The sequence below is a fragment of the Falco cherrug genome, chromosome 1, assembly GCF_023634085.1.
Source record: "Falco cherrug isolate bFalChe1 chromosome 1, bFalChe1.pri, whole genome shotgun sequence".
In the NCBI taxonomy this organism is placed as follows: domain Eukaryota; kingdom Metazoa; phylum Chordata; class Aves; order Falconiformes; family Falconidae; genus Falco; species Falco cherrug.
The window spans coordinates 24,125,532-24,411,653 of NC_073697.1; the positions used below are offsets into that span (position 1 = coordinate 24,125,532).

Sequence of the window (286,122 nt, forward strand, 5' to 3'; positions counted from 1 at the left end):
CCCAACAGCCCCAGCCTTCCCCAAAAGCCAGAAGATCCTGTCACAGGGCAGTAAGTATTTTCCTCACTTGCTGCTCTATTTGAACAGCCACAGCCCTCTGAAGCCATCATTGCAAGCCCTTCCTGTGCTTTCAAATGACTTGGAAGCAGGAGCGCTGCTTTTCCCCTTCCCTTCCTGGCCCCGAGCTCCTCAGCTCCCAATATTGGGTTGGAAAAGCTACAAAGAGTTTTGGACTAATCTCTTTTCCCCACAGCTAGCACGAGGGTGAAGCCAGTTTCCCAGGCAGTGCAGAAGGGCTTGTTTGGGACCTGGTGGCGTTGAGGAGTTGTCTTTTCTGACCTAAATAATTGTCTTTTCTAATCTAAATGATTCTACACGGTGAACTCGGTAGTCCTGGGTTAATGGTTGGACTCAATGATCTTAAAAGTTCTTATCCACCCAAAATGATTCTATGACTTTATGTGTGGCAGTTACCTGAACCCTTGTGTCCTGCTAGACAGGGACCTAATTTGCAGGCAAGCTAACTTAAGAGCCTAGCAGAGGAGCCCATGCTCCCATCACTGGTTCAGTTGGGTTTTTAAGTTGTGGTTGGAAAAAAACCAGCATGGACTCGTTTCCATCATTCCATCCATTCATCCCTCGTTTCATCTGTTCCTCAGTCTTAAAAGCCTGACTCTACCCCTGTTGCCTACATCCCAGGTCCTACTACTTTCAGATGCTCCACCCCTCCACTGGTAGCACGTTACTTGCCAACTCTCGGTGAGTGGAGAGCAACTACCCAGCTCTAGGAGGTTTAGGACTTCTCAAAGGAGCAGGTCGAGTTCATGGGTTATTATTTTATTGCAATGAAGTTTCAAGCCCTTGAGATAGACATGTTTCCTCTAGGAAGCTTTAAAAACGTGCAGGTGAAGAGGTCCCTACAATTCACTGGGGCCTTGGAGCCAGAACTTCAGCAAGTCTTTTGGGATCAAATGTAGCAATATCCAAGGACCACACCGTCTACATGAGCTTCAGCGCTCCCTGCCCATTCCCTTCCTCAGGCATATACTGGCTCTGCTCTTCCCTTCATTCGTCCTCTTCTTACCCCTGTACTTGTAAGACAAGCCTGGTTTGGCAGCCAAAATAACACACCTCTCTCCAGAAAGAACAAACCAGAAGAAACAAGCCAGAAGCCACCCAAAAGGCTATTGCTGTGGGTTCAGGACAGGGCAACAGTTGCTCTTCCCAACACATGCCTTGCTTGTTTCAACTCAATTAGAGAAAACAGACTCTTTCCTTCTTCCCTCAAGGCCATCTTTTCAACCATTCAGAAAACTGCTGTGTTGGCATGGACCTCTCTAACAGAGAGCAAATTCCAGTGCCATTTCTTCCAAGACAAGATGCATTGGCACCACCGAGCCCATGTTCTCCAAGGGAGAGTACGCACCGCCTTACCCTCACAGCTGCTAACATCCAGCCCAGAAAAAGGCTCCCCACCCTGCAGGCAAAGAGAGACTTCACTTGCATCTGAAAGAAGATGAGGTCAAGGTGTTTTTCTATGAGTAACCAAGTTCCTACTCAAAAAGCAGCCACCAGCAGAAACTACTAGTAAAAGAACTGGGAAAACCGTGCATACTTGCGTACAGAAGTCTAACCGCTGCCAGGAAGCTGTAAGAGGAACAACGAAACAAGAGCCTCATCATCTCTGCGTCCAGATCGTGCTCCACAGCTCTGTTCCCAGGTGCCCCTTGACTAAGACAGACGGCCACCAGGCTTCCTACCACCAGCAGGCAGCTCGCTGTGGGGACAGCCTCCACCTGGGCTCAGCCAGGAACTGGTATGCTGCCCCATCCCTTGTAAAGCGCTCCCACCTGGGAGCCAGGCAAGGCGAGTCAGAGGGATGCTCGCTCCGGTGCATTCCCCAGCTATCTGGTGATTGGCAACAGGAGGAGAAGATGAGCTGAGCTAACTGGAGAAGACAGGAGCAAGTGAATGGCACTTGATCCCCTGATTACTTCCCTACAGGCGTCTGTCATCCCTTCTCTGCTGTAATTTCCAAACTTTAATTTTACAGGCTCCGAGGGGGGTGTTAGTTTGCAAAAGTGCATCACCCATTAGGGGAGCATGCGGGTTTTTTCTCTACCGGAGAATCCACAATGTTGTCCCAAACACTGGGACAGGGGACTTGGACTGCACCCTCCCTGCCAAGGGCAGGGGAACACCGGGCATGTCCTTTGAAGTGCGAGGAGAGGATGCTTGGGGAATTTTACAAGTGCACTGAGTTTTCTTCACAGTGTGGAAAGTCACCCCCGTAAAGCGGTACTGAAGTGGGAATGCATTTCCAAAAATCCTCAAATGCCTTAGTTGCTTTCAGGGGCACAGGCTTTCCCTTCCATTTATGTTCTGCTGCTCTCTCCCCGCGCTTTGTGGCAAAGCCTTCTAGCACATGTCAATCCCTCAAGTCAGAATGTGGTTTAACATTAAATTTGTGCTCAGGGAACCAAAAAATCCAGGATTGACAGGTTATCCTCTCTCCTTTCCTTCTGCTTAGACATTTCCAGTGACCCATTTTACACAGCCTTGAGGGCTGAAGGGACTCTGCAGCCAGACTTCTCCTAGTTGCTGGTATTTCCACGCGTATGTAGCTCTGAGCTCATTTTTTCCTAGCCATGATAAAGAGGATGCAGATTGCCAAAGAAGTCATTTCTGACTATTCCAGCCACTTTGCATCAGGCTACCCAGAACAGCCCTACAATGATGCAGTAAGAAACAGAGATGAGTTCAGGTAACTGATTGAGACTGACATTAAGTACTAAAAAAAAAAATAATTCAAACTGCTGTTATTGCTGCCCTTTTTTTTTTTTTTTTTTCTTGAAGCCTAATTACCCGAGAAAGCTAATGAAACCACAGCATAAAACATACGACTTTCAGGAGACTTTTCCTTCCTAGCCTCGAAGACTTTGTTTTTCTTAGTTCAGATAACACTCGCCTAAAGAAAACTTTAGGAAGTCCTTGGCAGGAAAGCCTTACTGCAGGATTAGTCACATTCCCATCACCTGCTCCATCAGTGATCTGCTGGGCTGGGATCACGTAACGTTCGTCCACAGTGCAATACCCCAGATAAACCCAATGCCTCGGCTGAAAAATTCCCCTTACAGGCTGCGTGTAGAGGCTTGTCAAGCCTCAAGTGCCCTGCAGGCTGCACTTTAAAAACCTCTGTCTTAGATGATTTATTTGTCAGGTAGGTTTCTTTTCCCCCCTGGCTCTCCTTATTTGCAGGTGGCTTTCATCTGTGGAAGTTTCATTTCTGCTGATGCTAATGAAGTTGAACCCTAGGAGAAGAGCCCGATTGCTGACAAGCCCTCCAGCTCTCTACAGAGCTGATGTAAGCTCAGCTAAGAAATCATTTCTCTCAACATCTACTGTCTTCCTACAATTTCTTCTATTAACAGGCTTCTCTACATGAAAGCATTTCTCTGCCATTTCCCATCAATGGCACATGGAAGAAGAGACTGCCATTTCCCTAATCTGTCTTGCCTCTCCCTTTCCACCCAGGCTTCCCTTAAATGATCCCCCACCACTTAAAAATGACAGCCACAGCCCTATTTTTCTAATCTGCAGCTCCCTCTTCTAAATCTAAACACATGGGACAGCTAAATGGCTCCTCTTTACCCCTTCCCCCCCACCCAGGCTGTTTTATAGACTAGCAACAGCCATCACTCGGCACTTCGTCCCTATATAACCGCTGGCTCTGCCCCTCTGCAGAAGTCACTCTATTGCTCTTATGGGTCTCACACGAAGCATAAGCAAACAGGGGACATCTGCGTCGCACATCACTCTTTACCAAGAGGATGTTGTGGGCATCCTTTGAGCAGCTCTTAGCTTGCAGGCGACTCGCTCGTCCATGCCATTTCACAGTCAGGAGGACCAACCTGGCTGAGCACCAGCGCGAGGTCACACCAGAATGCCTGTCCCCTGCAAGGGGCTGGCCCTGCGCTCTTGGCTCAGGTTTTGAGCTGAGGTGAGGTTGGTGGTGCCTATCTTGCCAAGAAACACACATGCAAGGTGAACGTGACATCCCCTGAGGAGCATTTTGTGGTCACAGCATCAGCTGCTCCTATGAAGCCAGGCCAGCCTGCGGTGCAGCTGGCAAGGGGGTAGGTACGGGTGGAGGAGCTGAGCCATCTATAAAAGCACAAGAGAGGTTTGGGTGGGTTATAGATGTAAACTTGGAAGCGTGGAGGAAAAGAAAGGTCTTTGATCTTTGTAATACACTCCCAGTGAGGGGTTGGCTTGGTTTTGCAAAACAGCTGCATCGGAGCTACTAAGCGTGCTTGAAAGAACAGGCTTGCGAGGCACCCGGCTACATGGGATCGGATCTTTCCCAGCTGCCAGCAGCAATTTCACTGGAAGACCATAAACAAACAGCCCTGGAGAAGGACAATTCCTCTCTGAGGCTGGTGCTGCAAGATACAGTGCATCTTGCTTGCATCCTCTATGTCTAAGGGGGTAACGGCATCCATGGGGTTATGTCTGCTGCTGCAGCAAATCCACTTGCCACAGGTGAGCGAGGGCACAATAATCAGCACCTCCCTACCATGCTGATTGACTTAAAGCTACAAATTCTACCTCTGAGCTTGGAGTACTGTCCAAACCTTTCCATGGAAACACAAGACAGTTTATCCATGACAAGTACCGCTATCTTGCCATTACCAGGCGACCACATAAATAGCAAAGGCGTCCTCTGTTACTTTTTTTGTCATATAGGAACCTGCTCTCCAAGAGCTTCCCAACTCCAGGAAGGTAAAAACCCCACCCAACTTCTTGTTCCAATCTCACTTGTTATTTCTCATTTGGTGAGGTGAAAGTGTTGCTGCCCTTGACTATTACAGCATTTTGAGAGTTTCAAGACACTGGAGGGGACATAAATCATCCTGATTTTTTACCTAGAAGGGCATGGCAACGTTATCAGGAGGTTCAAGTAAGTAGTCACATTTAAAAACATTTTCAAACATTTACCAAAAAGACTTGCATGCCTTACTTATGCCAGAAATGGGGGAGGAAGTGCTCCCCCAGCCCAGGTTTTTATATTCCATAGGGGCTGCTACAAACCGTAACAAGCCCATTGCTTAGGTATGGATGCCTGATGAAGGCTGGGGAAGGCAGTAGTGAGCTGAGGAAGAAATACTGTACTGGAGCCAAAGGAAAAAAAATAAAAATGTGGCTGAACTAAACGGAAAGTGAAAACAAACTATTTGCTAACTCTGCTATCGGGACAGAGCGGAGCGTGTTGCAGCACAGGACAGTTGACCTCCGGATCGGCCCAAAGTACGGAGTGGGAGACAAGGCTCAGTTAACCGGGCTCGTGCGGGTTTAGTGTTTTGCTGGGTCAGGATTTTGGGAACCAAATGCTGGTGTAATGGATACCTATGCAGAGCAAATGCCACAGCTTCATGGTATGGGGGAACCCATGTTTCAAGGATGGGCTTGGCTGCATGCCAAAGTGGAGATGGATCTCCAGTTGCCCTGCATCCTTTAAATTCTTTTGGGTTTTTTTATATCCTTCTCAAAATAGTTTATTTTCAGGCTTTTAACGAGAAAATCTTATGTCCAGGATCTCGTGTGCCTTCTTTAGCATTGTAGGGCATGGGAAACTGCTTCTTCTAAGCCCTGACCCTCTCGAAGTTGTGCTGCAGCCTAGGTCCTCCTCTCTGCACCTACACACAAACCAGCCAGCATCGCTAGCCAGCTTTGTGACTCCAGACAAAATAGTGAAACAGATATTCTCCACCTTACACCTTGTGATCTTTGCTTATATCTGTCTGCTCAAAGCTTCCTATTAAGACTCTAGGTCTGGACAATTACTCCTGGCTCTATTCACTGCAAGGTATTTCTGCTTCTGCCATGGAAATTAAAAGACTGGCCCAGTCTCAAAGCACAGATTTGAATTTCAGACTTCCTGAAGTTCAGGAGCATTCCGACTTAGGTTTAATTCAGCCCACAGTAACGGGGGACGGTTTTGCTTGTTTGTCTTCAGAAACCTGATACTGAAGATAAAAACTTACTCAAGCAAGCATTTGCAAAACTCGGGTGTTGATTAGGTATTTTGCATCCAAAGTTTTCCCTCTGGCATAACCCTAGGATGTACGAGATCAGAGTTTTGGAGCTCCTAGGTTTTTTCAGCTCCTTCAGAAATACTGGCAGATGGAGATGCTCAGCTATGGGGAAAATCACCCTCTCAGCACACAGATAGAGAAATGCCACTCCTGTTTCGCATCCCTGTAGCCTCCATAAACCTCCTCTGCTAGGAACCTGAACAGTCCTGCTCGAGCAGTGTTCATCAAGGAGCTACAGACAACACATAGGCATCGTGTTGAAGGAGCAATCCCAGCTCCAACAGCAAGCTCTACACCCACAGCCCAGCCCACACTCCTGTTGGAGGAGACCAGCTATCTGCCAGCCCACATTCGGCGCTTATGGCACCCAATGAAGGTGGACCAGCAGCAGAAGCCATGCCCCAGGCTTCAGATTTATTGTGTGTTAGAAGAACTGCTGCCAAAGCAAGTCCCTGTAGCTACCTCCCTCCCCTTCCTCAGAGACAGTCAGTCCTGGGTACCCCTGAGTGAGACACAACACAATGACTAACGCAGCGATTCCGTGGCCAGGATGACACCACAAGACTGCACCTGACACCAGCAGCACCACCAGCAGCATTGCCCAGGGACGTGCAGCTTCTGCCGTACAGAACTCGTTGCCTTGCAAACCGCCCAGCCAAATTTCATATGCAGATGGCACAGGGGTTTCCGACCAAATAAAAGCCAGAAAGTGGCTTTACTCTGCTGCTGAGTAAATTTCCATCGCATAAACGTGCTCCTTAAAGCAAACAGCCTCTTGAAGTCAGGTTTGAAGCATGAAGAAGAGGAAGTACAGAAACACGCGTGCTGCTGTTGGCTACTTGAAGAAGGACTTTGATATCAGGAGCTGGCTACCTAATACTGCCCAGAAGCAACATGCTTCACAAAGCACTTTATTTGCCTTTTATATCACAGTGAGGTACACAGGACATCACTTGAGGGCTAAGTACCAGATAGAGAGTGCTGTCATCTACTACCACAGATTAAAAAAAAAAAAGTTATTTCCCACTCACAGCTCAAGAAATGATACCAAGAGATACAAACCAGTCACAGAGCAACAACGTCCAGCGACAGGCAGTGCAGACCTAAAAGCTCCACATGGCACAGCATCTGAAAGATCGGCCTGGGAAGATGTAAGGAAAGCAATAACATAAAAGCTCAAACCCCGGTGAAGCAGAAAATGATTTATGACCAGCACTGGCACGGTTTTAACCCCCTGAGGATTGAACGCTGTATAGGAATAGAGTCCACCAGCCCTGTGACTTCAGGTGGACCTTTTGCAACAGATGAACAACAGGGGCATTCAGAGGGCAGGCTTCTATGGCAGCAGTGGGCAAAGCCATTAAAAGGAGCAAAAGAGTTAGCAAATTCTCCATTACACAAAGGCTCTTTCTGATAACTGTGGCAGTACAAAAAAAATCCCAAATAAACACTGATTAAAATGTACATCAGTACACCCAGCACGGTGTAAACAGGACTTCAGATTTCTACAGAAAGCAGCTAAAGGCTTGACTGTTAAATGAAGCCATCCTAATCTTTTTATGGAGATTTACATGCCAGTTACAGAATGGCCTCTAGATTTTGTATCTATGATCCTGTATTAAATGCAAACCCCTCAACAACCTTCTTGCAACTCTGCATTTGCATGCAATGGCTATGCATTCAAGGGGTGTGTTTCTTATGGAGACAGTTAGGTGTGTAGAGGTGGGACTTCAAGGAAAGCCCTCAGCAGCACTAGCAAGGACAGCAGGGATAAGTTAGTGCTGGGCACCTGGGGAAAGTCCAGCTCTGCAAAAATTTAAAGTCCCTCAGGCTCCTTTAAACACAGACACAGCTCACGACTTGTGTTTGAAAAGCAGTGCTCTAACAAGAGGGCTGGCTGAAGATCCTGCCCTGCACAGTCAGGCAAGTTCTAGAAAAAGGGAGGCTGAAGGGCTTTGTTCCCCTCGTGATCCAACATTAAAAGGAAAAAGAGTATAAAGACTGAGAGGTTTTACAAATTAATTCAGTGTTCTGTAGTTAGGAAAGAGAATGTTGTCCTCACCTGTATAACCACCTGCTGCTCTAAAAGCGACAGACAGTAAAAACCAGTGAAAAGCAGCAGTGAGTGACCCTGGTCCCCCTCCAGGTATAGCTGCCAAAGCCAGCTCAGATGCCTCTGTGGCTTGCAGCATAGATTTACCCTTGTTCCTGCCACAGTCCAACTCCTCTAATGCTAACACCCGTCTCTGTAAGCTCCTGGGAAGACTACCAGGCTTCCTTCTCATTCCAAGGGTGCTGGAAATACGGGCTAGTGAGATCTTTCTCCAGCTGCTGGTGTGCAGAGAAGCTTTCCACGTTGCTCACATCCTCAATACACTCACACCGGTGGCTCACACTTCTCCCCACCTCCCCTGTACTCTGACACGGTACCCTGGGAGTTGCAGCCATTGCCTGCACCTCCCTTTGGACGTAGAAGTGTTGATTGCTTTTAATAACAGGGCATATCTGCAAAATTGCACACATCCAGCAGCCTCTGCAGCTAAAGGTCACCCTAAGGGAACTAACAGGGCAAAGCTAAGCCACCTGCTGTCACTGTCTCAGACATTGCCTTTTCTTGCAGAAACTAAGGAGAGGGATGCTAAGCGGTTCATTCAGGAAGGGATGATGATATCCTTAAAAAGTGTTTCCTAAACCCTGACACTAAACAGCAGGATTCTGCACAGGAATGGCTGGTCCCACTTCCTGCTTAATTGCATCCAATTGCCCAAACCTATTTGTGAATATGTACTTACTGCACATGCAGCTGCCAGCAGCCCGTGTGACAAGTGAAGTGGCAATAAAAAGGTCCCCTCGTCCTACAGTACCATTCTCTGATCATCAGACAGGTTAATTGCCTGATTTTTCTCTGACTGCACACCTAGAATCCAATGTTTTTTCTGCTTTGTAACTATGGCCTGGCAAGATCAAAGCTGCTGGGCAAACACCCTGGGCCAGACCCCACTGGGCAAGAGCTACCTGCTGCACCCCAGGGACCGCAGCATCCCAGAGCTTCGGCTGAGCCGGGCAGCAGCCCTGGCCCTGTTCAGCCCCATCACCTGTCCTGATTTTGTGGTCTCTCTGGTCTTAACATCCCAGGAGTGCTGAAATAGTCCCCGACGAAAGGAAGCTGAGGACCAAACCAGCCCTAGCCCCAGCCCCCAAGTCCTTTGGTAGCTGAGTTTGGCTGGAGGCCCTGGGCCAACCAGCATGAACACCCACCCAGACAGATTGTGCCTCCAGGACCACCTTGGCTGGAGGAGCTGGAAGGCAGAAGCGGGAAACACTGGAGAATGCACAGTGGCATGTAACTACGAGCTGCAGACTGAAAGCTCTGATGCTACATCAATCCGGAGAAGAAAAGCTGAAGGATTATACTTGGCTGCAGGTGCTCAGAAGTCAGGCATTGCTGCCAGGTTACTTGAAGAAAGCACAGCAGCAGAGGCACTGATGCAGATATGAGACACCAGGGCAAGCTAAAGCTGCTGCTGTTCCCCTGGAAGGAATTAACCCAGATTCATCCTGGAGATCTAAGAAGAGCATGAGGTTACCACCACAGGTAAGTTCTTGTATATTAAAGCAGCTAGCAGATGAGAAGGTAAGAAACCAGATGTCATTACAGCCAACAAAATAGCCCTTAATTATCATGATCTTTTGCATTTAGTTGTATCTGAAGATACCAGGTGAGACTGCTACATGTGAGTGGAAATAAGGTACTGTACATAGCAAGGAAGTGCACGGCACTTGGGTCACTGTAGTGACATGCCAAGCACGCCTAAAGAGATAGGGAGAGATTAGCATTCTCATTTGGCAAATGGGACAAAGATTAGCTAAATTTCTATGGGGTAGGACAGCAGCTTTTCAAACGTTGTGTTGAAAACCCAAGACAAAGCAAGGAATCCATCCTGTATTACCTTTATGCCAGTCAAATGCCTTAACCAACCTTTCCGGTCTATGGGAAACCACATAACCTTAACAGTGTGGATGACAGCAAAGATGGGCCCTTTTCTAGAGAACTATGGCCACCGCCTTTAGGAAACCTACCTGCAAGCAGTGACTGTGCCAGTACACAACTAGTATGCAATCAAAGATGTTACAAGCAAGGTCCAATGCTTGGCACAGTATTCCTTCTTCCCTCTTCCTGTTTTTTTGGTTGTGGGTTGTTTTATTTTTTTAAGTACAAAGATTATAGCTGCAGGGTGGAAAGACAAATCCAAAGCCCCTGCACCTAAACCAAAATAATCCTACAGAGGCTGCCAAGGTGTGTGGAGGGGAAGGTCTGTTCCTGTTAGAAACTTGTGGAAGATCACCTGTATTCAACCGTTTTCTGCACTGTCTCACTACAAACCAGAAACTGGAGGAGCTCTCTTCTGCCCTGACCCTGCTCCTGAACCAAACCATGTGGAAGAAGAGTGGAAGTGCACTTCCCCCCACTTGGATATTTAAGGCGTGGCACACGCTTTAAGAAAAGCCCATAGGTTGCCCACAAAACCAGAAAGCTTCAGCGTGTGCCAGTTACCCCAACATCAGCCTCAATAGCAAGCAACAGGAATGCAAGAGTTACAAAGTCTTTAGTACGGTCCCAATATTAATGCTGCAGCTACCTTGCTTGGAAAAAGTTGTGGATAAAAGAAAATCACACTAATTACTAATGGTACTTTTGAGCAAATCCGTAAGACGTGCTGTGTTCATCCAGATAAGAAAATCTCAGGACCCAGACTCCGAGATGAAAGCCACCCCTCATGCCCAACATTCCCACCAGGGATTATTTTCAGAGCTCTCTCTCCCAAACAGGAGAACATACCTCCGGCGAAGGCATCTCCCATCGAAATGGGAAACACACATAAGAGTCATCTAGCGCTCAGCTAACTACGAACAAACATATCTCACGTTATATGACTGTGCATTCCTCTCTGCTTAGCAGGATAAGGAAATCCATGTTTTAATAAGCATTAAGAGCCACACAGCATATGGGCAGACAGACCAGAGGTCCATCACCTCCATTACTCACCTGATGGTGATGAAAACAACACCCCAAAATATGTGGAATTAGAGAGTTTTGGATGCAAGAGTGAATCTCTAACTCAGGCTTGTAAGAATACTACAATGGCTCTCCCAGTGGCAACGGTAGGCTGCCGAGGCAACCCACCAAAGTACACCCCTCAAGAAAAGAACAAACCCAAATTCCTTCAACAGAGCCACACTGGATTTCACAGCTGACACTCATGTTGAGTTTGCAGCATTGAGCTTTGTGTGGCTTTTCCAGATTGCCCAGAGACAGGATAAAGGTGGCAGGATAACATTTAATGGAACAATAAAAGCTTAGGAAAGCTAAAGGCAGGCAGGTGACCTCTAGATGCACTGGGCAGCACCTCTGCTCAGACAGCACTGCCAAACTTGGTAAGGGGCATTCCGAGAAGAGGTGGTCTTGGCCTCATGAGCAATACCCCAAAATTGCTTCCCAGAGCACAGTTTGAGGGAGGGACAGCAAGTGGCTGCTGCAGGAACACAGAGCATCCGCTGGGACCTGCGGCGTCCCTTTGCTCTCCTGACAACAGCAAGGGAGGAGCACGCTGCTTGGCTCTTGGCTGTGGAACAGCTTTCCCCTCCAGTTTGTCTGACACCGTTCCAATGCCTTGGGCAAGGAGTTGGCATGTAAACCCCACCGAGCTTCTGATCGTCTGTGGCACAAGCCGTTAGACTGCTGGCCTTTGCCTTTGTAACCCTGGCCAGACAGCAAGCCAAAACCAGGTTGTCACCTCACATGCTTCTGCTCCCCAACATAGTCAATAACTGAGCACTGGATTGAGAACAGTTCCTAGATGCCTGGCTCAGTCACTGTACATGAGAATACTGTTATTTAGACCACAATGTTTTCCAAAGTTCCTTGGAGCCTTAGGATTATAAATTCAACTCTAACCTTTGCAACATTTTACCCACAGCTACATGCCATCCTCAGAGAACAAGCACACAGGCCCTTGCAAAGTAAACACAGACATTCCATTCCAACCCTTGCATAACTTGCACAACTGCAACTCCCACGTGGATCAGCGAAACGTGGGGCAGTGGGCAAAGCCCTCTGTGCACACACAGGGCATAAAGAAACGATACCCTTGAAGGCACAGCACAGAGCTCTGAAAATGCCACGTACCTCCTCCCACAGCAAGCAGATGGGGATGTTACCAACGGGTCATAGCACCGGTCCTGCCATGCCAGCAAAGGCAACATCATGTTTGAGTGTGAATCCTTGCCAGGGCACATCTTTATACAGGAGCAATGAAATTCCCTCCTGGGAAAAACCAGGCGGCCTCGCTCAGCTCCCACCCCAGTCCGCAAGCCCTGCTTTCTCACGGGCCCTTACACACGCTGCCTGTCCCCAACAGCTACGTAGCTCCCTCTTCCCAGCTGATTTATCCTTGGTGACTGTGAACTACCGTAAGGAGCCATACCCATCTTTGCTTTACCGAGAGGGAACAAAGGAAGCAAGAGATTCAGAAATACACACAAGGTCAAGGAGGAAGAGTGGGACAGAGGAAGGAATTGCATTTGCCTTTCTAGGTCCAGGGCGAAATTCCTCACCGTAGGCTAGTTCTCCCATTCACTTCACTGGGTGGGAACAAAGCCAGCACCGAGTGCTCTGGGAATCCCATCATGAATGCTTCCCTCGTTTAGATGTTTTAATAGCATTCACATTTCTCTGATGAAGTTGTACTTGCTGCAGCCAAAAAAAACACACCCCACCAGCACTCTTTGAAGGAGAAATTAAATGCTTCATTAATTCAAAAATTGTTGAGATTGCAAATCAGAAACAGAACATACAGGTCTAGAGGCAAGACTACTAATAATTCATGAGCAAAACGCTATGTTTATGCAACACTAAGGATGAGATTTTAATTGCTTATTACTCTAATTGATTTCATTCAGTTGTTATGGCAACTTTCTCCTTTTAGTATATGCACTACACTAGATGCTTAGAGGCTTATGCCATGAAGTAAGGCTATGTGACACATCACAGTTGCCACACATATTTTAAGATAAATACTGATTATCTGCTCACATGATACATAGTGAATAGAGACCATAGTTAGAGCTAACACTTTCTGGTCTCACATTTTATTATTGTATGCAGCTTCTCACTGCTGTCCCAACTGATGACTTCCACGCTCATCTCCAGCACGAACTATTCTCCATTTACACCACTTGGCACTCTGCTTGAGCAAAGCCAGTGGCTATTTTGTGAAGAAACTAGTTAGCAATGGTTGCTTTGTCCGCACATGTGTTAGACATTATCTTATCTACACTCTTGTCCAGAAACAACAGGAATTCAGAGCAAGAACTCAAAGTGTGACAGCGGAGACCTGAAGTCAAACCCATGCCCTTCTGCTGTTCATGAGGAGGCATGCAGTTCACTAAAACAAGACCACCCAGCACAGGCTTTGCTCAGCTATACTTACACATCCACTCCTTTTAACCCCTCCTGCCCAGTCTCTCCCCAGCAATGGTGGAACTGCTGCTCCTGTGTAAATATACCCACCAACTCGTGCACAGCAAAACAGATCTTGCTCTCCAGGCATCTACACTAGCAAAGCACGTTCAGCTGGTCCCTGGAGTAAATCCTTAAAATCTCTTGCAAGTCAGTCTCATATGCATCTGGTTTTTAGGGAGCTGAAGACAGCAGCTGCGAGTTAGATGTTCTTTGGAAATGGAAACACAAGACACTTTTCCCTTGTTAAAGGCCCTATGCAATCTACATTGAACTGGAAACCACAGGAGCTGGTTTCTGGTCTTGCCCCAGTATCTACTGATTGGTATTTTGCTGAGCTGCAAAGCCCTGACAGCCAGCCAGTATCACAAGAACCAGGCGTTCACCCATCAGTCCAGCCCCATGCAAGCAAAGAAATGGTTGTTGGCTTTTTCTGTGAGACCGTGCTGTCTTTTAGATCCACTGTTCACTGTATGGTTCAGTCTTTCACACTCCAGTTGAGCACAAGAGCCTGCTCTAAAGCATTAGCTGACAAATATATTACTTATTCCACCAGAAAAAAATGGGGAGCTGTTAAGGATCAGGGTCTGAACACATCAACTGACTTACGCTGAAAGATTTTACTGCTTCATGTCACTTGTCATGTAATCAAGTGGTGGAGAAATCAAGTTTCCCGTTTAAAAGGCTGTTATTATTTAATTATGGAATGACAATTCACCAGGAACAGGAGCGGTTCCACTGCCGACCCCCAGCAGCTCAACCACAGGAGAGCAGCATGATAACATCTCAAGACCCTCTCCGCAACCAGGGCTCGTCTACGCCGATGTGAACCTTCAGCTCTACACTTTACGTGGGTTGAGCAACACACTCCCTGTGCCTTGGTGAGGGGGCAACATCCCCGAGCTTGTACAGAACTGTACAGCTAGGAGCTGTTCTGGGGGACGACATCTCCACAGAAATATTCCCTTTCAGCCCCCACCCAAGCATCTTACTGACAAGGTAGTTATGAAAATGAGCACGTATTTAAACTCTCAAGACCGCAAGCATACAAAGCTTCACCTCATGGTAAAAGAAAGTCCAAAACAGCATTTAAAAACACCATGCACACCTCTGCTGTTAAAAACAAGCCAACCACCAAAAGCCCCGTTCTTTGAACAAAGCCAAGCAAGCCTCCTTTGAGGGATACGGAACTATCTGACCTGGCAAATATGAAAGTCAAGCTTAAATTATCAAACCACAGAAGTAAACCTGACAATGTTCTTGCAAGCAAATTTCTTTTCATGCTGGGACCAACTTGAAAGGGGCTGCATGGTACACCTCAAGCTTTATTACACAGACTAATCTCGCAAGCTGTTAGCAAACCCAGGGACATCGCCCATGGCATCCTACCTTTGTAGGAGCCCACCTACGCGGCACATGCACAATCCCTCAGCTCCCGAGCCAGGTGGTTGCTGCACTGAAGCGACCCAAGTGGGCACCTTTGAAGTAGAACCTGAACGCCTTTGCTGCGGTAGCTTTCATGTTCAAAGCTGTCGCCACAGACGGCGAGGAAGCCCATTGCTCTTAAAACACTGCAGTGCACATTTCAAAGATGAACAGTTCCACTATATAATCAGCTTATGGTCGTATGCACCAGTTATTAGACAGAAGGGAATTTTGTACAGAACTCTTTGGAAGATCAGCTGTCCATCCCTCATCTGTTGTATGCAATACGAGAAGCCTTGTAACCTGTTCCTGTTGTTTAAAAAAGTCACTAAAAAGGCCACCAAGGAAAAAATTATTACTACTACACTCAGAGGATTATTTTATCAGTAGCAGTGGCCCTATCCTTCCCACACGTGCTCCCTGCCAGTGAGTGACAGCACCCTATTCATTGCCAGCCCCAGCCCACACACACTGCCCCAACACTGGAACATCCAAGGGAGATTTTCCTTTTGCAGCAGCTGGAGCTGGGAGACAGGCTGGCCTGGCAGAGGCAGCACCTTTGCGCTTTCTCTCACTTTCATCTCTTGCACAAGGACAAAGACGCAAGATCTGTACCAAGCTACAAGGGTCTACCATGATGCTCACAGCCACCTCAGCAGGTAGCCGAGTGCAAGTCCTGGCTCCCTCTTCCAGTCTCTCTAGGGCTGGGAACATCTTTCCAGCAAGAACCATTTACAGCCCCTTATTCCTTAATTTTTGCATCAAAGGCACCATTTGGAAACACTCTGGCAAGATAGGCAGGATAAGACAAAAAGGAAATGAGCTCAAGTTTGCCTTTGATGACCTATTGTAGGATTTCGGATTGCCAAGATACAGACACATCCTGAGACCAGGTTGCGCTCAGAAGACCAGCAACAGCAGCCACCACAAATCCAGCAAACCCCAGCGTGTTTGCCTGTAATAACTCCCAATTTAACCAGCAGCAGGAGCTCCCACTTGCCAGATGTGCACATACACCATTCGCAACACTCCTCCCAGCAGCACAGGGCACAGCTGCAGCTGGGTGGTAAAAGCAGGGGACACCCCACACCAGCTTCTACAACTGCCAGGAGCAAAGCTGAGAAGTGATGCACATCCACGAACAAACCATCCAGAAGTCTCTCCTTTTTCTTTGCAAACCACTTACCAGAACTTCTGGGAACCTGGAACACAGACCATAAAAGCAATACGGGGGGTGGGGGTGGGGGAAGCACCAGCCAAAAGCTTCAAGTGACCAACCGTAACTCACACCAGCAGTTAACAAATACAGCACTTGGTTTATTTTTGTTCTCAACTGAAACAAGACTCAGTAGGTTTGTTACCTGCAACCAAAGTACCCCCATTTCAGAAGTCAGCTTCCAGGTGCAGAGACTTGCAGTAAGAACTCTTCAGATGTACAGTATATCTACAGAGTACACAATAAATTACTATCTACATGCAACATACCTACAAAAAGTTACATACAATGTAAAAAAATACAGTACTTTCTGCTCATTTTTTAAATTTTTTTCTGTACATTTTTTAATTTACATTTTTATATACATTTTTGTAAACTTTTTGTATTTTTATAAAACTGAAATCACACAACAGTCATGAGCTTATGGCACTGCTCTTACCACTCTAAAACAACGCTTGCACCTACAAAACACCTTTTAGCTTGTTTGCTCCTTCATTTCTACTTTGGCACCAACACACTTCAAAACCATTATTCTGAGCTAATTAGTCCACTTGCTACCTAGCCGTGTTCTCAATATGGAGAAACACAATCATACTTCAATTTGTGCTTCAATGAAAAAGTTCAGAAAAAACCATTACATTAACTACTTCATCACATTTACCTGATATTACTGCATAATATCAACTTTTCCTGCACTAACTGCTTTACATAAGCATGCAAACAAGTCTGATTATGACTCAATAACATGAATATACTGAAAAACAACTACAAGGATTAAATATTAAAAGGAATGTAGACTTATCAAGATTTACCATGTTAAGTCTAAGCTACTAGTATGGATTGGCAAGTTAACAGTTAAAATTTTAAAACACACTGAAGCATACAATGTGAACTTCAGTGTAAAAACCATCTGTATTAAAGAAAATAGAAAATTACTCCCAGCCACACACTTTACACTGTCCTTTAGTGAAAGCTAGTATTGACTAGAAACCTCCTTCTTGCCACACATACTCCTGTTGTGAAATAGGGATCCCTGAAGTTTATAAAAACCAAGCTTTTAAAAAAAAATATCTGCTTGGAGTACACAACTCAAGATCCTGCTGAAAAGGAGCACAGCATGTAAAGTGTTAAAGCAGTTTCAGTATTTGGCCCATATGACAGTAAATCGCTCCAGCCTAGTACTACGTACACTTATTATTCCACAGAACCTACTCGGCCAATTCAATCTAATCCCAAAATACGTGAGTAGAGGTGCCCTCAAGAGGACTCTAGTTCAACCTCCTGCTCAAAGCAGGATGAACACTGAAACGAAACCAAGCTTGGCATTTTGACATGTTGAATCCCAAGAACCTCCTTGGACAGAGACTGCACAGCCCCTCTCGGCCCACACCCGTGCTTGACTTTTCCCATGGAGTGAACTTACATCAACCGAGAACTTGGCATTCCTATTTAATTAAAGCCTCTCGCTTTTGCTCCATGCTTCTCAGCCAAGACCCCAAAATCTCCCCTCCCCAGCAACCCCCTTTGATACCAAAAGGCTGCTGTTCAATCCCATTTCTGGGCCCCACCCCCACCAAAAGACCATTTTGCCAGGCTGAGTGAACTCGTTTTGCTTCGTCCTGTGCCCCAAAGTGCTTTGCTACCTTGGCGGCTTCCTGCTGGACTCTAGTCCGTCAACATCCTGAGCCCAGAGCTGGACACCGTTCCAAATGAGCATGAATGCCAAGTAAAGGGAGGAAAAAACCCTTCTTGCCTCAATCCCTTGGCTATGCTCCCATTAACACAGCCCAGCACACTGTCAGCCTTCCCTGCTGCCAGGGCACACTGCTCAGGTGTTCAGCTGCTCGGCACTTTGGACCACCAGGTACAGGGCTACATTTATACTTGCTGACAACACAACTATGCACAAACTTTTTTTGCTAAACTAGGGACCTGAACAGGGTTTTTCCTTCTTCCTTAAATTTACAACAACAAAAAAACCCAAGGCAGGCATACAAAGCACTGATACACCACAGCAACTCTTGACTTAATACAGTTTACGGGTAACCATCTCATTTATTATTGCCAAAAGACTCTATGGTGCAATCAAATCTCATCCTCATACAATCAAGACTCAATGCTAAGAACGACAGCTAAGAGTTTGCCACTTTGTCTTAGGTTTGAGTTCAAAGAAGAAGGTGCCTTCCAGATCACTCGGAGGAGAACTGCTAAGGCTTTCTTCTCCGCTGCTCATATCTTCACAGGAGTCTTCACTAGAAAGAACAGCAGGAAAGGTAATTTACACAAAGCACAAGCCCTTGAAAGTGCCAAAGTACTCAATCCTGTGTTTTCTTGCACCCTTTTCTGTTCCTAGTATAACATCCCAGCTCTAAACCCTTCTCAACATTAAGGCTTAAATCCTAACAAGGTACAATTTCCTTTCTCCTAATTCCACAATTCTCTGACCAACCAAAAAGCCAGTGTTCCAAGACAGCAAATATAAATTACTTCAGAAAACTTAAAGGATTTGCAAGCCTCCCTGCCTTAAAAAAAAAAAGAATGCCTCCTCCCCCACCCTGCAAAGCAATTTGAGCACAATGACAGTTACCAATTTTTTCCTTCTATTTAAGACTTAATTTAAGTCCATCAGTACTTTCAAATCTTGCATTTTTTTCCTCCAACTAGTAGTGAATAAGCCTAGTTATACAAAGTTGCTATTAACATATACAGAAAATGAGAACTCCCAACAAATTAACCACCTGTTCTAAGTTTTACCAACCTCTCACTTTCATTGAAGCATCCACACTCTGGTATCGTTGGCAACTCAGGAACACTGTAGTAACTGTTTTGGAGATTCTGGGCTGTACGTCTCGAAACAATCCAGACTAGCTTTTTATGATCAGGCTTGCAACATTCAGGAGAAGAATAATCTGCTAGGCATTTTGAGACCAGTTCCCTCCAGTAAAGTAAGTCACTATCACTTATCTGAAAAGCAAGAAATAACTTACTTAGTCTATGACAGACAGGCTCTGAAGATAACCCCTCCCTCCATTTTACCTTCTCAGAAAAGACTTAGGAGAAAGTGAATCATAACTGTGATCCCTTTATCAAAGTCAAGCTGTTTTTGAACCTGAACTCCTATACACCTCCTAGAAACGCCCACACTGAAGTCTGAATTGACAGTTTACCTGTTAGTTGCTGTTAACACTTTCATCATCACTTCCAAAGGAAAAATGAAACCAAGATTACTCCATTTTAAAATGGAGTTCTCATACCTTAAGGAACTACTTCCAGCCCTCAAGAAACTGGGTTAGTTCAGTTTGACTGGAAGAATGGAAAGCTTGTTCTAGACCATCAACTGATAGAGCATGCAGCTAGAAGCTGTAAATCCTGTATGCTAGTTATTCAGGCAAAAAGAATAACCAGCCCAGCAGTCAACTGCAGTCCTAGGGACCAATCGCAAGGTTCTCTAGAACATACAGCTAGAACTGTGCAAGTTAAATCAGCTGCTTGTTAAAGCATGTATTGTGCAGACATCAGGTCAGCATTTCTTCTGATTTTAAACATTTAAGCTGGTTTTTAAAGCCACAATCCTTTTGCTGCTTGCCAGGCAGCTGCCAAGATGTGCCAGTGCAAAATGACTACCTGAGATCATTCTCTAAGCAGCAGGGCTTTTTTTTTGCTTGGCATTCTACCAATGACTGCATGTTAGTTACAAGAGTTGCAGACAGATGCTTCAAGACCCATTTCCTTGCTTATTTCAGCTGATGCCAAACAGTACTTTTAAAAATTGTACACTGACAGCAGGGGTCCCTGAAATGTTACACTGGACATCACCAACCCCACCAGTCCCAACAACTGCAAAAACAACCCACAGAAAACACTTACCTTAGAATGCTTTTGAACACGCAGAAGGATCTCCAACAGCTCAACAGATTTCAAAGTCTGAACCTCTAGAGTGAGAAGGCACAAGGCCAAGACAGATGGCTAAAAGGACAAAAAAACACTGCTCAACATAACACGAATCAAAACCTGCTCTGAAGTCAGAGGAAGCCACTTCTACTTACTTTTGCTTTAGAAAAAACTAGACGACAGTTGCAAGCTTTCAGTTGCGCTTCCAATTTGTCGAGATTCAAGACTTCTTTCCTGTAAGACACCCAAGAGAAGAAGCACATGCATCAACAAGCATTCACTTGTCAGGAAGGAAAAACTAAGGAGCTGCCTCCTCTACAGCCAATGCCATCACCATTTAAGAGGCAATTAAAGAGAAAAAGGGCTTTGAAAACATACAGATGACAACCAACATGCAACTCAACCCACCTTTCTGAGGTATGACAGAGTACAATAGTATGGTACAAGTGCAAGAAGGTTAAGGCAGTAGTAGCTTTAAATTCAAAGTGCAACTTTTCAGAAATTATCTTTTCCATCCGTTTCAGGTCGGACACAGTGCATTTACATTGGCTGATCCGGATGATCTCATGTGCAGATGGAATATTGCATTCTTCTTCCACTACTCGGGCAGCCAGTTGGAAACAACAAACTCCAATGCAAGATAAATGCTTCGGTTTCACCTAAAAATAAAGAAGAAACACAATGAATACTTTCCCCTGCCCTGTAACACCATGTTTATCAAACAGCAACATCAACAGCTCACACCCAGCCTAGGTGAGCCGTTTTGAATATTCACAGTTCAACAGAAAGGGATTTTCTCATCACAACTAGACCTGATGTCCGTCAACTCACACACGTCACCTAGTCTTAACTAGTTTCATCACTCAAGTTGCAGCAAAACACAGCTGGCAGAGCCAATAAAGCAGTATCAGCCATGGCTAAGTCAGAGGAAGTGAAGTTCAGCAGCTGAGCACCCTCTATTGAAACCGTTCCACATCACTACACTACAAGTAATTTGCAGTGAGAACTGTAATACCCTGCTTCTCCAAGCAGCAACGCTCGCTTACACTCATTTAAAGCCTACACAAATCCTGCCTGAGCCTGTTCTAGGCAGTCCTATCCCTCCACAACTTGTTCCTACCTCTGCTATTCTCTCCCATGTACCAGCGTAACATTTCCTGCAACCTCAAGAACGGTCAAACCAGAGAACTGATACAAATTCAGTTTTCCTGCCAACTTAATAATGGGGAACCAGTTTAGGTTCAATCCGTCTGCCATAAAGCAGCAGAAACATGGAAAGAAAAACAACCAGGAAATGACCATTTGGTATTAGTTCCAGTGCTAAGCTAAGCTTTAACACAGGACATACAAATAGTGTGTAACAAAACAAGTTGTTTTATTCCTTCATTCCTCCTTTCTTAATCTACATCTATCTGGTGAAGGCTACAGGCTTAGAGGAAACAAACGATGCTGCTACACCCCTTTAGAGGTAAAAAGAAATACTCAACTTCACGTTTACAAAGGAGCACTTCAGAAACATTGCTAGTGCAGAATGAGTGAACAGCCACCGTTACATCCCAGATCACAACCTTCCCTTATTTGTCAGGCAAGAGAGTTCACAGGAAGCTCATGTATTCCCAGCTGACACTACAGCAGGTTCTCTCCCCCCAAAATACCTTCATAAGAGCCAAGAATCTGTCCAGAATGTTAACAGCCAAAACAAACGTTTCAGTTGCAAAACCGAAAAAGTTGGTCAGACTCCACAGATCTTCCACCTTCGCATTCCTTTGTCTCGGAGATAGAGTATTTTCATTCTATGGCAAGAGAAGCAAAGTCAGAATTATTCTGTGGCAGCAGCAACGACTGTGCCCACTCCCTCCCTAAGTCATCTTTTACCTAGGTCACAGGGAAACAATTCCTTTTTTCCTTAAATACTTGGTTTCTCATAACTTCAAAATAATTTTAGGTACTCGAGACCCAAAGCACACCCCAGGCACACGGATTACAGCCAGGTCCTGGGCCTCACTGGTGCGATACCCAGCACAGCCACATTTGAGTCTGCACTTGTTATTTTAAGACAATAGTCACCAAGTACATCATACCCAGTGACTGGTGACCTTACGGAACAGAGATGGCCAGACTTGGCTTATTCTTCCCTTCGCCTGTACTTCAACGTTTAAGCGACAAAGTTCTGCTTTCAAAACAAGCAAGGAGCCCGATCCCAGGGACTTGTTTTGTTAAACATTAAGGCTCCCTCCAGAAAAGCTCACACCCATCCCAAGGAATATAAGCCCGTCATAAACTCTGCAAGGAACTCTGCTCCTCACCGTGGAAGTGTTTATGCTTCGGTCTATTTTTTGCTGTTAAGCACCGTGTTGCTGGTTTCATTTCCCTAGACCTTGCTAAAGAAAAGCCGGTCATTTCCCCGTTAATTGCCGGCTTGGCACCCCAGCTTTCCTGCAGCGGTTCAGAGCCCCCGAAATGAAAATAATACACCTCTCTCGGGTTTGTGTTCCCTCGAAGTTTAAGCAATCGATATTAAACACCCGGGTATTTTACTCGCCCTGTAGGTCGGAGTTCTTTGATCACGTAGTGCACGTTAATGAACACAGATTAAGACAAAACAAAAGGCAAGCGTCGTTTACAGAGCAAAGAATTACCCTTGTCAACTTCAGGCACGTCTCTCAGCTCGGAGTTACTTCACACAACTGACATCCCCTGCCCCGAGGAGGCTGCCCCCCCCCTCAGCTCCCCCACCCGCCGGCCCAGCCCCCTCACCTCGGCGGCGGCCTCGATGAGGCTGAGCCCCTTCTCGCGGGGCTGGAACCGCCCCTCCTGCTCCAGGTGCACATTCAGCTGCTTGAAAAGCCACAGCACCTCGCTGCTCATCTTCTCCCCCCGCCTCCGGATCCCTTCCCTTTGCGGCAGAAAAACCCGGTCAGCAACTGGCACCCCCCCCCCCCCCCCCCGCCCCGCCTCCGCCCGCACCGGCCGGACAAAGGGAGCCTGGCCCCCCGGCCCCTCAGCCTCCCGCCCCCTCGGGGGAACCCCAAGGCTGTGGGGAGGCGAACAAAGGGGCCTGAGGGGCCGCCCCGGCCCTGCCAGCACACTCACCCGGGGCGGTGGTGAGGGGGCACCGGGCCCCCCCCGCGGCCCTCGCCGCTCGGCTCCCCCGCGGCGGGGAGGGGGAGGCGAGCCCGGCTCCCGTCACCGCACGGACGCGGGTCGGCTCCGCCGCTGGCTCCGCATCCAGGCAGGGCCGCCTGCGCCCCCGCCCGCGGCGGGCCCCGCTCGCCTCCCCCAGCGAGTCACGGCGCTGCCCGAGGCAGCGGCACCATCCCCAGCCGCGAGCCGCCGCCCCAGCCCCGCATCAAAATGGAGCCACCGCGGCCCCGCCCCCTTGTTTTTGTTCTGGCGGCCCGCAGATGGCCCCGCGCGGAGCGATCCCTCCTAGGTCCGGGCGGTGAGGCGGCGCGGGCAAGTCAAATAGTCCGCTTCCAGCCGTGCACCCTACGGGCGCCCCGGGAGGGCAGGACGGCCAGGACATGGCGCGGGCACCCGGCGGAACTCCCGCTCCGAGGGAAGCGGGGCGGAACCGCGCCACTCCGGAGGGAGGGCGCGGCGTCGGCGGAAGGAGACAGGGAATGGTCACATCACGCCTTTAAAGGGACCAGAGAGCAGAGTCTCTGTGGCGGTGGATTTATTTTAAAAAGACCGCCCAAACCCTCCGCTTCTCTGATTGGCCCGCGCTCCTCGGTCGCCGATTGGCTGGCAGCGCTGCTTCCCCTCCCATCCCCTTCCCCACCCCGCAGGCAGGGGAGGGTGTGTTGTTTACCGGCAGTGATTGGCCGCCTACCGAGGGCGGTTCTCTCCTGATTGGCCAGATGTGATGTACCGCTGCCCCGCCTACAGCTGCCGGCCGTAGCAACGGGGCCCGAGCCGTGCGCGTGCGCGGAGGAGCCCCCTCAGACGGCCGGGGCGGGCCGGGGGGGTGCCCACGGCCCGAGGCTGCCTGCCGCTCGGCTCCGGGTATGCCGGGCCGCCGAGCAACCCTGCTGGCCCCGCAGCTCACCTGTGCGGTAATAAACACAAATACTGATCTGCTGCCCCGAGGGGCGGCCGGAGGTAGCCGGGCTCCGGTGGGCCTGACGCCCAGGTGTCTGTCGGGCCCTTCTCTGCTGCTTCTCGAGGGTTCAAAAAGCCCGTCTGGGGTTTAACACCCCACCAACCCCCACCCCACCCCACCCCGTCTACAGCTTCAAGCCAAGCGTCAGATTTATTTATGGTCTGGTGTTTCAGAGTTGTTAGGATGTGCACATCCAAGCTTCTCTTTATAATCTCTTTATAATTCTCTTCATAATCCTGATCACATTTGCCTGGAGGCCCCATGCTTCAGGTAGAAGATGGCTAATACTCCTCTGGAGACATTCAAAACCCGCCTGGACATGGCTGTGCAGCCTGCTCTAGGTGAACCTGCATTAGCAGGGGGTCGGACTACATCTCCAGAGGTCCCTTCCAGCCCGGACCCTTCCGTGATTCTGTATTAGGTGAACAGCCAGCAGCAGTGCTGGTGCCTATCTAACCTCTTGCAGATCACTAGTCAAAGGTTGCATCAAAAGGCTTCTCAGCCTGCAGCTTAACGGAGCCCTCATGACAAGATCAAACAGGATCTTGCAAAATAAATCGTCGTCTGGAGGATTTGTGGGGCTGTTTCAACGCGTTCCATGTTCTGTCTGTTTTTTGTGGACAAACACAAAGGAACAAATGTCATAGGACAAAACCAACAAAACCACAGTGACTGGCGATGCGTACATACTGGAGATAGTCTGTGGTGGCGACTCGAGCAGATTAGCATTCAGTTTCATCTAGTGAGGTTCGGCAGTTTCAACAAACAGAAAATGTTTATTAAATGTCACGGTCTGGAAAAATAAGCCGCCTTCTCTACAAAACAGTCAGCAATGTTGCTAGGCCAATCTCTATTTCTAGGCACAGTTCCTGTCTGCTATGCCAGTGATGACGGCCAACAATTTCTTCAAGTTTATTTTGACGACAAGCGCTCTTAGATTCCCATAAACACGCACAACTTTTCCTAGGGATATTCCAGATACAGGCCAGCACTCTTTTAGGTACCATCAGATATACCTAAGCACCCTTAAGCACGGCATCCCTGCAAGGTGATTTTTTTGTGGGATAAAAGTAGCTTTAAGCTCTGAAGTAAGAGTTGTGGATCTGCTCCAGTTTGAACAATGATTACTGTTAATGGAGTTGACCAAACTGACTCCTCAGAGTGGCGTCATCTAGGTGATGTTTACAGGCTAAGGCTCCAAGCTGTAGTCTCTGTTATCCAAATGCCCTTGGCAGTCACCACTGTTTCTTTTCCCCCACATTCTGAAGGATATCTTGCCATCACAGAGATGGAGTATGGATGTTCTTCCTCTTCCAGCTGCTGTACTAAGCCACAGAATGGAATGTATGTTTCAGTTTACCTAAACAGCAAAACCCATTCATTTTGTAAACACACAGCATGACAATTCTAAAAATGCTAATTCAGACATCTACTTGAACACATAACATTCCTTTCCCTTTGCTAATTTAAACCTAACAGAACACTCTGTGAAATTATCAGTCATAGATCATGTAATTTGGGGGGGAAATTTGTTGCAAGAGCATGGCTCAACAGGGCTTTTTCTGCAGCCTTGCAGCAGAAGGGCTCTATCTACACTAGGAGAGGACTTCTCCCCCATCTTTGTTTCTCTGGAATTAATTGATCTGTTGCAAAGAACTAAGGAGGATCGAGAAAATAAAATAAAACAAAACAAACCCCAAGGATCTTCACTGTAAGTGATACACTTATCAGCTTTGGGATTATAAACAGGGAAGATGAGTCTGCTCCCTGTGCTGTTCGGACCTGACAGAACAATCAAGTGTTGCAGGAAAAGGAGGAGTAGTGGTAAGGTCTAGAGATAAAATCTTTTTGTCCCGTCATCGTCATCCCCCCCCCTCCCCCTTATGCAAGCAGTAATTTTCTTTTAATGTGGCATTTATTTGTGATTAAGGGATGTGTGCATGTGGGGGGAGAAATGAGAAGTGTTTCCACCATTATGAGAAAACACAATTTATCTATTCTGTCACATGCGGTGCTTTACAGAATAGCAATTCCTTCCTGACATTCTTTGGGAACTGAAAGATGCAGTAAGTAAAAATAAAGTTATAAATTCCTTAGCTACAGATGCTATAGCACTCATTACTTAGAAACAGTGATGACAGATTTGAGAAGGGAATTCTTGAGTTACACTGAACCGGAAGGCTGGTGTGAAATCAACAAAAAAAGGAATTGAAACTGGTGGAAAATCCATCTGAAATCTTTTGGGATCCTAATAAAAGCGAAGATTTATACTGAATCCTTAACTTCTGCAAGATAAATTTTAAACTAAATAAAAGTATTTGTTGTGATGTGGGACTTTCCAATACCATCAAATTGAACAGGTATTATTTTAACTAGCCTTGCTCAACTATCTTCCAATATGGCTTGGCAAAACTTGTCCTGGCACGTCTGCACAGCAATTCATTGGGAATAGTTATGGATGGCTAATAGCTGGGTATTGACTAGCAGGTGATGATATCAGAGGTGTTAACTGGGCCTTGTGGCATGTGGATTTCCAAACTGAAATGGGATTACAAACCTTTACGATTAAGGGACATGTGGTAATTACCACCCCAGACACAAGCCGTCTGCCGGCTCAGCAACTGGACACCCGGTTAAGAACAATGGGGGTCACTTTGAACAATAGTTTCCTTTGAACCACTTCACCAAAGAGCTCCACAGGCTTTACAGCCACTAATTAATCTAAGTGCCCGGCTTCTATCCCATTATACTGGCATGGAGAACAGCAGTGCTGAAACTGGAAGGCCAAAGTCAGAGTTGTTACTGCTCCTCTTCCCAGAAGACCAGACTGCTCCTCTGTGATGATTAGGGCCTTGGCACCTAATTCGGGGTGGGGGGGTGGGGGGTGGGGTGGGGAATGGGTCTAGTCTGGCCAACATCCTTGTTTTCTGCAGTGGTGGAAGAGACAACAGCTCATGCATGAATTAGCGTTTTCTTCGCACACAATTCAAGCTCATTTGAGAATATGGGTAAAGTATCAAACATCAAGAGAGCCTGTGTCAAATGAGATTAGTCCTAGAATCCTTTCCCCCCTTGAGAACAGCTTATTCTTTCACAGATCCTTAAGAGGCGCCATATAAAAAAAACAACCAACACAACCTGTTTTAATTAAATAGGATGATTTGACAGTTGGGTGTTTTCTGTTTAACTGAGGGGAGTAAAAGTAGGTTATTTTAGCAAATAAAATTAGCTCAGTGTGTACATTTTAGTTTTGTACAAAAATATACATATTAGGAAATTCATATAAAGGCTACATACGTATGTGTATGTACACACACACACACACACACATATACATCTGAGAGATATTTTGCAGATGCTTTTGCTTTTAGAAGCAGTGGGACCAGTGGCCAGTGATTAAAAGCTATCAAAACTGAAGCCTTTGCATTGGCTTCCCCTCACCAGGCCCTTTGTGAGGGAACAAGTCTAGGAGATTACACGATTCAGAAATCTGCCAGAATTTAAAACTTGTTCTCCTTACAGAAACCCCCAAGGGAGAGTGGCATTTGATCCTCTAGTAGCCATAGAAGCAGACATACCCACTGGTACTGCTCCTGTCTTTGGTACAGAGGAGTGTAATTTCACACTTTTCACCTCGTGCTCATGGAAGTTGGTCAAGTTCAGAATTCATAAATAAATGAATTTATTGCAATTTATTACGTGCAATAGGACAGGAGAACAAGGCTTGCCAATCAAGGATTAATGTAAATATGAGATTGGTGGTAGGGAAAAGGTTCACCAGTAACACAAACAAATCCAGGGATAAACAATGATAGTGCATGTATGTCTGTCTCAGAGACTGCACCCTGAGTTCAAAATAGCTGTTGAAATTAGGAAGGGAGGGTGCAGAAAAAAGAAACCCAGCTTGTTTGCTCAGGAAACTTTGCAGAAAATATTTTGAGCCAACAAGACCCCAACACAAATCAATGGAAACTTCAGGAGAGACTGTAAACTTTTAGAGATTGTGATTTTTGTCTTGCTGCTGCAACATACGGCAAACCAGTACAGAAACAGCATCTAACAGTGTTAATGGGTAGGCGAGAGGAACTTCCACAACAAGAGGAAGCTCACCACAAAGGAAAATGTGAGTTAGCCTACAGAAGAAAATTTATAAGAGCATAACTAGGCTGTTTAGGTGTATTTCTTTGTTTTGTAGAGGCAGTTTAAATGTTTTTTTGATGGGCACCCAGAAACGCTTTTCAGATGCCTGGAAATGCAGATGATTCACTGGGATCTTTGTTAACCACACGTGGCAGACTGCAGGGCACCTTCAGCCAAGCACCTTGCATTTTTGGGACAGACCACATGCAAGGAACCCTGGCTGTATACAGATCTGGGTAAATATACCCTACGACTCCAGTGTATATTTAGAGGAAGCACGTATCATTCTTGTACATGTTATAGATACTTACATGCACATAAAATTACATATGCATTCAACCTGGTATAAAGCCGCCAGGTACGGATACCACATACTTTGTTTACTGAAAAAAAAAGCAACCATCTTTATGCCATTGTATTGCTGTAAGTACCCCTACACTAGCGCAGCTGCACTGAAGTCCTGGGACAAGAGGAAGTGTGTCTGTATAATTTAAATCACAAAACTTGCTAGTATAAAGAAGGCAAAACTACAGCTAACCACTAAGGCAGCGGCATCGGACTTCTAGAAGAGATGAAATGTTGATGCGAAGCACTGGTGAGGACTACTTCACACCTCCATTTTCACTGCCTCGATTAACATTTGGTCTGTTTTCATCCAATTTATGCTGTTTTAATGCAGTGCTCTCCTCCTCACCCATTTCATCTGGTTTCATCAGAGATACTTTTGACATTAAACTGTCTTAGGAGGCATTTCTGAATCCCCTCTGACAAAAGAGGAACCTAACTTCTGACTCCCCAGATGAGGTTACCAGAAGAGAGAGATTAAAAAGTCTACTAGAAAACAGATCTTTCTTAGAAAATGTTCTTATTCCCTGTACAGTAGTTAGCACAAAGCTTGTAAAATGCAGCTAAAAATTGAATTGCTTGTAGTGCTAAAATCTTGATTCATGAAGGAAATTCCAAGTCTTCATTGAGAATTTTCATGGACGCAAAAGGATTTTGTTCCAGAAACAACATCGTGAATAGGCCCCTGTCTATTATTTCACAGCTCTGAGCAAGCCCATGTACAGTATGCTGGTAACCACAGAAATCCATGGTCCCTGACACTGACTGAGCGTGAGGAAATGGCTCAAGAGTGAACAGCATTCTTCGGTGAGCCTGATTCTCTGTCTGTGTTTTCGTGAAGACCCCTGTCTGCACAGAGCTGAAAAGGTCTTGAGCGGTGTCAAAAAGGTACCTGCCAAGCTTGCAAGCACAGCATCCAATGCAACCTACTTTTGTAACATCATCCAGTCTCCTTTTGGAGGCCTTGAAAATGGCTCTGGCATGAGAAGAGGAAAGGGGAACTGAAATGCACCCCCACACCAGTGCAAACCCTCACATAAAGACACTAAGAAGGGGAAGGCACTTGTGGATGACTTTACCACGGCCACGTCAGCTCATGGGTTGTTGTTGCCTCACCTTGTTCAAATTCCACTCTGCACTGAGAAAAAGGAAGAAACCAGGAAAGACTCCAAATCCGTGACACATTTCGTAACTTACCCAGTGAATACAATTATTATTCATGTTTTCTGTGCTGGGTGGGTTTAGGTGCCCTTTGGATTACAGCTCCTTTGTGAGCTAGCTCAGTCTCACTGATTTCCATTACAGCTGTTGTCAGAAATCTATATTGCATCTTCAAGCCTACTAAAATATTGCTTCCTGTCTTTTTTAGATAATAATATCAGATGCATATACCAGTGTTCTGCAGGAAGGTGTTGCAGGCAGTATATGTAATGGCAGCTGAAGACGCAGACCCAGTTCTGATCCCACTGACATTGCTGTGCAGCAAGGGTAATCTTTTAGAAGCCAATAGAATTACACCAAACGCCTGAGCAATGTGCTTCAGTGCTTTTATGGCAATAATTTGCCTTCAGTGTGAGTTAAATTGTCTGAAAGGAAGCTGTATGTTTCAATAACCTTGTGCTTGTCTAAGCATGACCACGTAACTAGCAGTTTGCTTAAAGGTTTCTTTTAATAACAATTTGTTACTGGAAGGTGCGTTTCATTCACTGTATATTTTTGTCACTTACTTCAAGTAGGTTCTTTTATTTAATTGACAAGATAATTCTAGGCAATGTTGTACTTAAGGCTTTTTAAAGTATTTTTTTTAGAAAGGTAGTTGTGCATAATTTCAGAAGGCATTTTCAAAATCATAGGGATTCTGCATAAATGGAATTTAAATTAGTCATTAAAAGTTAAACCAATCAAAAATAGAGCAGTCACCTTTCTGACTGCAGAACCAGGCAGCTGTTAAGTAAAATGACTTGCTAGGAGGCATTTGGTTATGAGGACTGGGAATGGATATTTTAAATTTATTTTCAGATTTAACATAGTGCAAATTGGTTTTATGTAATTTGGATTAAACACCAAAAGGCCCAAAAGAACCTTTGCACAAAGACCATCCACAAATCAACAGAAAAAGACTTCCATCTTGATTTTTGTTTTTTTTAATTGAAGCAAGCATCGTGACAGAAAATAGCTAAAATCACAAAGTACAGATGTTCTGTACCAGAGCTTATAGGCTTTTGACTTAGGCCTCATCGGCTTTTAGCAGAAAACCGGCCTCTGTGGCAGACAGAGACAAATTTCTGGCCACCAGTCAGATATCTCCCCTCGTTTCCCATCGTGCTGCTCTCTGCTGTCTTACCAAAGACATTCTCAATTCCTTACACATTTGCTTTTCAGATTATCCAGTCTTAGTTCTGGAATACAACAGGCCATTTCGTTTCAGTAAGCAGACCTTCTAATGACCCAGGCTTAATATGAAAGCCTCCAGAGATGAAAAATCCCTTAATTATCTAATGTGCTGTGAACAAAAGACATCTCATTGTCCTTTCCCAGGGTTTCTTAGCTTACCTTCTTGTATGTCTTTGCTAAAATCAAGTTCTTCAGGGCAATGTCTTTTATACTTTCTGTAGGGATAACCATTAACTGTAAATAAGAAATCATGTCAACTTGTATACTCTTCCCTTTATCAGACTATACAAACACAGACCACCACAAATTAGCACAGTTTTTTCCAACTGGAAGTGTAAAAATTTCCACCCCTCAAGTCCCATGGATTGGTTAGTCTTATTCAAATAACTAGCAGTTGGAGTTCTGGGAGTCTCACAGAGTCGGCCAATCTTACTCTATTTCCTGTGCCAGAAATGGAATATTCCATTTTCCCCCCTTTCTTTCAATTGATAACTACCTTCAGTCATTTCATGTCCATTGGCACATATTGTCCTTCTCATATTTCCCAATGATAATTTATATTTTGTTTGCTCTGTGCTAGTGTGAACAGAGATGTACAAATTTCCGTGCATAGTACCACAGATGTTTTCCAAGTAACAGCTGCAGGAACATTTCCAGCATAGTTCTATCTTAAGCTGCCATATCCAGGCACATTTCACTAACATACTCTTGATACTTGCCAGAAGAAAGAATTCAGATGTACTTTCTCAGATGTACAGTCAGTAGGTAGCTCTGCCTGTCTGGAAATATCTGGGTCTAACTCAAGAGTTCAAACTGACTAACCTTGTATTTAGGATCACGTATCACACAGATCCCTAAATATAGAGCGTGCAGAAAATCCTCTAGCACCTTGCCTGATCTGTATCTGCTCGCCTCCTGTTGTCACTGCAGTCCGTGGAAAAGCACCCATCTCCTTCATTGGAAAAAAAGTCAGGCCCAGTAGCAAAGATTCTGGAATGAGACAGGAAACAAAGACTGCTGTATCCAGTTGAGCTGCCAGATGATGTTTAGCAAATAGAACTTTATGTCACTTTTGTAAAATCTGCAACCTTTCTTCTACCCAAAAGAGCGTTAGTGAACATGATCCTGACCCACACAGAAAAGTGCAAGTCACTACGTTACTGGGCAGCAAATTACCCTTTTAAAAAGGCAGGTGTACAAGTGTCACAGAAATACTACACATTCTGCAAGATTACAAACTCCTGCAATGCTGATATGAACTCTCCAGGACATAAAATAACCAATTATAGATGGTGATGTCTACAGTGACATATAACCACAGTGAGATAATTAACGGGAATTGCCTTTAAGTAGTCACATAGAGAAAAGAATGGAATTTTTATGTTCTGTAGGGGAAAATTTAAGAAAACCTGTATTAAATGAGCCAGAGAGAATGAATTTTTAAGGTACTGTTACTCACATCTTCTCCCTTCTTGAAGACCACGATAAAGTTGCTTTAGCTGAAGACTTGTTTGGAGCGGGTTTGCTCAAGAGTACACAGCTGTTCTTGCCTCGATTTACCTTTATCTCCGTTCCCATGCACTTACCCATTGTCTTGTTTACATGCAATATGGAAAACCATTCAAACTCATTTAACTTTGAAATTAGCCTTGCCCTGAGCAGGAGTTTGGCCTAGGAAACCTCCAGACATCCCTTCCAACTTCAGTTACTCTTTGATTTTATGACTATTTATTGCAGTTTACACCTTTGTTTTACAGTGTCCCTTTACCTACTGGTCTTGGATTGTGAAAGCTGGTCATTTTCTACTTCTCCTGTACTGCCATATTACCACTCTGTTTTGCTTCTAGCACTGTTAAGAATGGCAATAAGAAATTACATTTAGTTTAGAAAGCAATTCAAGAAAACATGTATCTTCAGATCAAGTTAATCAAGAATTACACTTAATGGCAGATGATGACTATTTGAATAGAGTTTTTTTTGAAAACTGGGCGCCATTTTATGCTGTAGAAGGGCAGGTCAAAAGTTTGGATACAGACAGTTGAAGAAGGATTCTCCCCCCCGCCAGTAATTTGGATCCAGGCAGGCAGACCATATATATGAAACAAAATTAAGGAGGAACGTGCATGAAATATTACTATCAGCTAGCTGTTCCACTATATCATTCATGATGCCAATCCTAAAAGGGTAAAATTGGAAATGCTGTAGAGGAGGAGCCACATTCCTATCTGCTGTTGGCAGTCTCACATGTGGCGACATGCATTTCTGACTTGTCATCTGTTTTCTAGGAAGAACGATTGATTTACAGGTGCGATCCCTAGGGAGAGCGACACAGTCTGAAGGTTTTGCTGTAACCAAGTTAAATGGAATAGATTTTGAATAGATTAGAACGTTTTCCAAATAGTAAAGCAAACCACAGAAAATCCCTGTTCTGGTTAAGAAAATTTCATTATGGGGCCATTTATTCAGTAAAAATAAATCAGGTAAAAAGGTTAATTTAGTGCCTGCAGTTCTCCTCTCCAAATTAATCACTGAATGTGAAAGAGGTACTTAATTTGCTAAATGTAAGCATGTATTTCACTGTCCTGGATGAAAGCAGAAGTGTGTCTTGCTGTTTCAAGAAGCTCTGTGGTGGAAACAGACAGTAAGGGAATCTTCTTCAGCTCAGATAGAAGGGTTCGTTTTCCTAGTAAATAATTTATATTCCTGCTGTTAGGAAGAAGTTGCGAGAGGCCGTAGGAAAGCAATGTGGTAACAGCTGTGAACTCCTAAGAGGCCATGGAGATGTTACACTTGATCTGGCACTCCTGTGATTCAGCTTATGATGATTTCTGGTGTCAACAGACTTCTTTCAACATGTGATTCTGTAGACTTACCCTCAAAACCAAATGGCTACCTGAGGCTGCCTCTCCCTGCATGACAGGTGATAGTTTCTGATAAGGGAGAGCACACTGACAATTGATTTAAAAGAGACAGAACAGATTGCACAGCTGCAGTTTGTTGACTGTGCATACTACATGCAGCCATGACTCCTCTTTACTTTACATTATCTTTATTAAAACATGGATTTAGGTATCTGAGACACTTCATGTGCAAGCTCTTTTTTTTTTTTACTAAAGCTGACAAGTATTTGGGCAAGGAATTTATGTTGCTTTTTTTTTCATCTCTTTTGGGAAAAGTAAACCAACATAGAGTGCTTTGGAAAGGGGGCTTGCTTGCTGCTGGCCTTTCTTACCGGCCAGATGCTTCTTCCTGTTCCATGCCAGGACAACAATTTAGCTTCAGTTTCACGCATGGAACAGCTGAATTCTGCTTGTGAAACTGAAGCCAGGGTTTGTCTGTCCAGCTGCAGTGGAAATCTACATTTTAAGCTGGAAGAAATGAAGGACCCTGCATCTAGTTTCTTTTTTTCCTTTGCTACATACTTCAGGAATACTGTTGTTTTTTTTTTTTCAAAGGGCAATTCATTATTGCCTGTAAGAACAAGCATAGCAAACGTACCTACAAGGTAGAACAGTCTTATAATTTGTATGAACTAACTTCCACACTACTTGAACTTGGGAAATTAGCATTCCATTGATTGATTCATTGCACAGAAAGAGTAAGATTTGCAAAATAACTATCCATTCTGGATAGTTCAGTTTTCACAGAGGTCAAACAAAGACAGTTCAGTGCTCAAACCCGTTTTATTCCCCTTTGAGAGTTCCTATGTGCTGCTGATTTTTATTTGATGAGCACTTACTCCCAGGAAGCTGAGCAAAGTCTTGTCAGGTGATTTCACCGTAAACAATATTGTCTTGCAAACTGTGCCTCCAGACAAAGAAAACAGAGTGTAACTTTCTTTGCAGCTTTTGAAAAGTTGCTTCTGAGACTGTTCCAGTCTTTTAAAAAAAGGAGTTGCCTCCAAGAAGAGAAGTCTTTCTGAGCCTTGAGTAAGCCTCAGTATGAGATCTCTTCAGTGCCATCAGCGTACATATCTCTTCTGCTGGCTTCGATGAGCACTCAGATGCCTCTGTGAGGGTTTCCTCTACCAACAGCCCAAGCTCAGCCTAAGGCAGGCAGAGGAGATGCTCCAGGCCCTTCCTCTTTTGTGATCAACATGACTTCCAGGGAGAGCTCTGCTGCTCACCAAACTTTATCTCTGAGATCGGTTTGGAAAAGAACAACAGAACTTTTTCATTAATTTTTTTTAAGGTTTTGAGTGTTTTGTTCTTTAAACCAACATCAGTATTTCCTTCTCTGGGCTGATCAAAACTTGCTTGTTGTTTTAAAGATCTCAGGTTAGTGATAAATATAGATGAGTTATATAATGGTTGGAGTCAAAGCACCAACAGAATAACTACTCTGCCACACTACACTGAACTCAACCTGCTAAATCCAAACAGCAGTTATAAAAAAGTTTGCATGTGCCTAGCCCCTTGGGATATTCAAATGCTTTGCAAAATATTTTAATTTAGTCTCACAACCAACCTGACACAAGGGTAAATTTATCCTTGTTCTGAAGTTGCTGTCTGCATACATATTTGAACTCATCAAGCTTGCTTGCCCATGCTGGACTTTGTGTGCGCCCAAGTTCAGTGGATATGAAAATTAGTATTACCCTTTGCATCTGTTGGTTTAATTCACTGGGCAAAGGTCATGCAGTGAATAGCGCTTGGGTCTCCAAAGCAGAACACGGAGCCAAACCACAAGATCATCTGTTTTTCCCTCTGAAGGGTGTTTAAACAGCACAGACAGAAATGTCTACTGCAAAGTTATGTCCCCTCCCTTTTCCACATACTGGGATTTGGCTGTGAATCCTGTAGTCTGTCTTCTTTCCCTCCACTCAGCGGTAGAAAAATCAGGCACCACGTAAGGTAAAAGGCAGGACTACACATGCCTTATATGTGGGATTTTCTTGTTTCCACTAACATTGATCCCTCACTGGTCTGATATTTACTGGTTTGTCACCTTCCTAGAGCCCAGTCTGCGTTAAGGCAGTGGCTGCCTGTGTAGTTATACTTGCATGCCGTCACACTGTCTTGGAACCAGGCTGGGACACATTTAATTTTGCTATAACCAGGGCAACCCATATTGCTGTAAGTCCCCTGCACGCCTGGACAGCGAGTCCACTGTACCTGCTGCCTGTGACAGTGCAGCTGTCCTGTCAAATCCCTTTAAAATAGACAGGCTTCATTTCCTCCCACAGGAACGAACAGGTCTTCTCCCTGCTACTAAAGTGTACTTCTTCCTTGGCTGACGTGGCACTTGGGGTCTTTATGCTGTTCCAAGGTGTTGGATTTTTGTACAGTGTGTCAAGTCCCTGCATGCAGAACACCTGCTCGTAATGGTGTAATGGTCTTCATCCAGGTGCACTTCATTACATTCACCAAGTTAATTTTTTTTCTAGGTTTAATATTGCCTCTTTTCCTTTCTCCCCAAACACATACAGTTCTCACTGGTTGCCTCCATCTCTTTCTCAGCATTCTGCCTAAACCCCTTGGCCTTGGCAGTCACTTACTTATGGCAGCCTGCCCGCCATAACCCTCAGCTGCTCTGGGCACATGCTGTGTCTGTCTTCTCAGAGTGTGTTCAACTGTGATGCTGTTTTGACCCCTGGGCGGTTGTGCCCAGACCTAGGCCACCTCCTACAGAGGCTTGAAGCCGTCCTGGGAGACCTCACCTTCAACTGACTGCCCTGCTAGGAGGACCTGCTCTGAGGTCCCTCTTGCACCAGGCAACTCCTCAGTCTCCAGCATTTCCTTCGGAAGGAGTACTAATCCAGTACCCGACTAGTTTATTGCGCTACTTTCAACTCAGCTGGGTGCTGCCTCAATTGTCCCTTCCTACTGTTACTGAGGACAAAGGACTGTAATCATATGTATCCAGCTGAGGGCATATTCAGCACAAGACAAACAAAAGGAACTCTGTTGCAGTAAGTCAGCACTAGAGGTTCCTGCCAAACCATCAGTTCCACAATCTGCTGGTCTGGGGATGTACCGCACTGCCTTGGGCTCCCAGCATTGACATACAAAATGTTCTGGGAAGGGCCCTGATGGAAATCCCTTGAGCAAATAGTCAGACTATGCAAGAGCCGCTGTAAACTGCGGGAGTGGAACAATCTGAGGACAGTGTTGGTCAGACCTCCAGCAAGAATTTCCCAGCTAAGCTCAATTATCTTCACTTGATCACTGCCACAAACTACCAGTGGTACAACAGATTTTGGAAAACCACTGCAACAGCTGTAGACTTCTTCAACAATGATCCTTAAATGCTGAGACCCAGAAGAATTAGAATGAAAATGTAAAAGCCAGATAAAATTCCTGTGGGACTTGCCCTTCTCTGCACCTTCTTAGTTCTAAAAGGCATATCTGATTTCAAGATAAAAAGTAAGAAAAATGAAAGGGAGCAGCACACAGCAAGCTTGGATGTGAAGAGTTCACTCTATGCATAGAGGAGTTTGCTGCTGCAGCAAAAGTAGCCTTTTATTTCAGTCTTGCAAGCGTGGCCTGAGAGTTACTAGAGAAAGGGTTAAAAATGCTTATGACAGATGAATTTTTAGCAAACTGATTCAGAGTTAATTTATCAGGAAATAAATAGAAAAAAATTTCTGTGCTCTCTCTACACTTGATTTATGTCACCGTGCTTATCATCTCTAGAGGAAATCCTCCTTTCTGTGCTGCCTGAACAGCTCATAACTACAGATACTGGAAGGAGTTTAAAGAAAACAAGTTGCCTTTGCTCTGAAGTTATTGCTTTTATCTGTTAATTTCAACCTCTGGTGGTTTAGCAAGGTTCTGCCACTCACCTTCACAGTGCCAGGATTTTCATGCAAAGTATTTATTCTCTTCCTGGTCTTCACTGTACAGTGGTATAACAAACCCTCAACCTGCTCTGGGAAAACAAAAGAAAGAAAGAGGAAAGGACGGAGGAGAGGACGGAGGACTTACAACAAAACTGAACACTCACAAACTTAGGTGTCCAGTTCTAAAGTCAGGCAGACAAAAGGCTAGTTGGATCTGTGGGAAAACCTCGCGGCCTCCCTGGCACGTCAGGCATCTGTCTTCTGCTACGGGAGTGGGGCTGGCAGGCAGAGCCTGGCCCCCGGGCACCGGGAGAAACCGGGCAGCGGGTCCCTCCTGCCAGCCTTCGCGGCGGGCAGGGCCGGGGCCGGTGACGGCAGCGGGCAGGCCCCCGGACAGCCCGCGGGGCACTCGGCCAGGCGGCCCCGGGGGGACGCGGCGCCTCCGAACGCCTTCGCTCCTTGTTTCGCCAGTGTTTTAAACGAAACTTTCAAAGCTTTACCCTGCCTGCTGCCCAGGCGGCACCGAGGGGGGCGAGCTGACACCTCCTTCGGCGCCGGGGCTGGCGGAGGAGCAGACACACGCCCAAGGCGCCGCTCGCCGGGGGGAGCTGGCTACCCACGCGGCCCTGCCCGGCGGAACCTTCCCCGCTGCGGGCCGGGCTCCGCTCCCGCTAGCCGAGCTCCCTCATCCGCACCCCCTCAGCGCCCGCCCGTGCCCACAGCCGCGCAGGCGCCGCGGAAGGACGGCGAGGCAGCGGCCGCTCGCACCGCGCGATCCTTCCGCCGGGCGGCCCGCGGCAAGAGTCCCCCTCCCCCTCCCCCCTCCCCCTCCCCCTCCTCCTCCTCCTCCCCCTCCTCCTCCCCCTCCGCGCAGAGCCGCCCCCTCAGCGGGCCGTGGCGCGGCGCGGGCAGCCAGCGGCGCAGCCTGTGCCCGCGGGCGGGGCGGGGGTGTGCGGGCGGTGAGCAGGGGCGGCACCACGCCGCCAGCCCCGCCCCGCGCCGCCCCCCGCGGGAGGCGGGGCCGCCCCGCCGGCCCTTCTTTCCCTCCCCTGCTCCCCCCGGGAAGCGGCTGGCTCCGGGCTGCCTCTCGCTCCCCCCCCCCTCCCTTTTAATTTTTATTTTATTTTATTTTAACCCCCCCTTCCCCACCCCGCGCGGCGGCGGCGGCGGCCCGCCTTCCCCCCCCCCCTCCTCCCCTCCCCGGTCCCCGTCGCCGCGGCCCCGCCATGGCGACATGAGCCCGCCGGCCGCCGCCGCCGCCGCCGCCCCGGACATGGGGCCCGCACGGTGCTGAAGCGCCGCGGAGGAGCCCCGCCGCCGTCGCCCCGCCATGGGGTGCTGATGGCAGGGCCCCGCCGGGCACCCCGCCGCCGCGCAGGGGAGGTGAGCCGCGGGGCGGGAGCCGGGGGTGCGGGCGGGGGTCTCCGCGGCGGGCGGGCGTGCACGGCACCGGGGGTGCGCGATGCAGGGCGCCGGTATGAGGTGCCTGTGTGTGTGGCGCACCGTTGCGGGTGCGCTGCGCGCACGGCGCCCGTGTGCGGCGCGTTTGGAGAGCGTCCGTGCGTTGCACGACTGCGAGCACAGGGCGTGTGCAAAGCGCCCGTGCTTTGCCTGAGTGTGTCCAAAGCGCCCGTGCATTGCACGAGTGTGTGCACAGGGCGCGTGCAAAGCGTCCCTGCGTTGCACTAGTAGGTGTACGGGGCATATGCAAAGCGCCCGTGCGTTGCACGAGTGTGTGCGCGGGGCGCCTGCATTGCACGAGCGCAGCGCATTGTGCGCGCAGCACAACAACAGTTGTGTGCGGGCCGTGGCCGCCGTGCCCTGCTTCACCCCCCTGCCCTGCGGGTGTCGGCGGTCGCCAGGCCCCTGTCCCGGGTGGGTGGGGGGCGCTGAGCAGCACATCTGTGCCACAGGTGTGACTTCTTGGTAGCTCATCGTGGCACACGTAATTTGTGGTGCTTCTCCTCTTCGTGTACTTGGTTTGCAGAGACGGTCTGCGCTCTCCTCCGTGCCGCCTTTGGCCGCCTGTCTGCGATGGAAGAAGTGCCGTTCTGTTCTATAAATCCGCATCAAAGGGGCGAGCTTACGGAGCGAGGTTACCGGTGGTTATTTCATGCCGGTGGTAGAGAGCAGGCTCGCAAAAAATCCTCCTGAAAACTTGTCCATTGAACACAGGAAGACCTGTTCCTTTATCCTCCCCTTTTGAACCAGTGAAGGAGGGAAAAAGGAACAATCCAGCATTTTCACTGCCCTTACATATATATAAATAAGGGTGTTATAGAAGGCAGACTGTTTCAAGCCTGAGTTTAAAAGTGATTTTCGGCATCAGCCTTTGTGTGCTCCCAAAACATTCTTCCCATGGTGTACTGCAGCAGCCTGCCCAAGGCACAGCCCCTTTCAAAGACAGAAGGGTGAGATTTCTTTTAATAACTATGTATGTAAATTGAGCAAAATGCACATGGTTGTGAAGCTCCCTTTTCTGGAGCATCTCGTGTTTTCCGTGCAGAGATGGCAGATGTGGCAGTGGCCCTCGCTCCCCTGGGGCTACCCCCTGCCCCGACTTAAAGCTGGGGGATGTATGCAGAACCCAGGTTTCGCAAGGTGAGGCTGAGTAGGAGTTTGTCTCTAAAAAAGCAAATCACAGTGTCTTTTCCTTGTCTCCAAGGTTTTGTTTTGGATCCCTGCAAATGACTGTGTTTTTATTTTTTTTTATTTCCTTTAAAGTAGTTTGGCTGGCTCCTAAGGCTGGGGGATAGCTCACTCTCATCTGTGCCTGCACAGACCTTGGCATGGGATGTGGGAAGCTGATCTTTTGGCTTCGCCCCAACGGGAATTGAACTTTCACATGATACATATATACTTCTAGTTATCCATTACCCCTGTTTAGAGCTTGTGTATAGCTTGACATGGCAGAACTCATCTTGAAGCTCCTTTTACTGTGTCCGTTCTGTATTCTTACAGACTCCTGTGCTTGTTTGCTTTGGGTCCTTACTTAAAAGTACTCTGAGATTGCGTCTGTCCTCCTGGCAGTGCATGATAACAGCCTCGCTCTATCAGGGCCCTCTCCACAAAAGGTCCTGCTTGGTTGATGCCTGCTGGGGCTGGGCTTTCCCACTGTTTTGTGTTTGGGGTGTCACAAGCTGCATTGGGTGATGGTGAGAGCTGTGGTGAGCAGGGCAGCACTCCTGCGGCGTGTCTCTGCTCTGGTCTCGCTGGCAGCAGCCATTCCTGGATGCGGTTGAAGGCATTGACATGCCTCAGCGCAGCCTGCTGTTTGCTGCTCTGAGCGAGCAGCCGCAGCCCCGTGGGGTGAGGAGACCCCCTCGTTAGCCCTGCCCCACGCTCTGGCCTTTGCCAGCAGTGCAGCATTCTCTTCAGGACTCTCCTGCACAACCAGGTGGTAAAGGGCACTTCGAGCTGGTTCAGGTATGGTTTTAGGGGAGCAGTTGTAGCTCAGTATCCTTACATCCTAGAAGCCTTGGGATGACTTTGAGGGAATCGACAAGTCAGGCATGGGGACATCTGTTTTCCAGGGTAATGCAGTATCCACAGCTGTCTGTCTGCCATCTTACGTTAACACTGATGCAATCAACATTTACTTTCTAAAATGTGTTATTTTCCTATTTTCAGATTATTTGTTATATTTACAGACATGTATCAATTTACAGACTTCTGTCCAAGTGTGAGGCTGTTCAGTGCCACTACTTTCACTTGTGTCATTGCCCTGGGATAAGCTTTTCAAGTCAGTGGATGGACCCAAGTGTTTAGCTCTTCACAGCTTTGAGCATCTCCCTTATAATTACAGTCTCTTGGATTTTCCCTTCTCAACTTTTCTGTGCTCACCTGCTTCTTAGCATACCTTGAGCAGGCAACAAATGACAGCATGAGCATGTTTGTGTGATGGAACGTGCCTTCCCCCAGGCCAGTATGAAAGATGCTTTCCTTTGCACACGTGCAGCAATGCGCTGGTTAAAGTGGTAATTAATCTTGACCTCATGCTGAGCTGGCTTTTTGAGAGCACATATATTCACGGGTTTAATCTTTGTGTTTTTACATGACACCTCTTAGTAAATAAGATTTGGTGCTGCTGTCATGCTGATGTAAATTAGCCACCTGAAATGGGTGATAGAATGGGTAGATACACAATCTGCAGTTCATTTCACACTGCTCCGTAGCCTGCCAGAGACATATTTTAAAAAGCCTGGGCAGGACCAGTGGCTTCAGGAAAACTAGACATCACATTTTGACCACCAAGTGATAACTTAGGACTGTGTTGCCCAAGCAGGGAGCAAAATCACAGAATGATTTGGGTTGGAAGGGACCTTAAAGACCATTTAGTCCCAACCCCCTGCCACAGGCAGGGACACCTCCCCCCAGCCCAGGCTGCTCCCAGCCCCGTCCAGCCTGGCCCTGAGCACTGCCAGGGATGGGACACCCACAGCTGCTCTGGGCAGCCTGGGCCAGCGCCTCGCCACCCTCACGGTGAAGAACTTCTTCCCAATATCTAATCTAAACCTACTCTCTTTCAGTTTAAAGCTGTAACTCCATGTCCTATCACTATAGGCCCTAGCAAAAAGGAAAGGAGAAGACTCCACTCCAGACTTGAGTGGAACACAGTTGTGGGATCTGGAAGTCCTCCCCTGCAAGATAGAAGATGGGTGTCTAAGGCTAACCTGTCCAGGAACAAATTGTGGGTGTTTTTGTTTTCTCCCAGGATTTCATGGGGCTAGAGAAGGTACCAAAACTGCAGGTACTTTTCACCAGGACACTCCAATGAAGGAGCAGGAAATCCAGGCTTGCCATCAAGGAGATGGATTTCAAGGGGGGTTCTGGTTCGCTGGGAGTAGAGAGCAGTTTCTTTGAGAATTCAGCACAATAACAGCTATTTTCAAATGCCAAAAAAGCAAGGTGAAGTCATTCAGATGGAAGGAGAAATCTTAGGTGCCTCCCATCTAAGTGTGGAACAGAAATTTTCCCTTCCTGTGTGTTTGCTAACTGCAAGTGATTATACTGTAATGGGTATTTGCACTTGCTATGCAATAGTCATGTAAAAGCTCACTTGCGAATAACATGTTACTGCAGATACTCCATTTTGCTCATCAGCCCAGACATCAAACATTTTCTTTACCAGGATAATGGGAGGTGCTGGATGAACCCCTTTGCCAGAGGCATTTGTGCCTTTTTGGTGGTATTTCACTGTATACAGTGAGATACTGTTTCTTGGCTGGGGTAGCTCGTGACTGCAGTGGTCTGTTAGACAAGAGCTTGGCTCCCAAAAGCTTCAACCTTTACCTTCCTAACAATTTTTGAGTGTTAATCTTGGGGTTTAACTGCTCCTAAGTGCTGCCATGCAGCTGAAAAGCCTGCTTCCTTTACGGATGCAGCTGCTGTAACACAACCATCAAATGCAGCTTAATCTCCCATTTATAAAAGCACTGCAAATGTGACCATGCCTGCATCTATAGGACCAAAGGGGACTTTGCACAGCATGCTTTGTGGAAGCAGGACGACTCAGACTGCCATTACGTATGGCCTCAGACATACTGTTTTCTCTTTGTCAGTAACCCCACCTCCCGTTTCCTTCCCTGGGTTTATTTTATTTTAGGTTGTGGACTGTTGTCCTATTTTAGGTTGTCTGGAACTGGGGATATCAAGGCTGTTGTTAAATTCTTGCTCATAGGGCAAGGAGAGATGAGCACGTAGGGAAGAGCCAGGAGTGTGCCTGTGCCATCCTGCTTTGTGGACAATTGGAATTATGTCTTTTTCTGTATTGTCTCAACAAGAGGCTAATTAGTCAGCAAGCTCGAGCTCCTAGAGGACAATTAAAGTTTATAACTGTGGGTTGTCTTTGGTTGATGAGAAAGAGGAGACAGTACTCTCAGAGCCTAAGAATGCTGCTCTGCAGCTACTGTGCTGTACCTCATAATTGATCTATTGTTTCAACAGCAGATAATTCCTCATTTCCTCATAATTATCTCTTTTTAGTGCCTCACACTGTATCCTGATATTAGCTGTAATCACTGATAATTTACCCCAAAGCTAATCAGAATCTGCAAAGCGAAATACGGGCCTTGGTGAGCATTCATGTTTTCAGATAAAATTCTCTTTTGTTGTTGTCAAGAGGAATCAAGCCATTGTAGTTACATGTTTTCTGGATGTGGGTGTTGAACTGGGTATAAACTTGTTTGGTTTTATTGCTGTTCATTTATGTTAATGACCAACTACTGCCGAAAGACAAAAATAACTACTGCTGAATCCTGTTTCTGGGGTTTTGGGGTTTTTTTTTCCCCCATAAAGACGTTGTATTTGTTTGGTTTCCGGGGATTATATTACTCAAAAGGTGGTGTGTGGTGCTTTAGATTCTGAATGCCTGTTGGCCCTTGCCTGTAGAGAGTTAGCTTTTATGAGCTTGAAAGCCTCTGGCCCTATTTTATGAAATTACTGCTCGCTCTCATACTTTGTGAGCTTGATTTTCCTCAGTTACTTCCTTCAAGTTACTGTTGATTTATACCAAGTTATATTGGCGATGGGAGAAGTGAATCATGCTCTGCATGTGTTGCTGTTAGGAGACTAGCAGTGAGACATTACATAATGCCAGGTTAGGTTTGCCTTTTTTTTTTTTTTAAGCCTTTCTGCTCTGCTTTCAGCATTTGCTGCCTGAAGAACTGATGCGCTGCTCTGGGCATACAGCTGAACCCTCAAACTGTGCTGCTTTGAGCCTAAGGCCCTTAAAGTCACAGAGCAGCTGAGGCTGGAGGAGACCTCTGAAAGCCATGTTGTCCACCCCCCCTGCTCAAGCAGGTCCACCTAAACCAGTTGCCCTGTACCATGTCCAGATGCCTCTTCAGCACCTCTGGGGATGCAGACTCCACAACCTCTCTGGGCAACTTCTGCCAGTCCTCTGTCACCCTCGCAGTAAAGAAGTGTTCCTGATGTTTAGAGGGGACATCTTCTGTTTCATTTTATGCCCCTTGCTTCTGGTACTGACACTGGGCATCACTGAAGAGAGCCTGGCTTCATCCAGTTTGTACCCTCCCTTTATTTATTTTTTTATATATATATGTTTTAAATATATGTAAAAGTAACATTCTCCCTGCCCCAAACCTTCTCTTTCATCCCTTTATGTATTTATATATATTACATTCCCTCTGCCCCAAACCATCTCTATGTGTTTTATATATGTATGTAACATTTGTCCTGCTCCAGTCCTTCTCTTTCCAGCATGAAGAATCCCAGCTCTCAGCCTTTCCGTGTAAGAGAGCTGCTCCAGTCCCTTCATTGTATTAGTAGTTCTTTACTAGACTCTGTCCAGTACATCCATGTGTCTTGCTCTGGGGAGCCCCAAACGGACACAGCGCTCAGGTGTGGCCTCACCAGTGCTGAGCAGCGGGGAAGGCTCACCTCCCTCAGTCTGCTGGCAACCCTCCTCCTAATGCAGCCCAGGATACCACTAGCTTTCTATGCCACAAAGGCACACCGCTAGCTCATGATCAGCTTGGTGGCCACCAGGACCCCCAGGGCCTTTTCTGTAGAACTTCTTGCCATCCAGACACCCCCCAGCATGTATTGGTGTCTGGGGTGTTTCCTCCCCAGGTGCAGGACTCCACACTGACTCTTCTTAAGATTCCTGGCAGCCTGTTTCTCCAGCATGTGGATGTCCCTCTGGATGGCAGCATGACAGATCTCTAGCATACCAGCTGCTACTCCTCACGTGGTGTCACCTGCAGAGTGGCTCAGAGTACTCTCTAGCCCATCATCCAGATCATTAATGAACACGTTAAGCAGGACTGGACCCAGTATTGACCCCTGGGGTACACCACTAGTCACCACCTCCAGCTAGACTTTGTGCCACTGGTCACCACCCTCTGGACACATTCATTCTGCCACTTTTCAATCCAATTCACTGTCTGCTCATCCAGCCTCTGCTTTCAGTAGTGTTGTCCAGATATTCCCTGGCCTTCCTTTTGCTGCCTACATATTCTCCCAGGTAACCCATCCTTGCTTCCACCTTCTGTAGTGCTTGCTTTTTGTGTTTTAACTGTGCCAAGATCTCCTTATTTATCTACACAGGCCTCCTGGCATTTCTGCCTGATGTGGTATTTGTGGGGATGGAAGTCTTGAGCTTTGAGGTGATCCTTGAATAACTTTGAGCCCTGCTTCCCATCAGGGCCTTGCCCCATGGGATGCTTCCAGGCAGATCTTTGCGGAGTCCAAAGCCTGCTCACCTGCAGTCCAGGGTTGTGAGCTTGCTGCTTACCTTCCTCCTTGCCCTTGGGATCCTGAACTCCACTATCCCACGGTCACTGCAGGCAAGGCAGCCTTTGACCTTCACGCCCCCAACAAGCCCCTCCTTGTAGGAGAGTATGAGGTCCAGCAGGACACCTCTCCTTAGTTTCTCTGTCACATGGGTCAGGAAGTTGTAGTCTGTGCACTCCAGGAACCTCCTGGATTGCTTATGCCGTGCTGTGTTGTCCCTCCTGCTTATGTCAGGGTGGTTGGAGTCCCACATGAGGACCCAGGTCTGCAAACAAGGGGCTGTTTCCAGCTGTCTGTAGAAGGCCTCATCCACTTGTTTTTCCACCCACTACAGTGTCACTCTTACCTGTTTTCTCTTTAATCCTCACCCACAAGGTCTCAGTTGGCTCCTCATCCATCCCCATGCAAATCTCCATACACTCCAGCTGTTCTTTGTCATCAAGGGAGACTCCACCATCCTCCTTTTTCCAGCATGCCTTTCCTAGGGAGCCTGTATCCCTCCATTGCAACACTCCTGTGTGTTGAGTCACGGGAGCCATCCCACCACCTCTCCGTGATCCCAACAAGATCATAGCCATTTAGCTGCACACAGGTCTCACCGTGTTTATTCCCCACTATGTTCATAGACATACATGCACTTCAGAGAAGCAGCTCAATGAGCTTCTTTCCCAGAAAGAGTTTGGGGGAGTTCCTCCATAATGGTGGCTCACAGGTGCATCCTTGCTTGCATGCAAATCCTGGAAGTGACCCCACTTAAGCCTCATTTTTTGTTGATTTTGTGGTCCCTTCCTATCACTTCGGGCCCTTTGCCCATCAGCCCTGTCCACTGCTCTCAAAGGGCTCCTGGTAACTCCATCCCTGCTCTGTCAGGCCTAGTTCAAAGCCATCCTTATAGGGTCACCCATCTGTCATGCTTTAAGCCTGACCAGCAACCAAGCCCCACACAGCTGCTCGCTCACTCCCCCCACAGTGGGATAGGGGAGTGTTTTGGAAGAGTACAAGTGAGAAAACTCACAGTTTAGTAGGTAAAACAAAAGCCATGCATGCAAACCAAGCAAAACAAGGAATTTACTCCTTCCATCAGCAGGCAGGTTCAGCCATCCCCAGGAAAGCAGGGCTCCCATCACGCCTAACGGTTTCTCGGGAAGACAAATGCTGTAATGCCAAATGTCCTGCCCATTCCCCCTGCTTCCTTCTGCCCCCAGCTGACATACTCAGTATGACATCAAATGGTCTGGAATATCCCTTGGGCTAATTAGAGTCAGCTGTCCTAGCTGTGTCCCCTTCCAGTTTCCTGTGCCCCTCCAGCCCTCTTGCTGGGAAGGCCTGAGAAACTGAGATGTCCTTGACTTTGTTGATAGCACATTGATGGGTTTGGTTGTTGATGGGTAATGTTTCTACCTTCTCACACAGAAGCCAGAACACAGCACTAGCTACTGAGAAGAAAATCAGCTCTCCCAGCTGAAACCAGGACACCATCTTACTGGTAGAGATATCTTTGCCCAGCTTGGGTGAAGTGGATCCCATCCCTCCCAAGCAGATGCCCCTCCACTAGCAGGATCCCACAGTCATAGAACTCAAACTGCTGTTGCTAACACCAGTTCTGCAGGCAACTGTTGACCTACGCTCAGGAGAACATCACCAGGGCCCCCAAGCGTTTGACTGCCACCCCCAAATCCCCGTAGTCACTTGACACTCTAGAGGCTGCCTCGACAGTTTCCCTAATGCCCACATGGAGAGAAAGCAGAGGTAGCAGTCAGAATGTTGGACAACATTCCACATCCGGGCCCCCCGCAGGCGGCAAGCCTCTCTAGATGATAGGTCAGATTGGAGGTGGATGCTTCTGTCCCCTGCAGCCAGGAGTTCCCCATTACAATCTCTCACCCCTTCTTCCTAAAAGTGTTGTGTGGTTTAGGGTCAGGTAGCCCATATCTCTTGCCCAAAGGCACATCTGGCTCCTCTTCAATGAGCATGCTGAACCTAGTTCACAGTTACAAGCCGTTAGGTGGGACAGGAACTTGCCTTTTAGTGCCAGAAGTCACCCACTTCCATCCTTGCCCTTCCTCCAGAGGTTTCACTTACCTTGATGGTGGGAGTGGACACTGCTCACTTCTCTGTTATGGATGGGGGCTGAGGCTTTTCAGGCTGCTGGGTCCCAGAGAAGACCCTGTCTGTCTCCCATGAAACTTCTCTGATGCTGTACAGCCTGCTCACTATCTCCTGTAACTCCTTCACTTGGCTCCACAGCTCCTCCAAGTCAACATACCCCTGGAGGACTGAGGGCCATCTCTCCCAGCCTTGGAGAGAGGCCCTAGACACTCCCTGCAGCCTGGAACTTGGAGGCCTATGCCCATCATCCAAAGCTCTACCCTGGCAGGGGCAGCTGCTCCAGCATTTGCTGGAAGAACTTCCCCATGGTGGACCAGTTTATACTGGAGCAGCTCTAGCTGAGTCCGCTCTCATAGCAGGCTTCTACATAAACCTCTACAATTTATTCCTGATGCCTTGGGTCTGGCTCGTGTTTATGTAGACCTCACTCAGGCACTGGCTAAGAGGGGTGCTTCACTCTCCCTAATTAGAGGGCAGCTGCACCCTGGGTCAAGGGCAGCTGATCATGCTCGTTAAGCAGCTGCTAGAGCTCCCTCAGGCTGACAGCCTCGTGGCTTACCCGTACCTCATCCTCACCTAGCAACAGCCTGACTCTCCAGGTTTCTGAGAGGGTTCCCAGGTGTTCCACAGTGATCTTGGACCCTGTCCCCAAAGGATCCAGAAGGTCCCAGAGAACCCAGAGACTGCTGTGCAAACCTTGGTTAGTTGCTTCTGGGAGCTGGGCTCGTTCCTTTGCTGGCACCATACAGAGAGTTTGGTGCGGGGCTCAGCCGTTGCTCTCATGGGTTTACCCATCGTTTAGGTTAGAAACACCATAAGAATAACAGGCGTCATATCAGCAAACGTTTGTAGTGCCTTTATACCTGTCTCATGCTTCAGTTCTGAGCAAGGAGGTAGCACCACCTTTTGGCATGTGACCGCAGATTGTCCCATAGGAGGGCAGCCTGCCCTTGATGAGATACCCTAGTGCACACAATAAAGGCTCACGTTCCTAGCCTGGCGGCATGGCTCTTTCTGAGCGGTGAGATCTGCATGCCCAGCAATAGCAGGGTCCGTTCCTACCGAAATGTTAGCCCAAGGCCCTTGGCTGATTTTAATAAACGTTGTGAGGAGTTTACATCTTCAAGAAGCATCTTGCATGCAATCAGCAGCCAGGTGATGACCCCATAGCGTTGAAAGAGTATAAAAAGTAAGAGTTTCTTTTGCAAGTGTTCATAAAATGGCATGGAGGGGTTTTGGTTTGCAAGGGTTTTGTTTTTGCTTAATTTAGTCAATGCAGGCAAACAGCCTCCATCAGTTAATAACATTTCCTTTGATTTTTAGGTTCAAATAACCCAAAATCTCAAAGCAGAATTCATTAAAGTGTATTGAGTTTCATCTCCTCTATGTGTCAGACCCATACGTTATGCAGCTGGAGCTGGTCTCCTAGGGCTGGATTCCGAGTTTACCTTTTATCCACAGTTTACTTGGTATGTTGCCACACACGGCTTCAAAAGGGAAAGGAGCTATGATTGAAACAGCTTGTTTGCATCACTCGGAGCTGTGGCATGGAAAATTTAAGCCATTGCTGACCGAAGGCCTTTCTGGGCAAATGCTGCTTGGAGGGACTCTTGCTGGCAGTTGCCGAGACAAATAGGAAATGCAAACCTCCTCCGGCATTTCCAACCAGAGCCATTAGAAAAGGGGGTAGGGCAGGCATGGGTCTGGAAGCATGCCTGTCTTGCCAGGAGGGAAGAATGGTGACATTGTCTGAGAGTTCAATTGGGAGTTCATCTTCTACCTTGTTTTTTGAAAGTCCCTGCTTTGGAAAACACCATTTAAGCTTCCCTTTAATAGCAAAACCCTGGTGTCAGCCATGAGGCTTGGGGAATGAAGTACAGCAGAAATTTCTTAGAACTAGTCAGGTTTACGGTCTCCAGGTGTTAGGAGAGGAAAGGCTGGGCAGCGAGCATAGATTTTACAAAGCGGTGGCTGCTGTAAAACGAAAGAACGGCTCAGGCTTGTACCTGCAGAACCCCCCTGTGTGACAGCCATCAGACAGCAAGCAGCTTTACACCACTGCCATCACCAGCAGCTCTGTGGCACCCTCCCTCCTGTTTAAAAACGCCCCCATCCAAGCTTTCTTTTCCCCCCCGTTATTCTCCCCGTTTTCTTGCTGGATTTTTTTGCTACCCATAGGGAATACTGTGAAGAACTGAAGCTGTTCATGTTTTCTGCCATGTTGCTCTACAAATCTAGAAGTGTTTATGGTGCTGCAGCAAAGTCCATCTGAGCTTTCCTTTTTGAACAGAATTGAAACAAAAGATGGTGGTGAGAAGAAAGAGTACACTGCTGCTGGTCAGGATGCATCCCTCTCCAGAGGGCTCCTGCTCCTCCTCCATAGGTGCTGGATAGGTCCTGGGATTTTTCTGTTTCAAAACAGACTTAAAAACACCTCCCTTCCCTCACATCAAAACATTGCTCTGCATTCTCTTTTTCTGCAGTTGCAGACCCGTGTTTTTCACTGGCGGGTTTCTTTAAAATCTTTGGAAAAATTCTTCATTTTGGAAAACCGACACTAAAATGAGGTCAACTTTGTTTGCACTCCCAGGAAAAATCTGGTTGGAGGAAAAGAAGTGGCGAGTGTGTGATGTACATGAGCCTGCCTGAACGATGCTGCCAAAATATCTCACAGACTTGCCTTTGTAGCAGGTTGTGGGAGTTAGCTGTGGGTGAGTCATACAGACAAATGGCAAGGGCCCTCTTCATTTCCCAGCCTGCATAAAATTACCTCGTTCCCAATTTAGGTCTGTGGCTGGCTTATGCACAAGTCAAATACGTTGCTTGTTAAAGGTGCAATATTGTATACGTACCTGTGGCATAGCTATGTTTGATAGTAATGCATTTCTCATGGGGGAACGCATTCTTATTTTAATGCATATTGGTATTCATTCTGTACAAGTCAGTTCGTTGCTTCAAATACACTCGCTTATTTAGATGTGGAAATTTGAAACTATATTCCCAAACAGCTTTTTTCTGGTCGTTTAATTTGAAAAATACCATATATTGTCTCACACTCTTGTCAGGCTATTTCCACTGACCAGGCTACAGCATTATTTACTTTCTACAGCACAAACCAGATGATTTTAACCCATGCTGGTCCTCTGCTTATCACTATCGCATCAGGTTGTGCTTTGGCAAGCTGAAAAGGCAGAAAGCTAAGCAGTGATTTCCACTAGTGAGTCATTCATGGGAGATTTTGCTGCCTAAGCCACAAAAACGTTGTCCTCTTACAACTGTTCTGTGGCACAAAAATAATGTAAAATTGTAAAAGCAGCCTATGCCTGCTGCTTTTTTCTTCTGAGATGTAATTAACACTGTAGGCATTTACTTCTTCTGCCATAAATTTCTAGGCTGCTTTACTGACATGGGGGGAGGAAAGAGTTAAGCAAAGAGAAAGCCCCAGATACTAAAATTAACATCCATCCCACCCACCCCCCGCCCACAGCTTTGAAATTTCTCATCACAGCTTGCAGTTAGACGATTTCTTCTAGCAGTGCAAACTACATTTTGATCATTTGAAATCACAGATGGCTGGCTGGAGCTCAGAGGAATTCAGTCTCCTTCCTCTCTTCCTTCTGCTTCCCCTTCCTCCCCCACCCAGAAGAATCTGTTTTCAGGTCATCTGTAAAATTGTATTAATGCTTGTTAAAGCTGAAGCAGATTTGGCTGCAGGGTGCTGAAAATACTTAAAAGGTCTGCAGAAGTGCATGTGGTGGTTAAGCTCTGTTGGAATTACCTCTCTTGTTCAGAATATCCACCTGGATTTATGCACAAAATAAAGATGGTGGTTTTAAGGCTGTCTCTAGTCCTAGAAATCTTGTTAATTATTCTTGAAATGATCTATATTAAAATGAAAAAACAAACCAAAAAGAAACAAACCCCCAAAACAGCCCACAACCAAAACAAGAGACATTTTTATTACTGCCCTGAATGATTTCAGTGATGCTATTTACAGTGCAGTTGTATTGGCACAGCTTAATTGCAACTGGAGGCAGGGGAAAATCAGAAACTGTTATGAGGTTGTTCTGCCACTGGAGAATACGATCTTGCATCTTTTGTCTGCAGGAGGCACTTTTTTTTTTGTCAGGGAAACAGATTACTATTTTTTTTTACACCACCCCCACCCCAAGCTCAACTATTTTGCATCCTACACCGATGCACAAACACGCCCCAAACCAAAAAGTGTTTCTGGCTATGTAGTGACCTGCCCCAATTACTGCAAACACAAAACCGTAGCCTGCAGCACTTGGCAGCCCAAAACTTCTCTAGGGAAACTCAAAGTACCTCCTTAAGTCATTTATAAACTTGGATCAAAAAGAGAGATCTTTAGGAGATGGGTTACATTTCTTGGACCAAGTCAGGGCATTTTTAATGGATAAGCAGGTGATTTTTAATGCCTCATACAAGTGAAAACCTCACACCAAAGTTTTGCCTCTAATTTCAGAGCAAGATTGAGACTGCAGCTTGTGACCTTGCTCACAGGAGATGTCAAAACAAAGCCAATGCATTGCCTTGCCTTACTTTACTAGTTTTCCAGCTGTTCTTTAAGAAGTTTCAGTGTAGCTAGCTGACCTTCCAGTGAAGATGAAACTTTGTGAACTGTTTGAACAGTGTTTTAAAAACTCCCCAAGTGACCGTGGAAAAAAACAAACCTAACCACCACCCTGGAGCCGAAGTTTAATTTTAAATTGGGGAAACAGAAGGAAGAAGCCAGGGTGAGTTAGTTTATGGTGACTGTCACAGCTTTGGCAGTTCCTTCAGCTGTGGGTCTCTTGGGCTCAGTTGCAGAAAAAATGCATGTGAGTTTTTGGCTGGAGCAAATCTGTGCTGTCAGGGCAGGCTCAGCCCTCGTTGGCACTGCTGTGCTCTGCAGAGGTGCCTGCTGCATTGACAAGTATCTTTACTGCTGATGGGAGCCTCGACGTTGCTTTTCTGCTCAGGTTTTCTCATCTCGGTCTGAGCGGAGAGGAGTCCAGTCCCTCTGTGTTCTTCACCCGACTTCCATGCGCTGGATTTTGGGAAGTTGTGCTGGCAGTCCCGTTCCTTGTCTTCTCCAAGCACCGAGCAGTGCTCGCTCTGCAGTGGCTCCCTTGTGTTTTGTGAAGCCTTGCATACATGTAGAGCATGCTGGCATTTTTTCAAAATGGTGTACATTTATCTGAATAAGAGCTATGTAAATTATAGATGCAAACTCGTTTCAGCCCTTGGGGTGCACTTGGCAAGCTGCCCGGCATGCTCTCGGTGCTGGAAAAGCCTGCGCACCACTGTTGCTCCAACGGAAACTTCCAAGCGCGTCATTCCTTTTCTTTTTTTCCTTATAAAGGTTATTGGGCCTCAGCCCTCATTGAATTGCCTCCCTAGTTCAGGAGGGAAAGGTTATTTTCCCCTCTCTTTTTTCCCCCTTGGTGACTCAAGAAGAGTCACCATCACTGCTCACTAAAAACACCCCTTGCAGGGCCATTGGTATTTAGGGGTGCTCCAGGGTCACCCCTGAGCTCTCTGCTGGGGCCGCTGACCAGTCCAGGCAGCACAGGGACAGCCTAAAAAAGGGATCAGGGTAAGGAAAAGATCTTTTCTCGGTCCAGAGGCCTGTGAAACCCACTTGTGTTGTAAATACTGTGGGGATGTTTTGTCAGTCACAACAGACCAAAAAAATGGTGCATGAGGATGCTTGCTTGGGCCTGAAATTTTTCATGTTTTCTCCAGTGATTTGGGGGGTGGCTAATTACTCTCTCTTTCCTGCAAACCCAAGAAAGGACTGTCAATATTTCATATTAGGAGACGCGGTTGGGCTAAATATAGCTGCTGATTGTTTTTATTGACAAGCGTGCAATGAGGAGCTTGCTGTGTCCCGGCTCTTGGTGCTCAGCGCTGGTCCTGAGCTTTGGGTCTGGTCCTGACGTCACCGTTTTTCTCCATTTCACCTTGTGCAACTCCAAGTGCTCACGAGCACACATTTAATGGCTGTCTTCTCCAAATGTGGCCTGAGGGACTGTAGCCGATACCCTGTGGGATGTTACCCAGTTAGCGTTATCTGGTACATAGCAGCTGACAATCTGCGGGCTCAGTTAAATAATAAAACAAATAATTTTTTTAAAAAGTCACCCATCTTTTGCTCTGCACAGTCCTGGAGAAACCCCTTTTCTGGGGCTCTCGAGTTGCAAGATGGGAAGGCTGCGCTCCCCAGTCTCAATCCCTGTTTGCTGGATGCCCGCCGCCCCACCCCCACCCCCCACCCCCCATGCCAGAGGGGACAAAATCTCTCACCTGCGCCTGCGATTTAAACTGCTTTTTCCCATCAGCGCAGGGGTGCAGCCCCCATCACCGCTATCCTCATTTCCCAGGGCTTTACACTTCATTTGGAGGCCTGATGGCTCTGGAAACGGTGGGTGATGCAGCCTTTGGGAACCGGCCGAGCCCGAGTGTATTGTCTGATGAGAGGCTAATGAGATGCTAATGACGCCCCCGAGGGAGTGAGCTGCGAGGGAGGCTGTGGATGGGTATCCCGGTTTCCCCTTCAGCTTCACCAGCAGCCCCATTTACAGTGGTAGGAGTCTCGTCAGGATCACTCCGAGGCTTAAAAAAGAAACGCACGTAAATACCCTGCGGTTCAGGCCACGGTTCTGTTTAGAGGAAGGTAGTTTCACCTCTTCGCAGGCAGACTATCCCTCTGGTCAAGTGAGGAACTTTTAACAGGGATTCTTCAGTCCACAGTGATACTCAGTTAGCCGTTCGGGGGCTGATGGGGAGTCATTCTGAGCCCCGTTCAGGAATCCGGGATCCATGGTGTCCCCTCCAGCTGGAAAACCAGTATATGGCCCCACTCACCTTGGGTCTTTACAGTGACGGGCTGGAAACCTTGTGTAGGGGTATGCCAAGCCAGTACAGCCTCTCCTTTGTTCATGGAGAAGCATTTGTTCAGTAAAAACCTGATATAAAAGGGGTTTCTGTTCAGGACCGAGAAGCTTGACGTTTATTTGCCACTTAAAACCTGCTTGGCTGTAAGTGGGACTTGAGTGCGGTTTTATGCCTCACGCAGGTTCTGTGTGTATCGCGCCCCTTCTGTGGATTGGTAAAGAAAAACACTTGTTTGACAGTTTCTCTTACACCTCTGTGAAAACACTCTGAATCTTCATTTGTTCAGAGCTGCTGTTGTTAAATTTTATAATAAACTGATTGTTGTAACTCTGAACTTTTGTTTGTTTTTTCTGATTCAACGTGTTGCCTTATTTCCTGTAAATACAGCATAAACTCTTGTATTAACAAACTGGTCTGTATAAAATAGCCTGGTTAGCGTTTGGCCAGTATCCACCTGTTTGTTGCATATTTCACAAGAGCTCACAGAAGGAATTGAAAGTTCAAATAACTTTCCCATGGATTTACCCTTCAGGGCTGAATTGTTTTGCCTAAGTGATTTAATACTCTCAAGAAGTTTGCGGCCAGAGTAATGGTGGGCAGTATTGGAACAATGTGAGCAACCTTTTCAATCAGATAATTTTCTCCATTTGAAAGCAGGTTGTCTTTAAAAAAAAAAATAAATTAAAAAAATCCTGCCTCCACTTTGTAATTTCAAATTTACAAGTTTCTTGCCACATCGTAACTGCTGAGTGAGACTGCGCTAGGGCCAGGAGAACCCCCTTTTTTCTGTTTTGTGTATAGAAAAGTGCTTTACTTTAAATGGCTTGCTTTTTTATTGTCCCTTCTGCCAGTGGAAGCAGGTGTTTCTGAATACTGTGGGCCTTGCAGGCCACTTACCGGGCTTGTAGTCAGTTCTTGCTTTGCAAAGGCCGCCACTGGGTTTGCCGCTTTTTTCCGCCTTTAGAATGCATTTCCTATCTAAAATTAGAGATGTGCCCTAATGTTTTGTGGATCTAATGTATGTTCAGAGTGTTCAGACCTGAGAGGAACCTTCCTGAACTCCCTGGTACATTTGCATTGCACATGAAATGGGTCGCAGCTTGTGTGAGAAGCTACAGACCATACTGTGCAGAGAGGGAGAACATTGACCTTTTTGTCAGGCTTCAGCCTGTAAATCATTTAAGTTATCAAACAAATGTTCCTCTGTTTTGCACAGAACTTCCTGTTGCTGCTGAGAGTACTGGGCTAAGGCTGGCACCAACCAGGCTCCAAGGCTGGAATTTTTGAAAAATATTTGAATGTCAGTTTTAACTTCCCTTGAAGTCACAGGTAGACTGGTTTTAACTGCAGCAAGATTTGGGCCAGGGCAACTGACTCACTGAAATCCCCTTTATATTTGCTGTACTGCTCCTCCCTCTTCTCAAGTATTTTTCATAAAACACCCCTACTTTTTAGTGCTGCTGAAGTCTTGCCCTGATTGCCCACATAACGGAGGAGCAGAAAACCTCAAAGCGGCAGGACTCTCCAGCCCATGTAGGTGTTGGAGACCTGTGGATGATTTTGGCCCTGCTTCATCTGAATCTGAGCCGACTGGTTTGGGTTTCCTTGGTAGGTTTGCCCAGTACCCAGTCACTGTCTGTTACAGATGAGCCTGGTCCGTTTCTTGCAGCCTTAGTCACCTTTGTGTGCTTGCTTTTGCTCAGTTTACCGGACGGGCACAGCTCAGTGTTTCACCAGGCTGTCTTTGCTTTTACAGGTAGCTGTATCCAGCTGGGTGGCAGGTGGATCCAAGGGTTACCATGAAGTTTTCAGGACCCCTGGAGAGCCAGAGGTTGTCTCTCCTTCTGGAGACGGCAATCTCTAGGGAAGCTCAAATGTGGAAAGCACATGTGCCGAAAATTCAGCCCAATCAGGTAATGTCTCTTCTTCACATCATTCATCTTGGTAAAGGCATGAGGCTATCCTCTGGTGTATTTTTATGTGAACAACTGATGCTGTTGCATGAGAAGTTACCTTTTGCTTGAGACCTGGGAAATTAGCTTGTGAAGTAAGTGATTACTTTTTTATTTGAGGGACCTAGCCACAGTCAGGGGTACAGAACGTGCTGAACAGCATACAGCGTTAGAGCTCTGCCATTGCTTGTGAAAGCATGTACATACATTGTCTTAATTAAAATCATTTTACAAATTGTGTGGGTAATAAACGCACATTTCTTGGGGGTACCAACTCTGCAACAGTTCTTAAAAGCAGCTTCATCTTCATAGTGATCAAATTCACTAATAGCAGCGCTGAAATGCTGGCTCTCCACACGAAACGCCGCCTTCTGACTCGAACCATTAGCACTAGCTTAGCTCAGGCCTCCCCCCGGAACAGCATATTCACAGTGAAAGCCTGACCTTGCCACCTTCTCCCATTCTGAGCCAGATTCTTCCTTACGGTACATCATCCTACGTCAGCGGAGTAGGCTGTAGCTGTATCAGACGAAGCCAAGATGAGGATCCGACTCGGTCAGGCACTGCCTGCTTCAGGAAGGACCCCACAGACTCTAACAGAACTATTTATGGAGCAGGGTGCAAGCTCGTGTCAAGGGAAGCCAAGCCAGGCACTCGCCTCTGCCACTGAGGAATGTTCTCACAGGACTGGAGGGAAATTCAGGGTGGAAGGGACCACAGGGGGTCCATAGTCCAACCTACTGCTCAGGCTTTGCGACGGGACAGCTGGGAGGTTGGTCCAGGTCGCTCACGGCCTTACCCAGCCTGAACTGTGTGCTCCTGGCGGAGGAGCCATCTGTCTAGCATGTGCATTCAGAAATGCCTGTGAACTCCGCAAACCTTTGTTAAAACAAAACGTGAAATGTGAGGACAGTTGTCACAGAGTTTCTGTTACTTTGTCACTGGGTTGGGCAGAAATAACCACACTGATGCACTCGGACCCTTTCTTGCTGTTCTTGATTCACACAAAATGTTCATGCAAGTATGTCAGCTGTTGTCAAAGTTAATCAGCACAGTGTTTGTTTTTTCTGTCAGTGAACAAGAAACTGCTGGGTTTGTGTAGGAGCAAATAGTTTTTTAACAGGTTGCCTATTTTGTTAATCCACATTTCTGTTTGCAAATAAGTGACCTGGTTGACAGAGGTGCTGAGTATACTGTAGCTGTGACTGTCTTTGGGCATGTCCAGTTTAAGACCCTGGTTTATGGTAAACCAGCCTGTTGTTCCAAGCTGGCAGTATTCCGGGGGTTAGTGATTAAGTGATTATAATATAGGGAGATAAGATTACGATATAACAAGATAGGCTGGGGACTCAGAGAGTGTAACCAAACCAGATTCTTGTGTGAAGATTTCACAGGGACAAAGCACTTGCATTTTTGCCTTGGTGAAGTTGATTTTGGTGGCTCAGAAACTGCCACCTGCATTAGACAGGCTTTCTAGCGATCCCTCCCTTGCAGGATTGTGGTGGTGGTGCCCTTTGAAGATGAGGTTCCCCACCTGTGCCGCGTTTGAGTTGTCGCTACAGCAGCAGGACTGACCTCAGCCCTGTCTGTGGTGGAGAGCAGTTGTCCTGCTGCCAGGGACCTTGAGGGGGTCATAACGTTCACTGCGGTTGAGGTTTGCAGCACCCCGTGAAGCATTGTCCTCAGTGGCAAATACTCAGAGGAGTTAGCGGGACCTTTGGCAGTCTGCCCAATAGGAAAGCGGGGAGGCAGATCGGTTGCCTGCTGTGAAAAGTCAGAGTAGGATCAAGTGTGGAAACAGACTGATGGCTAAAGCCAGTGTAAGGTTTGTGCTTAATAGCAGAGTCTCGGGTCTGGCCTGGACAAATACCAAGTTTGTCCTTTCAGTGTGCAATTATGTCATGATGATGAAGGATCTCTCCCCACCCTCCTCCCTGCACTTGGACAATACTGCTGAGGTCCGTGCTTGGGAGTGTTTCCTGGCCCTCTGTGCTTGTCCCCTGGGGTTTCGGCTCCTGGAATTTCCACTCCCAAAACTCTGTTGTATTTTTAACCTTTTTCTTTCTATTTTCCTATGTGTCATTTCAGACTTTATCAGCTAGAATGCCATAATACTAAATGTTTTCTAGCAGTAAATAATCATTACATTGGATGGACTTCTCTGTGTGTATGTGTAACAGGCACAAAGGTCAGATTTAATAGAGAACATAAACACAGCTGTCTGCTCTGGGGAAATCCTGACTTGCAGTGCCATGGTGCAGCTGAAAACCCTGTCTGTAGTCACGTCTTTCTCACTGTTCCTACGGTTTGTGACACCCAACTTCAAACTGTCACATGTTCCTCCACTTCTGCAGCGTTCGTTTTGGCAGTGTTGCAGTCACGGACGTTCAGTGTGAATTACCCTGTTTTCTGTAATGTCTGGAAGAAGGACATATTCCCTGACACCTTCTGCCTTCTTCTGAAAACAGCTGCAGTAGCCTAAAACCTCACTTGTATGAAACTGTTGTTTATTTCCCATGACAGTCAGGAAATCTGCATCCTCCTGTGTATCAGATCTGGCAACCTGAAGCCTGTGTAACTTTCCATTCTGTGTTACAAAGGTAGATCGACTACAGAAAGGGTTTTAATGAAGTCATCTGGTTTGCAAATGAGGACATGTGAATATGTCCTCCAAAACGTAATGATGAGATTGGAGGTAATTTTTCAGGAGTAAACTTTCAGGTTTGACTTTTTAGGAGACATTTTCGGTTCTAATGTTTAAAACCGGAACAAATTCAGTTTCTAAATATGTATCAGAGCTGAGGTCTTTGAAAGGAAGAAAGAAACTGGTACAGAAAGACACTGCATTTTCACTACAGGATGCAGACACTGTGGGGGATTTCGGTCCTGGTAATTTAATGTATGTGTTTTTTCTGTTTTGTTTTTACTTTTTGCCTGAAGACTCCCATTTCCTACTGGCATGTATATTTCTTCTACTTTCCCTGCTTTAAATGTAGGCCACTGGCTCCAGGTATTTGCGGTGTATCAAAGCCAGACCTCACAAGGGCTTTTCAGCCTAGAAACCCAGGTGGGCCGAGTCTGGAGCACTCCTGGTGCTTCTGAATGTATTTGGTGGCTTTCTCCTCCTCCCCCCGCCCCCCCCCTCCGGAGTTACACAATATGCAGGTGACATTCAGAAGTTTTCATGTGATTAAGGCTTGAGAAATCAAGCAGTAAAGACTGGTCAAAGGTTGAGATTTGCATGTTGCCAGGTAACCTTGCAGCAGAGAGATGTGTAAGCAAAGATCTTTAATTTTTGACAGAAACAGGGTGTCACTTCTATCATTGCTCCTTTCTTGCTTGCTCTGGCTTTTTCTTTCTGTCTTCTCATTTGTTCTCTGTACCTCTTGAAGAATCAGGAGACCTCAGTTTACTTCCAGTTTTTCCACTGTCTCACCACATGTCCTTGGGTTGTTCTTTCAACCTTCTGTTTTATGCTGCAAGTAAATTGGAGGCTGACTTACCAATTTTGTACAACATTGTGAGGTTAATGCATCCAGCTCTTCTGCTTTGCTGAGCAGTAATCTCTCTCCCCGGTGTTTGTGCATGGTATTGTGCAGATGGCAGAGGTCGTGCTGCTTGAGCTCTTTGCTGTGCCACTAAACTGCAGGCAAACCCTGCAGAATGCCACTCGTGAGCGGTATCCAGAGAGCACCTCTAATCCCCAGCTGGTCCAAATGAGAAGCAACCCAGTGGGTGTCAGCTGGGGGTTGCTCTGGCCTAAAAGGAGCAATCCTGAGACCCAAGGAGGGACTGATTTGGCTGCAATGTTTACAGCTGCCCTTTTCAGACACCTCCCAGTCCTGATAAAGGTCACCTGCCTGCTCCCCAAGGAGCCTATGGCGGGACTAGGCAGAAACAAATAGGGGGAAGAGCAAAATACCTCTGTCTGGGACAGCAGATATTAAAGAGAAAAAATTACCAGGTAAGGTGCTTTTCCTAGATTAGGCAGCAATAAAATGGAGTCATGTTTGAGTTCACAGATAATAGGTTTTTTTAGACTGCATTTTCCAAAAGTCTCCAGGTATCCTTATAGGTGATTTGCACTGTGCTTGCACTCTGGAGCCTGAGTCACAGCCTCCGGCCCTCCCGTCCCATGCAGCAAGCATGTAGTGAGCCCGGTGGCAGGGTTCCTGGGTCGGGGATGGTAACAGGGCGATATGGCTGTCAGTAAATGGGAAGCAGAACAACAGCTCTGTGTGCCTCTCGCCATCGCCAAGGCCTCGTGGCCACCTTTCTGACAGGACTCTTCAGAAACGGTGTTTGGGGCACTGATTTGGGAATCGGGCAAATAAAGACATTAACCGTGGCAGATGCTGGAGGCCTCAGGGCTGTGTGTTTTGTACGGGGTGCTGTATTCCTTCCCTTGGGCACAATTACTGACCTCCGCGGTCGCTCACTTTGGAGCGGTAAAAAGACAGAAGCGGTGAGTGCAGCGTGGCTGTTACTCGGTACAGTCGAGCAACGCAGTCCCGGCACGTGAACTGGCCTCATGTTGTGTGATTTGAAGTACTTGACAGGAATCGTTCACAGTATGTTCATTGATAGAGTAAGTGACGGAGAGGATACTTCTTGATAACGAATCAAGCAAATAATGGCAGGAAGCAGGTCAACGTGATGTACACCTGTGTTACGCAAGAACGAGAGAGAAGCTGACCTCCCTCCACTTCCCATATGTGTCCCAAATGCATTCTGTTAGCTCTGTAGTTCGTGCAAGGTGGCTTCTTTGTGTCTGTGCTGAAACAAACCCAGTGTGTTGTGCTCTGAAAAGGTGGGACTTAGCATCATGCCTTCTGCTTGGAAAAGAAGATGCAGGTCTGTTGCTCACATGTGAGTATGGAATAGCTTTGATGACTTGCACATCTGATGGGGCTGTTGCGTTCCTTGGGTATTGCTTTTTGAGCTGATAGCAGCAGGGCTCGCTGTGTGCTCCACTCTGTCCATTGCTCCCACCGGCCTCTGGCTGGCTGGAGCTATTTGTGTGCTCTTCAGGTGGAAGACAGGGGAAAGAGCTGCGGAAACCTCTTATTTTATGGAGGTGCCAAGCAGGACTAAGTGGGATGGAGAGGGAGGAAAGGAGCAGTGGTTGGTCTCGCGCTCTGCAGGAGCATTCAGCCTGCCATGTTACGCGTGGCTGTCCGTCCCAAGCACAAGGTAGACGAAGAGCTGTGAGCAAACGGCTGTACGTGTGCAGGGCAGTTTGTACAAGTTACTCCTAAGGCATCGCAGCGCCGTGTCTCTTCAGTCTCAGTAGAACTCTTGTCAGGTGCTTTTGCAAGAGCCCTGCCTGTGCTGCATGGGGTATTCCTGCACAGCAAACCCGTTCTGAAATCCCTCGTGCTTCGTGTAGCTGCCCGCCAGCTTCCTGCTGCGGGTGAGCCAAGCGGCGCCTCTTGCAAATATCTGCACGGGCACCAGGCCAGAGAAAAGCTCTCGGGCACCTGCACGGGCTCGGTCTGTGTTGGCTGGTGCAGGAGGGGGGGCAGGTAACGCAGTCACACACCCCCCGCCTGCCCCCAGCAGCTGGGGGACCTGGGCACCTGCAGTGGCACATGGTGAGTGGGGCTGCAGCTCAGTCAGGCGCCTGATCCCAGTGGTGGTTGTGGTTGAAGAGCTGGGAGTGCTGTCAGGTCTTTTTTTTTCATGGCTGGAGTCATGTGCACGTCTGCTAACCTTTGGTGCTGGGCTGGGCAACCAGATCTGTAGGTCAGGGCTTGCTCTGATCTGGCCTCTCCTCCAAAAAGAAAAGGAGAGGACAGGGTGCCAGCCAGAGGAGATGGATTGTCCTTCGGTTGTTAGGTCTGTCTTGGAGCAACCTGCTGCTGCTGCGTGAAAACAGAGTCTGCCATTGCTGTGCTGGGGTTAATTTTCCCTAATTAAAGCTGTCATGCTAGGCTAGCGTGCTCTTCCACCCCGGGGGTTAAGTTCTGCAACGGTGGGTGGGTTTGTGGCGACAAAACAGAACAGCTGGCCACACACAGACCTGTACGTCTGTGGGAAACCACCTCCACACCAAAGAGCAGCTTGTGCTTTCCAGCCCAAAGGGACTTCCTTGCTTTCAGTCACCATAGCATCTCATTTTTTTTTTCCTTCTAATTTTATGTAACTAAGGAACAGTGACCTCACTGTTTAATTAATCTTACAGTGCTGCATTTCTTATTTGTGTTACTAGGCTGACACAAGTACGCCTTCGAGGGAGAGGGATAAAGACCGATACCTTTGTGTGGGATGCTCCTGGCCCTGCTTGGAAGTAGCAGCAGGATTTGTGGTGCGGTGGGAGCCGTTCTCATTCCTTCTGCCTGTCTCGTAAACGGGGCCTTAACGACCTTTCCTGGTGCTGCTGGGGGGAGGTTTAAATGTGCCTGGTCTTTCTGTGCAAGGGAGTTCTCCCCCCTGCCCTTGTGCTCCTTTATTTGCAGTTAGAGACTGGAGCAGACAGGCTTTTTGTAGGATTGATGTTACTGCAGAAGAGAGCTGGAGATGTCCCTCCTTTTCTTGCTTTCCCAGATGGTTCTTACGAAGCCAGATTTTATTCTGAAGCCTTACTTCTGTTGCGCATGTACCTGGGTGTGAGTTCACTTTGCAGTTGTTCTTCACATTAAAGGAACATGGTGCTCTGTGCAGGGACTGGTTTTGGTTTGTTTTAATTTTTTATCTTGCTTAGACAAACGGTTGGTTTTCAGTGGTTTAGATTAAACACCATTTCTTTTTCACATGGAAAGTTGTTGCTGGGGCTGAGTGTGTGATTGCTGTTCTTTACATTACGGCCTTGCCATTTAAAGTTAACTCCCGAGTCTTGAAATACGGCCTCGCACTGCCCATGAAGGGTGAGAAGATACAAGGACAGATCTCGCGAGGACTGGACACTGAGAGGCAGCGTGGAAAGACAATCTTTCCCTTCCCACTCATGCTGTTTTTAGGAGAAGGCCTAACCTTTTGCTTTGGCAGGCACAGGGAGAAAGGCATGGAGCCAGGACAGACGCGCCAGGAGCCTGTTGAAGCCAGTGCCTGCTTCTGCTGGGGTCCAGCACGAGTGGGATTTGCCAGGAATGGAAGGGGATGGGAGAGATTCCCCCGGTGCTGCTGAGGCAGGGCCCTGCCTCCCCAGCAAGGAGTGCCACAGGTGCTGGTTTTGCCCCCTCTAGAGCAGACCCTGTGTCTCAGGAGGGAGTGCAGGGGGGACAGAGGCTGCTGTCCTGTTGACACAGCACCCAGGGGATGCAGCTCCCCTCTTGTTGGCCAAGGGCCCAAGCCCATTCCTGCTGCCTTCGCCAGTGAAGCTGCTGTGGCGGGACCAGTTCGGTGATTTGAGAGTCAGAGGCAGGTTTTTTAAGTCAGGTTTATTTTGTTTGATGGCATGGTTTCAGGATGGCTTTTAGCAGGTACACACAGAGCTTACCCACTGGATTCACCCAGATACTGCATTTCCAAAATAATCCTTTAAGCTGCTTGAAATCTTTAAAGTCCACAATATTGTCCAGACCTGACTGTGGTTATAAGCTCTTTTGTAGTTTTGTCTCCCTCCCTTTAAAACCAGGTGCAATGAGTAAAGCAATAAGGAACTTCATCTTTTCACTATCGCTCCTCCCTTTTCTGCCTGTTTTAGGTGCAGCTGTGCAGGCCTCCCTTTGCTACAGAAGCACGCTCTATGAGGACAGCTAGTATTTAACATTGTGTTGCCCTTTTTTTTAACTCCCCAGATACATTTTAGGTCCCTATCCCGCTGTCCAAAAGACGTTTTTAGCAGAGTATTTAATGAACTCCATACTGCTGTGTGGTGCTTTCATTACAGTCCCAGGGTGCATCGAACTAGGCATTTCTGGACCGAGTGCAACGCGTTGCAGACAGCAGGTGTCCTGCCCCTGGTGGGGCTCGGATTTCACCCTTAAATTGCAGTAACCATTTTAGAAAGAAACATCGTTTCTTGGAATTAAGGAAATTAATTTTCTCTTCTCTCCTGAAAAACGGTAGGTGCTTTTTAAAAGGCCATGCTGTAGTCAGGTGGCATCCAGAGGCCCCAGCTGAGACCAGAGGCCCACCTGGATCAGACACAGTCCTGCTGACGCTGTTGCACCGTCAGGGCTAAAGGAGAAAAAACAAGGCAGGACTTTGTTCTCCTCAGGGGAGCACCTGATTCAGCACTGAAGGCACGTTTTGCAGGCAGGCAGAGGTAGTATCGCTTCGTTAGCCCAGCTAGTACAGCTGAAAGAAACAGCTTTGAGATTGCGCAACCCTGTGTCTTTAGACTAGATCCCTGCTGCCGTAGCGCTGTCACCGTCGTCGTTTTTCGAAGGGAATCAGGTGGCTGCATTTTGGCAAGACACGTGTCTGAGCAGCCGTAACCAGCTCTGTGCCCGCTGCCGCAGAGCCCAGAACTCAGCCCAGGGCACTGGAGCCCCACCACCTTCCCCATCCGTTCTGTTCCACTCGGTGCTGAACGTGGAGCTCAGCACCAGTAAGGAGGGTCAGCGTGGAGTAAAGATGGCATACTGCAAGTGACAGTGAAAGGTGCAAAGCTGGTGTCCTTGTGGAGGCCCTGGTGTAACGACAGTTCTGCCTTAAACACTCTGCTGTCACACGTGTTCTTGACTCCAAGGCAGGAGAGTCAGCAGAGCTGTTACCAAGCACGACCTGTTACCAAGCTCCTTACTGTCTACGCAAGATGCACAGTAGGTACTTTTGTGATAGATGCAGCCTGAAGGATTGATTTTGCATCAGTAGTGGGTGGGTTTATTTTCTAAAATCCTGCTCCTTTCCCCCCTACTGTGTTAACTGCTGGGAGGACAGCTCCAGCCCAGCCCAGCAGCAAGCCCTCGGCTTTCTCTTCCACAGAAGCTGGTCAGCCAGCATTTCATTTGGTTTCATTCTCTTAAACCATCTCAGCAGTAGCCAAATGAGCACAAGGACCCTGAGCACAGTGGAAGAAATTTGTTTGGTTTCACTTCTGGACAGATGCTTGCTAATCATCTTGAATAATCCCTGCTGAAGTGAGACCAGACGTTTACTTGGCTGAATTGAAAGGCTCCAGAAAAGCTGTAAATATTTCTGAAGAAGGGCAGCAAGAAAGATTTGATGTCAATGAGCGATCTGTACATGTGGTTGAAATTCAGCTGCTGTCCAAACAGATCAATGGCAGTGACTTGGGCCAAAAATATATTTACACACACCCACCCCACAACAAACCAAACCCAAACTGGTTTTTGGGTGAAAATTTACCTGCTTTACCACGGTGCAGTTAACTGTACTGCTAAAGGTCTTCTGTAAGCTGTTTGGAATTTTCTTTTTTTAGCATACACTGAGCTAAAAATAATCCCTGTAATTTGAAGGAAAAATAAACTTTTCCTCTCAAAACACCAGCTCGGTCCCTCCCCTCTTCTGTTCGTCAGGAGCTGTGCATGTGCCCAGCTCCCACAGCATGTCTGGCTTTGTTCAAGGTGGGCATGTCTTTCCATCTGCCATGGTTCTAAGGAGGTTAAAAAACCCAAATCACTCAGAGCTAAGTTAGAGAATGCCCTGTCAGTACTTGAGAAACGACAAGACATCCTTCCTCTCTTCCCCAACGCAGAGTGAAATCTCTGAGTGATGGTTGAGGTTGCTGTAAGGAAAGCTGTCTTTTCCAGGGAAAATTACTTGGGATAGGGTAAGTAACAGCAAGAACAAAGGGGTGATTCAGGCTGGCTCTGAGGCCATCACCTCCCCCCCTTCCAAAGGAGGCTTTGTTTCCATGCTGAATAACTCCTGTGGAGGTAAAATGTTTGGTCTTTTCTGACTCCCTCAGCCTGTGTATAAGAAAAGTTTGTTTTTCTCTCCAACAGGATGTAGCCATTTCTCCAAAGCAGAGGGATGAGGTCATTCAGTGGCTGGCCAAGCTCAAATACCAGTTCCACCTTTATCCAGAAACGCTCGCCCTGGCCATCAGCCTTTTGGACAGGTTTTTAGCTGCAGTAAAGGTAAATATTTGCAGAAACATACATTGAAATAGATTCATACCACCCATTCAGCTATTTCTGTGTACAGTCCTAGCAGCATGGCTGTACGGAAACGCTAACTTCCCCCCTCTGCCCTCACACCCGCTTCCTTTCTCAAACACGTACAGGATGGTACCTGCAGTGCTCCAGGAGCTCAGTTTCAGGTGGCAGTACTGGCAGCACGCTCTGCAGCCAGGAACGTCAGGAGGTAGATCCCTTCCGTAGTCTTTTTTCACCTGGTGAAAATAGCGATTGCTTGAATGAGAACACACAGTTCTCTGGGAACTGACCGAGTGCTTGGACCTGCTGAGACTTATTTTCCCTCTTTCCTCTGTTCTGCCCATTGCCATCATTAATGCAGCTCATTAGTTTAAACGTATATTAACCCCAGAGAAGCGCCCTTCCTCTTCAGCTACGTGCGTGCTCTTAAACTGGTTTGAATGTTGAATTTGCCTCAGCGCAGTCCCTGTTCCTTCCTTCAAGCAATGAGAAAAAGAAGCTGCGTAGAGGTAATGCTTTAGATGAAAAGAAAACACTCCGCCTTAACCTAAATGGACTCATAAGGCTAAAGGAACCGCCTGCTAGCTTGCCGTTAGAAACGGGCCCAGCGCCCTCCGACAGTAATGTCAGGGACGGTCCCTACTCACCTTGTGATTTCTCTGGTGTTCTAACTGCATTTAATCTCATTTGTACCACCTAGAATTGCGGTGGGCACCTGCTAGCAGTGAACTAACTAGAGGAAACAAACATGAGGACAGGTCTGGGCCTGGCAAGTGTGCTAGTGCAGGGAAATGAAAAAATTATTAAAAAAAAGGGGGGGGGCGTTGGGAAGAAGATACAGCTTGAGGAGATTGCTTTTTGGGGGAGTAGTTCACTACTAACCTGCTCTATATCCAGTCTGACAGACTTAAGAGCTTCCTGATAGCAGGATACCAGTCAGACAGATGTGAAGGAGAGAGGTAAGGAGCATGGGTGCAGGCCATCAAAGTGATAAGCTGTCCCCTCCTGCTCTACGGAACAGAGAATGTATATATGCGCCCATTTGTTTTTAGGGCTGTTATACCATAGAAACTGGTGCTTTTTTCAAAAAAGGAAAGTTAAAAATCAGCATCTGGGATCTGCTGCTCTTCTGTCCCTGTAAGTCTGCTGCGGGAGCAAGTCAGATGTGCTGTGCTCGGGCTGTTTGGCACCCTTGCAAGTGACTGAACAACCTGAAATCCCTGGCCTTGAGTTGTGAAGTCAGGCTGTAGGTGGCCTTATCTCTTGGCATATTTGCTCAGTTACATTCCGTGCTCGTCAAATCCGCAGTCTCATCTGCATGTGTGTCTAAGCTCGTCACCAGCACTGTTGGGTAAACAATATAGCTTAGGAAATCTGAGCAGAAGAATGTGTTCTCAGCCTGTGCACTTGCATTTCAATATGACTTCGTTTGGTAGAATGCAGGCGACATCATCCATTAAGCTTTCCTTTAAATATTAATAAATATTGATAATACTTTCATTACAAGCCATGGAAGTTTTGGGGTTTTATTTTTAAAGAGATCTTAAAAGAGCCAATTTACTGAAATACTGAGTTGGGAAGTAGATTTAAATCCCTCAACAGCTAATGCCCTCGAGTACAGTTTTTCTTTCAGTAATTTGCAGCAGCCAAGAAGTCTGCAAAGAGAGTATGAGAAGATGAGTAAGGAGTCCACTGCGTGCTTCAGGCAGCGAGCAGGAATGTGGAAAGGTGTTTAGTCTGGGTGAGCATTGTTCAAACAGCTCGGGGCTTTGTGCTCCCTCTCCCAGTTTTCCTCTCCCATAAAGCTGTCATTCTTCTAATGCAGCTTAACTCCTGGATTTTTTACCAGGCGCTGCCATGTGGGATTTTATTATTAGGACAACTAGTCCCTTCCCTTCAGCGGGAACAGGCTTTGAAATTGTTCCAACTGGCTGCCCCTGGGGCTGTTACCCACTCCAGCAGTGCTGGTGTAACTCATTGCACAGCACTCGTTAACCCTCAACGGAGCGGTGCTTGCAGCCCATCCCAGCAGCGCCTGCTGGGGTGTGAAGAGCCAGCAAGGCAGGGAGAAGCTCCTGGGGGGGACCAGGGTGGTGACTGGGTTTCAGCATGCTTCGGCAGAAGACACAGTGTGTTCCTTCCAGGTCAGTCCCTAGAGGGGATGCACTTGGATAGAAGGAGACAAAATTATTGTTAAAAATAGTGGGGAGAAAAAGCTTCCCTGATGGTAGGAACCTGCTCTGGACACCTGTGCTTTTCCCTGAATGTGACACAGAAGGTGTCCTTCTTTGCTGAACATAATTTTGCGCTAACTTGACAGTTTTCTTTGAACCTGCGTGAATGGTCAAGAACAAGTTCCAGTCTTGCCCTAAGGGAATTCATTCTCTTTGCTTTCAGTGACACCTGAGTGCACAAGCAGATGTGGATGTGTGCACGCACTGCCCCCGCTCCCAAGTGTGGATTTTCTACACATATTTAAGTAGAAGTTTAAAATGACGCTAGGAAACCAAACCTCTAGGCATAGCATGGTCCTTTTTAAGTAACTAAGGCTGAGCGTAGGTAAAGATTTTCAGTTTGGATACAATCCTGCATTGTTGTGGGGGGGTTTTTTTTGGCACTCACCCTTCAGCTACCCCATAAACTCTGTTGCATTTGCTAAAATTTACCTAGCAAGAATAAATCGTGGCAGCAGTTCAGGTTGTAAGTAGATTTTCACATTTGGTGCAGGATTTTCACTTACCTTTGCTTTCAGCATCTTCTAATGTGGAGAGAAGAGCACCAGCTGCCAGTAGGCTGTCGGAGGTGGGGGCACGGCTCTGCAGCTGGCTACCCGCTCGGCTGCAGCAAGGTTTAGGAGCAGCGGCTCTGCACTTCCCGGCCCCCAGCCACTAAGGAGTTGCTGGCCGCATCCTATGGCTTTTATGCCGGTGCTGGAAGCGAAGTCAGACGGTCACATTGACAAAGATGGCTGCAGAGCGAAAACTCCAGCCGATGTGCCATACTCAGTTATGCGCGCAGCCTGGTCCATCGCAGGGACTGCCCGCATGCTTACAGCCACGCAGCCTGCGGCCCCCCTCTGCCCCCAGCTGAGCTGCAGAAAAAGGAGGTTTTGATGCACGTGAAGAATCACCCTTTCCCCTCCAAATTTTACTTACCCTGCCTAAAACAACTCACTGGAAGGGACCACCTCTCCTCTGACAATCCCTGCGCCACAGTTTTGAGAACTGCAATGTGAAATGACATGAGTAGTGGTTTTCACGGGTGTTTTACACGTCCCTTGGCAAGGACAGTGTTTCATAAATTACCTTCTTTTTCCTGCCTATTCTGTGTCTGACCCCCAGCAGCACTAGCAGCAGAGCTCTGCTGAAGCAGATGGAGTGGCAATATTTATTTTTTTTTGCCAGGTGACAGTCTGGCCCTTCTGATTCTCTCCTTCCTGTTTCTACTGCAGTGCCTAAACCCGAGCTCTTTCCACTCCAGCGCTGCACATCAGTGGGAGCCAGTTACGATCGCAGGGCTGGCAGGTTGCTGTTCTGCCTTACATCATGGAGTGTGGAGTTTTGCTTGGCACAGCTTGCCACCGCTGTGGCGTAGGAGGTCAGCCTGTCGATCCGGAACGCACTGCCTGGGCAGCGAGACCCTGGGGCTCAGGATGTCCGACCAGAAAGGATTGAGCATAATTTTTGCATCACATTCACACAGAGACTTCTCTGCTTTTCTGTACTGTAGGCCCGTCCAAAGTACTTGAACTGTATTGCAATCAGCTGCTTCTTCCTTGCTGCAAAGACCATTGAGGAAGATGAGGTAATTTTTTTTGTTCTTACCACCTTAGCATTGTGTGAACACAGCTCTTCCAGTCCTGCCTTTGCTTGCACATGGTGGCTGACGCTTGCCAGGACAGGAACGAAGCGTTTTGTGTGATTTCTATAATGACTGGTTCTCTCATTTCTTTTTTGTGTTGGCTTTTGCAGAGGATTCCAGTACTGAAGGTGTTGGCTCGGGATAGCTTTTGTGGTTGTTCTCCAGCTGAAATTCGCCGAATGGAGAAGATTATCCTGGATAAACTGAACTGGGATCTTCACATGGCAACGCCACTGGATTTCCTTCATATTGTAAGTGAAGGGCTGCTTGTGTTCTTTCTGGTGTCTGTCGGTGTACATAATGTATCGAGGTACCTAGACAAAAACTGTACCTGTAGGGGAGCGAAGACCTCAGGATGTGTTTGTAATTCCTCTGTACAAGTAGTTTCTGAAAGAAAAAGCCTTGCCAGAGAATTTCAGGAGACTTGTGACACTTGGGGTGCAATTTCCAAAACGTGGGCGTGCCATCTGACCATCTGGCCTGTTTTGAGGCATGTTAAGCTACACACTAAGACTCGCCAATCCTGAGAAACATTGCCTCATAATCTTAATTGCTAGTGCGTTTGCTCAGAGCTAAATGCCAGGCAGCACAAAAGCAGTTAAGTACAGCCATGGAGAAAGCGCCGATGCTGGGCGATGGGTATGCTCTGTGCCTGCTGCAGAAGGGCATGGCCAGAGAACCAGATTCATGGGTAAGGCAAAGGGACGGAAAGCGTCCTGAGGTTCTCTTGAATTTCATCCTCTGCTTGCTTGAAAAGCGGTTTTTGTCTAGGACACCAACTGCCAGACCTGTGTTGCCGGGAGAGAAGGGTGGAAGGGGGTAGGCTTTTGCAGAGCCCCGGGAAGCCTGGTTCCCCAGGCAGACGATGTGTACGATGCCAGGTCCTGCCAGAAAGGTGGCACCAAGCTGCTGGCAGGTTCAGCGCCTTGGTTTTTTTCCCCCACGGTGCAGAAATAGACTGTTAAGCTGGAGAATCCTTGTGCATCAGAGACGTGTCGCATGCCATTCTTGAAGTCTGACCTGGCTTTGCCTGTGGGGTTGCCTGTCAGCGACGCCAGCTGCCTCACGTGCTTGTTTCCCCCCCCAGTTCCACGCAGTTGCGGTGTCCAACAGGCCTCAGCTACTGACCATCCTGCCCAAGCTGAGTCCCTCTCAGCACGTGGCAGCGCTCACCAAGCAGCTGCTGCACTGCATGGCCTGTTACCAGCTGCTGCAGTTCAAGGGCTCCATGCTGGCGCTGGCCATCGTCAGCCTGGAGCTGGAGAAGCTGCTCCCCGACTGGCTGGCTCTCATCATCGAGCTGCTCCAGAAGGCACAGGTGAGGGGGTGCTGGTACCGCACATCGCAGCGGGGAGGGCCTGGGCGCCGCAGGAGGCTGTCTTGCTCCATACTCCAGTGAGCCGAGCCAAGCCAAGCCAGCCGGGGCTTTCGGATCCCCAGCTGCTGCTCTCTGCCTGCAGTTACGCTTTTGCAAGGATGGCGGTGCTTCAGCCTGAAGCGACGGTTTGTTTGGGACAGTTCTGCAAAGTTTTGATGGTGACTGCATGCAGTAGGTGACAAAGGGAGGAGCTGAGTGTCCTGGTGTATGCAGGCACTCTGCACTGCGGAGAAAACACCATCGGGGGAGAAAGTCCTGGTTAGCCGCTCAGCCATTCACGCTAAGTGCACGGGGTGGTCCTGACCGGTACTGCAAAGACAAACACTCCAGCTGCTGAAAATACGCAGCGAAACCTTCTAATATCCGAAAGGTTTCCCCTCTCCGCTATTCCCATGAGGCCTAAGAAGGAGCAGGGGTCCGCATCTTACCAAGTCATCGTGCTGGGGGTCTTTTTGGTCCTTTATCGCTTACTTTCTCCTGCATCCAGCATGTCGTTGAGAAGTGAGGGGCCTGGGTGGCGGTGTGCTCAGAGCCTTTGCCCTGCGCTGGCTGATGGCCTCTCCTCTCCTTGGCAGCGATCCCGTAATGCCGGTATCTTTGCTTGTCTTCCCCCTCCAGATGGATAGCTCGCAGCTGATCCACTGCCGGGAGCTTGTGGCACATCACCTTTCCACTCTGCAGTCTTCTCTGCTGCCCAATTCTGTATATGTCTACAGTCCCCTCCAGCATACCCTGGTGACCTGTAACAGAGGAGCGTTCAAATGCCAGCCCTCCTCTGTCCCAGGGCCAGGTTTCTCCAAGGACAACGGCAGGCCAGAAGTGCCAGTCACAGGTACAGCCGCGCTCTACCAGCGTCTGCCAGCTCCCAGCGGTTGCAAGCAAGCCTCTGCCAAGCGTAAAGTGGAAGAGATGGAAGTGGATGACTTCTACGATGGTATCAAGCGTCTCTACAACGAAGACATTGCTCCAGAGGTAGTGGCTCTTGAAAACATGGGCTCTGTTTGTGGCGCTGATGTCTCGAGGCAGGAGGGCAACGTTTCCCCTTGTCCACCTTTACAGCCAGTGTCTGTTATGTAGCTGTGGGCACACACCACCTGCTCCACCACAGCTACTCTAGAAACCGTGCAGAACCTGGCACCCTGTGTTCTCAGTGGGGGAAGAAGGGGCCATACCTTCTCAGGCTGAACTGAAGGGAGCCAAAAAACAGAAAAAAAAAAATCCCAACCCTTTTTTGAATTTTTTTCTTGTGCGGCTAATTATAGTTCCACTATTTAAGCACTTAAAAACACAAAAAAGTATAAAAATCTAAAAAAAGACCCAAAAACCAAACAAAAAAAGTAGCAAAAAATTGTTTCTTTCTAGTGTTGTCAGTTCCACTGTTTTTCTGCTCCTGTGTATTGTAACCCATCCTCCATGTCCAAGAGCTCACATCAGTCGTGCAGAGTTGTTCCAGGTTTCCCAGCCAACTACCACCTCTCTGATCCGATCTCCATCTGCTCCTTGCTCTCTTTCTGCTTGCTCCTTTTTTAATTCTCAGCAAGTCTTGTGCATGATGTTCTGTACTACCTGACCTTCACGACAGCTTTCTTTTTCCTTTCTAAAGAAAAAGACCTTTTTTGTTTTGTTAGCACTTTGGTGTTTAAATGTGATAATGTTTAAAAACTGGATTTAAATAAAAGGTTAGTCAGGAAAAAAACCAAAAACCAATGCTTGCAAGCTGCTCCACACTTAAGTAATAGCCACAGGAGTGTGAAAGTACTCTAGAAGAACACTCGGGCAGCCGGCCGCTGCTCTCTGTACCTTGCACAGAGACTTCTCCAGGTTGAAACAGTTTGTGTTTTCTAACACAGCAAACAGCTAATGGATTTTGTATCACTTCAACAAAAATGGTATTTTTTTCTTGTTTGCACTCAGTGTGGATTTTCACCACTGCTTGACTCTACATCAAGTGTAAACCTTAAATTGTGCAGAGTCTGTTTTTTTCCCCATATGTTTCTACGCTTAGCATGTGACCCGCGCTGCTCGGTGAGGTGCTGGGGCAGCTACGTACGCCTGAGGTTTGAAAGGTGTGTCATTATCAGCCACAAAACCAAAAGACCCTAACCCAGAAGTTTTGTGTTCATGTAACCTCTAACCAAGCGTAAAACCTTTAAAAACTTGTCTCTTAAATGTACACCTCTGTTTTCTCAGAATGACCTGTTCCAATTGTAAGCTCTCTCCACAGCCCTGAGGAAGGTATCGTACTTGGAGCCATTGTACTGATGAAAGCCTTCTGGTAGCAATAAAGAAAGTTGTCCTGGATTCCGAGTCTGGTGTTGTGCTTTTCACCCCCGTCCAGGATCGGTTTTACTTGGAGGCTGCAAGGGAGCTGCTCCGTGCCAGAGCTGTGGCAAAGCGACTTGAGGGGCGCTGGGCAGCCGGGGTGCCAGGGGAGCTGCACAACACAAACTCATCACCGCCTCTGCAGCGGTTCCAGCTCTAGCCCCAACTCCAGTGCTTCTCACTCCTTCCTCGGTCCCAAGGCTGGTCCCAAGGCTGTTCCTCTTCCCAGCTGAGCACAGGCCGCTTGGTGCATCCAGCTCACCCATCTTGCAGCCATCTCCTTTCTGGTATTCGGAACGGAACGCCTCGTTGGAGTCGTGTTTCCTGAGCTCAGGCTGGCTGTGGGTGCCTGCTTGCCTGACACCCCTTCCACTGAAAGGCACGTCTGGTAACGAAAAGGTTAGCACAGAATTCCTTTCTGCTCTTCTCTGTAAACTCGTAGGTTATGGAATTGATTCTGCTCTGTAATCTCACCTTCTTCCCGGCTGGTTTTGAATTTCAGGAGGAGCCGGCCCCTCCTGCCTCACATCTCCTGAGGTGCCATTGTTTTTGTTGCGCGGAGTCCACTGTGACAAGACACTTCTCGGGGTTTCAGCTCTCTTCCTGCCTGTGTCCTGGGGATCTCATCCCACAGACACATTTCTCAGCGGGGTGTGCACCTTCCTTTTCCCCTTCCAGCCCTTTCTGTCCTCCTTATGGTATAACCAGTCCCTGACCTTCTCTCTTCTCCCGTTGCTCGCTTTTCTTCGGCCAGGGTGCTGCGCAGGTTTGGGGCTTCACCTACCGCACCCCCAGCAGAACACCCCTTTGCTGCAAGAGCTCCGTCATCCTGACGCTCACTACTCCAAACCCACTGCAAGGCGAACACCTTTTTCTGTTAAATCACACAGCACAACAGCTCGAAATAAAAATAACTGCCCTGATTTCCAACACTAGATAAAACAACATTAGCATGAGAAAGATCAGAGCCAGGCCATTTTCACACTGAGCCAGGCACCCGCGGTTTCTGCACAGAGGGGAGCCTGTGCGCGCTTGCTGCGTGTGAGCGGCGGTTCAAGTGATCCAGCTTGAAGGGAGCAGCTGCTCAGCGCTCCAGCTGCACCCGCAGTCAGAAGTGAGCCAGGCCTCTTCCAGCGGTGCCAGCCTGCACCGTACACCGCTGTGGAGAGAGTTTTTTCAGGGAAGAAGATGGGCCCGAAGTGCCACGGCGTTGTCATCCCACGGCAATAAATCTAAGCCTCACCTTCCGCTGGCTTCTCCCCCTCCCCACGCTCCTTCCCACCCAGTTTCTGGGATGCACTCCCCATTCGGCTGCAGCAGCAGCAGCACACAGGCACTCGGGAGGATCCCGGCCCAAAGCCATCTGCAGACGCGCAGAAGGAGAGGAGTTGGCGCCGGGCTGGAGAAAGGAACGTGTTTGCTTGTGCCAGCTGGCGGGACCCCGGCTGGAACAGAAGGGGGGGAAGCTGGGCGTCAGGAAAGAGATTTGGGTGCTGCCGGAGCAGTTCTGCTCTACCAGATGTGCTGCAGCCGTGGTTGTGAGGCGCTTTGTGAGAAGGCAACAGAGTTTTCCTTCTCACCATTTTCTCCTCCTGCAAAAACCAACAGGACAAGAGCAGGTCCTGGCTGTCCCCACACCAGGCGCGTCCCCAGCTCGCACAGCCCTGGTAGCGGAGCCCTGCAGTGACGGAGCTAGGCTGCTGAGCTGTGCTGGGCCCCAGGTGTGCCATGTTTGCAGGCAAGAAACCTTTTATTTTTGTTGTTGCTTTGAGGAAAAGCAACAACTTTTGTTGTTTGCAGCAAAGGGGCAGGGAGATGCCTCTAGCGAGAAGCAGCTTTTGAGAGTCACAAAATTACTTTTACGGTACCACCAGCTGCCCTCAAAACTGCACTCGCTAAAGGCAGCGTTACTTCTGGCTCTGCAGGTATTAAGCACCACGCTGGAAAGGGTCAGGGCCCAGGAACCTTCCCAGCCCCCCTGCGCTGCACCAACCCGGAGTGCACCTGAGGCACCCGCCTGAAGAGGCAGGGCTCAAAACCTCCCCTGCTGCCAAGGCAGCCCTCACACCCCCGAGCCCCCAGCACCCAAGCACTTCCCCCAGCCCCGGAGCAGATCGCAGAAGGAGGCACCTTTTTATTTTGTTGGCGCTATGCACAAGTCCGCGCTTCTTGTCTTTCGCCTGGCTACAGGCAGCTCCAATGCAAACAAGGCTGGGACAGGCAAAGCTTGTCCCCAGTTGGGCAGATGCCCCCCTGCAGGGCCTGGCTGAGGCCGCTGCCTGGCTGTCTTCGTGCAGGCACTAGGACACTTGTGGGCCGGTTCCTAGCTGCGCTGCCCAGCAGCATCCTGTTGCCTTTTGCTCTTCTGGATGCAAAAGGAAAACTCCCGTCTCTGCCACTGGGAATGCACGGCCTGAGGTCATCTCCTTCCTCTCTGCTTTTCCTGTGAGCACACTAGATTTCAACGCACCCTTTCAACCCACCAGCACGTATGGAACGCATCCACTGAGGGAATGCCCGGTTGTGCCTGTGGTACCTTGATACACCCGAGAGCCCGGCTGCACCATCGAGGCGTACAGATGCAGCGGGGTACAGAGGATTCACCTGCAAAACTACTCGTGCCCCAGGTGCAGGCCCTGAGCTCTGCTGTGAGCCAGGGGCAAAACATAACCGGACTCGGAGCGCCAGCTTAGCCCTCCTGTCCTGGTGCTGACCTGGGTGGCTGAGCTGTACTTTAGGGACCGGCCACCCTGGGTCTCGGAGGCCAGGGCTGGCACACAAGCCTCCACAGGGGACTGCAGCAATGTCACAAGGTGCTCTTCAGCTCTGCAGATCTCCTCCTGCTGCTCGTGCAGCAGGCACCCATGTCCCAGGCCAGCTAGGGCCAGCAAGGAGCCCATGGAATGCAGGTCTGCATTGCTGGCTGCACTGGTGGACAGATTTGCAGTGTTTTGCAGCTAAAAAGGCGATGTTCAAAGACAGGCTTGCCTTTCAAAATGAGCCACATCCCAGCCCGATCAGCTCCCCCACATAGCAAGGTCCAGCTGATTTGGAAACAACCTGCATTGCCAGAGAGAAAATACATTTCCCACTTCTCACATTTCCTCCCCACAAAAAAAAAAAAACAACCAACCACCAGGCAACGACACAGCCCGAATGCAGCCCTCACCCATCGCCTCGCCACTCCAGTAGCAGGCTGACTTGTATGTTGTTCCCACTGTCAAAACACAGGACCATCCTGGAGCGCTGCCAGGGCTGCCTGTTACACAGAGGAGAATATCCCCTGATGCCCGTGACTTCTCATATTCATGTGGCCTTCCCCCAAACTTCACAGCACCCCAATGCTTCATGCCGCGGACCTAGCGAAGATGGCGAGCACTGGGTCCGCCTGGTGTAGCAGAGGCCCAGAGCAGCAATGGCAGGAGTGCCGCTGAGCACAGGGGTCAGGTGAACGGCCAGCTGGAGGGAAACCAGTTGTAAACTGCAGGCTCAGTTCAGTGCTGCCTCACCTCCCTCTGGGGCAACGGGATAAACCCATTCCATGCACAAACCCATGCACGCCGCTGCTCAGCACAGTGCCCCAAACCCCAGGGAGCACCCGGGCGCGTGGCAGCCGTGTTTCGGCAGAGCACTGCTACTTGTTTCAAAGCCGCCTAGCAATACTCCCAGCTCACCTTTATGTGCCGCGCAGCTGTTACTCTCTGCAACACCCCATCTTCCCTCAACATCTCACAGGGGTTTGCTTTGAAGACCTGATAGCAGTAACCTCTCTGCAATTTTCTCCACAACACTGCCTCAGAGAGATACCGATTCACCTCCTTCGTCCCAGTTAGCCTGGGGGGATCATTCATAAAGTATTTCTCTCTTACACAAGACCTGCAGATAGTGAGCATGGGGGAGATGCTCGTTCCTCAAGCAGCTGGTAGGTGGATACCTCGGTCCCCTCTGGCAGGCACGCTGCCACCCAGCCCGCAGCCACATGGCACTGCGCCCCGCCGGCTGCTGCCATGGGGCACGTCCAACCTGGAAGCTGCTCCTAGCTCTGCACTTTGGGAGCTCCTTAAAGCTCTTTTACTCCCCAGCAGCAACAGGAGGGTTAAGCCCACAAACGATTTTAAACTAGCTTACTCCTGTGGATGAAGCGGCTTTCCCAGCTCTGCTGGGGGCATCTGATGACACCAAGCGACAAATAACCCCTCTGGGCTGTCCAACAACGGGTTTCACACTGCAATTGCCTCCCCACGCTGACACCTCTTCCCCCAGGAGCTGCGTGCCATGGAGGAGCGAGCCAAAGGCACAGCACCAGCCCCTCCGCCCAGCACAGAGGTGCGGGGAAGCCTTGGCAGCGCTCCTGCAGCTCAGCCCTGTCCAACACACATCTCGCTGCAAACACCGCCTGCAGCGCCCACACATGCTTTCCGTTCCCCTCCCTCTGCCCCAGCATCCACCACCACCAGACTGGTGGATGTCAGATGTTTCAACTCGTTCCCCCCTCTTAAAGTTCCTTGTGCCTCTGTTCCCTATGAATTTACCTTTAAAAATAGAAAACAAAACCAACGAACCAAAAAAGCCCAAACCCCAAAACCTTCTGCAGATACCATCCGCCACAACAACCTGGGGCAACAAGTTCCAGAAGGGTACTGCCTGCTCTGTAAGAACGTTACTCTGTGTTTTGAGCTGATTTCCTTTTAGCTACGTGCTCTCTGGTTCTAGTCGGACAGCGGGGTAACTAGCAGGTCAGCACCCACCACCATCATCATAACTTAGCGGACTTTGTAACACAGAATCAGGCTAAATAAATTTAGGCTGCAAGGGACCTCTAGAGGACACCTGCTGCAACCTCCAAGCTCACAGCAGGGCTGATCCTCCCTCTCATCTCAGCCTTTCTCTCTCCAAACTGAGGCCTCCAAGCCTTTGCAGTCTCACCTGGCAGGCTGCTGCTCCATCCCATTTTGTCATTAGTGCCCTTCTCTAACTCCACTACGTCCTTCTGGAGACATGAAGTCCAGAGGCGCATGCAGGACTCAAGGCACCAGCACAGCAAAACTCTACAGCTGCAAAATAAAGGCAGGTCATGTAAGTGTTGGCATTTGGTTTGCACTTACCTGCTTCTTTTTATATAAAGCTTTTAAAAAAAAAAATTCTATCTGGATTTAGAAGTCAACCAGCAAAAGGGTTTTGCCCTTCTTCGAACCTTCTTGACAGAGGAGCACTACTGGTGGGTCACCTAGCCCTGAGCCCCTCCAGCTGCTGAGAAACCACCTCCTCCAGTACAGCCCTGCACTTGCAAAGGGCACAAGTGCCCTAAAAGTCGAGGTCTGCAGAGCTCCTGGCAAAGCCCAGGGCTGACCCGGCAGACGGGAATCCATCGGGATACTCCTTCAGTGTTGCCAGCCTGCAAATTTGGTCATGACTTCCTACTGACACACAAGATTTCAGAGTCACAAGGCACAGCTACATGGCTAAGATTCCTCTCTTTAGGTACAGGAAAAAAAAACCCAAACAACACACCACCACCTAATTTTTTTCTTCTTACTTGCAGTAAATGATGCCCAGCCACCCATGACCAACCCTGGGTCCCAAACCATCCCAACATGGGTGAGCTGACACAAGGTAGAGCCCAGCAGAATAGCTCTGTGCCCATCCAAGACCATGAACTAAATACGTAAGTGACTATTTCATGAGAGGGCTATAGCACAGCGGTGGGATTTTATAGGCTAGACGCCTACCACCAGATAAACCCACACCACAATTTTTAAATGAAGGCAAAAAAAAAAAGTCCAAGGAACATGAGAAACATAAGAAGAGGATTCCCTCCCCAAAACAGGGGCACTGGGGAGGGTCTCACTGCCCAGGGTGCTGCAGGGGCCATCCCACAGGTGGGGTGGCCTCTGGGCAAGTAACCAACAGGTATTTTGGCAAGTTGGAGGCTACCACCATGGAGGGGGTTGCAAAGACAAGCCACGACAAGGCCCCTGGGTGGTCCCTGACACTGCAGACTGGCCTAGGTGCCAACACTGAAAAAAGAGAGACACAGCACTTGTAAATGGGGTGTTTTAATGGGCAAGACATTTTCTCAGTAAACAGCAACCGCCTTCATGCGCAGAGAACCCCAGGCCAGAGGTGAGTCGCCCTGGATGAGGCACAGGGGTGGCTCAAGGACCAGCAGCCCCAGTCCCGCAGCAGCCCTTGGCTGCAGGGTTACCGATTCACTTCAGATAACGTGTGGCTCGGCCCGTCACTTTTTGCTAGGTATGGCTGGCCCGGTGCATGCAGAGCTGCTGCCTAAGCCCTGTCAAAACAAGAAGGCTTCCCTCCTGCAACCTGCTCCCAGTTAGCAAAGCACCTGCGGTTTTGCAGAGTAAGAAAGGACTTGACACAGGCAAGGTTTAATCCAACAACACCCTCAAGGCCTCAGCCTGTGCGGCAGTAGGGACTCTGTTTCATCTTCCAAAGGCTGGATGTGAAATGTTTTCTAGATCTGGCTCTCCTGGTAAGCACCAGTGGCTGGAGTGCAGACCCTCACCTGAGAGTGCTGAAGGCTAAGGAGTGGGGCAGGCCCCGTTGTCAGTATCAATGCAAAATCTGTCCTAAGCTACATTTGTGCTAATATCCCTATCCCTTCAACTTGAGCAACGGTCAGCAATTCCATTTACATACCAGGTAAATCGTTACAGCATACGCGCAAGGCCAGTATTTAATAATCTTCCCGATTGTATCTATAAAGTCACTTAGTTGGCTGCAAAGGTTTTCCAGGATAAACAGTTCTTCTGCCACTTTAGAAAAATACCACCAGGCTGGCGGGAGTGTCTAACCCTTGTCACTGAAGAGTGCTGAAAAATATTGTGCTTCTTTAAAAAAACCCAGCAGGTTTCAGCAGAGACCCGTGGCAGCTTGCGCTTCGCACACAGATTGAGGAGGCAAACCCTGGATGATTTAATAGCATCTTTTCCACGGCAGGTTAAAGGAGGTGAATTCCTTGATTAAGGGTCACAGATGAGAAGAATAAATCACTAGTATTCGGTTAAAGGAAAAAAAAAAAAAAAAAAAGTGCATCACCCCACATGAAAAAATATCCAGAGAGGATCATCAGGCTGTCCCCTTCCATCCACCCCAACCCAGCTAGAGGTCACTACACACCAAGTTTACGAGCTTTGTTTTTACCTTCAAACAATCCTTTGGCACTTCTCAAGCTTTTTGACTGAATTCACTTCCAAAGTAAACAAGTTAGAAAGTTGAACAGCTATCCCATGTTCAGGATTGGTAAAAAAAAAAATTATCACTAATTAGGCTTCATGAAAACAAAATGAAGCCCTCAAGCGAAGTACAAGTCCGTGCAGCTCAGTTGTACAAGAAGAGATACCTACTTTGCTCAGACGCAGGCAGATCAGCCAGAAAACAGTAAGGCCTTGGCTGCCCAGAACAGGCTCCATCAGCACATGGTGTGCGACAGCCATCCCCGCCTCGTGTGGCTGCGGACTGAAAACAAGAAGTCACCCAGGTCTAAGGACTTATTTTCAGCACGTGTCGGAGGAGCACAGGACGTACTTGTGATGAAGCTGTGGTGTCCAAAGCAGCCAGACGTGTTCTTTAGAGGCAGAAATGAAATACTCCAGCTCTACACACTCACCCTCATTCACAGTCCGTCATTCTATTTGTCATCAGCAACACGTGTGTATTATGGCAAAAGGAAAGAAAATGGGAGGGGGGAGAAAAGAAAACCCACAAAACTAACCCGGTGCAGTATGTCACATCATGGCCAAGCTCTCTCCTTCAGCCGTTACCTCTGTCATTTTTGGAAGCCTCAATTCTGTCGGAGACACGCTGGGAGCAGACAGATCCCGCACAGAGACACACAGCACAGTGCACCCTCAGACGCACAGGTGAAAAACAAAAAGGGAAGGAGAGAAGGGCAGACGTGATGGAAGAATGAGATGGCTCTTCTCCTGGTGCCCGTAGCTGCAGGCTCTTCCAGTGCCCTACTGTCCACTGGGAGAGAGGGTGTGGGGGCTTTGGCAAGATGACGTTTACATAAAGAAGAAGCTACAGAAAAAGAGAAAAACAGAAAAGAAAAGAAACAGAGATTCAGAATTGAAATGAAAAAGTGGGAGAGAGAAGAGAGAGAGAGAGGAAAAAAAAAAAAAAGGAGGAACAACATTTTAAAGGAAGTAAGCCATGAAGGAAGGAATGCGCCAGGGAGGTGTCATACAACCCAACTATACCGGGGAGGCCTGGACCTCTCCAAGACACCAGCTGATCTGGAGAACAAGCTCACAACCGCCACAAAAAGCGACTGACAAACACTAGCACAAACCTACGGAGGCATCTCCAAAACACAACCCAGCTGCTGGGAAACTTCGCGCTGCCTCGGCCTCTCCTTTCACACAGTTACAAAATGGCAACAGCAAAACAAAGTCACAAAGGCCACGCAAAGACCAAGGCATTTGGGTAAAAATATATTTCCTCTCCCCACTTCAAGTGTTGGCACTATTTGCGTATATAACCTAAAGCATATACAAGAAACGACTGAGTTTAGCTACAAGGTTATTATTCAATTTGTAGTTCAAAAACTGAAATATTTTAACATCAAATAAAGTGACAATATCTAACAGATGCATACATATAATTTGCATTAACACTGTATGTAGGTTAAACAATTATTTAGTTACAAACACAGGTTATTTTCAAATAGCAAGGTAATAAAGTTCTACATCTATAGTTTAAGGCAATCGGGATATTAAAAATGTATACAAATACAATATTTCTACCGCTGTTCACAGCTTTATTTTCTGTTAATTAAAAAAAACCCTTCATATTTGTATAGTTCCATGCTGATACAGGCTGATGAGAGCATCATGGATATTATACACTGCAAATGCAACCAGGGTCCTTGGAGAAGAGACAAACACGCGGCTCTTCTAACACCTTAGAAGGGCAAACGGTAACTGGATTCAAATGGACATTATCTGATATGATCACAAACAAAAAGACATTTCCATTTTCACTTGGACGTTTTAGGAGAAGCTGAATGAGAGCTACCTGGAGAAACACTGGTCATGTTAAATAAAGACACGCTGGAAGAGAGACACAGAAATCCAAATCTCCTCGACAGGATGTCAAGCTGTCAAAAGCACACAGAGGGGGTGACACCAGCTGCAGTTTTCGGGCTGGCGGGGAGCCCAGGGTGGGTGTCCGTCACTGTTCCCCCCCTCCCTGGCAGCACCACACGCTGCAGGAGATGCAAGGTGATGGTGCATGGAACGCCTGTGAGCTCAAAGGGCACCTTCCTACTTACTGCCCTCCTGGACAGGAACAGTGCAACCCCAGTGAGGTTTTAGGGGAGCAAACCCTTGTTCACCTCTGCCTTTTTGGCCGACTGCCAGACACACGCGTGCCCACCTCTACAGAGCTATCGCGGCCCCTCTCAGCGACCTGGATTTTGCATGTTTTCCCATTCTGAGGGTTCACTCCATGCCCTGGGAACACCATCATCCCAGAAACACACATTTTAGTGTGCTTTCCTGGTCCTTTTTATTATCCTAAGGTTTGAAATCCACCTTGTCAGGAACATTCGGCATTATCAGCTAGTTACCATCACTGCCTAATGCACATTAAAGGCTGCAGTGCCTCTCAAGCCAGGCTCCTGCCCATGCAACTGCCTCCCACAGTTCCACCAGCTGGCCTGGTAGCTTCAAGCACGCAGAGAAGCTGCGCAGCGTTGCTTTAGGCATCCAACAGAAGCTGGAAGGCATGTTCCCTACGGCTTCTTTCCAACATCTTGGCAAAAGCAGATTATTGCAGAAAGTTTTAAAGTAGTTTTAACCATGCCACTTGTAAGGAAGCGGACTTAAAGACACACCCCCCAGAAAAAACACACCTGGTTTCATATCAGTAGTGAAGCAGAAAGGGTGAGTCTTTTACTCCTGTACTTACATGCAAAGGTAAAAGCACATCCAACTAGATGTGAGTGTATGATTTGCTCCATGCAGAATCAGGTGCTACTGTGAAAAAAGGCATAAGTAAAGAAAGAAGTGCAGCAGTAACAAGCTAAACATGGCCTGGGAGTTTAAGGGAAAAAAAAAAAAAAAAAAGTCATTAACATCTCCTTGGCAAAAAACCCAAACCAGTACCTTTAACTTCTGCAAGTTCACAGTTTATTCCCAGTTTCTCCAAAACAGCTTACTTTTGGCTGGAGAAAGAAACTCAACCAAAAATACATTAACACACTTGGCCACAGCTTTCTGTTAAAAAAATAATAATAAAAAATATGTATAGCTAGACATAGCTGATTTCCCCTGCCAAACATCCCTTGAAGGGCTGTTAAATGAAGCAGAACAAATAAACGTTAAAATTAGTTTTCTACTTGGCACAAAATGTCGGTAATTAAAAAGAGGACATGCACAGAGACAGCTGAAGCACAGCATACCAACACAAGTATTCAGTGATGTGCATATGATGCCACTGTAAAAAAAACTGACAAAATCCAAACTTATTCCTTGATAACTCAAGATTTTAAAGCTTGATTTGCCAGAAGACACAGAACCATAGTTTCATTTTTCCAAACAACTCCCTAGCAAACCTATTGAACTTGACAAAAAATGCATCATGATTAATAAGACCAGGTAAAAAAAACACACCCCAACACCACACCCAAAAAACAAACACATGGAAAAAAAAAAAAAAACAGAAGAGAAAAAGGAAAAGTCTCAACTGTTTCATTTCCAGCTTATTCATCTTCAATCAATTTTTGCTGTCTGTCTAAGACACTGTATTTAGATGTCCTCTTCCCAAAGCCATGTTTAAGCAGTGAAGGTTAAAAAGCAAAACAACACAAAGGCCAACCTCCAAACACATTTCACAGTCCAGCACTCCAAAAAAGGTGGTAATTCTGCCTTTTTTTTTTTTCCCCTCCCAGAGAGGCAAGAAACTCCATCCCAGAAACAAGCAAAGAACTGCAGTGTGCAAGACTTAAGTGGAAAGAGTTATTTAAGAGTGCTTTAAGGAAAGAAACAGGAGACTACCTAGCTAGGAGCAGTGGAAATGCTGGCTGTACATCAGCAGAAGAGAAAGAAATCCAGAAGTCATAGAGTAAGCATGGCTCGCCACTTCTTGGGAAGGAAGGGAAAGAGCCTGTCCGAAAAGCAATAGCATAGAAAATACACATTAAACAGACCAATATTCACCCGTGCTGGCCACGCAGCGAGGCCTAGCTGATGGTAAGTCCCCTTTGCACATTCAAGGGACATCTGAATGGGACGTTGTCCCTGGCGCAGGAGGGCTGGTGGGGAGCGTAGGGAATGTACGTCTAGGCACCTTCTCTCCCGTGACATGAAATTCTGGATCCCACAGCTTTGCAAGTCTGTATTTAAGTGCATGCAGGAATCCTTCTAGAATCATAGAATCATTTAGGTTGGAAAAGACCTTTAAGATCACCAAGTCCAACCGTTAACCCAGCACTGCCATCACTAAACCGTGTCCCTCCTGAAGGCTCTAAGAGGATGCTGAAGGCTATGCCTTCCCCCTTACCCAGGCATTTGATTCCACAAGGACTGCTAAGTCTTCCTAAGATCACACGCATTGGAAACCAGGTACTATTTGAAGTGAGGTTTCAAAGGTTACGGTCAGGCAAGTAACCCATGGAAAGCAGTAATAAGGTACGGTCCTCCCAGGCACCTGCAGCGCCGCTCGGTTCCCACCGCAGCATTCAGCAGGTAGCTACTACACTGAACTGGAAGGGTGGCTGTGAAAATATGCCAGCACATGACAATAAATCCAAGCCAACTACTACGATCAAGTCAAGACAACAAAAACAGGAACTAATAAAAAAAAATCATGCAAATGTAATGGCATGCAAGGTCAGTTAAACTTTGGTTATCTACACACACATACCCCCCCCTCCCTCTCCCCCAACAGCGGGACTCGTAATTGCTGTGACACATTAGCTATTGAAGGAATAGGGTCGGACTAAACTTCAGGGTTTAGCCACACCAGGGACAGGGCTATGAGCCAGTAATTCCCTGCGGCTGGTTTCTGCAGAGCCAGGGACCCCCTTCAGCCCAGGGCTGCTGCAGCCAGCCCTCCGAGAGCCGGGTATGCCAGCAACACTGAGGACCTGACCCAGTCAGTGATGATCACCTGAGCTGCTGATGTCCAGCCCTGACTCTCAGTTCCAATTTGGGGCCAAGAATGATTTGCTGCTGCTGGTTTTGACAAGAAGAATATATGGTATCGTTACTTTGCCCCTCCACCCACACCTGAACATCCAGTTGCATACAGTCCTGTACCCAATCCTTCTTCCTTCTTGTTCCCACTATGTTATTAGATGAGTTAATAGTTATTCATGTTAAAAAATGAAGAAAAAAAAAAGAAAAAAGATAAAAGAAAGAAAACAGATGGCAGAGACACATTACTGCAAAAGCAGGTGAATGCAGGAACATCCTTGGCTTGACAGGCTTTATGTGAAGCTTGCACTGCAAGTTAAAAAAAAGAACAAAAAAACAAAAAAGTTAGCAATAATTGAACTCAAAATGGAAAAAAAAAAATCAAAATCAAAGAAAGCCGGGAGAGCCAACACCAGCAACCCGCTCTAGTGGATGGGCATGCAGATGGATTATGGAACTATAAAGAAATTAAACCCTGAGGCTGGGCTCTACTCCAGCCTATGACAAGCAAAAGCAAAAAGAAAAACCAAGGGGCAGGACTACCTGAACCACCAAACACATCAGGTAGTCAAGGTTACAGGCGGTAACCACACAGCGGCTGGTGTCTTTAAGCTTCATTTTTTCAGAACGTGCATGGCCGGGGCGTACAGTTGCAGGTGTCCTGTTTGGGTCACGTTACGGGGTGCTCTCACGGAAGGCTCTGTGTGTAGCCTCACCCAAACGCAGGTGTCTCAGGACTGGGCACCATGATGTCTCCCAGCACTTTGGCACATCAGCATTCGGACACCAAGTCAGGTCCTTCAGACACCAACAAACCCCTCTTTTTACAGGGCGTTGGGCCAGGCCCTGACACATGTCGCAGCTCAGGTTATAGCTGAGTGTCACATCTTGGGGACTGCTTTGGGGCTAAGCATGACTCGTTGACGGCCAGACCAGCCACATCGGGCTGGAAATTATTGTGTAGAAAGGAAACTGGAAAAAAGTTTTTAATCTAATTTTCAGAAGTAGCTTGAAATAAACAGAAACAGAGCCCAAACAGATGGTCCCAGCTCCTGGGGGGGTTGAGGATGAGCACGTAACACAACAGCACATGTTGAGGCATGCATGTGGCCATCTACCAAACAACAGGCAAGCACCAGAAGGCTATTTGCTGCTCCTATTTGGTTTTGCCAAGTCCATTGCCAGGAACCATCTCCAGATTGTTCAGGTTTAAAGCACAGTCCCATCCCAAAATTTCAGCAGGGCCTTGGTAAGTACGCCCAGTCCCATGTTCGGGGAAGCACTTCAGTACGTGTCTATGCTACAGTCACACAACTGCCTGAGGTACATCGATGTGCTCTCCTGCAAACAGCACACTTCTGTCATCAGGCCTGAGCTGCAACAACTTTACCTCAGCTACAGGAATCTGAGAAATGGATTACTAATTTTTTAAAAAGGTATTAAACCCCCAAGCTGTTCCTACAGGAATAGTCTGGAAATCAAGCAGGCCACACTCTCCCTCATGGAGTTAGGCCAGCAGCAGATTTCACCCTGAACCTTCCCTCTGGCTTGTACAGCACAGGGGAAAGTCTGCTGTCCAAGCTGGAGAACTCTAATCCCACCTCGAGAAAAAAAGCATTCCCGTGAATGACTTTCTGGGGAGGCTACAATGATCGTGCATGGCAAGGATTTCCTCTGGCAACTGCACAAGAACCACCACAGTCCATGTCAGCACAAAGAAAGGTGGAAAGCCTTACCTATACAAACTGCAGCTGTTCAGTAGAGTGCAAGGAGAAACTTAAAGCCTTTAGAAAAAACAAGGTATGCTACAAGGCAGAAGCATCAGCATTTCCCTTTAAAGCCTCTGTTAGTAATTCAGACACTAAAGAACAATCAAAGGAGTTACGGCACCTGGTGTGGAACGACACTGAAAGGACACACTAAAACACGTGCATGTTCCTCATGACTGGATTTCTGTGAATGCATCAGCAAAGCAGAAACTGTGTTTGTCACAGTGGCTAGAAACATCCATGGATCACACCCACAACACTGTGCATGTGCCAGCCAACTTCACAGAAGCAAATAGTAGCTAACACTGATGACCAGAAGTTACAAAACGTCCCGGACTATTGCATACTGCACTGGTCTCGTATCGAAGAGGTGAAAAAACTGACTGCAGAGTTCTTACAAATATTAATATACTGCACTGGTCTCGTATCGAAGAGGTGAAAAAACTGACTGCAGAGTTCTTACAAATATTAATATACTGCACTGGTCTCGTATCGAAGAGGTGAAAAAACTGACTGCAGAGTTCTTACAAATATTAAGCTACCAACTCTGTTTAAGAAATAAGATAAAGAGTCCTCAAAATTTTCCATTCTTTTTAGGAAATAGGTCACCACATCTGCACTCTCACATGAGAGAACACCAGTGTTTCAGCCTATCCTGTTTACAGGCGTCGTTGCAGAACGGTATTTCAGCATGCTTGGACGTTAGCTGCCAACACGCTGTTTCTAAGTTCAGCATGACACTGATCCGCCTGTAATGATTTTCTACCCACGCAGAGCATGCAGCACGCAAGCACTCGATGTATTTCAGCGGGTGCCGAAGGCCAGGTTCTCAGCACAAAGCAGCAAGGCTCCATAGGAGCTACATCAATTGACATCAGCTGAGGAAGTAGCCCTAGGCCCTCCCCACCTTCCCCAGGGAAGCCAGGGGCAGAAGCAACAAACGACAGGCACCAAACCAGCAGTAGGGACAGGGGACATGCAGCGAGTGTCAGCCTAATTTCCCAAAGTATAAAAATATACTAGTATATATGCAATACAACAGAATCTCGTGGGCTCACGCTGCAAGACAGCTAAGACCTGACTTCAGTTCACAGGTTAGCAAGGGAGAGAAAGTGTCTGTACCACATTCCTACTGGCATTTTGGTTCTTTCAACAGTGACAGCTTAGTGTTAATCGAGTAGGTTACTCTGCCAGGGTCTGCCAAGGAATGCACCCCTTCACTACCAGCTATTAAGAGAAGTGTGGAACCGTCATTTTTGTGTGGGGGTTAAAGAAGCATTTTCCAGTGAGATCTGCTGCATCACCATCTATACAGCTTTCCTGATTGCAGTTATCAACTAGTGCCATTATCACAGGTGACCCAGAAGGGACTCGCACAAGTATCCCCTTGCTAGGTACGGAAAAACCAGAATTAGGACAGGAGGCCTCAGAGCAGCCTGTGTTACAGTAACCTGACTTGCTGCACTATCCAAACAAGCCAGGCACAGTCTGCTTCACCTCTGCAAGGTCTAGCTGGCTTCACTGTATATATCCCATCTACGTGGACCGCGTGTTCTGGTTTTTCAAGCCCAGTGAAGTAGCCAGTATCATGTCATATACAGGGGTCTCTTGCACTAACAGCAAGCTAAACCCAGCCATCTCTGAGCACAGGCTGCCAGAAGGAGATTATGTCAATTTGGATCAATTTAGAGCTCAAGGTTTTCAGCGGAGCTCTGCAGTGACCTAACTGAGCCCAAGTCAATGGCAACGTTCCTCCAGTTTCAATGGAAGCAGAGTTAGGTCCAAACTGAGCACATCGGAAAACCTCACCTCCAAATATCAACTGTGGGACAGGCTCTGCCCACAGATAGGCTTGGTGCCCACTAAGTTGCTCAGAGTACTGGAGGGTATAGGATTACACTCCTACCATACAAATATAAAATAGTAGAAAACAGTGCCATTATCTTCACTAAAAGGTATGGGTTTCTTAGCTTATTAAGTCAAGTCGATACAACCACAAAAGCCATTGACCTGCAATTACGGTACCATAGTAGTTTGTTATTTAAAAAAACAAAACCAAACCTTCATGTCTTCAAAGCAAGCTTCCAAGTATTCACTTTTGGCACTAGCATTTCCCATGTAAAAATAACATGGTGGGTTTGGTTTCTAATCTATGTCTACTTACAACTATAGCCTTAAGGAATGGGAACTGGAGACTACTGTTGCATGAAAGAAAGGACGGGTAGAGACCCCCTTAACAAATTTGGCTCAGACAGATAAACCTGACTCCAGAACATCCCAGAGCTGTTCCAGATGCTGCTGGACAGATCACAGGCCAAACCTCCACCATCCGATTGCTCTCCCATACCAGTCAGACTTCGACATAAAACTTGAAGGTACTCTTCTAGAGAAAAATTAAGATCATGTCCCTGGCCCACCCTTTAGAAAAAAATATTTTATTTGATCAGGCTGATAAAAGCCCAGTTTCCAGTCTGGTAATGGGAAAAAGCAAATACAGACATGCAGCGAGAAAGAAAAAACAACCTCCCAAACTGTAACAAACCCTACAAAGGATGTGGGTGACATCCGCTTACTTTTTCTTGTCCTTGTCTTTCTTGGTTTGTTGAGAACCCGCCTGCTGAGCCTGTGACTGTAATAGCTGAGCTGCTGCCTTCTTCTTTTGAAAGCTGTTCAGCTCTTCCTCAAGTTCCTTCTTTTTGTCTTCCACTTTTTTCTTCTCTTCTTGGTGAGTCCTCTTTAGATGGTCAAACTTTTCATGAAGCTGCCAGGACAGAGACAACGAGAATTGGATGGGAAGAGAAGAACGTTTCACCCCGATTACTGGTAACGACGCCTGAAGCAGTTCTGCTGGCACCGAGGCCTCACTACATTAGCAACAAGTCATTGGCCTGTCCCAAGCACGTCTGACTTCGTGAGAAAAGCCCTGCAATTAATACACACTTGCACACAGATGGTGGGAATTTAAGGCGCTGCAGGAATATGCCAAGTCTCTGGACATTTCCAGACCCCCATGTTTCCCATCCCTCATTGCTGTGTACCGAGCAGACTCTCTCGTGCCTGTGCTAAGCCAGACAACGCGGCCATTCAGGGCAATACTCTTCTCTGCACCTCTGCAGAAGTACACGCCCCTCCGTGAGGCCCAAGAAACAGCTCCCTCCCCTAGCAGGACACCTACACCCTCTCTGTCCCACAGGAACCGGTGCTGACCTACACACCCACGGAGCAAATGACAGCAGGGCAGCTCCCAAAGAGCTCTGTCACAGCCATGCCGAGCAGGACCTACTGCTCTCCCAAAAGTCCCTAGTGACTTACTGACAGCCTCCAGAAAGGTGTGCCTGCTCGAGGGCAGCGCTGGCTGCACCACGGCTGAAGATCCACTGCAAATCAACGTTACTCTGAGCAGCAAACATACTCCCTTCTTTGGGTGGGACTGAAAAGGTGAGAGAGCAGAGGACTGCCACAGCACAGCAAGGCTGGCATTTCTGTTAACTGTCACGCTGCGGCACCTCCCACTTCTTCCATATGTCCTCCTTCAGCTGCCCAAATCCGGGGAATACTCCTGCTCCATTTTACAGGCACAGAAAAGTGGCAAAGGACTTGTGTGATGGGGCCACACCACACGTCCACAGCAGGACCGGGAACTGAGCTCGTATCTGCTTCTCGAGACTGCTTATGCGCAGCAGGCACCTTTGCAGGCTTGGTGTTGGAGTCTGGATGCTCACCTTCTAAGGGCTCTTTTGGAAAAGCCCCAGCCTAAATCTTTACAGGAAGTCCTCCGTGTTACAATATACTCACATCTTTCTCCGCTTCCTTCAACTCTGCTTCCTTCTCCTTCACTCGCATGACAAACATCTGCCTCATTTCATCCTCCTTCTTCTGGAGCTCACCCAGGAATTCGTTCCTCTTTGCTTCGTAAGTCTCTTGGAGGCTGTTAAAAACAGCAAAAACAGTCAGAGCTGCGTTTCAAGCACAGTCATGAGTTTCCAGCCTTTGGTGATCTTACCGCCTCGTCTCCTCACAAAACTTTGTCAGAGGTCCCCGACTGCAACAAAGGCACGATCACCTCCACCGAACCTAGGTGGCAGCAATGGGAGACCAACTGGCAAGGCAAAACACGAGCACACCGCTCAGGATCCTGTAAAACACTTTGCAGGCAGGATGACCGTCCGCGAAAATAAAGAGCCACTACATAAGCAACCCCTTGATGCTCACATGGCTTGTGATCTGTTTGAGTCACACCTCCTCGGTTCTCCCACCTTTTGTCCTGAACCTCTTCATGCCAAGTGCAAGATTTGTGGAACAGACTCGGGCATATCAGAGTGCAAGATCTAGCTTTAAGTAGTTTGTAAGCATGACACTGACAGAGCAAACCTAATTTGCACTACTCATTGCTAATGGATTCAGATCAGGGGCTTCATTTAGATAAAGCTACCTTGGGAGACATTTCTCTCCTTTAGCTGTCAAGGGAGGCTAAGCCTTTGCAAATGAGCAGCAGCGTTCCTCCTCCAAATAACCACATTACTGGATTCCTTCATTCCTTTATTCCCCCTCTGCTTCTTGTCATTCCTTTATTTCCCCAGCACTGAGATACCACAGCAAAGATTTGGGACACAAAAATACGTTGTCCATGCACCTCTGAGATTTTCAGAGCCTCTTAGGAATTCTGGATGCCAAATTCCTCTTCATTTTATTCCTTAAATGGATCTGGATATTCCAGCCATAATGATAGTGTGGGAATGATAACTATTTCCCCCAAGATGCTTTTCTGAAAATGCATTTTTTTCAACAAAAACTCCACTGATATCATACAGTTGTGTTGCATCCATGCACCTAAGGAACACATTAACCACTGGGCTAGTGGAACATCTTAATCCCATTAAAGCCAAGCTTTTGCCTTTCCTGGCACGTGGTGGGGTTTTGGTGGCTTTTTTGTTGCTTGCTTTTGTTGTTTAGGTTGTTGGGTTTTTTGAGGGGCTGTGGGTGTTGAACTGGGAAACAAAACCTGACAGATTCAACCCAACACTTAGGTTTAACACAGCTAATTGCTGGGCACTTCAGCTGCCTCCTAAAATACTCCACAGACAGGATGCCCAGAGCTGCTCTTGCACAGCACTGGCCGCCCTGGAAGAATCACACGATTCCAGCTGACCACACCAGCTTCCCACATACTGAAGCAAAAATGCTGATTCTAAAAAATGACAAAAATCTTTTCATGGGAGAACAGGGCAAGAGGCATTGTTGGATTCTTAACTAAATCAAGAGCCAAACGAGGCACAGCAGATAAGAGATGAGGAGACTCCAATCAAAGCCACCCTAAAACGCAGTCTTGAATTTAATCCTCTGACTTTGGACACTGAAACTTAAATTCATAAACCCTTCTGAAGGGTCTGGCTAGAGCCTAGGAAAACCCTGAAGGCAGATTAGCCTTCACTGCTCAGCGAGCAAAAATTGAATCTGCAATTAGTGACACACTATACTAGGGAGCAGCAGAGCCTTACAGACTGAAATGGAAAACTCTGCATGCTGCTATTCATATCCAGTATTGCAAACAATTAATTGCAAAGCTTGTTTCCAAAAACACAACGCCAGGTGATAGGCTAGCAGAAGAAAGCTGGCAGAAGTGAGGGCAGCAGGGGCTTGCTGTTAAATTCTCCCAGATTCAATGCTAATCCCAGCTTCAAGCTTAAAAAACGTACCACTAACCTAAAGCCAGCCAATTTAATTCTCTACTGAAACGACTCCGACTTCTACAGAAGGAAATTTCTCTGAGAAACTGGCCTGGCAACTCCAGCCTGCATATGAAAAACCCACTTACAGCCCTAAGGAGTAACAGTCCAAACCAGCTGGGATCCCTGCAGCTTCTCACAGACAAAGATGACAAGGGAATTCACCTTTTAAGTATATAAACATATGAACCTAGATTACCAGAGTAACTTGATTCCCCAACACACACCCACACACTGAATGATGCCCTTGCAAATAATATTCTTTTTTCAAAAGTGGTTTCAGAAAATTAACTAGAGCAGCAGAGAAACCAGCCCACAACAGACGCAGGACAGCAGAAGGGTCCCCATTTCACCGAGCAGATGCCTACAGGGGCATGGGTGCTCCCTCCTCACCTCATGCAGCTTGGACAAGCAGCGGGGGTTCTGCCAGCACGATGGGGCTCATGAACACCACCAGCCTCCCTTTTTCACATTCCCACAAGCGCCTACACAGCACCAACGGTTTGCTGGGGTCTTCTGCCCTGTTGACCCCAAGGGTTACAAAAGGCTCCCTGCTCCTGGCTGATGTAAACTGGCTGAAGTGTCGGTCCCTGCAGCTCCCAGGGCCCAGACCCGGGGGAAAGGCATGCTTTTGATGCCTGGTCTCAGAAGGAAGAACCTGCCGTTTTCCTCATTTCAGATATAAATCAGCCTTGGCTAAACAGCTCGGGATCATGGGGTTTTTTTGTTTATCAGAGGGAGGAGGCACCCAGAGCGAACTGTTCTGAACTAGCATGTAACCGATGGAGAAATTCTGTACATTTTCATTTCCTTTCTTCTTATAGCTTGGTCAAAAGAGGCCTCATATACAGGAAGCAATGGAAATTCCTCAGATTCCTCAAAAGGAAGGGCTGAGCCCATCTTAAACCATTGCTCTCCAGATAGGAAATCCAACAAAGCTTCACGCTTGGGCTTAGTAACAGAACTGGGTTTGACTGATTCCAGCAGAGTTTCTGCGCTGCAGAAGAGATGCAGCTGCATAAGCTCAGCGAGTCACAAATCAAACCCTGAACTGATGCAAACTCCATGTTGTAGCACAGACCTTGCTCAGCTTACCACCGAGCGCTGTTTTCTAGAAACATGAACACAAGGCTCCCAACTCTGCATTCTGCTCTGGACCACGCCTGGCTTTCCCCTGTTGAGGAGCTGGGATGAACCATGTCCATGGTTATCCATGCAAGCCAGCTGCAGGGCTGCCCTCTCAGGGACTGGTATGCCAATTCCCAATGTGCACATATGTTATGGGGGTAAACCCACATCGATGCACGTTTACTTCTGACTGCCTTCGCCTGGGGCACAGAGGAGCGTGGGACGCTGCTAAGGCAGTGGGTGCAATTATTGGGGAAAAGTTGGGGAGGAATGGGAAACAGGAAATGCAAGGAGAAAACAAACACTCCCTCCCAAATTCCCACACAGCTGTTGTCCCTGGCTAATGACTTGGGCTTCAGACCAATAAAGCTGTCTGACAGCATAAACTGTGCATTTAGGAATAAACCAAACCTCAAGCATTAGCCCTTGGCAACTCTTCATAGTGCACCTTGGACCAGCTGTGACAAACCCTAGGAGGGTCAACAAGAACATTTATCCCAGGAATTCCCCTTTGGTAACCAGTTATACCTCAACACATGATTCACCTTTGTCTCAGCACTGTCACAGCTGCACTTTTCAAGCACAGCAATTGCCTGCAGTCCTGACCTGCAGCAGAGCAAGCTGCCTGCAAAACACAGTTGCGTCGGCAGTGGAGGAAAGAGGGCACTAATCTATCATCTGAACATTTCAAAACCTGCCCTCCTCCAAGGGCAAAAAGTGTCAGGAGGAGTTTCTGAAGTGATTAACAAACTCACTATCCAAAAGATTCACTCAAGACTCATGGTATTGCCAGTAGGAAGATGAGCACAAGCTTCACGTAAGACTGGACAGTTCATAGGTTTTAGGAAAGCAAGAGCAAGGGTGGAAGGGGTAAAATAATTTTGAAAAAAACCAACCACCAACAGCTTCCAAACTCCAAAATGAGATTGTCCCAGCCTGAAAAAATGACAAGCCTACAATACAAAGTTAACTGCTGTTAACTGTTCCCAGGCAGACATGCCTACAAGCCCTGACTGCATACTACCACCAACACTCTCACCACACCTTACAAAGGCATGCCCCCTTCCATGGTGCTGAGAACACGAAGATACCAGGAGACAGTAGTGATCCTCACTGCAGGCTCTGCATTACAGCAGCCTCTCAGCCACGCAGAGCAACGGGCAGTTTCAAATGTGGACAGCTAAATCACTTTGAAGAGTCCAGTGGAGAACTGCTCTCCGCACTGTGACAGGAGGAGCATTTCGAAAACAATTCTTTCAACGCTTTTTAGTACTGGCTGGCAAGTGACAGGTAGGAGACAGACTGAAAGGCACACACTTGTGGGTGATACGAGCCAGCAGCTTATATCTGACACGGCAGAGCAAGGGGTGCTTAGAGAAGGGCACGAAGAATACAGACAGAACTTCAGAAACAGGGTGCAGAGAGATCCACGGACATGCGCCTCTTCCTCCTAATCCTTCCAGGTTGATCTGAAATGGGTCATGTTCAGCCCTCAAAACACATCACCTTCAAGCACCCTGGTGACATTTACAGGCTCTAGAAAGCCTGCAGGGCCCTGCTGCAGGGTTGCAGACATTTTCAAAATGTTAAGGCAAGAATTGGCTTTCTCAGCCACCCAGGCTCTTCCTGTGCTTCTCCTGCACACATCCCATGCCCTGAGGGCAAGGCTGCACTGCAAAGGTTTTCCTCCTCAGCCACACTTTAGCCCTCAGCTGCTCTAAGTGACCACAGCTACTCCCTCCCTGGTTTCTGCAAACATCAGCAGCCCCCAAACCTCCAACCTCTGTTTGTACAAGGCCCAAGTTACGCTGTCCTACCTGAAAGGCTTGCTGTCTGGATCTGTGTCCTTGAATCCCATCTCTTCCAGTTTGCAGCGCCGATACAGCTCGTAGTGTCGGGTGTGCGTCTGCTCTCTCAAGTCCTCCATGTTCACTCGGATCAGCATCTCACGCAGCTTCACAAAGTCACAATGATTTTCATTTTCAACTGCAACAAAGACAGACCATCCACCGGGAGAATGTTAAACCCAGGCACCAGGTCCCCTCTTTCCCCAGACCTGGGCCGTGGTCTAGCAAGCCCAAGAGTTCTTCAGGCACACGAGCAGAACGCCACGTCAGCCTGCACCAAAACACCTTGCTGAACTGGGGGTGAAACCATCCCACACCAACACACAGGCACCAGTTCAAGGCCTTTCACTGGATTTGCAAGACCTCTGTGCTGCCCTGCTGTCACATACCTCCCGCCTCTCCATGCATTTCTGCACCAGCAAGGTGACGATCCATTTGCTCGCAGGATTTCACTTATCACTTTAAATCCAAGTCACCCACAGGAGCCCAGGTAGGCAACAAAGTCTCAGTTTGCAGCAGTGGTGAAAGGAAAGGTTATGAGAAGACCCCACCAGAGACGCTGCACCCTTCCCATGCCAGCTACCCTTACGACAGAGCCCTAAACACCCTGCTCCTGCCACTGAAGGGAGGCAGCACACACAGTATAACGTGCCTTCCCACAGCAACTTCTATTCCGAGCGGGGTCTGGTGTGGCACCGTCAGCCTCTGGGCGAGCAAGCTGTTCAGCCGGCGAAGGGCCCATGGCCAGAGGGCTGCACGCTTCCGCGCGGGCAAACACTTTGGCTGTGCTTAAAGACAACGGGTAGAAGTTCTCTCTTTAGGATGCAACAGCAAGCAGCAGGCACCTGTGCTGTTAACAGACAACTCTCCCTGCAGCGTGCCTCCAGGGACCCACATCCTTCAGAGCAGAGCAGCTGTCTCTGGAAAGGGGCAGTTCAGAGCCGGATTTTCAAAGTCTCTCTGGTATCCAACTAAATCTCCTTGACTAGCTGCTCATAGTTTCCTGGGAACAGCAAGAACCCAGCAGGATACGTGTCAAGTCCAAGACTTCCCAAACATACAAACTCCTTTCCCAATTGTGAGTTATTCCCAGCATTATCCTGCGGTATACACAGCTGAGGACAGTAATCTGAAGCTGCTTCAAGGGTCAGATGGTATTATTGAGAAAAACTTGTGAGTTTCTTAAAATTGTCCTGTGAATGTTCCCCTGCAGCTTGCTGGACCATTCTCCAACTGGATACACAGCTGAAGCCACAAGCAGACCACCACCATCTCAACTCTGTACTTCTCAGCGCTGGTTGGGAAAGCAAGTACCAGCCCTGCCTTTGGCAGCTTCAGTACAGCCTGGGCTGCAAGCACAGCCCTAGCCAGACTCCGCTCTGCAACAGAAAGGAGCTTCTCTCGTTGACTTTATGGGGGACTGCACACTTAAGCTGCATGTCCACTGTTTAGGATACCAGGACAAGAAGTACCAAGCAGTCAGTGCTGAATTAGTTCTGCTCCCACTTCAAGCTGAGAGGCCAGAGCACCTGCTGACCTCCCTGGATAATCCCCCAGCTACACATTTGCATTCAGGCTTGCATGCAAGGTCCAAATTGAACCACTCAGCTGCCTAAGCCTTCCCCATTGCTCATGCTTTTTTGCTGGCAGAAAAGCATTAAGGAACAGAAAACGGCAGGTTTTCATTTCTCAAGCTAGTTATTTAGCATCCCCTAGTAATGCTACCCTGCTCTCTCAAAAGCCAGCAGTCGTCACCCCACTGGCAAATCCCCTCCATGGATCTAGGCTGCAAAGCCCTGATTTTAAGGAGAAATCTTAAGAGCTGTGATCTTGCTTTTTCGAGACAGATTTTAATAAGGACGATCCAGAGATGAATGCATCTTTCATCAGAACAAGACAGGATGACAAGATCTTCTTTGTGCTTTTGGTAACATACCCTGCACAACACCCCAGGGGTACTGCCTGGCTTTTGCCATCTTATTCCCAATCTTCACTTCTTCAGTGCTGCCAACTACAGCAAAAGGAAGGTGGACCTAGAAAAGGAAAGGGACAATTAGGTTAGGGATTTCCTTTGTTGCCTTGCCAGGGATTGTTTCTGAAGAAAGACATTTACTGTGCCAGCTGTGCTACATTTCAATCGCTTAAATGCCTTTGCAATTCATCTGGTGTTTTAGAAAGAGCAACAGGACAATCTGGATGAGAAACCTGCTCAGACTTAAAGTCCAAAATTCTGAAGTCCTAAAAAGGCAAGAGATGTACATATACATATTTTTCATGTAATTACAAAGCACAACTACCTTAAGCACAGAAGTAGTCTTACAAACTGGAAATGAATTTGAACACTGAGAAAAAAAGAACTGTTAAACAATAAGAAAAGAAAAGAAAAGAAAAGAAAGTACATCCTCCCAAGGAAGGTAGGCGAAAAATTCAGGGGGTTTCTGCTGCTAGAAATAACCGCTAATGCTTCCTCTTAAAAAGGGCAAAGCTGTGAGCAAGGGGAAGAGCGGAGTTGACCCAGCCCTGGGCTGACACGTCTGAGTCACCAAGCTCTGCTCCGTCCCAGTCTCTCCAAGGGTGTGGTGGCAACAGTCTGGGATCTACTCCCAGAAGTGTGGCTGCTGCTGCCAGAAGTGAACTCGCTGCTGCTGCCAGCTCACCCCCGTGGTGCTATTCCTGCCTTAACGGCACCCAAAAGGACTGGCCACAAGCTCTGGGAGTGGGTGCCATGTTGGCCAAGCTGTGGTCACAGACTGGGTGGGAGAGGAAGAAGCCAGGTGGCAGAGGAGACATGATTAACTGGCAAAGGAGTTTCCCAGCAGCCAGGCTGCACCAGAGGAAGGCAAAACACAAGCCACATCCTTCTCTGTCCCAGCTTATGCCTGCTGAGAACAAAACATAGACAGGGAAAAGAGGCAATACAGATGTTTGGAGAGGGTCTGATATCCAGCTCGATGCGACAATTGCCCATCTACAAGCAGTTGTGCGGGGAATCTCACAAAAGCCTTCAAGTTGCAAGGAAATGGCTTAATCTCAATGCCTCCGTTCCCTGTAAAAACTGGTAACTCAGCCTCGTCCTTGCACTTGCTTTTGAGTACGCTTGCTTTGGGGTTGACACATCCTCTTGGGCGTTATGTGCCCCTGCTAAAGCCACCCAAGGGCTCTGTCGGCACTGCTGTGATGCACCTCACTGAGCATCAGGCTCTTCTCCTTGCACTCCAAGTCAGGCCCATGAGAAACAACTGTTTCCCTCTGTAAACCCCACTAAAAGGTTTGTTCTACCCCAGCCCTGTTTGCACTCAGATCCCACCCCTATCATTAGAGGAAGGGGAAGGAGATGAAAGCCAGAGCCCGGGCCGCTGATGGCCACCGGCCCTGCCGAGAGCTGGAACATCACTGACTGTGCCCCTGCTCTCACCGGAAAGCGAAACAAAGGCAGACGTGAATCACCCCCCACCAAGCACCAAGTGGTGGTTTGGGACAGGAAACCCAAACCCCAGCCCTTTGCCCTGACTGATTCGGGGCCCTGCCTCCCATCCTCTTCCTTTCCTGAGATGGGAATACCGCGATAGGGGAAGGATATGAAAAAAACGCTCAGAGGAGAATCGTTTGTCAGACAATGGAGCACACTGAAGGCCAAGCAGCCCATGTGTGACAGGTACCTCCAGCTCCAAAAGCCTTCTGGCCAGCCTGATATCTGTGCTTAGACTGGAGCTTTAAAGCCAGAAGAAACATGGTACAATAGGCCCTACCATCAAGGATGGGCCCACGCAAACCAAGGCAAGCAAACCCTCCCCCCAAAAAACATACACTCATCGTGGCATTTATCTCAGCCACCGTCTCTTCATCCGTTGGGAACTGGTAGATCTGGACACCGTTGCTGACCAGCTCACTCATGATTTTACTCTTGAACTTGTGCAACTCGTTTTTTGCAATGGTGTCAGCCTTGGCAATGATGGGGATGATGTTCACCTGCAAGACAAAGATAGCACCTCTACGTACAGGACCGCACATGTTGCATCACCAGGAGAGCAGCATGCATCCTGCAGCAATGGCCCTGTAAATGCCACAGGCCACAGCACCCACAGCAGGAGACCTTCCCCGGGGCTGCTCAGATAGCACCACTGCCTTACACAGGATTTTCAGGCAGCAGTGGTGATGGCCTTAAAAAGAAGTCAAATGCAATTTGGCAACATGTTATTTCCTGTCCTGTTGTATTCCTCTCCTCATCCGAATTGGCTGGACAGGAAATGCTGTCACAGATTATTACAAGCTGTTCCAAAAGAAAAAAAAAAAAGAAAAAAAAAAGGAAATCACCATCTAGACACTTCTACACACTGCAGCAGGCTGGACTCCTACAAGAGAGACACTCAAAACAACAGCCCCTCGTGGGCATTTGCTGCGGTGTTGTTAACTGGGGACACCTGGGTGGGCAGCAGCACTGCTGTTACCCCACTGGAGGTGGAAGCAGATGGTCCATACCCAGTGACACGACCTGCAGGGTGGGGGCTGGCAGTAACACCGAGGCACGCTTCCTCCACCTGCATGCCCTCACATGCTCCCACACACCGCTGAACTGCAGGACTCTGATTGATTTCTCCCTGCAGAGCTCTACAATCATCATCCTAGAGAACCGCATGATGGGGTTAACACAGAAATGGAAGGTAAGTTACTGACTCTCTTCCCTAGACAGGCTGTTTGCAACACAGGCAGCAGGATGGCAAACAGCAACACCATCAACGAGCCAAGGGGAGACAGCAAAGTCCCTCAGCGTGGCTGAAGGGATCAACACATAGCAAGCACCACACAGGCATCTGCTTTGCTGGGAGAAAGCAAGAATGCATTAGGACAAGGAATCCTGCTTTCTTTCCCTTTCCACTCCCTCCAGATGGGCAACTTCTGCTTTTGATCTTGCAGGATTTGCTTTTCCCTGCATCAGCAGACAGACACCGTAGTGAGGAAGACGTTGATATTGACCTATATGAAGGGATTTTAACTACAGCACTTGAAAATCCTCTTATATTACATCATTTAATTCTGTTCGGAAGATGGCCTGGAGTTATTAAATCCCCCTTTGCCAAAAGATAGAACGTGAATGCCAATTAGCTCACTTTGGGTTAATCTCCATAACCCTATTTTAAGTTGAATAGGGCAGGGACCCTTCTGCATCACTGCATAAAACCCAATCAAGAGGCCACTCTAGGAAATAAAGAATCGTTGCCATCATTTATCTTCTGCAGAATCAGGATTCACTCAGCCAAAGGTGCAAGGTGGACTGACTTAAATTGCTTAATCATGATGTAAAAAAAGCACAGAGAAAGCTCAGTTTAAATACTCAGGTTCTACATTTGTACCTCAGCTAACTTCCCTAGAAGAAAAAAGATTAAATCTTCTTCCAAGTATCTAGTAAAAAACACCATGGTTTAAACCAAGCTTGGTTCTCATTCTTGCTAGTTGTGAGGGTAACTGAAAAAGTATGTGCTGAGTAACATTTATTCAGATTCTTCTTGTTTATCAGATTACAGTTAGAACAACACTACATTTGCCATAGAAGATCAAATCACTGTTTGTATCTAGCTGGATGCAGTCAGAGCACACAGACACAGCATTTTGATTTGTTTACCATTGATTAGGAAGATGACCTAAAGTGTTTTAGATGTACTTCTCATCTCATACACACCAAACCAGGTTTTGTACAAGAGCCTAATTAATTTCTTGGACAAAGTGAAATAGAGATGGCAACTATGTCGCTGAGTACTAGAACAACCAGAGTTCAATTTCAACCTCTTTTTTTAAAAAAAACAACTCATTTAAGGAGGAAAACTCACTGTTCTCTTTCAACAGCCAGCTGATCTTTCAGTTGTGAACAAACCTGTCACTAAACTTGGCTGAATTAACGCAGGAAAGCAAAAAGAACAGCGGCCTCCTAATGCACCCTGATAAATACAGTTTCCTGCCCCCAGATCGCTAACCTTATAGCACAGCTGGGGAGCAAACGGCCAAGTTTCCCACCTCGAGATGGGAGTGGAAGAGGGTTGGAGCCCAAACTCTTAATAAATCCCTGCAACATATGAATCAATGAACAATGACCCACTCTCGCAGCCAGCCCAAGGTAAAGATTTCACACGGCACCTCTGCAACTCCCTGCCGCCAAAACCAGGGTTTTTCAGAGCAGGTTTAACTAAGCCTGTGGCAAGATCATAAAAACACTAGTAGGGCCATGCGAGGGTCTCAACACGAGCAGTAAGTACCTTACTGTCGAGCTTCTTCATGGTGACCAAGTCTAGGGACTTCAATGAGTGTCCAGTGGGCGCAATGAAATACAGGCAGGCGTGAATTCTGGTGTCGTGGTAATTGAACAGGGATCGTTTGATCTTCAGCTCTTCTTGCAAGTAAGCTTCAAACTGCGCATCGATATATTCTACGATAGGCTTGTAGCTAGAGAGAGAAAACAGGGCACAGAGAAAACAGCATTCACTGCTGGGACAACACGGGTCACTGATCAACGCTCAGGAAGCTTCACGGGTGCTGTGTACATTACAAGACAAGTGCTGCTGGTAGGACCCTCCCTGCCCAACCTACAGTCCCTCCTCAGCAAGCGTGTGTTTCCACTCGGTGCACAGGGCGAGTACCACGGACACATTAGCAAGACAAAGTAGCAGAGACCCCAGACTTTAGGGGCATGGAAACCACACAAGACTGCTACCCTGAAAATAAAGTATTTTGCAGTCTCTCCAATTAAAGTCTGAGCTGCTGCTCTGCCAGTGTCACCAAGAATCATCCAATACAGGATAATTTAAACATGAAGCTCCCACCTACCCTAGCTTGTCCAAAAGCTTGTTTGTGCTCTTAAACGAGGGAAGGGAGATTCACAAGGGGATAAAAGGAACTTTTCAGGATTGAAGCCTGTGAGCAAAGCTCAAGAGACAACTGCACTGTTTGTGTCCTTTGAGGGGACCATTTTGTTGGAGGAAAAACAAGCTGGTGCAGTGTAATGTGCCCTGATCCGACTAACCAATTGTGCTTCTGGAAAGGAAACTGCTCAGTTTGTTCCCCCCTCCACCAAGGGCAGCCGCAGGACCTGCAGCCCAAGGAAGATTTCGAAGGAGGGCACTGAGAGCAAGGCACCAAGACAACACTGCCTTAACACTGCTATGAATTGAGAGCTCAATACCCTCCCTCAAAAGCCTCTCCAATCTGAGAAATAAACAGACCATCAGGAGTTGTCAGGTCCTCCTGAAACACCCTTCCGACAGGCAGCCAGCAAGGCTCCGGTCTGGCCCCTCTGCTCCCGATGCCAGTGCAGCTCCTTGAGCAGCTGCTCCAAACGCTTGGTGAAGCGGAGCGGACTCCTGCTCAATTTACCCGCTGAGAACTATAGCAAGAGACAGCCAGTGCTGTGTGAGGGCTGCCAGCAGCAGCCACCCAGCAGACAGCACCGGGCGCTCTTTGTTATTTTGCAGGCACAGAGGGTCTCAGGAATCTCACCAAGTGGGTTTCTGCTGCTCTGGTTTCTTTGCTTTTAGAAATTCTGTCTCTGACCATGAGACCCCAAAAACCTCAGACAGAGGTGTGTTGCAAAGAAAACAGTAAGGCCTTACATTGGGAGATCACTTTTGAGAAAACGCCATAAAAAAGCAGAGCAAAATAAGGACTGGAAGGACTCAAACTGGGAGAAAATCCCGCCCACTGCAGCTGTATGTGTCGGGACACAGCAGGAGAACAAAAGCTCTCCCCAAGCCCTTCTGCCCTGCGAGTGCCCCCTCTCCAACTGCCCGATAGGGAATCTGGAGGAGCTTCACCACCAGTACTGCTGGCTCCTCTTGTCTGCCGAATGAAGCAAATACAAAGGGACCCGGCGGTAACAAGCTGCCGAGCATCCCTGCTCTCAGCACCTGCTCCTCCGCTGAGCAGCTTTTGTTCTCGCCCGAGAGCATATGGCAGCGTCTGACGCGCAGAGCTCTCCTCCCTCCAGCCAGCACGTGCCCCTCACAGCTCTGGCTCCGCACCCTTAGTTAGGAGCAGGAGCAGCAAAGCAGGGGCTTGATCTTTTGCTGTTAAAACAAAAAAAAACCAACAAAACAAAACAACCAAACAAAAAAACCCACCACCACCCCTCAAAAAAAAAAAAAAAAAAAAAGGAATTGTAGAATTGTACGGAACAACGGAAAAGAGACAGTGGGTTGTTTTGGCATTGATAACGTGCAGCTTTGGCCTTGCTTTGACGATGTGCAGCTGAGATCCTGCAGCAAAGAGTTAAATAACTTTAAGGGAGTATGAGAAGAAACTAGGATGAGACAGAAACAAAGGAGGAATGTGATCTCACCTCTAGAAGATAAGGAAACAGCATGAACAGTAGAGAGTAGCCTATAGTGAACAGCGCTATGGGAAGTGTTGTATGAACTTGATCACTCAAATTATTCATAAGCAGCTTGCTGAGTTAAGAAAAAATATACAGGCTATAAAGACTGAGAACGGGTTAATGGACTGGCTACAGAGTTTAGGAATTACTGGATGGTTAAAAGATTTGTTTCTGCACAGGACAACGGTATTAATTGCCACTGTAATCTTTTTAATGATATTGATCTGTGTGTGGAATTGCTTTATGAGAATTATGAACAGAATAATAAAAGGGGTCTGGATCGCTCAAAAACAAAAAGGGGGATTTGTGGAATGGCTGGAAGACAACGGATATATTACGAGCAATCCAGACCACTTTGTTGTAATAGCAGGCCAAAACTGTAACAAGCTGCAAGTGTTGTGAAGGACATATGCAAGGCCAAGGGAGACAGAGAAACTGTATTCGCAGCGAGACAGGAGAATTGGACAGAAAGATGAGAAAAAACAGGATGCCTGCACAAGGGGGGAGCAGCGTGTGGGCACCACACCGGGACCAATCATAGGGGAGATGGAAGTGTGTGAACGAGTAGTTTTAACCTATTACTTTTTAAATAACAAAGCCTGTGTAGCGTGTGTATTTTTAGCTGGGGGTATAAATTGGTGTGAGTCTATTAATAAAGTGGCACTAACTTTTTTTTTTAAAAAAAAAAAAAAAAGGGGGGGGAACAAAGGGAATGACCCCAGAGGCACGATTAGAGAACGCATGTTATGTTTTGAACTTTCTGAAAATCTCTGCCGACCATGCGGTGCCTCCCATTGTGCGACATTTTGTGTCAATTGGTGACAAGCAGCAAAAGCATGAAGGTGTCTTAGTATGCACGAAGACCCTCGTACCGGGCATCGGTCGGGACCGGATGAATTGTTGACTTGGGGGAGAGGTTACGCTTGTGTTTCTACAGATGAAGGTCCGCGATGGATACCTGCTCGCTGTGTGCGGCCTGAGCTTAGCGTGCCGGATCGTGGGAGCGCTGCTGCCGCCAGTCAACCCAACAACTAATGTGTGGCCTCCTTACTGAACCAGTCCTTGTTTGGTGTGCCCTTCCTTGAAACGGACTGGCAGACATTGTTGCAAAAAAGTGAATGTATGCGGGGAATGAAGAATCTCACTGAAAGTCATGATATTTTCGATAATTGATTACCTCTGTATAATGTTAACCCAAAAGAAGTCAATACTGTTTGCACTTTGAACGTCAATAGTTGTGTTTATGTAGATGCTAATGTAGTGAAAGGCTATGATGGGACCATGACACCTGCATAAATCAACACATGGTAATGATGTAGTTGATTTATGCAACTGATGGGAACGTGGTTCTTCTCTTATTCGAAGTAACAGCAGGGAAAGCATTAAAAAGTTAAATCACCTTGTTTGTTAGGCAGTTAAGAATGTGAGTCAAATTTGCCACCATTACATACAAAACAGAGCAACTATTAGCTTTTTGTTGTTGGCTCAAGAACATGGCTGTGAGGATTTTGATGGTATGTGCTGCATGGATTTTAGGCACCCCATTGCAGCAACATGTTACCAAAATCTGAGAAAATTTCAGCCTTTTTGGCATCCATTCACTCAATTGGCAGTATTGTGTTTGCTATTGCCTTGGTTGCCGTCATGTTTGCAAGGGCCCTGCAGAACATGACAAACCTGGTACTAGCTGTTCAAAAAACAAAAAGGGGGAATTGTTGGGGTCTGCAGCGGGTCTGCAGACAAGTTAGTTGACTTCAAAGACTTAACCGTGTACCTTTAAGACAGCCACAAATTATCAGGTATGTAAACAGGGTGTGAAGAATCAGAACTTAGAACCGCAGCATATGGGCACCTACACCAACAGCAAACAGCAAGCAAGAAGGACGCCACAAAAACCTCTCAGGGTCTGACACCTGCACTGTCTAAGATACATAAATAGTTTGTATAAACAATAAAGGCCATTTTGTCTGAACCCAGCCATGCAGACATAGTGTTTCTTTTCAGTCTGCCTCAACTTGCGTCACCACAGGATGGTGTGAACAGGAACTATGATCTGAGTTCCAGGTCCCTAAAAGATACAACATAATTGCAATTTGACCTCATGCTTTCCAGTATTTACATGTTGCAATGCAAGCAGAGAACTTGGACTGAGCTGCACAGAGCCAAGGAGGGCAGAAACACAGTTTCAGTTCTGCAGTCTAGTTGATCTGATTATTCTTCACCTCAGTTTCTCCTTACTTCTACCTGTCTCATGGGGTGAGCGGTGCCATGATCAGGAACCACCACCAGGCACAGTGAGTGACCTGCTCCCCACAGAGGCTCGGGCCCTCCAGATCTCAGAGCACGTCAGCACAAGCATTCCTTCTCCTGACAGAAATAAATTTACCTGTCATCTTTATTAATCTGATCACCAAATCCAACTGTGTCAACAATAGTCAGCTTCAGACGGACATTACTCTCCTGGAGCTCGTAACTCCTGGCTTTCAACCTCACACCAGGCTCGTTGTGCGTCGCAGGTTCACTTTCAAACTTGGTATTGAAGAGAGTGTCCATCAACGTTGACTTGCCGATGCCAGTTTCACCTGAGCAGACAAAGGCAATGTTAGTATGGTCTGATTGCTTTTTCCCCCTCTCATTTCCTCCTCCCAGGCATGTTCACCAGGCTAAGGAGTTACCCCACTTGGGCAGCAGTGGAATTAAGCTACGTGCACATGGCTAAGCAATATAATCCCTTCAGGAACAGATGTCTTTTGAGACAGTCCCCACCTTTACCAATCCCCCAGGACTGAAGCAAGGACGTTGTGGACATTGGGAAGTGACAGCAGCTCTGGCTTCTGCTGCTGGACTCTGACTAATTTTCCCTGCAGGTCACACCGCCTGGGTCTCTGCAGCACACCCCATCAAAGCACCACACGCTGGGGATGTGAATCTGGAAAGGGCCGCTGCTACACAAAAGCTGCTACACAGACAGACACCAAGATAAACCAAATGCCCTCAGAGTGAAGTCATCACCCACAGGTGAACAGCTAGGCTGCTGCGCTGGGAATGGCAAGGGAGATTTGAGGGCTGGGTATTCAAGGGAGGTGTACCACAATTGCAGGCAAGGACACCGAAAGGGGCATCACCAGACATGATGCATCAGCACCACTGACCTCAGGGATTTTTCATTATTTTTGGGACGAAAAGGGGCTTATTTCACACGCACACAGAGGCACACAGTCTTTTCCAGTAATACTACTGTTAACATTTCCCATGGGAAACAGAGGAATTGGAGAATACAGGCTGAGGCTTGTAAGACTCTCTGAAGAGAAGGTACTAAATTGGAAGGAAGAGGGAAAAACAAATTAAAAAAAATTAAAAAGGAAACCTAGATAGTTTTAATAAGTTACTTAGATATCTGCTAAGTGAGCGCCCCCCACTCCTTGGGGAAGGGAAAGGACTCCTTCCATAACAGATCCATAAATGCCTGCTGCTGCTAGAACCCCATTATTGGACTTGCTACACTGGCAATGCAAGAGACACAAATAATCATTCCTTTCTCATAAAAGCATTTGCTTCCAGCAGTCTTCAGCTGTTGCCTGTGGTTTTTACATTGCTATGATCTGACTGGTGATGCAGGCTCCCTCCTGCTTGATGGCATGAAGAGCCCCAGCCTCCCCACCTTGCAAGCAACATCAGTATTCAGGACAGCAAGAAGCCATCCTTATTTGAGAAATACTTAATTCTGTTTTTAACACTTTAGGCTAAGTCCTAGTTCTGATATAACTTTCTTTACAGAAGCAAGATGTAAATTCTCTCAACTACAAGTTTGATACCCAAGGAGAGATCTGATTCTGTACATGTTTTTATGCATTTTTCCCCCTCCAGCTCAGTTTCTGTTCCTTTTTCAAGAGGGCCACAAAAACCCCATAGTCCAATGGGGTCAATGAAAATCTGAGACTGAGAAATCCATAAAAAGTTTTTAAAAATCTAAATAGCACAGTGCTTAAATACCACCTTCTAAAACTATTACAGGTTCACTAATCCCCAGTGCAATTAACAGCATGGATGAAAGCATTAGCCTAAATCCCATTTCTAAGTCAAAAGTGTTTGCTTAGCAATTACACTCTCAAACTGCTACTCCTAGCCATGCTGTGAGCAGGGGGTGTGCTGAGGTAACGTCCTCAAGCTGCTCCAGCTGAGAGATGATGGGATTTGGGACAGACCTCCTGGGTCTGCAGTGCGCAGCTCTGGCATTTGCAGGTTGGGTTTGTGAGGGGGTCCTATTCCAACCTCTTAACCCCCCCCAAAATCTTAAGTGATTAACAAAAAAGCAATGCAAAAAATCAGGTGGGAAAGCCTGCATCTGGGATTACCTTCAACCATCTCTCTGTGCTGTACGCAGCCCTCCTAGCATCAAAATCTCTCAAAATATGCAACCCCCCAACTTAGAAGATCTCAGACGTCCATATAATACTTCTGTCCGCAGAAACAAGCACTGCTACTCAGCAACTGCCTGTTGTTCTGTGATACCTGACGGCTCATTTTTCTGGCTCTGACTCTGACCGTTTTCACGCTAGGCTCAGGAATGTAAGCAATTACTTGCAGCCCAGTAAAATAATCGAGCAGAGATGCTTGTAGCAGCATTCCTAGCCTAGGAAGCTGCAGGTCATAAAGCAAACTTTTAAAAAAGAATGAACAAACGAAAGAAGGGGGAAGACAGAAAGTATACATGGCATTATAGCTCAAAACCTAGGCTCACATAGAGCTCAACCCACATGAAAAGATCAGTCCTAAACTGATGGCACAGACTGTTAATCTCTGAAGCGACGTGTTTTAGTGAGCTCCTGATGTGAATGCAGTGATGCTGCATGCTGTGCTAGATGGGCTTTGCAGCCTTTTATCAACGCACACCGCAATTAAAAGTATCACATTACAAAGCCAAAGTTACTTGTGTTCTTTCTCAAAACATGATTTTTTTTATTTTTTTTTTAAAGGGGGGGATGTCTGTTCCTTGGACAACTGCAGCAATTTGTGTGAAATTCTCGTATGGGGCAAAAAATGGTTGCTCACCACATTTTACAAGGAAGAAAAAAAAATCAGTTGGACCAAATTGCTATGTTAATGGAGACATATCAAGTCATGCTAAGGAGGAATATTTACTGCAAGAGAAAAAGGCAATTCATTTATGCCATTTTGATCAAAGAGCTGCCTGCTAATCGGGCTGTTCCCTGCTGAATTTTAAAAGGATTCGTGCTGCTAGGAGAGTCACGTGAGAGTTGGTAGCTGGAGTGTGCAGAAGTAGAACTATTCTCTTATCTCCTTCTTCAACATACAAAGCTAGAGAGGAGTCTAGTTTGTTTGCCAGATTTCTTTTCAGACTGCTCACCCTGCACTGCAGACATAAATCCTGTTTGCTATAGAAAAATCACATTCAGAGGGTTGTGGATTCTTTTTCCAGCTAATTAGTGTAACTAATTAGAAGGGACAATACTTCCTCCTTCTTGCAGGCTTAAATGAACAATGAATGGAAAGATGATGTTTGCAGACTGCTCTGCCAAACTAGGAGTAAAACTCACCGTTTTTGTCAATTTACAGAACTGCATTGTGAGGGCACCTTGAAGAGGTCCACCAATAGGTCAAAGCTCTTTTGGCACACAGCTCCTCAGGGCCAAGCAATGGATTTCCAATTGCATAGTATCCACAGAGTGCCAAGACAGGAGGTATCTCTCTGTAGCCAAGGGAAGAAGTTACCTCCCCATATTTCATCCTCTGAACAATTTGGGAAATGTAACACAGTAACTCAGGCTATAAAACTAACTTGCAGCACCCAGAGTAAATACAGCAGAGAACAGGTGACAGGCTTTGTTCTCAAGTGCATCATTTGGAGACTAAAAGTGGCATAATTTCCAACTGGAGAAACTAAGAATATAATGAGACAGGCAGGCAAAGCCTGGAAGGGAAGGAATGCAAATTATTGAGAAACTCTGTACCCTATCCAGAAAAAGGCAGATTTAAGTTAACATTTTTTAAAAAATTAATTTACTTTCCAAGTTGGCTCAGTTTCCTTATGGGCAGCCCTTGGGGAAAGCGGAGCCACAGGAAGATCAAAGGGTAGATTTTAACAGCTAGAGATTTCCATGTTTTGGCTCAGGGGACAGGGGAGAGAAAAGGAAAAGAAGGATACTAAATTTTACCCTGGAGCAGCTCTGGGAAGAAACTTCCCTGCCACTCTGGTCCCCACTGGCTCAGATCTTGGCCTTCGCAGGAAGGAGAAAGTGCTAATTTGTGGCTACGTGTGCTCCCCCTTGGCACGAGCTGACGGCCCAGCGACACAGGATGACTTACCCACACAGAGGATATTGAAGCAGAAGCCCTGAGATGTTGACTTGTTGACCAGCTGATCAGGGAGGCTGTCGAAGCCCACGTGGCCGGAGAGGGACAAGTTCCTAAGGTCATCACTCTGTAAGACCAAGAAGAGAGGCATTTACCAGGGTTGCAACACCCCTGTGAGGGAAGAAGTCTGTGCCTAGTCCCATCAGAACTGTGTAATGACACAGAAGTTTCTGGGACACAGGATCTTTGTGTCTCAGGTTTGCCTCCCAAATATACTGTCCTTTTACTTCTATCCAGCTCTCCACTGTGGGGCTCAAACTGAAACGTCCCCAATCCCAAGGGATGCAAGCACAACCAGACTGTTTCTCCATGCCTGAGGCTAATAAACCATGATTCTGTACCGATCTGCAACACCCAAACATTGCTTCTGAAGCCTCAGCATCACATACTCCTACAGTTACCCACAGGTTATTTAGGCAGATACCTGGAAGACGCACGGTGAAACACTGTTGTAGCTGCAATGAGACCAATTCCTGTTTAAATTGGTGAAGCACCTGCATCTGCCTCCTTTGTGCCCACTGTACAGCTCTGCACCAGAAACCAGCCAACTCCAAGGGCTGGAACCTTTCGAGGTCCCCAAACCACCCAGTGAGGCCAGCTCTCCCAAAGAGCACGTGAAAGAGGGACACAGGTTGTGATGTGGTCCTGGCTGCAACTCCAAAACCTAGTCCTGATAGAAACCTGTGTAGACAAGCAGAGAGGAAGCTCATGCTCTCCTCAGCTCAGTCTGCCAAAGGGAAGGAGCAGCTCTCTCAGACTTGCTCCCTCTTCCCAGCAGTACGAGGGAAACACCAACACTTCTGCTGCAACCCTCCGGCATGGCCACAGCAGGACATAGCTTAGATAGCAATACTGCCTCTAAAGCCAGCTAAATCTCTTTCCAGCTTTTACAGGCCTTGACTGGAAGGGAAAAAAGCAAAAAAGCAGGCATGCTGCTCTGCGGATGCCTTGGTTTACAAATAACCTCCTCCAACACGAGGTGAGAAACCAGGGCACTGTTGCCAGTGTTTCCTGCATGACCTACAAAGCCCATGGTGCTGCCCCTCCATGCCTTCAGCAGGAGAAGCAGCCAGGCCAGGCACCCCAGAGATGCAAGGCACCCTGGGGACCTGCTCTGCTCCCCCAGCTGCCTGGGCGCCTGAGCTGGTGACGTCAAACACCGCAAGGCAGTTTTTAAAGTGGGTAATGGGGCAGCACAGACCTTGCACGAGGCAGGTTGGAAACAACTCCATGATTATATTTAGGACTTTTCCACAACAGCTGTACAGTAATTCACAGAGAGGCTTGGAATAAGAAGCCAGCCCAGTTATCTCTTCCCTGGCAAATCGCTGTTATGCCAACATCCTGAGCACAGACAAAACAAAACACAAACCAAAAAAACCACCAACTCAGCAGACTTAGAGCAGTTCTACTGTTATTTCACACGTTTTTCTCCTAAGTTCCTTGTCCTGAAGATACTAACTCAAGATCCTTAACTGAAGATACTAACCTTTCTCCAGACATTTCCAGCAGAGTCACTCCGCTGAGGCCATACTGTTGAGCTAAATTACAGTGTGGGCAGTCTCAGCCTGGTTTAGAGACGCTGGAAGCACCAGCTTCTTTTCCACAAAATCAGTGGGCTTTGCACCAGACATGGAGAAAGACACTCTTTGGTTGTTAAAAGAAGAATCAAAAGCGGAGGAGGACTTCCCACTCTCTGCACAATTTCTCAGCATCTCCACTTCCCTCCTCAAAACATACAGACCAGCCATCAAATGCAGGAAGAAATAAGCTACATCTGGGCTGAGTGCTGATGAAAATACCATTCAGACTTAAAAAAAAATAAACGCACATACAAAAATTCACCGAGAAAGGCAACATCTCAAAGTAAAAACATCTAGGTCTGTGCCATCAGCACAGAGCACAAAGGGGCAAAAGGCTCCTTTTTGCCATGCTGGCACGTGCAGCTTGACACCTGCACTAGATACATAAGCCTTCTCTTAACATCTGAACCAAGCTTGTCTGCAGGCTTAATGCCAATACACCAATTCACCTCCGTCCCTCCATATACTGGGCGGCTATTCACCTGCACCGTACCACAAAAGCCTAAGGTGATTAAGAGATGCCACCTCCTTCACTCAGACTGGGTTAAAAAACCCACCAAAACAAAACCAACACAGAAGAGACCATCACCTCATTTACCCACGACAGTGATTTCCCTGGAAAAGTCCCAAGCAATGGAACGAGATGCTGGGATTTAGGCATAATGATAATGGGTTAAATATTTCTAACGTTAGTATTTTTAAAATGCCAGTAGGCTTGGGTTTATGATTGAGTGAAGGGAGCTAGAAGCAGAGCCCAGAAAGCAATAGGTACCTGTGACTCACAGGCTTCACAGAAAGTGGTGGGTGTTGAACATCTCTCAGCACAGCACCAATATCTCTTTCCCTGATATATTTTGGGAAAGCAAGTACTGCCTCATCATCAGTTACTCAGCAGGAACAGAAGCAAGAGACTCATCTCTTGCATCTGTGTCAGTTATTTTTTGTGGCATACCTTCCTTGGTTTAGTACCCTCCCCTTTCTGTTTTTTTCCCTGCAAGTGGCAAACATTAACAGTGGAAAAAACCCAAAACCTATCTCTATGCTTTTCAATACCAAGCCTTTTTCAGAAGCTGTGCTGCATAACGGGAGACAGAAGTGTAGCCTGGTATCTGCCCAAAACACCAAAACACTCATAAAAAGCTCAGAGGCCCAAGGCACAAACAGAGATGCAATGCAAACCCAAGTCTCCACCTCCCCCAGCACTCCCCAGACTGCAGCACATCTTGCTGAGTAGGGCAGGCACAGAAAATATGTGCATTTCTGCAAGTGCAGCACACACAGACATTTTGGACAAGGCAGGAGAGCCAAAGGGACTAGAATTTCTAAGTATCTCCCTCCACGCACAAACAAAAGCATTGTGCAACAGAACTGCCACTCCAGTGCATGCAGGTGGACTTGGAGAGCTGGTACGTTCTGGGGGGAAACACAGGCTGCTCCTGAGAGAATGGATTTAAAAGGGAGATGTGCACACTGTGTAACCTCTTACCACTGCAGCCAGGCCTCTGCTCTCACTTTCACCCTTGTCAAGGGGATAGCTTAACTCCTGCTTAGTAACTACAGGGATGCTGACACAAGGAGAAGAACCCTGCCCCCCCTTCTCTGCTCTCCCCACAGCAGAGGTTTAGATGGCAGGCTGGAAGCTGCAGCACCTTCCACAAGGCTCTGTGGCCCCTTCAGCCAAGGCATAGGTCTGCCAACGATGCCAAGCTGCAAAACCACAGTGGACAATCTTACCAATTAGCCCAAATACATTGGACTGGGCAGTTCTGGATTTACTAGCTCAACACTGCTGCAGCCTTTAGCCCTTGGGCTGCCTGAGGAAGGGGTAAGGAGTGAAACCAGTGCAAACTCAAGAGCTGCTCAAGAGCTCAGGTTTTATCTACATGGAAAGGAAGCCTTTTCTGGAGAGCAACAAGCATGATTGCTCAGTGTATAATTAGCAAAACAGGCGAGTGATTCACGCTTTCAGTCTGGCAAAACAGAAGTATTTAAAAAACAACGGGATGCTAAGTCAGATGGCCGCGCTGCTCTGGCTGTGAATCACTGTGACAAGCTCCTGAGAAGAGTCAGTGGGCTGAGTTTTGATCTCAGCTGAGTCATCCCACTGCCAACTGGGCATCTCCAGCTGAAGTGTGGTCACAGACTGATATGGGCAAAGGCTCCTGCCCAACAGAGACAAGCCCAGAGCCTCCACGTGCACCCAACAAGCCAGGGCAGCAATGCTACAAGCATTCATTTATTCCTCCTGCCACGGGGCTCTTCTCCCAGAGCAAGGCAGAAGTGCTGCCCGGGCACTTCACCCCAAGTGGAAAAGCATACCATCACCCTGCTTCACCAGCTTCTTCCCAAGGGTATTCCTCATTTTTCCTCAGCAGATGAGCAGAGCTCAGAACAACTCCTCTCTTTCCCCAGTACACCTAAATACACTCCTGGACTCACACAACTCCTCAGCTGGCTCCCACAGTAACATAGGCCTACAGGACGCCTTCTTAACACACAGACAAGTCGCTGTATCTGGAACTGCTGACCTCTTACAAGCGTGCTAGAAGAATAACTGTTTGCCAAGCACCTCACCTTGCTTGCAGCTTCAGGAGTGATGGACAAGATAAGCATGGATAGAACTGCAGCTCCACAGACTGCAGTTCAGATGGCAAATTTGCACCAGATACACTGCCAGACTTGGGGGTCCGGATGTTCTCATATGTCAGAGAGCTTAAGACATTCCAAAAGCAGTCTTAATTTTCAAACTCTTCTTTAAGATAGTCATGCCTCCTTTACTGAATCCCTTATTATAGGGCAAATCTTCCCTCCCTCTTCGCGTCCCATCTGCATGAGCAGAAAGCAATTCTGAACCTCCAGAGCTGTACGCTAACCCCTACAAAAACTAGAGCAGCATGAAGAAATAAATGCTTGTTTACTGAGAAAGATGCTGATCACTTTTCTTTGCAGAGCGACCTACAAGGCATCCCACAGTTGGTATTTCTCGGGTCAACAACAATCTTTCAGATGCTGTTATCACAGCTGCTGGTTTTAACTCTAGATGGGTAAGGAAAGGGGTAAGTAAAGCACAGACAGGTCTCCAGAGGCACAGCGTCTACTACTGCCGTTGCTGTGAAGAGATTAATTGCCAGGACCCTACATCCTAGTGCTCTTAATTTTAAGGGGGGAAAAAAACGTCTTGCAAAACAACAAGAACAGGTTTGCAATCTCGGAGCCCTGTCAGGTCCAATTCAGATCTGGTTTTCTTCATACATAGCTCCTGGTGGCAAAGGTTTTATAGGTCAAGCAATGCTGTAACGGATGCTCTGTGGCAAACAGCGGGTTTGCCTGGATGTAATTCAGTGAAGCTTTATAAAACCATTTGGCTGATGGGGCATGTGCAAGGAGAGAATCAGCTCATTCTTCCTAAGCCACAGTGGCTTGGCAGAGCCAGCAGGAATAAGGGAAAACTTATTTTCCTGATTGGAGTCAGCAACAGTATGCCTCCACGCAGATGGGGAAGTGGATATCAAGGTGGGTACCATCTTCAGAAACACATCACTTCTCCAGAGGCAGCACAAAGCAGAGCCATATCCTTACACTTCAGAAGGTGTCTGGTAGCTGACCTGAGATAAGGCAAAGTTACTCTTTGCCTGGGTAGAAGAGTGTCACTCCCAAAAGGCCTAAGAAAGAGGAGGGTTCACAAGGACACCTGCATTTGTTGCCCCGGTCTGCTCTCCCCACTTAGGAATTAACCATGATGACAGCTGTTCCCTGAACCCAAGCAAGCTCCTGGCTGAGACCCTTCTGCTTTAAGGCTGCCAGCAAAATATTCCCCTTCAGCCCCTCCTGGCCCACTGCTCCTGGCAGCCGGGGGTCAGTTTCACATGGCCTCTGAAGAGTTAAAGAAAACAAAAATGAGCCTCAAATTCAAGAGGGAAAAACGCTGGTATGCAAAATATTGAGCTCAACCACAAATATGAAGCAAGTGTTTAGTTATTTGAGGCCACAGAATTTAGCAGGCACCTTTAAGAAATCCTAAAAGCTTTTATTGTCAGCAGCTCAGGCCAGCTACATTTTTGCCCCATTACCATGCGCGCGTTCCCGTGTTTCTGAAGTAACCTTAGATGCTGCATCCAAAGCCAGGGACCTCAGAGATACTTTAATCTGCCTAGACAAAAAGGTGGCTCCAGAAAGAGCAGAGAGCACAGAAGCAAAGAGGAGTCAGCAAGAGATGGGTCTATTGTCCCCTCTCCCTGTGTTAAACCTGACAGCTGGGGTTCCCTGTCGGCAGGGCACAAAGTATTCCCAATGCCTATGCCAGAGCCAAGCTCACTGTTAAGTTCCCTGAAACAGCACCCACAACCCCCATCCCTTTCCTTATACAGACTTCAGTGATGGCTAAACCCTTAATTCTTGGACAAAGGAACTCAAGCCGGGGGGGGGGGAAACATGACAAGAAAGAACAACTCCTTTCCCCTCCTTGCCATGGCTAGTGCAGTCATGCCACAAGAAAACAGCCCATAGCAATCACTCAATTAATCACGGAAGGAAGGACTTTGTTGTTGTTTGAGGCCAGGATAACCATCAGTGTCACTAGCAGAGGAGGGGGAGTTCCTGTCTCCGCTTCTGCTGCTGACCAGCCACAGGCCTGGGCAGATGCCTCCACAAGCTACTGGTGTCTGGGAAGTCTTTTTTCTTTCCCCCTTTCTTTTCTTCCCTTCTCTCTCAACAGGGAAAGCACACCCCTTTGGAAGACAAATTCTCATTCTGTAGATTGTGTCAACAAGCCATGAAGATGCATCAGAGGTGGGCAAGCCTGACGGCTAACGTCTCCTGCCTTGCCATCAACCCACCAAGTGACTCACTGCTGCAGGTATTGCCCCCAAGGGCTGGACATCCTTATACTATCTTGCTCTTCCAGAATAAAAGCTGGCACCAGCTGTAGCTGCTTAGAGTCACACAGCTTCTCAATAGTGTGTGTGCTTCATTCAGTTAAGTCCCTTGCAGCAGCCCTCTAGCAACATCGAAAACAACAAGGAGCCAGGTCTCCCTACCCCCAGTAACAAGAAATGCCATCCACAAAGTGTTATGCCGCAGTTGGCTCCCTTGGCTCAGTCACCACAGAGGTCACAGGGAACACAAAAAGGCTCTCCTTGAACGTGCTGGTTTTTCCCTTTAATCCCAGAGAACTGGGATAGCAGAAAAGGTTATTTTATGGGAGGAAGGCTGGAAGCAACTTGGCCAAAGCAGCCGGCAGCAGCAGACTGAGAAGTGTAGGCATGGGTCTTGTGCTGCCCCTCCTTGCACAGAATATTGCTCTACAAATACATGAGATTTTACCCAGGGAATCACCAGTCAAAGGAGGCTGCCAGCAAGACAAAGCAAGGGGTTCCCCTGAGGAGACACCCTCAGAGACTGGGTGATGCTGGACATGTGACATTAGCAGCTACACGCAGAAGCAATCCTCTCCCGAAGGCTGGCTCTCTAAACCAATCCAGGATGACACTGCAGGAGGACAGCAAGCAGGTATCACAAGCCGGCCCCTGCCCAGGTGCAGCCCACCCAGGCTGTGCCTGCCGGTGGAAAATCCGCTGCCCCAGTCCCAGATCCCCCAGCACGGATGCAGTGTGAGGTGGGAAGCCCAAGGCCCATCTCCCTGACATCCAGCACCAAATATCCTGGTTTCCAGCAGTTTGCAGTCCCTGCCACGCAGCAAGGACACGCTCCCTGCGGCCCATCAGCCCATCGAGCGCTGCTGTTCCGGCGCCTCCAAGGCACGCTGGCAGGGAGGCGAGGGGAACTGCTTACATTGGCAAGCTGCAGCAACTCAGCAGGAGGATGGAGAAAAAGGATACAGTCGCATTCTTCTGGGAAGAAGGAAGTCAGCAAAATCTGACAATTCAGAAGTGGCTGTAGAGAGTGGGAATGAACATTTGTCTTCCAGGCAAAACGTTTGGCTAAAGGTCAGCACAAGCTCAGAGCACTAACAGTTCCATTTATGCCAAGAACTGACATAAAAGACATTTTCCTCCATAGGTTTCCAAAAACCACGGACCTTTCTATTTGCAGTAAAAGTGACTAATGCTTCTAACAGCCCCTGATGTCACAAACTGCTAACCAGCAAAGAAAAAAAAAAACCCTGGACTTTGCGGATGATAAGGACCACATGTGCATTCCAGCAAGGCTTGTAAACTCACTGAAGGGAAGGAAAAAAAAGAAAAGAAAAAAAAGGAGAGAGGAAGGAGGAAGGGGGTGGGGGCAGAGATTTAATGTGACAAAACAAGAAAGAAGTCCATCCAAAGGCAGAGCCCAATGAGAACCAGATGCTCTGTGCTTCTCTGGCCCATCTCTCTCCTGACAGGAGGACAACATGCAACTAACTGCCTCTTTGACTGCTGGTATGAGGTTGATGAAATAAAACAGGAGTTATTCAGTACCAGGCTCCCCAGGTTGAAATGCTCCACTCCTCCCATTCCAAAAAATGGTGTGTGATTTATTGCAATCTCCCCACCTTTTGTCTTCTGAGGTGCCACATGCAGTGAAAGGCAAATATATCCCTTTTAACATCCCTAGCCATCCCCTCTCAGCCAGGCACCATGGAGGAAGTTGGAGGATCCTTTACACCAGCACCAAATGAGATGTTTTTGATGGGGACCATGGCCCAACAGACCACCGGCTGCTGCACGGCAATACAGCACACGAATCAGCCTGTACCACTACGCCAGTTTACACCAGCAAGTATAGAAGGCTGAATATTTGTTAGACTTGAGAACGTGTAATCTGAAGAGTTAAAAGCAACTCTGATCAGCCGGGCAGAAGCTAACTGGGAGATGGCAGGAAGGCACGCCTCTACATGGACGTTAGAAATGCTTTTTCTGCTCCCACCACCGCTGTCCCAGTTCTTTCACCCCTTTTCCAGCCTTTCTGGCTACACACTCCCACACCATCACACATACAGATATAGTCCAGCAAGACAGCAGGGAGGAAAAAACCAGCAACAGCCATTTCCTTCTGTATTCCACTGTCATGCACTTAAAATAGCCCTCAAACAGCTGCATCGCAGGCCATTAAGTGGATTTATACTTTGCTACAAGTCTTTAGTTGGAGGCACAGCGCAGTATGGGACTCGACACCGAAGAAAGTGTGATACATGAACTCAGCGAGGCTCCTGGGCACAAGAAGGTAGAATTAACACAAACCTGGGAACAGACCATCTGATCCCATTGCCAAGTTTTCTTCAAACCTTCCCCAGGTTTCCACCAAACTCCAGTCCAGTTAAGGGTGTGAACACAACCAGAGCAAAATACAGAGATCTTTGGAAAGCAAAGCAGCCCACAGGGCTTGCTTATAAAACTGTAACAAGGCAGCACTGTTCCAATACCTGAATCAAATTAAGGGCCACTCCAAACATAAAAAGCCACAGCTTTCCTTGCTAGATGGTGCAGGCACAGCCAAGTAGGACTGGCTTGTAGTTCCTTAACCCTGTGTTTTCTTTCCTGAAAAACTGTAGCCGCAAATCAAGGGCAGAATTTGTCAGCTCCTATTCAGCAAGCTCCAGGACTGAAAGGTGCCCCAAATCATGCTCTGGATAATTAATTAGTCCTGCAACAATCTGCAGATTAGGATCTGCACCGATACAGTGTCCTGCAGCTTGCTCAGAGGCTGGTGGGGGATAACATTGCACAGTGCTACCCTGCACACAGACATGCTATGGTTGTCTGCACAAACCCAATCTCCAAGTAACACACACAGCTGCATATATAAAGGCATATAGCTTCAGATAATTTATTTGCCAGTTCTTCTGAGTCTAGACTAAAGAGTACCGATTTATCACAGTAATTGTCTTCATATCAAAATCTTAAGACAATGCTGATATACAGACATGGTTTCTACAATGCCCTGGTACCACAGCAGCAAATACAAACAGGTTTTGACTTAAAAAAAAAAAAAAAAATCATCATTCAGCCATGTGATTTGACATGGTCAGTGCACTGGCAACTCGTCTGGGGCTTGGAGTTACTGGAGGACCTAAATGAAGCAGATAAATGTACTCTTTGGGAAAGCCCTACCAGGACTTTTAGGGTCCCGGCAAGTGCTAGACACACAATGGAATTCCTTAGGGAAACTTTACTGGTCCAGTACCACCAAGGAAGTGTCAATCCAGTATCAACTGGATTGAAAGAGCTGTCTCAGACCAGCTCTTCTGAAATTCATATGCAACATGCACATGCATATATGACACTAAGGATATCAAATAAAAGGCTAGAGAAAACATTTTGGATTTAGACAATTCCAGTGCTTTTACTCTCACTAGCAAATGTTCCCTTGAGTGTGGTTCTGACAAAGTAATGCAGATAACAAAGGAGAAAAAACAGATTTTAATGCATTTACAGCATGGTCTAATTTTCTGAGTGTTAAGCCATAGCCCTTGCATCTGCTTAGAAAAGGAAAACTGGATGTGCATAGCCTCTTACGGTACATGAAGCTCTTCTACGGTGCCAGTGAAGTCATTCACCATTAATAATAAAAGGATAGCAAAGAATACAGAGGATTACAAATAACATTGTTTGTCTTAGCGTGCAGTTTTCTCTCTTCAGCAGGAGCGGAAGTGGAATTAAGTTGAACTGAATCTGTGTGCAGAGGAAAAGGTCAAGGTTTATTGAATTATTTAGGTGACAGTTTCAAAACGTTAGTCTGTAGACTTCAAGCTCTCAGCTGACTCAACAGCAACTCCTCGCTTGCCTTCAGCCAGTCTTCGTTTTCCTGCCTTTAACAGGGAAAGGCTACATAAAAATTTTCATAAATAGTACATAGCTTCAAGGAGCAAGTCCCCATTTTAGCTGAAGTACTTCCTTCCCTCCACCTCATTAATTCCAAATTTTTGACGTTGCCTTGAAACACTGTGTTTCGTCTTTCCAAAAATATCGTCAGAGTTGTTCCAGAGGAAAGCACATCTGATCTAGGTCTGCAGCACAGTCATGACACTGGTATCATTAGGAGAAGATGGGACTAGAAGGCCATTCCACACGAGGCTTTTTACCCGCCTGGTGTTTTGCTGCACTGATAGACTGCTCCAAAGACTTAACGCTTCTGGACTCGATAGGCAATGCAAGACAAAACATTTTTCTCGCATGCAGCCCACAGACAGGAATGTTCCCACAGTCCTCTCCACATCCATCACTTGCAAAGGGGCAGGATGGCCAAGGCATTTGATGAACACTACAATCCTGGTGATGCTCCAAGTCATAAAGAATCCCTGGACAGGACACCAGCAACTGCCCAACATACACTCCAAAATGTTTGAACTCCATAAATGCAGAAGAGAGACAGCTAAATAAACATTTACAGCACAAGAAGAAAGGATTAACTCTCTAGTCACAAGGAACCCAAGGATGAGCTTTACAGCTCCAGTTTTTGATTGTGGCAGAGATAAGCCTTTTATCCCAATCCCTACAAATGTGGAAAGTCCCCCTCTGCCCCACACCTATTTTCTGCACTGGAGTTCATGTTGAGCTATTCCTCCCCACACGCTGAAAAGGGAAAAGGCTCTCCTTGCACTCCAGCTGTTCACAACTAACTACAAGTAACACCACGTGGAAGATGCTACAGAACTGCGAGCCCTCACCGCAGCACAGCCAAACTCCCTTCTGAGGACGGAACACTTCCGTCCTCTCCAAAACACGTCCTCAGCCACCGCTGCAAACAGACCAGCAAGGAAATCCAACTCGCATGATTTTTTTTTTTGCCTGGGCCAGAGGAACTATCCATGAAGTCACAGAGACATTCCACCAAGCAGATGTCTCCAAGAGGGAAGTGAGAGACTCGAAATTGCATCTCCTGCTGCAGCCAGCCTGGGCAGCCCCTGCCAGCACCAAAGTAGAAAAAAAAATATAATTTTTTCCTCCCTGTCCCCCCAAGCACCCATACATCAGACTTCCATGACTGCAGACAGCCAAGCATGGGTACCATCAACTTCATCTGCTAATTAACTCAGGAGGAGCCCGTGTCAGCAAGCAAGTGAAGACAGCCCAAATTAAGCCGGCTACCTACCATCTGGAACAAGTCAGCCAGAATGAGGTTTTGCAGACACTACAGCCAAGGCAGAGAAACCTCGCGCTGCCTCCCTGCCCTGTGCCGTGCCACAGCACAGTAATTCAAGGGGATCTTGATGGTGTTGCCAACCAGCATCAGCAGGAGACTCCTGCAGCCCTGACCATTCTCACCTCATGCTTCACTGGCTGCAGGTCACCCACAGGCAGGAATAAAAAGGAGCAGGTTGCTAGCGAGGCCAAACACCTCTGAAGACACTGGAAAAGTGGAGACTTTTTCATAGAAACACCTTACACCACTCACAAAGCAGGCAGACAGCAACACTGTTGCCTCCCTTCTCGGGACCCTCCAAGTGCTCTCACCTCCAAAGGTGGCTCAGGCAGACATCATCACCCTAAAACAAGAGTCAGAGTTTCCCCGCAGGAGACTATGCTGGGAGCTGGGCGCAGCAGGGAGAGATCCTTCCCCCAACTACAGGCAATGACACCTAATGTTAGGCTTGCCCAACAAGTTCCTTTTGCAGGGACCTATTTTTTTTTACCGAGGCAGGAGCTCCTGGGGAATAAAATAAATAGTTTCATTGGTACAATTGGGAATATATTATCAAGGCAATGAGGCCACATCACAGCTCATTGGATGCACCAGGCTCCTAAGCTGTTTGAACCCAGCTTCCACCCCAGGGCTGGATCCTGGCAAGAGGCAGCAGGTCTGTGCCAGCACTGAGGGTAGAGGGCTTACGTGCAACCCCCAGCTTGCCAAGAAACATAACAGGAAGGGAGGGTCAGCACCAGACCCCCAATTCCTGCCCTGCGCCCAGCCCCAGCACACGGCATGTTCCTGGCAGAGCCTCTGAGCTCCGCCAGGTGCCCCCTTCCCCAATGCACGCAGCACTTGCACAGCTCCTAGCTGTATTTTAGCTTGCAGCTCTCAGCCTCCAAAAGGCTGGGCAAGTTTTCCCACCAGATCACACCAGGAACTTCAATTCCAGCAGTCACCCCAGCCTTCCTTACTCTTTTTAGACAAGTTGTGATGATTTCCTTAATGCAGCTTACTTCAGTGAGGTGCTCCTTAGCAGGAAAGGACATGTTTTAGCCTAGCCACAGACTGTGATTTCTGAAGGCTACAGTTTTATCACCTTGAGTAAAAGCTGCAACATTGCCTGTGTGAGAGATGTCTAGAAGGAAAATGCTGCAAAGGAGAAAGGACCTGGAAAAGCAGATAAATCCATGGCATTCAGAATAAGAAACAGCCACACAGTCTGCCTTTATTTTCTTGCACCTTTACCCGTAGTCAGGCAGAACAGCTACTGAGGCAACTGAAATAAAGTCTGCCTGAGGTGGGGGAAATCCAGGCCTTAACTCCTCAGCAAAACGCATGAGCACAGACGAATCTGTCATATTAAAACTGCTGTGGCTACACACCCAACTGACTTGAGTGCTATAAGCAGGCCTGGCCATGACTAAGAGGTCTGGTATCATGAACTAATACTACTGTGGCCTCAGCTAAAGCTCCTTCTCACTGCCTCTGTCTTCTCTCCTCCTTTGCCAGGGCTTGTACTCGCTACCAGGTTTTCCACCAAGACACCAACAATTTCTAAGCTGCCAGGCTCAGAACAGAACCTACTGCATGTCCTCCACTTCAGTGGTCTCCAAGCGAACACATGCACAGTTTTGGACATCCGAGAAGTGCCTGTCAGCTGTCACTTAAAAGAAAAAAGCCACGTAACAGCACGTGTCTGAAAGACAGACAGATGAGCAGTGCTCTTCAGTGATGGTACTTTAACCAGAAACCCACTGCTCTCTCCTGCACACTGCCTCGGTCTGTGGGGAAGACAACTCAAGAGGGTGCATGTGGAGGAGTGTTCACTTGGCCAGGTTCCCAAGCACCGGCAAGAGCCAAGCAATCACGTAGTCACGCATGGTTCAAGGGCAGCTTTGAGATCAGCACTTCCCCAGTGCCCCTGAAACCAAGAGAACAAGAATCTGCCTTCCCCGTGAGGTTAAGCTCAACACCATAAATACAATTGTGCATACACAAATGCAAGCCAACAGAGCAACTTCTTACTGAAACCTATGCAACCTCCCCAACAACCACCCATTTTATACCAAGCACTGTACTACAGAAATCTTTAAAGCCTGTAATAAAGGCTAATGTCAGGCTTAATAAAAAAAGGCTAAGTCACCAGTGATAACCCACTAGGAAAAGAACGACTGGGCATGAGTACAGTACGGTACAAACTTAACAACCTGGCGTCCAAACCAGACACACAGCTTGGAGAAAGACTTTCCTCAGCAATACAGCACTGGCAAACAGCAATTTCCCATCATCAAGGATTTCAAGCAGATTAGTTTAATCCTAATAATGCAAATAAAGCCAGATGCAAAACTGGCCTAGGTCACTACATGTGGAAAAACTTGCCCGTGATCCCCCCCTTCATGAATCTCTCATAATAAAGGACAAGCCTGTACAGTTACCTTTTTCCTCCTTCCCCATCCTCCAGCAACTGAGCCAGCTTGGTGCTACCAGGCTGGGTGTGCATGGGGGGACACGGCTGGCACAGGGGCCATTTCAGTAATCAGTTTCTCTCCCAGTAACAGTGCTTCTGCACTTGTATCTAGTTGGATGCCCTAACACTGGAGACCAAACTCAACATTTGCATGTAGGGATATACCTTCAGGTGTTAGAGCTTCTTCCCTCCTCAAATTCAACTCCCAACAGAGAGGCTGCAAGTCCTCCTGTGAACAGCAAGGGCTATGGAGGCTCAAGTGATACACCCAAGTCACACTCCATTTCTCTTTTTCTCACCCCACTCGCTGAGGTCAGACTACCACTGTTTAGGATCCTGCTCACAAAGTCAAAAGCAGGGATGCTGATTACTGTCAGCTAAAGGATTTAGAGGGGGGCTGGCATACGCAAGGAGGGAGAAAAGCCTCTCACAGCCCAAGCAGCTGCTTGCTCAAGGCCAAATATCACTCCTTGCCGCAGTTGAACACCCAGGAGGCTCAGGTCCTCCAGGTGTGAAGTGCAGCACCACAGCATTGCTACAGGCCTGATAGACACCAGCTACCATCAGAGGCTGCGCTTGCTCCGGGCAGGTTCGTATTTTACAGCCTGCACATCTCAGGCTCAGTAGTGCTAGTGAATACCCTCAGCAAGTTTCTAAGAAGCATGTATCTAGATGTCCTAGGTAGGACTAGAAGTCCCCCTTCCTAGGGGAGGAAGCTCATTCTTTAAGAGATGAGACTAATTCCACATTCAACTTCCCACAAACACCAGTTATGCATCAGCAGTCACAAAAAGAAAAATCACATTAAAGTCCTGGGGCTGGGAAGGGGGAAATTTCTTCAAGACTGTCCAACACAAAATGAAAAACAAATAAATACTCAAGGTCCCACACTTCCCCTCATGCAAGTAGGTTCAGATGCTACCAGCCCCTGAACTGTCAGCCAACTGGTATGTTTTTGTAAGCTTAGCTCTTCTTGGTGAACAACTTCAATTTTTGCTCTAGAAAAAGCGACATACATACCCACAAACTAAAAAGCCCAACAGAAACAGCGTATAAACGCACAGGATAAGGAAATAAGAGAAAAATATTTTTTTAAATCTGTTGCTAGATTTATTAACATTAAGTACTGTTTTGAACAACTGCATGTAGACAACAATTTTCTAAATGAAAATACTAACAGTATGTCTATAAACAAACTTACATTAGTGGCTAAATTCTAGACACTAATTAAACACATCTGGTAACAGTAAAATCCTATTCTTTCTTAGAAGTAATTCAGAGACCTTGATCCAAAACCTACTATCAACTTTGGAGGGCCCAAAGCTCCAGACATACAAAGTTTACTGCACCAGGAAAACAAAAACAAACAAACAAAATCCCCTAAAACCTCAGGAAGCATATTGCACACTAACCTGACAACACATGCAAAGGTTTTCCAGTACTAAGAGTGCCGTGGTCAGCAAGCCTGCTCTCAGAAAGCAGTCCCAGGGCACGCTGGCAGGAAAGGAAACAGCTCTGTCTTTTGTGGGCTTAATTCTCGAATTTCCTCTCATGTCAGCAAGGAGAACCAGCCCCTGCTGTGCACTCCAAGAATGTGCCCAGTATCACCTGTGCAGTAAGCTGATCAAAGACACTGCAGTCACATATTTAACAGCATAGAAGAGCAAACTGATTTATAAACTCAGGGCACGAAGCAGTCATGCATTAACACCATCATATACACTTAATCAAATTAATTCACTTAATTATGAATAACTGTCTAATAGATACAGCTATGCTCTGCATGGTTTCCCATGACTATTATAAGATCCCTCTGATAAAACAATGCACATCCATAACTTGGCAGCAGGTCCATCATCAAGGCCTGTAATCCTATCAGCTATACTGGTCATTTGTCATTTTCCAGGTGCTTAAGAGGAAGGGGGTCTGACGGCCTCTGGCCAGCACTCAGCAGCAACGTAAATTAGCAGACACAGTTCTCATTTTGTACCTCTCTGAGCTCTGGACATCAGACATAAGTCCCCTTAGAATCTGTTACAATATAACAACATACAGCTTTGCATAACAACATTATGCCTTTTGACCTGATCAAGTATGAAGAGTTGCGTCTCTAGAGCAAAGAAAACTTACTTTCCAGTCATCGGATTTTTTTTCCCCACATCTATTATCAGTAAGGGCATTTTGTGTTTGATCCCACCATCCTGTACGTGTTGTCATTGTTCTCCACTGTCATGTGTCCCCGTCCCCCCACAAGGGTTCCACTAACAGCCTTCCTACAGCTATTTTTAAAAAAGCTCTCTGTCCCACCACGGTCCTTGGCAGAGCTGTGCGTTCAGTGATCTTACGGTATATGTCAAAGCTACAGAACATTTGAGAATTACATTTCAACCTGTCTGCTAGAAAGCTCGACATTTGTAACAAGAGAGGCAGTCATTGACACACATAGTAGGAGCAAGACTTGGCCTGGAAATGACAGGGGAGATGCTGTCAGGGCAGGCAAAGGGATAAGCAAACAAGTTATCCAAGGCTTCTGAAAGCAGCAGCTGCCAGCACAGCCAGGTCCGTACAGCCCTCGGTACCCACAGCTGGGAGAAGCAGTGCTCCTCGCTGAGCACACCGACCGTGGAGCCAGCTTACTTAGCCAAAACTATGGGGGTAGCTGCAAACATCATTTTTCTTCCTATGAAATGTGACATTTACTGGCAGTGCTCTGCTAGCCATAAACACTTCATCGTGCTTCCCAGCACCATGGCTCTGCCAGGAAAAGGCCTGCAGTAAAAACGTGGTTTGGTTATCAGTCTCTTTCAAAAGAAAGAGAAGATCCTGTACGTTACAGCCAACATTTATTTCAAGGATTACATGCTTTATGGGAACATGGGGTCTTTAACGAGAGAACAGTGAACTTGTATTTGAGCTGGTCACTGACCTCCCATACAGGCAATGCAGAGGTTCCCACTGCTTCAGCAGCAAGCTCACACCACCGGCACAGCCTCCGCAGAGCTCCAGCAGCCCCAGGGTAAGGCGGGCAGCACTCTGCCCTCACCACTTCCCTACAGGTGACAACTACACGCTGGGCTACAAAATTGCCCCCTCTCAGGGATTAACAACCTGCCAGCCCCTGTGGGTCTTTGAGGAGTTTCTGCTTGGCTTGTTTCCCTATCTGACCCAACCGCCCAACCTCCACAAACAAACCTGACACAGGAGTTCCACCCTCCCGTCTAAAGGCCATGCCTTCTCCATCCAGTAGCTCAGGTGATGAAACACAAAATGTTTCTGGGCTCTAACCCCACTGCCAATACCCCTGCAGAAAGCAACCACTCCAGCTGCTCAGATGCAAGCACTGCTCTATCGTGTGACCACATCTGAAGGCGTAAGGTGCAAAGATACACCAGGCAACACAAATTAACTGCAGCAAGTCTCCTTGTAGCCTTCTGAAATTATTCTCAAAGCAGAGATTCTAACAACCAAACAGTGCACATGAACTTCTGCAAAGAAAGACAGTGAGATGCTCTGAGGGCACTTGCAATGGGTTAACCATTATTGAAAGTGCTCCTCAGGTGTGAGGATACACTTTGTTGTTAAAACCAACATGAAGGGAAAACGCCAGCCTCCAACAGTGTTTTCAGCCCCGCCACAGAGCAGCCAGATGAGCAGAGAGCAAACAAACCACAGTCAGTGGGAGGCAGCCACTGACCCTGCCCTACATGCTGTCAAAGGGTTCCCATTCACATACCAAGGCTCCCAAATGCCTTTGTGAGCTGGACCTTTGGCTTCTGGTACCTTGGTCTTGCTTCGCCTGCAGTGGCGCGACAGTTTAATTAAACGCAGGAGGCTGAATAGCTGGAAACAGGCAAGGGAGCGCTGATGGGTTCACATCTGGCTCTTGAGTTTGGTGCCAAGGTAAGACTTCCATTTCTTCAGCTGCAGAAAAGGCACCCAACACCAAACTGCCGAGCCAGATAACAGGCCTGTCATGGCACCAAGCTGCCTCGGAGCTGTAAGATCAAGCAACCTGGCATTTGCTCAGACAGCTCAAGTACCTGAAACAAGGGAATTGCCTTCCCAAATGACAGAGATACTGCAAAGGCTGCCTGGGAAAAGCTGGTAGCTAAGAACAACTCCCTGTTGCTTCCCACTTTTTGTTTGATGCATGAAGAATACTCATATCTGATATATTTCTGCTTACTTCAGAATATCCTGCCTAGAGTCCAGTGCCGCTCTGCAGAAGGGCCAGTCTTTAGGAACTAAGTGTGACACTTCCCAACATTGTCCTGAGCTAATCCAATGTTATTTTTCCTGCAGCAGGCTGCTGCTCACAAGACCATAGGCAGAGGTTTGTGAACCACTGGCATCCACCCATGTGCTTGCTGGAATCACGTTCTTCCAAATTCATAAATTATTCCATACACAGGCTCCTGCAACATCCATTAGCTGTCAACGGACCCCAGCTACAAGGTTAAACTGGAGCAAGTATCCACCCCCACAGATGAATTAATGTTGGCCACCACATTCTGCTTTGGTTGTCTACTCCAGTCATGTTTGTGCTTTAAAGGAAAGCAAAAGCAGCCTGATCCCGACTTACTTTTAATTTCTGACCTCCTGTCAAGACTTGTGCTGGAGCAATCCATGCCACTGCTTGTAACAGACCAGCAAAAAATTAAACCCACGCTTTCAAACTTATTCCTTGATACACCCCAAAAATGAACAGAACAAATTAGCTAACATACTACTCACCTGAACAGTCCAGCTGCTCAGACTTTTCCCAGTTAAACTAAACATATACCTGGTAGAATTCAAAGTCTTGCAATCTTATGAGTACAGACAATACATATTGCACTCTGCTTTGTTGAAATACATAGCTCAAGGACAATTTTTGGAAGGGAAGAATGGAAGATTTTGCAAGGCAGTTTCTCCAAATGACAATAATAAGCAGGAGGACTTGCCATTAGCTTGCATCTCCTGCAGTTACTTTTGTGCTGTAGCTTTGCATAGCCACGCTATACTCTGCTTCCTCATCCTCTTTTCCCCCTAAGAGGTGTCGCTCCAAAGAAGTGTGATCTGGTGCCAAGGTGTGCCAGCCACCTCCCGTCCTGCTGCCTTGGCAGGAGAGCACAGAGGCAGCTCACGACAGGCTGCTCTCCTGCAGCAACATTTGCAAAGGCAGGCTGCCGGGCCAGCACACAGCCCCGTTGGCTAGGGTCCCACACAGGTTACAGGCTGCCCATACTAGACCCCATTTTTCTAGGCTCGACCTCAATTCCTTTTTTTTTCCTGGAAGCACCAGGATAGGCAGCAGGGCACATCAGGTATCCATCTGTAAGCAAAGAACCGAACTGTTTAGCTTGGCCGACTAACTATGCCAGCACATACCACATAACAGCTGAGCACAAGTTGACCACAGAGCAAGAACGACTGACAGATGAGCAGGGGTGCTGCTGAGAGAACAGGCTCCGCTGCACTGTGCTTCATCTCTCCACAGCAGCAAGGCTTTAAAGACCTAACAGAGCAGGTAAATCCTGTCACAAATGTACACAGCCAAACCGAAGGATTGGGGAAGACAAACATACCCAAAGGCAAATTCAGCTGCTCCAAGCGAGTGTTTCCTGCAGAGGACTAGGCAAGATTAGTTCACATGAAGGAGCTCTGACATGCTTTGCAACTCCAAGCGCTGCAGACCTCCCTCTCCTAAAAGTGGGGCACAATTCCCATGCGTGGTGCACGTTTTTGCCCTTGGCTTGAGTTATTTAATGAGATACCAAAGCAAGTGATCGCTGCATATTCCTTATTAACACTGCAAAGGCTGGAAATGCAGCAGTCTCCACCTCCACATCGCTCAGAGAAGTAGGTAATGCACGAAGCCACAAGCAGCACTGCATGGGCTGCTTATAGCCCAGAGCAGCTGGGGTCCGACAGGTAAATAACCAGTCCAGGAACTTGGTAAGCCTTCAAGGACAAAGGCTAACACCCAGCTCTTCCTCCCACAACCGTCCAGGAGAAAGAGCTGGGTTTGTACATGCAGTGTTAAGCTCCCACTCTGCATGCCACAGTACCAACACAGCACCAAGCGCCTGGTCCTGCGGCAGGCCAACACATGCTGACCCCAGGAGAGCAGCCCACCCTTGGGTGCATGACGTTTTTACTCACATCTCCTTGGGACACTCAGGAGCTCCCAAAGGTGCCAGCTGGAGCATAAACCTCAAGAGCAGACCTGTACAGCTCTCCTACTTGCATAGAAGCCAGGAGGACAGCACCCATCCAGCCATCTCCACCCTCCTTCCTAGCGTTCAGCACCACCAAACCAGAGATGCTGGGCCACGACCCTCCTCTGCAAGGCACTGCATCCGACCCGACACACCAAGTCCCCTGCCCTGAACAGCTTTCAATTGCCAAGGTATTTCAGGGCACATAGTCCAGAAAAAGACCTGTTTACCACAGTTAGTGTGGATGGGGACAGCACGTGCACACTCTTCTCTTGGGACTCCTCAGTCTCCATGAGTGTTTTACATGCGGACCAACCACCTCCTTCACACCAGAAACATCGACCATTTTTTAGCCTGTGTGAACTTTATACTTCCCTTCATTGCACGTAAACCGTATCACAGCTAGCCTGCCTGGATTTATACTTCTAGCTTTCTGGCTCATCCCACTTGAAGGAATCATCAGGTTGTTCGGTTAGGCTATAAAAAAATACTGCTTTCCTTAGGTTATATCAAAACCAAGTAGCACACATGCCATGGAAAAAATGCTTCTCTGAGCTCCACTCCTGGTGAGGCCAAACCTGGGGGAAATGTAGCTGTGTTCAGGAACAGACTGTAGTCACACATCAGACTACAATTTCAAATAATGCTTTTGTTTAAACAACAAACCCAAACCACCTCTGACTTTGATGTTTAAGTGGTTCTGGCCTACCACAGAGAAACTCGCCATCTCTTAGGAATGCTCTATGTGAAAATTGCCCTCAATTGCATTTACGTAAACCCAGAGAAACAAGGTCAGCGGAGTTGCTCATGCTGCTCACTTTTAAGGCCTACTTACTGAAATTACTTGTTAAATCTCCTTGAAAACATAACTTGCGCATTACTGTATTTGAATAGTTATTTTCTTTAAAGTGTTTTTAATTAAAAGCATTGGTCTGCTAACACTTCTGTGCCACAAGATCTCACTAGATTTGCGCAATAGGGCTAGGTTTGTAAAGGTAACTATGCCCGTGCTACTAACTCATTGTTCACAGCTTTGCCCCTTACAAAACAAAGAAGGGAATTCTCATCTGCTTTACACATGGAGAAAACAAAGACATACCAAAATGAAGGTATCTGCCCAAGACCACCCAGCAAATCAGGAGCTGAAACACTTGCAGCGTGCCAGCCATTCAAGCCTTAATCCCAAGTGGGTCTTGTAATTAATGCTCTAATAATTAATAATTGCATAACTCCAAATGCTAAACAGCAAAGGCAATTTCCAGCAGGATGAATATTCAGCTACCTGGAAACACAAACCCGAAGGTCCCCTGACACTACCGCTTTTTGGCAATTATATATCAGAAGCCAAACTAAATTGTTCTAAATGTTCAGTGACCATCAACTGCGCATCCCAGAAGGGGCTTCTTTGAGAAGTTCTTTCTTTATAACTCAAGAGCATCAGGAAGGGTTTACCGCTGCCTCGATGAAGAGCTGACCCAGGGCCAAAGCACAGATTTCCACGCAGGTTCTCCCCAGCACAAAGCAGCTCCTAGTATCTGGTGCCACTGTCCACCTCCACTACTTCCACCGGACACCAGGGACTTGGACCTGTGCTGCAATCACCAAACCCTCCCTTCCTTCCCCACACAGCTGAGCCAAGCCTGTGAGAAAGACAGGAGCACTCTGCAAGAGCTCACTCAAAGCCAGGAAGGAGGGCTGCCTCCTGACTCTGGCCAGGGGCTCGTTTCATGACTTCCAAAATCGGTCTGGCACAGTGGAAACAGATCTTCCAGGTGCAGAGGCAGCATCCTCCGACCCTTCTCATGGCACATCCCTGTGGGGACCCCTCACCCATCAGCCTTGACAGTGACCAAGGGAGCACCCTCAGGCCCCTGACAACCCGCTCCCCAAAGATGCTTAGCATCTCTCACCTCCCCAGGACGTTCAGAGAACTGACGGGCACCCAGCACCTTCTCAAAAGCAGGCTGAAGGCTCAGAAATCCTGATGACTAACCAACCTCTGAAGACAGATTTGAGGGGGCAGGGGGATAAAAAAAAACACCATAAAAATCACATAAATTGGGTCAAATGCTCCTGGAAAATACCAATTACTTTATATATAGCAGATTGCACTAGGATGTCATTTAATCTCAGCTTGCCATTGTCAGATATTAGCTCCAATTCTCTGCTTTGCTTTGGCTGCCATATTAAAGTGCCATGTATTCAATATTAATGAGACAGATGAAAAAGAATGAGGTTAGGTTGGCATTTTCTGTGATAAAAAATACTTTGGGGCAGAAAAGCATTCATTTATAAGCATTAAGGATGTTTCTTGGCTTGAAAATTACACATACTATACAGGAAATGAATGAAACCATTTTCAAATGTAATTAAAACAACTTAATCTTCTAATTCTCTAAGCTAGCGAAGGCATAATCATTGATTCATTGTTTCTTCTGTTAAAAACAACAACAGCAGCAAGTTGAGTTACCTGTCCACAACTAGGGAAAGCTTTACAGATAAAATTCCTGACACAGAATTTGAAAAATTACACTTCCCCCACCCCAGTGTCTACACCCTTGCGCTTACACACGGGCAAAATATTTCAGTGTAGAACTGACCGACCAAGAAGAAAAAAAGGCACAATGAGACCTGCCATAGCTCAATCCGGACACAAAACAGGTTTTGGGGAGGAAAAAGCAGCAGCCAAGTGATGTGGTGGTTAAGTGGTATGATTTACCACTACAGCAAGTCACCAGACGACCTAGCAAAATCCCTGCTCCTCTTGGGGTCTTGACATGAAGATTTGAGGACTGTGCATATGTTCAGTCCCAGATGGCTGTGTTAAGCCTTATAATCACCGTTAGCATTTACAGCTAGCAATATACCTGCTCACAGTATGACAACCTAATCTTTTAGCTGTAAGAGCGGAGAATAAGTGAGAACTGTTTCCAGCTATTTAATTCAGCAATTTCTGAAAATATCAGTCTTGACATCTCAAACTAGGAACAAAACAAAACCAATGACTATTGGGATATCATCAGCCATGCTGTTTCCAAGTTCATTCTGCTGATATCCAAAAAATTTAATTCTACCAATTAAAACAAAAGGAAAAAAAAAATCAAAAAAGGCAACAGAGAAAAGAAAAATCTTTAATCATATGAAGAAGAAAAGGAAAATCCAACTACATTTATGCACATTCTCTTTATTGGCAACTCTGTACATTTCCTACACACATCTGGAGGATGTGGGGTAATCCATGTTACTGCAGAGATGCCAAGAACGAGTGTCAATGATAACCAGATACCTTCACCTTTCCAGGTTGCAAATTTCTTATTTCCAAGCTAGGCTACTGCCTGCCAAATTTTATCCCAGAAAAATTAAACCAGGACCATCACCCTGCTATTCTTCATTCATCTGAAAGCTGCCAAAAGTTCCTAGGCTGACTCAGATTGGAGGAGATGGGTTTTCACAGGGGCTGAAAGGAGATGATTTCTGTGCTTCAAAACGCAAAGATCTGGCTGTGGCTACAAGTGGGAACCTCTATATGAAAGAATAAAAGCAGACTTGCAATTCAATCTGCTGCAGTTTGAGCTCTCGTACTTCACTGCAAATCAGTCACTGTGCTACCCTGCGGAAGAGGGCAATACAAGCTCGCGCTGTCACCAAGCAAGCCATCTACCCAGCTCGCTCCTCTGCCACCATAATTTTCTTTACAGACAAAAACAGAGGCAGCCACTACCAGACTGTCAGAAACTTAATTCAAGCCACGTTAATGTGCTTAAGCAAAGCATTTTGCACACTTGGTGCATTCAACATATCTGGCAAATAGATTCTGTTGAGTCTCTTGCTTACACAGGACGTTGTACTTCACTTTACACCCAGTTAACCCACCACGAAACACTCAGACTTTGCAGAACACTTTCAGATCCACAGACAGCCCCAAACAGTCCTGCAAATCATTTACAAAGATCCCCCTCAGGATTCAAAACACTATTTTTCCCCTTCCGTTCCCATCATGTGAGAGAGTTTAATATAATTTCTGAATTAAATACATGAGATGCATGCAGATTTCCAGAAGCAATTCATATTCGAACTACTGCTGTGCACTGCGATCAGTTCCCAGGAGCTGCTGGCAAAGCAGGCAACATCTGTGGCAAAACCAAAATGTTTCTAAAACAAAGCTTTTTCCATTAGCTTGCACCAAATATTCGTGACCAGATCTGGTAAAGAAATAACCTGCAATTACAGTACTTCAATAACATATTGCCAGCAGCTAGATCCCATCTGAAAATAAATCTGGGATGCAGAAATGTTAACAGAAAATCCAATTCGATAATAGAAGATCTAAAAAAGCTATAAGCTGAGATGGAAGAAAAAAAACCCCAAAACCAGTAGTAGTCTGCTCTTTGCCATCACCTTATGGGAGATGCTACCGAAGAAAACAAAAAGCCCAAGCCTGCAAGAAAAATATTCAGCTCCTCCATATTTTCAGCAACTTTAAAAGCTCTAATTGCAAATTCAGATCCTAAGACTACTCAGCCATCTTCCTGAACACAGGCGCAGCCTGTATTTTTAAGTAAGGAGTCCCAAAGCTAGCTCAAGACTTACAAATTGCAGAGCTCGGAAAAATAATTGTACTACTAATGAAAAGGCAGTAATAGCCTTCGGACCACATTTCATGCCAACAGCAGGTATCGCTTATACTGGATGAGCAGAGAACACAGCCACAGGAGAAAGCTTGCAGAAGGGCTGGGTATTGCTAATGGAAAACCACAGAGAGCTTTTCCTCCTTCTCGTGGCTCTTCCTCCACTGCCACACGCCAGGCCAAGCGGGCCTTGCCTATGCCTGCATTAAGCACACCTGCCTGAACTGTGGATGAAAACAGCTCTGGTGACTCCTGCAAGTCCTGGCCTACGTAAGTCTAAACCAGGCACCATGGCGTAGAGAAGGGGGAAAAGCATCCGGAGGTAATGAAGCAGCCAAGAAAAAGCATCTCTCATTCTCATCTCACCAAAGGCATCATGTAGCAGTATGCAAACTAGCACTTATAGGGAGAAAGAAGAGCATTTGGGGTAAATTTCTGTTACTGCCGCTCTTAGCTAAGACAGCAAGACCCTGAATGTGGTTTTCAGTCTGATCTGGAGCATTCTCCACCAGCATTAACGCTGAATGCTAGCAGCACCGTGGTGTTTGTCTGAACCATTATTACGCATCACTTATTACAGTAGGCTGAAGAGCTGTTCACAGAGCTAGAAGTGAAGGCAGCTAGACAACGTACCTAAAAAAAAAAAGCTTACAGTACTACTGTGGGGCTTTTTTTTGCTTTCTTTTTATATCACCTGGTTGCACCCAACTGTTCTAAGCTGAAGCTGCTTTGCTATCTTTTCCTGCAAGAGTCACTATAGCTTACAGGACTGGAACCTAGAGCCAAACCAAGCCAACAAAGAGATTGGACAAGGCAGAAGCATTTGCCAAGCCAGTAGAAGACCCTGTCCCTTTGGCATTTCTCCTGCAAAGCCACTCAGTAGCTTGTGGCTTGTCTCATGCCCGCACTCTTGGCATTACGTTGAGAGGAAGAGGCATACCAAAGGCAAAAAAAAGAAGCGACAAACTTCACATTGCTCCAGAGTGGGCAGCCAGCCAGTAAAGCCATCTCTCTTGGGGGCTGCAGGGGTGGGAAGGGGACATATAAAACATGCCTCAGCTCTGAGTAAATATTTTACTTCTCAGATTCATGCTGCTTACTTAATCAATCCCCATCATTTTTTCAGAGGCCCTACTCAGACACAAAAATTGATTCCTCATGATCTCATTTACACAAAATAAGGAATTTTCCAAGTATCTCCATCAGATCCTGACTCCAGGTCAGCTCACTTCATGCTGGAAAACCTAGAGGCTGAGCTTGGGGCGGGCTGGACACATAACCTGCTCCACAACTGAGGCTGTGCCGAAAACAAGGCAAGAAGGAGGCAGGTTCCCACCATTGTTAACATCAACAGGAGCAACAAGAATTGTCTGAAAGAATTTCCTACTGCAAACAAGGCGCCGAGGTGAATAAAGGAAATGAAGAGTTCACAAACTAAAATACAGTCCTATGCACACCGCCCAGGTCTGCTTTCCCAGTACAGGCAGCTGAGCCAGGCCAGGTGCCCAAAAGCCACACTTCACAGCCAAAAGCAGGCACAGAAACCAAAACTCATGCCCCTAGCCATCTCAGCAGCACCACCCAAGCCCACAACACTGCCACGTTCAATGCGAGGAGAGTCCACAGCCCTGTGATGCTCTGTGGAGGATACTTGACCACAAGGACAGTTCAGCCTTGCCATTAAGTTGGAAAGCGCCAAGCTTCCAACCAGCTGGAACACTGGTGACCTGTGCCTGGAGCATGACAGCCCACTCCCTGCCCTGGGGTCCAGCCCCAACCCACCTCATCCCCCGACCTCTCTCAGTCTCAGCTCTCTACCTGCAATAGCTCTTCTCTCACCCAGTCGTACCTTTGTCAATGAAAAGGACCAAACACTCAGCTAGCAAAAGCACAAGAGACAGGTGTCTATCCTCCTTCTCAGTGCTTATCTCATTGCCTAAAATCAGTGGTCACGGTGGCCCTGCTCCACCTACCAACACACATGGATGGGGCTTTCCAAAGGCACTGCCCCACAGCTCTCGCAGACCCCAGCGGGTTTTTGGTAGACCTGCTGCTCAGAGAAAGACAAAGCACAAAGAGTTTTCAGCTCCGTTAACCCTGCTCTACCTTCTTGTTTCTCTCTTTTATTAGCTCCCCCTCCATGGAAACTGGCAGTCTCTCATTACCAAATATTTTTAAAACAGATGGAAGAATACACTGCGCTGCTTTAATCTCTCAGATAACGTTTTACATGGGAACCATGTAAAATTCATATTTTCCATCAGGTTTTGTTTGACTTGGAAAGGAGTCTACATTAGTATATGCATATAAGTAAACCTTAGTTTTGCACCTTTAACTAGACCACTATAACTCTGTAAACGTGTAACTGTATAAACAAATAAAACGCAGGGTAGGGAGGCCAGAACCCTCTTCCATGCTCTGAACTACTGAGAAACCATCCAGCAGTGGTCAAGATACTGTGAATTAACCCAGGAAGAGGAACGGGGTCCCCTGTCTAGCACATCTCAATAGTTTCCAGACTACAAGTGGCTTATCTCACACTGAGCCCAGATGACCATATGCATCCTTCCACCCTGATGTATGTTTAAGGAAACGCATGGCTTTCATCAGCTGAGAGGTCCCGTGGCAGCTCCCAGCACCAATCCTGCCAAAATTTTACTTATGCATGCTTTTACATTTACATACTGAGATCAGTCTATTAAGTCAAATGAAATTACTGGCAGTGCATTACACATGTGCCTTCACATCTGCGGATCAGGACCTTAAAATGAAAGCCGCCCATCCTAGAAAACACGCCCTGCTCTGCTACAATTAAACACAGACACTTCAGAGCAGTTCACTGAAGTTATATTTTATGCATGCTTTTACAATTAACATGGTGTCATATCCTGCCAGGACGTAAAAGGTTGTGACTCAGGAACGTTATCATAGTTTTAAGTCAAACTGACTCGCTTTTCATTTCATTCCTTTTCTTTCCCCCTTCCTTAATTCTACCCCCGTGCTCCCTCCAACAAGACGTATACCATTGGGGTCCTTATAAAACACGGTTATTACATTGAAAGCTTGAGAGGCAAACGTTCATCAGTCTCGCCTTGCACTAACGTATAATTAACCATTTCTTCAAACTCCCTACCACCCTGCCAGCAACACAACAGCAGCATGCAAAGCAGTAGCAGAGAGGATTAGATAAGGTGGAATACAAGACAAAACAGAAACACCCCTGACATCTACTGAATACCAGCCCACTGTCCTTTCTTCTCTTATCACCCCAAGATAAAACAACTCTCTTCTCCAAAAAGGACTAATTCGGGGGGATGAAGGGTCAGCCCACCAACCACTTACGAGGAAGCCGAGTGCCCTCATCCTTCCCTCGCCCACAAGCACATGCTTCTTGAGCTGCAGGATGCTTTATTCTGCAGTCAGTCCCACTGGACTGGACTCAGCAGCACACAGATAGGAATTGAGTTGAACTGGTGCAAAAACCCCCATGCATGCTGTTTTGGGATTGCTCATGGACTTCGGTTACCAAAAATGTGAGAAGCTGAGTGGTCGCATCAGTTTAATATAATGACAGAGAAATATAGCAAAACACATATGCAAGAACAAACAGCAATCTTGTTTCACAATAAACCACATTCCCGAGCCTACTCACATTGCGAGGCTGTACCCTCCCCAAAGCAAAACGGCTCTGCTTAGCAATACCCTTCAGCCTGCTCTAAAAACGAGCTGAAGTAGTGATTTCAATGTGTTGTCTTACAATGAAAGACAAACTTCAATTTCCAAGCACGCTTGAGATTTTAAGATCAAGGAATAATTTCGGAAGAAGCTTTACAAACAGCTTGTATAATTTACAGGTATTCTGTTAACAAACGTCAGCTTTTATTTTGCTCAGTAGCATAACTTCCCCACCTCCAGTAACACCATTAACCCCATCTTCATACATTTGCTTTGCCACATCAGAGGAACTGTACAGCCCCACAGACCCATAAGCGTGGAATAAATGCTAACAGAAACCTTCTCGTCCTGGTCACATCTTGAACACAGACCATTTTCTTATTTCGAGATGGAGCCACATTCAAGTCCTCCGCTCATGGGCAGCATCTGTTTTACTCGCAAGCACTGGCAAAGTTACGGGGAAGTCAGGCAAGCTCCCTCCCTCCCTCGGCCGACGATGCACAAAAGTGCATTCAGTCCGGTCACGGTGGAGTTTCATTCACGTTTCTGCAAGCTGGATGCAAGAGAGACCTTTTTCCCCCCTCCCCCTTCCCGGGAAAGAGCATCTGTTAGTTTTTGTGGGGCTGGGTTGGGTTGTTTGGGTTTGGGTTTCTTCCTTCTTTTACAGAAAGAAAGGGGAAATCTTTTGTCTTTCTCCACATGGATGTAAAGAACTCCCGGCCCCCACATCCCCAGCATAACGCTCACGCTGGAAGATGCAAAACACGCGTGCCCCTCTGGAGACTTCCACGCCGGGGTTCCCACCTCTCCTGCCCGCCGCAGCCGAGCGCCCAAAGCCCCCAGCCCTCCCCACTCCCTGGCGCTTCCACCCGTGGGAACCGGCGGGGCAGAAACACGCGCGGCCACCGCGCTGCTCCCCCTGCCCGGCGCAGAGCGAAGGGCTCCCGGCGGAGCTGCCGCCCGGCCCGGCCCGCTGCAACAAAGAGTCGCGGCCCCAAACCGGGGCGAAAAAGTTTTGCGCGGACCCCGACACCCACCCCACCCCCCGGTCCCGGGCACGGCCGGCGGCGCCCCGGCACGCCCGCCGTCCTCTCCGGCATGGCACCCCCGCAGCCCTCCGCGCTACACGCTGGGCGCTGCACCCCTACGACCCCCGGCGCCGCATCCCCGCACCCGCCGGCCCCACACGCCGCTGCACTCGGGCAGTTCACCCCCGGCACCGCGCCCCCCGCCCCGCCGCCGCACCCACCGCCGGTCTCCCCACGGCCACGGCCATCGCGGTGCAGTGCGCTGCGCTCCCCGACCCGCCGCCTCCGCGCCGCCTGCTAGGACTGCAACATGGCCACCCGGCGGGGAGGGCCCATGCGCAATGCAAAGGGGCCGGGCGGCGAGGCGGGACCCCCCCGGCCCTCCCCCGGGGCCGCCGCGGAGCGCGGGCGAACGGGCGGCACCGCCCCGGGCGGCTGCGGCATCGCGACCGCCCGGGGGACCCCGAAAGCGGGCTGGAGGCTCGGTGGGCTGTAGCAGGACCGCCGTCATACCCCAGCCGTAATGGCAATTAGCCCCTCTCTCGGCGAGCCCTCCGGGCAGGGGCCGCGCTACTCTGCACCACAGTCCGGCTGGCCCGGGGAGGGGGGGGCTCGGCCTACGCCCTGCCCGCTGGTACCCGACCCCTTCACCTGAAAGGGTCCCTTCGCCCCGGCTCCGGCAGCCCCACAGCGATGGGGGGGATGGGGGACAGCTGAAAGCCGAGAGACCCTCTGCTCCACGGGTCCGCGCAAAAAAGAGACGGCTGAGCAAGCGAATGGCGAGGTCCTCCCACCAGCGGTTTGGTTAAGAAGGAACAGGGATGCCATGAAGAGGCATTTGTGATGGGGAGTCAGGCAGGAGCTCCCGCGGCTGGGCTGCCTGCCGACAGGAGCGTGCAATGCCCTCGTGTAATGACACAGAGGGCAAAACCGGGCAGCTCGTTCCTCTTCTTTCTCTGAGCTCTCCCCTCCTGCCAAACACACCCATACTTTGCTTTTAAGGAAACCGGGTACGTCAGCCGTGGTGGCCAGTTACTCTCCCACTCTGGTAAATGATTTCCAGGAATGAAGTGAAGCACAGCTGGCTCCTGCTGCTCCAACTGGCAAAATGCTTAACACCCTGATGTGAAGCATGACACTCCTTTACCTGCAAAGGTAGGAGTTTTACAGCTAAATTCAACATGTTTGCTTGCAAGTCTTCAACTGAGGCAGCAACGAAGGAAGGGCCCTGCTGGGTCAGGTCCCGCAGTGTCTTGCAAGGCATAAAACCCCAAAAAGCTACAAAAGACAAAGACCCAGTTCACCACACATGTGAAGAACACATCGAGTTACAGACAGATCAGAGCTACTCCCTTAGGTGAGCATCCACAGAATCAAAACAAAAAAAGCTAAGAGCAGCTCCTACAAATAAATGACCCGGGGTAGTAAGTAAATAGACCTCAGCAGTACACTTACTGTTTGTACACCCTTCAACCTAAAGCGTTTACATTTCACTCCAGAAGCCATTTTTGTACCACTATGCAGAAACATGCAGCTGGTTGTAGAGGGCTACAAAATCCAGGCACTTTATTCCTGCTGTTCTTTTTATTGTGTTTTGAAGGACACAGGAGCTGGTACTTGAAAGCTGTCACCCATTCCTGCTCCCACAGCTGCCAGACAGAACAGGAACCCAAGGAAGTGCACGAGCACTACCTGGCACTGCTCCTCACCTGGGGCAGCAGCCCTTAACTGGGTACAGCTCCAGCCATCATTAGCAAAGCTGCTACACCAAAAAATGCTAATGGGGTTTCTACCAGTACATTTTTGCAAGTTGTTGCTGTGCATTTATTATACTAACTTGTTAGGCGTTACTGCTAATATCCTAGGGAGGCTGCTATGTTAGACTCATGTTATTGCTCTTGTAGCAAATTCCTCCTGCATGCACGGCTCCCGGTGCAGAGGTGCTGAGCATGCCTGTACTGGGAAATGTGCTCAAACCAGTGCAGCCTCTAGTGGAAAGAAACCTGATGATCATATCTAAAGAGTTCCCTCGTTGCACCTGAGGGTGAGGCAGACACAGCTTCCCCTTGTCTGAATTAGAGGCATGCACAATTCTCCTGCATCAGCGTAACTTAACTAACTGTCCTGATTTCGGCTGGGATGAAAAGATCTTTGGTGTTTGCAAATCCCTAATGTGACTCACCGTGTCATTCCTTGGCCCAAAGCTGGGAGAGCTGTGGCTGAGTTTTCTCCTTGATACTCATGCATACAGACCTTCCTGGATATGGCTGTTCATGCTGAAAGAGTAGAGGGAAAAACAACACATCAAGGCAAAAAAATGTTCTGCAATCTTTCCAGATCTCAGCTAGCATAGTTCCTTGCATTCCTAGTGTTCAGTGGGAAGAAGCAGACCCCTCGCTCCTGAAAGTTTCATAACTGCTGCTAACAAATCAGTACCCGTGAGGAGGGAATTGCCAGTCCCTCATTCTAGGGACCCTGTGGCAACCGTTTCCATTTTTCCAAAGCTGTTTTGCATCATTTTGCAGATATGGCACATCAATGCTTTAACAACTTTTTGCGTCAGCTGTGGGGCAATTTGTCAGTTTACATGAGATGAGAAAATACACAAGTAGACACAGAACTCTGGTTAATTTACCTCCTGTTTAAAAACAAATGCAGGTATATAGCTCCCTAAAGGCAACATCTTCTTGCACAACAATAGGAAGCTACAGGACTAAGCGGTGGGCTTGTTTGTTTTTTAATGTTGAAGTAATGCTTGATCCTTCCTCCATTTTGTGGTTAGCACTACTCACAACTTACTCCACTTTCACTCAAATAATCAAGAGACTTGCTAAGTCCAAAACTCCCAAAGAGAGCGAGGCTGGGGTAAATTCAGCCATTCTGAAAACTCCTACCCTCAACCGTAAGTGACCAATTTGCAGACAGGGTAAATCATTAGAACATAAGGGGAAACAAGGGTCTCTTTAAACCTCTTAGTGCGAAGCAGGCAATGAAGGAACTCCGGGTAGCAGGGCTGCATTTCTCACTGCCTTCGTGCAGCATTATACCCCCTTAATCCCAAAATGTGATTTGCAGCTCAGGCTGTAAGGGGGAAGATGTGTGCCAGCCTTTGGTCTGTCTCTGAATCAACATGAGCTGCTCTTTCAGCAGACTTGTGTATGTGCCTACAAAGGGTATCCCACAGACAGTTGTAACCAAAGAGTTACAACCAACTGCCGTATTATTCTCCATCATCTGAGCTGTCAGGTAAGCAACAGGCTCCCAGCCAGTAGTGACTGTCAAGTGAGACGTGTTAGTTTAACCCATTTCACTTGAACAAGCTTGGTAAAGCTTTTCTAACCCCAGTGATGCAAAAGCATCAGCATTCAGTGTTGGTCTCAGTCCTGCAGGTACTTCAGCAGTCCCTTAATGCCACCTGACTGTGTATTACTAACTTCAAGAAAAAAGTTTACAAAATGAGTGCTGATATTTCTCACTAGAAAAACCTCTGTCTTTTTAGTCAAAGCTAAACTTATAGTAAGCAAGGCAATACCTCCACGTTTAAATGGTGTTTTGTTTATTTATTATAATAATAATTTTTATTATAATAATAAATAATTTTTTATTTTTTTAAATATTTAAAATTATTTTTTTAAATTAATTTAAATGAATAATTTAGATTCATTTTTTTAATTAAAATGGGTGTTGAAATGAAATTGTGGTATCATGGAAAGCCTCTTGCTTATGTCTTAATCCATTAAGCCAAAACAACAGTTTCATAGTAGTGTTGTCATTTGCCACTGTTATTTACTTGGGGTTTTTTTCTTCACAATCTACCCTTCTCTCTTATTTGTGATCACAATTATATCATTATGCTCCATTAATTCCACTTCAACCACTTCTGCTGAGAGCATGCTGCTATCACAGCTGTGACTGCAATTGAGGTCTCATCAGAAGAAGGCGAAAGGTATTTATTGTGCCTTGAAGAACTGTACCAAAGGCATGTGCAAAATGATAAAATATTAACATGCTCCTTACCCTCTTCCCAGCACCTGCACCCTACTCAGATGAACACCGCTGATGGGATGTGGCCGCATTCTCCTACAATATATGCCATGGGGAAAAGCAAAAGCAAGATGCGGCAGAGCACGTAAGTGCAGTTCCTCTTGCTGTGCCACCCAAGCAACACAAATCTTGGCACACGGGAAGACTCTTTCAGATACATTGCCTAAACTGTAACCTCTAACTTAGAATCTTCAAAGTTCCTTTTAGGGCTGCTCCCACCACTCCAGAAGTTACAGTTCAGCAGTCCTGCAGCTCCACAGGGCAATTTACCCTGCAAACCAGCCTGATAGCGTCCTACGGCAGAAACCCACTGGTCAGCAATCTACAAGCACAGACCCTGGCAGCTTGCTTACTTGACAGCAACTCCGCCGCATGTGTTTGCAGGGTCTGAACCTGACAAGTTATCCTAAGGGTTTGTGTTACTGAAGCAGAAATCGCAAGCCTGTACACACCATCTATTGCAATCTCTGCCCGGAGTTTGTGAAGGTTGCATACACTTCTGGGTTTGCAGTGGGCTGAAGGATATTCCAGCTGCCTAGATGACAAGCAGCTAAAAATATTTATGGATACCTGGGTGCCTGCAGTAGGGATGATTTATAGAGCGTGACTTAGGGCCTGATCCAAACCTCTTTAAAGTCAGCAAAGCTATACTGAGCTTGGTCCCTCCATGCTTCTGTTGGCTGAGTGTAAGACAGAAAAACCAGCACACCCTCTTTCCCACACTTTCCACCCACTATTCCCACCCCAAACTCCTTGGGGCAAGAGGTGTCATTTCTTTGGTGTATACAGGGCATATTGCCCACTGGGGCACTGATCTTATCCATTCCTCTCAGCTGTAATGCACCACACTCATGATAACAGTATTAGCAATCTAGAACCACGTTAGATCCCTGCTCCAGTACAGTGGTGTGTCCAACCTGACACCTATCCTACCTGAGGTAGCCACGCAATGAGTACAAAGATGATATGAGATATAGTTTGACTTCGGGCACTCTTGGTATCTGTGTGTGGTTCTTCTACATGGGTATGATCCCACACGCTTGTAACAGCTATCCTGAACCACATCACATCCGTGTATCTTTATGGCCAGTTCTTGTAAGTCACAGAATCACAGGGCGGTTCAGGTTGGAGGGCACCTCTGGAGATGCCCTGCTCAAGCAGGGTCACACGGAGCAAGATTGTGTCCCGTGGAGCTTTGAATGTCCCTGAGGATGAAGACCACAACCTCTCCAGGCAACTTGCTCCAGCACTTGACCACCCTCACTGTAAAAGCCTTTCATCTCACACACAAACAGAATTCCTTGCATTTCAGTTGGTGCCCATCTCTCCTGTCCCCTCAGCGACACGAGGACTGATGAAGCACGCTTTCTCCTCGCTGCACGCCAGCAGTTAGCCTCGCACTTCTCAGAGCGCGAGCAAGGCTCCTTCAGCCCCTCTGCCCTGTTGCCCCCCTTCGTCGCCGCTGTTCCTCACCGCTGTCACCCCAGCCGCGCACCCCCAGGGGCCGCCACCCCGGGCAAAGGCAACCGGGGGGTGGCGGCCGGGCTGGGAGGAAGGAGGAGGAGGAGGAGGAGGAGGCGCGACAGGAGGCGGGCCTCCCCGCCGCAGCAGCCCCGCGCACCTGGCGGCAGCCCCGCGCACCGGGAGCGGCAGCCCCGCGCACCGGGAGCGGCAGCCCCGCAGCATGGCGCGGGAGCTGAGCCAGGAGGCCGTGCTGGACTTCCTCTGGGCGGCGGGGGGCCGGGCCCCCAACACCGCGCTGCTCCGCCACTTCCAGCGCTTCCTCCGCGACCCGGCGCTGACGGAGCAGCAGCGGCGGGAGCGCCGCGAGTACTTCAAGAGCCTCGTCAATTCCCTGGCCACCGTCCACCCGGCCGCCGTCCCCGGCGCCTCCAAGGACATCGTCCTCCGCCGCAGGTACCGCGACCTCCTCGATGAGGAGCTGCCGCCGCCGCCGCCGGAGGAGCAACGGGAGGAGGAGAAGGAGCCGCCGCCGCCCCGACGCGACCCCGACGGGCGGCGCGGCGCCCCAGGGGAGGCAGCGGCGGAGGGGCGGCCTGGCGGGGGGCAGCCCCCGGGGGTCGCTGGCGCGGGGGGCTGTGCCGCCCGGAGCCGCGGCCGCCCCTGCTGCGAGTGCCGCCGGGCACGCCGCGCCGCCGCCGCCCCCCCGCCGGACCCCGGGCCGCCGCCCCCCGCCCAGCCGCCCCCGTACCGCACCCGGCCGCTGTCCTCGGCCCTCTGGGCGCTTCACCCCAACGGGCCACCCTGCTCCCGGCCCTCGGCGCTGCCGCCGGACCCTGGGGCGCTGACCCCCGCTGTGCCGCCCCGGGCCCGGTCGCCTCTCGGCGAGCCGCCCCTGTGCCGGTCCCGGTCTCCGCCGCTGCCGCCGGGGCCCGGGGTGCTGCCTCCCACCGGCTCAGCCCCGCGCGGGTCCCTGCCGCCACCGCGCCCTCGAGGAGCGCCCCCAACGCAGTCCCTGCCACTGCCATCGGGCCCCGGGGCGCTGCCCCCCGGCAGGCTGCCTCAGCCCGCCCCCGGGATGCCCTTACTGAAGGCCCCACCGCCCTCAGCAGGCCCAGGGGGGCGCGCCCCCACCGGCCCATCCCGGTCCCCACCGCTGTCATCGTGCCCCAGGCTGCTGTCCCCAAGACGGTCCCCACAGCCACCGCTGGCTGAGCCTCTCCTGTCCCGGTCCCTGCCGTTGCGGTCCATCCCCGGGGTGTCACCCCTGTCCCGGTCCCTGCAGGCGCTCCCCGCCAGCCCCCCCGCATCCCCCCCGCGCCTCTCGGGCCCGGGTGCGCTCCCCTCCACCAGGCTGCCCCCATCGCAGTCCAGGTCCCTGCAGCAGCTCCCCACCAGGCCACCCCTGTCCCCGCCAAGGGGACCCAAGGTGCTGACCTCCAAGGGACCAACCCAATCTCAAGCCCTGCTGCTGTACCCGTGCCGAACCCTGCCGCTGCCGCCAGCTCCTGGGGTGCTGCCCTGCGCCAGGCCACCCCCCTCCTTATCCCCACCACTGTCCCCCACCCTTCCAACCCCATCCCCACCTGTGCAGCCACCCCCTGCCAGGCCCCATCCACCCCAGTCCTTGCTGCCAGCACAGGGCCCTGCAGGGTCCCAAACCCCAGAGAGCAGCTCCCCGGAACCGCTGCCTGTCTTCAGGAGCATCAGGTGCCAACTTGCTTTGCTGGAGGTGCAGGGCATCCCTCCATCGCTGCCAGACAACTGTGGGCGGCAGCCCCGCACCGTGGTCTCCAAGAGCTCCCTGAGGAATGTCCCAACCCGGGGGCTGTTGGTGCCACTGGGGCAGCGGGAGCATGCCTGGCTGGTGGCGGTGTCAGCGGGGCGCTGGGCTCAGGTGCGGGGGCTCTTCCTGGAAGAGCCGGAGCTGGCCCTGCAGCGGGACTTCATGTCAGGTTTCACAGTCCTTCACTGGCTGGCCAAGCACGGCGATGGGCCAGGCCTGCAGGAGCTGGCAGCGGCAGCGCAGCGCGTTGGGCTGGCCCTGGACGTGGATGTCCGCTCAGGCTGCGGGTACACTCCGCTGCACCTGGCTGCCATACATGGCCACCAGCCCATCATCAAGGTGCTGGTGCTGCAGCTGGGGTGCCAGGTGCAGGTGCGGGACAGCAGCGGACGCCAGCCCTGGGAGTACCTGGGCAGCTCTACCTCGGGGGAGATCTGGCAGCTCCTGGGGGCACCCCGCGGCACAGTTATGTTCCCCACACAGCCCCTGGCTCGCAGTGTGTCCTCTGTCAGCAAGGTCTCACTGTCTGCTGGCAAGGCAGCACTGCCTGCCTGCCTCAGGCCGCAGCATGGCCGGGGGGCAGCATCCCACCAAACCGGCAGTGAGAGTGACTGAAAGACAGCTCCCCAGCATCACCTGCCAGTGGAGATGGGACCTCTGTGGCCATCCTGCAAGAGGAAGCCACGCGGGCAGAAAAAAGCTGTGAAACAGACTGAACCTATCAAAGAATGTACTTAAATTAATCCAATGAACTGTTGTCTGAGCCTTTCTGCCCTCCCTCCCATTTCTTGCCTACCAGTGAGAGGAAGCAATGACTTTGCTGGAAACCGGCAGAACCCTTGGTGGGCAAGTCCTATGCACGCCACAGGGCTGGCACCAGCTGCTGGTGCAGCCACAATCACCAGCATTAGCAGGACCATGGGTTTGGGGTCTCAAACTCTGGTGTGAAGCTCACAGCCTGGTGCCAACCAGGGTGGAGTGCTTGCTGTTGCTTACAGTGACAGAGTGTCATTGGTCCTGGTGTTTGCAAAACACTTGTTTGCACCACCTAAATTCTGGGGAGTAGCTAAAACTGCGTCCCTTTCTAATCCCAGCAGATTAAGGATGAGTCCCACTTTTAAAAACTCAGCTGATCAAGGTGCAGCCTTCCAGCAAGAGTCCTCAAAGAGTGACTGGCTGTGGCAGAGCACAGCAGCTGGAGAGTCCTGAGTAGAGGAGGGTGTAACACACCCACCCCATTTCTCAGCAAGCCTTGCCCACCAGCCCATGCAGAAAGGAATGTGGGGCAGCCCGGCAGCACCGATACCGCCCCCTCCTTCCTGCACCTCCAGTCCCTTTCCTCACACCGCAGGACTAGGAAGTGGTACCCGCACTGCGGCTAGAGCCCTGTTCCCACACCTGCAGCTGGAGAGCATTGCTGCATGAACCTGCATTGGGCAGAAAAGGAGCTGTGCTGTGGGTACAGGTCCAAGCTTGTAAGGGGAAGGCAGTTTCATAGCCAGAGCTGCATTTGCGCGGAGGCTTTAGCTCTGAATTACTTATTAGGTGTTTACATGATGGGAGCGGGTGGGATTGGGGGTCCAGGTGCAGGGAAGAGGTGTCCAGTGCAATCATTCCTGAGAGCTTACAAATAAAAAGCTGGCTTTAGGAATCTCACTGGATTACGTGGGTCCTATAATGTACTCTGCTCTCTGACTTAGCATGGGTGAGCTTCTAAACAGTCAAAAAATGCAACAGGTTAATTTTGCACCTAATCTGGGTTTCCTATAGATCCTTTATGAAGGCAGGAAGAGAGCTAAGATACATGTGACAGGGGTACATCACTGCCTGGTTGATTCACCCGTGGCTGGGTCACCCCAGATATAGGACCAGTGGGCATCAGTGTTTGTGAAACTAGGGCTGCTGGCTCTGCTTCAGCGAGATGCTTTGGGGCAGACGAGTGCAGTGGGTGGGATGGCTCATGTATTTGAGGCATGTGGCTAAATGCCTGCAGTTTCAGGGAGGAATGGGAATCAGGGCAGCAGAACCAGACCCTTGCATAACAGGCATGCTGGGGAATGCCTCGAGCCCTTGCTCAAGCACTAATTGAGCTCTCCACTTTGCTTGGGGTTTATTTGAGGGAGAAACTGTCCTGCAGAAGCGAAGCTACTCTGCCTGACTCTGTGGCCACAAAATATTGCAGCCTTTTCCCAACCTGGTTTTCTCCTTTCACAGGGGAAAGAACTCAGTAAACCAAGGCAGTGTCCTGTAAATGCTCATTCCACTCTGAGAGGACAACACAAGTTACTCCAATGCAGCCTCAGAGCCATTGGCATGGACACCTGGAGGGCCTTCCAGGACTCCCTCACAGCAGGAGGAATCCTAATTATCTTCCTTCCTCTTAGGTCCAGCTAGGGGTTGTAGCCTAGATCAGCACCAGCATGCAAAGTGGCTGTTGCCTGGTAAAACGCTGAAGTCTTCCACCACATTCAGAGCCATTGGCACAATCCACATCATGCACCAGGCTCCCTTGGGAAATGGCTCGCTAAAGCCTTCCACGACCCTCAGCTAGAAGCTCTTAAAAGCAACCTGTTGACAGGGTTATCAGGGATGCCACCAGAGCCTTTGCATACAGCAAGCTTCAGGGAAGAAACCCGAAATGAAAGAAGTCTGTGAGCTGACTAGAGCTGTCTGGCAGGGAGCATACTTCAGCTCCACAGCCCTCTGCAGCTTCCAAAGAAAAAGGTTTTCCCCTTACTATCTCCAGTGTTGCCAAGACAAAGACTGAGAAGGACAGTGCTACCTTGGGATTCTCATTTTACAGCCTTTCCATGACCTTTCTCCATGACGCAAATCCAAGTAGTGCTTGCTTTTTTTTTTTTTTTTTCTGCACGCTGTAGCAGACCTTGTCTGTCATCTTCAGAGCAGTTTTCTCTCCCTGGTAGTATGTGTTTCAGCAGTCCAACAAGTTGTGAAAGATTTTGTGACCACTGTTTGCTCGCCTGTTGAGATGACACAGACAAGCTGCATTCTCCAATTTTTAAATTATAAAGCAACTCTTAGGAAGTTTGAAGTGGCAAAACCCCTTTCCCTACTGGATCCAGTGTACATTCACTCTGGTTTATCATCCTGGGATTACTGAGGAGTTCTTGGACTGCTAATATTGATAATACTGCACAGCTCCTACACCACACTTTTTAAAAGCAGTCAGTCACTGCTTGTGGGAATAACCACTCTCTTAACCTACAGAAAGCCTCATCCTCCAAGTTTTCTGCTGGTGAAATAAGTGACAGACAGGGTAAAAGCCATCTCCAGTCCACTGTGGAAGGCAGGGCCAGATCTTTCATCAGTCATGCCTGTGGGAATCACACTGCCACCCTGGAGCATCACACAGGCAGAGTGATGCAGGCATCATAGGTCCAGCCCCCCAGGAATAATCCACCCCCAGAAACACACACCTGTAGCCTGAGCATCTCTGTTTCAAAGCATTCCTGACCTCCTTACTACTTACTTGTCAGCCTGCCTGGCCCCTTCCACACCCCTGCATGCCGCTGTTTCCTCATTACAGGTGGACGTGGCGCCTTGCCTCACACCCTATCCAGGCATCTGATTTTGCACCGCCCTGAAACACAGGACATGTCATGGATTAATGCATAGCAGGACTCTGCCCTATCTTCTCCTTGCTTTTGAAAACACACTTCCCACTTGACGGCTGCTGATGACAAAGTCCACCCCTCTGCTTTCCAATGCTTGTCTCTAACAAACTGCTTTGTACTCTGAAAGCCACATCCTTGAAGTAGGGGAGTATTTTTTCACACAGTACCCTCTGTCTGTCACATATTCTCAAGCCTGTGAACTCCGAGCCTTACAAAGCTATAGTAAAGGTAACCCTGAAAAGACAGTACCCCCTTCTTACCACCTCCCTGCTCCTGGGACACATGCTTCCACACCCACTCACTAGATTGCTAAAAAGCAGACAGCCCAGCAGATCTGGACATTGAGCTTGAGTCATGTGGCTTCTGTAAAGGTCTCGATTATGTTCCCAGATTGTGGCTTTGGTCAGACCCATGCTGCAGCCTTTACCAACAGTAGTTGCACAGGTGAGCTGGCAGTCTACTGCAATTAACAAAGTTTCCTTGTTAGTCACCAACTGTCCTTTGCCTGTAATGTCTTTGTCACTTAAGCCCAATAAAATGGATTTTTAAACCATACGAGTTTGCAAGACCAGTGCTTAAGCCAGCAATCATTTATGCTGACTGGAGTAAACGCAGCACAGAACGGGGAGTGTCAGTGTGAGGTGTGTTTTGTGGCAGAGCTATTTTTTGCAGATACAAAGCTCCTCCCACTCAGCAAATCAAAGTTTGCCATCCCAGAGGACCCTCCTATCTACAAACACACCAAACATACACTGTTTCCCAATCTGAGCGCAGCAAGCTAGTAACAGGTTGCCATGCCTCAGTTTTGTTTTTTACAAGCCTCTAGACAAAGACCAAATGCTAGAGCAATGGTGGGACCCCAGCTCAAACAACCCAAGAGACTTCCATGCAATTAAAAAAGTGTTCTTGGGCAAAGCAGATGAGCAATACAGCAGAACATTGCTAACTTAAGCTAATGGCCAGCACATCCTTTCGATCACAGCACTTTCTGAGGCAGTGAGAAAGAGAACTTGTAGGATTGAAAAAAAAAAAAACCCACACTGAGAAGTCCATCACACAAAATGCACTTTTTTTCTGCTGTGACAAATGCCATTTGACTTTGATTATATACAACTCCACAGTGAGAAGAATGTCTTGCACACTTAACAAGTAATGAGACAACCCTAATTACCACTAAATCATGTTAAAGCTAGAATTTCTCATGACTGCATTTACTGCAAGTAGTACCAGATGGCAGGTTAGAGGAGTGGGTTTTACAAGAATAAAAACCCAAATTAACTGTACAATTTTCTCCAGCTTAACTTTCCCCCATTAAAGTGAGATTTGTTAGCCCTTCAGAGGAAAAAAAAATATTATCTTTAGAACCTGGGTCACACTAAAAAGCACTGAAAGCTGAATTCTCAGTTTAACTAAATCAATATCCCTCATCCCCAACATGATGCTATTTAAGCAAACAAAACTCGTTTTACTATTAATAAAGAGAAACAAAAGTATTTTATGATATGAACTTACACTATTCTAGCAAAAATATTTAATGACAACTTATCAAAGCAAGCTACCAAAACATTATTTTTTTAACATACATGAAAAAATATTTATTGTCTGCTTTCAAAAAGAAAAACCATTGAAACAAACAATATTCGCACTTCAAACACTTCTAAGAGTACCTAAAAAACACTCTTGCCTCGCCTATGCATCCCCAATCAGAAGTATAACCCCCCCCACCCGAAGAAAACAATAGGACCTATACCCTTATATAGCCTTAGTACTGGGCAAGACCTGCTTAAAACGAGGCTGGGAAAGGCTTTGTTCTGTAGTTGTTTTCTTCAGAGATTATTCTTGTTGGACCTTGCCTAAAGAGCAGTAAGATAGCAAAGTAAGAAGTGGGGGGAAAGAAAAGTTAAGTAACTTTCAGGGTATTGTTTTGTGACTGAGGTAATGTTTTAGTTAACAGATTTTTACCTTACTTTAAGGGAAAGCTTTTAAAGGATAAATATAGGGGCAGGAAACTTTTCGTGTAAAGCATTTAATTGTTGGCTGTTAAAAAATGGTGAAAACCAGAGGAAGGGTTCAAAAACTAGAAAGGGAGCAAGTAAAAGAAGGTATTACAAATGACAGAAAATCAGAAGCAAAAAATAACTTTTTTTTAGGAGGTGGTGAATAAGGAAAAAGCGGTGCAGTTCCTTGTACAACCTGAGGGTTGGTTTTGGCTGACTCTGGGGGAAGTGCTGCAGCCTTATGCAGGTTAGTGGTCTGGTACACCAGAGTGCTCTGGGTAGGAGGCTTGGTGCCGAGGCACCCTTGTATTAAACACCTAACTAAGCGCAGCAAATTCCAGTGCAATAGCTGGTCTGTAAAGTCACAGATGATCTTGTATAGGTTAGGCTTTTTTCATTAGTCAACTTGACCTGGCAGAGCAAACTTCTTTCTGGATGGTTTACTCTAGGCCTCATGGTCTAGGCTCAAGTCTAAGGCAAAGACATACTTAGTCTAAGGCTCATAGTACTTGAAATCTGTATTGGATTTTGGCAAAGTCAGGATACTTAAATTCCTAATGTCTGCCAGGACTTCCCTACTGTACAGCCTGTTCATAAATATAAGCAAAACAAAACCTGTATTTGTGGAACATCCCTTTACCTTGCAATTAGTTTTATTAGCTCTGATGGCACTGAAGGAAAGCACAAGACTGCTCAGGCTTGATTGGTGTGATAAAGATTTCTGACGCTTTTGTCTCTATGTGTTTCCTAGGGAAATGTACTCTATGTGTTTAAAGGCCACAAGCTATTTGCAATGATTTTTTTAGAGAAGTCATTGTTTCTGTTGTGAATGAAATGCCCATCAGAACTATTCACAAGTTCCTCCACGCAAGCGTATCAGTCTGCGGGGACTGGCCTCAGTCTGCATTTCTAATGCTACCTCGGGAAGCAACGACCAAACCCCTTCAGGATGTGTCACCAAATCTCCCCCTTGCTGCTGGGCCTTTGTCAAAAAAAGGTGTTGGCTTCAGTCTTTCAGTTTTCCTGAGACACAGCTCTAGATCTGAGGAATGTTCCGATGAATCTGACACCAGAAGAGGTGTTTTATGGACCTGAATGTAGCCCGGAACAGTCTAGTGAAAGTGGGAATTAGAAGAACTTGCATTAGTGTGTGTCTCAGGCCTGGAGTCCTGTGATAACTCAGCAGGGAACAAATAGCTTTGCCCAGCCAGGCACGGAGCAGGCGTCGTCACAGGTTGTCCAAAGTCCACATGGCTGCTGTGTGCCACCGGTAAATAGAAGATATTGCTTAGGGGAAACGGGAATCTGTTGAGTGTTGCTTACAGAGAGGACAAGAAATACTTCTCACGCCTTAACGTGAGTGTTATTGCTACAGGGACACAGAGCTCTGCTCCCTCTGATAATAAGCACTTTGCCCTCCTTATCTCCCTAGCACTTCTCCACTGCCTGGTGATGGTATCTGAAGTGCAAGGATTTGGGCTGCTCTCTTATCGGAGGTTAATGAGTGCATGGGGCTGCAGCCTTTGTTTAAGGGGCTGACAGCAGCCTTGCTGGTTTGGCACCCTGTCCTTGGGCACCAGGAGCCAGCCCTTAGAGCTGTGGCTTGTTTCTTCTCCTGGCCCTGGAACAAAATAGGGAGCTGATAAGGATGAGGGCAGGGTTTGTCCTCAGAGTCAGGTGGTTTGCAAGCCTGCTAGCAGCTAGGGGAGGCAGTGGGGCTCCAGAGCAGAAGAGGGAGAAGCAAACGCTGCTGCTCACTTGCAGCTTGAAGGGCTTTGGTGGAGGCTTTGCAAACCTTGGGGGCAGTGACAGTCCCCCTCCCCTGTGCCATCGCTTCCTCTCCTGCAGCTTCAGTCTCGCCGCAACTTTACCCAAGGGAAAGCCTGCCTGTCACTGCGGATTGCTTCATATCCCTGCCTGGCTATGCCATCGCCTCTAGTACAGCCCACACATGCATCCATGTACACAAACTGGGCAACGAAGGTGGGACCCTGTGCTGTGACCTGGACTTGACCTCTAAAATTGCACTACATTCTGTGTCTGAGTGAGGCCGTGTCCCTTACCTGGCGCTGTTGCTTGTGCCAAGCAGCATCAAATCACCCCAAAGGCAGGAAGACCTTTGCTAGGCACGTGCTGGATATTATTGAAGAGTGTAAAATGCAAATCCATGCAAACACTGGAAGGGATTAACTCTTGTATAAGAAAACATGTCTGAAACAGTCCAACTCTGTTAGGAAATAATCTTGCTCTTTTCTTTCCTGGATAGCTTCTTGTACTGAAATAGCTCATCAGCTGAGTTTCTAGCTCTGTGAGTCATAACATCAGTGACAAAGAAGGTAAAGCCTAAATCTTGTTCTAGTGTTTTGGGTTTTTTTTGTTTTTGTTTTTGTTTGTTTTTTGTTTTTTTCTGGAGGTTTATAAGCCACAAGCCTATTAACTTGTATTTGTTCTCCCCATCTGAGTCCTGGTCACTGCAGTCCACAGGCAAAGGCAAGAAGGTACCACAGCAGTAGGAGACACTAGCTCACAGCAAGCACAGAAGCTGACAAAACCTATCAGAAATCCCTATATATAAAGCCTCTTTTCTGGAAAGTGGGGGGATGAGCAATGTTTTTTTATAACACATAGTATGTATATGTCAAAACACATCTGTTTCCAGAAAAAGATAGGCCACTGCATGGCACCATACAAAGTTGTACATCTCTTAACTAGATGTGGCTTAAGAGTTTTAGGGGGGTGGGGGGTGGGGGGGAAAGCAATAAAATGCTCTTGCCAAAGCAGGACAGCTTCCAGGCAAGTGGCTTTAATAAATACCATCTACAGGAGGTCAGTAAGCCTGGCAGTCTTGCCTCCAGGTTAAGATGCACAGATGGGCATAGTCAAGGGAAGTCGCACATTTTCCTTTGCATAAACAATAGAACTGGTTTAGTCATCTGCTGAATGGAATGCTCAAGGAAATGCACATCTTTCAGTTCAGGACTTATTTGCATCTGATTTGGAGTTTTTGTCTCTTTGCTTTATAAATACTGAATAGATGATTTAAGCAAACATCTTGCAACTCTTCCCTCTCCTTGGTTTCTCGTTGCTGTCTCACGACAGCCCAGGGTTGCTGTTCCTCGTAGTGCTTGCCTATTGATTTAGCGTTGGATGGCTTTTTAGCTGCTGGGTGGTCTGTGCTGGAGATGAGCGGCAGTCAGTCATGGATCTGTGCACCCATGCGTACAGACATAGCTTCTGGAAAGTCCTATTCCTCCTGCCTGGGATCAAAGGGGAGGGCAGATGGAGTGGTGCTTCCCTTCAGCTTGTATCTTGTGGACTTTGGCAGGTGTGCCACTTGTCTGTCCTTGGGCTGAGGCTTCCAAAGGTGCTGTGGGACTGTGTGCTGTCAAGCTCTGTCAGACAGCTGCTTCCTTTCTGGTGCTGAGCACACCTTGCTGCAGCCTCTCATTTACCATGGGAGGGCAGTGCCTTAGAGTATGCCTCGGTGGAGTCTGCCACCTTTTGCTGACTGCTGTAGTGGCAGCTGCATTAAGGTAACCAGTTGTGTTTGTGCTCTCCATGGGACTCGGGGGCATGCAACCCATGTCATGAGTCATGGCTGAGGCTTTTGGTATGATGCTTCTTGTCCGTGTGAGAAATCCTGTCTGCCTTCCTTTTCCCTTGTGTCCTGCAGTGCCCAGCGCTCCCCACCACTGCCTCATTTCACCATGCTGTGGCCAGAATCTTTTTATGGACCCACTCAAGAGCTGCAAGTTAGATCACCACAGCCTTCAGGGGATTTGGGAGCAGGGTTTCTGATCTGCCCACAGCGCTTGGTAATGATGATCGTGCTTCCGAGCAGAACTTACTGAACTGCCAGTTGTAAGTGTATTTCTCAATATGTGTGTATGCACGTATTTCTAACTGGCTTTCTTTAGCCGTCAGCTGAGATGTCACCTTCCAGCCACCTGAGAAACGGCCTGTCATCAATAATGGGGGAGACAATCAAATGATGTGCCTGCATTTGATACTGCTATGCAGCTGCTATGTGGAAGGGATCTAGCAACATCAGTCTTAAACCTGAGTGTGTCTTCATTGCACTTCACAGCCAGAGAAGATCAGAGCTTGTTTCTGAAGCATGGGAGCCCTCATGACCTAGGACTCATTTCAGGTAAACCCTAAATCTGGCTGATAAAATACTGAGGGAGAAGGTGGCAGGAAGGGGAAGGAAATGAACCCCAAGCAGCATCATTTTGAAGGCCCTTCAGTATCCAGAGGCTCAGAATGGACAGTGTTAATGTTTCTTCAACGTTTGTTGTTACATTTTTAATCAGCTTGTTCTTTCCAAGTCATTTTCCGAATACTTACTGACAATTTTCTTTTGCTTCAAATTGAATTTGAGGAACTTAAGCCAGATTTAATACAATCCCTTCTCACTGTGGGTGGCTCAAAGGAGATGAATTCTGGCACACACATGTTTTTGTGGGAAAGCACTCCAGATGGCTTGAGTTTCTAAACCATCCTGGCACGTTGTATGTGCTATATGTCAGGCTAGAAGAGAGCTCTTCTAAATCAATCCAGCTTAAGGTTGCTGGAATGCTTTTGTGGACACTGGGTTGAGGCAAAAGGCTTGGTCCCACCCTGTTCAAAGTCATTATGAGGTATTTTCCCCCACTGATTCTGCCAAAGGTCCAAAACAAGAAGCTACAGTCCTTTGGTACAAGGGAGACCTCTGCCTTGCAGGTTCTGCATAATTAGTGACATAAGAAAAATCAAGCTTTGAAGTCATAAGAAGAAAATATAAAAGGACCAACAGATACTATTTCTGTCAGCTGCTGGGAATGGGGATAGGAACCCATAGCCAGTGCCCTCTGCACGTCTGATATATGAAGAAGGTGGAAAGGATGACTTGACTACTGCTGATTTCTTATCAGCAACCCAGGTTATGCTTGCCAAACTATGCCTTGCAGATCTCATGACATGAGGATGTGCAGTCCTGGCAGCGTCACTGTACCACGAATGGGCCTGTGGCTAGCCACACTGGCAGAGCAGACAGCTCTTCAGCTTTGAGCACAGCACATCTTGCTGTTGCAGAGCAGGTGAGTGATGCTGGCCTCTGCAGATGATGATGCACCAGGGAAGAAGTTGGGGAATGCACTTCTTCTAAAGATGGCTTTGGCATTTGCAGATGCCTTGGAAGGTGCCAGATCTGCTCCAGGGACCTCCAGCTCCTACATTCCCTTCTCCTGACTTCAGCAGGGCTAAGTAAGGCATTTCAACCTGAGCATTGCACTGCTGCCTCTGCCTCCCAGCCCTGCTGAAGCCACTCCTGTGTCAGACAATAATGGAGGAAGTAATGCTTCCTGATGTGTCTACTGTGACAATGCAGATCCAGTCCTTTGGCCTGGAACGGGACAATCTTTCAGAAGAGCATCCCAGGTTTCTTGGCAAAACCCAGGAGCTTTAACTTTATGGATGGCACTAGATGAGTAAAACTGATTTGTGAGCAGGAAATAAAACAAAGGCTAGACCCCCAACCCATGTGCCACCACCATAGCTCAAGATGAAAGCAATATAGAAGGCATGCTCTGGTGATTATCCTTCTCCATAGGCACCCCTCCTTTTATTTTTAACCACAACAGGCTATGCTGCTTGTGGTCTTTCTCCTCTTGCTCCGGTCATGTAGGGTCCATACCCAGCTAACCAGCTTCCCTGCCTGCGTACCTTGGGGAGGGCAATGCTGTTGAACTCCCTTTGATCTTTTCTCATCTCTTGCACACCACGTAAACAAATTCAAGGCCTGTACAGATTTTGTTCAGCTGGTTAAGGATAGCAAAAGGCACAGTTCCTCATCTTCTCTTGACCCCGCCAAGTCCCCTTGCAGCTGATCATGACTAACAAATCAAACCCAGCTTGTCTGGAGCTAGACCACACAAATATATAAGGCTTGGGAAGTGCTGCTATCCTACTGTGATATCCCAGTGAAAAGCATTCTGGGGTCTGTTCCCTGTTGCAGAAGTCTGCAATGTGGTCATAGATATAAAGTAAACAACAATGTTGTTAAGACAAATAAGTACTTAAAACTGACAGAGTTGACAAACCTCCAGAAAACATGCACTCGAAGGGTCAGCAGCCTGTGGGCTCCGCTACACATTCACACTGCAATAGCTGCTATAGCCTCCGGCTGCAGGGCAAGGTCTCTTTCTTTGGGGCATGGTGTCACAGGGGAACAAGGGCAGGTCTGTCCCAAGTGACATGGGTCCTGAGCTCTAGTTTGATAAGAAATGGGTGAAGAGTGCCTGGCAGGTGGAAGTGCAGCCTGGCAGTGTGCAGCGGTGGGGCAGCACGCTGCTTTTTACTGCTTTCTTGCAAGCATGGCAAGTCTGGAGGAGAGATGAATCTTCCTGCTGCCTGGTGAGCTGCAAAGAGGAAGGAAAGATGTACCTGAATTCCTAAGTTTAGAGCAGTGGGGACCTCCAATGAGGAACAAATGCAAACAGCTCCTTTTGAGATGAGGCAATAAACTCCGAGGAGATGTGTTTGCCACCTGCCAACTTAAAAGGTATGAGGGGAGGTTATGAAGTGGAATGAGTCCAAAATAACAAAGCCCCAGTTCTCCTGGCTAGTTAACAATTTGCTCTAGTTAAATCTAATCCGCTGAGAGATGAGAGAAGCACAGGGCTTGTCAGCTTGGGTCAGTGTTAATGAGGGAAATAGAATGATGAGACATACTTTAAACCCAACTGATGGGATCAGCAAACTCCTTTCATCACTTTGAGATAGTTTAAGAAGTTCTTCATAATTAACTTAATTTATAATTAACTTGGAATAGAGGTGCTTCCCTTTTAATGTAGGGAAAGCTGAAATCAGGAAACCCTCTGGGATAAAAATGCTTTAGTGACATGTGGCCATGCAACCCCAGCTGGCATCCAGGCTGGGCTGGACCTCCAGCCCTTCCTCCTGACACAAACTTCCCTCCAAAGCAGTGCTTTGGGAGGCTCAGCGCCTGCAGGCTTTGGGAGGGCCTCTCAACCTCCTGCCAAATTGGACTGTGGCTTCAGAGTCATCCTTTGTCTTTCAAGAGCAGGCTAAAGATTTTTCCTGTGAGTCCAGCTCTATTCTCCTGCAGTCTCCAGACTAACCCTGAAGTTTCCCCCATGGAAAGCATAGGACTGGAAGATACCATAGTGGTGAGAGCACTGTTTTGGTTATCCATGTGAGGGACCTTTGGTGCAGAAGGGTCCAGAGAAACTGTGTGCAACAAAACTAACCCTTCAGGGGGTTATAACTACTCAAGCAAAAAGGCAGAAACCTTTCAGATGAGACAAACTATGCTATGGGAGAAACAGGAAGAACAAGATAATTCAACAGCAGTAGCAAAGGATTGTTTAAGTTAAAGTGCCCAGATACTTTAAGAGGTAGAAAACAGCTCTGTGTGTGTGTGTATATATATATATATAAAATTTGTATATCTATTATGCCATAACAGCATAATTTTTAGGTTGCAAGACTAACCAGAGGCTATTGCTGAGACCAGGATCCCACTCAGACAGTATTGACACAAATATTCCCTAAAGACAGTGCAAGAGAAAGATGCTGTCTTTGCTGAATGAACTTAGAGACAAGAACAAATCTTCTGTAAAGAAAGTGCAATAAACACCCTGAACTCCAAGCAAACTGTAAGCTTTAGCTCACACGAGAAAAGGGTGAGTTTTTTCTTGTCGTTATTTTACCAGCATGATCCTTGCACTGGTGAAAATGAATTGGAGCAGTTTCTCTCCCTCCCCTGGCCAGCCTAAGTGATTCAGGGGTGTGTTCCCACTGGTGCAATGGTTGAAGCTGTGGCGCCCTTTGTCCTGATTTTGGCTGCGATAGAGTTAAATTTCTTCCTAGTAGCTGGTATAGTGCTGTGTTTGGATAGCACAGATGTTTTAGTTTCTGCTGAGCAGTGCTTACACAGAGCCAAGGCCTTTCCTGCTCCCCACCCCACCAGTGAGTAGGCTGGGGGTGCACAAGGAGCTGGGAGGGGTCACAGCTGGGACAGCTGATCCCCGCTGATCGAAGGGATAGTCCATACCATATGAAGTCATGCTCCTCATATAAAGCTGGGGGAAGAAGGAAGGGGAGCACATTTAGAGTGGTGGCATTGTCTTCCCAAGTCCCCATCATGTGTGATGGAGCCCTGCTTTCCTGGGGATGGCTGAGCACCTGCCAGCTGATGGGAAGCGGTGAATGAATCCCTTGTTTTGCTTTGCTTGCATGTGTGGCTTTATCTATTAAACTGTCTTTATGTCACCTCCTGAGTTTTCTCACATTTACCCTTCCGATCCCTTCCCCCATCCCCCTGGGAGGGTGTGAGCGAGCGGCTGTGCAGGGCTGAGCTGCCTGCTGGGGTTAAACCATGACACCTCCCAGGGAGGCATGTGTACAGTACTGCTGTGCTGGAGCTGGGGCCAGATGCCATCTCCAAAGGAGAAAGCTACTGTTCGCTCTTTCAGCAAGAAATGGCGCCTCTTTCTCAGCTACAGCAATGAGTAACTTAGGATATGTAGCATCAACAACTACAGTGTGAGTGGGTTCAGTGCAAGACAAACCAGGCACAGACACTGAAGAGCCAGCAACACTGGCTGCTGCACCCTGTGTCATGTAGCTAGAGAAGATACCATAGTCCCGGAGTCAGCCAGCAGCACTGATGTGGTCTTAGACCTTTTAAAAACAGGGGTAAGCCATTTCTGAGGATAGGAGCGATTAGTCAGGGATATGACTTGCCAAGGGCAAGGGTGTATTTTCTCTTGCAGAAGATTAAAAAGAGTAACAAGCGGTGTGCTACATCCTTTTGGTATTTACATTTTTCTCAAGCAAAACTGGGGTATTTCTAGAGAGAGACAAGCAAATAAGACTGGCCAGTTGTCTGGCTTCAGCCTGGGTAAATCAAGATATTAATTAACAGTTTGGGCTGGGAACCTGGTGCCAGGCAGGGCCCTGTGCCCTCAAGCGAGCTTGCAAGGCCAGGTGCTGGGAGGGCACCCTTAATTTTCCCTACAGGGCAAAATTCCTCTGGGCATCACCTTCTAGATGAGCAGGAGATGACTCTTCTCTTCCTGCTTCCGCCAGAGCTGCCTGGTGGGTGCAACACTCTTACATGTGAAAGTAAGTCCTGGAAACGGGAACGCATACACTGTATGTACCCCAACTACTGTCTCCCTCAGGGCCTGTAGATATTGCAATCCCTTGCTACGATCCAGATAAAGCTAACTTGGGCTCTTGTCTGCGTTCTGCCTGCTGGAAGCACACCTTACCCTTCTGCCAGCCTGCTGTGAGCTTTAAATTTTTTTTCTCTAGCCACAAACCTCCCATCCTGGGAAGGAGAATGCGTTGGGGCTGAGCCCTTTCTCTGTGGGCAGCGCAAGGTGTCCTCTCCCTCATGTTGTGCAGAGAGGCTCGTGCCCTTGCTTTGCAGCCTGTCTCCCTTTATAAACCCTCTGAAAGGGAAGGAGACCCACTGGGGAATTTTCTCCCACTGTTTCCCACAGCAGGCTGCAAAAGGGAAGATGTTCTTTCTTCTGCCTCCCCACCATTGGCTTTAATCCCTGGCAAAAACGGAGGGCAGTTGGGCATGTCAGCACTGTAGTCTGAGAATAGGTACCTCACTGATTTCACAGGGCTTAAGACCAGGAGACTTTAAATCAGGGGCAAGACCAAAGGGTTTGTTGCTAAACCAACTAGGCTGCAAGTGTAGAGCACTTGAGGAAAACAAACAGTGCAGTCTCCACAGAAGGGTCAGAGGAGGAGGCTTCAGGCCAGAAAAGCAGCTCACAAGAAACACACATTTCAGAAGGGGAGTCGGAGTAGCCAACAGTATGGCACTGCACCGCCCCAGCACCATGATTCCCCTCGCCAGCAGCTCTTTCTCCAGGAACCCTGCAGCACTGAAAGGAGGAGAGAAATCTCCAGGGATTTCACAGAGCTGAATGGAAAACAAATACAAAAACCCAACCGACCAAACAGAATTTGATCAACCTCTCACACGAGGCAGCGACCAGGGGAACAACTGAACAGTAACTCAGGCCACAGAAAGCAGGCACGTAAAGCCTATCTATAACACGTGATCTCAGCTAACATCATGCTAGACACTGGGGCAGGCTTAAGGTGGAATTACTTGGGATTTCTCCAAACTGTCCCTGGAGGGGGCCTACCCTCAGTGGCATTTGCTACCTGCAGCTCCGCTCCTGCAGTTAACTCCCGACCTCAGCATGGCTCTTCCATATGTGTAGGACAGCCGGGGACTTAGTCGGAGGCGAAAGCGTGTGCAGGATTTTCCCTACAGTACTTTCAGTCAGCATTTTGCCCTCTTTTATACAGTCACAGGGCTCCAATTCAGGCTTGTGACTTTCTAGTTCAAACGCAGCTTAGCTTTGATTGACCCAGTGTCATACAGACTGCTGAAATGCTATGTGAAGGTTCAGAAGCGGGTGTGGGGGATATCTGGGATGAGTCGGGATGCTGTTCATATAACAGCCAGCACACTCTCATGAACTTCCAGCAGCCACCTGTGTGGCAGCATGTCTCCTCCTGCTACCTAGCCATAAATACCTGCACTGTTTCGTAAGCTGTCCTGTGCAGCCCTTCCTAAAGTTATCTCCGGAGAGGTATCTCACAGACTAGTCACGGCTTAACCAACAAGTAGCATGCTGCATTTACATAGCAGCTCTGACTGAAGCTTTACAAGTGGGATTGTGAAGCTGCATGTCCTTAACATCACTTCATGTATGAGGGAAACTGAGGCACGGAGGTCTGAGGCCCCTGCTAAAGCCAATCCAAAGCGGCACCCAGCTGATCCAGTCACACAGACCCACGAAGCAGCTCCCACCTTGGCCTCGCTGCCTTGCGGAGACCCTTGGGGAAGTCATGCTGTGTGTTTTTAAAGGATGTAGTAAAGGGGAAAAGCAGGCGTTAGGGACTAGCTGGGAAAGCAACCTCTTTCTTGCCGGCTGGGCGCAGCCCTGCCCAGCCCCTTCCTCCGCTAACAAAGCATTTCTCTTTTCCCTCTGGAGTCTTTTGCAACGGGAATAGAACCAGCCAGATCACGCTACTTTTCAAAAGCTGCAGCCTGAATTCACACGTCTAGTAGTGCCCCACACAACCAACCTTAACTTTCAGGCACTTTCTAAATGCTGGTGTAGAATATAACAAATCCGTGGGTTTCATTTAACGGCAAGTAGCGACGATTTGTACCCAGGGGCTCCCATCAGTCCAGGCTCCTTGCAGACGTGAGGCTGGGCTGGGAGGATGTGTACACACATTTTTTCAGAGGCAGCAGTAACATGAGGACTCCAACCCTGATTTTAGGCAGGGATCACTTAACAAAAAGCAGCCACCTCGCTGCAGGCACAGAGCCACACTTGAGCTCCCGGGATAAGAGCCAACATACACTGCGTAGCGGCTAGAAGAGCTTACAGTAAGGATTTCTAGGATTACGCAGAAGCAAACAATCACTAGCTTTTAAAATCATACACATACTGCCTGCAAAGAACAATATCAGTAGAGATCTCCCGCTTCCCACTTTAAATGGCTGGGAAAGCTCCAGCCCCGAACAGCTGCAATTGATCCCCTTCTTCACCCCCCTCCGTCATGTGATGGTCCTGCCCAAGTGATTTAAGCTGCGGGAGCTCAGCGCTGAGTCACTCCGGTTTGTGGAACAGGGGCTCAGGGGTGTCCTGCCCGGTGGGGCTGGTGGCAGCAGCATGGAGCAAGTGAGTGCCTTCTTCAAACTGGACTGGTGTGCCAAGCAGGACTAGGGTTTGGCTGGGTGTGGGGTTTGGGCTTGGTGCCAGAGGTAGGAGGAGAAAAGGATTAGCTGGGAGGAAGCGCTAGATTTATACGTGGTTGGGGGAGGAATAGTGAGGGCTGACCACCCGTTTTTTGTCTCCTCCTCTTCTCTAGCCTGTTACCCGAGTGGGGAAGTTGTTCTAATGCATGTGTATATCCTCGAGTATCCCAAACGTCTGGGACTATTTGCAACAGTTTGAACAACCTTTATACCTTTTTTTCCTGAAACTTTGTATTTCCCTTCTGGAAAAGTGCCTTTTGGGTACAGGGCTGGGCTAACTCTTAATGGGACAGCATTAATGGGAAGCAGGCTGGTGTTCTATTGTAACCTGTCCCAGACCCCTGACTTCTTCTTGAAAGACCACCTGGGCACTGAGATTGTTCCAGGCTGTGCCCCAGCAGAAGCAGAGCCAGAAGGCAAGGCTGGTGTCGCAACAATAAGTGGTTTAGTGACCGGGGGAAATCTGACCTCAGCAGTCTGTGCCTTGGCAGAGCAGGGAGCAGGCATGAGGACAGGTACCACTGGGGCAGGCCGGCAGACCTAGGGGGTACTGGGCTCTGCAGCAGCCTGCAGGTGCTGGGCACAGGCCTGCACAAGCCAGGTAAGAACCACCCCAATTAAACAACATAAGTAATTTGAAATTAGTCTCCCTGCTTCATCTGGCACATGGTTCCGAGTGGAGCTCAGCGTTGCTGCGCTTGGGCCTGGAGGACAGGCAGCAAAGCATGATTTGAGGTACACCTGACCTCACTAAACAACGTCTCCCTCTTAGCTGTGGGAGGCTAGTGACGTTAGTGCTGCTTTGGGGCTGTGTGGCAGTGGGAGTAAGTTGGTTCTGAGGAAAGGGTCAAGCCCCCCTCTCTCAGTGGAGTTTCCCTGGGAGGCGCTGTGTGTTCTGCTTTAACGGGCTGCAGCCAGAAGCAGGCTTCTCTGAGCCTTGTCTGTCTGCGTAGCCTGCTTTGAGACAAGAAACCTTTTTGGTGGCTCCTGTTACTTGGAGACCTACCTAGGGAAGGGGGGAGACCTAGTGTTAAAAAAGAAAAAAGCTTTGTGACTAACAAGCCTATGGTAATGGCTGATTGGCAGATGCAAGCTGGCCTGCAAGGGTGCCTTCTGTGGCAGCTGATTAATCAGTACCTGTACCCTGCTCTTGTTACACTGGCTCAAATCGCCTCATTGTCAGCTTACGTTCCATAGTGGGTGGGAGATGCCAGTGAGGTGGCAGCTGTGGCCTAGGATTCTCTGGCAGAGGGTTGGGACAGGCAGCTGGCCTGACTCAGCCCTTCCTCTAGCATGAAGCCGCCAACATGTTTGAGTCTTCCAGAGCTGGTCTGTGCCGTAGCCCGAGCAGAGTGCTAGGCTTGCCTTGGGAGGGACTAACTCCTGCGGTTTGGCCCTGCAGGGACTGGTCGTTACTCAGCTGGACATCCAGCCCGGGGAGTGCATCAAGGTCAAAGGGAAGATCCTGTCTGATGCTAAAGGGTGAGTAAGGGGATGGTGGATGGATTGATACTTGAAGCCAAATACGTGGCTTTTTGGCCTTTGCGAACTTGATGCTATGCAAAAGAAAATGAGAAAAAAAAGAAACCTGGACACTGGTTGCAGTGGGAACGGCTGTTTCCTGCCCTGGGTGAGCCTATGTGTGGTTTCTTGCTTGTGAGACGAACTAATTCTCCTTTACCCAGTGGAAGACTTGCTACGTATGGCAACCTGAACCTTTGGTAGCGCTTGGCTGTTACTAAGCAGTTGGAACTGGCTTGGCACTGGATAGCCTGAGCTCCTGCTGTATTCAGCTTGTCAGCACTGGGTAGCTGAGGCTCCTGCACCAGCACTGCCTCTCTGTTTCCCCAGGTTTGCTGTGAACGTGGGAAAGGACAGCAGCACCCTCATGCTGCATTTCAACCCTCGCTTCAACTGCCACGGGGATGTCAACACCGTTGTATGCAATTCTAAGGAGGATGGCACCTGGGGTGAAGAGGACAGGAAGGCTGACTTTCCCTTCCAGCAAGGTGACAAAATCGAGGTGAGGTCCTGGTACAGAGCACCAAGGGGCCCAGGGTATGGCTTTATAATGCTGCCTTGTACATCTGTGGTGAAGGAGCAGGTGTGGAAACAGGAATAATCAATAGGGGAAGAGTCTCACAACTAAAACCAGCTGTCTAGACCTGCTCTGCTCAAGTCAATGACCAACAGCTCAGATGTGTTAAGTGCTCTGCTCTGGCCTTCCTTTGCAAGCCAACAAGTATGAGCAATTAAAATGCTGACCCGAGATTCAGACCAGGTCTGCCTCATCCCTTTGTTGCAGAAGCTTGGAGCTGGCCTTGGGACATCACAAAGGAGCTTCCTCCCCTCTGTGGCTTTGCTGGGCAGGGAGGAGACTGAGCTAGTGAGCATGGCCTTGACACCAGCAGCCATTTTGCCTGTACCACACCCAGACTGGAGGTAGTGGGGAGGGAGGCTTGTGAGCTGTGATGTGTTAGCCTTCCTTCTTCTGGCTCTCCACAGATTTGCATTTCCTACAATGAAATGGAAGCAACGGTGAAGGTGCCCGAGGCAGAGTTCCAGTTTCCTAATCGGCTGGGCATGGAGAAAATTGAATACCTGGCTGTGGAGGGTGACTTTAAAGTTAAAGCCATTAAGTTCAGCAATGAGCTATAGCTTGGTTTGTTTTGTGTTCTCCCCTGTGCTTAGTGAAATAAACCCAAACTTGCAATGGCTGCTTCCTCTGCTGTTTTCTGCTCTAATCTGCTTGCTCCTGTGTGCGCTACAGGGGTGGGCATGGGAAGGGTTGTGTGTCAATCTGTGTGCCTACTTACACTGCAGCCTTGCAGCTGGTACAGAGTTAGACCATGTGCCAGGCAAAGCATGATTTACTGTGAGTAAAGCTACTGTAGCAGTAGTTGCTCCCTTGACCCTGTTTGCTGCAGTGAGTGGTCACTGGCTATTTGGTTTCTAAACTCTGGGACTAGTCCCAGCTGGGGAATAAAACTCAAATAAGTGAATGCTGGGCACCTGTTGTGCCATCTCTGACCAAAAAGTGCTGATCGCATCCCCTTGCTGAGGGTGAGGGACTGACAGGGAACAGGGCATAGCTTGTGCTCTTGCAAACAGCTTTGCTTTTCAAGAACATGCTCGGCAGTTGAGTGTGGTGTAGGCTGGCACAAAAAGGAGTAGAGCAGGCAAGTCAGACTAACTGTACTTGCCAGGGGAAAAGACTGGAAGGTGAAGCCTGTCAGTGCTTAGGTGTGAGGTCTTTGATGATCCAGTCAGTCTGTGCTGCTTCACGAACTGATGTTTTGATGCTGTCAGAGACCCGGTATCATTTTGTACCATGGAGCTGGTGGCTTAGCAACATCTCAGGTATAGGTGATGAGCCAGGTAGTAGCCCAACACCTGGCTGCTAAGCTCCAGCTGAGGGCTGTATTCAACAAGGCTACTAGAGGTATTAACTCCTGAGTGCACCAAGCACAACTAGTTGCACTTAGGCAGACAAAAAAGAAAAAAGCTTAGCAGTCTCCTCTGCTTACAACCTCTTTGCTCTGCTTGTGCAATGCCTTGGAGTGTGTCTGCTACTGCTATTCCCCAGCTGCCTGCTAGCCATGCCTATCCATGACAGGGCTGGAGGTGGGGCTGCTGCAGCATTTCAGGATCTGATAAAAGGTAAAGAAGTCCTGCCTGCTGTGGAGAGTTGGGAGCCTGGGCAGGTTGCCCAGGTTAGGGTGCTGGCTCTGTGACTGCTGAAGCTACAGCAGTGCTGCCCCAGAGCAGTTCAGCTGGTAACTGACTGCTAGTGAGGTCTTCCCTTAGCCGGTGCTGCTGAAGTGGTGGAATTTGACTCCTGTTGGCTAATCTCTCTCAGAAGGGCTGTTCTAGACTAGGGCTGCATTTGCTGCACCTTTGAACAGCTGAGCAGCTGGGCCAGCTGCTTGGGTAGTGGCAATACCACTCTGCACAGTACCTCGGCCATTTGAAGATTTTTATGGAGAAGCTGACAGGCTGCAAGCCTGTTGCCTTCTGGCCAGCACGATTGGTGCACAGCTGTAATACTGTTCAGATCTGTACTGCAGCAGGTGCCGGAGGGCTGGGTATGCCCGTGAGTGATGGGGGGTGGATTTTCTTTGGAGGGCAGACCCTCTTGTTCTACTGATGTCCTTTTCTCTCTGCTGTTTGATAACCCTCATTATGGAGGCCTTGCAGCTCTGCCAGAAGGGCATGAGTTGCAGCTGTGTCTTGCCAGGCAGCCTTTGGGCACAGACATGGTGACTGTGGATAGTCAGGGCTCTTCCTCTTTGCTCTCCCAAGCTGATGCAGCTAATGACAGTAAGGGACCTGGTGTGCAAATAAGCAGGAGGCTTTCTGGGCACCTGCCCTGCTGGGGAGGGGTGTGTGTGTGTCTGGGGAACACACCAAAGGGCTCTGCTGCAGTACCAGTGTTCAGCAAAAGTTTCTGCTCTGCACCTACTAGAAGGGTGGGCAAGGGGTTGCTGCAACCTACCTCCTGTGTGGGAGAAGGACAGATGCGCCCTGCATGGCAGGGGGCTGGCTGCAGGACTATCTCATTTGACACCAACAAGGGCACAGATAATAGTGCTTATAATTCCTGTTCTGCATATACTGTGTTATTTACAGTATAGGATGTTTTTACTAGGCAAAGGATAAGACCAGTCTTGCTGATGCTTTGCCTCATCAAGTAAGTCTTGATTTTTTTTTTGAAGGCTGTTGGTACTTGGGGTGGGGGGTTGGGGAAAAGGGGATGGCCTTTGTCTTGTTTTCCCCTCTATCCCTGTGTTACATTAGCTGCCTGAAGGTAAGCTAAGTGATGAAGCATACAAGTGCTTTAAAGTTAAACGAGACTTTATGTTGCAGAGGCACAGGAGAGCTTACAGCTGGTCCCTTTGCTGTCCCTGTTCCTGGCTGCCCTGATTAAATGAGCTTTATGTCTCTCGGCACTGACAAAAACAATGCTGATGTCGTTTTTGCCTGTTAAGCTGGCAGTCCTGATTTCTAGGTAGGTTAGCTACAAGTGTCCCTGACTGCTATGCTCAGGCTACAAACAGTGCCTTCCTGGGGGCTACCCCTTTCTCGTACTTTCCAAAGAGTTAATTTTGGCTTATTCTGCTTTCTAATGCTGGCAGCTCCCACTAAGGAGACCACAAAACAGGAGAAAGGGTAGGAAGGAAGCATGCCTTTGCCAGCTCTTCCTGCCTCTTCAGTTTTGTTCTCCCGTGTCCCAGAGCCATAAATAATCCTGTTCCTATAAGTAAGACCGGTAAACAGGCAGAGTAAATGCGAAGTACCCTGGCTGGCTCCTAGACTGATGACAAGACTTTGGCTAGAGCAATCGGGAAAGCAAGAATGCTATGCCCTGCTGCAGGCAGAGGGTCACAGTGAATGTAAAAGCAGGGCTTGTCCCTGCCGTGTATGCTTTCCTGGAAGTGCAAAGTGAACTCAGCTTGTCAGTACCTCTGTGAAGACCCTGAGCCCTGCTTGCTTTGGGGAGGAGCAGAAAGCACCACAGCATGACCTAACAGTGTGGGGTTTATTTTTTATTTATTTAAATCCTGCATCATGTGTAGTCAGTCTTGCAGTGCAGCAACACATCCTGACAGGAGCCGACAGCCTACAGGAAGAATCTGCCCCTTGGTTGCCCGAACACTGAGACTGAAGTGGTGGTGGAGGAAACAATACTGATCCCTGTTGAGAGGGATGCATTTGCTAAATCCTGCAAGTCTGCTGATCTGTACTCTGCCTCCATCCCTGGCTATTCACGAGGAATCAAAGCTCTACCACTTGATTTCCTTACAGGGTCATGGCAGGGAAAATTGGACCTTGAAAACCCTGCAAAATAGCTGCAAGCCTTTGTGTTACAACATGGAGATTTAGATGGGGTACTAAGAAAAATTTCTTCAGGGTGGTCAAGCACTAGAACAGGCTGCCCAGGGATGTGGTTGAGTCACCATCCCTGGAGGTATTTAGAAGATGTGTACATGTGGAACCTGGGGACATGGGGTCGAGTTAGTAATATTAGGATAATGATTGGACTCAATGATCTTAAGGGTCTTTTCCAACCTAAATGATTCTATGAACACAAATTAAGTGATGTATGTTAACACCTCATGTCTAGGAAGAGTAGAACAAATACCCAGTTGAAGAAGAGATTAATTTGGAAACAGTAGATGTGACAGGAATTAAAATCTCATGCAAGACCTAGAAGAACAGTGATGGCTAAGACAGACCAGCAGCTTTGTCTCCTCAAAAAATAACTTCTCCCTAAGCAATTCACATTGACTTCACTTGACAGAAATAGGCCATCCAAATGACTCTGTAGCAACACAAGCATGCCACACTGTTCAGCACAGTCTCAAAAGACAGTTGCAGGACACTGTGCACCTAGAAACTGTGCATGGTGTATGTGCAGCATGTAGGAGAGTGCTAGGGAAGCTGACGGGCAATCCAGATAGTGGTGGAGCATGGGAAGCCGGCTGGGTCACTTACCACTGGAATTTACAAGCAAAATGGTGCAAGACAACTTATTCTCAACAGTGGATATAAGAGACTAACTGACATCTGTTGTACAAAATGAAAAGGTGATCACCAGCCAGCTTTGCAAGAGCTCTCTGTGCTGGTAGTTGTCTTCGTTTGTCTCCTCACCTCCCACTCCTTGGTCTCAGCTTCAACATTTACAAACCAAAGGGAACTTCTGTCGCTTACTTTCAGAAAGCCAGCTTCAAACCATAAGCTGCATTATCTGATAACTGCTGCCCACCCCACCCCACCTCACCTTCTGGTGCAGAGCATGGAAAACCTTAACCACGCAATTCCCCTTTGCTGTAGCATGAGGGAGGCTGGGTGCTGCTGGCTCAGGCTCCTAGTACAGACTGTGGTGAGCTGTCTGTGAGCAGAAGCCAGGGGATGAGGGCAAGTCCTGTCACGCAGCTGGGGACACCACTGGGCCTGCAAGCCATACTGAGATCCCCCAGATGTGTGCACCACCATGCTCACACACGCTGGGGCCCTCCCTCTGAGGACATCCCTGTGGAAACCAACCCCCCAATGCACCTGCTTTCCAAGAAAAACTGGGATGTTCTTCCCCCTCAACCCCAACCCGGCTGCTCCACAGGAGACCCAGGCTGAAAAGCCTTCCTACGTGAGGGAAAAAAAAAAGTATAAAAATATCTGATCTACTCACATTTTCTCAGCAGGCTTCAGGCTGAGGTGTGGGTCCTCCTGGCCGGCTGTCCCTCCTTAGCCCTGATGACTACACAGGTGCTAGCTGTATAAAACACACCTGGAGGGGGGGCAGCAAGCCCTGCTATAATTTTTAGCGGTTTTGGTGAGGGTTGGGTGCTGGGATGTGTCCCCCCTGGTGTTCCCTCTGCTGCGCAGAGCTCCCTTCAGCAGTGTGATGTAAAATGGCTCCTTCGTGAGGTAAAATGGCGCCCGCCACAAAACCAGCTGGGGGAGCCAGAAGAAACCTCTGCATAAAGCTACTTTCTCCTCCAAAACCTCCTGCAGTAGCTTCTAATTTTCAAAAGCCATCCTTTCTAGTCTTGCCTGGATCCTTTTTTTAGACACAGCCTTATTTTAGCTCAGCAAAACACCTGTGGCACGACAAGCTCTGCAAAAGCGGGTCCCTGGTGAGCGGTTTCCTCAGAATTTGGTCATGCCTTGACCAGCTTTTATTCTCCCCAGCTGAACTATGTGGGGGTTTTTATTATTATTTATTTTTTCATTTTCGTCCTAAAAATTCACTCAGTGCTAAAACAAACATGAACAGAAGTACTGCTGGCTTTCCTTGTTTAATTTGAAGGCTATCTGCTCACAGAGCAGAAAGACATGGTCTCAAGCTGCAAATCACAGAGGAAAAAGCTGCCCGGCTCACAGGTACCATATTTTCTTTACAGTGTAGCAGAAAATGAGCCCTTTTTCCTAATCCCAAATCCCAATCCACTGATACCCCTACAAACCCAGCTGAGGGTGATGAGCCTGGCTGGCTCCAGCTCCCCACCATCTCGCAATGGGCAACAAGAAAGCAGATTTTTGCAAGGATTTTTAGCACTAACGTGCAGCAAGCAGCACAAAGGCCACAGCTGCAGTTGGAGAGGCTGTGTTACTGTATGCACATAAGCAACAGCATAACATGCATGTGCATAAGCATCTGGCAAGCACCCTTCCGACTACCTGACACCCCGAATGCAACCTATTTCTGCAGCTTGTATTGCAGAGGGACAGCAGAGTCTGGCCAAGCCAGGCAGGAAAGGACTGTCTCCTAGACTGAGACCACTCTGGCCACATAAATAAATTCAGTTGCACAACACGAACGATGTTTGTTCAGTAATGTATTGCTAGAAAACCCCTGTAATACATGAGAGGTGTACGATGCTTAGCTTACATGCAAAGGCACAAGCAATAGTCCTGTAGGAACACAGCCAAACCATAACGCTACACCACAGTCAGCATGCATCCCCTCTGGAAGGGATATAAAGGAAGAAACAGCTCTTAGGTGAATCAAGGCCAGACGTAAACACTGGCCTGGTGGATGGCTGAATAAGGCATGGAGAAACCTGGGGATCAGGTCTCTAGATAACACCCCTAGTTTGCTCATACTGCTGTAAAGCATAGGCTCTCCAATGAAAAGCTTGCTCTGTTTCACATTTTGCAAATGACAAGTCACTGTTCATGTTAATATTCAGGATTTGCGTGGAGTGAGTATGAAATGCTGTCCAGTTTGGTTTACTTGCTTCTCTTGTTTACTGGTCTAAACAACCACGACAGCAGCAGAGTTGTAGAGATGATGAATCAGGCCTGACAAACAAACTGTTTTGGGGCTGTGTGTTTTGACCTTTTTGTTAGGTAACCTTCACAAAAGATTTTGATGTATAAACTTACAAGCAACAGACCTTAGCATGTAAACACTCTTCACTAGATTGAGTCTTAAGGAAAGCATCTGACATGAATACTTTGTGACCCTCAATTGCTCAAGGGCTCAGATAGAAAAAAAGCAAATTGTAAGCCAGATGACTAGATTTTCACGGTGCTTATATCACGTGGCACAGCATGTGGCAGAGCAGACTGTAGGCACAGTGTATTGCTGTGATCATGTGAGGACTTAAGGAGAGCAAGGCTTAAAAGACCTGCTTCAATATCCAGCGCAACAGACAGCATCACCATGCAAGTGCATACCTCATCTTTTCCTGTTCCCCTGTGCTGGGTCTGGGTGCTATGACAGCAACGCAGTCTGATTGTGCCCAAAGCCCAGGAAAAGTGCACTCCAGCTCTCTAGTGCCAAGGCGACAGCCTGAGCAGGAGGCTGTGGAATGATGATTTGTATCTGCCTTTTTCCTGAAAGGTCCCTCAGAAACCGGCTGGAAGTTGAAGGTAATAATTTAAGGAATTCTGACTCAGGAAAAATGCTATGTTCCTAACCATGATGTGCAAATGCAACGTAACATAACGGGCAATGGGGTACCGCCTTGCTTTTGCATAACTAGCTTTTACTTTGAACTGGCAACGTATGTCAAAAGTGTAACTGCTTTGTCCTTACTAGGATTTTTCCTCAAACTAGTGCAGTGAGACTGTGTGCTTCACCCTGTGCTGAAGGCATCGACTGTAGCCAGCTGAAGGAGCCGGGTAGCTGTTGCAGGATCCTTCAACAGTCGTCGGAATGCTCCAGAGACAGCTTTGGAGAAGGCGCTTGACTCAGGTAATCTGAACTGACTTGGGAGTCTCATCCACTGGTCACCTATGGAGGGAAGCCACACAGGCTGGCCAGCAAACTCAGCCAGTGCAGCTGTCCCTGTGGCAGGGTGGGAGCTAGGGTATTCCATTGCGATATCCCAAACAGATGTTTCCATTCTAAAAATAAGACTAATTTTTAGCAAAAATTCTCACCTGTTGAGAACCACTGTTTGTTGCGAGATGTGTTTTGAATAATTTGTTTTTAACATGCTTTAATGCCTAGCCTCTGCTGCAGTTGCAAGGGGAAATACCCCAGCTCTGGGATGCACAAGACTGCATTTTGGGGAATGGGTAGCAATGCAAATCATGCTCGCTGTACTTAGCTTACTGGCTTTCTCCACAGCGGCCACATCACTACAGGTACAGATGTAAAAATCTCATGTAGCCGGACCCAAAATTCAGATTTGTTTCAGTAAGTTTACAAGGACTAGACAGTAAGTGTAAAATGCTGCCCATGGTATTCCTGGCCCATGAAATCATGTCACCACTTCGGGAAATGAGTTTCCATTATACTCTGGTTTTTAAAACACAAGGGAAAAGCAAGGTGGGATAAGGAGCAATGAATAGGATGCCCTTTTTGCCAAAGGTGCTGAGAAGTAAATCTGTTGGTTTGGCTAATATTTAATTACCTTTAAATACATGTTAAGATGTGCTTCTACCAAACTCAGCAAACCCTGCAGTCAGGAGAGCAATTTTTGAACAAAGTTAGTTGTGTGAAGACAGTTTCCCTAATGATAAACTTCCCAGCACTTTGAACAGAAATACGGGCTTTAAAACTCATTTTTCACCTGGACACCTAAGCTGTTATAAAAATGTAAGTAACTATCACTTGCCCCATTAGTTGATGCTTGTGTGTACAGTGGGATCATGTGTAGGACGTTCATCATCAGCCCCCAAATGTGCTGGACCACAGAGTCATGCCAAACGTCTGAATTTCCTGTAAACCACCGTGAACTCTTAACCTCCAAATTTTTGGCCGGAAACCCAACAAAAGAAACCATTTTACACACTATTTAGTAAAGCCTTATATACCACCACCACAAAGCTGGCCAACTGCCTGCCACTTGGAAACACTTGCCTCGTAGCGTAATGCCAGCATGCAGAGTGACGATTGCCATCAATCATGCATCCCGTGTGGGAAAAGGTGGCTGGACCTCGCAGCGTGCACAGCCCAAGGTGCTCCCCCTGAAGTCTGTGCTGGTTCCCGGAGCACACAGGCAGGCCCTGTTTGGACGGGAGGCTCTTCCTGACCTGAGGGTAGGCTGCATGACTTTCTTTTTCAGGAAAGAACTTACTAAATGGAAAATGCCCTCCTGGCTGGTCTCAGGCTGTTCACAAAGGCCTGCCAGATTTGCCACGTCTTTTTGATTTGTTTTAAGCATGGGATGGAGAGGTGGCTGCAAAAAAAAAAAATCAGTATTAAAACAACTTATAAATATAATAAACTGAAGTACTGTGTAGGATGGATGTTTTTTAGGAAAAACTGAATGTTTTGATTGGCTTGAAACAGCTCCCCTCACTGTCTTTCTGAAACTCCATTCAAATAAATAATTATTCTTGAGTCACCCCAAAAATACTTTTCCCTCCAATTTTGTTTTTGATTCAGCTATTAAGCATAAAAATCAGGTCCCCTGCTTAGGATTCTCATGAAACGCTGTAGGACCCTGAACAGCATTCAAGTTCAGAAGTAATGAAAAGGATGTTTGTTGTCAACACAGGTAATTGCCTCGCTGCTTCTTGAGCCATTCCATAACCAGGTAGATTTTCTTTTGGCTGTTGGAGAACCGATGCTTGGTATGACAGAAGGGCATTGGCACTTTCTTTAGTCTGCCAAGCTGCTCGTGGAAGAGCTGTGATGTGAGCTATTAAAAAACCAAGGGGATTTAAAACCAGTGCTGAAAGCAATGAATGTTGCAATTTTCAGTCACATACTAGAGTTGAAATTCGAAAAGCCACTTAAGTGAAATCCCTGCTCTGGTCCTGGTGGCAAGATAGGATGGGATGCACAATGCAACACCCTGGAGAAAGGATAAACCTGAACTGTGGCTGCAGCAGGAAATCCCTGCAAGGTTAGAAGAGAGGCAACCTGAATGTGGCTCATCAGCCACAGTGGTCATCTGTTCGTGCAGCTTCTAGCCATTTCATTCAGACAGTGATGCAGCTTGTTAGAGAGGAAAGCACGTTCCATACAGAAAAGGGGGTTTGCCCCAATGTGCTTTGCTGACTGCAAATGGGCAGCAATTCTCCAGCACTTGGTTAAGTCGATACAGTAAAGTTCAGTCAGGCAAATTTAGTTACCCCAGGCTGCCCTGACTAGGAAATAATCCAATAGTCTTTATGGTAGGGTCTTGTCTAACCAGGGTGCACATTATCATCACATGTGCATGATTTCTGTGGGTAGGAAGAGAATATTGGATTTCGAGTTAATGCCTCTTCTAGCTTGTAAAATAATTTCTGATGAAGTGGGGTCAGACAAATGAGGTATTGCTGTATGAAAAAAGTCCTATTCCACATCATCCCTTCACAAAAACAGGCCTAGAAATAATGTCATCAGCTATCCCTCTCACAGTTCACGGAAATGCATTCAGGCTGCAACAATAACACAGACCACGAGTTAGATTATTCAAAACAATGACAGACTCTGTGCCACGCTCCCACAGTCAGTCCAGACCCGAGTTTGTTGCTTCACGCTAACGTGGACTCCTGAGATGCAGGTTCTCATAAACGCATATTTAAACTCCAGAATCAGAGAATCACAAGATCCAGAAGAGGACAGATTGTATTTTCCTGGTCAAAATCTCCTTCACAAGGCCACTGAAGGTATATTTAACATGTGTTGAAACAGGTTGAAGCTTCTTCTGGTAGCCCTTTATTATATTAAAAAACAACAACAACAGCAACAAAACCACGAAGAGATGTTCCAAGCTAATGCATGACTATCTTTGGGGTTCCCTCTTTTTGTTAAGGTTTTCATAAAATACAAAATTAAATGTCTTTTCTACATACAGAACAAAGTAGAATCAAGTAACTGATTAGAGTATGTACAAAACCTTACACATTCTGTCTTGTTTTTAAAAAATATAAATATCAATAGTGTTCAGTAGAATGGGTTGGTTTTATTTTTAAGGCTTCATTCTTTTAGATCCTTCATTATTTAATGAGGCGCCAGGTAGGCAGGAAAGGGAGGGAAGAGAGGAGGTCATGTTTTTTATTAAAGGTAATGCATTTAATTCTCGTGAGCCTCTTCCTCATCTCTGGCAGGAGGAGATTTTCCCCCACATTGATTTAAGTTTCCAGGAAGCAGAGGTGGAAGGAAAGGAAAATAAAACCTTTAGTATTGCTATTTTTTTCCTTCATTAAAATCTTGTTTTAAACCTGTCTCTGTTCATTGTCTTTGTAGAGAACCATCTGCCCAGTACTTGGATTAAATAGACTTGAGCAGGAGGACTGTATCCCAGGTCCACCTGGGAAAGGTTAGAGTGAGGAAGAGACTGCTGGAGGTGTTTTACCACCGACCCCGGCGGAGGTAGCAAATGCTGCAGCTAGGGCAGCTGCTGCTGTTGCATCCCTGGGCGTGAAGTCTGTGGGGAGGCTTTCCATCAGGCACTTGAGCTGTTCCTGACCCAGTTTGATTTTATCGTCTAGCTCTCGCTGCTCTATGAGGAGCGCGGACTTCATCTTTACAAAGTGCTGGTAATCCTGGAGCTGTTCCTCAGAGAGGTAGTTGCCCAGGATCTCCAAGACCACCCGTTCTCGGCGGTCAAGGTTTTCCTTCAGTTCCCGGGCATCTTCATGCTGGCCAGCCAGCAGTTTCCTCTTCTCATTCAGCGAACTCTGCACACACCAGAGAGAGCGCTTCAGTATCAGCAGCACCAAACTCACTGATTCCCCCCTCTCCTTCCTCCCGACACCGTTTGCTGCCTCTGGGGGAGGTGGGATGGCTGCTAAGCTCCCAGAAACGCAGTCAAAAGCGTGGGGGAGGAGGATGACTGAGCCCCACTGTATCAGACTCTGAATGTTCTAGTCAATGGGGGGCAGAAAGCCCTTCAAGAAAATCTGTAAAACTTGCTTGAAAGCAACAACTACCAGGAAAATCTGGCTTTGCTTCTCACAGCCACCCAAATAATGTTAAATTGCAGCTTCAACTGAGGCAAAAGGCAAAAGAGTTGTTCCACAATGCACAACAACATACAGCCTTGCCTCCAGCTGCGGGTCATAGACCTGCTGTCCCAAACACAGCCATTCTGTTTTGAGACAAAAGCCACAGGATCCAAGACATTTATACAAACCAGGACCAAGATTCCCTGGGATGGAACTGCATTTGCCACTGCTTATAAATAAGCACTAAGACACCTGCCTTCCTGTGAACCTTTGGAGATCCTAGCTTATAAAAGCACCTTCTTGTGACTGCTGTTGTCCCGCACCCTGAAAAAGGCCCAGAGGCTGTGGCTGTGCAGATACGTACCCGCTCTTCACTGTTGGCGTTTTCCCCCAGACTACTCAGAACGTTCTCTACGCGAGCCAGGCGTCCCGAGAGGGAGAGCAAGAGGTTCACCACCTTATCCAAATCGCCAATGAACATCTTGTACTTGTCAAACTCATTAGGTTTGCATAGCTTGCTGATCAACAGCTCCACCTCCTCTCCAAGAGCATTATTCATCTTAATGTCTGCAAGCAGACCCTCCTTGGCTTCCTTCAGGATTTCCAGCTTGTGGGTCAAGCTCCCGATGAGCTCAGCCTGTCAGAAGGGAAACATATTGCCACATCAGTCATTACCATGATCACCTTGGTCACATGCATGATGACAACAAGAGGATATGGCTACAGTTCCTGAGGAACAGGGTCAAGCCAGCAACAGTGCACAAAGACGACATTAAGGAGGAAACAGAGAAAACTCTGGACTTCCACATCTAGGTGATAATCTGAATACGCGGTCAGATTGTAAGAAGCTGTATTTGTTCTGCTATCAATGAACGTTTAGAAAAGAGACATCTGATTTGATGTACCATATTCTAATACCCAGCTACCTACACCTGAAAGATGTATGTTCTTTAAAGTCTCTAAGGGAAAAGAGCTACAGCCACATCTCCTACATATTCCCCACTCCCTGCTCCAGCCTTGTTTGGATGTTGTATTTCTTATGACCCAGAACTGTACAAAACCACCGGCAGAAAAATGAATTTAAGCTGTATGAATGGTATGGCAGGAGGCTGAGCTGACACTCACTAGTTACACATGGCTTAGCAAGAAAAAAGGAATTACTACATATTTTCCCCTCCTATAGTACCCTGAAACTACCGACTGCTTCAAACTTGTCTGCCTCAGTGTTGAGGTGCAAGCCTCAAATTCAGCTGTGACCAAAACTCCCTGCCTGTGCAGGCACTGCCTCACACACAGAGGCATCAAGAAGCATTTACACCAAAGATGCTCTAAATTTACTCAGTGACTGAACAAAGACGCGGAGAGCGCACACCCATTTTGTGAAAATGCTGGCAACTGTTTCACTGCTGAAGAAAAGGAGGCCCCCAGGGTTCAGTTACTCGAGAAACAGCAGTGCTGCACATGTGCTGGAGATCCTGATTTCTGTTAGGATTTAGGGAAAAGACATGCAAAAGTCTATGGCCTGGGGCCTGGAATTCTTGCTTCCGTTTACTCAGAAGTGAGAGCACAGAGAGCAGGAAAAGCTTTTCATACAAGGGTTAGGTATTTTCCAGTTTATGCACCGCTGAGGCGCCATTACGTGTACGTAAATGTACTCTGCATACAAACACCGCAGGATGAAATAGAAGTAAATCACAAGGCTGCCTGAAAATACTATCTCAAAGTCTTCTTTCCGTCAAAGCCGACGGTCATTTCAAGTAGGAAGGCAGTCTACTTCAAAGAAGAAAGGATCTGCAAACCCAGGTCAGGCTGGGGGTTGCTCTGAACCAGCCCTTATCCCCAGCAGTAGCCTGGCAGAGTGGGGTTTAAAAGGCTGGGTTTGCAGCCGGGAAGTTAACAGCACTGTTTAGCCAGACACCACTAGATGGTATGCTCTGCATGCGTCCTCTGGAGTGCATGGTTTCCTGGCTGCACTACAGTCTACTGTCAGCTTCCACATGTACGCAAGGACTGAATAAAATGCAATTTTCTGTTAAAACAAACGTCAGCTATCAGGCTTATACTGGAATGACTGCTAAATCATGGTGTTTGTTACCTGGGAGGAGAGGAGAGCAAAGGTGGTACTAAATCCCACCTGCTAGGATAAGGGACAGCCAAAACTCCTTTAGTTGGACTCTTCCCTCAGTAGAACAGGTAGCACCCAGAGACAAGAACCAAAACTCGCCCTTCCCTGTGCCTATGATGCTAATGCCACCTTCAAAAGAAAGATCCAGAGTCCTCACCAGTTGATTGCTGGACCAAACCCTGAGGGCAAAAGAAGGGATCTCTTTTCAAGGATTATGATGCTAGGGGAAAACTCTATAGCAGGACCCTATAGGCTGGACACAAAGTCTGGCATTAACTTCAACAGGTTTTCAGAAGGACCGAGCTGCTCGGAACTGGCACTTGTTCCTCCCTGCTCCAGGAGTTTTGCTCAAGGTGCACACCGGCCCTCCAACCATAGCCGGATGCTGCGGGACTGTAGGGAGTGACATACCTTTGTTCTGAAGGCATGGGAGCTGGAGGGAGACTGCAAAATACTTGCTTTGTGTTCATTAATCAGGGACTCTCCTGCAATCCCAAGTGCCAACCAATATAGCTCCTTTGCATCCTTACAATGGAAATGAGCTTGGTTTATCCAAATGACCTCTCAGAGTAGCTGCCTTTTCAGATAATGACTATGCAAACGTTGTTTCACACAGACCGTGAACAAACATGCCAGGCAGATCTTGCTGTCTGGGCCTAGTCACTCCCATCTATTTCTGTTTTTCCATGCAAATGTAACCTTTCAGGCCTGGGACTTGTCCTCCATGGCAGGCTCACATCTACTTGCAAGCCCGTCAGATGCTTGAAGCGTGTCCACTGACTCCTTGGACCAGCACCTTCATCTTAATCGCTCCCTACCTTTCACATTGGTATAAGCAGGCGGCTCGCTTTCAAGTGAACAGCACCCCAAGAATCGATCAAATGCTACAGGCAGCAGCTGCGACTACCTTTGAAGCTGGGTGCTCTACAACCGAAGTCTTGGGCTAGATAATTAAAGCAGCAGACAAAGGCCTTAGGCAAGTGCTTTTGATTAGCAACACATGTATGATCTATCTGTGTAGACTTGCCACCCTGAATCTGTGTAGGACCACAGAAATAAGAGATGGCAGGCACAGCAAGGATCTCTAACCCATTCCAATAGCATGGCACGACAGCTCCTAAAGACTTGACAGGGTCCTACCTGCACCTCAAATGCTCCACAAAATAGGGCTAATTACTCACTTGGTACTCATAATTTGTGTTACAGAGCATCTTGATGAAGGTCGCATTCTAGCTGTCCTTGTATTACAGCCTGGTAGGGAGCAGATTTTGCTTTTCAGATAAAAGCTGAGAACAGAAACAGTAAGGCAATACGAGAGAGAGCTGAGCTCTCCAAATCAGGGCTGCAGGACAAACTGCATACTCGCAAACATCACCCAGCCTCAGATCTCTCTGCTTTTTTATACTTTGCATGGGGATGAAGACCCAGAGGGAAAAGGTGTAGTTGTGCCAGAGACACATACATTCTCTGCACTTTGACTTAGAGCAGGGGTCCTCAAACTACGGCCCGCGGGTTGGATACGGCCCCCCAGGGTCCTCAATCCGGCCCCCGGTATTTACAGACCCCCCCTGACCCCCCCTCCCCGCCAGGGGTTGGGGGGGGAAACCAAGCAGCCGCAGATGGCTGCCTGCCACTTCATCTGCGTGCCGGCCCCCTGGTTAAAAAGTTTGAGGACCCCTGCCTTAGAGGCTGAGTTTGAGAGCCTTTCTTTAAATCCATGTCTGATTTCAGTGCAGGAAGAATTAAGTACTATTTTACAGCATATGGGACTTGCACGAATATTTGTGTCTTTCAGTATGTTTAAACTCTGCTGTTGTACAAACAGCATGAAATATGGGCTGTGCTGGCTGTGCTGCTCTGTCCAGCGCAGCGTAGGATGTTTTTAATTTACAGGCAGGCAGGCAGGCAGGCAGAGCTGCTTTTGACACAAAGGTAGGAGGCGTGTGAAGGGAGGCACAGACAGGCAACTACCTGCCTGTGGCTCCTTGGGATCTGTGAGCTTCGCAACATTGTCTGTAATTACCAGGTAACCAATGTGAGGCAACCACAGGGACAAATTAGAAGGCCCTGCAAAGGCCCTGGGAGACAGGGCACCTAAGCCTACAGCAAGAACTGCAGGGGCCATTGCTCGGTGAAATGTAGCCGCAATAAAAGAGGAAAATGTTTCCTCCTCTCCTGCTCTGCTCTCCTCCCACCCAAGTCGTTGCATGGAAGTTGTGCTGACTGAGCTGCTGAGGTGCACATGGCTTTCAGCAGGTCAGTGAAACGGTAAGGCGTAGGGGGAAAAAAGTAACCAATGTTTCTTTGGAGGCAGTGAGTGCTGACAGCAGGTAAACTGGGTGAATTTGCTTCACTGAAGAGGAAAATCCTAGGGTAAAACCTCGTCACTAGCTAGACTCTGTTCCTAACCTGCGCTGTCCTTGCTTATCACTTCACCTCTCCCTTTTCCTTCCTCGCTATGGGACAGGGACTGCCTATTGCAACCTGTACGCTCAGCATTTGGCATAATATAGACCCGCCTCGGGGCTGTGGAAGATTTGTACTCGGATTTGCAGTGAGTACTCAGGTTAGCTCTCTGGTCAGTCTGGGTCATCCTAACAAAGCTTCACAGGTGGCCTAAATGCACCAAGCCCCCACGCAACTTGGGACCTCCAAAAGCTGATATCAAATTAAAGTCCACTTTACTTTAGGGCTTATTCTTATGTCAGAAATGTAACCAGCAAATAAATGGTGGTGTGTGCTGAATTTACCTTCTTCTCATTGATGTCCAGCAGCTCCTCCTCCTCATCTATTTCTTCTGGCAAGTCCTTGATTTTATTCAGCAATTCTGCTTTGGGTGCTGAAACGTTGTAATAAGCAGGACAGGTGACCAGGGTTACAGGAGCTTCCTTTTCTTCTCTCCTACATCACAGCGAAGAAAAAGGAGGAGTTGAGTCCGAGCCTGACTTTTACCCATGCCTAGATTCATGGTTTTCCAGCGCTCCCTCTTTGGTACCTTCCCAGCGCTATTAACCACCAAGGAAAGGGCCGATTTCTGCCATCAGAGGGTGCATGTCAGCTGCTTTCCTCTCCCCTGCGCCAACGCTGTGGACATGTCCGCTAGTTAACAACTCCATAGAGGACTGGATCCTAGCTGAAGGTAAATCAGCACAGCTCTGCTGGTGATGGCTAGCCTGACCATCTTATCTGGCTTGGTGCATTACAACTTATTTCTGTATGGTTGCCCAGCTGTCATGTGGGAGTCTCTACCTCAAAAAAAGAATCACACTAGAGAACTTGGGCTGATATTTGCACCCCCCTGTAATAAGTAGGTGCCCTCATCCCTCCTTCCAAAATTTGGCCTCTCATTATCTTTCTGCCTGTCACTGTTTTGGTCCTGATTTTACTCTCATCTCTCTGTCACTGTCTGACTTGCTTCAGATTACAAAGGTTAAGAAAGCAAAATCAAATAACATCTCCACAGATGATTCATTTCTGCCTGTTACCAAGCTCTGCATCACTATCTACGCAGCCCAGCAAGGTGAGCTCAAAGGCCTCATATACAGCTGAGCTCATGAGAAAGGGCATTCAGAAGTGCCCTGCCAGTCCTCGCGCCTGGGAATTGAGAAACTCACTCTCCGCCAACATCCACCTATACAGATGCAAAAAATCCAGCACAGGCTTGTCCTTATAAGCAAGCAAGCAGCGAATCCTGCTGCAACATTAGCCCACAACTCAAACAAGCAGCGCTTACGTGTCATCTTCAATGGCTGTCCTGCTAGCTTTCTTCAGCGTCATCTTCCTTTTCATGTTGTTCTCCTTCAGCAAGCTGGTTCCACTGGGGAAAAGCCCTTCCATTAAGTCCATGGTTGTCTTCATTTTGGAATCCGGATCCAGGATATCAGCCAGAGACTTGTCTTTATGGACAATTTCTTTTGCTAGAGCCTCTGACTTAATATCCTCTGGGGTCTTTTTCTTTGTCTTCACTGGAGGTGCTGCGCTGAGTATCTCGGAGTCCAGGCTGCCATTTTCTGACTCTCTGGTGATGACTGCTGTCTCTCTGTGGTTGCCTTCAGGTTGAGTTACAGCCTGTCTATCAGCACTTTGAGGCCCTTCAGAAGAAGCAGGTAACGGGTGCTGCTTATCCACAGCAGATGGAGAGCTAGTCCTCTTTGATGCAGGTGGCAAGAGGGGCCAATTATTCTCACCAGTATTGGTGCCCAACCCTGGTATCTCCCTCTCAGCCAGGACTTTGGGAAAGCTTTTGAAGCTGCTATGGACAGAAAAATTCTGTGAGATGACGATAAATTTACCACACAGGACCATTGTGAACACATGGTGAAGGCCTACAACAAGTAGGTTTTCCTTCTCTCTCACTTATTTTTGCATCTTACTGTTCATTTCAACACAGAAAGGCCCACAGTATGTAGCTACTGGCACCAGAAGCATATTGACCCTTCAACCTGGACACTGCCATTTTGTTATTCCAACACAGAAAGAACCAGTGAGTGACAAGTCACTTTGTTTTCTGCTCAAAGGCTGGGGACGTTGCATCTCACCATCCTGAGCAGCCTATACTTATTTGTCCCCTGAATGTTGGAAAAGCCAACCACTACCACAGCCCTGTCCAGATTCTTCCCAGATGGAAATAAGAGCAGCTCCTCGGAGTGAGGGAAGCTGTGCTGTGTTAGACCAGCTGGGCACCTAGCCCAAAGTCCTATCCTTCAGGAAAAATTCAATATACAGTATGACTGTGACATATTTGTGTTGTTGCTTCTTGGCAGATGGTCACTGTTTCATAACAGCGTTATTTTGTGCCAGGTCTAAAATATATTCTAACTGTTTAGAAAAACCATAATGGATTTTCATAGCTCTCTCTCAAAAGCCAGTAACTGGAAGGAGTCAGCAGCCATTTTAATCCTTCATGCTGGCACGAGTAAGAAGCAACTCCACTGAAATCTGTACGGTAACTGCAGGGAGGAGACCAGCATAGTTTCTCACCCATAGCCCCCTTTGCCTTGCTGGCTAAGCACCTGCCACAGTGCATCTGTTGATGGGCTGTAAAGCTTTTTGCCTTCTTGCTTAGTGCCCTGACCTGGCCACATCGTTTGACAATGCTCGTGGCAGCCAGCGAAGTCTAGTGGCAGTGAGTCTGTCTGTCCCTCTCCCCTTACAACGCATGCACTCCTCTGCAAGCTTCCTGCACAGCTAGCAGCTGTGGGTAGGTCGTCATGGCACGCAGAGCTGCCATCAGTCACATTTGTCTGGAGCCCCGCATATCTTACTGTATATGGCCCTACAGCGCCCGAGATGCTGTGTTACAGCCCTCCCTTACCTCACTCTGGCCTCCTCTGTGAGCCTGGTGGATTTGTCTCCAGCTGTCCCATTCCCCTCAAGCGCCGCCGGTGGAGGGGGAGGTGGGAATTCCTCCGTGCTGTTTGCAGAAGTGCAAGAGCTCAGCTCAGGAAAAGGACGGGATGGCAGTGGGGGAGAGAAAGGTGGAGCAACTACACCCGGCTGGGAAGGCATGACAAACACCTCGTCATCTTCATCGTCCTGCAGCAATGGCGGGGGTGTGAGCTGCAGGGCCGACTCTGAGATGCGGAGATGGGTTGTTCCCTGGGGAGAAGGAGTCTCTGGGTCAGAAGAAGTGCTGCTCTGTGTTGGCAGGGACTGCCACCTGTGGGAGAACTTTGGCCCAGCTGCTGGAGGAGACACCGTAGCCCTTGGGTAGCTGTCCTTGACTGAATGAGCCCACACCACTTTAGGTGGGAGGGATCTGTGAAGTAGCCCAGCTTTCCTTCTCCACATCATTTCTTCTGCGGGAATCTCAGGGGATCTATCCTGGACAGCATCCAAAGACTGTGCCTGAATATTACCATTGCCCTCAGGGGGAGCGGCATCTCGTTTGGCATGGTGCTGTCTCAGAGCCTGGCCATCACCCACACTCTGGAAGTCTGAGGGAATCTGGGTGGGCGTATTAGGGGAGGACTGGCCAGATCCAGCAGTAAGGTTAAGGAATAAGGGTTTAAAGCCTTGCTTTTGCTCAGGATAGTGACTCCTTGCCTCTGTTGGGGATGGGACAAACGCAGAAGTCCTGCTATCTGGCCTGGAAAGTTCTGAGAGCTTGTGGTTCTCTGTCAGTGTGGCGGACCCGGTGACAACCTCGCTGCTGTGGTGAGGGTGGGGATAATAACTTGTGAACGCCCATTTTTCCGAGTGGCTTCTTTCTTTCTTGCTGAAAGACCTAAATACCAAGAGACAGACCACGATAAGATTAATAGTTAATCAATGAGCAAGAAAAGCTATTGTGCACCTCCTTAATTAGCAAATTATGCAACCGTATCAGAGGCCTGGGTCAGTGCCTGCTGATCCAGGTGAGGTGCAATTGTGCTTTGAAACTGGTAGTAAAATCCCATCTACTAATGCTAGGGACACAGAGCCAGATCCATTCCCCCTCACCATCTCTCATAATTTTCAGTGCGTGCTAGACCACACACACATGTGCACACACATAGCAAGCATCCCAGTAATAACTGAATAGAAAAAAAATTAGGAAAACCTAAGTGCCTGGCTTCCTTTCCAGCCTTGCTTTGATTTTTCTTTTTTTGTACAGATGGGGCTAGTAGCAACTGCTGTTAAGATAGACGACTTAACATTATCCACCATCAGTCCATTCTCAACTGCAGGAAATTTTAAGAATTTTAGCTTCACTTTGCTTAATGAATGTATCTGTACACCACTAAATCCCAATACACCTCCATCCACTGATCACACAACGATGCCAAATAAAGGAGAATTGATTTCAGTAAAGGAAATTTAACAAACTTATTCAGACCTCTGAAAGCTTAGAGCCAAATTTAGAATTAATAAAAAAGTTTAATGGGCTGGAATTTCCCATAATATTACCTTCTCCTTTCAGAAAGGTGCCATTAAAATGATTCAACTGTCCCTGAGAACAAAGCAAGGCCAAAAAAATGCACTATTTTGACCGTGAAGAAAAATAATTTAAAAAAGCTCTTAGAGCCTTGGTATCCTGTTAGAAAAAAAGAGCTCTTCTCGGATTGGCAGATGTTACAAAACCCAAAGCCCATACTCTTCAACTGCAAATGGATGTTAAGGCTGCAAAGCCAGCAGATTAAATTATTCCTTCCAGGTCTTCTAAGATCATCTCAATTGAGTCTGAGAAACAGTGTCTGGCCTTTGAAGTGAGGATCCTGCTCAGAATACAGTCAAACCCACTTGCCTGTATGGCTATTCAGCTGGAAAACAAAATGAGCAGTAATAATACCACTAGCAGATGTGAGAGAAGATGGCCAAAAACATGAACCCATACCACAAAACAATAAAATACAATAAAGCTCTCCTGCCAATATATTTTCTGTTCTTGAGATGCACTGTTCAAATAATCCAACACTGCCAATCTGTGATGTTTGCGACTTGGGCTGCAAATTTGCTCTCAGATGTACTGGTACAAAGTAAGTATAACTCTGTCAAAGACATGGGTCGTTCCAGCTTTATTCTGGTGTAACCGAGAATAGAATTTGGCAGCCTTTGCCTGGGGGTGGGGAAACTTTCCAGACAGACTGCTCTTGGTATGGTCTGTGGTTCCTGGACAGTAGCAATGTGTGTTCTTTTCAGATGCTCAGTGTTTGTCAGAAACGCCAGATGGTAATTCTCTAATTGAAAGATCTCTCCTACTGTGGAAGGAATTGTGGATTCTAAAACTGGTGGAGCAAGAACCGTTCCCAACAGTGCTTACGAGACAGCTGTTGTATGACACCTGGGGAGCAGCGCACGAGCACAGAGCGTAAGTCATGGAGCACATGCAACCAGACCAAGTGATTGCTGACCAGGGTTTCTGTAACTTCACCGTTTGACGTTTTTCCTCCTTGAGCAAGAGAAGTGGCAGGGGTGGTCCCATCTCCTCTCCAGCACATTAAGCAGCTGGGTCCCAAGGAAGCCTAGAAGCACAATTCCTACTGCCTGCTACTGCCTTCCCTGAAGGGCCTGTGCACGGAGCACGCTGCAGACAGCGAGAGGATGGTGATGGTCAGATGCGAGAGGACTGGCTAGAAATCAGCTGTGTTGGGCTGACAATCACAGGAGGCAGCAAAGACTTGCATTTCTTAAGGGATGGATTAAAGACCTGACAATAATCCCTTATGAACCAGACTGTGAAATACTCGCACTGAGGCCCAGGAACATTCAACAGTGCCTGAATAGGGGAACTCCTTCTGTGACTCATTGACACATGGGTAAGCTCCAGGTCTACCTGTCCCTTTCGGTCTGTGAAAGATTCAGATCCCGTTCTCAGTGAGAGTTAAATGTAAAACTTCTACCAGCTTCAGCAGCGCACGACCATAGCCCTCTAGCTTCCAAAACCCATACTTGTTCTCTTTCAGGTCATTTCAGGTGCACTAACATAAGAAAAATGACTTGGCAGCTAAGGCTCGTAGGGAAGGATTTGCAGTCTGTATAGTGGGACCCTGTGTCCTCAGAGCCCAGGGCTTTTTCCTGTCTTCTCCCATCCTTTTGTTTTATCTTCTGGGGCAATCCAATTCTGATCAAGAAAGCAACCTCACGTTCCCAGAAGAAATGTGTTTACAGAGCATGCAGGATGTGTATGCAGCAGAAACATCATAAAACTGTTAACACCAATAATCTTTGAAGCATGAAAATGAGAAACCTACATTTCGTGCCCCAGTAAACTTCAGTTTGGGTGTTCAATCCTGTTACTTGGAAAATAGGTTGGGGCCAGGGTGTGTGTGGGGTGTGTGTGGCGGGAAGAAAGCCTCAAGTAGTTATTGAGAAGAATGGTGAAATGCCATCTCTAGAAGAAATGGGGAGGCAGAATGAACTAAACCAGCTGTATTGTTCTCTTAGGGAAAAAAATGGAAAAAGTTATTCCAAATCAAAGTAAACGGGTGTGTTTTAAATAATCATTAAGGGATGTGCGTGAAGGCAGACTGAGTCTCTCTAAAACAACATTTATGTCTTCTTAGGGGCAAAAATGGCCAGCCACCCAGAACCAAGATCCAGCTAGACTAGGAGCCTTCCTCTACTCCTAGCTGAGTACTACTGACCCAGAGCTGAGGGGTGAGACCTTTGGAGACAGCGTTGTTAACTCCCACTATGACAACAGAGTGGGCTGACATCTACTGCAAGTTTGTGAGAAACGGAGCTCCTTTGTGAATAATTCTTTCGGTCCTTCTTGATGGTTTTTACTGTAATATGAGTTAGCTGTTTGGGCACTCAGAGCTCAGGGCAAACATCTATTTATTATTTCGATGTAAATACAGCAAGATCAACTTCAGTTCTAGTTAACTTCAAAACAATCCACTGCTAAGTGGATAGTTACATAAGTTCTAATAATATAGTTTTATGATTACACTTTTCTATTTTTAAGAAACATTTCTCTCTCCCCTGCTGCTGAACAAAATATCCTGTCTACCTAAAGGAAAACAGCCTCAAAGCAAGCTCCTAGTTCAGCAAGGTAAATGAAATCTCCTGGTTTTAATCCACACAAATGTTCGCTTGCTTTTGGGGATGCAGCATCCTGGACTGGAGAATACCAGAGCGGGACATCAAGGTATTTTTCCTTTAGAATCCTTCAGTTATGACAGCATCTGGATGTAAGTTCTAACAGCAGATCAAACACATTTTGGAAGTTAAGTAACTGGAAATCTGCTGCAGAAACATGGTCCAAGTGACACGAGGAGGACTTGATAGTGAATTAACGTCTATCGTGAAAAAAAGGGTTCACAGCAACTTACTCCTCCTGACTCTGCCAGTCACAGCACACCCACAACTGTGTCCATGCAGATGTTTTCTTTAGTTTGTCATGATCCATCTGTTTATATAGACAACACAGGACAACTGCTGCTGGCAGCAGGATGGCAAGAGCCGATCCTGCAGTGACAAAGGGGACATTAACATATACCCACCTGGCTCCTGCGCTGATCACATAGAAAGGATCTCTCACCATGGGGCCAAATTCACTGCTTTCCCTTCTCAGCAGGTCCTGGAGGGCAAAGACAGTATTAGCAGTGAGCAGAAAGCGAAACAAAATAACAAAGCACTGATGCTTCCTAGAAAGAAGAGAGCACAGCTTGTGCCATATACACATGGGTGGAATACTCCAGCATGGCTTACTGCTCTCCAGCACCCTCCTCTTGCTTAGAGGACCTGTCTGCCTTTTTCTGATGGACTGCGGACCAACAGGCAGACTTATTCAGAAAAATGTTTTTTTAAAACCTCTCAGCAAGTCCTTGACTCTTCTAAAAACATGCTGAACAGTATCAGTGGGATCTGGGTGTTCACCTCTGTTCTACATGCAAGAAGAAGCTGAGACATCACTGAAGCAGCCTTAACCGGGGAAGCTAAACAGTGAACAATCTGTGCCAAAACAGGACTGAAGCGCTGCAGAGATACTGAATGCCACAAAAGCTGGACACTCCAGCCACAGGCAGAGGTGCTGAAAACCATCACAAAGTCTGGCACTTGGTTCTTTTGAAAACCAAAGGGCAGGAACTACCTCTTCTTTAGGCATTTCTGTCATCTAATACCAGATAAATTTTGCAGCTGAAATGCCTCTGTGAATCTGACTCTCTTTGCCCTAGAGCTCCCACCATCGGACACCAGGCTATTATGAGACATGAAAGCAAATGCTCAGCCTGCTTTTGAAGAGGCTGGTATTTTCTCCCGTACGATCTCTCCAGCAGAAAGCATTTCACTGCCCCCTTCCCCACACCCTTAGTAATTTGCTTTTTTGGTCAGTGCTGCTGCAGAGGGAGAGAAGCACAGATCTTGATTTAGGAGCCTGGGAGCTGGGAGATATGCAGGCTAAGACAGACTAAAAAGCAGAGAGGAAGGAAGGCTGAGAATGTGTTCTGAAGACTGAGCGCTAATAATTCCATATGGCTATCAAATTCTTTATATCTTTGAACAAATCCCTACAGTGACAGTGCAACGTGATTTATATGCAGCCTGAAAGAAACATTAGACACGGTACACCAGGCCCTGAAAAACATACAGTGAGGCAGAGAAGTTTGCTGCTAAACTGGAAATAAACATTACCTACAAAAAATGGGAAAAAGGCCAAAAATAAAAACTTTTACAAAATTAAAAATCACCTTTTTGCTTTGGCTTTGTCCCACACTTTCATAGCTGTGGTTTTGTATTGGAGACAGATCAGAAACAAACGTAATTAAAAGAGCTCTTAAACATATACTTCCCTTTCAAATAGACACTTATGGATTGATGTACATGTTGGAAGTCAAACATGCTTTCTTGAATTAGGATGTAAGAACAGGATTTTCACAAGTCCCTTGATGCCTATGGGCCTAAATCCTCATTCCAGAAGTGGATACAGCCAAATTGCTCTGGGAAACAGCAGTAAGGGCTCTCTCCCCTCTTCTACACTTGAGCTAAGACCCTGTGAGCGGGTCTGCAGTGCTGTTCATCATCTTCCTCGAGTTAGCTTCCAACACACAGAAACCCTGGTTTGGCTGCTGAACATATGCAAGATTAAAAATGAGCCAGCAAGAGGGAAATTAGGATCTCAAGAGCTGTCCCCTATCTGTCCCCTGCCCGAGAGAGTAGGCTGGGTAAAAATGAATTAGGGCTGCTCATCGTCCAACCTGTCACTAAGAAGCACATTTTGGTGATTTTTCTCTTTCTGGATGCCTGGTTTTGTTGCCACTCTCACTGTTTCAGGAGGCAGAGAGAGTCGCAGCTTGGCCCTCACCCTAACTCTTTCTAAGGACTGTCCTCTTGCTGAATGCAAGGCTTCATGATCAGCAAGTGTGAAAAATTGCACAGATGAGTCTGATGCCTGCCTGGTGTGGAAAAATACTGATGATGGGATGAGATGGGAGTGGTTATGGAAATGCATTCTGGTCACTTGATATTCACAAGCTGCTTTTTTAATTCTCTCTATTTAAAAATGTAGCGTGGGATCCGAGGTCTGTTGAGGGAGGACATTTAGAATGAAGCACACAATAAGTCTGGGAGGATGGCTCCTTCCCCCACATCTCAGTTGGGCTTGTTTCTGAGATGTTGCCCAGACCCTCCTTTATAGTACTTAGTACCACTTTGTTGCACCTAGATAATCTGTTCTGGGCTGGTAGCAAGTGCAAGAGTAGCAGATGTCCTGGATCTCAGCTGCCCTGTAAATATGTGAGACTGTCCAAACACTCAGACTATTTGCAGTGAGGAGCCTGTCCACACATTTTGGTTGTTTCCTCTCTCTCCCTGTGACGAATAGAGCCTGGCATGGAAACAGCGATGCAGCAGCAGACCCATCGCCGCTGTAAATCTGTGCAGCTCGATTAGCTGCAGTTACCTAAATAGGTCTGAACAGATTTCAGCCAGCTGAAAAGCTGATCTGGGCAGTTGTTCTTTAAGAAGTTAGCCTGTTTCTGCTATTTACCATCATCAGAGTCAGTTGAATTCCCCACTTGTGACATCAGTGCAATGTTCCCAACCACCAAGCAGGGGACATGGAAAAAGCGGCCAGGGTCTCCACAAAGTTTTCCCTGCAATGTTTCCTTCCAGGGCCGGAGGCAAAACGTAACAGTTACTTAGCCGCGCCTCTGCTGAGCATCTCCCAGCTCTGTCAGTCACAGTGGGAGCCAAGGCAATTTCAAGCACCCTTTAATCTTCTCTACTTTGCACCAGGGAAGTGGGCCAAGGCAGAACAGCAGCTACAGCTTATCACTACCTTAACGGTACACCCCACCAGAAAGGTGCTCAGCGCTTCTCAGGTGATGCTGACAGGTAAGAACAGGACACCTCAGATGGGATGTCCACAGCAGCAAGAACACACACACATCTACCAGCATATGCACTGAAATCGCTGAAATAGCCCCAGCAGTAAAAAAGCTGAACAGAAGCGGTACCCTGCCAGCAAGCATTTAAAACAGCATGTTGGTAATTTAAATGCAATAAACTGTCTCTATCTCAACATGCATTTAACCTCATTCTAACCAATGGAGTAATTGCCGTGACTGAACATCAGCCTGTCCTCCGACATCCCCCCTCATTCCCTGGTTCAGAGAGCCCTGCTGGCCTGCACACACAATCCGGCTTCCACATACCTGGTGTTTCTTATCTGCCGTGGGAGATGATCTGGAACGTACATGCACAGGGACTGTCTGATTGTCGTACCTATCAAGCAAGTCTTCTACAGACACTGATTTCCCAGATTTCCTGGCAGTGGAGGGTGTTTCGAAGACCTGCTCCTGCTTCCTGTAGCGAGGCTGGCCCTGCATGCTCAGCGGGTCTGTCTGTGTGCCTCTGGTGAGCTCCACTTTGGCTCTGTAATCCCGGCACCTCTCTGGTTTTGGTCGGCTTATGACCGAGCTGTCCTGGTGCCCTGTCTTCTCATCTCCACTCATATCGAAGCAGCCCATCAGCCCAGGAGGAAGGGTAGAAGATATCCGCCCCGTCCTGGATATCCGCTCTATGGACTCCCTCCGGCGGTAAAGGTTCTGGTCCTGGAGGGAATTCATGCTGGAGGCAGATGAAAGGCTCTGGCTGTCTGGGCCACCTGCCTGTAGGTAGGAGCTGTGGGAGCGCTCCCTCAGCAGTCCAATATCTTGTGAGGATGGCCGTCTCCCTGTCTTGCGCTCGATGTAGTCGGCGAGGGCATTCTGCTGGAGTTGCTTGAGCTCCGGCTTGGAGAGGCTGGCGGTAGAAGAAGCTTTGCTGTCCCTTTCAAAGATCTTACGCCGGTCAGCCACTGTATTCTCCGGGAAGACAAAATGGATGCTTTTCTTCTGGAAGGAGAAGGGCGATGGCTCCCCATCAGAGATGCCCACTTCATTCATCTTCTCTGGCTCTGAGTAAGACCGCTTCTTCTGCTCTGCTGTCAGCCGCTTTCGGCCCCCGATGCGCAAGATGTGCTGTGTCTTGGCGTAGTCCAGAGCAGAGAGGCTGCTTTCTGTTGGTGTGATACTGTGCCTCTCCTTCGGGGTGTGGGGAGATGCTGCCATGCTCCTCGTGCCCACGTGGGCCGAGGCAGGCCTCTGGGTCATCCTCTTGTGTGCACTCCCGAACGGGGGGCTGATGCGACGGAAGGAAGTGGCCCTCAGCACCCTGGACTGAGCATCTTTAATGCTGTTCCTGTAGGCCCTGTTAAATGGTGTGTCCAGCTGCGACCCGTGGGCATCCTGGACGTTATCCTTCCAGAGGATCTCTTTCTCAGGCTCACCTCCCAGCTGGAATGTGCTTTTACTTCTCGGTAGCTGAGCCGCCTTTATTTGCACCTCATTTTCAGGACACAGGCTGTAGTATTCGCTAGGTCTTGCCTGCTTCACTGAAGCTGCCATCCGCAGCTCTACAGGGCGCCAGTCAGCCTCTTCCAGCTTCCCATTCCTGATGGAGGGGCTGGAGACCCTGCCTGGCTCACTGGGCAGCTGGCCAGGCTCGTGGAGCTTGCTCCGCATGTCCTCCAGGCTGTGCAGAGAGCACCTTGTGCTGGAGGGCTGGCTCGTCCTGCTCGGCCCGTAGTGCTGACCGAAGCTGGGAATCCCAGCACTCTGGGGCCGGTGACTGCTTTGTTCTCGCTGCTCAAACTTGCTGACCTTCTCCAGCACCGAGCAGCGGGGCTTGCTGGCATCTGGTTTGCCGTAGGGAAAGCTTTGGGCGCTGCTAGAGCTAAGGCGACTCCTCCCAAAATCAGAGGTCTTTGGCTGCTGCGGAGAAGGGGGCTCTTCACACTTTGGCTCGGCAGCATGGAATGGAGTGATGCTTGTGTCCTCCTCCTCCTGCCTCGCAAAGGCCTGTGGGTCCACATCACTCCACTGTTTGTGCTCCTGTCCCCTGTGGTCCTTCTCTTTACTGCTGCTGCTCAAGAAGGACAGTTTGGTGCTGGAATAACCCTCACCTGGTTGCATCTCTTTTAGCTCGGAGCTGCTTTGCCTCCTCGAGCTCTCTGGGATGTTCTGCAAGGAAGAGAAGCCATACTGCTTGGGCTTGCTGTGACCCCACTGGTGGTGAGCAGCAGTGTCTCTCTCATTTATCTGTGCATTGCCATTTTTGTCCTCCTGGGATTCAGCCGCCCAGTCCTCTTTGGGCTGGTAATGGGTTTTTCTCTCACTAGCATCCCTCAGCTGGGGCTGCGGAGCTTGAAAAATGTGTTTGGAGGCCTGTACAGTACTTGCGGTCTCTCGGTTGCTGTGTGCTACCTTGTAAGGGGGTAACAACTCCTCCTTTCTCGAGGTGGTCAGGCAGACTTCTGGGCCTGCCAGGCTAGGAGGTTTTTGTGGGAGAAGCTTTGCTGCAGCATCGTGCTTTCTCTCAGCTGCTGGGGGCTGGTAGAAGATGGTTGCTCTGTTTGTAGTGCTTTGGTTTCCATTCTCATCAAAGCCCAGGGGGGTGCTGCTGGTTATGGCCTTGTCGTAAGAGACTGGAAGAGGCGGAGGGTACCCACTTTCTTTGGCCAGAGCTGGATAAAGCGTCCCATTATTGCTTGCAGAAGGCTGGGGCACCTGGGCGTAGTGCGGCTCTGGGGAAGGTACTGGGTAGACACCAGTAGGCAGCAGGGGCTGCCCTGGTTGAGCTGGCTGGGAGTAGCTCTGTTTGGGCTTCATGGTGGGGCTGCTCTCCGGACTCTTCTCCACCACAGTGTGCAGATGTCCTTCTCCAAAGGGGGTTTTCAGCAGCGGCCCCTGGGGTAGGGTGCTGACAAGCTGTGGCCAGGTCCCTTTTGGCTGGGTGCGACCAGGCTTGTTCAGATCAAGGCCAGTGCATGAGCTGGGCCTCTCGTGATGTCTGATGGCTGCGTAGCTGTCGCTGCGAGTGGGAGGCAAGGGAGGTCCCTTGGGCAGCTGGCTCTTGCTGTCCAAGGAGCCCTGGCCAGGCTGTGCCCAGGACGGAGCTGCGTTGTGCCGGCTGAAGCCGTGGAGTCTGCCATGGCTGCGACCGTCCAGCGAGGCCCGGCCCTCGCAGCTTGGAAGCAAGGCGGAGGACTTCACCTCATACTCCTCGGAGATCCCTTGCTGGGCATCATAGACTGTCTTGACATACCTGATGTCAGCTTGCCTCATCCCATCTTGCAGGCCACCTCGGGACTGCATGCTGTCTGTGGAGCAGGAGTGCTCCTTGCTGAACAACGGAGCGGGATACTCAGGGATGCTGGAGTTGGTGGAGAAGGAGCTGTAGGCAGAGTCTCTCTTGCTGTGGAGGTGCGAGAGCTGGTCAATGCTGTTGCTGGATTTGGCAGGGGACAAGTGACAAGGCTGGTAGCCAGCAGAGGAGTGGTCCAAGCTCTCCATGCTGCCCCGGGAACTGTACTGATCAGGACTTCTCCTCAGGTAGCCATGCTCAAAGCCAGAGAGATCACTGGTCGAGGAGCTGGGGAAGAGCGAGAGAAGAGTAAAAACCCACTGTCAGCAGAGGAGAGGCACAACAACTTATAAAGTGAGCTCAGAAGGAAGTTGTTTAGTTTTGAGATGAAAACCCATATTTGGGCCTTGCTCCATCCCCTGTTTGCAGTCATCCCAGTTCACAAAGAGGAACTGCTTGACATTGCAACACATGGCTCTTATTTACCACAGAAGGGTGGGAGGGAAAGACAGTGCATCCCTGGAGCCAGAGAGGATCAATCCCACCCATCAAACCTATCCAAAGCACTTGGAAAGCTGAATGAGTGCTGACGCCACTGAGGAGGAGGAGAGGAGCACAAGAGGCATTCTGGGGAGGGGGGGGAATCTAATCTCTTTCTTTTTTCCCCATTTCATTTCTTTTTATGGAGATGAAGGCTATGCCCTGGCAGGCTTCCTGGACATTCAGCTGCCCCAAGGATAGTTTGTTTGCTGCGAGAAAACTAAACTGACAAGACAGAGAAGAGATGCATGTGTTTGTGTGTGGAGGCAAGTGGGGGTGCAACAACAGAAACAGATTGAGAATGCCCCAAAAAGTCTTCACAGCCACCTCCTCATGCAGCACAGCAGCTGCAGGTACACCTTGGCACCTGCTCTGAGATACATGTGTGTCAAGAGGACTCGTGGCCACCAGAGATGTGCTCAAAATGAAGGATATTCAGACATTTATCAGCGTAAAGGGAGCTCCTTGTGCTGCCCACAGTTCTTTTTACACCTCACAAGGGGATATCACAAATGTATGTGGAGTTTCCCCTGGCTAATCTCTCCTCCCAGATTCAAGCAGGTACACTGAGGATGGGGGAGCATAGCCTGAGGATTTCACTTTCCTTCCCTTTGTTCCCAGCTCCCCTCCCTTAGATACCGCTTTCTCTAGTTGCTTGTGCAACTACATGGACCGTCCTGGCAGAGCCACAGGAAAGCACCAGGAAAGGAAAGCCTGCTGTCCCACGCGAAGGGCAGCAGTGCAAGGCTCAGAGCTGGAAGCAGGACTAGAGAGGAGCCTGGGTTTGCCAGAGTGCAAGCTGCAGCCTCAGCTGGCACAAGGAGAGGCAAACTCTGTTTCTGCATGCTGTGCTCCACCCGGGTAACAAAACCAAACCTGCTCCATGCAGTGAGGGAGCTGGGGATGCACGGCAGCCCTGGGAATCAAGGAGGCAGCAGGTGTTGTGGGTAACTCCCTCCCTAACAAGTGCCTGCTGAAGAGCTTAAAGCTTGCTGGGATCGTATCCCAGCCGTGGTCACTTCCACCCTGCTGGATTCACACCCACAAGCCCAAGGGACAGACAGGGTGGAAGGAGGGTGCTACGAATGAGGAAGGGCAGAAGGAAGCCTGCCTGCAAGGGGAAAAAGCAGCAGCTCTGCAGAGAGATGCAGAGGAACACAGACACAGGCAGAAAGAGATATGGCAAATCTCAGGATAGAGCTGGTTTACTCATTTAAATGAACCACTCTATTTTAGTTTCAAATAAATATCTCCCTGGCAATGCCCAGCACAGCCCTGGCCAGCTGGCCACTAGATGTTCCCCGTGCTCCCCTTCAAGCACCCAGGAGACAGAGCCGAGCTGCCAAAGGCTCTGCCAGGAGCTGCAGCGGGGAAGCAAAGCCTCTCGGTGGAAAATGAATATGCTACAGCATCATCTGTGCTACAGGCCAGAGACAAACATGGGTTTTTTCTGCAACCATCTCCTCACTTTTCTTAATGTTCTGTTTTCTCCCCTCTGTCGAGGCTCAGTCTCGCCTGTAGAAGAAATGTTTAAATCCCAGTGGCTATAAGGAGAGTTTACAAAACTCACATGGTGCTTATAGTTTACTATAAGGAGAGTTTACAAAACGCAGCCAAAACCAGCTGTGCCTCATATGACCTTCTTATAACAGCAGTAAGGTTACTAATTTAGCCTTTTGGGGACTGATAAACGACTGCACTAACTTCTAAGAGAAACAGCCATGCACATACAGTTATGATAAAGCTGACCCCTGCAGAAAGTGATTGCCAAACCCAGGAAATCCCTCACTGAACTTCTCACCCTGGGAGTATCAGTGGTGATGCACTTCTGTCGGCTGCTCCTGAGAGCGGCTCAGTTATGCTGATGGGCACCGTTGCCCTGCTACCTACACCCTTTTCTTCCCCTCCCCCTTTTTTTTGAATAGGCTGATTTTGACTTTGGATTTCTTTTTCTTTGCTGGGGAAACAATCATACTGCATTTCTACATGGGGCCAGTGCGCAGGATGTAGAGCAGGGCTCCAGCTCCTGCATCCAGATCCACAGAAAGCTGCATTAACATCCTGACAGTGTGAGCTCCCATCTTGGTGGGAAGGGGGATTTTTAAAGCAATTAATTTCCTAGCTGTTAGCCACTTCAGAGAGCACTTAATGGAGGAAAGCACATCTACTTTATCTGGCTAACCAAACAGGAACCGAAGCCTTCCTAACTCTAATCCTAACCCTGGCTGTCTATAAACCCGTCCAGCTGTATGGAGGCAACTGGTAACATTTTTCCACCACATGTTTTGTCCCCTTCTTTCACTCCTGTGCTCTAGATTTAGGCCCTGATCTTGTAGTCAGTACCATCAGGGTACATCCTTGGACATGCGGCAGAGCCTCCCTGAAGCCAGCATGACACTGGAAACAAGGAAGTACATAGGACTGGGGGACTAGTTTAGAGGCACGCTAGCTTGGGAGCCAGATTTCTACACCTGTGGGAGATATGTGAAAACAGGGCAAATGATGCTAAATTAAAAACGCACACTGCTTTACATCTCTGCCTTTGCGGCACAGGAACACCGCTGTATAGTGCTTACCTGGAGTGGTAGGACTGATACCAAGGGGTTCCAAGCATACCCTGAGATATTTGCATCATGCTGGGATCGGGTTGGTTCTCTGCAAGTTTGGTTGAATGCCAGGAGTGAGGACGGCCTGGAGTTTCACTCCGCCTAGGTAAAAGCAGAAGGATTTTGCACATTAGCAACAGGCCAGCTCTTCCAAGGATGATGAACGGGAAGTAACACCGACGGCCACATTTAAAATTGCTGGTGTTCACTTCTGTTTCACTGCTACATTCTTGTCTCTTCCAAGCGAATCAAGCACTAATCACACACTGTTCCTGACGTATTCACACAACACGCTCCCCCTCATTTTTGCAAGGCAACAGGCACAGGCAGACAAGCGGGTTATCATTGAATGCGGGGGTCTTCCCCTCTACCTCCTAGCAGAAGCCTTACCCCTCTGGGACGAGCCTGGGGGCCCATTCCCAGGGATCAATTTACAGGCTGGGCTGCATGCAGACTCCCACAGGATGCACCAAGCAGGGCGGCTGCATGTAATTCTTACGGATGGACTTTTCTCAAAAGCTTCCCTTCATTTTAAAGTGACGGCTGGCAAAGTCATTTAAAGAACCAAATACCATGAGGGGGTGGAAGCCCGCACAATGCTGTTTAGATCTCTCCTCAGCGCTGACAAAAATGCAGGAGAGATATGACAACCAAGTGCCAGCAATGTGCACCCTGCACATCTCCCAGGGCCTTGCAGGCTGCCAGCTGTCCCCCCTGTGAGCTTGGGTGCGGTAGCCCCAGCACAGCACGGCTGCCCTTCGGCTGCTTCAGTCACCTACGCTAAGACCTGCCTCCATCAGCTTTTGGGAGAAAAAAAACAAACGACAACCTTATTTAAAGCACATAACGGTGCAATGGAAAGTCAAAGCAGGAGATTAGCAATCAAGTACCCTCAACATGCCACATCCTCCCCCTGCTTTCCATGGGGGATCTCTCCCCCTGCTGTAGTACTCATCTCCACAGTTTCTAATTCTTCCTGTGAGAATGAGGAGCAGCACCGGACCTGTGTACCACTGAAGTCCCAAATAAGACAGCCTGCGGGACAACCTTGACTACCTATAAAGCATAAATGCAAGAGAAGGATATGACACGTCTTTAAAAGTGTTTGTCTCACTGAAAATCTCACAGTACAGCGTGTCCTGAATGAGTAAGTAAATAGATAAAAATGCCCTATGCAGATGTAAACCAGACACCGAAAGAGGACTCTCCTAGGATGGCCTAAGATTGTGAAAAGAAATGATACAGAGAAATGTACAAGGCAAAAAAAGATTGCTAGGGTCAGATCCTCTACTAGCACAAGTTAACATTGGCAACAGCCAACGTTCCACGACATGGAAAAGCATATGCAGAAAATGAGAGGTAGAGCCATTTCACCAGTAGTTTTTCCATTTAGATTGCAGAAGCACAGGTCATTCTCTCATCATCAGCTAAAAGAAGAAAGAAAAGGGGTATTCTTTCCTTTTAGCATTTGTTGTGACAGAATTGTCTTAAGGAAAGCTGAACTGGAGGTTTACAGAGGGTGAGCTGAATTGAGCACTGCTTTACCATTACATGTGTAGGTGCGTTTAAAACAGCGCGCTTTTGTTAAGCTCCTTGCCTAGAGAAACAAGGAGGCTAAACACTGCCGGATGGGAAGTTGACAGAACTGTTTCTTAAGAATAACCCGCTTTCTTGCCTTCTCTGTTGCAGAGATTTAAAAATTCTCTTTGTACTACCAAGTAGTATGAGCCTCCAGTATTATCTTTTTTTGCTTGGGAAAGCACGCTGAATGACACAAGCAAAGCACGTTACCCCTTGATTTGACCAGTAAAAAGCTGCAAGGGAGCTGCATAGCCCATCTTCTGAGCCACAGGTATTTAAAACCCTTTTGGTGGATATCCTTGTAATAATACAACACATGGACAGCAAAGCTGTGAATTTAAGTCAGAAGACATGCCATACCAGCTCAGTGAGGGATAACCTTGCATTGTTTCCACACCTACCTGATCCTGGAAATGTGGATTAAGGGTAACTGAATCTTAGCCAAGCTTAAGCCAAGAGAGGAAGCGCTGCAGTACACATGATCTCCAGCTCATGTTGCAGACTCACACAGGTGATCTCCAAGGAGGTGGCAAGATGGAAGTACAGAGGGTCTCTGTGCACACGTGCACCAAAAGGCAGAGAACAGGGGGCCCAATCCAGTCTCCACTGAATCAGTTGAAAGATTCCTTGAAACAGCGCTCTGAGGCTGTAAAGAAAGGCACAGCCAGTGCTGCCGGTGCCTGTGTGTGGGCATTCAGGGAACACCAAGAAGTTCCTACCTTCAGCCTTCTGTAACACCTGAAAATAGCACCTTGCTTCACCCTACTTCCTTAAGCTTATTTTATAATTATTATTGCCTAATTAGGGAAAAGGACTGGAACTGCAGTGCAATACGACAGCGAGCACCAGAGCATTTAAAGGAGAACAGCTATCTCCCGTTACAGATGGAGAGGGAGCTGAACACAGTTATTCTGCCCATCTTGCAACAGCTTTTGGTTACACTTGCTTTACAGCAGAGCATAACTTTCAGGAAGCAATAAGAACCAGCGCAAGATTAAACTGTTTTTGGGAAGTGGGACAGAACTGCTTTTGTAAAGTCCACAATGTCAGGACCTGAATTATCTCAGACAGATTGGCTAAGTGATAAAACTTGCAAATGCAGCAGCTAATTCTGACTTGAGTGAAGACAAATAAATTACTAGATCTATAACTGGTATAAATTTGGTGTAGCTCAGTTGTGTTTAGCAAAACTAGGACCAAGAGCTGACACTTTGCTCTAGGAGGTTGTAGGATTTAAAAATGTAATAACAACAACAACAAAACAACCTCATCACCTTATCCCTATACTAGTTCCTCAAGGACTGCACCTGTACCGTACTTGTGAAAGCATCTGCACAATCTTATTATTAAAAAACTCTCCACTTCAGATAACAGAGAAAGTGATCCCTCTGTTGTAAATGCCAAGGCTGGAAAAGAGACTCCTGGTTCCTCGTGGACACCTCCAGTGATCAGATAACCTGGGCATCCAGGTCAGGTTGGCATCATGACAAGTGCCTTGGGGCGAAGATACCTGGAGAAGTCAGTGGACCTTGATGCAATACTGGCATTTAAATAGGCTCCATGGCAGCTGTAACACTGATTACGTACCAGATACTGCCAAATTCACACTGTAAACTGGAAAACCAAAAGGAAAAGAATAGTCTTTAATCTTGTCCAGCTGCTGTTATCTGGGTGCGCCTTGTTGGCATACTAGTCACAGCATTTTCAGACAAAAATGTGACTGGCCATTAGCAGCCTCCTCTAATACAGTCTGGCAAAGGCTTGATGCAGTCTGGGCTGCAAGTACCATACTAACATTTCTGAGGCTCTCTACCATTTAGATCTGTAGTTCTCTGTTATTAGGAAGAGGTGAGTGCGTTCTCTGTAATCTCTGTAGATTATTTTTGTGGATTGTATGCAAAACAGTAATGGAACTTTATAAAGATATCTTTATAACTATCTCTATAACTCTATACTCTACAAATGAATCAGCATCTATAGAAGAGCCATCTGAAGCTATATTCACAGTGTAACTGAAAGGTTGATTTATCTTTTTTCCAAGGTTACAATCTCAAACTATCCAGAACAATGTATTCATTCTTATTTCCAATCTTTACATACTGTTCCTCACCGATGCCAGAGTATATGTAGAACCTGAGCGCTCTGCAATTCAAATGTACTCCAGCCCAGTGTCCTCCAAGAGCTCACAGGACCATCTCTAACCAAAGCAAACAACCTACGTTCTTCAAATTGCCATTTTCATTTTTTCTGTTTGCCTAGAAAAGTTTTCCTTTCCCTAAAGCTCCAAGTAGAGCACTTCCCCCCCCCCCACCCCTCAGGGGGAGAGAAAAGAGGGAAAGAAAAAGATGTTCAAAAAATCCCTGCAGATTACTCTGTGCCAGCTTTCTGACAGCAGCTTCCAGGTTGCCAGCAGCCAGCAGCACACTTTGGCTGACGCCGAGGAGCACAGCAATACAGCAATACCAAGTGCTGCTGCCGTAACAAGAACTGCAAGTGGGACTGTCATTATACCCAGTTTATGGGACCGGTTTCTGTGTTGGGATGAGGAGTGGGAAGGAAGCAGTTCCCTCCCCTCACATGCCATATCCTGGTCTTTCACAGAGCAGGATCCTGGGGCACATCATGGGACATACTTGCTGTGCAGATTAGACCTAGTGGGAGAGTATCAAAGCAAGCTGATGAAGCTAGAAGAGAAGGATTTCACAAGGAAAGCACCTTCTCTTAGGAAACAGGCTGGATTTTATCCTTGCAGACAGTAACAGGATGTAACTCAGCCTTTTAGAAAGCTCATGAGTGAAAGCCAGGGAGGGGATGTTGTGGTTGATCAATTAGCAACTAGAGTCATCAGTGCCCCGCTAAACTGATCTATCCCTACTGCAACACGCCCACAGAGCTTGCAGGGAGTTAAGTTTTCATGTCTCACATCTGTCAAACACATCACCCAAGATGGCTGAATAGAGACCATTTGTGAACAATTCTTCTTCTACCACTGACCTCGCGCTCATTTTTTCTCTGTCCCAGCAAGCTTCAAAATCCTCCTTAGCTGAGATGGGGAACTCTGAAGGTAAAGGCAGCAAAACCTTTCAAGAAGAGCATCTCTCCCCAAGGTGCAGAATCCACCTGCAGATGCAGGCAGGAGCAGTGGTCACTGGGACACATTCCCTGTGACCTGCAGGGATGGTTTTGACTAGCTGCTGGTGTTAATGAGCCAAAGAAAAATGGGAAGAGATAGAGAAGAGAACTAAGGCCAAGAGGGTCGCTCTGTGCTATTGCAGGCAAACACAGTCCCTGTGGATGTGCTCTTCCCAAGCAGCCATGTGGCCCAGGTGTGGGAGGTTGCTGGAGCTGGAAGGGATAGCCATAGCTTGGCCTGTTCATCTGGGAGGTGGGAAGGGACGAGGGCTGTGCAGCAGAGATCCTCCTCCTGTAGGAGAGAAGAAAGTTTCGAACACAAAATGCAAAGCTTGTGCCTCTCAGATCCCATCCCAGGCACTGAGACACAAAAGAGAAAGCCAGGAAGGCAGCTGCCCATCCTTACCACGTCACCCTCGCAGGGGTTAAGATTCAGGCTAGTGATATTTCTAAACTAACAAAAAGTATCTGGCAGAGGTAGCATGTCCTGAGCCATACGCCACTGCAGGGTGCAGTATGCTCTTTCTATATGGAGAGATCATGATCACAGCAATTCATGTGCACCCTCTCAGGGCAACTGTGTACCGGCATCGACAGAAAGCATAACCTGCAATCTGAATTTTCACTGGTATGGTCCTGTCTGTAAGATGGTCACATCTAAAAGGAGTGCTAGCAGAACGAGGACACATTCTGCAGACATCCTAAGGCACTGCTGCAGTCCCTATGCCTAGCTATTAAGCAGGAGATGAAGGAAAAACTAAAGCACTCAGAAGCCTATTAGGATTTTGACAGAGCGAGGCCACAATCTACTCAAAGCAACGTCGCTCTTAATTAAGGTTCAGTCATGGTTCTAAAAATAAGCATAACAGATGAGGCCAAGTCGGACCATAATGGCATCAGCTTGATGTGTCTTTCACTGAATCTGTCTTTTTAGGCTCACAGAGCCCTTCTGGTAAATTCTAGGGCAGGAGAGGTCCAGAGTGAGCTCTGTCCCTTCGCAATTTTGAGTAAAAAGAAGGAGGACTCCTGAGAAAGACGTGAAGCATATGAACTGATATTTTATGTCATGGATCTTGGGCAAGAGTGTCTGCTCACCTACAAAGGAAACAGAGTCACACCCCGCACCCCTCTTGACACTCAGGTTAAAACCTTCCCTAAGTAAAAATCACACTGAAAAAACCCTCACTTCAAAACACTTAGGTGAAATGTGTGAATATTCTCACAACCCTCTTTTCTACAATATGTTCATCTTCACAACTTCTAAAGAGCAACTCCCCACCCAGAGAATCTCTTCAGAGTATCTCACAGTTTTTTAACAGTCTCAGTCTTAAATCAAAACAATAAAAGGAAACACCGTAAGACAAACACCCCAGCTGAGTTCAGGGCTCTCCCCCAGGCCAGTCTGGCCTCAGTTCTCCCTCCAGCCCCTCTCCCAGTGGCACAGGGAGATGTTGTGTCTGTATGTTGTTTCCAGTTGACATGTTGGATGCTATTCGGTTTTTCCCTTTGATGAGCATCACTTGGGATGTCTGGGTTGCATCAGACCAGGCCCCAAGTACCATGTCAGAACTGGGAGGCAGGTATTGAGCTCCCTAAAGTCTCTCTGGGCTGAGGAAGCAGAGAATAAGAGGTTTCTGTTCAGATTTCCTACCACTACCATCACCGACTCTTTGGGGAAAACTCCCTACCACACCACTGGAAAGAAAAGCCCTGTGTGAAAGCAGAGATGACAGCCACGTATGTGGATGTACATACAGATTTTTTTCTACCATTCTTCTCAACTCCACCTGCAGGAAATAGCCTGTCCCTCTTCTCCCTCTGGCAGCAAAAGTAGGCAGAGGAAAACAGCGCAGAAAGATTATTCTGTGGATAGGAATGACCAAGGGCACAACAATGGCCATCATGCTGCCTCTAGTAAGGGACAAGGTGCGGACGACTGAGGATACATGAAAGCGTCCAGTGCTGCAGAAAAATTTGCCAGTTTGTAGAGGACCAGAGATGGCTTTTCTTGAAAGAAACTTTCCACCCCAGGCTGCAGAAGGAAGCGCTGGGATTGCTTGGAGGTGATGGCAGCTGTGAGCAACGGTCACTCCTTAGTTGAACTTAGGAACAGTCAAACACTGTAATTAATGATTATTGGTCTTGCACGTCACACCTCTGTGTTATCACAATTCTTTGGTAACCCCCAGGCTGTCTTATCTAAGAAAGGGGAATTTATCCATTTTCTAGAAAAGGAAACAAAGGCCCTGAGAGGTGAAGTGACTTACAGGGAATCACCCACCGGGCCTACCGCTACTGCTACGCACCGGGCCCTGCGCTGCTGCCTCGCCTTCCCTCTGCCCCAGCATATGTCTGACAGGCAATATTTAGATTGAGGACTTCGCCCTACACAAAGAAAGGGTCCCACTGCCATTCCCTGACACCAACCAAACAACAGGCTTGAACAGGAATGGTGCAGCTTTGGTTGTTGTGTGAGAGGGGATGTATACAAGCTTCATTCTTGTTGATTACTGGATTCAAGGACTTTGTCTTACTGGGATCTTCTGACAGCTTTCTTTTTTAAAGAAAGCATTACCAATTGACATCATAAGTATGATTTAAATTACAAAATAAAGAGCATTTCAGATCTCTATTTTGAGAAGGTACTTGCCACCAGGATAGCCCATCTGCACCGTTCACACAGGACTCCAGTTTAGACACGTGGAAGCCAAGACAGCCTCCTACCTGGTACTTAGAGCAAGTGTAAGCTAGAATGAGGAGCTGGTGAGCACTGGATTAAAGATCCTCTGCCACTTTCCTCTTCCTGCTACAATTTTACTCCGTTTTCTTTGCTGGAAGAAGAGGAAGAAAGAACAGATGTGGAAAAGAGAGCTGAATGACTTAGAGTCTTTGAGAGGAACCCTATTATTTCCTGTCTTCTCCAGGCATTCCCATCATCTCTCAGAGCACAAGCAGAAAATCTCAGCCGCCAGACCCTGCAGCAACTTTCCCTGCCTGCAGCTTTGCAGAAGTCAGAAAGCTGCATTGATTTATCCATATTGATGAATTGGCCCAACAGGCTTAATTCAAATAATTTTTCCTCATTCTTCCCCAGTCAGTAAATTAGTTAAAAAGACAGAAAACCAAGCATAGCTTAGATTCTTTCGCACCCTGATATCAAACACACAGCAACTTGCAACAGGAGAGACTTAGAAACAATGGAAGGAATGTGTTTTCCTAGTCTCGTTCAGTGCTTAGGAGGAACTCTGTGGCTGGCAGCAGAAATGCTGCCCTGTGAGCCTGATTATCCAAATGTAACGTGGACAATGAGTCACGGCAGGTAACCAAGGGGATTTTCAGGGTAAGCGTCTCAGACAGTAGCTGGGTTCTCCTCTGAGTTACAGGGCTACAAATCACAGGCAATGCCAATAAATTCAACACCAAAGTGCTAACATAGAAATGATAAATGGCAAAGAAGAAGAAGGTCCTTTAGGTGTGTGCACTGAATAAATGTACGTATCTGCATACATTTGTGTGTGTGTATGTGTATGTGTCTGTTCACAACAGACTGCTTGCAAGAAAAAAAAAAGACAAAGAGTACCAAGGGGAGTTTAAACTTTTAGCTAGTCAGGTGAACTGGTGATTTAGTCCTAGCTGGGAATTCACCTTCCCACTGTTCCCGCAGGGAGTGGGTGGGATAGCTGGCCACTGGGACTTACACCAGTGGGGTGAGCGAAATAGCAGATCTGTAGTGATCTAACACAGTTCAAGCCACAGAACAGCTAACAGACTTGTCCCTGAGGGAGACCCCAGGGAAAATTTTAATCACTTTGATACTACACATTTTTTTGGTGAAAGACACCCCTGCATTTGGATTTCTAGATGTAATTCTTCCCTCCTTCTCATCTCAGATTGCACTTTACCGATCGATCGGTAGAGCTGCAGTAATGTGGCTGCGCTGGCTGCAACACCACACTGGCCTTGTTTACTTTGCACATCGGAGGAAATGAGGCAAGCCTCAGTGAGCAATTGTTGAGTGTGCAGTCTGGAGGGTGAACTGCAGACAGGTGCTGTGCTGCTCCTTTCCATAGATGCTCAACTGCAACATCCGAGAAACCAGTCCTGAGCTCTGGATTTCCCCTTTGACTAAGGACATTAATTAATCACCCAAAATTTCCAAAACCGCTCAGGACTGCTGACAGCCTGTCATCTTCATCGCCCAGGGTAGAGTCTGCAGAAAGCAAATATGCAGGGGAATTGCATCCGGTGTTAGGACCAAAGCAAAGGTCGCTGAATCTGAAATACCCTCCCACACTCAAATTCTTATACATTAAAGCAACTTCCTGTTTGTAACCAAAGCTTCAGCCTGAGTTACACCAAGGTATGCAGACACAGCCTCCAACACTGCCGGAAAAGTAAAGCAAGACATTGGCTCTGTATCCAAAGACAAATCAATCGAAGTGAAATGATAAACTTTGGCTCTTCTGCGAAGATCTGCTACCAGATCGACAGGCAAGCAAGATTTACAGAGGGCATTTGCTGAATAACTCATTGCTATAGGGAGGTGGTAGGTCTATGGGGGCTCCTTTCCCAAGTTTGTTGTGGGTCACATATCTCAGGAACTGCAGAATCCCACACCCCAGTCAGAGATAAATCTCTCCCTGGTAAAACTAGCTTGAGGAGAGCTTTTTCAGCCTCTAAAGTCTGCTCTATCTGAGAGAGATAGAACTTACGGTGCAAATCCTCATCTTGAGGAAAGCAAAACAAATGTGGTGAGGTTATACACACAAACACCGCTGGATGAGCTGAGACTTTCCTCCTTCTTTTGCAGCCACCCAAGCTGTGCAGGGCCAGCATCCATAACTGTTTGCAGTGGCTAAAAGCTGGAGCAACTTCACTAAGGTCAATGAGTTTGCTCCAAAGTGCATCCTTGCTGATAAGATCAGAACGTGACTTCACATGTGGCATTCCCTTCTCAGCTTCTCACTAACAGGCACTGGGCCACATTTCCTCCAGCTATAGGAAATCGGCGTAGCTTCTTGACTTTGAGTAAGTCAAGGTCTGGCCTGAACGCAATGTTGCCAATAAAAGTCACTGCTTTGACTTCACAGTGCAAATCTCAGGAGACTGAGACACAAAAATCTATGAGGTCATCCAGACTACCATCTGACTGACATAAGAGGCTCTTTGATGCCAGCAAAAGCTTTGCCTGAGTAAATGCTGTAGCGTTTGGTCCTAAACTGCATGGATAAAGGAAGGAAACCAGGCTCTGCCACAACACTGGCTGATCCAGAGCAACTCAGGAAACTCACTTCTGAAGACATTTAATCATTTTAAAATGCAGCTAGGCACTCAGGAGTCTTGTCATGAATGCTAAACTGCCACTGAAACTCACAGACTCGGAAGAAGCCAGGTGGTTTTGGAAAGCCAGGCCCTTAAAGCTGGGGAGCCACGGCAGGCTTACACCACTTTTGTGGAGATAAGTATCTCCAGCATAAATATGGTTCAGCATCTCTGATGACCTTTACCACCATTAACAGAACTGTTTGAGGAGAAAGGAAACATCTTCCAGCACTCCTCAGTGAATCACTCTCAGGCATACTGGCAGCCAAAGCAGTAATGATTTTACACCCAGCCCTGTGTAGATGTTACTGACATCCAGCAATGGTGATGCTTGACTCAAGGCCCAAAAGGTGAATTCATTTCCCTGCTGCTGTGCTGAGGGCAAGGAAGCCTTGGGAGAAGGTGGGCTTGAGTTTAAGAAACCGTTCTGAACCTCTTCCACTGCCTAATGCTGCAGATGTTGGGAATTTGCTCTGCTTCACTCCAGCATTACTGCTGCCCTCACTCCCGCAGAGGGAAGTGGAGTTTGCCAGCTGCTCTCCAAGAACAGCATCCACAAAACACACACACCAGATAGGGACACAGACACATGCATCCTCACCTGGTCTTCAGCCGTAACTTAACTCCTCCCGACCACGTGGTTTTGCTGGGCTGAAAGTCAGTGGTCACACAGTCCGGACTGAGTGGGTTGGGAGACAGGTCAGTGCATCCCTTTGCTGCATGTGTGTCCCTGTCAAAAGAAACCAAGGCCATGTACACATCGACACACAAAAAGCTGAGCCCTTGTATCCTACATGCTATAAGGATTTTAGGGAAGAAGGCAATACACAGACCCAGGGGGCAAGGCAGGTGTATCAGTCTAGTTTTTAAAAAATGCAAAGAAAATATCACAGAAAGCCACGTGTATCCCTTTTGTTCTCTATGTCATTGCCCAGGCAGGCTACAAGAGTGAAATTTTGCTCTCCTTTATACCTAGGCAGTACTCAGCCCCTGTGAGTGCCCCTCACAACCATTTTGGAGAAGCTGCACAATACCACGGCACTGCTTCTCGGTACGTGGTACAAAACTCATTACCCTACATCTGCATTTTGGGACTCTAAATCCCCAAGTGTGGAGTTCAGGGGTTCCACTGTGGGATATGCCCTTTCCACACTTAACCACCTTATGAAAGCTCAGGGAACACTGAACACCCAAGACAAAAGCCAAGAGAAAGGTCCACACAGTGACAGCAAGAAAAAAAAGCCTCTCCCTGCCTCTACTGATATTTCCACAAAGTTAGCAAACAAATATTTACCCTGCTTCATCACACGCGTGCAGAAGTCACACAAACATCGCATAACCACCACTTCAGCTCCTTCCTTCCCCCAGGCACGGGAGAGCCTGAAACGATCCAGTATTCCCACTCGCTCCCATTTTTAGCACTGAAACGCAGGAGAGATTGGAAATTTCTGCTTGCTCAAGGAACCCCCACGCTGAATAAAAGTGCGCCTGAAAGGACCCCCTCCATGCGTTCCTTGGCTGCCGCAGGCCCTGGTGGCCCGAGGTCCGCTGTAATTGCCTCTTGTTGTGTGCTTAGCGGGCTGCAGGCTGAGCGCACATGCCGGCATCTGGGGCTTTGGATAGCTGAGATGGCTTGGATGCCATTCCGGTGAGAGGCCAGCCGTCTTTGTGTCCGGCTTGGTCCTCCCCCACGCTCCCTCCCCAAGCCCCCACGTGCCAGGCAGGAATGTTAAGCCTCACATTGCAGATGAGATATACCAGGGAAGCGCAGCAGCACTTTCACCCAGATTAGGGGAAGTGACTGATCTGGAACGGCCTTTTTGCTCGCTCTGCTTATCATCACCCAAATTTTACCCCAACTCCTGCCTTAGCTGCCTTTTCTTTCCGCGTGCCAAATCCCATTCCGCTTTGTCTCCGCCACCCCTCTCCTCTGAGATGATGTCAAGCCTCTCATCAAACAGAAAGATTCCCCTCCCTGCCCTCGGACCAGCCTTGCTATACACCAGGAGCACAACCCCCTTTACTGCAGCCCTCTGAAGCACCAGTACCGTTAACTGCTTCAGTGCTCTTTGCTTACCAAGTTTACCATGAAAAATTACTAATTTTTAGAGATTTCACTGCAAGATAGCAAAAGGACAGAAGGCCTGCTACAGATGAGGGCTTAAAGGCCTGTACCTAAACAATATTTATATATATACAAATAGGTATACAATTTTGTAAGCAAAACATACTCAGCCGTAGTGTTTAGAGGACAAAGTCCTCTGTTTAAGGCTTTGTATGGACACACTGGAGAGATGGTCCCAGCCACAAAGAACTGCGCTTCTGCCCTGCAGCACTGCCCCTGAGACTCTGTGGCAAGGGGCCCCACGAAGCCCCTGGGAGCATTTACGCACAGCTGACATTGGTGGCAAGGCTGCCGTGTGTCATGCTGAAGCCTGATGAGGTGTCTCACTGACAGCACTGTGGCAGGATCCCATTAGAGGAGAAAGGATCTCAGCAGAGGCACTTCTCTTAACTCTGGGGCAAGTCCTGACCTCCCTATCAGGCCTCATTTCCCACACAGGGAACTACCATCCCTCACCTCCCTGGTTTGCTAATGGGGCTGTGAAGGGATGATACAGTTTACCCGAGGATCCTTCACAGGCAGTACCATGTTGGGGTGATGCTACCTTAGTTTAAGGGGGACAGCAGGCACTTGGCTGTGACCATACCTCATGGATTCGGGGTAACCCTTGCACGCGTCAGAACTGGTCGGTCACTACCAGGGGCTGGCCATATCTGCAGAAGCGCCGAAGCCTGTGGCTCCTGCTGATCTTGAGAGGCAATGTAGGTGCTGAGCCTTTCAGAAACAGCATGTGGATGTCCCCCAAAGGGCTGCCAACTGCCACGGTGTATAACCCTCATCACAACTCCAAAACAGCAAGTCAAGGTGATTTCTTTGAGACAATTCTCAGAGTGCTGTTTCAACCTGTTTGAAAGCAAATACTGACACAGGAGAAGATCTTTGCCACGTTCACAGGAGACACCTCACACAAGCAATGAAATTTTCCTACCACAACTCTGGCAGGGCTCAGTCTTCTTTCCTGTTTCCTAAAGAGTGGACTTTGGCTCTCCCAGGCTACACAACAGCTGTACTCCTGCAGTAAGTAAAGCTGCTCCTGTCTCCTCTCTGGTCAGCTACCTCCGAAGTAGCCAGTAACAATCTTTAGGACTAGGAAACTGCCTCTGTGCCAAATACATTAAAAAGAGTTTTCAGCAGCCTGAGAAACTGATATAAATAAGTGCCTACAGCTTCTCAGTCACCACAGCCTAGTGATCTTTCAGCGCTTAGGGTCCTTTTTCTTTCTTTTTTTTTAAAAAAAAAGCTTTCAAAACATGTGAAGAAAGCAAGAGACAACACAGACCCCAAACTCTGCTGTGAGCAAAGCTTTCCAAGTAAGTCACTTCCAGGCATTCCCATATGGATCCACACAGATCTGACCCTCACAATCAGCAGCTACCAGCAGCAGGAGGGTAAGCAGCTTGGGTGTTCCCCCTCGCCCAGTGAGAAACCTGTGCTTGCCAGCATGCATTACTTTGGGGTTTACCTCACAGAGACAAAAAAACGTTAATTAGTGTCTGCATGGGCTCTGGGGTTGTTGTTTGAGGGTAAGAAGGAAATGCAATGGAGTTTTTCCCAAGCCTCTTAAAAAACTATAATTACTGAGCTCTGTGTGGAGCATCGGGCTCAATAAGACATTGAAAACTAATCAGCCAGTCTATAAATAACAGCACTAATCAAGCCCTGTGGGGAACACAAGAGATGAGGATCCTTCCACCAGTGAAGTACACACACGTCAGGGATGGAGCACAGCAGCTCTGCAGCAACGGCCACCACCGGGTGCTTTGCCAGAGAAAATGATACCCATGCGGGGCTGCTGCCAGCCAAAGCCCAGCTGGCTGAGCATGGAAAACACATGAGGCCAGCATCAGGGCTGCACCTGCAGAGGTGGGGACCTTCCCCAAACAGGACTCACAAACCCAGGACCATTCCTCCCCTTGCAGCCTTCTGCCTCACACTCAGCCAAGTGACCTGACTACTTATTCCGTAAGATTTTTCTAAGACATTTCTAAAGCATTTTCTAAGGCACCTCAGTCTAATGATCAAGAGTGTGCTGATGTCTATAAAGATACTTCTCCAACCGTAACACGGGAACAGCCACCCTAGGGCAAAGACATTGAGGGCCTACCTTGCATCTTGACTGTCACCACTCACATCTTCTCCTTAGAGCGACCGTTCTCCTAAAGCTCCAGCTGCCCCCAGCACCGCACGGCGTGATGGCTCTGCAACAGCACCCAGCCTGCTGGGATGCTCTGTAAGGTCGGGGCTGCGTTTTACTTCAGGATGTTGCAAAGTGCCTTACAATTGCACAGCTAACAAGGAGTGGCCTGCAGTTGGTCTTTTTGTTACCATGTTGTTTCTGAAGCTCCAAGTGGGAGACAGGAAACCTAGCACAGTCTATTTAAAACTCCTTTACCTCCCACCTGAGGCAGGCAGCTGCCTCTGAAATCTTTTCTGCAAAGTTCATGTTAAATTATGAATTGTTATTTATACTTGCTGCTTCCATCGCGCCTTTGGTATTTAATACCACACATGTTAATGAGTAGCCATACAAAGACACTCTGCTCAGCTTTTCCATCGTCTAAAAATATGGCCTGTTAGGATTTTTTTCCTGATGCTTGCTTGACAAACAGCGAAATAATACAGTACGACAGATTTAAGCCTTTTTTGAAGAAAAGCCTGCTCCTCGGAAGTTTCATTGCCCCACAGCTTGGTTGCCCCTGCCTCGTGCAGGGAGCACCAGCCGCCAGAAGCAAAAGGCAGTGGCCTCTTGGCCCTGCAGCACTCCCTCCTCCGCGCGTTCAGCTCTGCCTTTTCTGAAGCAGGCATCTGCAAAAGAGTTCCCTATTTTTTTACCACCCTTTTCACAGCTCTTCAAGAAAACATGGGTGGCCTTATATGAATCAACTCCCTACAAGACTGGTTTGCCTGTTGCTACTATCCAATGTCTCATGTCCATCCCAAGCCGCCACAATCCCTGAAGAACTCACTCGCTGCTTTAGGGAGATCCTCTGCTTCTGACCATAGATGACTCTGACCTCCTCTGGCTGCTTTATCCTGCCTCCTCCACTGACCTCCTGTTACCTGCATACTTGAACCATTTCATATTGTTTATCTTAACCTTTTGGGCTCTTGGCTCTTCTTTTTCACTTTCTTCAGTCTTTCTTATCCTTATTTATAATCTTCACATTCCAGTACAGATTGGTTTCCTAAATCAAGCCTAGACAGTAAGTGGGGGTGCTTGCCTCTGCTCAGCAAATCCCCCAACAATTACATCCGAACCACCTGATGAATTTCAGCCAGGGTCTGCACAGATATTATTCTCAATGAATTAACCTCCATGTTTCATAAAAATAGTTCCCCGAATACTGGAAGTAGCATAAATCATTGCTCTCATTGAGGCAATGCTGCGGTGTGAACTCAGCTGCCTGGCTACAATTCCGAAAAAGGACACAGAGTATACACAGAGAAGCCACACAAAATCAGACTTCTTAAGCTTTGTCTGCTCGTAGCATTTGTTTTCCAGCACATCAGCATTACACTTCTGCCTGCACTACTATCCTGTACTCTGCTTTTCTGCTTGGCTGTCTGTAGTTCTAGGTATGAGTCCAGGACATGGCTAAGATCATCCATAAACAGCACTTGGAACTATGTTTAAAAATTATTAAAGTAATTTTTTTAATTTTTCAAAATGCATATTTTCCTAATGGTTCCACCTCTTGGAGTCACGATTACTTATTTTAAACTAACGCCAGGTGTGCTGCCACAGAAACAGAAGACCTAAGTCCCAGAGGATCAAACTGCCAAATATTAATAGGTTTAGTAATTTTTAATGTCTCATTACTTATAAGCCCACTGTTATTCCTAGAAGAGAGGATGGAGCTTAAGTTCTGATTTTTAAATCATTTAGGATCGACAGGAGTGTTTAGAACCACTATCAGAATAAAAGCATTCCTAGAAAAATAACTGCTTACAAACTGACACTTCTGAAATCGAGATTAAAGCAAGGAATCCGTCTTCAAAGTTCTGCAGAGGTCTGTAGGCATTTTCTGGGTTTTTTTCCCTTTGTCATAAATCAGAACATAAAAGGCAACCCTCCACTACAGAAACACCAAAAGCATAGCACAGACCCAAAAATAAGGAGAAACTGCAACAGAGAAGAACTTGGTTCCGCAACCTGGCAAGGTGGGAGATGATGGAGTTAAAGCTGCTGTTTTATCCTCATAGCACCCCGGTTACACAATATCACAGGGCATCCCGAGATCCACCCCCCTCAGCCAAGTGACAGAAGGAGAGTTTAGAAGCTTCACCTCTGGCTATCCTCACCCTGCAGGCTACAGGCAAGCCCTCAGCAGCTGATGAGCTGGAATTATGTCTCCTTGTGAATGAAAACTCTGCCTCCGCAACAGTCCCCCCTCCCCCGGCAAACAGCAAGCCTCCCTGCCTTCTCCATGCTGTTAGGAGAGGGCTCCCCTGGGCAGGGTTGCAGAAGGGGAGCGAGATCACGCTCATCCTGGGCACCGACCTTGCACTTGCCAGTGGGCATGCTGCTTTGGAGATCCTCCCGCTCCGCTTGAAGTGAAAAGACAGGATAGCTTACGTATTTCTTATTTTGTTACCTCCTGTGACTGGTCCAGAAATAGCCTGTAATCCACATATCTGTCATGCTCACAGAATCTCCTTTAGCTGAAGTGGAAGTGCCCTGTGTGTCAGAGCACAAAGACCCAGATCCTCTCCTGACGAGAGCACTCATGGGTCATAGCTGGTAGCGGCAAGGTCTGCACAGGTTTGTTAAGTCTGTGCTCACGGGACCCCAAACGCAGACAAAGAGCCAGGACCACCTGGAAATACATGGACAAACCAATCTTTTCATCAGAAAAGTTATCATAAATTGAACTGAAACTTCTCATTGGAGATCATGCAGTTTGGACTAAAGCTTTTCCTGGGAAAAAGTCTCTCAGTTCCTGGGTAAAATCACTAGCCTGCCACTTAGGACACTCACTCACCTGAGATGGGGAAGAGCCAGGTTCAAGTCCACAGTCTAATAAGGCGGAAAAGGAATTCAAGACTGTTTTGTGGACACCTCAAAATGCAACAGGCTCCAACTGTAAAACCCCCTGGAAGGACTTTTTCATCCAACGCAGAGCAAGACAGGTTTTGAAATCTCAGTAAGGTTCCCTGAGCACACAAATTTTGGGACTGAATTAGGCATTCCTCCCAGAGTTCTGCAGCAACATCCCAGTCTCAAGTATAAACAATAGTATCTACATCTTGGATTCAGATAGGTCAGTAAAGCTTAGGGGAAAAATCCCACAATCACAACCCAAACCCACTCAGAGTGCTGCTGACTGCCACTTCTAAGAAACAGGACTATTTAATACTCATTGTTTGGTAGGGCTCAGGCACATCCAGGCTGATATCTGTTAAGGCAGGATTACTGGAGCTGATCTTTGTGTCATAAGCCAATCACCAAATGAGAAAAGAAGAAATTTTCCAGGAACAGTGCAGAGGTGGCTTGTGCTTTTCTAAACGCACAGGCCATTGTTTGCAGGCAAATTAAAAGGCTAAGAAATCATGGAGCTGTCTTGGGATGGCAAATTTTAGATACATGTCACATTCGAGCACCCACAACTTTGAATCTCATGGCTCCTATGTGAAGCACATGGTATTTCAGGGCAAAGAAACACAGAGGCTGAGAAGTCACTTGGAACTAATTCAGCTCACAGCTTTCCTTCTAGGAGGGCTCTTCACTTAGGTAACTCCAATTTAAACAACTTCAATGAGCACTGACCTCCAGGTCCACCGAGAAAAAATCTGGAGGAAGGAGACCACATTTTGACTGTGCAATACTGTCTAGTCCTACTTGTCCCGTGTTTTTTTGGCTTTCCTTTTCCTCTGAGATTGGATGGATTTTATTTGCCCTGACCTCAATCCCACAATCTGGCCATGCTGTGTTTGTACAGACCCACACAAATGCACAAACAAGCTGCTCCGGCGCTATACCTGTTTGCAAGCAAAGATCTGAAAGGAGTATTCGCATTCATTTTGGTTCTTCACTTCATTTGGTATTGGCTAAGGGATCTTTGAGAAAATGAACTCCCTCTTTGTCTGTGAGAGAGACCTAATCCTCGTTTTGCCCTGGAGGATTACTGGGTACTTAGAAAGGCACTCACATGCACATTTTTGGTTTGTGCCAGCTGCATTTGGGTCCACAATATGTAGCGTTCACTTTGGTCTTTAGGTTTGACAATAGGCATTCCACTGCACCCAGACCCCAACCCCAGAGACTGCCACCCTTTTAAAGACACCCTAAATCAATGCTTTCTGAATTGCGGACCTTCCCGTGCTTTGCATGAGTAGTTCGCCCTCAGACAGTGCACGTGAATTCAGTGTGCAGGCAGGCAGCTGGGCCCGCAGCCCTCAAGACTAGGATCTTTTCTTGTGCTGCCGAGCCGGCGGTCAGAGTGCAGTTCCCTGCATGGCCCTGCCAAAAAGACCTGGACCCTAGCTGGAAGGAGGAACCCATAGGGCTGAGAAATTAGCTTTTATCCCTAGTCAATTCCTGGCTTTTTGTAATAGAAGTTTATGGTTATACTCAATTATAGCTTACTATTTGTGCCACAGTACCACCCAGAGAGCCCGCCTGTTCAGCCACCGGAGCCCAACATTCCTGGGTTGTACACACTGATATATAATAAAAGGTCATTCCTTTCATTATAGGAATAATGATTCCTATAATAATTCCAAATGCCCAGTGCCACAGCACCAACTCTGTGTGGTGCTGGGCTTTTACCACAAGTGGTTGTCTGTGTACAAGATAGGTTTGTCGTTGGCCATGATTTTGCTCTACCCATCAAGCTCAGGAGCCTTCAGAGCCTACTGGTGTTCCCACATGGGTGAAGTGTGCTCTGTGCAGCTCTGGCCCAAATCTTCCTAGGATCATGACTTAATTCTGTAAAGCAGTAATTCAGGATGTAGTTCAATGGAAGTAAAGGACTCTCTTCTTCAGCTGGTGTAAATTAGTACCAACTTGAGCAGCTCTCTGCCTGCTCAGCGGACAGCTCACCTTCTCAGGAGATCTGAACTGAGAGGTTACAACTGTATTTCTCTGTCCAATGGTACCACCACAAAAAAGTGGAGGGCAATCTGCCCTGCACCCAGCTCTACTTCTAAGTGAAATGCTTTCCTGCACCTTGCACTCAGACACTTTTAACCCCCTTAGAAAACAGGTCTACCTATTTATTGTGTCCAAAAAAAAGTAAAAATACAGAGAAATGACATTTTCATCCTATTCTACCCCACAACTAACAGGAATATCTATAGACTTGCTCTTGACCATTATTGAAAATCTCTTGAGTATTCCCAGAGACGTCAAGCGCCACTGGCCTTCGGGCACACTGTGGGACTTGCATTGGGGAATCAGATTGTCACCCCCCTTCATAGGCTGTATAGGACCAGGAGGCCACTAGGAACAACATTCCAGACCTGGCCATAAAAGGTTGGGATCAACTCTCTCTGAGGTGTAGAAGTGCTCAGACCAGTTTGTCAGAGGTGCCTGAAATGAAGACTTCCTGCAGAGCTCACGCAAGAAGAAGGATCATTAACACATCTGCCCCTTTAAGGACCATGACTACTGCACAGAGGCAAAACAATAACATTATCTTTACAGATTCTGTGGTACCCCAGTGCTGAATCATACTGATCAGAAGTCGTTCTGTATAACTTAGAACATTTAACTTTTCTTACATAACACAAAGGAAAGCACAAGCCAGCTCTAAAGGACAAGAGTAAATGAAAACAAATAATTGCAGCTCCTACAAAGAAAGGCAGACATAAAAAGGAAGCAAAAGTCATACTTGCATAAAATAAAGACTGGTTTTCATTTTAGGATTAGAGAATTAAAACGATTCCATGGGAAAAGGCTGCAGGCTCCCCCCAAAAAAACCACTTTTTTTGCTGAAAAAAGTTATGTTCTCAGAGACAGATTAAATAAGCAGAAGTTATTTTCCCAGAATTGCTCTTTTTACACTCACCCTTCAGAACAGTAATATTTTCCAGATACAAAAGGGCTGTCCTAGGGCTGGGTCTGAATGTCAGGTGTGCCCCACCTGGGACCTGGCCACAGGGTGCAGACCCAAGACCTGAAAGCCCTCACCAGGAACCTCTTCCAGCAGCACACAGGAGACGGGGCCAGACTCAGTCTGCTGGTGCAGTGGTTTATGTGAGCACTTCCTAATATGTAAACGCAAACCAAACTAGGTCAGTTCAGAACAACAATTTAAATGGTTTAAAGCTAAAGATTAAGGGAGTGCTTACAGGAACCGTTCCAGTGGCAGATGGATGAGATCTCTGGCACTGATGAGCAAGTGAGGGCATTAATCTCTTCCACCAGCACAGCTGGATCTCTCTTCCTGGCTTCTATATGCACTGTACTTTAAGGAACACATCCTGAAATTTCACCCTAGCAGTAATCTCTTGAAAATATCGATGTTATTGAAGCGCTGGAACAGCAGCTCAGACGTTTTTTGAAAAGCTGGCCACAGCAGTTGGTACTGAGTAAGTGACCACCTGAGCATCTGTTCAGAGGGGGCAGAAGAAAGCCTCACACTCGTACTTGTCACAGGCATGATGGACATTCAACATCAAGAACCCACTGAAGTCTGCAGCTGAGTTATCCCTTTGCTCTCTAACCTGACTGCTTCTGCGGTGTTTCCTGGTATGCCAGATTTTAATTGCAGTAACTTGAAGGGTGGAGTGTACAGGCCTAAATCACCTTCATGGGTGTAGTAATGCCTAATCCCCAGAATATGAGCTACTTCTTATGAGCCGTTTCTCCCTCCCACTCACCCACTCCTTCCTGGACAAATTCCTGCATCCCTTACTCAACACAGCATGCATTTACTTCCTCAGGACTTCAGCAAGAGATTTGCTCAAGTGAAAAATGAGTATAGATTGAGTAAGGAGATAAGGATTTGGCCAGCTGCTTTACAAAACATCTCTGCAGCACCTGCAGTATCATTTTGCACTGAGTTCGGAGACCTGTAGTTCTCAGGGACTGCACTATAGAAAAGCCGAAAAATATGGTTACTATAGAAGGCAGCTATGCCTGTTAGTTGTCCATCCATCCCTGAGTCAAGAAATGCTGTCCTTTGTTCGTCACACCTCCACTTGGTTCATCACACCTGTTAACTAGACAGATCCAGTGGAAAACCAATGTACCGGCCCAGGGAGGGCACAAAAATAGCCTTGGCAACAGCAGAAAGACGTGAGCTTTTCAGGTACATACTGAATCCAAAGAGCGTGGTATAAGCACAGAGCAAACAAAAGCCTGCTGAATTTGCAGATTTGCAAGCTGGCTGATCACCTGCTTGCATTTTTATTTTTAATGAGTACAGTGAGTTTGCTGGAGTTATTGCTCCCCTGCAGCAGTGATATCACAGCTTTTTGTAACTTCATCCATAAATGCAGCTACAAATCAATACAGGCAGCAAAGCCCATGGAAGTGAAGCCATTCGAATTACAAATGTTCCCAAGCCAAAGCTCTGCCCTCTGAGAATTTTGTGATTCTTTAACTTTCGATCAAGATAGAGTACCCAAAGCAAGATACAGAAAAGGTGGCTGCTAAGCTACAAAATTAAATAAACATCTGTTTGTTACTCAAATTATTTTTAGCATCTGCCAGTCCAGCAGAGATGACGCCTATCTAACAAGAGTTTAGAAGAGGATGAGGACTGCAGCCATGACAGGACACAGCAGATGAGAGAGGAACCCTCGGCCCCTCTTGCCTGGTGCTATACCTCAGTGCATCCCCACTGTGCTCAGACAAACCACCTCGAAGGAGGATCCGGCTTTCCTGACTCCGCTGCCTCCCAGCAGCAACGGAGGGCCCTGGCACCCACAGCTCCTCCAACAATGGCAAGGGCCAAGCGCCCACCCCTGCCCTGCGAAGCCAGCTGGAGCGCAAGGTGGGGGCAGCCACACCAAGCCTGGTGCCAGTGGTGCGGGAAAGGCAGCCCCACCACCACCCCACCGCACATTCCTGCCGCCAGCGGTGAGGGGTACGCTCAGGAACATGCACAGAGCAGCTAATTTTAAAAAAGGAAGCAAGAGGGAGGTGAAGAATAGGGAGGGCTGTAAGCGACAATAAAGCAATTATTCCAGTTTCAGCAGGCTGGGGAAGCATTGTAAGGGTGGAAAAGACAAGTGGGCTCAAGTCTCATGATTAACGCTGAATGGAGATGGATGAGAAACTAACACTGGAGCCACAAAAACCTTCGCAGTTGCCAGCAGCCGGGTCTTAGCCCCTGGTGGGATGCTGTCTGTCCTTGTGTGGCACGGCTAAGTAAAGATTTAACTCATAGCTCTCTACATGATGAAATCTTATACAGCCTACATTAGAAACAGGATTAAGTAACGTCATCACTGATATGTGAACAACTGCTAAGGAGTAAAGAAGTCATGAACATTTTTCTTTTAATCACAGGACTGGGGAATGTAGACATTTCAGGCCATTTAGGAGCATAAATAGACCTCTGCCTTCCTCCTGCTGAAAGATATCATAAGCATCCTTCCCATACATAGCCCTGTGTGCTGCACCCAGGGTGCTCTTCTTTCTATGCACCCTGCCAACAGGAAAACTTTTCCCCCTCTTCCCCATCACCTTGTCTATTGTGTTTTGGTCTGACAATCCTGAGTCCAGACCCAAATAATTCCTTGGGGTCAAAGCAAGATCTGAAGCTGGGACTGTGGATGTTCTACTGCATGCTGCAGGGCTGGATTAGCGCTCGTGGAGGTGGGGAAAAGCACATACACACACACCTGGATGAGGTCAGGGTCTTCCCCGGTGATGCTGCCCTTGAGTACCAATGGAGCAAAGCACCTAAGGAACAGTTAAGAAAAGTGACACTACAGATTAGCATATGGCTTTGATCTCCAGGGAAATGTCTCAAATCCTGCTGGGTTCCCAGGAACGTGAAGGTGCTACTCTGTAGATAAGGAGTCTTTCACAGCTCTGGGGAAACCCAGAAAACCCCACTTAAGCAAAATGCCTATCAGCTTTCAATGGGACCTTCCTCATAAGTCACTTAAGACACATCTTAAAAATCCAGCCACTCTGAAACAGTTTGAAATGCTTTTCCTTAGAGCAGCTCCCAGCACAAGAAAGCGCAGAGGAGATGACGACCCGCTGCAGGGCTAACTGGCAGTCTGACTTGAGGTCTTCCACAGCTAAGCAGAAGAAAGCCATTTACAAGTTAACAGAAGACAGCTCAACACGAAAAAATATTATTCCCCAGTGTGAACATCAGCACCCTCTCAAAGGAAGCCACATCTTTGCTAGGGACATGTGATGATCTGTAGTCAAAGTCTGGAAAGCTCCGCTCTGCATGCCAATAGGAAAAAGCAATACATATCCCCAGTCTCAGCCTCTGCTCATACACAGGATACACTGTGACCATCCTCATTAAAAGAAAAACCCTCCAAAATTAGTCTTGGTGGAGCCAGCCCCAAACACAAATTGTCATTTGAGTCAGAAGTGCCAAACTCTTTCACAGAGTGAACAGCAAACCCAAATCCTATTAAACAGCCATCAGTGTCAATATTTATTCCTCACAAATCAGGGACAAGTAGCCTAACAAATGGTGTCAGACTGAGCCTGGTGAGATGGAAGAGGAAGGGGATAGCCTTGGGGAAAGGACATGACATTAATCAGCATCACCCCTGCAAAACCCTTGACAGAAACAAGGTAGTAAACTCATTAGCCACTTAGAAACTAAGCTCCTTTTTTTGCTTCACACAGTGATAGCCCACAGTTTCCAGCCCGAAGGTTTGGCATCCTTCACAATAAAGTCACTGGGGCCCATAAAATCTTTTCCTTTCAATCTACCTCTCAACACACACCTCACTCTGGTCCAGAGAGGCTTACTGGCTTAACTGCTCTCTTCCCTGACGCAGAGCAGCCCCGTCCTGATGTCTGGACTGCAATGCATTAAGCCCTCAAATTAGCATGAAGTAAGAGAGCTCCCAGGCAAAAGATGTCTGCACAGGAAGACAAACAAATACAACGATTTCACAAGGCAAACTCCTTGGCTGCAAGAGCAAATATTGCAGCTTCTCCTTCTCCCCATGGATCGTTCCTGCCCCTGGGTGGTAGTATATGCCGTCTTGCACCATGCATGCAGCCACACTGCAAACCAGGGAAGGGAACCAGCCCAGCTTAATTTCTGCCAGATGACTCTGCTGAAGGTGCCTGTGCCAGAGCCTGGAAACAGACCCAGCTTTCCTGTTTGTCTCATCACCAAAAGGAGTTCACACTGGGTGAAACACAATGATGGTGCCAGGTCTTTCGACTGATGTAGCTCAATGAAGATACTCAGATTTGTATTTGCCCCTCACTTGAGACAAGCTAAATTTTGGGTTTGTTTATATGCTGTTGCTAGGCCTTCTTTTACCCCTGCATTTTTTTGTTTCTCTTTAATGCTTGCTACCTTATTCCTCGTCCTCTGCACCTGGAACAGCCAGAACTAACACATACCCTTAACTGACAAACTGTTGGGAAATCTGCTTAAAAAGAACTTGTGAGCTGTGTAAAAATACAGTTTCCTTCTCCTTGCCTAGATGGGAAAACACAATATTAAGGCAAATATACTGCAGGTTTGATCTCTTCATCAGGGCTGGAGCTTAGTTTTTAGAGCTATGCCTTACAGCATGTAATTTGCTCCCATCTATCCCGGGAAACTTAAGCTGCCATAGCATGATTAGGATGCAGCCATCTTGCACGGGGGGCCCTGTCCCCACTATAACTGTACTGTGTGCTGAGCATCAGTTATCATCACGTACTTTACTTAAATTAGTCTGAAATGGAGTCTGTCTCCAGTCTGGAGCCTGTTTGTAACTGCAAAGGAATCTGTGCCTTCTGTAACACATGAGACAGGATCAGGTCACTGCTGGAGAGCACTTGGCCTGGCTATTTTTATTGTCTGCCTGAATACTTTTCTTCAACACTATTTTAAGTTGCTGAAAGAATAGTGAGGATGAGATTTTTTAAAAAACAGATACACTGATAATCCATAGGAACTATGTTTTTTTAACTTTTGGACATTTCTCAAATCTTTGCCCTTGTTGCCAGGATGCTGAAGGCATTCTGAAGTCACAACATGATGAAATCTAATCAGGGTGAAGTGGGCTGGTTTCATTTTCATCAGATTCCTCTTTCAAAAGTACAAATTTACCCTTCTTATCCCTCTCCCTACCACTAGAACTGAGCCAACACAGCAGTTACCGCTTTCTCAAAAAAACCCCACCCAACCCTCTCTTCCATCAAGAACAACTGATGATTGAAATTCTTCATGTTTCTTTAAATTCAAAGGACAGTGCCACTAAGCACTGGTGTAATTAGAATGTAAAGTATTAGAGAAGTGGCTCTGTCTGAATACAGGCAAGCATGCATCACATCACAGTTAGACAAGCTTTTCACTCAGACTTGGTAACAACTCCCCCAAATCATCGCTTTCAAACATCCACAGGCTTTTCTTATGCATTGCTTCTTTCCACTTGGCTATCACAAAGTTTGAGATGTTTATATCCTGTTGCAACTTTGGGTTCTTTGGAGTGAATCATCTAGTTTCAACACAGCACTTGCCAAGAAGAGGGAAATGCTTGTGAAGATGAGCATGCACACCGACAGTTTACATCCTTCTCAGTCTCCTCTGCAGGACAGATGACCCTGGGGGAGCACCCGTGTTGCATCCACGAGTGAGAGGCAGCCGCAGTGACAGGAGATGGGTGACCCACTCTGCTTGATTGCCACTGTCAAAATGAGGGATGGTGCCATCTCAGAGGCTGTCAGACAGGGTGGGTGAGAAAGCGGGAGGCTGTGAAATCCTGCTTTTGGACTGGAGTCAGGCCTTGTCTAAAACTGGTACAAGAATTAGGGAAACACTGTCATTGTCTTTCCCCTGGTTTACAGGAGTTTAGCTGAGCTCTAGGTATTGTTCATTCAGGGCAATGCGCTTTATCCCTACTGTGCAGCTTGCTTGTATGCCCGGTGTTATAAAGGTAGTCTTTGTGTGGCAAGACTCAAGACTCCCAACTGCACTCTTACAGGAATCCAGAGCACAAATAAGCTTCCACTTGGGGACATTCATGAATAAGCATTTGTAACGGGCAATTACTACTTAATTTCAGATGTCTGACCTGTCATAGATTTGGGGCTAGGCCTGCAGCTAGCAAAAATCAGCTTCATTCCACTTCCACATCAATAATAGGTTCTCCTTCCCAGTGCTCTGATAGCTCAAGCATCTGATACAGTGTGAAGACTGTGGCTATGGTGGGCCTGATCCTGCTGATCATAATGATCACGACATGCTCACGTTAATGGCCATGCTGACAAGAGTGAAACTGGTGCTCCGTTCTGGCATGTGCTGAACACCTACATCTCACACTAGAGTCAGAACTGTACATCCTTCAGCCTCACTCACATTCTCACCAGTTAAAAGGAGGAGCGGAGGAACACAGAAAAGAAAAAGAAAGAGCCAGAGGCCCTGTTGGGTCTCACTGATTGTACCCTGTGGTCCAGAAAAGCATATTCAGATGAGTTTCCAAAACACAGATACTTTCCCAGCATGCTGCTCAGTCTGGGAAGGCTGAGTACCTCCCTGCCAGGGGCAGAGAGGAAGATGGGAGAGATGGTGCTGTGCCAGCAGGATCAAGCCACTTTTGTCAGGGCTCTGTGAGCAGAAGGAGCACAAGGGATTAAAATCCTTCCTGAAATTCTGATCATAATAATTACCATAAGCCATTCTCTACTCCCACATCCAATAAACTCAGTCAGCTCGCCACTGCGAGTACTAAGAACTCATCACATTAGCTCTGCTGAAACCCATGCTAAGGGTCAAGTCAGCCTATCACAGGTTTAAAATTGACTGCGCGTTGTTGAATCACAGCCCTCAAAACCCTGATTCCAGGTTTCACCCCTTCTCCTACACCTGTAACGCCATTCCAGAAGCAGAGGTACTGCAGTCTTCACCTGGATGTCCAAAGGCCAGACACTGAGCCACAGTTACCAAACACCCAGTGCTGGCCATAACTCTTTGTCTAAACAAACATTAACCAAGCTAGAAATTCTGATGGGAATCATGCAGGACTAGGGAATGGTGGCATTATAAAATACCCCATTTGATGTCATATCCTGCTTATTTTACATACTTACACTGCCACTGAGGTGAGGAAGCCCAGGTATGGACCAGGCCCCACCGTGCCAGATGCTCTGCGAACAGCACGGTGAAGGACGATTGCTCACCTGGAGGGTTTACCATTCAAGTAGGGTCCATCCTAACTAAACAAATGCAGGAAGGATGTTTTCCCCATCGCTGCTGTCCCCTCAGCACACTTCCCAAGTCCAGCTGCTCACCAATGCCAACCGCATCCTACTGCGAGGAGCACAGCTTTTCTCCTGTTCCTGCCAAGAGCTAGGCCACTACGCAGAGGGAGAAGGGCTCTACATCACATCACTTTTCTCCTCATAAAGAATCCGGGGTCTGCTTGTTTGCCACCTACTGAACACAGGGAGGTTTGATGAGGCTCTTGGCTGCTGTGGAATCACAGCTTGCCTGTCTCCCAGAGGCAGGACTCCCACCTGCCACAGTAGCAGCCCTCTCTGCAGAGCAATGCCAAGGAGGCTGGAGCTGACTGTATGTAGTCGCTGGCTTCTCAGCAATGTTTTGTACCTAAACTTCTGGCGTCCTGATCCCTGGAAGAAAAGCCTCTGTGATTATTAAATGACAGCCTGGACTTCCCATTACAAATTACAGTAATCCTTATTCTGGTCAAACTGAACTTCCCTCTGATTTAAGAACCACAGGTGCCAAGCATCACTCAGTATGGGCCAACAAGTCCTCAGGCCTCTAAATCCCTAGGTTACGAATCTGCAGGAGCACCCTTCTCCCTCCCAAGCACAGGCTGGCCTAGACTTCACCTTTCTTAATCAGAGTTTTAGGGCAGTGATTTTTTCCTAACACTGTTCCTACTGGAGTTGAGGAAAATCTTGACGAACACCTAGTAGGGCCTGAGTCAGACCTCCGCTGCTGAGAAAACAGACCAGGCTGCTGAGATACACCCTGCTGCTTGCTGGGCAAAAGAGGGCAAAACACAACCAAGGTTTGGGATGAAAAATGCATGTGCTTGAACGGGTGCTGCTGGTGTCACCTAATGGACAGGCAGCACTGAACAGATAGGAAATTTAAGGCTGAGTATAGGCAGAAGAACATGCAGAGGTCAGCTTTAAAAGGCATTATAGCAGGGAAGAAGAGAAAATGGACCTCTGGAGCTTCAGGGCAGAGGAAGCTGAGGAGAAAATTGCAGTGAAGGCAAATGCACAAAGGAGGTTTGCGGGTCACATTCCTCCCAAAGATGCTGGCTGATAATGTTACATTTGAATATAATTCTGTTCTTAGCCATTTTAAGGACTCTGTGGGTCATTCCAACCAGGTGATAACATTTCTCAGCTTCTCTCCCAGTATCTCATTGCAAGGTGCCTGCCAGCAGAACTACCTCCAAGAACACTACACTACTTACTAAAACATGCAACAGCCACGCTGTGTGCGCCAACAGAAACCTCCTGCTGTTCAGATGCCCAGCAACTCCTTCTAGAGAAAGTGCTGTAAGGGGACCCTTCAAACACCAAAGCCCTGGCCCAGCTGCAGCAGGGACAGACAGGGTAGCTGAATGCCGTGCTGCTAGAGGTGTGCGTGCAACCAGAGCAAAGAGATGGGTTTTATGTCGCACGTGGAGAATCTCTCCGAGTAATACGGACAGATGGAAGCATAGCATGGCGGGGCCTGATGCTACACCCCTTCTTTCCCCGCATCCAGAGGCTCCAAAACCACCAAACAAGAACATGGCACCTGGAACTGGACGGGGCTGCCACCTCCAACTGCCTTCCCCTGGGGGGCTCCGCCCGTGCCAGGCGGGACCGCCGCCCTTTGTTAGCCCTGCCCTGCCCGCGCCGGGGCCTCTGCCCTGGCCGGGGACACCGGACCCCCCCGCACCGCGGCTCCCCCGCACGCCGGCTGCCGTGCAGCCCGCTCCCCGTCCGCCACGCTCCGTGCACCCCGCGCACCCCGGGAGCCGTGCCCCCCGGCGCCCCGCGCATCCCCGACCGCCATGCCCCCCGGCATCCCGCGCACCCCGGCCGCCGCGCATCGCCCCGCCCTCGCCCCGCTGCATCTCTGCCCTGGCCGCGGGACACCGGCCCGCCCGCACCGCGGCTCCCCCGCACGCCGGCTGCGGCGCAGCCCGCTCCCCGTCCACCCCGCTCCGTGCACCCCGCTCCCCGCGCCCCGGTCCCGCTCCCGCCGTACCTCCCCGTGCCCCGGGGCGCCGGCACCTCCCGGCGGCTCCGCGCTCACAGCCGCACCGGACGAGGGCGCCGGAGCCCGGCGGCAGCGGCGGCGGCTCCGGCCGCCCCCGGCAGGTGCCGCGGCGGGCAGCCCGCCCCCAGCGCCGCCCCGCCGGCCCGGCCCGGCCAGGGGGAGCCCGCCCTGCCAGGGGCTGCCGCGGGAGAAGCGGCGCAGGCGGGGGGGGGGGGGGCGAGGGGGGCCGCGGGAAGGCTGCAGCCTGAACCCCCCGGCCAGACAGATGGTGCGCCCCCCCCCCCGCTTCCCGCTCCCCTCAGCACCCAGCGGTGCCGTCCACATCTGGCCGCTGCACCCCGCCCGGCTGCACAGCCCGCCCACCGCCCACCGCCGCCCGGGCCCCCAGCGAAGCGGCCCCCACCCGCAGCCCCGCTCGTAGCTCCTCCGGGGCTCTGCCGCCAGCATCAGCTCAGCCTGAGCTCCCGTCTGGCCGTGGTGCACAGACCTCCTCAAAGCACCGCCATCCGTTCCCTGATGTGTCCCGGGAAAGGTCCAGCCCCGCCATCCCATAAATCCGAGGCCACGGGGCTGCGTCGCGGGTGCCGGGCTGGCACAGTGAGCCTGCACCATCGCAGCCTCCTGCCCTCGGGGGTGACTCTCACCCGCCACAGCAAGTCAGGTCAGTGCGGGGCTGGCTTTAACAGCATCTGCTGTCACAGGTTTGCTTCGTACAGGACATTTAATCAGCAAATGAGACATACTAAATTCATTTAAAAGCTACACGAAGCTGAACAATTGTATCTCATGGAGGAAGATGACAGGCAGAGGCGAGATAAATAAACCCTTCTCATTTCTCATAGTTACTGTGAATAGCTAAAAACACCCCAAACCCATTCAAGCTGTGGAATTAGTTGTGTTACACACAGGGGAAGGAGTTGAAGTAGGAATTTGTGCTTCTAATGCCCTGTTCCTGGCTGGTATAAAATGCACACAGTGCTGTTACTGAGCCGAGCTGGTTTATGTCTAGGCATTAAAGCTGCCAGACTTCATGTCGTGGAAGTCTTCCTGGCTTAAGACAGCAGGATTTCACTTTCCTCTTCCCAGTGATGACAGATTTTGCAGGTGAAATGAAATAGGTTTCTGCTTTCCCTCCCTGCCACTTGCCATCCACCTTTTCCTGCCCTTTTGATGCCTAACACCTTCCTCTCCCTTTCTGCCCTGTATCCTCCCTTAGGACACCTGGGGTTTTGTCTGGTAGCTGTCTCCTCTCAAGAGGTGGCTCCACGTTCACCCTCATCCTTTGGATTTGCAAATGGACATTAACACAGCACCTGCTCCCCACAGGGCAGCCTTTACCACCACCCCACTGTGGGCTGCTGGGAGCACCAGAGCCATGCAGAAGGAAGATGACAAGTCTGGGGGGGAACACGATGCGTATTCACTGAAGGAAAGAAAATCCCTTTTGACCCCAAGGAGGTGACTGAGGGAGATGCTGGAAAAGATCCTCTTCACAACATGAGTTACCATAACAGATCTTTCATCCAGGAATGTCCAAAGGCTATCCAAAAATACCCCTATTTTACAGAGGGAGAAATTAATATTTTATACAGGGAGGAAAAGGGATATGCCCTTAATTCGAGTGGGAAAGGATCCCACTTTCCAAGGCGCTTTTCACAAACGGCTTCCCTGTAGCCGTTTATTCACTCACTATTAAGCTATCATAAAACGTTACACGGATAGCTTTATTTCAGTTCATAAGTAACTTATTCTGTCTTGGCTTAAAACGGTTCCTGTCGGTTTTATTTGAACTAGCATATTCTACTCCCCAAAAATAATACAGGTGGCTTAACGGCCTTTTACATGGATGCATCTATATCAGGCTAAATTATGCTCAGTCAGTGCTACTTTTCATGCTGACATTTCTTTACCTGCTAACTCATAATCACCAGCCTAAAATGCTTAATGCTTAGCAGGATGTGTAAATCATAAAGCCTGTGATAAACTAGAACGCGAGATGCAGAAGAAACACTTGAGGTGATGTTACGAAGGCAGTAAGCATTAGTCATGAGTCTTAATTATGAAACCCACCATGAAGCCACACTTCTCATAGCAGAGTTAAGTACCATTTCCCATATTTTTTTCACTTGTGCTTCCTAGTGAAAAATATTTGCCTCTATAAAATCTGGCCTGCTATCACACACCTGGATACAGCCCTGGTTTATGATGACTCTGAGCACACTACACAGTTAGCATGGCTATCACAGTCAGATTTCCTTCAGGGGACAATAACATACTCCTCCCATGCATGTGCCTAAAGGGATGCGCCATCAAAATGGGTTAATAATTTCAACACCTCTAAATTGCTATCTTATGGCATGAAGGTCAGTTTTTGGAAGCAAGATTAAACAGCCTGGTAATAGCAGTGAGGCAAGATTACTCAGGTGATGGCTGCCCTCTGGTTCCTTTTCTGGACGAGGGTTCCCTTCTGATCTGAACCAAACACACACATTGCCCAGCTATAAAGCCGACCACTTTACCCACAGGCCAGCATAACCACCTGATGCCAGCAGAACTACTGCTTGCAAACGTTATTCAGTTAAAAGCATGACTTTTGCTTTAATTTCTTCTGAGTGTGACTTCTCTCTCTGACCTGAAAGCTATGTGGAACGCTGCATTTTCCCACACCAGTATATGCAGGGTATGTCAGGATTGTCCCATTAGGCGCCAGATGGACCCACAGTAATTTGCTTCATGAAATGATTCCAGATAGTTGGGGTTTTTTATGGAGATTTTAAAGGCTTTAAGCGTACTTTGCATCTTGGCCAGCAACTCTGAGAGATACCAAATGGTAGTTTCCTAGAAGGTACCAGGCAATGAAACAATGTCCTTTCTTGGCATGTAAGCATAAAAGCTTATGAACATTGGTCCTTCTGTGATAAAAACAACAGCAAAAAATTACGATCTGTAGCATACATCTGAGGCTCCCCATAACCCTGGAGTATTTATTTAAGTATTGTGTACTTATGATAGCACAGGTACTCACCCTGAGGCAGATGACAGGCAGTTAGTCCCAGCAGGAATTAACTATGAGAGATCATAACAAGCACATACTGCTGACAAAAGGAAACCTTCAACCTAACTTCCAGCCATGCTGCCCCGGAGCGATGACCACAGCTTCCCTTCTAGACTAAACAGGCATGGGTCAGGCAAGCATCCAGGCTGGGGAGCTGAGGTGCTGCAGGTAGCTCTGGCTGATGGACAGCCACATTAAGAGGTGCTCAGTGTCCACAGCTCACCTTGTTTCTCTCCTGCATCCGCACCACCACTTACATTTCAGGTTAGATGGCGGTATCTTTCTAAAATGCACAGACCATTCTCCTGCAGGATACAGCCAGGCTGTAGGGGAATGTGCTGACCCCCTGCACCAACACTGGACCAGTGCCCTGCTGAGTGGTGATGGCAGTGTCCTAGCCAAGATGCCTCACTGGCCTTACACAGCTAAACCCATTCTGCTCAATCTAAAGCCACACTCACATCTTGCTGGTGATACTGGGTCCTCGCACCAAGTGCCAGCTTGGAAAATTGTACTTTGGCCTTTGTGCCATTCTCTCCTGATCCTGCTTCAAAAAAGAAGCAATTTTTCACTATTTGGTTGGAGGAGCCCTGGATGGCATGCTGTTCTATATGTGTTTAAGCAGCTGCTGCACCACAGCTGCTGTCTGTGCTGGCCAGCAAGCAGAGCAGGGCCACCTATCTCACACAGCTCAGCTCTCGCTGAACTACCTCCATAACTTTTCCCAGCAGGAATCAGGCTAAGTGCTGAGCCCTTCAGTGCTTATTCTGAAAAGAAAAGCCCTTCCATTCTACCAGATGAAAGAATACATATAACAAAGAATGATTTCTCCACCAGGTGACTCTTGTGACACCACTAGCAAATGAAATATTCTGCAAGGAGTAAGAATCAGGGGGAGGACTCAAAAGGTTGTTTTTAACATTTCTTGCAGGATTTTGGTTTCTTACTTGGTGTTTGCTTCCAATGGCAGTTTAATCCTACTTAAGCACAAGAGTAGAGGTCACACAGTCTCCCTCAACAAACTACAATCATGGGCACAGTGGGTTTTCCTTGGTTCTGCTGGTGTTCTCACTGCCTTTAAAAATGTATGTCCTTTGACTTAAAAGAAAAACTGAAGAAACCAGAGCAGGACTCTCCTGTGCCCAGCTGGCTTTCTGACGTGTTTCTCCCAGTTGTAGCAAGTTGCATTAGAAATGGAGTGAAACATGGCAGAGCCGGATATAAGCATGTGTTCAACGGGTGCGGTGAAGACCTTGCCCATCTTACTGCCCCTTCCTGCCTGGCAATGGCAGGAGTCAGCTCGAAAGCAGGCAGGCAAGTTCATTTTAGCTCCTATGTCACAGTGAACACCTAGTGTATACACTGCTGTCATCAGCCCTGGAGCCTGCCAGCTGGATCTGCAGCAGGGGGAGACAGCCTAAGAAAAACTTGTGTACACACCACCCTAGCAAAAACCATTTGCTATGTTTGCCTTTGGGAGTAAATGAAGACGCCCTAGGGCTATGTTTGCACCATTCTTGCAAATAATTGTTGGGAACCGGTTGCAGGAGCCATCACAACTAGAGGTCTGGATGGTCAGGAGAGAGCTGACCCATGGTTGTGATGATTTGGGGGTCAGGTTACAGCAGCCCACTTTATGTGCCATAAGTTTGTTCACTGTCTGTGGCCACTTTGAAATAAACCCTAGCATTCTGGTCAGTGAACCACACAACACCAACTGCACACCTTGTGAAATGCAGACTGGGGGCATTTTGAGGGGCAACGAGGCTTTCTGGCTATTACCTGCTTCAGTTCATGACACTGATGGACTTGGTAATGGGGTTGGAAGAATAAACACGGCATGTTTCCCTGAGCTGAGGCTGCTCTGTATTAGCAAGATCAGTGCAAGTACACGGTAAGTGGGTACAACTGCCCTAGACCTGCAAAGCACTCCCCCTTTCCCATGCATTTTGCCAGAGATGACAGGAATAACTGTGCTGTGGGGAAACAAAGGACTCGGACATTCATCTGGGATATTTTTCTCTTTTGCTTTTTTCTAGTCACCTCAAAAAAGCCCTCCAAACCCCCAAATGAACAGCAAAAAAATCCAAAGGGAAATAAATATGAAGAGACTTATCAGAGGACCAGCAGCAAATTAAAGAAAGATAAAGGCTAACTGGTAGAATGAGAAAGCCCAGGTATCACACAGAACATAAATGCCGAGTACATCTTTAGGAGGTTGCATTCAGCCTGATGCACCTGAGCCCTGCATCGCAGCAATGCTCAGTGGTGCCAAACCCAGCAGGAGCCAGCACTCCTGCTCTCCACCTCCCTGGCCCCAGGCGCGCTGGCGCCTGGATGCCAGGTACGGCCATGCTCAATGAACAGTGTGCTCCCAGGGCACTGGATAACCGGGAAAACTTCCTTCTTCCTGTTTAAATAAAGCTGCTATGTCTCCTGCGAGGCTGGGGAGTGCCGCATGCCCGTGTGCCCTGGCCACGGCACTGGAAGAATGGCATGGCATTGGAACAGCGCAGAGCCCCGTATCCCTGTGCTCCCCTTCATCCCATGCTCCCCTGCCTGCCCGCTGCCCGTCCTCTTTGTTTCTTGCAACACGAGCTGCTGGACACAGAACTGAGCTGCAGCTGGTTCACAGAAACAAACAAAAAAAAAAGATCTTATTTGAAGGATGAAAGGACAATATCAAATGCCCCAAAAGGAAACTGTCTTGTGCCTCTAATTTATGTCATGGGCTTGCTAGCCAATGCAGATGCCAGGCTACAGTAAATTTGGACAGGTTTGTGCATTTGCTCAGGCAGCTGGTGTGAAATGCGAGACCTGTGTCACGTTTGCTGGTGGAGGAAGGGAAGGCGTGGGACGGGCAGAGGAAATTAGTTTTTGAAATAAGACATGGGCTGCACTGAAGAAGGATGATTTACTTTGAGGAGCTGTTTGTGACCTACTCACAGACCATGAAGAGGGAGAGCAAGGAGGGGCTGAAGCCAGGGCTATCAATCAGAGGAGAGCAACACTCCAGGGGAGGTTCAGGTTTTGCAAAATGTGCCCAGTCACCTTTCAATTTTGCAAACCTGAACCACAAGTTGTTCAGAGCCAGGACTGTTTGAATCCAAGCCCATGAAGCTGGGGGAAGTTTAGAGAAGCTCCCCATCTTGGCTCATCTCCAATTCAAATCAGCTCCTGGAAGGTGAGGAGGTGTTCCGATAAATATCAGAAACTGCTCTCTAATGGTGAAGGCCATTTTTTACAGTGAATAAAAGTGACTTTTCTTGGATCTCTCTTACACTGCTTATCTCAGAGTGAACTTAAGACAGATGTGCAAAAAATTAAGAAGTGAGGAAGTCCAAACCCTGCAGCAATCCATTATTGAATCCATTATTACATTTTCTCATGGAAGCTTCTCCCAAATAAAACTAGTGAAAAATTGGTTTAAGATTGAAGTGAATCTGAATGCAAGAGGTTTGTAAGGAAGTTCACAGTTATGGGAAATTCAGAAAGCAATTACATATTCACATGTGCTTGCTCAGGAAAGTTAATTCTTCATTTCAACTGTGCTGTCCTCTGCAGTGAAACTTTCTAGGTTATGTCTGTCCCTAAACTTTTCCTCAGTTCTTGGTACCGCAGACACTGTGAGCACCACTTTGTGAGCGGAGATAGCCCTAAGATATAAATGATGATAACAATGAAATCATAAAGAGGAATCAGAGGAAGGCTTCTTAAACATATAATGGAGACAAAAAGGGCAGAAAATAGATGTGTATGTACTTTTCCTCTAGCATCCCGGAGAGGTGAAAGGAAGACGGAACAGCAGTTTTCTCTTGCTGTGAAAAACTTTCTCTTTCCTCCTGAGCTACTGACAAGCAGATTTAGGGAAAAGAAGAGTTAAAAAGGACATTTGTACAGTGAAGAAAAAAAGGAGGAGGCTTTGAAGACCTAATTAACAGACTCTGTCCCAAGTCACTTCAGTTCAGCTGCATCACAAAGGTCTGACAGAGATCCATGGGACCACAACAACCTGCCTAAGAGAGTGAAACACTGTAAACAAAACCAGTAACTCCAAAAACCCACCCCCCTCCAAATTCAGGGGGCTGGGAAGGGGAGGAGGCTGCAGCTGAAGGCCTGTTTTCCTGCTCACTAATAAATTTAGTTTACAGAACCTTTTGTGGGTCCCTTTTAACGTTGTTTGTTGATTAAAGCGGCAAACAACAAACTTAGCCTTAATTTATGCTTCTTTTAACATTTCAGGCTTGGGGGGGATGCTTTTTATAGGAGTTAATGAGGCAGAATAGGTTCTTTATGGGGAAGATATTTTCTCACCAAATTAAAACCTGTATTGAAAATAAAATAATGAGATGAAGGTGGCTTTTCTTTCAGAAGTAAATAAATCCTGGAGTAGGAAACTTCTCACGCACTTGGAACTGTCCTTATCAGAGAGATCTGAGAACAGCAGGTTCACGGGATGTTCTCCCTCTCTCTTTTTTTTTAATTTTGCCTTCCTCCTTTCACCAAGACAGTAATAAAGCATTATTTGCTGAAAATGTGCAAACAGTTCCTGTTCATGACAGCGTGGAAACACTGGGAGTTCAGTAAAAGAGAAAACATCTCTTTCCCCTTTGCTACAGCAGAACCATGAAAGCCCATGGCAGGGACTTGTCTCTGCCATAAGCACAGGGGTATCCCAGGCAGGCAGAGAAATGGGACACATTGTGCCATCGTAGACACCCATGCAAGTCTTAAAGTAGCTTCTAGCAGAATCCCATGTAAGAGATCACTTTCTAAATTAAAGCTTTCTTGCTACCTCAAATCTACTGCATTTTGCCAGTCTGGTGTAGCAGCACAAGCAAAATCAAGTACCTGAGTGGGCAGTACTGGAAGCTACTGTGTGACACCAGCAATCAGCACAGGATGTTACCAATTAGAGACAAACAGACAGAACAAGGTCCCTATGTGATAGAAAAGCATCAACCCTGGTTCCCCTTAGCATTGGGAAAGAAAGCCTTCCTTTCATTGCAGGCCACAAGCACACTTCAGAATGATAACCCTGTTTGTCTTCACCGGAAAGGCTGTATAAATGCAGGGCTCACAGGTGTAAAAACTGGTTGGTGCAGTCTTTGCCCTGTATGGTGCTCCAGATGCAATTGCACTTTTGGAGTAATCTATTTTTTCAATGAGATGTCAATATTTTATCTAGAAAGATGACCACCTTTTGGCCAATTCATTACCAAAAGGCATTTGAACATTTTTTTTTTCTAAATCATCCCCACTTTATGGGTAAGAAGCCTGCTCTGGAGCACAAATATGGTATTTTCCCTTCCATCTTTTGAAATCTGTAGACAAGACACTGTAAGCAGTCTTACAGTTTCCCTCCAGATGCCACGAGCTTTGTAGCACTGGCAGGAATGCTGTCCTTATCCCTCTGCTGCTGGCAGGCTGATCCAGGACAGGTAAGGCCAGTGCACCTGCAGCCTGTGGAAAGGTGTGGCCATGCCCGTTGCCTTATGCAATCAAGCAACAAACCACCTCAAATTTCAAAGCAGTTGTAAGACCCAGCACAGTCACAGAAGAGTATGAATGGGGCTGTTTTCATATCTCTTATGCAAATGTCTGTTAGCACAACAATGTTATCCGTTGTTATCTGCAAACAGCAGGATTTTGTCTGGCTCTTGGTCTTCCTCCCTGATTATGGAAAATGTATACAAAGTACAGTCAAAGAAACTTGAGCCAACAGACAGCCACTCCCTGTGAAACCACATACTGCAGGAATGAGAAAAGCAACTCAACAGGCATCAAAAAGTCAACACCCAGGGAAATACCAGCATTTGGTAATGGCTTGGGAAGACTGGCCCCTGCAAACCCAAATGCTGGATGTGGCTGACCTGCAAAGCAGCTGTGTGTGAGAGAAAGAGAAATCAGTTAGAGAATGGAAAGACAGCTGAAAAAAGAAATTACGTTCTCTTCTTTTGGTTCGTGAAAGCATAGCAACAGTGCACTGGCATTAGCTATGGCCAAGCATCCATGGAGAGGCATGAAAGCACTTCAGAGGGAGGTGCAAAAGCAAGGAAAGCATCAGCAAATCTCTGAAGAGAAGGCCCCAAAGGCAGGCAGGAAGAAGATGTATCAAAAGGGAGCAGACTGCCTGCATTGAGCTGGATAAGGCTGCAATGTCTAAAATATGCAGCAGAAAGATCGGTAAACTGTGAGACTACAAAGTGGCAATGCAAGAGACACGCAGGTAAGGGAAAGACACTCAAAAGGGCTAAAATCATATAAGCTGGACAAAAGCATTTCCAGCTGTTGCATTCTGAAGGGTTAGGGGTAAAGCTTCCTCATGAGCTTCCCTCCTGCTCACTGCACACCCACCCACAAAGTGCAGTCTGAAATTCTCCAATACACTGAGCATCACCTGGAAATGTTTCCCAGGCTCTCCTGTTGGAAATGATCATCTAAATAAAGGTAAGATCACTCTTCTCAGGTGCTGTGGACATGATTACTGATCCAAAGCTGCTGAAGTGAATGGAAGACCTTATGCTGAGCACCTCAGTTACGACTGCTTCAAAGAAAGGTGCAGAGCACTTACAATTTTCTTTCTAATTAAGAGCTATGAACTGGACTCCAAATCAGACAGAGTGAATCAGCATAATTTCTTTTTTTCCTCTGTCTCTGGTGATGCTGGAAGGGAAAACCCCTGTGCTGACCTTGCTGGGTAAAGTTCCAGTTGTCCCAGTCACGAGGGAGAGGCTGCACCTCACTGCAGATACAAACCGCAATAGCTGCACTGTGCTGTGGGGCAACAAAAATGGGTCCCCAGGCTTATAAACACAATCCTCCTTCTCAAATAGTCTCGCTTTCAGAGACAGGTTGTTTGACCTTGAAATGGGATTGTAACTATAGCTGCTCAAAAATTTACTACAGACACTGGTTCTGTTCAATGAAATGTCAGCAGGAAATATGTACTGATTCACCTATAAGGTTAAAAATAAATTGAACTGTTTTCAGGTTTTTTTGAATGAAATCAGAATCCTCCAGATCTCCCTCTCAGATGAATAATTTTGTTTTGGTTTGGTTTTTTGTCACTGAATCCTCCCCCTGTTTCAGACTTTGAGTCTTTCTTTCACTGGGTTTTTTTTACAACCCTCCAGCTGTTGGTTCCTCCACGACATGTCCCAGTCTCACCCAATTCTCTCTTCTGTGGTCCTTCTAAACCCTCTTGTCTTCAAGAAAGGATGCAGCTTTTAAAATGAAACAGAATTTTTATTTGTTTGAATTGAAATGTAACATATTATCACCAGCAAATAAGCTGAAGCAAAATTGTTTTAACTTTCTCCTACATGGATTGGTTCTGCAGTGCTACAAATCATTCAAAGAATTCAGCATTCCATAACCTCGCACACACAAGGCACACGGGAAGGTCACCGCACCAACTCTGAGCTGCCACAATTCTGCTTCCAGGATAACTGCAGCTTTGCCTCTATGTGCCTTGGTATCTTTCATGAAAAGAGAATCCTAGCTTTAAGCTACATCTTAAAAACCATGTTTTAAGCATCCTAGTAGGAATGAAGAGTCTGAAGTATCTGAAACGAGAATGCAAATAGGTTTCTACAGGAAGAGAGAGGCTGTTATTTTGGAGAGCAAGCAACTGCTATCTAAATGAGAAACTAATGCTGGAGGCCTCTAGTACAGCCCTCCACCTTGAGTAAATACATGTTGTGTGTACAGTACTTTTGATTAGCTTAATGAGCCAATGGATGTCACTGTTGCTCTACATAAACCAAAATGGGAAATCAAAAACGATAATTAAAACAAAATAAGCTTATAGGAGAGTTCCCAAGGGCTTACATTTAATACTCCCTAACCTGCTGTGTCCTGGGTAGGTTGGACTGCTTCTTCAGGGGCTTCGTAAGTGCATGTCTAACGTATCATATTGTTAACTACAGAGATAAGGTCAGGCTAATAGCTGTGTGTAAAAAGGAAGGCTATTACCAAAGCTAACAAAGATGCAGAATGGAAATCAGAGACATCCGTGTACAGACAGACAGGGCTTGCAAAGCAGGCAGGCTATCAACTTCTGCTCTACTCCACACTCCACCACTCCTGCAAACTGCAGCCTAAGCCAGAGGGAACACTCCCCAAAATTGCCCCAAAGTCTGAAAATCAGGGTAGTTTTTTTACTTAGATTTTGCATCTTGAAAGCCTATAGTACACACTCTCTTGTAATATTTGTGCAGTTGGAAAAGCAAACTGCACAGCGTCTCTGGGTTTAAACAACAGATACAAGGGCACATTTCCCAAAACATCAAGCAACTCATGTGTCCATAATTTTAACAGGTCCTGTGTGATTTGGGCTGTGTCTGAAAACTGCAACTTGGTCATTTGAATGTGAAGCAGCTGTTCAGACACTGAAAAATTTCACTCATGACTAATTATTCTTGCCTTTAAGGCTTATCTAAAGCCCGATTTTTCCAAGCAGTTGCAAGCTTCACAGTTCCTCTCATTTTACCACTTCATTTGCAATGTCTCCAAAACCTCAGCAGCAAGAAGTATTTGTTGATTAGTTTACTAGGAAGGATTCAGGCTTGTGCAGCATGATGCTCACTGCTAGGAGAAACTAGGTCACCAAGAGGCTATTTTAGGGATTGCCAGGGATGCAGCTGCTGTATTTCTAGGTCAGTGGTCACTTCTACTTTAATGGCTTTATAAAGGTTTAAAAAACAAATGGAGCTGTTCTTGCATGCCTATGTCCAAGTCAGTAGCCTAACATTTAATGAGAGGCAGTTTTCAGCTGATTGTTGTTGTTTCAATGAGGGGTAACTTACACCAAGTTACTGACAAAGCTCAGGGAAACCAGTAGAGAAAGGCAGAGCCACCAGAGCACAGAAAATATGTCCCATCCTTATGCATTTTCCCTTATAACATCTTCAAGGTGAGGAAAGATACAAGTCTGCAAACAGCCCCATCAAACACAGTACTTGGCCTCCAACTGTTCTGTTGCAGCTGCTTGTCTGGGGAAGTCACAGAGTGCGCTGCCCACAAGCAAAGCTGACTCTTATAAATTCTCTGTGAGTCCACGGCCTCCGTACTGCCGATGAAAACTTCTAAAATTTTAATCTAGCTAATATAACCATCTTCTCAACTGCATCACAACCTCTGTGGGCTCAGTTTCATATTTATTATACACACCGTGTCATGTTCCATGTGTAACATGCCCTCTTGGTTTGCTCTGCCTAAGCTTTGTTCTTCTTTACAAGCATGTTTTTGCTGCTGCCATCTCTTCTGCCCTCTCCATCAAACTCACTAAGAGAAGTGTAATCGAACTTAAGCAAGGAACACTGACTTATCACCTAGTAATCTGCAATTAAATACAGCCTGCACAATTCTGATGTAAGCTCATGATGATGAGGTCTCCACCCCTTCTGTAGCTTTTGGCAGGATCCCAGCACGCTGACGATCAGGCCTGCAGGGTCACCATGAAGTCACCAAAAACAGAGATAAAAGTGTTCAGCAGTGTACACGAGAGAAAACAAAGAAAAATGCTTCGAAAGGTGTCAGAAGTGTGAAGCTCCTGGTCCAGATCTAATTCTGTCAAAATACGGGAGCTGTGATCTCAGTTTCCCCATATGTACATAGACTCTACCTCTGTGACACAAGCTCAGGTCAACTGGAATTCGTTTCCTGAAAGGAAGAATATTACTTAATCAATAGGGAAAGACAAGTGCCTGAGGTTTGCCCGAATTTAATAGGCTGGGATGCCAAAATACGGTTGGGATCCCTCAAAGTCTGGTAAGAAGAATAATTCAATTTCTTTTACAAGCCATTTCACAAGTAACCATTGTGCAAATCAATAAAACCAAAAAGAGAACCTCAACTGCAAATAATTTAGCAATGGGAGCACAGCACAGCTACAAGCCAGAGAAGCGAAAACCTCTAAGCTAGCAAAAGGTAGATCAAGATTTGCAAATTATCATCACCAGGTTTGTAGGTTAAGTATGTTCTTATAAGAGATTTCATGTGCCACTCAACTGCACAGAACCACTGAAACACATTACTCGGGTCTGCTCTCCAGCAATGAATTTGGTCTGAGACATTTTCAAGATGCTGATTAAATTATTTCATTTATGATCCTATGAGATCCCAGAATAGGCTGAGCTTGTTTAAGTCTCTTCCAAGAACAAGAATTCTGTGGGCTGCTTATCTGTAAAAAACAGGAACAAGCCTGTGGTAAAGCCTGTGTCATGCACTGCTGGTAGTTACTGTTTATGCTCACTCTGAGGACACAGAGCTATGTCACAGTACGATGACTTAATCTGCTCTACCCTGTTATTAGTCCTCTATGAGACATCTTACCAATTACTTCCCGAAATGAGAACTACACTTACCATATGCATAAAGATACACTTTAATTTACCTTTCATATTATTTTAACTTTCAAAACCTCCAGACTAAAATTTTAAGTGCCTACATTCCCTTTTACAGTTGGATAAAGTTTTGCTTCCCCTGTCTGAATCAAGTCACTTTCTGCAAGTCAACAGGTTTAAAAGAACCTTCTCCTGTGCTTATGAACACAATGTCATGTATAAATCTTGTGGTTACACATTATTGCTGAAATTATGGAGAACAGAATTTGTTCAGCTACTTCTTCAGACTGAGGGATGGAGAATTTGGCAAGCACTACTTGCAACATGTATATGCAAGGATCTATTTCTGCTCCTAATTAGGTCAGCATTACTTGGTGAAGTCTGGCTTGGAGGCTTTCTTCCCCCCAGCACTGTCCCAGGTGGTACAGCAAGGCATGGCTGGCAACAATTTCCTTCTGTTCTTCCCAGGCATCCCATGGGAGAGCTGGGCCCATGCTCTGAGCACTGTGGAGGTGTTCAGCATTACATGGTTTCCACTGAGCCACTATCCTTCCTAGGCTGTCTCATCCACAGGCTGGAGGCGTGAGCTCAAGAATGCCAAAGGAAAATAATAAGGATGTGGCCAACACCCTGCAAAAAAAAGGCGAAGGCTCAGTTAGAAAGAAACTGCTTCCTTTAGCATCAGTCTCTAAGGAGCAGTTACAGGTCTTGCCACTTTGTGCTGATGGATTTTTTCAGATGTTTTGCAATGGCACTTTCAGAACCTCCCCTGCCATTTCCCACCTGTTATTTATCCCTGTGCTCTGACAGCTCTGACAGAGGGAAAAGCCCTTTGCTGCGGCCGCCCAGGCAGCCGCTCAGCATCACAACACCTATGCCATGACACCACGACATCAGTCGCCTTGTGCTATCACACAATTAAACTCTTGTTAGCTTCCATCACTGAAAGAAATTGTGGTTGATTTACATGGGAAGAGGCCAAGTACAGGAATTCACACTTAACACTTAAAAGTAAATAACAAAAAAGAAACACTTGAATCTCTAAGCGGTAGAGAATGACTTCATCTAGAATTGGGTAAAACATCTAAACACTTAGATATTTAAATAAAAACATCTAGATTTAAGTATGTCTAAGCTGCAGCTCACGGTGATTTCCTTGGGAGTGTCACAGATATCAAGTATTTCTGAAAAGCCAAGCCAGTTATATTTTAACTCCCAAACACCTGGACCCCAAGAAAAATAATCACGTGAACAGTGACAACTTCAAGAATTACATAGTAATTCAAAACTATATGGCAACAGAGCTCTAAAGAGTGACCATTTAACAGCTGATCAGTAGCTACTGACAAGTCTGTGCCCTCAATCTGCTCTCAAGAAGAGAGTCCACCCTACAAAATACCTCAGAGCAATTTGCACCAAATACGGTGACACTAGCAGGCAAGTGCCCTGGTACAAAAGGAAGGTGCCCTGTAATTTTATAAGGTCAAGACTAAATTATAAGCTATGTTGTTGCTATAAAGCAAGGCTGCTCCACACCTGCTATCGTTAAATCCTAATTCCTGTTGGGCAAAAATACTCGGTGCCACCACGGTCATTTCTGCATCTGTGCAAAGGCAAAGCAGATTGTTTTCTAGAATCAAATACAGAAGATTGCAAATTCAGTCTTGGGTCTGGAAAACAGATCTCTCTGCAGTCTCTAGCACTTCAACTAACTACTGAATCTCATACCCAGCCCCTGAATAAACAAACCAACAGAAAAGGAGCAAATATTACGCACTCCATATGACTGATGATCAAACATGCAAACCAAGTGAGCACAGGACTTGTCTGAATGACCCAGTGCCTACCTGTGATTAAGCTCCCAGTGTGATACGATGCTGTTCTGATCAACGTATCATCTATAACAATACATTCAACAACAGAAACATACATTGTCACAATACAGAAACTGTATAGAGTCTTTGCAGGGACTGAGCATGAGACAGATGAAGAAAGCAAACCAGCCCACTGACGGCACCATTCACAGCTTGCTGCTTAGTGGGCCTGGGGTAGGCTAGAACTGCTTCATAGAAAAATGTCATCTCCTACGCACAGCTGGTTGTATCAGCATAACAGTTCCAACTGTGTTGACCTATACAGGTTCATGCTTAAAAGAAGAATATGACACAAAACAGAATGAGAGGTGATAGCAAAATGCAGAGTCCCTGCTCACCATGTCTCTGATTGTCCAGTCCCTCACAAAACAAAAGAGACAAAATAAGTAGCAGTGAATTGCCTTCAACTGTCACCAAAGGGAGCAAAAATTGTGATGACAGATGAGCAAGCCACAGCAAAAGGGCTACCAGGGAACGCTTTGCAAAAGATCTGCTGTGCCCAAGTAGAGCATAAAACACCAAACTGACTATAAAAATTGCATAAGGTCAATCAAACCCGTGGAGCTGAGGTACGCACCGTCGCAAAGTGGTCCAGAAGGCCAGGATCTTCTTAAGTGCATGCAGATTTGACTGCATCGTGAGCTCTGCCAGGAGGCTGTTCTCAACGAGAAGGGTGAAGTACCTTCACCATCAGTGCTGCAGATTGTGACGGGGAAGGTGAGGCAGCACATGGGAAGGCAGGCCAAGGGCAGGAAGAGAGAAGGGGCCAGCCTTGCTCACCCTTTTAACAGGCAGGCAGTAATAATGACAGAGCTCTACTCGCCAGCAGTCAGACAGCCATAGCTTGTTGTATGTTCACACTGCAATAATTGCCATTGCTGCAGGCGCTGAGCTGATGAGACAAGTGTAAAGGAGAGCAAGGTGGCTAAAACAGGGAAGGAAAAGCAGAAGAGATGCAAGAGGGAGAGTCTGACTTGTTTGTTACCCCTTAGAAAAGCGTTGCCATCCACTATGAAGCTAATGGCAAGCCCCCCGTTTTAGTGATCCTGAGCTACCAAAGCTCAAACAGATCAGTGATGCCCCACGGACTTGCACAAAGGAGCGATGATTTATCCCAGCCCTATATGGACACTTCCTTCAGAGCCTGAAATGTGCTTACAAATAACTATAAAAGCTCCTATTTCAGTTTCACAGTGGAGTCATGCTCCTTGGGAAATGATAATAAACAGCAGTTCTCACATCTTTTCTGGTTTTGATCAATTACCCTGTGTGATCTTTAATACTCCTGAAGAGAGATTGGAAACAAATTTTACTGCCAGTTTCACAACCACACCTACAGGTGCTCTCAGCCCAGCCCTTACGTTGGCAACTAAAGGCCGCAGTTGGGCAATAGCCTGGTCTTTCCTGGCTCAGATACAGCTTCCTCAGATACTGCCTCTTTTCCTCTAGCAATGAGAACCAGTCCTGGGAAAGTCCTTTGCTTCCTGCTGTATGGAGTGATACTTCAGGGCTGACAGCTGGGGAAAAGCTGTTGTCACATGGGTGCCTCTCCTCCTCCTCTGCTGCTGCTTCTTCACCTGCCCCGGAGGGGAAAAGAAAGAGATGAAAAAGGCGGGGAGCACTATGATGAAATTAATATGGGAATCCCAAAAGAAATGACAGAGAAACCACAGAGAAACCTAGGGAATCCTTAGGAGAAAAGGTCACCTTGTTGAATCATACATGATAACTTTTCTGTGCGTATTTTGTGCCATCCTCTCAAATTAAATAGTTTTCTCATAGAGGGTACTATAAAACTTTTATGAAAAGGGTTTCATTCCTTATTATATTGTGAAAGATAGTGTCTCAGTTAGGTCCATCATGCAGGATCCATCCACATTAAGTTAAATAAGATTTTCCTATAAGATAAAGGCATTTTTGCCCCACTTCTCCTGTTTCAGATCCTGAAGAAAGCAGGAATCGTTTGACCTGTCATATAGATAGGGAAGCTGAAACACTGTTAAATTTATAGATAAAGAGCTTTAAAAAGCAGGTGCCCAAATTCATGGCCTGAGTTTCAAAAGCACAGAGCAGTTTGCAGACCCCACTGACTTCAAAGAGTCCTGCCCAGCCATTCACACAGTTTTGGAAAAGAAGGAAAAAAGATAAGGATCCCTTCTGATTGAAAGCTTGGCCTGTAGGTCAGGGTTGGGATGGGAAACAAGGCTGAGCAAAATGAAGGTGCAAGCATGTTACAGGTTTGGTGCAGGAGCTCACTGTAATCCACCAGTTTACCGTAATCCACTGTGCTTCCTCTATGGGGAACGTCCTCATTTTCCCAAGTGAGCTCTGCCCTCCCTCTTGCTGGCCTAGTAGTGTGTGTTTGCTAAATTTATGGTTATTTTCCCCTCCCCATGCAAGGGGTCTATGTCTTCTCACTCTGTCAGTAACAGGAGATCAGTCTACCTTGAGCTTCATTAATGACGTGCTGAAATTTAAAATGTTTTCATTAAAGACTACACAAGCAGCAGGACAGTGCTCTCCTTTGATCTTCAGCCTGCTCACACCGCTTCCTGTCCTGCTCCTTCCCTGATCACTTCTGATACTGAACTCCTCTGGACGTCCCAAAGAACATGCCACCAGGAGGACCAGAAGCAAGGAATGTACCAATAATCCCACTCCGAAAACAATATATCCACTCAACATCTCTAATTACAGACAGCCAGGCCAGACTCACAAGTCTTGTGCTGGAGACAGGAATGTTTTTATTAACATTTGGTCACTGGACTGCCAGGTAGCCAACTGCTCTGTAAAATCATCCAAGTATGGTTCCTCCCTTCCCACCGTGTACATCTGTGAAGCTGCTAACACTGAAAGCAGCTACACCCTGGATTAAAGATGACTGTGGATGCCAACCACAGCCTTGCTAATACTTCACAGCAAGATGGTTTTCTGCATGGACTCTCCTCAAACACTGTGGGTATTAAAAGATTTTCCTTTAGAATTTGTCTTGATTGGACTAACATCATTTGTCCACACATTGTGAGACCCCACAGGGGCTCTGTGTAACACTGTAATTAAACAGTAAGACACGATAGGGCAGAAATGATGGGGTATCCATTCACATCTCATATCTCAAATATAAACCCTTGTCAAAGGTACTCCCAGAAGGGAAATGAAATGTCCTGTAATTCTTGCTCCATGGTCAAAATTTGCGAGCTCCCATAAAATGTGGGAGGAAAAGCAGGATCTGACCCTGGCCACTGGCTTCAGTTCAGGTAAGTGGGCAGGCTGATGCTAACACTGGGCATTTCTGAGCACATGCCATTCTTCAAAGTTCATCAAGCCATCATTTCTATTATTGTAGAGAAACTCTTATGATGTCAAGTAAGAAGCAGTTGCAAAGGCAACTGTGATGCTGAAAATGAAGTGTGGATCTTCACACATGTGACAGGACAAAGAAATACATTGTGTGACTCCAAGGAATTAAATAAAGCCAGTTAACAATGATCGAAGCAAAAGCACTCTGATCACAGGGAAGATGGCTAAACATTTTGAGGCAATGTAAACTTCCTTTTATTGCAACATAAAAGCTGTCCTTAGCTTCTTAATCTGAATTATTCTGCCTGCATAAAATACAGTCAGAGTCTGATTCAGACACTTCTCATGGTAAGAAAAATTGACTACGATCTCTTATAAATGTTGTGACATCTCTTTTTCAGAAGCATATCCTAGTTAGGCAAACATATCAGGGAGCACTTTCATCAGTATTTTACATGCAGCTAAAATCTTTCTATTGCTTAACGGATAAAGCATGGGTTATTATAAATACTGATAGCAGTTGAGTTACCTGACCAAACAGAAGACACAAATTGTCCAGAAACTCTGGCTAGCTACGAAGGAAAGCTGCATTAGTTAAAAAACTTTCAGCCACCCTCTTCCTTTTAATCCTAAAGCAAAAAGATTCTGAATAAAGGGCAGATGACTGCCTGCAGGTCTTGGGTGACCAGCTTCCAGCTGGATCGAAGCCCCTCGAAAACTCCTTTCACCTTGGTCACTGGGTTTTCATGTAAAGAACTCACTGCAGAAAGAGCTCCTCTTGGCAGATTTCACCTGAAAAAAGCTACTGATTCAATGGCCTGATAAACAGAAAAGATTGAGGGAAACTCAAATGATGCAATTTGTGATAGTTGAGATCCTCCGTATTTCTAAAGAAAAAGGGACATACTTATAGCACAACTTTTCACTCAGTTATCCCACATGCAAAGTAGTTCACTCTTGTCCAGCACTCAGGATCCTTGTGTAGCTACGCCCCACTTCTAATTCTGATGCAGCACAGAACAGAAGCATGATCTTTCTTATCAACCTCCTCCAACACCCTGTCACCCTGAACATGGAAAGAATGATCAGCTTCTACTTTTCAACCCTAATTTGGGATAGTGCTTGAAGCTGGCACTGGCTGTTGAGCACGTTCCTACCTTCTGTGCACATGCTTAATTTGCAGTATGAGCTGAAGTCCACTGTAATAAGACTCACACACAGGCTTGGCGTGATGGGGAGGCTTACGTGCTTTCCTGAATGTAGGTGGCTGAGGTGTCTGTCTGACTGGAAAGGACTGTGACCCCACTTTCTTTGTACAGAGATCCACTCAGCAAACTGGGTTTGGCAGCTTCACAAATCATAACCAGGTGGAAAATTGTATTTTTCCTTCTAAAAGAAAATCAAATGTTTGCTGAGAGGGCACAAAGGTTCCCCTCTAATATTCTACCTCCTTCCACCGCTGGTACAGTAAAATTCTGATTCTTTGGAGGCAAAATGACTTCTGAAATGATGGTATCTCGGTGGCAAGCAACTTGTTTCTTCCAAAGATCAAAATCAGTTTTCTTTAGTCACTAGATCTCACATAAATCTTTCTCCCATAGAACTGTCTACTTGGATGTTGTATTTTGTTTAGAACAGTGATACTGATAGATCTCTGCAAGCTCCTTCACCTCTTGCAGAGGTTTAATAATGAAATGTGAAGCTTCACAATGTCACATCAAGTAAGTTCTTCACAAGTTCATTTGATATCATACTCTAAAACTCCTACTAAGATCTCTTTGGTAGCTTTCTTCAGTCTGCCTTATTGTCATTATGACAAAATTTATGCAGGAAAAGGTTCCATGTTACCTGTCACTGCCAAGTTTTTTATGTTTAAAGCAAATCTGGGGGAAAATGAAGGCAAGTTTGTATTCATCGTTTCCAAGACGCAACAGGAAAGCACTTACATTAACCTGAAGTGCATGCCTAAGAGCTTTGCTTAAAGCAGGACTGTGATTCCTTCTGCAAGTATTCATACATAACTGATGTTGCATTAAACTCCTGTCTGTTAATTTGGCATAATATTAGCCATGAACCCTCCTGTTTCCTGACAGCAGAGATGCTGCAGAATGACCTTCGGCCATGCTGGCAGGAGCTGCCAATGTGCTGGTAAGGTTCATGAAAGGCAAAGTCAATGTGTATGATGGGGATCTGGCTGCTAAATGATCCTGTTCCAAAGTTTTCATGTGTTCTAAGAGGACGTTTCAAGCTAAAAAGTAGATGCTTTGTTTTGAACAGAAGATGATGATTGTTTTCATGAAGAAAGCCAGTGCCATCCAAGCACTGCCATGGGACTGGGAAATGACACCATGCTGAAGATTGCTATTCAGCTACCAGGTTTGGTCAGGTCACATCTCTCATGATGGCCTACCCCTTCTCCCCAGGCAGCTAAACTGTGGCGAAATGTGTGACATAACGTCCCATCATGAAACCCAGGCTTCTAAAGAGAGTGGAAGAGTGACTCACCTAGAAAGGAAATATTTTGGCTTTTAGTCTCCAAATTTCCATGTCTTCCCCTGCCCCCCCCTTCCACAGGGATTGAGGGGACAGTTTTTACTGCACCTTTCACAGATATCCAGCCGTGGTGTCTTGTTTTGCTGGCTGGGTGCTGGCCTGCCAGACCAACCAGTGTTACTACTTATTTACTGTTGATAATAGATAAATAATGTTTACAAATATAACAATGTGAAAATGCAAGTTCTCAGAGCCTCACCAAGGAAAACAGCCCACTTCCAAGTCTGAAGTTTTTCAGAACTAGGGTTTTGGTTCAGTTCTGGTATTTTATTTAAGCCATTAAGGAAATTTATTTATTTACTTATTTATTTTACATTTGGACCTGTGACTGAATATTTCCAAAGTTCAAAACTGAAGCTTTTGAATTTCTACCAGAAGTGATGCTGGTCTTGTGAGCTGGTGCTGGGAGCAGAAATGCAGCATGTCATCACTGACACATCAATACTAGCAGAAGATCCTTCTGCACAAGAAATGTAGTAAAAACTAGATAAAATGTGAGTATTTGCAGTGGCCTGGATCTCTCTTTGCAAAGGCCAGATATTCAAGGTCTTATTATCCCCTAGCATATACTATATCAAAGGAAACAGACATGTGATGCACACAATTATTTCCCATTTACTCTGGAATAAATGAGAACAGAATTGGACTTCAAAGTAATTGCTTGAGAACTGCTAGTGAACTTTCTCCGTAAGTCTCTGTAAAACCCTGAGCCACCCATCATGCATACGGTATTAATTTGGGATAAATAATGCAGAGCAAAGAAAAAAAAATCCCAAGCAGTCAATCCACAACATTCCACAGCTATTTACTGGGTGGGTTTTTTTGTCATTTTATAGGGTTTTTAACAGTTTTAAACACTGTCCTGCTTGATTCATTAGTTTGGTCTCCAGTCAATGACTGGAGGTTTTTACAAGCCTAGCAAACACTTCACTATTATATTATTCTAACTCCAGCTATAATAGTATAATAGTAGTGATTTCTGACAGTTGGATAGCTGCTATATATACAGAGCTGGGGCTTGGATTTTTTTCCTCTCCTCCCCCCCCCCGCCTTTTTAGTGAGAGCCGGGGGAAGGCAGTGACAGTCAATCTCGTCATGTGCTGATTTGTTCTGCTGGTGTCTCTTACCCTCCAGCTTGTCAGATGTATTTTTCAGCATACACTAAAAAACTACTCAAAACAATTCTGCAGCGTAAAAGGTGCAGGCAGCAACTTTCTGCCACTTTTCAGGAACTGCCATTACTGGGAATTCTCATGCCCCACCACCCACCCTGAGTAACCTTCATAACAAAACAGGGCTGAATGCCTTCAGAAATGATTCAGGTCAGAGCAAATGTTGCTCATGTTTTATCACCCGGGAAACTCAGAAACTTTCCAAGAATGAAGTTATGGGAGCTGGGCAAGCCAGGGAGCTCTAATGTACTGTCTCTCACAGACAACAAGGCCTCAGTGTCAAAGCAACAAGACCAAGGGCAGAGAGAGCGCAGAAGAAAGCCACCCTGAGAACCTGCAGGACACTGGTTACAAACAGGTGGCTGAATACTAAAGAAAGAGACACAGAGAGAACAAGCAGCAAGACACAGGCATGAATGGAATATATTTTACAGCCTGGCATGAGGAATTTAAGGAATTAAGACGGTTCTTTTTTTGTTTCCCAGCCTAGCAGAAATATTCAGGCTTTAATTATCACTCGTCTTGTTGATGGAACATAAATCCCCAAGAATCCCCTTATGGGGCACTCGGCAGTCTTTGACTTACCTGACACCCAGAAAGAATTTGATTTTGTGCCTGACATTGCTGTCAGCAAATAAGAGAAACTGGTGTTAGAGGTTTTAGCCTCCTTTGTTGATCTTGGCTTGCACAGTTTGAGGGCTTCAGGCAGATTGGCATTAAACAAAAAAGTGCAATGTGCTTTTGCCCTAAATTCCAGGGTGCTACTCTGTGACAGGAGTGCCGGCAGTCACCTTGCTCCCTTCCTCCGGCACATGGCCTCTCTGTCCAAGGGCTTGATCCTGCAAGGCTGCGTGTGCTGTCCCCACACCAGCATGGGGCTAATCCAGATCATTTCAGTGGAACTACTCACATTCTTAAAGCTGATCATGATCTTAAAAGCTTTGCTGGATCAAACCAGAATATTTGGCAGTGCACAGGACTGAGCCACTCAGGAACCACTTATTTTGGTGAGCCTTCCTATCAAGTCTGCTGATCACCTTCATGGCAGCAGCATGTGCAAAAGGCATTTCTGAAGTGATTTGCTTGCACTTTGCATTGCACTATAAACTCCTGATCTCAGGCAACATGCCCTTTTGCTTGAGCAGTCCAACAAACATCCCCAGTAAGTGACAAAGGCAATGAAATTATGAGTGGAGCAATTTCCAAACTCTGGGACAGGTCAGAGCCAGACTGAAGTGTAAATCATGCATTTTCAGCTTGCCTATAACTATGTCTGTATTTGTGAGTGAAGTGAATAAAGAAAACCTCATGACCTCCAGGCCTGGAGCAGCTCACTGAACTTAGGGACTCACCATGAAAGGCATGTTGCAGGTCTGAGCCCAAGGTGAGTATTAACATCTTCAAGACTCTTTAGCTCAGGTTTCAAGGAAAATCTCTCTCTAATTCACCTTCTTTGAGCCCAAATGGGTTTAAAGACAATGTCAGGTGAAAGATCTGCAGGGAGTTAAAGCCCCTATTGTCTGTCGGTCTGGCTTTAATCCCCCAGCTGTGCAGAATGTGTTTTGGTCTTTGCTCTGGAGCTCTCGCTGTTCTAACCACATTGCATGAGCTATATTCTGCCCCATTTGCTCAGCCTGTTTCCTCTGCTGGGGTCACAGGAATGTGACCAAGAATAAATCTATCAGCTAGAGAGAAACCTTCTCTTTACATCTCTAAGGCCTGATGTAGTTTATGCACAGGATTTAAAGCAACTCACTCTGTTGTTCCTGTGCCCTCTGGCAGTCCGCATTCAATACAGGAGCCAGGTTTTATAGCATAAACAAAGCAGGTTGCTAAATAATTGAGCTGACAAACTGGTTGGAAAGGTTGTGCTTCTAATCTGGCAAAGAGGCAAGCTGGTCCCTTGACCTCAAGAATAAATCCTGCCCTTACTTTTAGGGAACAGACATCACAACTGTCCTCTGGTCCTACCAATGTGTCAGGTAATAAATGTAGGTGACCAATATGTATGGCTCTTAGAGATTAAGGCCTGAGACATCAGGAATCCTGCCTGGCTTAACCTTAAAACGCACAAGCTAGCAGTCAAGTAACTGCACTTTTTTTTTCTTCTATTTTTTTTTTTCTTCCCCCTCCCCCAGACATGGGCATAAGATGCGGGGATAGTTCCTGAGGTTCCTCTTCCCAGCATCTACCCCATTCCTCTGTTTCTTCAGATGGAGGAATGAACAAGACGTTGTGTATCTTCTTAAAGGAGGAGGAGTCACTAAAGCCAGTGGCAGAGCTCAGGAACCAGGAAGGGCACCATGGCTGCGCGCCATCCCGGTGAAAACTTCCTAAAAGTAATCACTGAATGTTTTTCCTGGAATACTCTTATAAACTTTACTCATTCCTGCCTTACAGAAACATAGCAATGTACCATCTCCCTCCAGCATGAATGGTGATTGCTTTGTTCAGCCAGCAAGCAATCGCAGCAGCTATTATATTGTACTCTTCACTTCCCTGGAGGGAAGCTGAAATGGCAGCAACACTGAAACATAAAAATATTCTCATCAAGCAAATTTTATCCTTGTTAAATCCACCTTTGAATGGTAGCCCCTAAGAGCAAACATGGGTAAGGAACCTGAAATGTGACAGCATGAGCTCAGAGCTGGCATAAGATTTACACTGGAGTAATTTTCATTAAAAAGATAAGATCCTTCAGAATTCTTAGGCAGCTTATGGTAACTATGAAACCTTATTCAGTCTTTAAAAAAGCCATTTGATACAAACTCTCATAAGTCACCCCACCCCACCCCAGGGGTAAGTCAGATGAAAGATGTCTGCCCATCAAGTTCCATTACAGAAAATATTTTAATGACTTTGAAATTAAAGTGAGATCCTCTTACGTACATCTCAACTATGAAAAAAAAATGCTTAGCTCTTAGGTCTTTTCTTTAGGAAAAGGTAAAGCACAAATCCATTGCCACCCTGGAGATGAGTGGCAGAGCTGGGAGTGGAATGGGGTCTCACATGTCTGAATCTAATGGAAAGATGAATGATCACTTCAGAGCAGAGGAAGGCTGCAAGGATCAGTTATACCACCTCTGCTGAGTACAGAACTGTAGCTACTGATGTCTTGTCACCAAACAAAACACTTTGCAAAATTTCAATTTTCAGAACTGTTCTCAGTAATAGCTAGTGCTGTTTCATGTCCTGCTGCCAGGAAAGGTTTCTCAAAAGAAATTACCGTTTTTCCATAACACCAATCTGTTGCAGATAGGATTAAGAGAATGCAACTCAGTGAAGAGTCTGATCCGAGCCTTGTTCCAGACCACAGAAAGGAGAGCAGCAGCACTGGCCAAAATTAAGTAACTCTGTGTTTACTCCTACACGTTGCATCTTCTGATAAAGCAAGAGCAAACTGCATCTTGCAAACACTTTTTGAATTTGACCCTTATTATTTGTACTGTTATTAAAAAGGTTTAGCATAAGAAAGAAACCACATGACTTTCTGCTACTGAGTGTTGCTTTGAGAACAAAACTTACATACCTAATAGGCACAAGCTATACCATGCATTCAAAAAGAGCTGCATTCCTACTTAACGAGGTTATTAAAATGGCATCTCTTCATTTGTTTGTGAATTAGCTCTGGAAATGACATGAAAAGTACAATCATCAAAAAAACCATTCAAACATCACATTTGCTTCTTGTCATGAAAAAGAAACAAGAAGGTCTTACCGAGGATGGAAAGCATCTGGTGAAGCTCATCTATTTCACAGGACAAATCTCTTGAACAGTTCAAGACTGCAATGGCCTCTTTCAAAGCAGCTCTCAGACCAGCCGTGCTGCTACGCCACTCAGTGCTTTTCAAGCACAAAACATTCACACCACGTCACTAATAAAATAAACGTATTTGGGCCAAATAACTCCATGCTGTAACTCCACGGGCAATACACCTCTGTCACAAACACACGTGACCTGCTGAATCAGGTTGCAGTGCCACAATGATGGCCGTAACACCCTTTGGGCTGATGAGGACTACCCGATACCACAGGGCATACTTGGAGATTTTTGCTGCCTGAGGGCCTGCCTCTGCCTTTTGCTCTGATTTTATGTCAGCAAGCACTGTTGGCTCCTAACCCATGAGCAGGGCTCATATGAGATACAACCACGTAGGTAACGACTAGGAATAATTAGAAGCCAGTGTCCTGATTTCAAAGCCAGTGCTGTATCCAGCACACCTTACTGCCTCCAGCTCACTTGCAGAGGATTATTTGGTTATTTGAAAAATGTTTTGTCTTAATCCCCTCATTTCAGCTATTTCTTTTCAACAAAGCACTTTAGGACTAGACTTGATCCAAAGCATCCACTGGATAGGAACCAGGTCATGAAGTTGACCAAGCTATTTATAAAAAAAAGATATAGGACATTGCAAAGGAGTTGCTCCACCCTACCATCTGCTAAAACAGAAATTCAGGATCAGTCATTAATGCCAAGTAAAGCTGACATTGCTGGACCTTTCTCCATTATCTGGACAGCACATTAGCTTCTCAGAGTGTCCGTTCCTCAAGGCTCAGACAAAACTGGGACAAGGAACAAAGCACCTTTCACCCCAGAGCATGTTGTGGGTCAGAAGGTCGTAAGACAGCTCAAATTAACCTTGTGACTGTGGCTAAAAAGTTCAGGGCCCTGGAAAATACTCCTCCGCACATCTCCCAGGGTGGGTCAGTGCTGGGAAGAACAAACATGAGTGTGGGCAACACTTGGCAGCTCAGCTTTTACTCACATGAGTAATCCTTATTGTCTGATTAGTCCCACTGCAGTCATGAGGGGAGGGGGTGCCCATGTAAACCTGCAGAAGGAGGAGAAGAGGCCTTAGCAATGGCAACTGTGCTGAGACATACATAGCGGTATTTTTGCAGCAAGAGACGAAGGGTCTGTTGTGGCTTTTCCACAATTCCCAGTCCATCCCTTTGTTTTTCCTTTCTTTTCTTCTAGTATTTATCCTTGTCAGCAAGGCAAAAGCCCTTGGAAAGAACTGCAGTGGTTTCCTTGTGGCCCACACACATCGCACGCTGGATGTGCTGTGCACCAACGTCATTGTGTGGCATTGCATCACATCATAGGTGCATACAGGGGATGTAAAGGCACAGAAACACCCCCAGGAGAGGCTTGGAGTAATAAATATATTACAGGAAAACCTGTTTACAAGAACTGTTGCAACTCCTTGTTACAGATCCATTAGCTTCTCAGGCTGTTCAGTTCTGTTCAGTCTGCACAACTCACGGGGTCAGTCCAGCACTTACTGCTGCCTCCTTAAACAGCATGTGTAGGAGAAGAGGCTCTTGCTTCACCACTTCCATCGAAGGACAGGTCTTACCTGCGATCTGCTTTTAGTGACCAGCTGCACTTGTGTATGTAAACCACATAATGAACAAAATACCCTCAAAAGACATATGGACAATTTGCAGAGTAAACCCAAACTCTGTGCGGTTCCTCTCCATTTTTTGCCCAGTTCTCTTAAACAAGAGCACAAAACAAATATGGCTTACTTTCAGTTTACTCTGAAGCAATGCACGCACCCACACCCACACACACCCATTCCCACACCATGAGCTGTAAAATGGCTTCCAGGCCTGTGGCTTATGATTTATCTTCAACTTCAAACAAACAAAGATACACGTAAGGGAAGGTACAGAAGTTACAAAGCTGCGTTTCTCTGGGTTCTCCTCTGCAGCAGAACTGCTTTATGGTAGCTCCTGTGCCTTGTCTTGTGTTCTTTATTTCTGGCAAACCTTACAGGAGCCAAAGCAGTGCAGAATCCTCAGGTGCAGGGACATGCCAGAACTCTAAGCATAAAAGTAATTTTCAGCCATTATCATGGCCTACTGGGATGGCAGTGAGCAGACTACAAACAGTGTCAGCTTCACTTTTGAAATCCTAAAGATTCTAACACTTATGGAGAGCTACAGGTACCTGGGGTGCTCCGTTTATTACACATGCTTGCAGAGGTACTGGAAGTACAAGCCAAATTTGTAGTGCTCACGGTGCCAGCCCCACCACAAAGACAGAATGACCAGTTAGGCAGTGGAGAAGAGGTGAAGCAGAAAGGCGAAGGTCATACACTGGCCCTGTGACCAGAGTCCCCATCTTCCAAGCCGTGGAGAGACACCATAACTAACTACCTAGCAGTGCAATCGTGGCAACCTTCCAGCTACATGAAGTTTGAACACTACCTCTCTCCACCAGCAGCAACGTCCTGTGTGTCCTTCCCTAGAACTGGCAGCTTCCCACTCCTGGGCATGCTGGGCTGAATAGGCCTGGGGGCTCCCATAAGCTGGATGGGAGGGAGAACGATGAAGAGTCTGCTTCTCTTTTTAGTTTCAAAAGACTCATTCTTGGGTGACTGCAGCTGAGGAAGGCGATATTTTTCTTTCACTACAAAGCACCCCTCACTATCTACTTAGCAGGAAAATCTCCTGGGCTGCGGTTACAGCAACCAAGTCAAAGTACAAAGGCATTCCTCTGAAAATTAGAGAGACAGAGCCTATTTTTTTTCTTTTAATTGCCATTTCATACCTTCAGCAGTGAAATGTATTTTGCAAAGTGCTTTGCACATGGTAATTAAGCCTCATAATATTCTTCACCTTAGGATGGACTGTCACACACACTGCCTGGACAGAGAAATGCAAATACACAAAAGCAAACATCTTGCCTATCATCTCACAGTGAATATGTGGCACAGGCTGAAATGAAACCCTGGCATCCTGGCCCTCTAATATTTGAACTTATATCTCCTTGACACCTCCAAATGAAGGAGAAAACTCTTTTCTGCTCAGCAGTGACAATCTGGTTCCTATTCTACTGCTCTCCTGCCAGCTAGCCCTGCAAGCATAGAGGCTGCGAGCGGAATGCACAGGGACCAGACTGTCCCTTCAGCTCTGCAGGTGCTCCAGCCTAAACAGCGAGGAGCCAGTAACACATTGCCAAAAAAGTCAGGGTAATGTTTCGTGGGGAGAAAGCGACTGTCAGTTTGCAGGCTGGCCAGCTTGCTGAGCAAGATACAGGTTTCTCTGCGACTCTAGGGCCCATTTATCATCGAAGGCCCGTTTATGTACTAAGCAATTACTTTTCTGCGCAGTGGATTCCTTTTCAGAGTAATGGAAGTTGGCTAGGGAGTGATGGGATTTTTTACAGATCTCCCTCTTTCTTGCGGAGCCACCATTTGTATTTTTCCCTAGGCAGTTCCACACAACCTGACAAAGACCGACAGGCTAGTGCTGTCCCTGACTGCTAGGGTCCTATGTTATTTTGATGAAAAATGTGGGACAAAAGGAAGAATGCTGACTAGCATTTTACTCTACAGTAAATGGACATTGCTTCAGCAAAGTTACAGGATTTCCATCCCACTTGTTATAGGACCAGCCCAGTGGCATACCTTTGCATTGCCAAGCTGCCTGTGCACCTTCTCTTTGCTTCTATCCAATGACTGCACAAAGCAAAACACCAAGTTGCACAAAACTGCTCCAAGAGGAAGCAGTTACCCATCATTACAGCAATGCAACAAGAGTCTGAAATTGTACACCTAGTAATCAGACTTTACACAATGTAACTACAAGCCTTTATTTTAATGTTTCCTATGAGGAAAGAGGTATACTGCTGATTTTTTACAAGTAGGTATTGGTTAATTATTCTTTCCTTAAGCTTCCAAGGGGATTAGGGCTGGGTAAACAGTGAAGAATAATACTAGCCGCCTTACTTCCAAATTTAAATGATGTTAAGTGCTGACGATTTGTATTTTTCTTTGCCCCTACCCATTCACATGAAGGCTTGCCACCTCCTTGCAGAGCACAAGATACGTACATGTATTAAGACTGCACACAGGTCTTATTGAAGGGCTTGATTTCAGACACACCAGAACGCTTCCTGTCCTCCATGGTGCAGAATCAAACTGCGAAAAGATGATAGATGCTTCCCCCTCAGCCACTCACTCTGGCTAAGCTTAAACTTCAGACTCTGCAATAAAAGGCAGTGTGGAGCTCCCATCCACATGAGCAGCAGCAGGGACAGCTAGGTCACAGAGACACCTAGCCCTTGGAAACCTCTTCAAAGAGACTGGGAGAGGGGGGACATTGCCTGACATCTCTGTATGCACCTTGCTAGTAATCCAGGAAGCAAAATGGGATAAAGTCACAGTCCCCATATCTCTCCGAGAAGCTGAAGCAGCAGCATGCAGGGATCTAAGAGGCTGTGTCCTACACTACCACTAAAGCTAAGCTCCTGAGACACACATCGCAGCCAGCACCTCTGGCTACTTATGCTGCACACTGCCACCTCTGCTCCTAGAAAACAGTCATGGTCTGAAAAAGGCTACTCCAGGGTATCAGTCAAAATACAGATAATAAAAAGAGATAACTTTATGAAGTATCATCATCTGCTTCCATGTTGTTAAAGACAGGGGGCAAAGGCTACATTATTTGAATATATTTATTTGCTCTGAAATCACTTTTTTGGCTCGGACAGGGTCTGATTCCTTCAACATGCCTTCTTAAAATAATTCAGGGAATTCTACCTCTTCCACACAGACATGATCACCTCTCCTTCCTGATAAACTGGTACCTCACGTCAGTTTGTGCTAATGTGTAATAAATATCCAGAGCTGAAGTTGATGGTGTTTGTTTCTAGAGGTGTAAGGTCACTCAGTGCCTTGATTCCAGGCCTGGAGCAGTATCACTTGCTCTTGTCCTTAATGATATCATGAAGCTTGCACCCTTAAAAGACTTCTTATCAGCAGCAGAAAAAAGAAACAGCTAGGAGGTTCCAAAAACTCCTGTCTGAAGGCTTAATAGGTTGATTTATGAGTCTGGGTCTCTCCCACTGTGGCTCAAAGTAAATGCTTGGTTATGATTTTGTTAAGGGCTGGCTGATCATTTCCTGCTTTGTCAGCTTTGCTGAAAGGTGCAGCCTCTGTTCCTCTTCCAGAAGCATGGCCTCTCTGATAAGAATAACTTGAAAAAACAAAAGCAGTTCAAATTCCAATAGCACTAATTCATCATTAAGCCCAAACTCCTTTTCATTAGATCATTTTAAAAAGCCCATCCCAGGCAAGGAAGACAGAACCAAACAACATGGAATAAAAGCACTTGGATCCCCAATGAAACACAAAAAGAGCTGTGTTTGCATTTGGTTGAGGAAAAGGTCAGTTCTTACCTGACATTAGCAGCCAACCTGACTATCTCCAGGAACAACAAGGCAGGGTGACTTCTCAGGTATGCTAGCAGCTGAGGCTAAACATGAGGCACTTCTGAGGTTTTAGCACACGCAAGTGGCAAAATACCTTGTGCTGTCTATAAATTACACAGCTCTGTTTCCAAAGTGTGGGCATGCGTAACCCGTGAATAAAATTTTTCCTGCTCTCAGTTGGACACAATATATAGGAGGCACATCCAGGGATGGAACATTTATAGTAAACCAAAGGACAAATGGGCCACAAGCTCTAAATGGTTAAAGGGAGGCATGGGAAGTGTCACAACAGCTAAGCCAATATGTATTTTGTGCAACATCTTCTAGCGTGAAAGCTGGTTTTTATAATGTCACAGGGAACCTCAAGTGTCCATGAAATTACCAGCATCATCCAAGAGGCACTTAGATGTGCAAATAAAGTAGCTGTGTGCTTAGTCCTGGCTCCCAGTGTGTAACCCCTGTGCAGGAACAAACTTTGTCAGCTCCGATAAGGATACAGGCTGGTTACACAAAGGTGAGTGGCCCCACAGATGGCATGTTATGAACCAAAGAAACACTCTGAATGGTTTAAGGGGACTAACCTGTTGTACTAGAGGGCAGATCTAAGGTGGGTAATCCAAGCCTAAAGTAATGCACATCTACCATACTCCAAGGAGTTTTGGTTTAGATATGGTGGACGCACACATGGGTCTTTGGGGGATACTTCATGTTGACTTTTAAGAATTCCTGCTAGTCAGTACAGAAATGTCCTTGGAAATTGTTATATTTAGTGCTCATCATGTAGAGGTGACCAGGCCAACATGTAGCATCTAAAAAATGGAAATTAAATTAAGCACGTATTTCTTTATGAATCACTGAAAATGCTGCATATCCCAACCAATTTAGGAACAAAACTCACAGCAGAAGTGATGCCAATAGAGCATACGGAATACCAAAAGATGAATAAACTGAAGGAAAAATGACCACAGACAGATGTGAAAAAGGCATGGAAAAATGTAAAGAGCAAGCTGGTAGCTGTTGCTAACCTTTCCAAAGAGAAATCACTATAGCTGAAATAAATCACAAAACCCCCACCTCTTTTTCTCTGATGCTCAAGTATTTGAGAAACAGAACTTGCTCCTGCAGGATGATATTGGGAAAAAAGATCCTAAAAAATGCAAAACTGAAATAAGACTCAAAGAGTCAGTCTCCAGGGGGTACTCTTTGCCAGGTACATTACTGAAAGGAGCCAATTCTATGTACTCTGAAGCTCCCTTTGTTAAATGACACTAGAGACAACACACCAGTTAAAAGGAGCACTGATCTTTTTAGAAGGGGTCATTTATATGTTGCTAAAATACCATTCACCTTCAAAATTATTTATGTTTTAAATGGTCTCTGTTACGCAGATTCCGGGAAGACATTTTTCAGGGCCAGGGCCAGGCCCAACCCCAGGTTGTTTAAGATTACTAGTTGTTATGTCGGGAAGAAACAAAGCCAGTAAGGGACTTGGGAAAGGAGGGACTAAGTGTTATCTGAAGGTGCCCCATGATAACATCCAAGGTATCACAAAACCTGTTACTCACCACCTCGGCTCTCCTATGGAGATAGGCGAAGTTCGGTGCAAATGGAGAACATGCCTTAGGGTGCCAATACCTGCGGTGAGCACACTGGGGGAATGACTGTGACAAGCATTAGTGTGGTTGGTGCTCTGGAGAGCTGGGGTCATACACTGCATGGCTTCAGTGGCAAAGTTGATGTTGTTCCATGTGGTTAAAGTTACTAAGGTGAAAAAATCTCTAATCAATGTCATTGTATTCCCATCAACAGCTACTGCAGTATCTGACACAGACTGACAGATTAAGGAGCAAGGACACATTCCTTCAGCTCCCTTCCAGACAAAGAAGAGATGGTACCTAGGATCACACTTTATATTTTTGCTAAATAATGTGCCACAAACTTTGTAATTTCCTGAGGCTCTTTAATGAAGTAATTCCACAAACAAATTTTTCCCTCTTTCCACACAGAAATGTGGCACAATGAAAAGAGACCTTTTACTCTTAGCCTACACCAACCTCAAATGATTCCTTGGAGTTCTGAGAGTAACTTCCTCCGCTGATGTCTGCCTCAGTGCATAGGAAAGATGAGGCTTCCAGAGCAGCAGTTTTTGTGAGCTACCTTGAGCTTGCTCTCACTCATGTTTGCATGTATGCACCATGATATTTTCTCTCTGGCCCAAACACACTTCCTTTGCAGAAGACACACTGCTAGGGCAGAACTTGTTGTGGTTCTTACTCCACATGGTCCTATTGACCCTTACAGAAAAATACCATACCGAGTGTAATCACACTAAGGAGGCTTAAAGACACCACTGTGCAACTTCTGTGTCTCTGAAATTTGAGCAGATATTTCTGCAAGCAGGTTTTGCCAGCCAGAACTGCTCACACAGCCTACCAAAATCTCCACAGTCATATGATTGAAGGCACTTTCCCCCCTGCAGAAGAATTTGGACTACCAGAGCTGTCCTATTAAAGAAATACCATAAAAAGCAGAAAGCTGGGTGTGTCTGGGCAGCTATTTGCCTCTTTTCATGCTATCATGCCTGCATGTAAGTGAGACACAAAGGGGAAATCTGCAAGTCCACAGTGCAAGGATTAGACGCTTTCTTTGCTAAATCCAGAACAGAAAAAATAGGTGCTGAGCATTCAGAGCATGGTACTGCCCCAGGCTGCACATGATCCATCTGTGTGGAGCGAAATAAGTAGAAAAGACCGGCAGAGAGGGAAGGAAGTCATGTCATTTGCCTGCCTACAGTCTCTCCCCCTTCACAATGATAACCATGAACAAATATACCTCTCTTTCCAAAATACATTAAAAATGAGACTTCTGCTGAAACATCAGCATTTTTCCACATGGATAGTAGCTGTTTTTACAGCAAATGTTTCCTGCTCCAATGACATGTGGGTAACTCCAAGTGTGACAGAGTTTGGATCACTGACACACCTTCAGATAATGACATTTATTTACCAGTGCTTGTCTGATCCTGCCTAGGAGATGCCTAGATGCACAGATCAAGACATTAGAGGCTACTCCACACCACTACGCTTAGAGCAGGGAAACTGTACAGCTGTAGGGATAGCTGTACTAGCATTATTTTTTTCAGAAAGGCTCAAGAAGAGTCCAGGTTAGCATACGTTACAGTGACAGCTGTGAGCCCACAGCAACTTCACCTTGTTTTTTATGCTCCCAGGGGACAGCTACAAAGATAAGAAAAGTGCTTATGAGCTCCAGAGCCCACACCAATACACCGCGCGCTCCAGGCTATAAAGAAATCAGAGTATGGTGCTCTTTCTCACTTCATCCTGAGACATGGAATCACAGTCAATCTGCAAGAGCAGGCATTTCAGAAGACATTTTCAAAGAGCACAAATGAATGGGGTCCCACAAAGATCAAGTCCCAGCATTACTCGTCTGCTGTGTGTCAAGGCTTGTGCTGTACTCTGGAACTCTTTGTAATGCATGGAGCATAATAAAACTGCAGGCAAGCTGGTAATGCCAGTTACCAACTTTTATTAAAGCAGGAATTGGCTACATTGATACTATGGGATGTAAGTTAGACGGAAGAACAAGACCAATAGTGAGACCCAGTGAGCTAATGGGTTTGGAGACTACAGTTCACTCGGGGCTCACAGCAGCTCTCTAATATTCTTAGAGTACACCCACCCCACCTGCCACCCCCCAAATCTCAAAGCGTCCATCATGCTTTGGAAAAGCCCAGATCTCACTCAGGTTTTCCTGGCTGCAACTGAAAGGGCCACAACACACAGCTCCCCTCAAGGTGCTCCAGGGGAACTGGAAAAGCAGCAAAGAAATGGCAACATGAAATCAAAAGATGAGAATTATTCACACTAAATCGTCTCCCTTCAGTTGTCACCCCCAACCTCCTGCTCCAGCAAAGCAGAGTCAAAAACCGCACTGGAAACAAAGCCCTCCTTTTGTTCTCTAAAGACTAGAAGTCTTTTTATATTTAAATGAAAATCTGTCAAACTAATTAAGTGAATATGTAATGGTCTCATTTTGTACTCATTAGAAAACATCGTAATGGCCATAAATTCCTCTGACAGAGCGTGTATGTGTGAACATGAATGTCTGGTAACGTCTCACAAACTTCAGGCTGGACTATGTCTTTTGTCTTTAGGTTAGACCTTGTAAGACAAACAAAAGCCCCAGTATTGCTTAAATTAGATGCAAAGTGCTATGTTACAGCAATATTATAAGCATGATTCTTGTGCACACAAACAAACCAGGGGACGCGAGTGATGGTTCCCACCGTGACTGCAATGTGGCCCTTGTGTAGGTCTGTAATGCGATGCATTGTCTGAGATGATGTACAATTTTCTGCTTGAAGATATATGGGCAATACAGCTGTTGCTGTGGATTGCTCTGAATATACTGTCAGTATAACTTCAATGCAATGTGACATTCTTGGCATTCTTTTTGCTTTTTGATATCCACAGATAGAAGGAAGGAAAAGAAATAAAGAAATATGGACAAGCAGCACTGAAATAAGCATGTATATATTTTGTTCCATTTATAATTCACATTCTTTTTAGCTCATTTGTCTTTAGCAAAGAAACTTTCCTCGCGTACTGATGATTGGTAACTTTTAAAATAAAACTGGGTTGGGATTAAAACAGATTCCAGTCTAAATGAAACAAAAGTCAGGGAATAAACAACAGCATCAAAGACCATCTAATGATACATGTTGGGGCTGAGGCGGAAAATATTCAAGAACATTAAGGATTCTGGAGGGCTGCTGTGGTGCGGGAGCAGCAACAACAGCAGCTACATTTTTTATAGAGAAATGGACTCCTGGGCAACAGGGGACAAGGGATAGAGACAGCGCGTCTTCACATCTCAGTCTAGAGGCACAATGTCTGCATTTAAATACAGATGGTGGGTAAACTCTTGGATGTGACCAGGCTGCTAGAGGAACACTAACCTGGTGATTGTCATGGTCCCCAGCATCTCCAGCTGCATAGCTAGGAAAGACTTGGAAGTTTGGCAGAATCCATGACGTTTCCTGTCACAAGGGTTTTATCCAAGAAGGTGTGTGAAGGGGATGTTTTCTGAACCTCCTCTACCAGCCACCACCTGAAGCAAGATCTCAAACTGGGTGAATCAGTAGGATAGTCCAGTACTACATGATGCCTTATGAAGCTAGCAACTGGGAAACACTTCTGGGGAGCTCTGACACAAGGAACAGGCAACTTCCATAGCCTTTTCCTTGAACCAACCAGTAGCTGATCCTAGAACTAAGCAGATCGAAGGCTTTAAATTTTCTCAAGATTTAACAACTTTTTTAGCCAGCTTCTTGTGGTATGAAGAAAGACAGACTGACAATGAGGCAGTACTCCCTCTTCAGCAGGAGGCTTCATTACACAGTTTTTCTGGTGTAGGCAATTCTCATCTCCACTCTTGAAACTTTGATGCTTTTCAGGCTGGAAACTTGTAACAAAATGATGGCAAAGGAAATGACTCATTTTCATTCTTACCCACGCCCAAAGAAGTTACTATAATGCAATAATAATTGTTGCTGTACTGTTGCAAAAAGAGAGATTTCTGCTGGAGCAGCCTCCCACAAAACTGTGAGCTAAATGGAGGCTGTCTTGATGCCATGGGCTGGATTTTCAGGGCTAACACGGTGCCAGGAGCTGTGATGGGAGCAAGTGATCTTTACAGGAAGGAGAAACCTGAATATCACACAGCATCTCTGCTCCTTGCATTGTGCTGAGGCATTACACTCCAACTGTGTAAAAGCATGAATAAGCCCCCAAAATCACATGAGCAGGTTAAAAGTCATATACTTGTCACAATTAGTATAGGCAGAATTTTGACTTGTCTTCTAGGCTTTGAATCATGAGAGCTAGAAACTTGAAAAGCAGATAGCCTCACAAATCTCCTGGTTCAGGAGCTGGAGCTTTAAAGCAAGTATTGTATGTCACATACACAGGCAATAGCACTCTGACTCAGTAAAGAATCAAGCCTGCAGTTCTGTTTTCATTTATAAAACATTCTTCAGAATGGTGCAAAGTAAAAAACTCTAATAAACATTCAAGAGAGAGAGTGAAATTGAACCTTAATAATGCTCGGTCACCTACAACCTTCCTCCACTGAGCCCACTGTTCAAAAATAAAACAACCCAACATTGCTGTTTTTCCTTACAGCTGGGAGATTGTGGGAGCGTGTGTGCATGGATGAAGGCACTTATTCTACATTACAACTTTCAGATAGAGAATACAGCAAACCAAAGAAATGAAACTTATAACTTGATGCTAAAGTAAAATTAAATTGAGTCAGATTTTGTGTCTGCGTAGTGCAGCTCATAACATCCATTTGCAGCTTGCCTTTGCTCATTGCTTTTTCCAGCTAGGCCAGAAATACTAGCAGCCTCATGTCTGTAGTTCCAGCTGCAGTCCACAGTCCCCAACTGCTACAAAGTGGGAGGAAAGAGACTAAAGATGAAGAGAGCACTGCAGAACCATAAAAATACCCATACTGAAGAAATAAGCTCACTAAAGAAACAAGCATGACTGAAGACACCAAGTGCTTGATTTTGTGTTGTTTTCTACACTTTACTCCCCTCGTTCTTCTGCGGATCACTTACTGGAAGGGAAGGCGGTAAGAGCATGGTTATGACTGAGTAAGCTCCTGATTAAAGCTAAAGCCCAAATCTCTTGTTGCAGAAGCATTGCCATTTTCCTTGAATGAGACCAAAAGGAAAAGAAAAAAAACATGTGAGGAGGTGAAAGGCTAATGGGTCCTGAAAATAGTTTGGTGGTGATAGGGCTGAGATTATTTCTTCAAACAACGTTTCTGTCATTAAAAGCAGGTAGGTATCAGATTTTAATGACTTGATTTTTCCCATCTTGGTAGGACCAGAAAGACTTTACTTCCCTGTTCTCCACAGCCGTCTTGCAGAAGAAATGCTTTACCTGCCTTCTTATCATGGTTAAATGATACCTGCACTTGAAAGCAGGATTTTTACCCTTCTCTACAACCTTAGGCAAATATACCTAGTTCTCAGAGAGCTGACAGGAAGGCAAATCACCTACTGCAAACTGACAGCTGTCAACTGACAATAAATACCTTTAATAGGGAGAGTTTCATCCCTGCCACGTACCTATCAGCTTTCACTGAAATTATACCCTCCTCCCTGTGATCAAGCCACTATAGCTGTGTATCCAGCTTCAAATGCAGCCTTGAGCACTGGGGTGGGGGGTGTCTGCTGTTTTTCCTTCCCTCTCTTCTTGCATGACATCTCTTCACAAATGGCATGAAACATCTGAGAGGTTTGTTTCAGTCTGCCAGTTCCCTGACTCCCTCTTGTCTATGGAGGCTTCTCTGCACATTTCTGTATTTATTGCAGGCTGTTAGGCATAGAAATACTAAAGAAATCAATATACTGTTTAGAAAAGTTAAATAGCCCAAACTTCTGAATGTTTCACCTCAAACCTCTTGAAACTCTCACATAAAATTACAACATGTAATTCCTGGTCTTAAAGGAATTAAAGCACTTGCTTGAAAACATAAAGCACTTGCTTGAAAACAATCTGCTTTGCTGAGTCACAGCAAGAGGTTAAGCAATTTGCAGGAATGAGGCCACAGTTACCTGACAGTGGGAAAAAAAGTGAAGGTGTGGGGAGAAAAGAAGTCTGCTTTTCAAAAGTGAATTTCCAGGGGAAAGGAAGGAATAAAACCATTCACTCAGACAGACAGACAGACAGTTCCTACCCCTGCTGCCTGAATAAAGGCTCTTTCAGTATTAGCCCCCCCTGGCAGCACGCCATCTCAACACCGTTGTCTTTAGGAGACAGAGTTCTTATGTGGCAACATCGTCCCTGGCATAAAAATCTGCATCTCTCAGTAAGACCAGTGATGCTGAGCTATCTATAACCTCTGAGAATCCAGTCCCACCACTTCACTATGCAGCAAAGCCCCTTAGCTAGAACAGAAGTGCTCTAGGGCCTGAGGAAAATGACAGGCACAACATATCATTACATTGGGGTTATTTACATCAGTTATAACATTGGCATCTGTAATAAGGCAGAAGTGGTCCTTGTTTTACCAAGAAGGACACTCTGGTGGCTACATATCCACTGGAGACTTTACTGAATGTATCTCATGATAAATACAGATCCACTATTGATTTGAATAGAACGAGATTTTGGCAATTAACAATAAATAATACACATCGGCTCACATTCCTAGAACGTCACAGTTCAGAAAGGAAAACACTTCCTCAAATCAAATACAAGCTGAACTCTAAAAGATCCTTTTCTCCTTTAGCACTCATCACTGTAGCAGGAATACCAGCCCCATTACCGCTTATTCATGAGTATGCGTATGCAGGAGCAGGGAAGAGGGCAAGGAAGAATTTCTTTCTGAAAAAAAAAAAAAAAAGCAGCCCCATTCCTGAGACGCTGTTGCTATGGGCCTGCGGGGTTCACAACAGATGGCAGGAGAGCCATCCCAGCGCCTTGCTCTGAAGCTGTCCACTCAAGCATACCGTTCGCATTCCCCACATACCTCCGGCCCCCTTCGGCACAGGGCGGCGTGTCGTCGTGTCGTCGTCCCCCCCCCCCCCCCCCCCCCGCCCCCGACCTCTCTCCTCGAGGTGCCAAGCTGCGGGCTGGGATGCCAGCAGCAGCCCCACATTCGGTCCTCCCACCCCCTCCGCCTTCTGCCGTCCCTCTCTGTCCCTGCATTTTCCCACAACTGAGTTGTGATATACAATGGCAATACTTTATTTTCTGAGAGTTTGAATCACTGGGAGAAAGCAGTTTGTTAACCAGAGGCTCAGTCTTGGACACTGCCCATTTCTGCATCCTTGCACTGGTCTGAATCAGACGGAGAGAGAAAACAGCCCCTTAGGGCCTGATCCAGACCAGGGCTGCACATCTTCCTGCTCCCTGGATGGAGGAGGCAGCAGCCTTCAGAATAACAGCTTGAGGTGAGGAAGGCTGGACTGAGGCAGAGACATCTTTTTTTGCTGCAAAGGACATCACCACACCCAAAACAGCTTAGGGGAGCACAGTCCAGAGCCGAGGTCACTGCCAGAAGGGATTCACTGTCTCACAGGTGCTATTAACAGCTGGCAAGTGTGAGAGAAAGTGTGGAGAGGGAAAACAACGTATAGATGGAGCAAGAAAAGTACCAAGTGGGGAGAGGCATGATTCAAGTCACAGAGATGTCCAGGTGCATAGAAGAGAGACAGCAGAAGCAGCGATGAGCTGCAGGTACAGCATTCTGCTTTGCTGCTCCATCTAGTCTAATGCAGGGCAAGATTACCTGCAAGAGCTCCCGGAACACGTAAAACCCTGTTGAGATGTCCCCACTGGGGAGGAGTTCACAGGCTCAGCCTTCCTCTCCGTGCTTTACAAAATCCTGCCTGAGAACCAAAGTGTGCCTTCGACTGCACAGCAAAGCCTTCCCACTCCCAGGGCACAGCCATGCTAAGGAAAAGTCAATCCATCATCACTCCCAACACTCAATCATACCATTCCGGTCTCCTAAACCCAAACAACTGACATGTTGGCTCTGCAGCAAGGAATTTGAATGTGCTTTGCCTGTTTCTTACTGATCATGCATAAGAGGGCTCTTTGGGGCTTATTTGCATTTGGCTGCTGGAGTCACTGTTTTTTTCTTTTTTGGTGGGGGGCGTGGGGTGGGTGGCAGGGAGTGTGTTACAACGATGGATACAAAGCGGCAGATGCTGTAGGCTAACCATGAAGAGCAGTACTGGACGTGTGCAGCTGGCCATTTGCATTGTGCTGAGCTGCAGGGCTGCTCTAAGGCAGCCTGGGAAATGTGCTCACTGCTCATCAGCAGGTTCATCCAAAATCCTTTGCCACTCTCCTTTATGGCTGTGACTTGCCTGACCCTCCCAAATGTTGTTCTTCCAAAGCACCAGGGGATAAAGTTTTTTTATGGTTCATTTTTCTTCTGATGCAGACAAGGCACAAGCACTAAGTTTGAGAAGAGTATGACTTTTGCTAAAAGTCGGTTCATGCGACTGCATGTGCAGGCTTTTCTGTGCAGGCATGCAGGAAATTTTCCCTCCCTCTCACACACACAATGGTTTAGATTTGGTATTTATGAGCTTAAGTTAGAAATAAAGGAGGAATGAAGTTTCCAGGTGGCTCTTTCTTTCTTTAAGCTTTCCTATGCTTTGCCCTCTCTCTCCCCCTCTTTTCTATCTGTCTTTAATCAAATTCCTGCTGTTACTTTTATTGAACAAAGGAGATGCTGGCACAGCCCTGAAGGGCCTATGCACATGGGTTGCCCTATAACAGCCAAGTTGCTATGATTTATTGTTAAATGGTCCCCGCAGGCTGTGATTTCTAAAAAGCAGAAAGAAACGTCCAAGCTTTGGCAATTGAGGTAAATGTTAATATATGGTATTTCTTCAGCCACTTGGGTTTCTGTGACGTATTGCCTTTAACCATTTGAAGGCTTCAGAAAGACTTATCTTTAAGATACTGTAAAACAGACCAGAGAAAGCAGTTACATCACCCCTAGATGATTTTTTCAATTCACTTGAAGGAGAGGTGACTACCATATGTTTTTAATTCAGGCATCTGTTCAAATTTCAGATACTACGTACATCACCTTTCCCCACATTATATACTACAGAGCATTGAATCTCTGCTTAAATTGATCCCAGGAACAGAGAAGAAATATACGTCTGGCTCACCTACAACCTGATATGAAGACCACAGGAGACGTCAAATCACTCAAGCAGGTAGTGGATTAGGACCCAAGCTAATCCTTTGCCCCTGCATGACTGTCCACACTAATTTATAGCTGAACACTTTGTTTGTGATACTGCCTGCCTGCAGTTCCCCTCAGGAGAGAGTCACAGCACGCAAGAGATGAAAGTGGGGAAAAACTGACCCATCCTTTGCAGAGCTCCCTGCCGCCTTGCAGTCTACATACATGGATCCTCCAGCAAAGGACAACAGGTTCCTCTCATTACTGCAGCCTGGGAACATGCCTACCTGTGCAGGCATCAGGGCATGCCTCAGGGTGGTGGGATCTGTGCTGTAAACCAGCCTCTTCCTACGTGCTGTGGACCTCTGTCAGCTCCACTGCCTCAGGAATCTCTATGGCTACTCACATACCAACTAGTTTTGCCCTTGATGGCATGTACTCAAGCAAATGTATGCTCCTGACAGCAGGCAAACGTATGCAGGCAGGAACATACAAACACCCACTGTGCGCATGTCTTCCTCATATGGGACAGCTGGCTTGTGAGAAACCAGTGGGGTGCTTCAAGGACTGTAGCTGACAGCTCCCCAAACAAACCTGGAGTTAAAGATATCCTAATAGCAATGAAGCAGGTAATGAGTTTAACGATTAGTTAACGGGTTTACTAAAGGAGTTAATCCCTCAGGAAATAATCAAAATCAAAGTTCAACGAACTTAGTTTTATGATTCACAACCAATCCGAAAGGGCATATAGGTGTGTGTATAATATACGACAGGTCTTCAACGAATATAAATTTGTGCTGGCTCATACTGGAGCTATACTGACTGCCATCTCTTAAGAATCAGCCTCTTTCATCTTCTCTTCCTGGTATCTGCAATATTACCGTGTTAATCAAACAAGAATATATCCCAGACTGTACGGCTAGCCCATCTGTATTAAACATTGACACAAAGTGTTGGCTTGATTTGACACCCACTTTTAACAACTCTTGACTTTAAAAAGGTGAAGACCAAAAAAAGTGCCACTTAACTTGAGCAGAGAGAGACTCTTCCAGAGTATAAAATTGTAAAATGCAGTCGACAGATCATTATGTGTACGTGAGTAAGATTCTCCACTCACAAGACTCAGCATCCCAAGTGCATGGCATTATTAGCACCCTTTGACACCAAGGGAGGGAACGGCCTTAACATGTTGTACAGCTCCGGAGGGTCTCTGAAGTTCACCTCTCCTATGAACTTCTGGCACTTTTCTAGCTTAAAGCCTAATAGATTTGCTTACACTGCTCAACAGCTTCACAGTGACAGAACTTGAACAGCAGCACAGCACTGGCTCCCCGTTTGCTGCAAGCTTGCTTACAACAGCAGCTGAAAAATCCACCATGCACTGCCTGAACAGTCATTTGCTCTGAAGTTTATGATGCTCGTGACGTTCAGGACCAACAGGGTCCTTTAGACTCCTGTTCTCCCTCTCCCAAAGCCCTACCGCGAGGTCCTGGTGCCTCCACAGGCACGAAGCCCTGCCCAGCCTGCTTTGCTGTAGCTGTTGAGAGGCTGCTTACCTTCTGAGACACCAGCCCAAGTCTCAGGTATTCCCATCCTTGCGACGGAGGCAGCCTGCCATTTGGTGAGTGCAGTCCTCACAGGAGGGAACGGCACTACTGCCTTGGAAAGTGGAGAAACAGGAGCATAGCAATTAAGATAACAAGTTGCGGATACAGGTGCTGTGCACAGAGGCACCTCGGGACTAATCCCGCAGTAAAAAGCAGGAGGTTTGCTCAGCAGAGGCAGCTCAGATTACTGCCCTCCTCCCAAGCAGTCGTCAGCAGGCCTGACAGACGGGAGCAGAGACCGTGAGCTAAGGGGAAATCTGCGGAGTGAAAGTGCCAGTCAGCTCTGTCCTGGCTCCCCGCAGGCTAGGGGTTGGCCCCCTCCTGTAATTAACACTGGGCTTTGGGGGGAGAGAAAAGAAACCATCTTCAATAAATAAGTGTTTTCAGCCAGCCAGGAATTATTTACTCTTTCTGTCAAAATTCACCACTCAAATTTCATTTGAAAAATGTAATTGCGAGAAAGGGCGGGGAATACAAACCAACACTGGAGGAGAGGTACGGCAGGGACGTTGGTCTCTATTGCTCACTGGCCCGTAAGCTAGGGATAGCAATCTGACTGCAGGTTCAGGTTTGAAAAACATGCCCACAACAATTCCCTTCTGTCAGCCATCGTCTCTGCGAGTCCCATTGCCTCTTCTCCTGCGTCAAGGCACCAGGCCTGAGCCCTGAGACACCAGAAGGCTGTGGACACATGGCTCTGTCGAAAGTCCATAGAAATACCACAGAGAAGTACATGGCCCTCAACACATTGGACACATCCTGATACAGAGGACGTCAGCCTGATGCAGCCAGGGAGGTTCAGGTACCCTCTATCCAGCCAGGCTGCTTTAACATCCAAAAGAATGCTGAAAACAGACATTAAATATAAGTTGCATATATTCAATTAACATGCTTTTCCTATGGGGAACAAATTGTTACATTACAGGCCAAACTGAACACTCAATTTCACATCTATTTTACCATAAATATTTTTTTTCCCCAGTCAGGCTGTTTGGCCAAAACATACATCATTCACAATTTCACCCATAATTTTTACCATACTTTCTCCACTTCAATATCCCCTTTACTTCAAGAGTATGAAAGCATCATCTTCTTCAATGCAGTTAACTTCCGGATACCCTACAGGCAGGAAAGCTGTTACCTCCCTTTTATAAGGGAGGTGAGTATAAGGAGCAATGCCACATAAAAATACCTGTCAGCAGGACGAACTGAACCCAATGCCCCAGGCCAAACACCAGCACACGGGAGGAGTTTCCAGTCTGCCCAAGACAAAGAATGGCACTGACTGCCTCCATTCATCTCTTGCAATTTCGCTTCAGAACAGCAGTAATTTTTAAAAGCCTGGTAAACACAGAAGACTAAGGGTTAAGTCTGAGCTAACTGGCTCTTTTCAGCTTCTGAAAGATGTATTATTTACCATTATTTCTGATTTTAATTAGTTTAGACATTCTTCAGTAGAAAAAAATAAGAAGTTATGGTGTACTTTGAAAATATTTTACATACATGTACTGAAAACCAACCTTACCTCCCTCCTAATGCAAAGGTCAAAGCAGACAGAAAGCTGAAGAAAGGGGTATTGGAAAAAAAAAGTTCTATGTTCTGGAGCTATTGGTATAGCCAGTGTTTTAGCCAGGTGCATACATGTGAATACTCTTTGTCCACCCGCATTTGTGAGAGTGAGTTAGGCTGCCTTTTGCTACAAACAGGAAGATTTGTGCATATAAAAGACAATTTGATACTGTCTGTGCAGTTTCTGCTCTTCATTATTCTTTTGACTGAGATATTCCATTTATTTAGCCACAAGGGAGAAATAATGCCAAGGGATTTGGGTGACCCATACAAGTCCATTAATGAAAAAATGTAAAGTAGTTACAGCTACCACTACACACTAACATCTGTTTTACTGAAGTAAATCCAGGCAAACTCGGTTTTATCAGTAGGATTAGGTTTGTGTTTATTAGCCTTATCTGACCTCACCACCCTTTCAGAGGAAACCTTGGATCAAGAAGGAAAAACTGAAAAGTTTTTGGGAAATTGTTTTATATTCCTGGGTAACTGGTGTAGCTGAGCAAAATAAATATTTAACCCGGCTACGGATATGCATACATCAGCATGTATCAATGCCACACAACTAACAAATGCCTTATGAATCAATATTTATAGTCAGCTCTTGAAATTAAAGCTATGCAACTGCAGCTTCTTACAAAAAAGGTGATGAAATTCAGTTATTCTCAGTTCTCCACCTGCAGTCAGTCACCCTGTGAAGCTGTCATCCTGCAGTCCTTTGCACCTGTGCAGGCAACCAGAATCTCACGCAAGTCCAGGTATTTGCCCTATCGACTAAAGGTCAGCCTAGACACAATCACAGAGAGAGAAATGAGGCACAGATCAGTCAGAGAACACATGCTTGTTTGTTCAAGTTTTCATACTATCGTGATCTGATCCAGCTCCAACTTAATCCTCAGGAAATTCCAAAAGAAGGAGATTCACACCCTAAAAAGCACTTTGTACAGTGCTGGCAGTGATTTCTCAGCTTTTTCAGTGTCACTTTCTGACAAATCAAACCCCAGTTTGATTATTGCCTGAAGAAGGCAAACTAATCCAAATGCACCCAGTGAAAGAAGCAGCTAATGCAGTGGCGGTGGCTAAAAATTGCTGTGTTTCTAATGCAGTTTCAGGTGAGGGGTCAGTCTTTAATGTCCCACAAAACGACACATTTAACATGGCTGGCATTTTTTTTTTCCAAGGCATTTTCCCACTGTCTTCATCAGTGGCCTAAACCTTTTTTTCAAAAACTGTATCTAGATCTTCTTCACATTTATTACTCACTGTGGGAAATTTCCTAAAAGCCTGGCAGTCCTAACCTGTAGCTAATTAAATCCTACACAGCAAGCCTGTTGCCAGTGATTTCAAAATTGAATTCTGTTCACCTCTTAGCTGTCTGCCCCATGTTTCTCATTGACCCTTCCTAATGAGATAGGAACTGCAAACATTTTGATGAATGCACAGAAAACTCCTCTAATGAAAATACTGATACTTGAGACAGTTAAAGACTTAACAAACACACAACAGAAAAAAAAGCCTTTACTTACCTGGGAACAGGCTGTGCAGACCTCGGAAATACTGTACAAACAACAGGTCAGGACCCTGGTGGGGTTTGGCCAGTTGCACCTATTTGCATCAGCTGAGGAGCTGTCTCCTCATGCAAGACTCCAACAGAAGGCTCATTTTTTTAGTGTTAAAAAGATGTCCTTTAAAAGACCCTCTCCCTGTCCCAAGGTCTCACACAACAGAACATCAGTGACACCTGGCAGACGGAGAGCTCGGTAACAAGGACATATGACCAAGGACACACTGGAAAGCTGTGGAGGAGTTCACAACCAAATGTACAACAGCGCTAAGTCACAAGACCACCCTGCCAGTCCTCTACCAGCATTAATGCCAGCTTTGGCCTCTCAAGCTGTCAGTCTTAAAAATTCCATAAGCACGAAACCTTCCTTTCTCCCATTCCCCCAGTCATCATCACTGAACAAAAAATAACTCCACCACATAGCAGCTCTTTGGAAACATGCTCCTGCACTGCTACAGAGTGGGGTATGAGCCAATGCCTATCCTAATTAATTTCATTCACAAAACTTGGATTTATTTGATGCAATTTTTTGGCACACTGTCAAATACGACACAAAATTACATTAGTGTCATAAGAGGAAAGGATTAGTCCACAGAGTTCTTTGAAGAATTGTGTTGGCACTTGTCTTTTTGTAAAAATGCCAGCAGCTTCCCCTCTCTCTAGGAATGGCCCATTTTCTCCTCGTCAATGAGGGAAATCACTGCTCAGTGAGGGTCTAAGCCAAAGCCTTTTTGAGTCTGTGGGAATTTTTCCACCAATTTCCATGGGTCTGAATCGGCTCTGAGTGTCAGATGTCAGTACGACTGACATCTTCCTCCCACACTTCAACACTTCGATAGGGTCATTTATCAGGTAGAGTGGAAAGTAAAAGACCTTTTTCTTTTTTTTTTTTTGTTAAAGCCTTAGTTATAGCAATTTGGTGCCAAAATAAGAACAGCTTTGTAGCTATGGCATAGGTTTAAGTATTCAGGATATCTGGGTTTAATTCCTGATCTTGCCACAGAGGTCTTTTAATGAGTTGATTAGAACCAGATTTGTTGGAAAACATAACACTGGCCATGCTGTGGCAGAACAGAGACCCAAGTAGCCCTGTAGCACCTGAAAGCAGACATGTCAAGAAGAGGATAAGAGCAGAACAAATATACCCACATGTCCAATGTCCTCCCAGCCCCAGCATTTTGCAGTGCAGTGACTACATAAGCATGAGACAGCCTCTGGCACTTAGCAGCAGGTTTTTGTCTGCCACAGGACTGGTGTTTTCAGAAGGTGTATCTTTGGGTGAATTCTCAGTTTGTTCAGCACCTGGATTATCCAGCTTCCCTTTGACACTCCCAGTCTCAGGGCTGTATCATACTTATCCCAGCATCTCCCCCAGGTCTTATCGTTCAGGCAAGGGGGCCCAGGGACAGGGATGTGCCAAGAGAATAAGCCGAATAGCCCAAGTAATGTAGGGAATCTGTAGGGAAGCATGAAAACAAACACACAGGTTATAGCCAAGGATAAGCTTAATCCTTTCTTCTTGCACAGTTTTTAGCACAACAGGAAAATGAGGATAATGTTTTCTACCCCTGCTCCTTCTTTATTTGACTTGTATTTTTAGCCTAAGGTTCTTTGAGATGGAAAAGAATCGAAGGCACTGCTAAGCTTGAGGCAGACACAAACCACCACCAACCACTAACACTGAAAACAGAAAATCAACGGCTGTGAATACTGATCCTTGCTATGTTTGTATCTCTTTGTTTAATTATGCCTCACTACAGAGCTGCCCCAGAAAGAGAGATGATACAGTCACATGTCCTCCACTCTGCATAAAACATACTATGAGAACTGGACAAACTCACACCCTTGGGACAGGTAAAGCTGTTCGTAAAGTTGTTAGTAGGCATCAGGAGCCGTGTCAGCCACGTACTTTAATTGCAGTATCTATCTTGATGGTGATAACAAGCACCAAGCCCAAAACATTAGATCCTCATTCAAACTACTGCTTATTTGTATGAGCAGAGGATTCGCTCATGGGCAGCTTCGGAGAAGAACGAGGCTGAGGGGTGAGGTGGTCTGAGAAGCACTAAGCTTGTGTGCCTTGAGCCTCAAGAGTGCAAGAAGATGTTAGGGCAGCTATATGCTATAGAAACTGAATGTACTTTATCTTTGATGTAATATTGTATATAGCTACATAAATAATACTTGAACAGGCTTTCTGTGGTTGGTTGTATCTGTGTGATTTGACACATGCTAAGAACACACTGCTGCGGGCATTTCGGGCGAGCGGGAGTCAGATTCAAATACTCACAGAGTTCAAGATCTGATCCGTTTATTGTACAAACCAGGTAGACTTTTATAAGGCATTCTATAAGCGTGCAATAATGTGGTTGGCTATTTTACAAGCGTATAATAATATGATTGGTTAACAATTGTTTACTGGGAAGATTTCTGTTTCTGCTTGATCTGGCATGTAGGCTCCTTTCTGCGGTTTCCCAGCTCCTCTTATCACGTCCCGTTGGCCTTGCTTTTGAGCAAACATCTGCAATTTGCTCCTTTTTCTTCATCCCACTGTTCTGGCCGTAACCTCGTCTTATTTCTTCAGTATTTTTCCACTTGCTTCAGAGTTCAGTATAATCATTCAATACAGCAAGAGCCCCAACAACACACGTTTCGCGTTTTGGAGGCATGCAGTTTTTCTGTAAACCACAGCTCTTACAAGATTCATACTTCATGCAATCTCACTGGCTCTGCAAAGGCAAACGTCACCATCAGAGCACCTCACATCCCAAGCCAGAACCTATGTGCTGGCCTGAACCCTAAAAACAACACTGCAGAAGAAGTGCTCTGCAGGACTCCTGCATGTCAGCATGTACAGAGTAAGGTCCTAAAGCCCTGGTAGTTCTAGGCATAAAATTTTTGCTTGTTGTTCCACTAGCAAATTTTAATAGAGCTTTGCATTCATTAACCAAGAGTGACACTGGATCCAAGAGTTTCAAGAATCAAAGGACCAAATTCTGACCTGAGGTAACTCATCTGAACTCCATTCAAGTTAACGGAGCTGCTTTACACCCAGCAAGAACGTGGACCAAACTGCCCATGGCAAGCTCACTTCACAACATACTGTCGTCTCAACAAGAATGACTTCATGTTTTCACCTCTGCCCTCTCTGCACCAGGCAACAGTGAATGCCACAGCAACTCTAAGGGAATGGCTTGTAGAAGGCCTTAGTTCAAACAGTGTTTGTGTTAGAAAGGGCGTCTGAGAGCTGTTGTCCCTGTTGACTGTCGTTCCCTTCAGCATGATATTCGCAGAACAGCTACATTTGCCATCATGCCTCAGTGATCTAATTGCTGCTGTTACGAACACGTTGAATGTAAAAACTATGTAAACAGTGTGACGCTCTGACAGCCATTCTAGCCATTCTTGCTTACTGACCTGTGGAAGTCTATTTTTGGCAACTGCTATAGGCCACTGTGGTCGCTGTAAAGCAGACAAGGCAATGCCCACATTTTGAGCGTTATCTTCAGCCGATACAAGCATGCACAACACAATTTGATTGAAATGATACCACTGAAAAGGCCTGGGTCTTTTTTTAATTGCACCCAACACTGCTTAGATACTGAAAGTGGAGAGGAAGTGAAAGAAAAAAACAAGTTGGAAAAAATAACCCGTCTTTCACAATTAAACAACTAAGCTTTATTTCTGTGGCTTGTAGCTTTAGCTTTTAAACACTGAGTCTCCTCCAGCTGGTTAAAGATCAACTGAGTATCAAAAACTATCTAAGGTAGTTTGCTGAGGACTGCAGGCAAGCCCCTGCTACACCATTAAACAAACTGGTCTCTCCAGTTCCTCATAGTGATTCACACCTACTGTTCCCAAATTGGCAAACCCTGAGCAAAAAGACCTCCCCAGCATCAGCCTATGGCTTGATGGAACTGGTTTTGCTCATACTCAGTCAGAGATGTTTGTCACCAGCAGTGACAGACATGCTGAAGACTATCACAGGAAATACTTATGGAGACCTCTCTTCCAAGGACCTAACTTCTTGGCTCACTCCCATAGTCTGTCGCCAGCGAAGCGATATTTGTTTGTCTCTATACACAGTGATAATTTTAAAGGTTGTTCCCCTCACTCTGTTTACCTGTGGCAATTTGATCTGGCTAGCAGGACTGAATGCTCAAGCAGTGGTATGCTTTTTTGCCTGATTGCTCAAGTATGAAATATATCAGAACAAAATGAATGTGCTTTCTTCTGTGCCAGCAGACAAAAGTGTCCTGAAAAACCCTGTATTTAAAAGCAGGCAAGGAGAAAACAGGTATTTTGTTGCACAATTCTAAATGTCTTCAGAATCAGGGGACAGAAAAAGGACTGGAACAGACCACCAAGCTAAATCCACCTTGCCAGTGGCAAGCATACAAAAGATACAAGCAGCAAGGTATATGAGGCAGGAAATCATAACTCAGCAGGGACTGGAAAGTGCACCTAAGGTACACTCAGTAAGGCTTTGTAATTCCCTGAGATGCAGAGTAGCTCTTACTCCAGCTTATTCTGGCTTCAGCACAAAGAAGTGTGAAGTATCAGCAAGCCTCCTCATAGCACACCAGTTGCAGACCTGAGGTCTACAGCAATGAACAAATACACACGTGGCTCAGTCTATTGTCCTGGAAATGAACAGGCAAAACAAGTGCAGGGAGGTAGCAAGGAATGGGCAGGAAGAAAGGGACTCGCTTTAAGAACAGCCTTTTAAACAAGTTTAGCATGAGCAGCCCTGCTAAAGAAGCAGAAAAAGCTGAACATCTGAAAACTGCCACTCAGGGCTCCTGAGGTGAGGATGAGACAAAGCAAATGCAGCTAGAGAGCATCTATGAAATATCATTTAACAGTTATCTCCCAAATAAGCATTATCTTAGGCAACAGACAGAGTATTTAATTAACACTAGGGTTCATTTGGTCATTATCTGTCTCTGCCCTACTCTAAGTCTACAAACAAGGAAGCTGAAAGCATATAAATTCACTACTTTACGTGTCTCTCCTACTACAAGTTCTTCCCTGAACTCCCCAGGACATTTGCACAGGAATGAAAGGCAGACTATAGTCTTCATGTACTAACTACTCTGGTACTGTTTATTTGTTTATAACCATTGATATTTATTAAGTATCCTTGTGAGAAAGGTACTTTTTCTCATCTCTGCTTATTTCAGTCTTTCCTCTTATATTGACTTTTACCCAATTTTCCCTTCATTATCCTTTCATTAAAACTGTTCCCACTCTTTTCCTCTGTTAAACTGATCAATAACAGGCTGATGAAGAGTGACAATGATGCATCAGGAGCTTTGCAGATGACATTTCAAAGGAAATAACACATCATTGCATCAGTGTGTTTACAGACCTAGCAAGGTGTTGTAACACTGATTTTTGCTTAGTAACACAATTAGAGGCTCACTCTGCTGCCACTGGTACTAAAAGCTTACCTTTGTCCTAAAATAAAACCCAAGACTAAATAGCAATCTGAGTATGCTGTGTGGGCTACACAAGTGTGTGGAGAGGGGTCAAATGTATTTTGTTGGTCCTCTGTTTGATGGTCTCACTGCAATACATCTGAATAAAAAAATCTGCACTTTCAGTCCATTGTGATGTCTGGTGTCACCATCACACTGCTATAGAAAGCTTCTGAGGTTTTAATTTGAAAAACAGTGAACCACACCTCAAAAACATGCTGACCTTGAATATGCTTTGGAAAGGACCAAAACCACATACACCAAGCAGACTTTGCTATTGTTTGCCTGTGGCTTTTAAGGGGTAAAGTCTGTGTCAGTGTAAGTTTGTGTCACTCCTTAAGCAAGACCTGTCATGAAATACTGAAATCAGAGACTAAAAATGCAGGTCACAAATGACTGGTCAGTCAGTTTTCAGACTGCTGGTATTTGCAGCAAGCAACCTTAATCCACCTCAATTAGACCATTATGACCAATTTACAAAGATCAACATCTCAAGCACTCCAAAAATAATTTATTTTCAGATGATGTAGTACTGCAAAACATCACCTTCTTGCCAACACAACAAACACCAATCCCAAAAGGGAAGCACACAAGTGCTTCCTTTACCAGTCTTAATTAACATTCAGGGTAAAGATAATCTGCACATCCTCAGTGCTGTGGCTTCACCTCAAGTCTGTCTTGCAAACTTTTGTTCACATTTTATCACATGGATATGCTGCTTGCCCAGCAGCATCCCCCTACGTGAGATGAAGGCTCTATGTGGCTCAGGTTCTGTACTGAGCTGATTTCCTTAATTTGTTTCTTTCACATCTTGCCTCATTTCATTTTATGCTATTGGAAGGGTTTATTTAATGCAGAAACTCACTTTCCCCTCACTGCTTTTCTCTGTCTCACCATTCTCCTCTGGGATCCTTCTTTTATCCCTTCTCATCCAATTTCCCTCTAGCACTGGAGACAAAATCTTTGTCTTCTACCTTGCCAACAGCTAGGCAGAGTGCTGAGTCTTGCCACTTTTGGTGGCAGGGAGAATTCAGAAAAACTTGTGACTCACTTCCCACAAAGCAGTCAGGACCTCACATTTTTGTTCTTTTGCTGCTTTCATGCCAGCACTGCAGAGTCAGCTGGGACTGTGTCAGATTACCTGAACTGAAGGCTGGGCTCTTAGCTCTTAATTGCAATTTTTCAGTTCTAACTTTATGGATTCTCACTGAGCTTTAAATGTGCACAAAGGGCTTGAAGTACCTTGGCAAGGGAATAATATGTGAATGTAATACCTCTTGAAGTTAACGTGCTTGATCTCTCTAGTGGTGATGAAATGAAACCATGAAAGGCTCCAAACCAAATTTTCTTCAAGTTCACTATGGTATTCCAAAACAGGAAAACATCAAATACCCTTGCATACTCATTAAAAAGGAGAAGAAAAGGTGAAAAGGTCTTGGGAACTTAAAAATAATGGAGAGAGATACTATTACTTTACACTCTGAAGTGTCATTTCAGAACAGAAAGCACTGCTGATTGTTGATTTTTTCAGAGGTGGACACCTCCTATTTCAGTAACTCACCAACTATAATGACAACCATGTGATCAATGCCCATTGGGATTGCTCTGTCTTTCATGATTCCTACTGCATGTGAAAAGTCAAGGAAATTTAAAAGTTGCTCATTTTCTCTTTTAGTTTGAAGAAAGCCTTAAAGCTTTCTAAGAGATGTGGTCCTGTGATTCAGGCATCTCCCAAGGAAATATTAAGAACTGCTGAATTTAGGCCTGGTTATGACACTGCTGATGTTGAGTACATCACTTCTCTATGTATAAAGACATATATGCATACATAGGTACATATACATGCATGTGTGCACATATGTGTATGTGTGAGTGCATACATATCCAGGCAGAGCATGACTGCTTATTCGCTGTCGGTGTCCTGTTTGAGACACACAGGCACTGACCTTCCCAATGTACTTCTCCCAGTTTGCAGGCTGCAAAGGGGCCTTTCAAAATACAGGCAGGTTTTAGTCTCCACCAGAGAAATGATGCTAATGAAAATACTTCAGTGAAGTGGAGAGGAAGAAGTCTGGGATGAGACAACAGTAATGGGGCTCCAGGCGTTGTTTCTCCTTCCTTTCTTTTTACCTCTTAGGTGGACAGATCAAACACCAGAACCAATTCTCAACTTACACCAAATAGAACCAAATAGTTCATCTTGGCAAAATGAAATTAAACTGTGACAAAGGATTCTATTTTCACAATTTTGCTGAGTTAGTTTGATTTAAACATTTTGTATAGTCAATACAGGTGGACTACAATCTACATGGGCCTTAAAACCATTTATTTCTGGAAAACACCCAAATTGCAACAAACTACTTCTGCAAATATCCTCCCACTGGCTACCCAAACCATCTAATAGTTCTGTATATGAATATTCAGAATCTGTCATAAGGTCACTGCCAGTACCCAAAGGTGCTTTAGGTAAACAACAGAGTACGGCCAGCAAAAGCACGAGATATACTGCAGAGAGCA

At 47.1% G+C, this 286,122-nt stretch overlaps 6 protein-coding genes and 1 long non-coding RNA gene across 17 annotated transcripts; 3 read left to right on the top strand and 4 right to left on the bottom strand.

Annotated features, from left to right (window-relative positions):
* Positions 1-18,285: 18,285 nt before the first annotated feature.
* On the bottom strand, positions 18,286-23,503 carry CCNG2 (cyclin G2). The gene is made up of 8 exons (XM_055724117.1): positions 23,240-23,503; positions 22,904-23,042; positions 21,802-21,939; positions 20,555-20,805; positions 20,302-20,380; positions 20,123-20,221; positions 19,014-19,219; positions 18,286-18,507 (listed from the first exon to the last, which is right to left on the bottom strand). The coding sequence occupies exons 2-8, from the start codon at positions 23,012-23,014 to the stop codon at positions 18,375-18,377; spliced, it is 1,017 nt and encodes a 338-aa protein (XP_055580092.1). The 5' UTR covers positions 23,015-23,042; positions 23,240-23,503; the 3' UTR covers positions 18,286-18,374.
* Positions 23,504-25,007: 1,504 nt separating this feature from the next.
* Positions 25,008-38,713, bottom strand: LOC114014852 (uncharacterized). Of its 3 annotated transcripts, XR_003558529.2 has the most exons (4): positions 37,915-38,713; positions 32,019-32,120; positions 31,290-31,364; positions 25,008-25,611 (listed from the first exon to the last, which is right to left on the bottom strand). It is a non-coding gene; the product is annotated as an uncharacterized LOC114014852 (long non-coding RNA). The 3 variants fall into 3 exon arrangements; XR_003558528.2 differs by having other exon boundaries at positions 25,008-25,571; positions 31,290-32,120; XR_003558527.2 differs by having other exon boundaries at positions 31,290-32,120.
* A 279-nt stretch (positions 38,714-38,992) lies between these two features.
* On the top strand, positions 38,993-74,675 carry CCNI (cyclin I). Of its 2 annotated transcripts, XM_055724355.1 has the most exons (7): positions 38,997-39,294; positions 56,933-57,089; positions 66,983-67,117; positions 70,865-70,939; positions 71,107-71,247; positions 72,084-72,314; positions 72,993-74,675. In XM_055724355.1, exons 2-7 carry the CDS (start codon positions 56,976-56,978, stop codon positions 73,449-73,451), a joined length of 1,155 nt encoding a protein of 384 aa, XP_055580330.1. In that variant the 5' UTR covers positions 38,997-39,294; positions 56,933-56,975; the 3' UTR covers positions 73,452-74,675. The 2 variants fall into 2 exon arrangements, with proteins under 2 accessions (XP_055580338.1, XP_055580330.1); XM_055724363.1 differs by lacking the exon at positions 66,983-67,117 and having other exon boundaries at positions 38,993-39,294.
* Positions 74,676-79,500: 4,825 nt separating this feature from the next.
* On the bottom strand, positions 79,501-142,556 carry SEPTIN11 (septin 11). Of its 5 annotated transcripts, none has more exons than XM_055724319.1 (10): positions 142,365-142,556; positions 112,014-112,128; positions 108,073-108,268; positions 103,576-103,762; positions 101,135-101,296; positions 99,264-99,360; positions 97,298-97,466; positions 92,422-92,554; positions 91,200-91,387; positions 79,501-79,750 (listed from the first exon to the last, which is right to left on the bottom strand). In XM_055724319.1, the coding sequence occupies exons 1-10, from the start codon at positions 142,539-142,541 to the stop codon at positions 79,516-79,518; spliced, it is 1,659 nt and encodes a 552-aa protein (XP_055580294.1). In that variant the 5' UTR covers positions 142,542-142,556; the 3' UTR covers positions 79,501-79,515. The 5 variants fall into 5 exon arrangements, with proteins under 5 accessions (XP_055580294.1, XP_055580304.1, XP_027655527.2 ...); XM_055724329.1 differs by lacking the exon at positions 142,365-142,556 and adding an exon at positions 141,935-142,041; XM_027799726.2 differs by lacking the exon at positions 79,501-79,750 and adding an exon at positions 80,766-82,739.
* Positions 142,557-147,441: 4,885 nt separating this feature from the next.
* Positions 147,442-149,660, top strand: SOWAHB (sosondowah ankyrin repeat domain family member B). Its single transcript, XM_027799985.2, has one exon. The coding sequence runs from the start codon at positions 147,442-147,444 to the stop codon at positions 149,617-149,619; it is 2,178 nt and encodes a 725-aa protein (XP_027655786.2). The 3' UTR covers positions 149,620-149,660.
* A 16,589-nt stretch (positions 149,661-166,249) lies between these two features.
* On the top strand, positions 166,250-169,162 carry LOC102054380 (16 kDa beta-galactoside-binding lectin). The gene is made up of 4 exons (XM_005435343.4): positions 166,250-166,368; positions 167,848-167,927; positions 168,297-168,468; positions 168,951-169,162. Exons 1-4 carry the CDS (start codon positions 166,360-166,362, stop codon positions 169,101-169,103), a joined length of 414 nt encoding a protein of 137 aa, XP_005435400.4. The 5' UTR covers positions 166,250-166,359; the 3' UTR covers positions 169,104-169,162.
* A 9,867-nt stretch (positions 169,163-179,029) lies between these two features.
* On the bottom strand, positions 179,030-231,207 carry SHROOM3 (shroom family member 3). 4 transcript variants are annotated; one of them, XM_055724292.1, is made up of 10 exons: positions 231,099-231,207; positions 212,242-212,370; positions 201,576-201,707; positions 195,489-198,747; positions 192,336-192,412; positions 187,724-188,635; positions 186,143-186,661; positions 185,160-185,310; positions 180,649-180,921; positions 179,030-180,017 (listed from the first exon to the last, which is right to left on the bottom strand). In XM_055724292.1, the coding sequence occupies exons 3-10, from the start codon at positions 201,632-201,634 to the stop codon at positions 179,658-179,660; spliced, it is 5,610 nt and encodes a 1,869-aa protein (XP_055580267.1). In that variant the 5' UTR covers positions 201,635-201,707; positions 212,242-212,370; positions 231,099-231,207; the 3' UTR covers positions 179,030-179,657. The 4 variants fall into 4 exon arrangements, with proteins under 4 accessions (XP_055580267.1, XP_055580277.1, XP_055580257.1 ...); XM_055724302.1 differs by lacking the exon at positions 231,099-231,207 and adding an exon at positions 221,775-221,924 and having other exon boundaries at positions 186,143-186,658; XM_055724282.1 differs by lacking the exon at positions 231,099-231,207 and adding an exon at positions 221,775-221,924.
* Between the last annotated feature and the right edge of the window lie 54,915 nt (positions 231,208-286,122).

What these genes read in the sequence shown, in the direction of transcription:
- CCNG2 (XM_055724117.1), bottom strand. Translation starts at nt 23,014, where the DNA reads ATGAGCAGCGAGGTGCTGTGGCTTTTCAAGCAGCTGAATGTGCACCTG. An exon ending in GATTCTTGGCTCTTATGAAG is followed by an intron (nt 20,806 to 21,801) that starts GTATTTTGGGGG and finishes CTTTATTTTTAG; the next exon opens with GTGAAACCGAAGCATTTATC. An exon ending in TGCTTCAATGAAAGTGAGAG is followed by an intron (nt 18,508 to 19,013) that starts GTTGGTAAAACT and finishes TGTTCTTTCTAG; the next exon opens with TGAAGACTCCTGTGAAGATA.
- CCNI (XM_055724355.1), top strand. Translation starts at nt 56,976, where the DNA reads ATGAAGTTTTCAGGACCCCTGGAGAGCCAGAGGTTGTCTCTCCTTCTG. An exon ending in CGAAAATTCAGCCCAATCAG is followed by an intron (nt 57,090 to 66,982) that starts GTAATGTCTCTT and finishes TCTCTCCAACAG; the next exon opens with GATGTAGCCATTTCTCCAAA. An exon ending in CACTGGATTTCCTTCATATT is followed by an intron (nt 71,248 to 72,083) that starts GTAAGTGAAGGG and finishes TTCCCCCCCCAG; the next exon opens with TTCCACGCAGTTGCGGTGTC.
- SEPTIN11 (XM_055724319.1), bottom strand. Translation starts at nt 142,541, where the DNA reads ATGGCATCCCTGTTCCTTCTTAACCAAACCGCTGGTGGGAGGACCTCG. An exon ending in CCCCTGGGGTGTTGTGCAGG is followed by an intron (nt 97,467 to 99,263) that starts GTATGTTACCAA and finishes TCTTTGTTGCAG; the next exon opens with TTGAAAATGAAAATCATTGT. An exon ending in CCAGACAGCAAGCCTTTCAG is followed by an intron (nt 92,555 to 97,297) that starts GTAGGACAGCGT and finishes TGTTTTTAACAG; the next exon opens with CCTCCAAGAGACTTACGAAG.
- SOWAHB (XM_027799985.2), top strand. Translation starts at nt 147,442, where the DNA reads ATGGCGCGGGAGCTGAGCCAGGAGGCCGTGCTGGACTTCCTCTGGGCG.
- LOC102054380 (XM_005435343.4), top strand. An exon ending in ATCCTGTCTGATGCTAAAGG is followed by an intron (nt 167,928 to 168,296) that starts GTGAGTAAGGGG and finishes CTGTTTCCCCAG; the next exon opens with GTTTGCTGTGAACGTGGGAA. An exon ending in AGCAAGGTGACAAAATCGAG is followed by an intron (nt 168,469 to 168,950) that starts GTGAGGTCCTGG and finishes GGCTCTCCACAG; the next exon opens with ATTTGCATTTCCTACAATGA.
- SHROOM3 (XM_055724292.1), bottom strand. Translation starts at nt 201,634, where the DNA reads ATGATGCAAATATCTCAGGGTATGCTTGGAACCCCTTGGTATCAGTCC. An exon ending in CGGCAGATAAGAAACACCAG is followed by an intron (nt 192,413 to 195,488) that starts GTATGTGGAAGC and finishes TTTGCCCTCCAG; the next exon opens with GACCTGCTGAGAAGGGAAAG. An exon ending in ACAGAGGAGGCCAGAGTGAG is followed by an intron (nt 186,662 to 187,723) that starts GTAAGGGAGGGC and finishes TTCTGTCCATAG; the next exon opens with CAGCTTCAAAAGCTTTCCCA.